The 281,151-nt window shown below is 43.4% G+C and overlaps 2 protein-coding genes across 3 annotated transcripts; one reads left to right on the top strand and one right to left on the bottom strand.

The window, feature by feature from the left end:
• Window positions 1-20,698: 20,698 nt before the first annotated feature.
• On the top strand, window positions 20,699-33,379 carry MARCHF11 (membrane associated ring-CH-type finger 11). Its single transcript, XM_081206600.1, has 4 exons — window positions 20,699-21,276; window positions 25,603-25,758; window positions 31,344-31,536; window positions 32,935-33,379. The coding sequence occupies exons 1-4, from the start codon at window positions 21,037-21,039 to the stop codon at window positions 33,255-33,257; spliced, it is 912 nt and encodes a 303-aa protein (XP_081062726.1). The 5' UTR covers window positions 20,699-21,036; the 3' UTR covers window positions 33,258-33,379.
• Window positions 33,380-51,717: 18,338 nt separating this feature from the next.
• FBXL7 (F-box and leucine rich repeat protein 7) lies at window positions 51,718-269,907 on the bottom strand. 2 transcript variants are annotated; one of them, XM_081206458.1, is made up of 5 exons: window positions 269,705-269,907; window positions 241,829-241,884; window positions 171,792-171,881; window positions 59,691-60,302; window positions 51,718-52,508 (listed from the first exon to the last, which is right to left on the bottom strand). In XM_081206458.1, exons 1-5 carry the CDS (start codon window positions 269,728-269,730, stop codon window positions 51,772-51,774), a joined length of 1,521 nt encoding a protein of 506 aa, XP_081062584.1. In that variant the 5' UTR covers window positions 269,731-269,907; the 3' UTR covers window positions 51,718-51,771. The 2 variants fall into 2 exon arrangements, with proteins under 2 accessions (XP_081062584.1, XP_081062585.1); XM_081206459.1 differs by lacking the exons at window positions 241,829-241,884; window positions 269,705-269,907 and adding an exon at window positions 208,491-209,227.
• Between the last annotated feature and the right edge of the window lie 11,244 nt (window positions 269,908-281,151).

Raw genomic sequence — 281,151 nt, 5'->3', positions numbered from 1 at the left:
TGCAGGAGCTTCCTGCAGCCAATCAGAAGCCGCACTTTGGTTTCCGAACATTTTGGACTTCCGGAACGGATTCCATTCAACTTCCAAGGTACGACCGTATTGCAGGGGGCAGCTGCTCAGAAAGAGGAGTTTGCTTGAGAGGCATTTGCAGCAGATGAGAGCTTCAAACCAGGGCCTTTCTAACCCACACCCAGGCCAAAATGCTATACCAGTTCTTCCTCTGTTTCTGAACGCTAGGGAACAGTGAGCCCGGAGCTTGAGAATTCACAGAAAAGAGACTACGTTGATAGGTAGGGCAGCAGGCCATAGCAAAAGAGGCCTTGCTGAAGTGTGTGGGGATGAGAGACTTTTGAGCAGATTAACTGGCAAATAGTTTCCGTGATTTCCACAGAAGACTTGCCTCCAAATTCTGAGCCTTTAACACTTCAGTCCAAATCCTTGACTTTGTATTAAATCCCACAAATTCCAGTGGGGTTTAGTGATTTCCTAACCAGTTTTAAGACTGCATTGTGAGAGATTGCAATGACCACTTTCAGCAGTGATTAAGCAGCCGCCTGGAAGTTGCTTTTCTGTGGCGATGCTTTTATATTTGTGGATGGCATGGAGGCGAACTGGTGACATGCTTCAATTAAATGGCATCCTAAATTGAAACCAGGGGGACATAGGTGTCTTACTCTGCCTTGAATCCCCCTTCTACCAGGTTTGTTTTGGTGTTGTTGTTTTTTGGTCAGTAAATATATGACAAAATGCAACATCAGCCTTTCCCAACATAGTGCCTTCCAGATGTTTTGGACTACAATGCCCCTTGGTCTAAGCCGGCACAGCTGGCTACAGACTCACTTCCATGAAGAAGAAGGAGAAGAGTTTGGATTTGATATCCCGCTTTATCACTACCCTAGGGAGTCTCAAAGCGGCTAACATTCTCCTTTCCCTTCCTCCCCCACAACAAACACTCTGTGAGGTGAGTGGGGCTGAGAGACTTCAGAGAAGTGTGACTAGCCCAAGGTCACCCAGCAGCTGCATGTGGAGGAGCGGAGACGCGAACCCGGTTCCCCAGATTACGAGTCTACCGTTCTTAACCGCTACACCACACTGGCTCTCATGAAGGGGAGGCATGGTACAAGTGTTTCCTTTCTACCATTGTTTGCAGTCTTGCACCATGTTTCCCTAATGCTTTGTAGGAGAGCACAGACTCAGTCTTTTAAGAAAACACGAATAGGTTAAGTAGGAGGAATCCTTTTGTTGTTTAGTCGTTTAGTCGTGTCCGACTCTTCGTGACCCCATGGACCAGAGCACGCCAGGCACTCCTGTCTTCCACTGCCTCCCGCAGTTTGGCCAAACTCATGCTTGTAGCTTCGAGAACACTATCCAACCATCTCGTCCTCTGTCGTCCCCTTCTCCTTGTGCCCTCCATCTTTCCCAACATCAGGGTCTTTTCCAGGGAGTCTTCTCTTACCATGAGGTGGCCAAAGTATTGGAGTCTTAGCTTCATGATCTGTCCTTCCAGTGAGCACTCAGGGCTGATTTCCTTCAGAATGGATAGGTTTGATCATCTTGCAGTCCATGGGACTCTCAAGAGTCTCCTCCAGCACCATAATTCAAAAGCATCAATTCTTCGGCCATCAGCCTTCTTTATGGTCCAGCTCTCACTTCCATACATCACTACTGGGAAAACCATAGCTTTGATATATGCAAACTTACCTGGCTCCCTTTGTAAATCTTCCAGCTCTACCCAGGCTCAGCAAACTCACTGCAATGCTTTTGAGCATCACTTGGAGGAATATTTTTCGAGAGATAACCAGTCTGACTCCATCCCAAGTGGCCTTTCTCACAGAAACATCGCGATGCATACAATTAACATTCATCACACTCAAGTGGGCATCTCGAGAGAATAAAAAAAGGGGAATGCAAATCAGTATCACAAAAAACTGCCTGACCTCTGAGCTTATAATGCCTGCTTCATGATCTTAGCCTGAGAGCTTTAGTCTTCATATTCATTTGCAATAGAGCTCTGCCCCACCATTGTTGCAAAAGCATAGACAGCTAGGTTCCTATGTAAAATAAGTTCAATAGATAGTGTCATTAGATAATCCACTGCCAACTCATTTCTGCTCCTCTGCACCTGTTTCCAGATCTGGAATAACAGAAATGAGAAGGTCTTGAAAATCATCTTAAGGGTGAAAGTTGATCATATGTTAACTTACAAGTTCACCGTATTCCTCCTAATTCCCCTACCTTGTGTGGAAACTCCTCACAGTGGTTCTTTAATGAAAATGCCACAGATAGTTAAAGGTCAAAGGCTTGGTTATAGTAGGGTTGCCATATTTTGAAGAGCAAGAAAGAAGACACATATGCTGAGTTCTACTTTAAACTAGATAGGGACACGGGTGGCGCTGTAGGTTAAACCACAGAGCCTAGGGCTTGCTGATCAGAAGGTCGGCGGTTCGAATCCATGCAACGGGGTGAGCTCCCATTGCTCGGTCCCTGCTCCTGCCAACCTAGCAGTTCGAAAGCACGTCAAAGTGCAAGTAGATAAATTGGTACCGCTCCGGCGGGAAGGTAAACGGCATTTCCGTGCGCTGCTCTGGTTCGCCAGAAGCGGCTTAGTCATGCTGGTTACATGACCTGGAAGCTGTACGCCAGCTCCCTCAGCCAGTAAAGCGAGATGAGCACCGCAACCCCAGAGTCGTCTGCGACTGGACCTAACGGTCAGGGGTCCCTTTACCGTTACCTTTTACTTTTAACTAGGGATCACTATGACGGCTCTGATTTTACATACCCATTAAAAAGAGGACGTATCCTGGAAAAAGAGGACATATGGCAACCTTAGAGGAAGGTTTTTGCCTGATGCCTAAAGATGTGTAATGAAGGTGCAGAAAAGGTTCATTCTTATGTTGCCACCCTTCGGATCACTTGTGGAGGAGGCACACAAAGAAAGACCTTAGAGGTGATTGAAGAGTTTGCGTTGGTTCATATGGGGAGAGACATCGTGGTCCTTAGCCATTTAAGGCTTTGTAAGTAAAAACCAGCGCTTTGAATAGATATCCTTTTGCAGGAATGGCATTTGTCCTCTTCTACTTCAGCATCTAGGAAACTGAATTATTTTATTCTGCAGCAGTTTACGGACTGAACAATGTTCAAGAGCTGTTCAGCCCATCTTAAAAATCCTGTCTACAAGGAAACTGGCTGGGTTATCTCTCTTTGCTTCTAGGTTTCTACCCTCCACAAAGAACAGTGTGTAATAACAGCAGCTCACACAATGAGTCTTGTCAGTGAGTCAGCAATTTATTCCTCTTGCTAGAGCTGGGCAGTTCTTGCTCTCGGCTTACGTTTTCAATGATTGTTTCTCGCTGACTTCCAGGAGCCTCGGCAGGCCCTATTGAAAAAAGGTGAAAATCCAACAGGACTAACCATAAAAAGGCTTTCTATAGTCACACGTGCATAAAACGTGCTAGAATATTTCCACAACATATGTAAAGATGGAATCTGGTGGGCATAGTCTAAAGATATTACTTACCAGGAAAGTCTGTAAATAGACCATTTCCCCCTCTCATCACTTAAGCTTGGAGCCTGATGTTTACCTCGTCATAGAGACCAGCACTTCAGAAAGCCAAAATACACATGGGATGGCTGCAGGAATAACAAGAGTTTCCCCTTCACATACTTGAATCAGCCCCAGTTTGTGGAATGTGTAGTGCCAGCCAGTTAAGTCTAAAACAGGATGTCGCATGAGAGAGCCAGTGGGTAGGAATTTGAGACTTCCTCCTTGAAACACTTTGGCAATCCTGAGACGGGGGGAATGCAGATTTGCACCAGCAGCTGGAATAGTATCTATGGATACGTAAGGGCAGGTTCTGTTTACAACAATATCACGCAACTGTCAAAGTGCTGTTACTTTCAACTTTACCAAAGATACACAAGAGAGGGAGTGAGGGATCACCAAACTGTAGCTGCCAGGTCCCAGATCAGAGCTGAAAACTTTGGGGCTGACCTCTAGATTGTCTCCTGAAGCCTCACACACAATGCATACTTCTCCTGAATAATAATAATAACAATAATTAATAATAATCATAATAATAATAATAATAATAATAATAATAATAATAATAATAATAATTTATACCCCACACATCTGGCTGGGTTTCCCCAGCCACTCAGGATGGCTCCCAACAATAAAAAGGGATAAAACATCAAACATTTAAAACTTCCCTAAACAGGGCTGCCTTCAGATGTCTTCCAAAAGTCAAAGAGTTGTTTATATCCTTGACAACTGATGGGAGGGCGTTCCACAGGGTGGGCACCACTAGCGAGAAGGTCCTCTGCCTGGTTCCCTGTAACCTCACTCCTCGCAGTCAGGGAACTGCCACAAGGCCCTCGGAGTTGGACCTCAGCGTCTGGGCTGAACGATGGGGGTGGAGACACTCTTCAGGAATACTGGGTCGAGGCCATTTAGGGCTTTAAATGTCAGCACCAACACTTTGAATTGTGCTCGGAAACGTACTGGGAACTAAAGTAGGTCTTTGTAGGAATTTGTCTGCTGGACTAGTTGGCTCTGTCTTTTGGTTTTGCCTACCTCCTAGCCAATTTTGGCAGTTGAGGCATTAGGTGAGCCTTAGTCTTTGGTGGAGGGGAGGCTGTATCCACTGCCTGCCCCTCCAGTATTCCAAGGTACCCTTTTAAAGGGATCAGGAAGGAGTAGCTTCTGACCAGAAGCCCAGGTGGGTGCTAGGACGACAGCACTCCTTAAGGCAGCAACCCTGTGGGGCTTTCCTGCTTGATGTATGTTATAGGACCCCTTTGCCTATAACATAGGGCTGGTGATTCCATGGTTCTATCCAATGCCTTGCCAAACCCTACATCTGTAATCAATAAAGTTGTGGCCTGATTTCACTCAAAATGATGTGTCCTGTGAGCTTTCTTGGGTGGTAGTGGGCACCTGGTTTGGGCAAGGGAGTGCTCAAACTGTCTGAGTATTTGGAATATTCTGTACAATATTTGGAATAATGGTTAACCCAGTCCCAGCTTTCTCTTCTAGACCCTGATAATCTCTTCCCAGGCAACAGATATTTGTGCTGTCATCCTTGTATAAAATGCAGTGTGATTGTAATGCCTATTTTCCCAAAGGAGTATAACAGGCTAGTCTTAAATTCAAGCTTACTCTGAGAGCCATTCTAAACATTGCACAGAATTACTAACCGTACATTTATTACTTCTACAGAGCTTCCAAGGATATTTCAAGCACTTCCAAAAATACTCTGTCATAAGCTTTTTTAAATATATTTTTTAATGAGGATCACAGTCTGAAAGCGAGTTTATGACATTAAGGGCAAAGGAATCAAGATTTTAAGGAGGAAAAGACCAAGAAAACTGGTGGATATTCAGCTGCTGTAAAATATGGTAAAGGTGACAGAAGGGAAGGCAAACAGAACAGAGAATGCACAAGAGCAAAGGCATAAAAAAAGCCTTTGGCTTCACATGTAGAGGTTGCAGGCATGAAGAGAAAGAGAGAATGTAGGCAGTTTAAAGAAATAAACAAAAGTTTTCAATGAATGTGATTTAAGAAGAAACCTAGGGGCATGCAAGAAAAAAAAATGACTCCATTCATTTTCATTATTAAAAACCACACTGATTTCATTATTTATTCATTTAAAGTACATTTCTTGTTTTTATTGGTTTTACTGCTGCATTTAGCAGCGGAGCTAATTTCAGCAGCTGCCTCCTGGTGACAGACAGAATGTATTGACATTGCATAAGGCCAGGGCCATATCATTCCAGGATGCAACTTCCAAGGCGTTTGGGGGGAGTGAAATGATGGCTGCCAGGAGGTGGCTGCTCAAATCAGGCACTGGTGCCAGAGTAAGGTAAGTTCCGTCATCCTTAAATAAGTGATGCTTGGGTAACAAATGTTGTTGTTGTTTAGTCGTTTAGTCGTGTCCGACTCTTTGTGACCCCATGGACCAGAGCACGCCAGGCACTCCTGTCTTCCACTGCCTCCCGCAGTTTGGTCAAACTCATGTTTGTAGCTTCGAGAACACTGCCCAACCATCTCGTCCTCTGTTGTCCCCTTCTCCTTGTGCCCTCCATTTCCCCCAGCATCAGGGTCTTTTTCTCTTCTCATGAGGTGGCCAAAATATTGGAGCCTCAGCTTCAGGATCTGTCCTTCCACTGAGCACTCAGGGCTGATTTCCTTCAGAATGGATACGTTTGATCTTCTTGCAGTCCATGGGACTCTCAAGAGTCTCCTCCAGCAGGGTAACAAATGAGATACCCCTTAAAAAGGACTGCACCACATTTTGCAGGGTTCCTTCACCCGCAGTCTGTGAAATGGTATTATTCTGAATTCTTGCATTTCATCAGGTGTAAGATGTATGATCATTCTGAAGTGCAAATATGCGCAATACCTTAAAACAAATAAAAAGAGGTTGTTGTCACTAAAATCGTCGTTGACATGCTGAGCAGCAAAATGCTTATGAACAGTAGAACATTTCCATAGCCCAAATTTGGCGGTCCTTTCCTCCCAGTTCCACTAGCAATGCCAGTTTCTCATATCCATCACATTGGTACATCTGAGCCTCTGAAGCGTCACATTTGATGGTGAAATGTATATTCACATTGTTAATCTACAATATCACCAGTTTGTTGTATGATTATGTGAGAAAAAGTAAAAAAGGAAGATCAATTTATTTCTTTTAATTGCTTTGAAATAGCACACAATCCGGGACACGGGTGGCGCTGTGGGTTAAACCACAGAGCCTAGGACTTGCCGATCAGAAGGTCGGCGGTTCGAATGCCCGTGATGGGGTGAGCTCCCGTTGCTCGGTCCCTGCTCCTGCCAACCTAGCAGTTCGAAAGCACGTCAAAGTGCAAGTAGATAAATAGGTACTGCTCCGGCGGGATGGTAAATGGTGTTTCCGTGTGCTGTTCTGGTTTTCCAGAAGTCGGCTCCCTCAGCCAATAAAGTGAGATGAGCGCCGCAACCCCAGAGTCGGTCACGACTGGACCTAATGGTCAGGGGTCCCTTTACCCTAGCACACAATCCCAAGGGGCTCTGGAGAATGTTTCTTTTTAAAAAATAGAGAGAACTTGTGCCATAATGTTATATATTAGAGGGAGATCAGCTCAGTGATGCAGAACCATTTTATAAAAGCGTATTAAGTCCTCCTACACCAGCAGTAGATTGAATCAATCATATTTGTCATGGGTTGCTCTCTTCAGCTGAATCAAGGTGTTTGCAAATACAAGGCTGAACAACAGGCAAGAGTTTCTGAAAATGCAGTCTCATCTTGGCTTGAATTTATAACGGTGAACCTATTCAGAGAATTAATGCACCTTACCTAGGAAAGAACATTAAACTGATCACCTGGAAAGAATCAACAAGTATTGCATTTTTAAAAGGGGGACAGCCACTTCCCTAACTAATAATACCATAGGATTTTTTTCCAATTGTTCAACCCATTCATTTTCACCCAATCTAACTTTCTCTGAACCTTTTCTTTTCCCTATTTAGATACAGAATAGATACAGAATCCCACCTCAAAAGTCAAAAGGAATTATTACCCTTTTCCATCAATTGCTGGCGAAGAGGCCAAGAAATGGATCCTTCACAGCAAACCTATGAGGAGTCCGTACGTTTCATTTCCCCCAAAATGTCATATATTAGTATATATTTCATGTATATGCTAAATAAAATTGCCACATATATACTGCCGCTTATATAAAAGTTCTCACTTTGTTATTTTTCTTTTTAATCATACATGCAGCTGACCTTACTGTTTTGCAGATTTGAAATCTTAGAAGCTGCAGAAATCTGCTTTTTGTGCAGTCTGCAAATACAGACACAGCAGTGAACTATAGACTGATATACGTAGTACTCGCTGCAGTGGCATAAAGATCATTCTTTTGGGAGGCGTGGAAAATATCTTGCTCATTATGTTCTTTATTTTGCATAGTGTTGACAACAAGCATTATTAGATGAGCACTTGACCAAAATTGTTCATGGCAGGGAACTGCAGTAAACTTGATTTTCTACAATTCCTTATATGGAGGACAAGTTCTTAATTCTAAGAGGTCCCCTCTGTAATTCAAAGCCTGGCCTAGGATTCTTATGCAAATATGGAACAAATCTACTCCCCCAAAAAACAACAACGAAAGGGTTTCTTCAGGTCATTGTGATATGCTGAACATGCCAGTTACGGTAATCTTTGCCTTCTGCTACCAGGTATTACGGCACTCTCAGGTGAAAATTATTCTACAGAAAGACCAAATCATGGGAACAATTTCTTTTTTACAGTAATCTTTTACACAGTACTTAAAGGTAAAGGGACCCCTGACCATTAGGTCCAGTCGTGGCCGACTCTGGGGTTGCGGCGCTCATCTCGCTTTACTGGCTGAGGGAGCCGGCGTCCAGCTTCCGGGCACGTGGCCAGCATGACTAAGCCGCTTCTGGCGAACCAGAGCAGTGCACGGAAACACTGTTTACCTTCCCGCCAGAGTGGTACCTATTTATCTACTTGCACTTTGACATGCTTTTGAACTGCTAGGTTGGCAGGAGCAGGGACCGAGCAACGGGAGCTCACCCTGTTGTAGAGATTCGAACCGCCGACCTTCTGATCGGCAAGTCCTAAGCTCTGTGGTTTAACCCACAGCACCACCCACGTCCCTTATACATAAGTGCTTACATAAGTGCAAAGAGCCTTGTTATCTTTTTTTTTTTTTTGCCTTCCTAATGGTCTTATGATGTATTTGCTTTGACGCTCATTTTGTAGGTAGAAAATTGAAGCTGATAGTTAGAAGCTACTGAATAGGTTGGTGACTAAGCAGAGATTTAAACTCAGGCCCTCCCAGCTTGACAACCTCTCATTTGGTGTGCGGCAGAATCTTAATACGAAGATGTATATTTGCCCCACTAGGAAGGTGGCTCTGCTGAGGCATTGGGTCTGCTTGTTTGTTTTTGCAATCAGCTGGAGGTGAAATTAAAACGGTGGTTTCACACAGCTCTTAATATAGCAGTGTATCATCCAGCCATGCCCTTTCTTTAATATTGAAGCACAAGTCAGCCCCATTCAACAAAGCTTCCTGGCAAAGTTAATTGGTAGCTTCTTCCTTACAGCTTCTGTCCATGTCTGAGGGATTACTGATGATCTGTCACTTAATTAGTCATATTCTGTTCCTTACATTAGGAGGGCTTTAATTACTGCTTTCCTTTTCCTTATTATCTTCTACTTGTTTTGACTATTTTCATCATCAAGAGAATATAAGAATATTACATTATATATTTTTTTCCAAAATTTTTTATTGGTTTTCAATTTTTTTTAAACAAACGTACATACATCCATCTTAACTGTACTTAATCCAATCTTAGTAACATTGTTAAGTGACTTCCTCAAATCCCCCTGTCTGAATTTCAGTGTATATCATTGTAACAGTTTTCCAAAAACCAATTTTCTCATAAAATTAACTTAATCACTTAACATCTTTCTTTGTTTTCATTTTGACTTTAAACATATTATTCTCTAACATCACAAAACTTAAGCCTATCTGATATTTTCAAGTTTTTCCAATTAAGTTATCTTAACACATTTAACTAAATAGTCTTTGAATTTCATCCATTCCTTCTGGTACTCCTCCTCCTCCTGGTCGTGGACTCTTCCAGTCAGGTCGGCTAGCTCCGAAAAGTCCATCATCTTCATCTGCCATTCCTCCACTGTTGGGACTTCTTGTGATTTCCAGTTCTTAGCTAACAAAATTCTAGCTGCAGTTGTGGCATACAAAAACAATCTAACATCTTTTTTTGGGCAATTCCAAACCTATTATTCCAAGAAGAAAGGCCTCTGGTTTCTTAATAAATGTATAGTTCAACATATTTTTCAATTCATTATAAATCTTCTCCCAGAAGTCTTTCACCTTGGGGCAGGTCCACCACATGTGATAAAAGGTACCCTCTTTTTCTTTACATTTCCAGCATAGATTATCACTATTGTGATAAATCTTTGCTAATTTGACAGGGGTTAAGTACCATCTATACATCATTTTCATAATATTTTCCTTTAACACCGTACATGCAGTGAACTTGACCCCTTTCCTCCACAACCTTTCCCAGTCTTCAAACATTATATTATGTCCCACATCTCTTGCCCAATGTATCATCACAGATTTAACTTGTTCATCCTTTGTATGCCATTCCAACAATAAAGAATATTACATTATATTGGCTACTATTTTTTGAAAAAGCGGACAAACCAACACTGTGGCTTGACATAAACTTTATGGATGTAGGTGCCATGATTCATGAAATAGGTTCTTTAGGAGGATAATGGCTTCCACAGATTTATGCCAACCTGCACATAGTGTCTTCACTCCCCCCCATTCCAAACTATGTGTCATTCAAGTAGAAGTTGCCATCAATAACAACTTTTCTGTGGAATTCTATTACAAAGACAGGAATATACAGTGGATGACTAGAAAACCAGGAGCAGAGTTAGTTGTGCAACTCCTGGGTCACATTGGGTGAAATGTGTGAAACTAATAGCCCCAAACTATATTTCTTTCAGTAATTGCTACTACAAGGCAAATAATTTTACCAGGGCCATAGACTATTTAAAAAGGTTAAGTTGTTTATTCACCCCCCATACTAAGGATCATTCCATATTTAGACTACTGGCTCATACACGATTATCTCAAAGACTCTTCTAATAGGTTATATTGCAATTCTATGGGACTTCTCTTATAGGGTAGCATATAAATAATGTAAGTAAATAAATGAATAAAATATCAGTTTAGGCCATGCCAAATGGATACTCTATGCCACCCTGAAGTTAAAAAGGTCTTCCAGAATGAGGAAGGTACAGTTTCTGTTTGTTTCTATTTGATAAGTGGCAAGATTGTTTTCTGTTTGGTCTTTGGTCTTTGCTTCTTAAATATTCAGCTCAAAATATTTTTAAATTTGCATTTGTTTAAATGAATTAACTGTGGAACAACTGTTTTTCTACCCTTGGGAGATGACAACTTTGCTAAGTGTCAAAAATGACAAAGATATTTATGAATGGGTTCTCCTAGGACATCTGCAGAATGAGTGTAAGTAAATCAGAGGTGTTGGTCCAGTGTCAGAAGGCTGTAAGTCAATTATATAAGGGGTGGGGGAGAATCTACCTTGTGATCTCAGTTCCAGCAGCTATATAATGTTGTGCAAACAATGGCAGAACATTAGTTATAGAAGATCAGAGCAAATTTCCAGAAGCGCTTAAATTTTGATAAGACAAAGTTATTGAAGTCATTTAGGAAACAATTAGATGGCTCTCTAAGAAAACAAAGAAAGGAAGAGAGAAATAAACAAAGTTGCATATTAGTGTTGATGACTACATGCAAATATTACCTCGGCATCATAAAGAATGTGATTGCTTTAGGGCAAGTGTCCATATATTACAGCCATTAAAGCTTCAACACAAAGTCCTTTCAGGAGGTTTTAATGATCAATGGATGACTAAATGAATGGGGAGCTGCAGGCTATTAACCTAGACTATAACCTCTATTAGCTGTGAGAGAAGGAAGCAAAAACAAGATATAGCTTGAGTCTAAGATATCTACATAAATTTGGGGACTCACTAAATCTCATGTCTCTAAAATACTACAGTGTTTAACTGTAGCTTCTTAAAATAATTATGTCCTCTATTCTTTAACCAAAACAAGCTCATTTGACTTTAGGTCAAGGTGCAAAAATGAGATGATGAAGATCAAAAAGGGCAATATTTAGAATAAGCTGTGGGAAACAGGCAAATATGAAACCACTGATAAAAGTAAAGGGACCCCTGACCAGTCCAGTCGTGGCCAACTCTGGGGTTGCGGCACTCATCTCACTTTATTGGCCGAGGGAGCTGGAGTACAGCTTCCAGGTCATGTGGCCAGCATGACTAAGCCGCTTCTGGCGAACCAGAGCAGCACACTGAAATGCTGTTTACCTTCCCACTGGAACGGTACCTATTTATCTACTTGCTCTTTGACGTGCTTTCAAACTGCTAGGTTGGCAGGGACAGGGACCGAGCAACGGGAGATCACCCCATTGTGGGGATTCGAACCGCTGACCTTCTGATCGGCAAGCCCTAGGCTCTGTGGTTTAACCCACAGCACCAACCGCGTCCCTTGAAACCATTGATAGCAGCTTATAATTCTACCACATTAACGTGATCACGTGTGGAAAAAAACCTTTTCAAGCATCAGTTCAAAGCCACTGATGACAAATGAGGGAAGATAAATTACAGTACTTTTCTAATATGTGAAGGCTCATAGTAGATGTGAACATGCAGTATTTTATCAGTGTGTGTGTGTGTGTGTGTGTGTGTGTGTGTGTTTCATAAAGATGGAAGTATCCAGTTAATGAGTGCTACTTCCCTTAATAGATTTATTAGTAATGTTTACTTAAAATGCCAGCCATATCTTAAGAACAAAGAAATGTGTCATTTTAGCTGGTTTCTTTATATGGCATGCAATTCATCACTTTCATTGCCTATCATTACAATGTGAACTAGAGTCTGGCCTTTGAGCTATCTGTGTGAAAATTAGTTTGGACACTGCGCTTGCCTACATTTAAACTACAGTGTAATTCTATCGTTCAGGATGCTTAATGTATCTTGATGTTTATTGATTTGAATAATACAGCCCAATGGTATGCAGATTTTCTTGGAAGTGGGTCCCATTGAGTTCAGTGTGGTTTACTGTCAGTGTGCATAGGGCTGCAGCCTTAGATTGATAAATACGCTTCCGAAAGACACTTGACACATAGTTCCTGTGAGGTTGTTAATTGATCCCTAAATGCACAGCTTCCATATGCTGTTTAAGTTTCCCAAAGTAAACATGATATACGGGAGTCCTTGGATCTTCAAGGCAATTAGTGGGCAGGAGTTAGCAGCTGCAATATAGAATATATATCCTTTAAGTTCCACTGAGGTCACAGAATCACTTCAGAACAAGTCAGCTGCACTTATAATAAGAAAAGTTGGTCTTTCTGCCAACAAGACAATGATCTAAAACCCAACTTTTTCTGGCAACCAATTGTTTCATCTACACAGTGGTTTATCGTTAAAGAGGTAGTGTTTTAGAACTGGGATATGTGGATAGCTTTAGTAAACAGGAAGCTGACTAACATCTGCCCTTTTTAATTGTTGCTTTTCCAGGTAACAACGTCTATGATTGTTGTGCCAGCAGCATAGGATGCACGCTTATCATTTCTAGTTTCTGGAAACAAGAAGTTTGCATAAACGGAGATGGACTATGCAACTGTCCCAGCCTATTAGCTCTGTCCTGCTTTGTTGAAACTCACTCCGAATCCGATACGAATTCATTGGTTGAAACACAATGTGGCAGTTCATGGTTCTTATGGGGTGTGCTATGCGTAAAATGAACATAGAGTTGCATTAAAGAACATGGGAGGAGTCAAGAAAGCGAAATAGCTACCACTATCAGTCCTTGAAGTTTTGACCTTTTGCGTGTCAAGGTCCCCAGGGCCACCCCAAATAACTCACACATCACACAGTAATTTTGATTAAGGTTTTTGGCATAATTTTGGCCACAACTTTATTAAAATACAAAAATGTGAGTGGTTGCTTAGGCATTGGTTGTGACTATCTGCCCCCCATGGGAGACAGACTGACATTCCGCACGCCTGCGAAAGTCAGAAAAGGGGAATACATTTGGGGGTAGCGACGGAGCATGGAACCTGCCCTCAGCCCTCCCCAAAGGCAACCAGGGGCTCTTGTGTGGCCCTAGCCCCTTGACAGGGTTGGACGAATGCAATAGTGAGCTCCTGTATTCCTTTAACGGAATCCCTTGCAGCAGCAGCATTAGAGGGGCAGGCACAGCCAATCCATGCCCCTCAACCAACCAAACCATAGAACCAATGCCTAACCGCAACCTTACAAGTTGTGACGATTTGCTATGCAGTAGGCAAAAACCAAATGGCCCAAGCCAATCAGCCAGATGGACAAAATTCCTACCGGGCCCCTGCCCCAAAAGCAGATGACCCCATGACAGGCATAGCAAGGTCAAGCGAACAACCCTAAATATAGGGAGGGTGGGACGGGAAATCCGATGCATGGGGCGAAAAGAGGAAGCTGTACGCCTTGTGCAGGGAATTTTAGCATTTCTGGCTGTCAATCAACAAATGGCAACATTAACTTCTTCCCAACAACAAGGGAAGCCCAATCAGATCAGTGGCCAACGATCAATTAGCCCGCCTCACAACTTTGGAGTGTCCTGTCGGCCCCCACCGCAACACATGCTCTCCATGAAGGAGAACACGCTTTACTGATCTTTTCCTCCCCTCATGTTTTCTCCATCAGCTATGGATATCAGTTCTTCACAATGATGTTCTCATTCCCATGTTCCATACCCACTGTACAGATGTCATTGTACTTTTTGCTTTCCTTTTCTGTCCTACTTGCTTTCTGTTCTTCTAAGCTCAATGGTACCTGCTTCTAAGTGTTAACAGGATCACAACCTTGTCAGAAAATTAAGAGAATTATACAGCAAATATTCATTAAATATCTATATTTCTTCACAAAATAATATTTGTATTCTAATTAGAGAACCCCATCTCTCTTCTAGACTATACAGTAGATAATGATAATGGAAATGAATACATAGTTCATTCTGTCAACAGGTTATGTAAACGTGTGTGTGTGTGGTTTAAAACTAGGAGGTTGTTGTTGTTGTTGTTTTTTACAAATATACAGGTTGAGAATGGGTGGAGTGTTTTTTTTAAAAAAAATATTTATGCTTTTCAGGTTTATACATTTACCGATAACTAATTTTACAATCATTTTAACATTTCAAACCTTGACTTCCTTCCCCCCATTTCTGTGGTTCCTTAAATTTATTTTTAATATCTTCTGCATATCCAAGTTAACTTAATTTGCTCATTTATTCATCTACTTTAAATATATACTCTAATAAAACTGCAGGTTATTACAGTAATCCTGCCAATGTTCTTATCTGTTTACAATTTATCTGTAAATATTCCATAATCCATTTCCATTCTTTTATACAAAGTTTGTTGTCTTGATTTCTTATTCTTCCAGTAAGTTTCGCCATTTCTGCATATTCGATAAGTTTTTGTATCCATTTTTCCCTTGCTGGGACTTCTGCTTCTTTCCATTTTTGGGCGAGTACCGCTCTTGCCACTGTAGTAGCATACATGAATAAGTTTCTATACAATTTAGGTAGTTCTATAATTCCCAAAAGAAAAGCTTCTGGTTTTTTTAAAAAATAGTTATTTTAAACATCCTTTTCAATTCATTATATATCATTTCCCAGTAAGCTTTAACCTTACTACAAGACCACCACGTGTTATGAAAACATTTATTACTGGACAGCATCAGCAATATATACCCTCTGAACACAATTTGGCCAGACAACAGCACTCGCCTGTATATCTTTTATTTTGTTATTGTGTTTTTCCTGTCTGTTTCACTATTCTCTTTTCTCTTTCCTGTGCATGTAAAATTAGCAACTTCTCTGTGCTTCTGTGCATGGATTATGAGCAACTGCAAACAAAATGATCCAGAGGCCACAAAGTGTGTGTGGCTATGCCCGCTGCCCTTTCACAGATTATAGGTAAAGGTAAAGGGACCCCTGACCATTAGGTCCAGTCGTGGCCGACTCTGGGGTTGCGGTGCTCATCTCGCTTTATGGCCGAGGGAGCCGGTGTACAGCATGACTAAGCCACTTCTGGCGAACCAGAGCAGTGCACGGAAACGCCATTTACCTTCCCGCTGGAGTGGTACCTATTTATCTACCTGCACTTTGGCGTGCTTTCAAACTGCTAGGTGGGCAGGAGCAGGGACCGAGCAATGGGAGCTCACCCCGTCCCGGGGATTCAAACCGCCGACCTTCTGATCGGCAAGTCCTAGGCTCTGTGGTTTAACCCACAGCGCCACCTGCTTCCCTTCACAGACTATAGGAAGTCATTATATCCTGGATGGAGGATTCTACAGCCTGTTATAATATACCAGGCAGCACGACACAGAGCTGCAAAGGATCTCATATACAGCTATGGGATATGGCTTGATAAATTGCATACCCCTCTGCCAGCATGGGGGATTCCCCCAGTACCCCCAAAAACTCTTCTAATGCTCCCCAGCTTCTATCAGCTTCACTACAAGCAGGAATGCTCATCAGTCCCAGGCAGCTGGGTCAAGTTATTAATCCTGACAGATACTACTGCAGAAATGACAGAAGTCCTCTGCCTCCTAGCAGATAATCCAGCTCCTTGGGACCGATATGTAAAAAGTCAAGATAAATCTTAGTCTAAGAAATGGTCTCTCGTCTTCTTCTGCTGTTCAGTACTTGTTCTCTGTTGACAAATCTTCAAAGCATGAGGAGTGATGAGTGGTGTATTTTGTAACATTCCCAGCATAACAGGGAAAGAATAACACTTACATGAACATTATCTTGTGATTTCTCAAGCTAGATCATTACATGGTCTCTGCATTTTCAAGTAGTTCAATTTATTTTCAGTAATGTTAAATTAGAACAATACTAGTATTTGATATAAAATATAAATAATTCTTCGTAGTTCTGTTTTCTACCTCCTTATATATACACATTTTAAAAGCATTCAGTTTCTCCTTTAATTGATTTATGTTATAGGGTAGTTCTTCAGCAAAAGACTTTTATTGATTTTTGTGCTTGAAGAAGCAAAAAGGGGAAGCTACATGTGGTGATATATGGCCATAACTCTTTTTCATTTATCAATTCCATATATCTATTTCAGTGGTTGTATTTCAAAAAATTTGTGGCTTCCTCATCTGCATTAGCTCACGTCTTTATATCCATTCTACTTAATTTGTTTTGTTAAAGTTTAAGGATCACATTATAAAACATGAAATGCAGAACAGAAGCATAGATCTGTAGGGCTGAAAAATTCTCTTGTGAACATGTGCTTATACTGACTGGTACATCTAGGGTAGTATTGTCAATAGACTAGTTCTCAAGGCTAAATTAGATGTGATATTAATGCATTTTTTAAATAAAAAAAAGTAAATAGGAACCACTGAGTTTAGATAATGCAAAGCCAACATGCCTTCTACAAGGATAAGTCTTGCCTCAGGACTTTTTTTGGGAATTATTTCCCCCCAAAACCAGAGTACTTTCTGTTGGGGATAATTCAGACTGAAATCCCCAGGTTTCAGAAAAGGTTATTTATGTATGCAACAACTGCAGCCCATGCTTTGTTAGCCCCAAAATGGAAAATGAGTGAGCTTGCCACCAAAGAAGAATGGCAACTTAAGTTGACAGAATATGCACAACTTGCAGACTTAACATAGAGAATTAGAGAACAAGAAGAACATACGTTTCAAGGTGATTGGAAAATGTTTATTGAATATATGGGAAATGACTGTGTACAGCTGAAAACGCTGGCAGCATTAAGATAAATTCAACAGTGTAAATAAGTTTTGATGGATGCAATAATGGAAAAATGATTGGTTGATTGGTATAGTTTTTGTAAAATATACAGGGATACAATATATGTAAAATGAACCATGGAAAGAGAAGAAGGGAAGTCATTGATGTCGTAAGTATGTAAAATGTTTATCTGAAATTGTAAAGCAGAAAATTTAATAAAAATCATATTTTTAAAAAGTCCTGCCTCACTAACCTTTTTGAATTAGTTTAGATTGACAAAAAGCATATAGAATTAATCCAGTGACATTGTGTATTTAGACCTTCAAATTGTAAGGACTGTGAGGAACTCCAAAAGCATTTCTCTAAACTTTGTGAATGGGCAGTAAAATGACAACTGCACTCAATGTAAGCAAGTGCAAAGTGATACACATTGGGACAAAAGAAGAAGACGATCTTAATTTCACATATACACAAATGAAGTCTGAACTGATGGTAACTGACCAGGAAGAAGATTTGCAGACATTGAGATGAAAAAGTCAACCCAGTGTGTGGCAGATGTGAAAAAGACAAAATCCATGTTGGGACCATTTTTTAAAGAGTTTGAAAATAAGAAAATATATTTGGTGTGACCACATTTGGAATATTGTGCATAGTTCTGATCACCCCCCACCTCAGAATGGATATTGTAGAGTTGGGAAAGGACAACAAACATGGTCAAGGAGCTGGAGTGACACCCCATGAGGAAAGTTACAACATTTGGGGCTTTTTAGTTTAGGAAAAAGACAAGTAAGAGAGGACATAATAGAGAAGCACAAGATGATGTATAGTGTGGAGAAATTGGTTAGAGAGAAGCTTTCTTTCTTTCTCATAATGCTAGAAGTTGTGGACATCCATGGCAGATGAAGATGTTAGACTTTTTGGAGCTGGCTGACCTGACTGGGAGAATCCACAATCAGAAAGAAGAGGAATATCAAGAAGATTGGAAGAAATTTAAAGACTATTTAGCTAAATATTGTAATATAAAACAATAGAAGTCATTTGAAAGTACCGAAATGGCTTAGGATTAGAGTACTGTATGAATGTATTTTAAAACATTATGGATTTAGGACATGTTGAAAAGAAAGGAAGATAGTTATTTGAAAGAGGTAATTTCATTAGAAAGAGGATTTTGGAAAACTGTTACAAGGTGATTCAATGAAATTCAGATAGGGGGGATTTGAGGAAGTCAGTTAACAATGTCAATGAAATTGGGTTCTAGAATAATATTGGTTTATATTTTTGTCTTTTTCTTTCTTTTTAGTATTGTAATGTCTTTTTATTTGTGTGTTGTATTTGTTATAAATTTGGAAAATCAAAAAAAAAAAAAAATTGAAGAAAAAAGAAGAAGTTGTGGACATCCAGTGAAGCCAAACACTGGAAGTTTGAGGGCACACAAATGAAAACACTTCTTCGCACAATGTACAAAGCTGAACTGTGGAATTAATTCCCATACGTTGTGATGATTGCTGCCAAATTGGATAGCTTTAGGCAAATCTATATAAAGGCCAAGGCTATCAGGAGCTACTCGCCATTATGGCTATGTTCTACCTCCACTTGTCAGAAGCAGTATGAATACCAGTTGCTGGAAATCATAAAGTAGGGAGAGTGCTTATTGTGTGCTTCCCACAGGCGTCTGGTTGGCGACTCTGAAAACAGGATGGCAGATTAGATAAGCCTTTGGTCTGAGCTAGCAGAGCTCTTATGTTTGCATAAGAACAAATGAGGTGCAGGTGTCTCTTGATGTGTGTGTGGATGAAGAAATGAACTTTTCAGGGTATGCAAGGAAGCAGCAAATGCCTTTATGAATGTGTTACCAAATGCCTGAGAATTCTAATACATTTTCAGGTTAAAGATCCTAGGAAATGATATACAATGAATTGAAAAGGATGTTTAATTTTTGCCAGTTTTGCCCGTCATTTTGGGGAAAATGACAAATTGAGAGGTAATACTGAACAAACATTTATTCGGAAATGGGGTATGTATAAAAAGTATTTAAAAGATTATTGTACTAATATAAAGTCACTGGCAGGACTGGAATGACTTCTTTCATATGTTGGATAATTATAGAAGATATTATTGATGATTAAAAAGAAAATGGAGTTTGATAGTGCACCAGATAAAATAAGCAGTAAATACACGATGGAGTGGCGGGAAGTCGTTGGGAACTTAAGAAGAATGTATAGGGAACAAAAAATGTGACTTTCTTTTTGTATTTATGTCTTGAGTATATACATATGTTTGTTATTATTTAATAACATCAATAAAGCATATTATTAATAATAAAAAGGATGTTTAAAGAAACATTTGTAAAAAACAAACAAACCTAGATGCTTTTCTTTTGGGAATTATAGGGACAGAACTACTGAAACTGTATAGAAACTTATTTGTGTATGCAACTACAGCAACAAGAATGTTTCCCAAAATCGAAAGAAGTGAAAGTCCCAGCAAAGGAAGAAGGGATACAAAAACTTATGGAATATGCAGAAATGGTGAAACTTGCTGGAAGAATAAGAAATCAAGATAATGGACCTTTTTAATAAAAGAATGGGAATGGTATATAGAATATCTACAGATAAACAGGTAAGAACACTGCCAGGATTATTGTAATGACCTGCAGTTTTATAAAAGCATATATTCAAAGGAGATATATAAATGAGCCAATTAAGTTACACTGGATAGGCGGAAGATGTTAAAAATAAACTTTAGGGACCTCAGAAAGGGGGAAGGAAGTCAAGATTTGAAATGTTAAAATGACTGTAAAATTAGTGAAATGTATAAAGCTGAAAAGTGTGTGTGTGTGCTATACAATTCTATACTACGCAGAAATGTTTAAATGTTTATTTGTACTTAAATCTTCCCGCCACATCCTCTCCTGCCACATCAGGGTGGTGCGGCATGGATTTCTTATGGACAGTGCCAATCCTGAATGTATTGGCTTCCTGACCATTACGCTCATTTGCCTTCAGTAGCCCTAAAGCTCTGATGGATTGAAACGCCTCTGGTCTATTTTGGGGGGGATCCTGCAACCACGTGACCCCCACAAGAAGAGGACCTTTGGCCCCTTTGTGAGGTGAGGGGACAGGTAGCCAGGCAACTATGTCGACGGGGAGGGAGGGCGGGTGGCTGAGGGACGTGGCCAGTCACTATTTTGGGGGGTGGGTGGGTGGGTGGGGGGCGGCAGAGCGCGTGTGCCCGGCTTCATTATGCGGCGGTTCCGCGAGTGACGAGGCGCGCGTCTTCCTTTGGCGCGCTTTTCCCCCCCCCATCCCCACGCCCCTCCCCCCCACCCCACCTGGGCTCGCGCCCGCCAACGGTCTCCCAACGGTTTCTCTCGCCGCCGCGTTCTGAGGCGTCAGATGCGGACGGGAGTCGCGCGCCGGCACTAAAACCTACGCGGGAGGGAGGGGGTGCGCGCGCGAGGAGGAGGAGGAGGAGGCGGCGGCGGCTCGGCACGCGGCCACCGCTCCCCTCGCCAGCCAGCCGGGAGGCTCGTGCCCGTGTCCCAGCCCTTCTCTCCCCTCCGCAGAGGGGGAGGGGGCGAGACTGGGCGTGCGTGGGAGGGGGGACACACACACGCACGCGCGTCTGTGAGGGGGCCCCCCCATGAGCAGCAACGGCGGTGGCGGCGGCAGCCCCGGCGAGCCGCCGGAGGGCCCCGCCCCGCGCTCGGAGGCGACGGCGACGCCTCCTCCTCCGCCGGCTCCTGAGGTAACGGCCGCCGCCGGCGGGGCCGCCCGGGGCGAGAAGCCCGAGACGCGCTCGGTGTGCAGCAACAGCAGCGGGGATGGCGGCGGGGGCGGCGCCGGCCCCATCTGCAAGATCTGCTTCCAGGGCGCCGAGCAGGTGAGCGCTGAGGCGGGACGGAGGGGCGAGGGCGGGGGGAGACTCCCCACACACGCCTTCGTTAAAATGACACGACGAGGGCGCGGGGGGGGGGCAGGGAAGGAGGGAGCCGCGCGCACGTGGCTCTCCAACGCCGGGCAGGCGAAGGCGGCCGTCAGCACCGCGGACAGCGCCAGCCGCCGCAGCCGCAGGGGCATCCCGCGTCTCGCTTCGCCGGGATGGTAACAGTACCGGAGTGGTGGCTGGGGCTGAGGGGGGGGGGGGGGTGACCGCCCAGGTGATCCCATTGACTTAGGAAACGGAGCGGCCATGCCCCTTCTGGGCTCGCTGGGAGCAGATAACAGATATTTATTTATTTACTATTAAATTGTAAGTGTGAGATCCGCAGACTTAAACGCCCCACCCGCTGTGGCAAGGAAGCGGAGTGGTCCTGCCCCTTCTGGGCTTGGTGGGAACAGATACAGATATTTATTTATTTATTATTAAAGTGGGATCCACGGACTTAACTGCCCCACCCGCTGTGGCAAGGAAGCAGAGTGGTCATGCCCCTTCTGGGCTTGGTGGGAGCAGATACAGATATTTATTTATTTATTATTAAAGTGGGATCCACGGACTTAACTGCCCCACCCGCTGTGGCAAGGAAGCAGAGTGGTCCTGCCCCTTCTGGGCTTGGTGGGAGCAGATACAGATATTTATTTATTTATTATTAAAGTGGGATCCACGGACTTAACTGCCCCACCCGCTGTGGCAAGGAAGCGGAGTGGTCATGCTCCTTCTGGGCTTGGTGGGAGCAGATACAGATATTTGTTTATTTACTATGAAATTGTAAGTGTGAGGTCGGTAGAGTTAACCGTGCCACGTGCTGTGACAAGGAAGCAGGAATGGACATGCCTCTTCTAGGCCTGGTGGGAGCAAATACAGTTAAAGTTTATTTATTATTAAATCATATGTTGTAACTTAATTGCCGATTCCTGTGTGAGGCATTATGCAGAGAAGTTATGCAGAGTTATGTACATCTAACCAGTGTTTATAAGCAGTAGAGGCACTGGTCATTTTTAGAGGTAAAAGTGCAGGTGGTAGAGAATGCGGAATACTGATGAATAAGCCAGTGGGGATAAATATGTATTTGAAAACAGAAACTAAAGCTATTGGCAAACACAGTGGTGTATCTATCACCTACAATATTAAGTGGATGGGGCTGGGTTGTTAGAGGGTAACGTGCTTATTACTGCATCTCATAGATACACATCACGCCGTTTTGTAGGTAGTGTGATAACTTTTCCTGTGAAACTGTCAAACTGTAGGAATTTACAGGGCACATGAAGGGAGGCATGATTCTCAAACCTCAACAAGCAGCCAGCACTACATCGTCAAGATTCCTGTACTGTAGAGGGTTGGACTAGATGATCCCCTTCCACCTCTACAATTCTATGATTCTTTGATTTTCCATTAATATTAGCCCTCAATCTCATTTTTTTGCTCGCTGCCAACCTAGACTTCATATATAGGTGAATATGTTTTTCTGGAGCCAAGCAAGAGACTGAGACTTATAAGAAAGGGAAGTTGTTGTTTCTTAAAAATAAATTAAATATCAATTTCCTTCAGTCCATAGAACACTGTATGCAGTTGTATATGTATAGCTCTGCACAAGGATGTATGTATGTCTCCCTGCTCAACTTCACCTATCAACAATGTGACTTGTTTCTCTACATAGTCTGGTATTAACTATCTTTCCATTCTGCTTGGTAATTTGTAGAGAAAGCAATTATCTGAATCAACAGTATGCCCTAAACCAGGATGTCATATAGTTAGAGCATTCCCAGTAGATTATGCCTAATCTATTCTCAAAAACCTTCAAAGGCCATTTATAGGATATATATTTCCTTCCACATCCTGTCTAGTTTTGTCAAAGTGTAACCATACTCTTCTCCTCCGACTGTTAGTAAACTCTTTCCCATTTTTATATGTATTGTGACAAATACTATTTCCTCTTTATCAGTGGCATTGTTATTTTGTCACAATACCCCACCGTTGACACATTGTGTTCAACTTGTTGTTTCCAGGAACCCTAAATTAGGCTTGCCAATCAGAAGGTCGGTGGTTCAAATCCCCGCAGTGGGGTAAGCTCCTGTTGTCCGGTCCCAGCTCCTGCCAACCTAGCAGTTCGAAAGCACACCAAAGTGCAAGTAAATAAATAGGTACCACTCCTGCAGGAAGGTAAACGGCGTTTCCATGTGCTGCTCTGGTTTCGCCAGAAGCAGCTTAGTCATGCTGGCCACATGACCTGGAAAAACTGTCTGTGGACAAACGTCGGCTCCCTCGGCCAGTAAAGCGAGATGAGCACTGCAACCCCAGAGTCATTTGCGACTGGGGTCCCTTACCTTTACCTTTTACCACCAGCCCCAGCCAGCATGGCCCAATGATCAAGTATTGTGGGAACTGGAATCCAAAACATCTGGAGGGCACCAGGTTGGGGAAGGCTGTCCTAAATCATTCATAGAAATCTCAAATTGCTAGCCAAATATCCCCCAGTCATACAGTAGTTTACATTGGTCCCTACTTGTTCCATTTTTTACCTTTCCATATCTTTAATTTATTGACATAGCGCTGTATTTTGTAACTACTCTTTGAAAGGATTTCCAGACTATTAGTTCTGTATAATCCACAGTTTAATGCCTGCTGTCCCCTCTTTCTCCAAGTCATTAATAAAGAGTCAAAGCTGTCAACTTAAACAGAAAGAGCTCCGTATTCCCCCACTTGGTTCCCTTGCCTATTCTACCAAATTAGTGGTAATTCTTAAATCTGTCATTACAGCGTTAGAGCTGTCTCATCAGGCGACAATTTCCTGTGTTTGATACCTTACGGCTCACTTTGTGGTTCACTGTGCTGTTTAAATTAATGGGCCCAAAGTTTCTATGCAGTGAAAACTGATTGAAGATTGCAACAGAATTTCTTCCAAGGTTTCTGCAGTGAACGTCAAGAGACTTCCTTTCTCCAGACTACAGTAAAGAGTTACTTCAACAGGATGTGATCTGTTGTGGGTGATTGTTTATCTGAATTTGTGTATTAAAGAGGCATGAACAATGTGACACATGTTTCTTTGTAAGCGGATGACAAAACAACATAGTCTAATGTGATGCTCTGGAATTCTGCATTGCAGCGGTACAGAATATGTGACTATGTAAATTAGATAAGTCTAAATAAAAAAATTCCTTCCAGTAGCACCTTAAAGACCAACTAAGTTAGTTCTTGGTATGAGCTTTCGTGTGCATGCACACTTCTTCAGATACACAGAATGTGTATCTGAAGAAGTGTGCATGCACACGAAAGCTCATACCAAGAACTAACTTAGTTGGTCTTTAAGGTGCTACTGGAAGGAATTTTTTTATTTTGACTATGGCAGACCAACACGGCTACCTATCTACTACTAGATAAGTCTAGTAATGGTTTCTTTGCATATTCTACACTTTTTGTATAGTGGCGTAATTAGTTTTACTCTTTGGAATTTTGAATTTTAAGTTTTTGTGAAGCAGTGGGAAAGAAGCTTTAGGATTCTTGGAAAGGCATTAGGGAAAGGTTTAATTTTATACAAGAAGGGAGGCATGGACCTCCGGGAGCCAAGGAAAGAGGCTGATGAATCACTAAATGACAAAGACTTACTCAGTGAATGTTGAAATCTGTACTCAGATGTTACCTACATATGCCTAAGTGATCTAGGCATATAAAAAAATCTCAAAATTTGCATTATTTTAAGATGGACATTTAGATTTGATACTCTTGTTAAGCTGCAGGAGATATTATTAGATGCCACATTCACCATTAATGCTCACTGGTAAGCCAATTTCAGAGCTCATCATATATATTACAGATGTGGCCTGTGCACTCTCATGACAAAAAATGCATATGCCACCAGAATAAATACAACCTTACTTTATTGCTCTAAAATGATTGTATGCACTATATAAAACACCTTAAAATATGAAGGTCCCTTGGATGTCATGCATTTTTTATTAGTACATAGAGTGCAAAAATTTCAGAAATTGCAAATGAACATTTTTGCAAATATAATACAAATAGTATTGCTCTTTGCTCAAAGAGTTAATTTGTCTATATGTTTTTCCTTTCTTTTTTGTGACCCTGGGATGGGAGAATATTGAATAATATTTCCAAAATAAACTGGTGGTCGGGGCCAAGGGAGGTTATTCCAGCTAATATATTTTTTTAAAAAAATGCCAGCAAACTGATTTTAAGAGACACTGTTCAAGGGTTTGGAAGCTTAATATTATATTTATTATGACATTTAACCCTATTTGTTATTTTTCCTAGGGTGAATTGTTAAATCCCTGTCGATGTGATGGGTCAGTTCGGTATACACATCAACTTTGCCTATTGAAATGGATTAGTGAAAGAGGGTCCTGGACTTGTGAACTCTGCTGTTACAGATACCATGTTATAGCAATTAAAATGAAAAAGCCTTGTCAGGTAACATTTCAAAATTCCAATAATCATACAGACTGTATGAATACAGTAACAATTTTTTATACTTTGGTTTATTCATCATTTTATTAACTGATCTCCATTCACTGAGTCTGCATGTCCTTATCATAAGACACAGTAAATATTTCCCATTCAGTTCATCAGTGAGGAAAAATATGGTAACATCAAGCTTAGGCATTAAAGAAGTTCTTAACTTCATCATACCTTAAGAGCTGTTTAGGTTCTGCTTAAATTCGCTTGACAACATAGGATTGCTCCAGAAATTAAATTCTGCCTGGCAGTGCTTTGATAAGTGCCAAATCTCTAAATCAGTAACGTGCAAGTTGAAATGATATAGTGAAGATTATCCTGAGAAAATAAGGGCCGATTTTGCCAGATTTATGCTCCTTTACATTGTCCAAGGTACAAGGGTTGATATCAGTGTGCAGTATTTTTGTAGACATGGTGTTAAATGCGCCTTTGCGCATTTCTCTCATGCTGTGATTTTGATGAAAATTCCTCCACTGAAGCTGCCATTTGCACTGGGATTTTGCAAACCCAGTGTATTAATCCACTATATTGTTGGAGCCCTTACGCCTCTTCAAAGCCCAGCACAGCTCAAGGGCTGGGAGGGGTGTGCACAACAAATTTTGGTCATCCAGGGTGCCTCTGGTGGGGGGCACACAGGGGAAGGGGGGGAAGCACTGTTGTACAAGCAGAAGTCCTTGCACAGGGCTTCCATTGATGGAGTTCCCACCCAATGTAGATAACAAATTTTGCAATTAGAATAGAGTTGAACTAGGCAAACTATCCCCAACCCCATCCCCACTAATTCCCCTGGTGTACCACCCTTTATTCCACTATGCAGCACAAAACCTCCAGATAAAAACCTGGCAAACCAAAGGCTTCTATCGCCTAATAGACTTTTTTAAAATAACAAACCTTTGCCAACACAAGAAATACAAGACAAACTAGAAGACACCCAAACGCCCTGGTTAGCACAACACCAATTACATGCCCTTTTAAACAATCCAGCAGTAAAATCAGCAGCAACTAGGCCCCTGACAACCTTCTAAAACCTCCTCCTAACAACAAAGGGACATGGTAAAGGAATGGTATCTGCAATATACAAAATACTACTCCAAAATCCCACAAACCCCCTAGACGCAATCAAAAAACAGTGGGAGGATGACATAGACTATGAGATTAATCCCACTCAATGGATCAGAATGTGGTCTAAACCCCGCTTTAAATCCATATCAATGAGAAGAAAAGAACTCACTCGGAAACTCACCTACAGGTGATACCTAACACCAAGAAAACTAGCGCTAATACGCCCAGGAACCTCACCAAAATGCTTGAGAGGGTGCACCTCCATAGGCACATACCTCCACATGTGGTGGGAGTGCCCCCAAATCCAACTATTTTGGACAACAGCCATACGAGAAATATGTAAAATAACTAAGCAAGTATTAGAAATCACCCCAGAATTGGCCCTACTAAACATCTTCCAAGACAATAATGGCCATTTACACCACAAAGAACCCACCTACTTTCAGCAACCTGAAACACCATAACCAGACACTGGAGAGACCTGTCAGGTGTAAGCATGGACCAATGGTACCAAATAGTATGGGAAACAGCCTTATTAGAAAAACTAACCAATAAACTGAAACTGACACGGGGACAAATGGAAGAAAATGCCTTCACCCTGGTATGGCTCCCCTTTATCACATACACAGCCCAACAAGACAACGACAAGAATCCACCAACAGCATACAAATCAGTATGGCTAACCTGATCCAAAACACCCACCCACCCCACTCACACATGAAAACAAAGAGCACCACAGCCAGTCACAAACAAACAACCACGCCCTAGGCCAACCCAACCTCTCTCACCACCAAAGGAACACAAGTGAATAGCAGAGAACCTGCACAAGCGACGCTGACACAAAACCCCAGATATATTAAGTATAATAGAAACATTATACTAGTATAATAGAAACATTATACCACCCACACCCACCCATCTTTCCCCTCCCCGCCTTTCCCCCTCTTCTTCCTAATGTCTCAACAAATGAAACTGATCTGTAAAAAAAGGTTACTTGGAGAAGAGAGAGAGAGACAGACAGAGACATTACACTTACTTTTGTAAACCAAGAAAATCTTTAATAAAAATACATTTAAAAAAAGAATAGAGTTGGACTAGAATTTTAAAAATGCATTTTTAGCCCTATTTCTAAAATTCCCAGCTTTCTTAAATTTGGAAGTTCTGATTAACCCTAATGGTTAAATCTGACAGAAAACCTGCCACTTCCTTTATTTAGTTAAATCTCTAAGACAAGGGATGGAGAAGCTTAGGCTGTGGGTTGAATTAAGCCTTTCAGGCCTATCTATCTGGCACTCAGGACAATCTCCACAGCCCCACTCCCTAGTCACACCCGCCCTCTCCCAGGCCATACCACCCTCAGCTTTGCTTTGCACCCTCTTGGACTTTTTTTTGCTGGGCTGATAATCTTGCTTGTTTGCCTGGATGGAGGATTCAGAAGGGTGTGAGAATGTGTGTAGAAACTAGTCTACAGAAGCTGCATTCATATTAATGGCTCTGCCTGTTACCATGTCCACTTTTGTTTCTGGCTCCAACTGCCAATGGCATATGGCTCCCAGAAGGCTGTCCAGAAGAGAATGTTTCCTACCTCTCTTCAGTGATGAATGTAGTTTCACTCACCTGGGTAGAATAGGGCACAATAATTCACTCTTCCCAATAGGCTTTGTAATATTTTATCATTTAGTATTGAAACAGTTTTTGTCTTCACTCTGTTGCTCCCAAATACATAAAGAGCTTGGCAGCTACAATGTGTAAAATGTGGAAGACATTGATTCCTGTTCATTCTACCTCTCTGCTGTAGGATGTTATCAAAGCACTTATTTTTTCAGCACCACTATCAAAACATACATATTTCCCCATACAGATTAAATTACAAACTTTTAGCACACACTTTCCCCACTACTCCCCACCCTTGTGAATTGATCTAAAGCCTTCTTTAGGGATTCTGGAAATCTGGGACTATAACCCATTGGCTGGATGGGGAAGGGGATGAGGAGATGAATGTGCTAGTTCTGCCTCATTGCCCTTCATGAGTTGAAGGGCATCTGTCTGAAGCAGGGTCCTATATCCCACAAAGAGCATACATGAGTAGGAACAGGGACCCTTCGATTTATAGAAAACAATATGATTGGGGGCAGAGATAGCATGTTGGCTCTCATGGCACCCCTCACATGTTGTATTACTAGATTTCCAGACCACCTAAGAGGATCAGACTGTATTATGTCTCATTCAATTTGGGAGGGGGGATGCTCTCACCCAACAGCATTCCCCTGACAAGTCATGCTTCTCTTTGTCTTGACACATAGAAATATTTAATGTCAGTAGTAATTCTCTTATTTGGCAAACAATCTCTAGGCACAATTCCGTTAAGATCACATGATCACATGAACATTCTAGTCACATTGTCTCCCAGAGACAATGAAAGGATCTATTGTGAGTTGCTGACACCTCACTATGCCAAGGTCACAGGGCTTATTTCATCTGCTGTCATCCCTCTTTCTTCTACTTCTCGCCACTCCTACCCTGGTTTGCTAGCCCACATGGTTATGCATCCTGGTCCAAAGTGCTAATAACTTGGGGGGGGGGAATTATCTGTTTTGGTGTATATTCTGTTAGACAAACAGGGTTGATCCCTGCTTATTGGCTGCCAACAATTCCTCTTTCCATTATCTCAGTTGCTTACATAGGGCATAATCCGTGACCACATTGGGAGGGAGGATCCACAGGGGCAACAGATCCAGCCTCCAAGGAATACATTGCCTGCTGCTGCTGTTGCCACAGTGGCAGTGATAGCTGTGTTGGATCTGCATCCTCCTCAGCAGCTGCCCCCCCCCCCGTGCCAGCTCTACAGCTGCCCCTTGGTGAATAGGAGGTGCTGCTGGTCTCCTCTTGCCCCTGCTCCCAATGTAGATCTTTATTCTCCCCTTGTTCCTGATGCACATCTTCACTCACCCCTTCTTCCCTGGTGGGGAGGGGAACATTTTGTGGTTTGCCTCAGGTGCCAAAATGTCTGCGGCTGGCCCTGGTATAATCTCTAACTGAAGTAGAGAGCAATGGTGACTGTTGCCTGCTGGGAAAAAGGGGAGGTAGAGCTTGTGGTAGAGCTTGTGGTAATTGAAACCAATTTTATTTCCAGGGAAATTTTTCTGTAACCAGAAAAACTGAAAATGACAAAAAATAGTGTGCAAGTGTTCCCATTTTCCAATATTAATCATCAGGCTAGATGTTGAAGAGCTTGGGAGAACCTAAAAGATTGCACACTATTTTGTGATTTTGTTTTTATTTTATTGTAATAAAGGCATTGTCATAATATGGTTTCAGGATTTCTCTTATGGGCTAACACTGCTGCCATTATTTTCTACATTTAAGGTCTCCCACAACTGCATGGTTATATACTGATACCAGTACACTAGTAAGAATAGAACAATTCTTTTATGTATTATTCTAGCACATACTTTTTATACATTAAAAAAACCAATCTTTTAAAATTTCATTGAAGTAACATATGAAATGTTCATATGGTTATGAACTTGAGATGTAACCATTGTAGTGATGAATGTGGTTCTGTCTGTCTTTGATAAATGTGAGGAAATAGCTATAACCAAAATACCTGTAATTTGATAGCTTCTCTCACTGTGTTTTTTTCCAGAGGTTTTACTAAATAGCCGAAGCTGACAAGCTTAAAAAATTATTTTGGCTGAGCATTGTTCTTTTCCTTCATCAAAAATAATGTTGGGTTCTACATTTTTAAAAGGAGCCTTTTGGAAGGATAAAATTATTTTCCACATGAGCATATGTTGGTTTTTCTTTCTCTCGCTCTTGCACAAACAACATTGTTTTATGTAGCAGGATTTCCCTGGAGACATTTTTCAAGTATAGTCATGTCCATCTATTGACTCAGCTTAAGTCAAATACCGGGTACTTTTAAAGTTTTTCTGATTTCCATGGTAGAGATAATTTTCAATCATATACCTACTTTCCTAGAATTAAGTCTCATTGAAAACAGTGGAAGTTTTTTAATCATTCTTCTTCAGTGTATAGAATTGCACTGTTAAGTACATATAAAGTTTATGCAGGAAATTAGGAATATATTTTCTCATAACTGTTAGGTGATTTCTGATGTCAACATTTTTATGTGGTTTTTATTGTATAATTCTTGTAAATGGCACTGATATTTTTATGAATAGTGATATATAAATATTTTTATAGATATTAATTATAGTGTTCACATGGTTCTATATTTGCACCAAGTATTTAACTGTCATTTCTAAGCAGCGTGTCATTTCTGTGTGACACTCCAAGCTGTTATTTAAACTTCTTCAAGTTTAAGCAGATTTAATGAGAGGGATGGAGGAGCCTATTGCACAGGTATAATGCAGCTTACATGTAAAAAGGCTCTATGCACATTTTCATGGGTTGTCATAACAGACCTTCAATGTTTTTTAAACATTTTATACCTTGTTATGTCTTCTTCCTTCTAGTGGCAAAGCATTACTGTAACTCTGGTTGAGAAAGTGCAGATGATTGCTGTAATATTGGGATCACTGTTCTTAGTAGCAAGTGTAACTTGGCTTCTGTGGTCAGTCTTCAGTCCTTATGCAGTATGGCAAAGAAAAGATGTCCTTTTTCAAATCTGCTATGGAATGTATGGTTTTATGGATCTGGTGTGCGTAGGTAAGGTCAAAAAATGAAATCATTCATTTTGTTAAAGGTGATAAGAAATAATTTGGAATATGCTTTTTTCCCTTACGTATATAAATGTATGTCTGTTTCTTCAGGAAATAGAAATCATACATCAGCAAAGTTCTCAAGTGTAAAGTTTTTAATCAACAATAAATAAAGCAAAGATTTTAAAATTGCCCAACAGCAGTTATTTGTACACAAAGCCTGGCATATCAAAGGGATTGGGACATGACACAAGAGCATATAGGTCCAGTATTTATTACATCATCTCCACTGATTTTCAGTTTGTTTTCAAGCCCAATTCAAAGTACTGTTTTTATTCTGAATATTATAACCTTGAAGTCTCCTGCTGTTTGAACCCACCTGCTTACCCAAATAATCATTTAAGGCTCTGTTTTGTATCCCTACCCCCACTGTCTGAGGTGCGGCAGGTGGTCACTAGAGTGTTTTCAGTGGTGGTATCCAGGCTGATACTGTCCCATAAGAAACTCATTTAGTTCTCTCTTTGTTTTGTTTTTGATGCACAGTGAAAACATTGGGTTTTTTACAAGGTGTTTGGCCTCAATGAAACTTGAACATGTCTTTGATTTTGTTGTTTGCTGATGTCCCTGTTGCATTTTTAAAATTTGCTTCTTATTTTGTGTGTGTGTGTGTGTGTGTGTGTGCACGTGCGTGTAATCGTTTTAATTTGTTCCACTTTGTATTGTAGCTACCCATCTTGGGGGAACTTGATGAACAGAAAGGTGGGATGCAAATAACAAATTAATAATAATGTTAGAAGTGGTTAAAAGGGCTTAATTATGGCTCAGTTGTAGCTACAGGTTTTATATTAGCACCTGCAGGGTTAGCATACTTCGCTGTTGCAGTGTCTGAGTCTCACACTGCATTAATTTATTGTATACGTACACACACAATACATGCATGTAGGCACATTGCTGGACTACATATACCAGATGGTCTAATCCAACAAGATAATTCTTAAGACAAAAAGTCACAGTTGTTTATATTTAGCTTTCTTTCTTTAAAGGCTGGCCTTTAATAAATTATATAATTGATCAGATTTATAATGTAATTGATTAGGTTTATAATGTAAGTGCTGTGTCGCCAACTTATACTGATTCAGCAAACAAATGAAACATTTATGGTAGTATAAGTTTAAAAACCATCATTTTCTCTTGCTCAGAACCAAAAAAAAATAAAATGCCTGGATGCGTATCAGTTTATTACAACATATATAAATGGGTCCTGACCACCTGTAATTCAGCTACTTGGGTTTACCTGTGCTTTGGCTCAGGGTACTAATTCAATTCTAATGCCACTTATTTAACAAATAAATGTGCTATGTGTGAAGAACTGAGGGTGTGAATAATTTGTTTCTTTTACTTTCAGGACTCATTGTGCATGAAGGGGCCTCAGTTTGCAGAGTATTTAAGCGTTGGCGGGCTGTCAATCTGCACTGGGATGTATTAAATTATGATAAAGCTACAGACATAGAAGAGAGCAACCGAGGAGAATCCACAACATCTAGGACTTTGTGGTTACCACTAAATGCATTTAGAAACAGAAGTTTAGTTCATCCAACACAGTTAACCTCACCAAGATTTCAGTGTGGCTATGTTTTGTTACATCTCTTCAGTCGAATGCGACCTCAGGAGGATTCATCAGATGACAACAGCTCTGGAGAGGTGGTTATGAGAGTGACTTCAGTGTAAAAGTTATGGTCACTTTGCTACATGCACAAGAACAATGTGCCCTGACCTCTCTTGCAGTATTCTCGAATGTAGTTACAATGAATGGTGAAACCATAGCACATAAAAATATATAAACTTTTTTTTTAATTTATGCTTTTATATGATCAGTTGAATTGCAAATACATTTTCCTGAAAAGGGTCTCTTTCTTTTTATACCATGATTTATCACTTTTTATCTATTTGTACTCGGCATTTATAAAAATATAATTTAACAATAGCTTTAATAATGTGGAGACAAATATTTTAAACTACAGCTATTTTTGATAGTTTTAAGTGTATTTTCAAAGTTCTAAGCCATCTATAATTTTCAGGACATGTAAACAAGATTAATTGGATGGCTTGCGTTTAGTATACCAATCAAATTCATCCAATGTGTTACTTCCAGTTGGGTAAAGGTATGTCTTTGATTTTTGTCTGGGGGAAATGTATAGTGCAGGGAGAGTAAAGGGAAGTGGGGGCTTGTATTCTGGATTTATCAAAAATGAAATAAAGTTTAAAGTTCATGGAAGATCTGTGCTCAAAACTGATGGGTAAAAGACAAACAGTTTTGTAAGAATGAGAATGCTGCAAATCTCTGAATTAATTCGGAAGCCTTATTTCATGTCATCTAGGTAATAAGAATACTGTTATCAATATTTAATAATACATGTACTATGGACTATTTTTGCCAAATTAATGAAAGAAAATCAGCATTCGCTTATACACTCCATTGCAGGGTAGATTTCCAGAATTGTGTTCCGGACTTCTGATTTAGCTGGAGTGATTTGTTTCTCAGTTTCACGAGAATTAAATTCAGTTAAATTGAAAGAAGTATTTCCTCATTGTATTTGACTTCTCTTCTTCTTTGTATCTTTTTTATGTTACCTAATTCAATACATTTAAAATTTAAGATTTAGAGTCAAACTTCTCTTTCCACTAGAAAATAAGTTCCCAGAAAGACTTGCCATCACTGCAGGGGGAAAAAATACTATTTTTCCTTTGATCACAAAGAGCACCAATACAAAGCTCTTGCATCAACGGAGCTTCTATGGTACCTAGACAACTTTATCTTGTGAGACTGGAAGAAGAAAAGAGCTGGAAAAAAATGATTTGTGCAAACCAGGCCTCTCATCATTTTTTGCTCACCACAATGAGGATATAGGAACCAAAAAAAAGGTTATGTTGTCTTATCCTTTGGAGAGTTAGCAGTGCTTAAGTCCCATTTGAAATCAATAGTTTCAGTATGTATGGTACCCAGGCTTGAATGCATTTTTAAAATGAGCTTTTACAACCTTCTTCACATGGCTTAGACCTAGAAGGCCTATATAGTTGGGCAATTAGGTGGGAAATTTGGTGAACCAGTACATGGTACTGTATTAGTTTTTAAGGACATCAAAAAGCATACTACAGGTCTTGAATATGAGGTTTTTAGCAGTGGCGTAGCGTGGGTTGTCAGCACCCGGGGCAAGGCAAGTAATTTGCGCCCCCTAACCCGTGGATTTGCGCCCCCTAACCCTAACCCCAGATGTTGTGCCCGGTGCGGCCGGCCCCCCCTGCACCCCCCACGCTACGCCACTGGTTTTTAGATCATGAATTAGCAAGTCACGTGGCACTAAGAGCCACTGCCAATGTGATATTCATTAAACATAACTGATGCAAATTATTGAACCTTAAAAATTTTTATTTCGTGTAATGACCAGTTACTATTGCATGGGGCCTACAATCTTTTTTTATCAAAAGGCTGTTTGCTCCAGATAGTTTCATTTGAGTAAGAGAGCTTGCCAATTTGCACCATGGAAGAATTCTGCTTTCCTACCCTGTTTGTTTCTCTCATTGTCCACAACAGCACAGACCAACAGATTAAGCAAAGTAACAAAGAAGAAATATTGGGTTTAATTAGGATAGTCACTCTAGGCAGTTGAGAATTTATGCCAGGTTGTTTTATTTAATGTGCTGGATAGAGTTGGAATTCAGTATAGATTCTTTTTTAAAAAAACAACAACACAACAATCTAGTAAACCTGTTAAAATTATTCAAAATCACAGTCATTCCTTTTTGTTCTTTCCTTCTGAATTTCAAAGCTGATTGAAAATGTGGCTGAATGATACATTGGAGAGCTACTATAAATAATTGTTGCCAGCCTGAAGCCCTCATTTTTCTTCAGATTTCAGCCTCTTTCAGACTGAACTGCCATTAACCTTACTTATTCTTCATTATTCCTATCCTTCTGAAATCCCTGGATGACATGAATTCAGTGACTAGTGTGCTCATTTATCCAGAGCTTGAGGCTTGACAACGCAGTTGCTCAGTTTTTCCTTTTTGAGGTGACTAAGACTGTGCAATCCTATGCAACCTATGCACACTTGTGAAAAGTCCTGTTGACTATAGTGATACTTTTAAGTAAACATACATGCTCTTGAACTGCATTAAGAAGGCAATACTATGGAAAGATCTGGCAGGACGAGCAGCTTAGGATGCAGCAGATCTCTGGTTTAACTCTGACTGAGCCAGGAATCTGGTAAGTCTGTAACCCTGACTTAGCTGGAGAGATGTTGGTATAAGTTGCTCAGCTGGCTGAGGTGAGGGTGGTGTCAGTAAAGGTAAAGGGACCTCTGACCATTAGGTCCAGTCGTGACCGACTCTGGGGTTGCGGCGCTCATCTCACTTTCTTGGCCGAGGGAGCCGGCGTACAGCTTCCGGGTCATGTGGCCAGCATGACTAAGCCGCTTCTGGCAAACCAGAGCCGCGCACGGAAATGCCGTTTACTTTCCCGCTGGAGCGGTACCTATTTATCTACTTGCACTTCATGCTTTCGAACTGCTAGGTTGGCAGGAGCAGGGGCCGAGCAACAGGAGCTCACCCCGTCGCGGGGATTCAAACCGCCGACCTTCTGATCGGCAAGTTCTAGGCTCTGTGGTTTAACCCACAGCGCCACCCGCGTCCCTCCGAGGGTGGTGTAAGTCTCCCCAAAAGTAGGGTTCCTTGGGTGTGGCAGGGGCAGGTCCAAAGAGGAGGGACTTAGACTGCATTTTAAGCAGAATCAGCTTGGTCGCATGACCTGGCAACCTGTTGTAGAACACTATTTTAAAGGCTTGCTTTCCCTCTGCCAGGTTTTGGAGGAGCAGCTGCCCAACCCCACTCCTGAATGGGGTTTGGGTCTGGTGTAACTTTACACCGGATTAATTCACACTGGCTTGTTTTTATGCCAGCTTTGTGCACACAGGATTGCTCCCCCCAGATATTTTATTTTGTTTTGCTTGCACGGAAAAACTGACAGATGACTATGTTTGGCTGGCTAATTTGCCAGTCCAAAGAGTGTGTTTGCTTTGGGATGTCTTTCCTACAAAGCAGGAAATGATTGCTGTGTAACTGATTCCAAAAGCTGATTTACAGTCTTCCCTGCAATTCTAGTTACTTCGCCTTCAAAATCCCAAATTAATTTTCTTTGGCTGAAAAATACTGTAGCATCTTAGTAGTCTGTGTGAAGCGCCTTCATTTGAAATATCCATTCAAAAACAGCACAGAGAACATTCTCAAGGGATGAGGCCCACTTATTAAGCCAGAGCTTTCCAAACTGTGTGTCGTGACACATTAGTGTCAGCTGCAGTGTGTAGGTGTGTCGCGCAAACACTTCCTCCACTCCTCCAGTTTGCTAGTACAGTGGTACCTTGATTCTCAAACTTAATCCATTCTGGAAGTCTGTTCCAAAACCAAGGCGCACTTTCCCATAGAAAGTAACACAAAATGGATTAATCCGTTCCAGACTTTTGAAAACAACCCCTTAAAACAGCAATTTAACATGATTTTTACTATCTAATGAGACCACTGATCCATAAAATGAAAGCAATAAACAATGTACTGCAGTCACACAACCAGTCAATCAGTAGCTGAACTGGGTCCCACACAGTCACAAAAACAAAACAAGCCACAAAAACAAAAATGCAAAATAAATAGCAAAAGCAGACAGACTTCAGCGTAACACTCAAAATGGAAGTGTGGCACTCAAAACGGAAGCGTAACACTCAAATCAGAAGTGTAACACTCAAAACGGAGCATGTTCGACTTCCAAAAAAAGGTGGCAAACTGGAACACTTACTGGATTTGCAGTGTTTGGGTTCCAAGTTGTTTGAGTACCAAGGCGTTGGAGAACCAAGGTACCACTGTAAAACAGAATTACTGTGTCGTGAAATGATGCATGTCTAGAAAGTGTGTCACCAACATGAAAATTTTGGAAAGCTCTGTATTAAGCCCTCTGGTAGCCTTCATCCTCAACTAACAGGTTTTCATATCTTCATCAAGAGCTAACAGCCCCCCCACCAGTTCTTAGAGGTCCACTCAGTGGGGGAGTAAGCAAGTTGGCATAAGGACCTTGCTAAGGTTAATCCGTCACCATATTCGGGAAGGAATTTTCTCCTGCAAATTGGCCAGCTTGCAGGTGTTTGCCCACCTCGTGGAGACTGTCACAACAGTCCTTTATCTGAGCTGAGCTGGAGCTACATCAGTGTAAGTCCCTGACCCTGGCTCAGCAGGCACAAGTCCTCAGAAGGGGGCATTACAGAGGCAAGGCAAGGAGAGACACCTATTCTAAATTCTGCTTGCTTGATAATGTGCCTAGAGCCCAAATCTCTAAAACTTGGGCCCACACTTACCTGCAGGCTTAGCCTGCAGTAGCCCATCCCAGAGGCTCCTAAACAGAGTTTGAAATAGACATTGTAGCAGAAGTTATGCAGCCGTATGTTACATTGGCTTCCTATAATTTGGATTTCTCTGTTATTGCCAAGTAAATACAGACAGGATTGCAAATTTAAACTGGTTTAATAACATTGCTAACATTAGGCAACTCTTGTCTTGGAGCTTTAAATTTATTGGAGTTTGTTCAGGAGGGAAGCATCAGAATTTGCCTTCTCACTTCAGACAGGAATGAACTTGGGTACCGGTATATTAGCTGTCTTTCCTCCTAAGCAAGTTTAAAGGGCCAAATATTACCTGGTGCTTGAAGTGGGGGAGTATGGGGAGAAATTTCAAATTAGGCTGCATTTACCAAAACTGTTTTAAAGAGTGCATAAGAACTGTGAATTAATAAATTTTAACATTTTCAACTAATTACAGTCGGTAATCATTAATTTGAGCAGAACAGTTTACAGTAGTACCTTGGTTTATGAACTTAATCCATTCCAGAAGTCCATTCTTAAACCGAAACTGTTCTTAAACCGAGGTGCGCTTTCCCTAATGAGGCCTCCCGCTGCCAGTGCCCTTTCACCGTTCTGCTTCCATTCATAGACCGAGGTAAAGTTTGCAAACTGGGACACTACTTCCGGTTTTGCGGAGTTCGTAAACCGAATCGTTTGCAAACAGGATTGTTCTTAAACCGAGATACCACTCATTAAGCAGTAGGTCCCTTACCTTTCCTGCCCCAGTCTGGCTACAGTGATACATGCGACGGTCACCTCCAGGCTTGACTACTGTAATTCGCTCTACGTGGGGCTACCCTTGAAACTGTCCCAGAAACTCCAGCGGGTGCAGAATGTTGCAGCGAGGCTCCTCATGGGGTCCCTGCCATGAGAGCATATTCACCCAGTGCTTTACCAGTTGCACTGGCTCCCGGTGGAGTATCGTGTCAGGTTTAAGGTGCTGGTTTTGACCTTTAAAGCCTTTTGTGGCTTAGGGCCCTCGTATTTACGGGACCGCTTCTCCTGGTATGTCCCGCAGAGGACCTTAAGGTCCATGAATAATCATAGTTTAGAGGTCCCAGGCTCTAAGGAAGTCAGATTATCCTCCACTAGGGCCAGGGCCTTCTCAGTGATGGCTACGACCTGGTGGAATGCTCTGTCCCATGAGATCAGGGCCCTGCAGGATTTAACTTCCTTCCACAGGTCCTGTAAGACAGAGCTATTCCACCTGGCTTTAAATTGGAACTTAGCCTGATCTTTTATTCCCCTTCCTTCCCTCCCCCTCCCCTTTTTATGAAGATTACCCACTCTGGGATCCCACAGCTAATTCTCCCCTGATCTCCTCGCTGGCCCAAATAGGACTAATTTAGCCAGCTTGCCCTGATGATCATCTAATGTTTATTGGATTGATTTTCCCCCTAAATTGATTTTTGAATTCTGAATTTATTGTTATTCATGTTTTATATTGTATGTTATGCTGTTTTTTGTTGTTGCATCAATTAAGTGTTTTAAATTTGTTGTTAGCCGCCCTGAGCCTGGTTTTCTGAACTGGGAATAAATAAAAAAATATTTATTTATTATATTTATTACTATAAATGAACTAAAAACTATTAATGTATGTAGTTTAATATTAGGTATGATATGACATAATTAAAAAAAAATGTTTCTAAATAGTCCTATTTAGTTGTTTTATGCACTTCCTCACTGAAGGGGTAAGGGCAAGGAGTGTCATCAGCACGATTACTGCCAGAATATTTTATCTGAGAATTGTGAAACACTATAATGCATATTGGGCAGCAACGGATGAGGAGTGGTGGAAAAAAGGAAGAGAAGGGTTTGTTTTATTGTGGAGATAAGAGGGATCAGAACGTTTATATCTGATCATTGTTTCTGCAGAGGCATGTCGCCGTTCATGGTATAGTGTTGTCTTTGACTGACTCAGTCAAATGATCTATAAGAGCTCACTAATGCCCTTTAGTATGCACAGTAAGGTTGGCTAAGACTTGCTTGAACTCAGCAAAGCAAGTAGCTGGTATTTATGTATCTTCTAAGTTTATGTGAATCACAATGAAATCCACTGCAACACCAAAGGTAATATCTGTGAGTCAAGCTCCTTTTGTGTACTACCCAGCTCCATCTGCATGTAGTTCTATGGAACTGATTCATAGCTGTCAACTTTCAGATTTGAAAATAAAGGATCAGCAGCCTCGAAAATAAGGGATCAGCAGCCTCACCTGTCCCTGGGGACAGTCTATGGCAGGGGTCTGCAACCTTTAAGACAAAAAGAGCCACTTGGACCCGTTTCCGAAGGGAAAAAAACCTGGGAGCCGCAAAACTCATCATTATAAACAGAACTTTTTTGTCACTTTTAAAAAATTATTTCTTTGTTTGACCCCTCAGAATTACTCCTCATAGAAATGAACGTTAAATTAACAAGTTACCTTTTTTTGTGTATGTGTTCTTCACTCCCCTTCAGAACAGTGACCAGCGTACATGCCCCCTTTCAATGCAGTGACCAGCATACATGCCCCTTACAATGTAGCGGGCGGGCGGGCGGGAAGGTGACGTCGGGACGGTGTGTGACTAACGCACGCACCGCCCCCATGCGATGTCACAGCCAGTACAGCGCCCGCCACAGTGGGGAGTGTTGGGGCGCACAATGCTCCCCTCGCTAGTATCCGCCCTGGAGCCGCGGCAAAGGTGTAAAAGAGCCACATGCGGCTCCGGAGTCTATGCAGACCCCTGGTCTATGGGATATCTAACAATCCGGGATAGCAGCGGGAAGCAGCAGGAAACGGCGCTGGAATAAGGGAATTTCCCACCAAAAAAGGGAAGATTGACAGCTATGAACTGATTGCATCAGACTGTGGATGGGGTCACACATCCTGAAAGTAATACAATGTCATTTTCATCAGAGAAATGTTGGAGGGTATGCAACACTCACATTCAGATGCATGTTCTTATTCAAATCTTCTCTGCTCAAGGCATTATTGCTTTACCCAGTAAATATCCAGAGGAATTTAACATTTTATAAATTAAAAACAACAAAAGTTTGGGAAGTTAGCATCAGTTTTGCAGTGTAAAAAAGCTCAGCTTTTTCCAACATCAAGGCTTTCCTCTATAATTCCTAAAGGAGTTCTTTTTAGAAACCTTTACATTGTGTTAAAACTAGAATTTGGTATTAATGGCAGTTTATTCTTGATGCTTATCATTTTAAAAGTGCATCATGTATAGGAGGGTATGATAAAATGATATGCTTATCATTTTGAAAGTGCATCATGTATAGGAGGGTATCCATTATTTCTGTAATGTGTGAAGATACACCTGGAGGCTGGATGGGAATTAACTGGCCTGGGACTGTATAATCGATTAGTCCAAAGCAGAGGATAAAATTTATAAGATTCTAGCTGGTTCCATTGCTGCAGATACAGCTCAGATTGTTGTTGTTGTTTAGTCGTTTAGTCGTGTCCGACTCTTCGTGACCCCATGGACCAGAGCACGCCAGGCACTCCTATCTTCCACTGCCTCCCGCAGTTTGGTCAGACTCATGTTTGTAGCTTTGAGAACACTGTCTAACCATCTTGTCCTCTGTCATCCCCTTCTTCTTGTGCCCTCAATCTTTCCCAACATCAGGGTCTTTTCCAGGGCGTCTTCTCTTCTCATGAGGTGGCCAAAGTATTGGAGCCTCAGCTTCACAATCTGTCCTTCCAGTGACCACTCAGGGCTGATTTCCTTAAGAATGGATACGTTTGATCTTCTTGCAGTCCATGGGACTCTCAAGAGTCTCCTCCAGCACCATAATTCAAAAGCATCAATTCTTTGGCGATCAGCCTTCTTTATGGTCCAGCTCCCACTTCCATACATCACTACTGGGAAAACAGCTCAGATTGCTTACCATTAAGTAATCTGATTTACCATTGTCAGGCTGACCTTGAGCTCAGGCCTATGACTTATGAAATTCTGTTCTTATGTGTTTTTGATAGGGAAGCGAAGTATGTTGGGAGGATTAATTTGATTTATAGTAGGGGGTCCTTTTTATGTTCCCTTTATTTGGTGTGGGAGCTGCTGCAGAGTTAAGCAGGAGATGAAAATGGCCATCCAACTGGCAAACACAATGAGCTCATTTTTGCTTTGCAATTGAGCCCACTGATGGCAACAAGGCTTTCATTTTGGGTTGGTCTTCACAAAAGGGAATATACGCTGGCTGCTTCATTACAGTTTGTACTCCAAAGTAGATAACTTTTTAACAGCTACTATTAATGTGTAGCTACTACTAATGTGTAGACAGCATCTTAAAAAGCAGAGACATCACCTTGCCAACAAAGGTCCGTATAGTTAAAGCCATGGTTTTCCCTGTAGTGATGCATGGAAGTGAGAGCTGGACCATAAAGAAGGCTGATCGCCGAAGAATTGATGCTTTTGAATTATGGTGCTGGAGGAGACTCTTGAGAGTCCCATGGACTGCAAGAAGATCAAACGTATCCATTCTTAAGGAAATCAGCCCTGAGTGCTCACTGGAAGGACAGATCATGAAGCTGAGGCTCCAATACTTTGGCCACCTCATGAGAAGAGAAGACTCCCTGGAAAAGACCCTGATGTTGGGAAAGATGGAGGGCACAAGGAGAAAGGGACGACAGAGGACGAGATGGTTGGATAGTGTTCTTGAAGCTACTAGCATGAGTTTGACCAAACTACGGGAGGCAGTGGAAGACAGAAGTGCCTGGTGTGCTCTGGTTCATGGGGCCATGAAGAGTCAGACACGACTAAACGACTAAACAACAACACTAATGTGTAGCACTGGTGGTGTTTTTGTAGTATTTTTGTGCTGAACGGTCAAGCATTGGTTTAAATTGCTTAATATGCAAGAGAAGGCGAGAGAAGCTGAGATTAACTTGGGAGCCAATGGTGTGTTTGGTCAGTAAAAACACATGAAACTCATACCCAGAGAAACATACCTATTTGGCTCTAGGTGTGCAGAATTGGCCGTGGCCTCGGATGGGGATGCACATTCTGCAGCTATATCTAAAAGGATGCATTCTAGATGGCTCTTGGTCTTGCCTGGATGGTCCCAGGTGAGCATTGCAACCATAAGGATGTGTATCCAGATGCACACCCACAGCTGTATGAATGCAAACCACAAACACACTACTTGTTAAAATGTCTCTTTGGGCTGGGTCTTGCTGCTAGCTGGCCCCAGTGGCATTGATTCCAGTTTTGATTGATGGTAAAATGAAGAGCAATTAATCAGAACACCAATGCCATTACCATTAACTGATTCAACTGAAAGGGGTATTTTCTACATTAGTTCTTTCCCCCCAAGGACAGTTTTAATTCCAGTTATTGATTCATTCCCCGTCTTGATTACACCAGTGGGAACTGTACAGTATCATGTAATGCAGTGTGAATTAACCTGCTAACAATTATTGCCCTTGATTGGGAGATGCAAAAATATTAAATTGCTTGGGTCACAGTTTCACACTCCCATTGAGAAACTGCTCAGAAGTGACTTTTCAGACTACTGGAGAACACCCCAGCCCCCACTTAAAACAGACAGCTTCTGTCGATGGAGGAATTTGCAAGCTTAAATTACCCTGAATTATTCCCTGGCAGAATAAAAAACCTAATTCCTAACGGTAACTTTCCAGTAATGGAGGTTCTCTATGAATGAAAGTATATGCTCCATGATTTTATGAGCCATTTCTCTGAAGATCATGACCCTTACAGCTAGGTCTTTGCACCAATGTTGAGACCTGACACCACCGCCAACACTGCAGTCATCCATAATCCCTTTGCTGCATAACTTTTGCAGCAGTTGAAGAAGAGTGGCTCATAGAATCCTAAGTGTTGGAAGGGACCATGCAGGAATCTTTCATCCTACATGAGGTTCAAACCCACAACCCTGAGATTAAGAGCCTCACATGCTACCAACTGAGCCATCCACCTAGGATTAAGGAAGAATAGAGGGCAAGGAAGGCTTGCGCTATAGCCAAGGATATGTGACAATGGCCTTGGGTAGGTTCTACACAGGAACACACACCTGGAAGCAAAGGTGAGCATCCTTTTGCCATTGGTATCCTTTTGCCATTGTCTTGACCCAAGATGGGGGCACTTGTAACCCTTCAAATGTTGGATTCCTGCTCCATCAACCCTGCCCATTGGGGTTGGAGTCCAATAACAGCTGGCTCCCAACTCTGGCCTGAACTCACCTTCCTTACTGGTTGTCATTTTGGTGGCTCTTAGAATACCATTAAGGAATAGTTGTGAAAAAGAACCCTAACACCCTACTTCTCAGTTCAAGTAAGATGCCTGGTGTAAGGGATTTCAGAACTTTCTTTATTCCTTTAGAGGGAGCTCTTGTTCAAGAAAGCATGGAACAACCAGTTTTGACGTGAAAGACATTTGTGTACTATGGAAGAGAATATGACAACCCATTAAGGCTTGCAATATGGCGCTGTTGACATTACTGCTGCTCAAGGAACTGCGCCAATGATCACTGTCTCCAGTTATCTTTGCTGCCATACTAGCGATGGCAGCCTTATTAATGTGTGCTATGTAGAGTTACAATCCCCAGTTTGTTCCTCTGGAAGTGTATCTGTGAGTCAGGATTGTGTGGTAGGGGAACACCACCAGTGATATTATAAAGTTTATGACAATGAAAATCGGATAAGTCAGCACTTGAAAGATTTCGTCTTTCAGCAAAATCCGAGATGTTTACTCAGAGGTAAATTCTATAGGTCCTTATTTCTAGGTGCATAGGATTGCAAGCTTTGACTACACTTATAATATTCTTTATTTAGACAAGCCTTTGGGCTCCTTTGGAACTGGAATGGCTCTTGAAGTCAGTAAATTCTTTCTGCCATGCTGTCTTATAATATCTAGTTATACTTCTGCATTCACTTTTTTTGAGGGGTGAGGAAATGGGCTTATATGTTTCTGAAGAATGATGTAATTTACCTTGGCTTTAAGTATGGTGGGGTACAAATATTTCAGTTAAAACAATTTATAAAAGCTAAGCGCTATACATAAAAATGGTAACAAGACCACAGTTCCTGCCTTTATGGGCACAGTCTGCAGTAGACAAGACCGTAAGGGAGGATAAGGGAAATTTTAAAATGGAGGCGATGCAAGTGGAGAGAAGGAAAAAAAGTTGAATTAGAAAATATAAGAATGAGATGAAGTTTTAAGGATTCTTAAAAAAAAAAAATGAGGGAAGGAAATGAAGCAGTATCACCATCAATATGCAAAGTCTATAAGAAATTCTCGCTCCAGAAGATCCCGTTCAATGCAGTCGTTGTCAACCTGCTTCCAGTTTTACATATTCACATTTACAGGAAGTTCTGGGGATTTGGGGGAGAAAAAACCCTGTAATTATGGAATTGCTGGTGGTGCTTCAAAACTGCAGTAGTATGCAAACCGCTTTGCCATTAAGAAGAATCTACTTGCAAAAAAAAATAATGGTGAATTATTTCTCAATGTGTTTAGAAAATCAAGGATTTGGGGAAACGTCAGTCAAATAAACAATAAAGATAGAAAGCTTTATATGTGAAATTAACATGATCTGCTTTTAAACATCTGTTCTATTACTGCAGTATCTTACAGCACAACCCCATACATGTTTACCTGAAAGTAATCTGAAATAAATCCAATGAGATTAACTCCTTAGTTAGTACACAGAAAAATTGTGCTGCATATTTCCCCCTCCCCCAAGATAAAACTATTTTGGGAAGACCGCAGGGACCTCTGGAAATCAAGCCAAGATAAACGACGGATCCATCAGCCTTCTGCACATTGGCTTGAGTGTCATTTTGTAGCAGAGTAAGACCAATAGTGTATAATACATCTGGTGACCTTGTGAAATATTTCTAATATTGAGATCCCTGGGATTAGATGGGTCTACTGAGAGAAGAAATGAAAAGCAGAATCGGGGAGAGATGGCTGGACCCTGGCTCTGTAGCTTACCTCTGTATTTGGGTGTGTCCTGCAAATTGACAGTGTTCTGTTGTGCCTCTACCTTTCGTTTCTGCACACTCCTGGTATGGTCACGTATGGTTTCCATGTAAGCCTGGTGAACCTAGCAGCCCCATTGACTTGGAACATGCTCCCTCCCATCTCCCCGTTTCTTCTGCCCAAGAAAGAACTTCACATGGCATTGTAATTCTGAAGTGTGCATGCATGCATTTCGCCATGCAATTGTATACACATTGATGAAATCAAGCCGCTATACCAATATATTGCTTTATTTCTCGGTAGTAGTAAATTAAGGCTTTATAGTGAGTCACAGAGTACATGCCAATCTAAACATTAAAGCCCATTTGGAACCAAGTTGTGTTATCCTTTTCCGTTTAGCGCAGCCAGCAAGATACCAACTTTCTTTTAGGAAAAAAAAGAAAAGACCCTCAAATCTTGCGTAAGAGACCTTATAAGTTCAAAAGGCCCAGCTCTTAACCATTTTCCCTTCAGGACAGACTTACTGTGAGCTAAGGATGGTGAAGAGAGTAGCTGGCAAGAGATAAGAGAACATCCTACTAAGTAGTCACCTTCTAAATGGAAAGAGGAAAGAAACTAAATGGATGTTAGCTGGTATATCATAGCGTTCCCCAGAATAGCTTGATTTGAGATGACCCCATCAGCCAGGGGCGGAGGAAGGGGGGCGGTGGGGGTGGTCCGCCCTGGGTGTCACCACTGAGTGTGGTGACAAAATGGCGACTGGCACTCACTGCCCCTCAGTGAGTGCCAGTCGCCTGCAACACACCCGAGCCATGTGTCTCTCCTGGGAGTGACACGGTGGCTGGGGCATACTTGGCCTTTAATGCGGTTGGATAGATGTGATCAGTTTGTAGAAGGAAACTGCAAGACATTATGAGTTGGCCCATGGAAGGGCAGCATTGTACTGAAAGAATGGACATGTGTGTATGTACATATGGAAGCCTCACAAAGGTAATCCATTTCACTTAAAACTAATCACCCCACAAGCTATTCCACTTGTCCCGTTGATTTTAGTAGCAGAGATTTAAGCACATCCTTCAACACTATCATTGCAATCACCGGGACTTTAAAGAGCTTCACTTTGCAGGGTCATAGGGAGCATTACTACAAGAATTGTTTTGTTTTCTTCCTTAACATACAGATTTTTCCTCCATACCAGGGCCACCGATTAATTACATCATCTGCCTCCAGTGCAGCTATTATAAAAAAACACACCTGGAAAAAGAGTGTTTTCCTTCCCACATCTCCCTATAAGAGATGTTTTCAGCATCTGAGCTGCCACTCAGAAACCAGTTGTCACCTGACCACGGGGGATTCCGCCTGAAGATATAATCACCCAGGGCTGGTTTTCATATTGAAGGACCAAAAAAATGCTTTGCCAAACACAAATTAGAATAGCATTTCCCAAAATACAAAGTATCTATGAAATGATCTTCCATAAAGAAAGGAGGAAGGAGAGGAAATTTATTGAGCTTTCAAAGGGCAACTTCTTGCTGTTAATCTGAGTATCTGTGTTTTGGGAAGAATTTGGTAGTCTAGAATGAAGGTGGCAGTTTCTCTTACATCTAGGAGCCTACCCTTGCAACATGTATCCACAGGAGAAGACTTTAGGTTATACGCAAAGCATGGGAGGCAACGGGTGAGCCCAAACACAGCTAGCCAAAGCCCTGAAATAGAAACCCAAAGTGTCTTCTGCAAAATATAGACGTTCTGTGGTCTGAAAACTACTGATTTTGAGAAAACTCCAAAATCTATGCCAATTATGTAGAGGCAGCAATTCTCTGACCCCTTTTTAGGCTCTGAGTGGTGATTTCTGAGGCTGACAGAGCCTTGATTTCCCTAAACAGCTGCTGTCCTTCAGTCATGAGTTCAAACACACTGACTTAGCATCTCTGGCAGTCCTTTGACAAGACACCCACTTGAGTTGTCATGCCCACATGAGATTGCAACTGAGTGTCCATACAGGACCTTGCCCTTTAAGTCTGTAACGGTGCAGAAATGATAACAACTGGTCTGGCTTTTGTGGGTTTTCTTGAACTAGAGTGTACAGCATCGAAAACCACTGTTCCCCAAGGCTATGACCTTACAGGCTAATTGCTTTACTGTCTGGGAAACATCTCTCTGCCCCAGACAAAGAAATAGAAAATGCGAGTGGAAGTAATTTTAACAGCACAAGGCACCAATGCCAGCAAGAAACAAATATAGGATGCCTGTGACTCCTATCAGATGCTACGAGGAGGATTTTGCCACTGAAAATTACAAAAAAAGGCCATTGCCTTAAAAACCTTTAGTAATAAAAGAGGGTTTCTCTTCTCCAAACTGCAAGTGTCCAGACTCACTATGTATGTTGGATTTGCTGTTTTCCTGTCTCAATGAAAGAGCAGGCCATATTTTTCAAAAGTTCTGGCGTCCTTCATATTTGAGGTCTTCCCTGGTTTAGCGAAACGAATTGGTTTCAACTTTGCTTCAGGTTATGGAAAAGCACCTGCAATACAGCAAGGCTTCCGGGTTTTAGAAACCAAGGAAAAGGCAGTTTTCTTAAATATTTTCAATTAAGACTCCATCGGCTGAGCCTCCTTAAGTATACCTAAGAGCTCCACTCAGAATTATTACACATCCCTGGTGTTTGCGGGGCATCAGAAATATAGCCTACGTTTAATAGCTGTTGTTTGCATTATAAAGCTGCACTCAGAAAACTGTACCAGTTTAAAGAGGGAAAACGTGAGACGCTTAAAGGAAATTTGTGAGAACAGAAATCCCTGGTCTGGATGCTCGTGACTTGACTCTGTAAGCAGAGCCTGTCCTGACCTCCATTTCCCCTTCCCCTCTATGGGGATATTTATAGATTTATGAATAAACTAGAAAGAGCCTGCATGGGTAGAAAGGGAAGCATTTGAAAGGCAAGTCCTACACAGAGGGCAACAGGAGGAGGAGTGAGGAGGAGCGGAAAAAGGAAATGGGGATGAAATCGGGATGGTGAGCACTGGCTTTGCTGAATGAAAGTTAAGGAATTTCGGTCATAAGGCCTTTCCCAAATGTCATAACACTTCTTATTCATGCATTTTGAAGGAACTGCCTTTAAACCTCAAAAAGCTAAGGCTTCATACCATCTTTTCAGACTAATAAAAGCATGATGGGCATGTATACTATTGACGTTATTCCCACTGGTCTCATTTCATGTTCTTGAGGCACTACATGGTGCGCTCAATATTAATGGAAAGTCTCATGCGTGTATTGAAAGTGTAGACCTAGGAAGGATCCTACTTTGTTGTTTTGGGCCAGCCATTCCCGAATTACAGTTGTACCTCGGGTTAAGTACTTAATTCGTTCCGGAGGTCCGTTCTTAACCTGAAACTGTTCTTAACCTAAAGCACCACTTTCGCTAATGGGGCCTCCTGCTGCTGCTGCGCCACCGGAGCATGATTTCTGTTCTCATCCTGAAGCAAAGTTCTTAACCTGAAGCACTATTTCTGGGTTAGTGGAGTCTGTAACCTGAAGCGAATGTAACTTGAAGTGTATGTAACCTGAGTTACCACTGTACTACTGAGAGCCCAACCTCAACTTTTCTGTACATGGCCTGTTCCACAGAAAATGGTATAAAGTTCAACAGAATGGAAGCCCCAAGGACATCTTCTATGGGGATCTGGCTTCAGGCACCAGGCCTGTTGGCAGACCAACTCTGCGCTACAAAGATGTCTGCAAATATGACATGAAGGCTGGCGACATCAACCCTGCCCTTGCAGAAAACTGCATTGCCTGGAGACAGGCAGTCAAGTCATGTATCCATAGCAGTGACCAGAGGAGGAATGGCTGCTGGGAGGAGCACAGAGAGAAGAAACACCATGGTGCATCTGCAACAGCACAACTGAACGCCTTAAGCTGCCCCAGCTGCAACAAAACATGTTTCTCCCATATTGGTCTCTACAGCCACAGCTCCAATGGTTTGACCTCCCCTCCCCCCCCCAAAAAAACCACATTTTTGAACTGCTAGGTTGGCAGAAACTGGGACAGAGCAACGGGAGCTCACTCCGTCGTGGGGATTCAAACTGCCAACCTTCTGATCAGCAAGCCTGAGAGGCTCAGTGGCTTAGACCACAGCGCCACCCGCTTCTAGTGTACAGTGGTGCCTCGCAAGACGAAAAGAATCCGTTCTGTGATTCTCTTCTTCTAGCGGTTTTTTCGTCTTGCGAAGCAAGCCCATTGACGGATTAGCGGATTAGCGCTATTAGCAGCTTTTAGCGGCTTATCGGTTTATCGGATCAGCTGATAAGCGGCTTAGCGGCTTAGAAAAAGGGGGGGAGGGAAAAACCCCCGCAGGAACTCGCAAGACATTTTCGTCTTGCGAAGCAAGCCCATAGGAGATTCGTTTTGCGAAGTACCTCCAAAACGGAAAACTCTTTCGTCTAGCGAGTTTTCCGTCTTGCGAGGCATTCGTCTTGCGGGGCACCACTGTATTGCATCAAAGAGCAGGCAGCAATATAAGACTCAGATGGAAGAAGAAGGACTGACTGTGCCATGACAAGTTTTATGGGTTCTCTGATTGTCGCATTTGTGTCATAGGCTGGCCACCCATTTGCTAAATGAAAAGAGACAAGGCTAACAGATCCTGAGGGGATGAGGAGAAGACAGGCTCAGATTGCAGGTTTGTGATTATGAATTCTAACTATAAAGGATTTACTATAGTGAAGATTGAAATGTTCAAGAGTTTCTTTGGAGTCTAGCAGAAAGCATTGAGTCTGAGAAAACCCACGCCCTTTCAGATCGGGGATGGAAACGTGTGGCTTTCCAGATTTTGTTGGACTCCAATGCCCATAACCCTCAGCCAGCAAGGCCAGGCAAACTCCTGGCAAGTCACAGCTTCCCTGTAATTGTTTTAGAGATAAATTGTGATGGGAGGGAGGAAACGAGAAAAGAGCGTTGCAAGAGCTACAGATGCTTCTTCCAGGGGACAGAAAATTTGATGTAATCTGAGTTAAAGGAAGGTGGCTTATGACACTCTTCAAAGAAAAGCTCTCAACAGGACTCATGACAGACACAAAGAGCAGGGAGCAGGCAATTTGTTCAGTGCTGAACATCACATTCAAAATACACCTGTGCCAAAGCTAGTTTGCTGCTGGTTGCATAATTACAATGACTCGTAATGACCAGAGTTGGTGGATGTATTGCACTTCTGCCTTGACACCATTGTTCATTCCACTGTAATTCCAGCACCGAAAATGTAAAAAAACTCACACACCCTAGAACTAAAACAGACAAACCTGACAACCTCTCAAATGACAACATGGGCTAAGTCTAGATATTATGGCTCTAATTCAGCTAAAAGGTAGCCGTGGTGAAGTTTTGTTGAAAGCAATGAGTCTTGTCATGGCTTCTTCCATTTGTTTCAGTAGGATTTCCAGTACAATCCTATGCATGTCTACTTGAAAGGAAGGCTCATTGTTTCCAATGGAATTTACGCCCAGGTAAGTGTGTATAGGCCTGCAGCCTTAGTCACAACTCACTTGGGCATTTGAAGCCAAAAACAAACTGGGACTTCTGTTACTCTCTTTCCAGACTGTACACACACACACACACACACACACACACCACAACTATCTTGTAGCTCAGTAACCGTAAAGGCTAGAGAATTACCTTTTTAAAATACTAAATGCTGGCATTTTAAAGATTTGAACAAGGCCACTAAAAGGTGTCTTAGGGACCAAATGTAGATGATGTTAAGCCTCTATGTTTTCTGCTTATGGCACACAGAAAGTACAGCTGCTGTATACAGACATTCTGTGCAAGTGTACATACAGACATGTTTAATACTTTGCTTCCCTCAACAAGTGAGACCTGTCGCTTCAGAAAAAGGCAGGGTTGGTGTGCTCTATAATGCAGCGCTTGCAATGCCGTTTGACAAACCGCAAGGCTTCCACCGAGATCTCGCAATCCTGCACGTTCATCATCTGCAAATCAAAGCAGTTGGCCGCCACAATTTGCAGGCCTTGTCCGGTGATGCTTTCGCACGACTTCAGGCTCAGCCTCTTCAGATTGAAGCAGTTCAGAGCCAGGAACTCCAAGCCGGCGTCGGAGACCAGAGGACATTTCCCAATGTCTAGCGACTTGAGTTTTGTGCAATTTTTGGCAAGGTACTCCACTCCGTGGTCCGTGATGCCCTCACAGCCCCGTGCGTTGAGGTATCGCAACTTGCTGCAGTACTTGGCGATGTAGCGGATGCCGACGTCGGTGATGCGGGCGCAGTGGGCGATGCTGAGGTACCGCAGGCGCAGCTCCAGCTTGGCGATCTCGCGCATGCCGAAATCGCTGACAAAGCGGCAGTCGCTCACGCTCAGCTCCCTGATGGACGTGCAGTAAATCATCAGGTAACGGAGGCCTTCGTCGGTGATGCGGATGCAGCGGCGCAGGTACAGGTGTGTCAACTGAGTGCAGTGGGCAGCAATAGTGTGCAGGCCTTCATCTTCAAGGACAAAGCAGTCCGTCATGTCTAGGTAGCGGATAGAGATCTGTTTTCCATGTAAAGGAGACAACTTGATGGAAGCTTCACGGGTTAGGCTGATGCATGTAACTTTGGAACAACCTAAATTTGGGGAGGAAAAGAGAAGGTGGTTATTTGTGGCTCTGCATCGATGACTACTTCTCCTTTAAGAAAATAAAATACCGTATTTTTCGCTCTATAAGATGCACCAGACCACAAGATGCACCTAGTCTTTGGAGGAGGAAAACAAGAAAAAAAATATTCTGAATCTCAGAAGCCAGAACAGCAAGAGGGATCGCTGCGCAGTGAAAGCAGCAATCCCTCTTGCTGTTCTGGCTTCTGGAATAGCTGCGCAGCCTGCATTCGCTCCATAAGACGCACACACATTTCCCTTGCTTTTTAGGACAGAAAAAGTGAGTCTTATAGAGCAAAAAATACGGTAACCTTATTTAACGGGGTCTTCTATGCTGGGAATTTGAAGCTTCAGGACCTGTAAAAGAGTTTTGGGAAATAATCCATAGTGAATTGGAAAAAATGTTTAAAAGTACTTTTTCAAAAAAAAACCAGAGTCCTTTTCATTGGGGACAATTCAAATGGAAATTCCCAGGTGTCAAAAAAAGATTATTTATGTATGCTACTACTGCGGCTCATGTTTTGTTAGCCCAAGCATGGAAAACGAGTGAGGTCCCAACCAAAGAAGAATGGCAACTTAAGCTGACGGAATATGCGCAGCTTGCACACTTAACATATAGAATAAGAGAACAAGAAGAACATACGTTTAGAGAAGATTGGAAAACGTTTACTGAATATATGGGAAATAACTGTGTACAGCTGAAAATGCTGGCAGCATTAAGATAAATCCAACAGTGTAAACAAGTTTTGATGGATGTAATAATGGAATACTGAATGGTTTAGTTTATGTAAAATATGCAGGGATTTATGATATGTAAAATGAACCATGGAAAGAGAAGGAGGGAAGTCATTGATATTTTAAGGATGTTTAAATGAGTATTGAAAATTGTAAAACATTACACACACACACACACACACACACACACACACACGGAATTTGAAGTTTCAAGCAAGGAATATAATTAGTTAGCATCTTCAAGTTACACAAAATAAGACGTATTCCACAGTTTGGTACCTCTGTTTTGTTTTTAGTTTTTATTTGTATGTAACAAGCAAGTAATATGTAAGTTTGATGGAAGCTTACCTATCTTGATTGTGTCAGTAATTAATGCTATGTGTGCGCTCTGTATTTGTAAAAGGCCTCTGATCAATGTAACCAGCTTTATTCTGGACTCTGGCCACTTGAGCGTTTGGATGGCAACTACACTTCTGTCCTGGGCAAATTGCTGCCAAAGTATATGGAACTTGGCCACCTCTGGCTTACACAAAACCAACTACCTTGGTCCATATGTGTAATGGGTATGAGTTACTCGTGCGTAAACTGGTGCCTTTCTCGGTTAATTTGCCTTGTTAAACCTTTCTGACTGCACAGCCCCTTCTCATCGTGGCTGCCTCAGTCACTGGCAGAATCCGTCAGTGGGCGTTTCTTGAACCTCTTCCAACATAAAAGTTGTTTGACACCCAGTCTCCTCCTCCTCTCACTGCGCAGGAGTCTTCTGCGCAGGGAAGGCGTGGGTAGCGGAGGACCTGGGCTCTCCTCACTGATGTCCAGTGAAGAGTCCTGGAGCCCTCTCTCCAATTCCCCCGTCTGCCCCCCTTTATCCCTGGTGTTGCGCTGATTGGCTTCCCCCTCTACTGAGCTGTTTCTCCCCCTGCTGCTGGGTCCTTCGCCAGCATCATCTGGGAGCCTCCGCTTCGCCTCTCGCTCCGATGTCAGTTCCCTGACAATATGCATAAGGGAAGGAAAGACATGATTCACATGCTTGCACATTGGTCATTGCTGTAGAGGGAAGTGAGGAGCAGATGAGGCTCATCAACCTGGGAAGGTAGCGTTGCAAGATATCTTCAGGAAAAGAAAATGCTATGGAGTAAACCCTACACAAATCTGGAGTGGAGTCCCTAAGATTGGATAGCACCTTGTACCCATCCTTCCATCAACTCCTGCATACAAGCTGGTGTCAAACATATTGCTCTACTTTCCTTTGAACCACTTCAGCAAGGTCAAGAGGGGGTCTTGTTGTCTGGGCAGCCCAGGACCTCCAGTCACACTGCCCAGGCTTGCTCCTTGGGGAGGTCACTTCAGTGTTGCTAACACAGTGGTTTGATTTCGCCTCCGGAGGTGTACTCCGATGTCAAAGCAATGATTCTTCAACATCAACTTCGTTGGACTGGTCTTGTTGTGCGGATGCCTGATTATCGTCTCCCAAAGCAACTACTCTATTCCGAACTAAAAAAATGGAAAGCGTAATGCTGGTGGTCAACAAAAGAGGTTTACAGACTTCTCAAGGCAAGTCTAAGAAAAAGGTAGTATAAACACTGACAACTGGGAAACACTGGCCTGCGAGCGCTCCAATTGGAGAACAGCCTTTACCAAAGGTGTCATGGACTTTGAAGATGCTTGAACTTAGGACGAAAGGGAGAAAGGTGCTAAGAGGAAGGCACACTTGGCAAACCCTCACCGTGATCAACTCTCATCTGGAAACCTATGTCCCCACTGTGGAAGGACGTGTGGATCCAGAATTGGCCTCCACAGTCACTTACGGACTCACTGTTAAGACTGTGTTCATGGAAGACAATCTTACTTGGCTATGAGTGATCACCAAAGAAGAAGAAGACGATGACTCCATTGTCTCTCGAGACAGACAGATGACAACATCAACATTGGTCTTTAGAGGGGCCCAGGTGATGTAACTGATTCATGCCAGTACCAATAAGCTTTTGCCTACACTCTGGTCTGTAAGATCCAAGTTGCTTCTCCTAAGGAATTATGATGCAATGGCAGAGGGTTAAAAGGAAGATTTAATCCATGCTGTGAGAGCTGCAAGCAACTTTGCATCATGTGCTTCCATGACACAGCATGACCTTTGAGCACGGCCAATGTAGCCTGCAAATGTCAGGAAGATTTCTCAGATGAATATCATCTATTTGGGGACTCCGCACCGCCTACAAGAAAGGTAGGTAATTCACCCACTACCTTGTCATAGAAGGTCTTTCTGCCTGTGGTTTAAATTTAATGACATTTTCCTGTGGCTGAAACTACTTTTCCTGTCCCAAACAATAAAGATGTAAAAACCTGCAGGCTCATAGCAGTTTTCCACAGAGGAAATGTAAAGGATTTGAAATGGAAGGAGAAAGTTTCAAGAGAGCTGAAAGAACTTTGGCCAGCCTTTGAGATAATGGTTTGCAGTCAAGCTCACATGTATAGGAAGTCTGCCCAAAACTGATCTCTCTCTTAAAAGTGGAAAAAAACTGAATGCTAACTTCTGTGTGGTTTTGACATGAAAATATTATTTCCAGGATACCTAATTGAACAGAACCTGAATGACTCAAACGAGGCCTTGGGAAACTTTCAAGCTGTCAAATGGTCACAGTAATATTCATAGAATAACTGGTTATTATTACTATTATAAATAAATTTGTATACCGCCCTATACCTGCAGGTCTCAGGGCAGTTCGGAGGATAATAATATAATAATTTATAGTTTATACCCCGCCCATCTGGCTGGGTTTCCCCAGCCACTATGGGCAGCTCCCAACCAAATATTAAAAATGCAATACAGTATTAAACATTAAGAACGTCCCTAAACAGGGCTGCTTTCAGATGTCTTTTAAAAGTAAGGTAGTTGCTTATTGCCTTGACATCTGATGGGAGGGCATTCCACAGGGCAGGCGCCACTACCAAGAAGGCCCTCTGCCTGGTTCCCTGTAACTTCACTTCTCGCAATATACATAATCAAAACAAAAACAACCCATTAACGCCCCCAACGTTGGATAAACGTTTTTGCCTGGTACCTAAATGTGTATAATGAAGGCACCAGGTGAACCTGGTTCATGCAAAGGACAGGTCTCACTGCATGGTTATAAACAGATTCCCAGAAAAAATGTACCTTTAGCAACATGCACACATTTGGAAACATGCAGGCGTACTCGATACATGTTCTGAGCACACCTCCTGCCCTTGCATGTGCAGTCAGTTCCATGTGATTACGGACACCAAACTCACTCATCCGCTCCCTCTTTCTGCTCACATCAAAGCTATAGATTGTGCGCACCTGCTCATTCAGGAGAGTTCTCACACCAACAGTGGTGCAATGGATGACTCTGCTCAAGAACATGTGGAAAGGAATGTGGATCGTGACAAATCTCATTCTCTCACGTGCAAATCTCCTGGATAATTCTATCTGCTTCCTGACACATATGTCTGGAAGTGAGCCAAAGTGGTTAAATCATTCATGCACACAAACACACCATTGTCATCTCTTTTGCTATTCGTCGTGAATTTATGCAACTACTTTCCTTTCCTTTATCTTATTTATGATTTTCAGTTTTATACATTTCAATAATTTTACCACCATTTTAACATACAAAAACTTATGGAATATGCAGGAATGGCAAAACTTACTGGAAGAATAAGAAATCAAAATAAGCTTTTTATAAAAGAATGGAAATAGTTTATGGACTATTTACAAACAAACTGCAAACAGATAAGAACATTGGCAGGATTATTGTAATAACCTGCAGTTTTATAAAAGTATATAATTAAAGCAGATGAATAAATGAGCATATTAAGTTAATTTGGATATGCAGAAAATATTAAAAATAAATTTAAGAGGGGGAAGGAAGTCAAGGTTTGAAATAATGATTGTAAAATTAGTGAAATGTATAAAACTGAAAAGTATAAATATTTTTTTAAAAATAAAAACCCCCAGCTACTTTTAAATCCCATTGATATTTGTCTGTAACCCGGTGGGACCAGAAATTCATGGAAGACTGGAGTAAATTTACGGACTACTTGAAAAGTATTTGTGAAGATCAGACGATGTTTGTAGGTTTGAAAGAAGTTTTGTGAGGAGTATTATTGGAAGTATTGCAAAAATGGAGAAGGGGAAGGATGATTTGTTAAGAGATGTAAAGGCAATATAAAGTTAAGAAATGCATAAGAACTGGTTAAAATGGTGGATCATCAGAGGTGCTGATGGAAGTCTAAAAAGATTGTATAAGTGATAAGTTTTGTGGTACATTTTATAATTTATATGTTAAAATCAATATATGTCTGTAACACTCACTGGGTACTTCTGGTGTGTGGTTCAATAGGCTATAGATGCTGATATGCATCACTGTATTCTTAGTATCCTTTTGATATGGCAATAAATTGGGCTCAGAGCAGGCAGCTGAGACTTGGTCTGCCAAGTTGCATTAAGAGGAACCAGAAAGATGTCCACATTCCTTAGCTCAGACAACCTCTCCAGCAGAGGGCAGTATTACACACACCATTTAGCACAACGTTTTGAATATTTGAGAATTAATTCAATCTCATTCTGTTGTAGCAACTGCAATGAAGAGAACCCTGTAGAAATTAAAGACTTGGATGGGCAAAAGTGACCATTGCAGCTTCTCTCAGCTTCCATATTTTGAAGTTAGGGAAGTTTTAAGTGAGGGAAGTTAGGGTTTTGAAAAAGACCCCATGAAAATAAATCAGCATTTTAATGAATATTTCTCCTGATCTGCACATTTTGGTGTGCAATTTTTCCCAATCTGTGCATTTTTGCAAACCAATTTCCCCATTATAGTGCATTTTTGTATGTTATTTTTACTAATATATGTGCATTTACACTATAAGCATTTTTGTGCACATTACCTGTCTGAATAACTGCATCACAATATTTGGGAACAGCGAATTTCAAAGGATGACTTTGTTTTGTTTCATGTATTGTTCTGGAAAGTGCAAATCTGGTAGGTCTGCCTTTAATTGCAACCTGAACTGAATTTATCCCACACCCCTAGTTGTATTACAATAGTTAGTCTTTTAAGGTACCACTGGACTCTTGGTTGGTTTTGTACACCTGAGGCAATTTCTGCCTCTGCAAACTATGGCTTTAATTGAAAAGACACATGAAAGACAAGCCCCCACTAATTTAAGCATAAGGTCACTTTGGAGAGATGAGGATTAGCCTTGAAGGTTTTTTTTAAAGATCAGAAAATAGAAAAGAAAAATGCATCAACTAGAACACAAAGGAGTTAATATTGGGATTTAGCTTTTAAGCATTCCATTCACTCACAAGCACACCCATTCATCCATCATTTTTTCATTTCCCTACACACAGAGACTAGAATCAGCACTCCATTGCAAATATCAAGTACCGCTGAGCAGATACAAGTCTGAACCCTGGGATCCGCAACAAGAGGGCTTTAGCCCTTTGCCCCATGATGTGGTCCTGATCTGGAAACCTATGCCTGCAATGTGCATTGCCAAACAGCAAGCAAAAAGAACAAAAGCTGTTGAGTTAAACTTCTTATTCCCAGGAGCCAGCATGGAGGTTGAGGAGGATGGGGTGTGTGTGAAGAGGAGAGGCCCTGGGGGCCAGATGGGAAGACTTTGGGGGCCACAATAAGCCTATTTATTTATTTATTTATTTATACATACCCTGCCCATTTGGCTGTGTTTCCTCAGCCACTCTGGGCAGCCCCAAACAGAATATTAAAAGCACAATAACAAACAACAAACATTAAAAAACATCCCTAAACAGGTCTGCCTTCATATGTCTTCTAAAAGTCAGAGCATTGTTTATTTCCTTGACATATGATGGGAGGGCGTTCCACAGGGAAGGCGCCACTACCGAGAAGGCCCTCTGCCTGGTTCCCTGTAACCTCACTTCTCAAAGTGAGGGAACTGTCAGAAGGCCCTCAGAATTGGATCTCAGTGTCCGGACTGGATGATGGGGGTGGAGATGCTTCTTCAGGTATACTGGGCCGAGGCCATTTAGGGCTTTAAAGGTCAGTGCCAACACTTTGAATTGTGCTCGGAAACATACTGGGTACCAATGTAGGTCTTTCAGGACCGGTGTTATGTGGTCCCAGCGGCCACTCCCAGTCACCAGTCTAGCTGCCGCATTCTGGATTAATTGCAGTTTCCGGGTCACCTTCAAAGGTAGCCCCACGTAGAGTGCATTGCAGTAGTCCAAGCAGGAGATAAGTAGAGCATGGACCACTCTGGTGAGACAGTCCGCGGGCAGGTAGGGTCTCAGCCTGCGTACCAGGTGGAAGCTGGTAGACAGCTGCCCTGGACACAGCGCCTCTTAGGTGAAAGCTCCTCATCCCTGACTTAAGCAAAGTTCTCCACCCAAATATAAGCACAGATATATTTTCTATTACCTGACACATCCAAGTGCTCCAGGTTGGGACACAGCGACACCACATCAAAGACCGCCTCGTTGGAAATATTGTAGCAACCCGACACCTCTAACTGCCTCAGTTCAGGGCAGCATTGAGCAATAGTATAGAGTCCTCTGTCTGTGAGCCGCCTGCAGCCACTAACAATTACCGTCTCCAACATGAGACAGACGTTGGGCGTGTCCTGGCAAAGTCGCCTGGTCAGCACCTTCAGGGCTCTGTCCACGTTGATTGTCTCGCCCGTCAAGCGAATAGTCCTCCAGAGATGGGGGTCCCAAGCAAGATTATACCAGCGGCGACACACACGGGCGCAGCGGCACAGCTGGTTGGTAGGCAGGAAAGAGAATATCTGGATCACCGAATGGTCTGGCAGCCGGTCAATGTTAGCCCGTTCCTTCTGAAGTCGGGAGGCAGACCGGATGAGAGGATGGGTGAGGCGGGTTGGAGGAGGCGAGTGAACCATTGCAATGGTCTCCCCGGTAATTGAAGAGGACGATGTGGAAGATCCGCGGCCATTCTGCAAAATGTGCGAATTTGGCGGACATATTAGTGCTGGGCTGGGCGTGCTGAGAGTCCGCATGCTCAGGTCCGAATCTGAAAGAAACCAAAACACATAGAGATGAGAATGACTTTTGGAGGAGCCCATGTTTTAAAATATCATGAAGTCATCAGAAGGATTTGGATTCTTAGCAATAGAAGATGCCCCAAAAAAACTGATTGATGATGCTAATCGAAATCAGATATTGCCCCGATTTGGCCATGACTTATGTCAGGAACGAACCAGAGCAAGCCTTGGGCTTGTATGCTCTCCTGTGTTCTGTTGGGACCAGGAGTTTGTAGGTCCTTTCTTTCTTTCTTTCTTTCTTTCTTTCTTTCTTTCTTTCTTTCTTTCTTTCTTTCTTTCTTTCTTTCTTTCTTATAGTTTCTTATACTTTGTTGTGTCACCTGGAGTCATAAACTGTGGTTACCCCTAACTATGATTAATGTCTTACAAGCCAACAGTCTTCTCCCAATAAAGTTTGAAAAAAGATATACAAAAGTTAATGTCAAAATTTCCAGTATCTTTTTATATCAAAGATAAAAGAAACTAATCTAAATAAAAACAAAACAAAGGAAAACAAAGAGAGAGAGAGAAAAGAAATTCCAATTCTTTGTCGGTCAGCTATATATGTAGAAAAATATTCAAAACACCCACTCCAAGATAACACCCAACAATTCCACTTTCTATAAGCCAATATTTTCTTCCATCCTCAAACCCAGATATCACAAGTCCATTTTCTTGTAAAAAGTCGCTAAGGGGTTCCCAGCCTTTAGTAAATATTGACAACGATTTTTCCCTAACTGAACACATCAACTTCCCCAACTTGTAAGGCAAAACATGGGCTAAAATCTGACTTTCTGAAATTAACCATAGTTAGTATTAACCATAGTTCTCAGTTCAGATGACACAGGAAGCTGCAGTTAAGGAAAAGTGGATGATTCAAAACTCTTCCTCTGGATTGCATGCTCTGTCAAAACTATGATATACTGCAAAGTATGAACAAAGTATGAGCTGTTAGAGTCACAGCTAATGGTCAGGGGTCCCTTTACCTTTACCTATACCGTAAACACAGATATGTACTACCAACTCTTCATACTTAGATATAAGGAAATAGGTACAATAATGTCAGGTACACTACAAGGTGTACTGAGAAGGGAAACCCTCCCACATTTCAGTTGATCCTGTCCATTTTCCCCTCCTAGATCCACTGGTACACGGCCCCTGGTCACTTTTCCCAAAGGAAATGTGGCCCTCAGCTCTGAAATGTTGCTTAAAGGTAAAGGTACCCCTGACCATTAGGTCCAGTTGTGGCTGACTCTGGAATTGTGGCGCTCATCTCGCTCTATTGGCCAAGGGAGCCAGCGTACAGCTTCCAGGTCATGTGGCCAGCATGACTCAGCCGCTTCTGGCGAACCAGAGCAGCGCACGGAAATGCCGTTTACCTTCCCGCTGGAGTGGTACCTATTTATCTACATGCACTTTGACGTGCTTTCGAACTGCTAGGTTGGCAGGAGCTGGGACCGAGCAACGGGAGCTCACCTCGTTGGGGGAGTTGAACCGCCGACCTTCTGATCGGCAAGCCCTAGGCTCTGTGGTTTAACCCACAGCGCCACCCGTGTCCCTCGTTGCTTACTCGTCAAAGCCATTCAACAGGGGATTTTTTTTATAACTGAAGGAAGATAGCCTTACTGGCATTGATTCTTGACACAGTTGTAAGCAGGGTGGATTTGATTTAAATCAAATCAATTTAAATCACAATTTAAATCACTAGCCAGTAAGACTTGATTGATTGATTGATTAATTAATTAATTAATTATTTTTACGAAAGACTCATTCTTGCTGGTCTCATCTTAATATTTACAACCAGAGGAAGGTTTTATTTTTGGAAGAATAAATTTTCAGAGTAGTTTTTTACAGTTATATCAAAAATTATTGATTTGGTTATCCCTATTAGAAATACACAGACACATAATTATGAAATTATTGTGCGATTTAATATGTTAAAATAATCAGAAATTATTGTGAGGTTGAATAAAGAGGCCAAATAAAAGGTCATGCTCAATCTCTACCCACAAATCCCCCAGCCCCCGCCAGCATCCGGCATTGCTTTAAGCGAGCAGAGAAATTAAAAGTTGACAATTGGGCGAGGCTTCCTCCAAAACCTCTTAATCAGCTCTTGGCAGAGACGCTCAGTCATGTCAGACACTTGCAGATTTGAGGAAAGGTTGACCTTTTACCTTGTCATGACTAAGACTCCCTTTCCTATCCCAGATCAGATAACAAGGTGGCTTCTCGTGTCAGCACCGCACAATGTTTCTTGTGTTAGCACAGGGATCAACATAAGGCTCTCAAATGCACAACTACACCCTTTGGGCACCATAACTATAAAACAATGCAGTTTTCAAGCTATAATACTGTCACCTGCTCCAAGACGTCTACATGTTTGCTGGTACAATGCAGAGCAGGCACAGTAACTCCTAGGAGAGTTCCTCACCATAAGAACATAAGAATACGCTTGTAGGATCAGGCCAGCAGTCCACTGTTCTAGCATCCTGTTCTTACAGTGGCACAACAGCAGTCTCCCCTCTTGGGGTTTCCAGCTACTCAATATTATCTTTCCACAAGGGCCAACACTGATGCCGAAATCCAGCATCGCCTGAGCTCTGCAAGTGCAGTTTTCCCCCCACTGAAGTACAGAGTGTTTGAGGACCGGGACATTCACAGGGAAACCAAAATGCTTGTTTACAAAGCTATTGTACTACCAACATTACTGTATGCTTGTGAAACATGGACCACTTATAAACGCCATCTCCAACTCCTCGAAAGATTCCATCAACAGTGTCTCCAAAACTTTTTACACATTACTTGGGAAGATAGGAGAACTAATGCCAGTGTACTGGAAGAAGCAAAGATCACCAGTGTCAAAGCGATGATTCTTCAACATCAACTTCGTTGGACAGGCCATGTTGTGCGGATGCCTGATTATAATCTTCCAAAGCAACTGCTCTATTCTGAACTTCAAAATGGAAAGCTTAATGCTGGTGGTTAACAAAGAGGTTTAAAGACTCTCTCAAGGCAAATCTAAAAAAAGTAGTATAAACACCGACAACTGGGAAACACTGGCCTGAGAGCGCTCCAATTGGAGAACAGCCTTTACCAAATGTGTCATGGACATTGAAGATGCTTGAACTCAGGAGAAACGTGCTAAGAGGAAGGCACATTCAGCAAACCCTCACCATGATCAACTCCCGCCCAGAAACCTATGTCCCCACTGTGGAAGGACATGTGGATCCAGAATTGGCATCCACGGTCACTTATGGCTCACTGTTAAAACTGTGTTTATGGAAGAGAACCTTACTCGGCTACAACTAATTGCCAAAGAAGATGATTCGGGAGCATCCGACTCTGACCATGGTGTGAAGTGTACAGAGAAATCACCAGTCCTTCTTCAGACCTTTTTAAATATTTCCCAAGCATTCATGCCCTATCACTGTCTCTGCTAGTTTACAGTCATACAAAGAACAACAGCTTTAATGACAGCGTGGTATTGGTAAAGTATAGCGGGAGGGCAATTTAAAATTGCCCTGTGTGCTTTAAACATTATTTTCCACCAAACATGATAACTGGCTTGTTTTATCAAGGCACTTAATTGCAACACTTGTTTAAAATCCTGGGATGTGTGTATTTATATTATGGGGAACTCAACATTGAAAAGGCAGGCCATTACTTTCCCCTGTGTGATTATCGGAGCTATTTTGCACGATGATTATAATTATAGTTTCCCTCCAATTCTCAGGATTGTTTGTTGACCCTGAAATAAGGAGGAAGGAGTGGTTGTTTGATGAAGAATGTGCAGCTATGCAGCGGTGTAAGCCCTTGTTCTCTGTACCAGATGTGAAGATTTAGTGCCATAATGAGAAGAGATTGTGTATAAACATGCACTGCGGAGTCAAATATTGAGGTCAGAAGTGCAGCACGTGTGCATATTGTATATTATTTTAATTTTTAGCCCAGCTTTCTGCAACCACCTGCCCATGGTGACTTGCAACAGTTACAAAATACCTTTAATAATATTATCAAAAGCACAAAACAAGTACCCCAGAAAGCAAGAGCAGGAAAAAACGGTAGTTGATGCAAAACCACTATCACTCTTTGCCTCCCACCAATGAGCAACTGAGATGCAGCGACAAAATTCTGTCTCAATACTTTTCATTCATTCAGCTCAATGAGAAGAGGAGAGCTGAGCCGCCGTGTAATATGTGGTCTCATTCAAATGCATTTATTTACTAAGGATCTCCTGAGGCTCTGGGATGGTACAGTATCAGTGAACAATTACATCAAAAGGGTTGTCAGGATTTACTCCTTGCCTGTACTTCCAGATTCTTAATGGGCACCTGTGAGATCGTACAGCACATATGGTGGTGGAGACAGGTTGGTTCATATTGACACCAATGTGTGGCTGATGGTTGGGTACTATTTGCTCACTTAAAAAGCAGTCCTTATAGTTAAAGCTATGGTTTTCCCTGTAGTGATGTATGGAAGTGAAAGCTGGACCATAAAGAAGGCTGACCGCCGAAGAATTGATGCTTTTGAATTATGGTGCTGGAGGAGACTCTTGAGAGTCCCATGGACTGCAAGAAGATCAAACCTATCCATTCTGAAGGAAATCAGCCCTGAGTGCTCACTGGAAGGACAGATCCTGAAGCTGAGGCTCATGAGAAGAGAAGACTCCCTGGAAAAGACCCTGATGTTGGGAAAGATGGAGGGCACAAGGAGAAGGGGACGACAGAGGACGAGATGGTTGAATACTGTTCTTGAAGCTACCAGCATGAGTTTGACCAAACTGCGGGAGGCAGTGGAAGACAGGAGTGCCTGGCATGCTCTGGTCCATGGAGTCATGAAGAGTCGGACACGACTAAACGACTAAACAACAACAACAACAAAGCAGTGTTTTGTTTTCCAGTCTCTTTAAACTGGAGGAGGACCTGGGAAACCTGACTGGGTTGCCTGTGGGCTGAACCCAGCAATGAGCTGAATGAAAATAAATGCTGTGAAAGAGAAACAGAGAAGCAGAAGTGATAAATAATAGACGGAGATGGAATCATAGAATTGTAGAGCTGGAAGGAACCACAAGGGTCCCTGCAATGCAGGAATTGTTCACCCAACACAGGGCTCAAACTCACAACCCTGAGATTAAGAGTCTCGTTCTCTCCCAACTGAGCTATCTCAGGCTTGCATGAAAGGCCGAGAAGAGTGTTTTCTTTCACATATCTTGCTTGGGTGTCTGGGACCTTGCTGAGGACGGCTGCACTGAGGAAGAATGGTGGGGGCCACCCCCTCCCCCTGATCCTGAATCTTCCCAGGAAGAGGAGGACAGCATAGATTTGGAACAGTGGTTTGCAGAGGAGCACAGTTCAGAAGGCAGAAGCTGGGAAATACTGGATGGGGAACTACTAGCAGAAGAAACACTGGAAGAGAGAGAGAGTTAACAGATTCACAGTCTCTGGACACAGTCCCCCCTCCTTCTCCAAAGACACACAGAGCTCAGAAAGTGTTAGAACAGAAAGCACAGAGGGTACAAATTCAGATTACAAAATGTAGGAGTGATGTAGATTAATAGGGATGGAGGGGGGAGTAACCCTTAATTGGCAGCACCGCCATTTCTAGAAGATGTGTTCTTTGTTCTCTCACTGCGATTATTAAAGATTCTAACTTCGTTCTCTCACTGCAATTATTAATGTTTCTAACTGGTAAGGTGTTCCTTTTGTTTGATCTCTTATCCACTGACATGGGGGAAGAAGCCTGACATTGGGCCACTCACTTCCATTGTAGCAATGGATGAACTGAAGAGTGGAGGCAATGGTTCCCCTGACCCATAACTCTTTGACCAAGTAGCTGTGGTGGCAAGTTGAGTGACTGGATCCCTGGATCACCTTCCCCCCCTCACACAATCGTTAGTAGCAGAACCGAGATTCCTCCACCCTCTGGCTGTGTTGAACATCCCAGTGCCTGGAGACACGAACTCTGAAAGTTCAACCACGTGACCGTAAGACAGAAGAACTGCACTGCACTTAATATCTATGACACAGTGGAATGACAGGTCAGACCAGAGCACAAAACGTGAGGAAGGTTTGGAGTTCTTTTGTGAAAATCTGGATTTAATTTCTTCCTCCGCCAGTTCTGTCCCTTGCCACTTGGCAAGAAAGATTTTTGCTTCCCGTATTTTGAATAGAACTAAAAATACCACAGTTGCCTTTGTTTAACAAACAAAAAGCAGCAATCTGCATATGCGAAGTCTGCCAAGACATTTTTGGTTTTGCATCAGCATCTTCAACGGTGCCAGCGCAGCAACTCTGCAAAGGGTTTGTCATTGCCGCAAAGTCACTTGGATACAGACATATCAAGGGGAACAGTTATGTTTATACATACAGTGTGTGTGACTTAAAATAAATACACATGGTGAAAGCGAATCTTGCAAAAAGACCAGACTAAGTTTTTTCCCCTTAATTGCTGTAATTATTGCAGGAATTACATAAGCAAAACAAAATGCTAATTAAGGTTTATCTAAGTAAGGTTTATCTTTTGCCAGACAGCTAAGCATTGTCCTGCTAAGAATTCATGATCCCTGAGGATGGTTCCTTACCAGGAACACACTAGTAAGACCAGCAATATAACCTTGCAGTGTGCAGCTGTTTTTGTACAGGGATCTGCCTGGCCGGCCCCAAATATGGTAATATTGCAATTCCAAAGTTGTGAAACCTCCTGATCAATTTGGTTGCCGTCTTCCTCACTTTCCCCAGCTGTGCAATATCCATTTTGAGATGCAGCAACCAAAGCTGTACACGGTATTCCAAGTGCAATCGCAACATAGAAACATGAAAGTAAAATGCCTGTTATATTTCCGGTTCACTCATTAGGAATACTAATTCTGCTCCTCGGTGGACAAGGGGCAATATTTGACTCGGATCATGATGTGACCTCTTGCTGTTGGTTCTTTAGTACGATGTTTTCCAAACTTGGGTCTTCAGCTGTTTTGGGACTACAATTCCCATCATCCCTGGCCACTGGTCTTGCTAGCTAGGGATGATGGGAGTTGTAGTCCAAAAACAGCTGGAGACCCAAGTTTGGGAAACACTGCTTTAACATATCAACTGTACAGACACACGAGGAAAATGGTATAAACGAACCCAGATGTAATTCAGTTTACATTTACGTATGGCTATTTACTGGGGGGGGGGGTTTGCTTTACTCCTAGGCTAGTACACATTACCATTTTACTCTGGCTCCAGTAGACTTCCACCATTGGCATTTGAAGCCATATGCACATGATGTTAGCCACAAACCAAATCTACCCTGTAGTATCTTAATCCAGTTTGATGTGTTTTCCCTCAAGCCAGCTTTCATTCAGTTTGCAAATGCAAGCCATGTTCACTTAACATTTAAGCAGAGGTGTGTACATTTGAGATAGCCATTGCAGATGTCCAGATGACAGCTTCAGCTCATCATTATCATCATCTATGTATGGAAGTGAGAGCTGGACCATAAAGAAGGCTGATCACCAAAGAATTGATGCTTTTGAATTATGGTGCTGGAGGAGACTCTTGAGAGTCCCATGGACTGCAAGAAGACCAAACCTATCCATTCTGAAGGAAATCAGCCCTGAGTGCTCACTGGAAGGACAGATCCTGAAGCTGAGGCTCCAATACTTTGGCCACCTCATGAGAAGAGAAGACTCCCTGGAAAAGACCCTGATGTTGGGAAAGATGGAGGACAAAAGGAGAAGGGAACGACAGAGGACGAGATAGTTGGGCAGTGTTCTCGAAGCTAAGACATGAATTTGACCAAACTGCGGGAGGCAGTGGAAGACAGCAGTGCTTGGTGTGCTCTGGTCCAAAGAGTTGGACATGACTAAACGACTAAACAACAACAAAATTATTTATACCCCATCCATCTGGCTGGGTTTCCCCAGCCACTCTGAGCAGCTCCCAACAAAATATTAAAAACACGATACAACATCAAACATTAAAAACTTCCCTAAACAGGGCTGCCTTCAGATGTCTTCTAAAACTCACATTGTTGTTTATTTCCTTAAGATCTGATGGGAAGGCGTTCCACAGGGTGGGCGCCACTACCGAGAAGGCCCTCTGCCTGTTTCCCTGTCACCCCACTTCTCAAAGTGAGGGAACTGCCAGAAGGCCCTCGGAGCTGGACCTCAGTGTCTGGGCTGAACGATGGGGGCGGAGACACTCCTTCAGGTATACTGGGACGAGGCTGTTTAGGGCTTTAAAGGTCAGCACCAACACTTTGAATTGGGCTCGGAAACGTGCTGGGAGCCAATGAAGGTCTTTTAAGACTGGTGTTATATGGTCTCAGCAGCCACTCCCAGTCACCAGTCTAGCTGCTCAGGAGTGTGGGGAGGTGGCGGCGGTGCTTGGAGGCACAGGGAAGCTGAACAGGCAACACGCATTGGGTGTAGCCGTCCCTGCTTTCTGCCTGGTGTGCGCAGCAGCATGCAAATGCGACTTGAAGCACAATGTGTGTGGGGAAACCTTGCTGCGTTTTAAGCCCCTAATGCATACATACCCTTAGTTACACTAGCAACCACGCCAACTTCCCCTTGAAGTTTCTGGAGCTGTTCCCTTTGTGCTATTATAAATACATAAGAGTGAAATCACGGAGAATGTAAACTTGGCGGGGCATCCAAACAACAAAACAACAACCAAGACTCTCATGGAGTCAGGCTCTTTTATGGGATGCAAGTCCATCTCTCAGTTGTCCACCCTTTTCTCATAAGCGTATCTAAACCTAAATAACGAGGACCCTACATTTACGAGAGCAATTAGTCTTTGTTTAGAAAGGCCTATTTGTCTGTCTCCTATATTTTTTAGTGTTTCCCAACCCCTTTTCTTTGCCTAAAGCAAACAATTCACTGTTTGGATTTTTAATTGAGAGCTGGCCACAACCCATGTTTGTTTCATGTAAGGAAATCTCTTTTCACATACAAAACGATGTGGAGATATTGAATTTTCATGAGACCTGGAATGCCAGCTTTATGAGGAGAGACTATAAGAGAACATATGTTTCTGACTCAGGCATTTGCGAGGGTTTTCGTTTGCAGCTTCACTGAAAGAAGGGGATAAGGATGTTTGGTTTAGGAACTTGGCCTGGGAGATAAGCACTCTGACCCAGAAAGCGCACTGACACACAAAAGCAGCTCCTGCGTAAACAGGTCGCCCTCAGGACTTCACCAAACTGGCGAGCTTTGATGGTCATGCAGAAAGTTCCATATTCCACTGTGAAACGCTTTTGCTTTTTATTTTTTTAACCAAAGAAAGAGACACAAATATTAAAAGGGAAAAAGCTGTTCAGCAGTGGAAGAGACAACCATGAGAGGTTGTGGACACTCCTTCCTTGGAGATTTTTAAGCAGAGGTCGGGTGGCCATCTGTCATGGATGCTTTAGTTGAGATTCCTGTTATTAAATATACCAAGAAAAAAGCACACCAAGAACTCAGGCCGATGTAAGTTTCAATAGTGGGAGTGGTCCCTACTCGCAAATCAATAGTCAATAGTAGCAAAAACTAATCCATTCAAAAGTATGTATTCTGACAAGGATTACAAACTCTAACAGAGATGACAAATTCAAACTCATAAAAATATGTATAACACAATAATTCGTTACAGAATTAGAGATAAGAGTTTATGAGTAGAGATGAGTTCATGTTAGTCCCTAGTCAGATTCGTCATGGAGGTCTTAGTTTCAATCATTGAGCGGAGGTCAGAAGTCAATTATGGATTAGAAACCAGGACAGGGCCCTGTTTCGATGTATTCACCTTCATCAGCTAATTTTTAAAGGGTCGTGTAAGTTTGAAGACTTTCAGATAAATATATCCTGTTATTTTCTACATTTCTCAAGGATAACAACTATGTGTGGGTAGATCAATGCGTATCTTGAGCTTTTCTGTGTGTACTGTTCTCTCTGCAGGGCCTTTATCTCACAATACTGGCTAATAACAACTGTTGAAAGCAGCACTGTTTGAAACAGAGCTACATAAGTTACCTAACTTGCAATTTTCTTACAAGTACACAGCTTTCGTCTTACGGCACAGTCCTTCGAGGAATAGCGAAGCTGCCCACACACTATTTCATGCCAGGAAAGGAGCAGTCCATTTATGTGCTGCAAGCTCTGAGGTAGACTATTCAGGGAATTGTTCGCATTGACCTTTATGGATGACCTTTCTGACCAGCGCAGAAAGGTCAGGCCTATTCTTGACAACGAGACTCTAACAGCATTGCCGAGGAAAGCAACTGAGAAAACACAAGCATGTTTTGAACGCTTCCCCATGTGGCTTGTTTAGGAGGGAGAAGAAGCCCACCGCTGATTCCTGGGATTTTATTTTATTTCTAAGTGTTTTAAGTTCTGTGGCACTCTGCCGAGTTTGTGGAAATGTGCATTCTATTTCATTTTATCGCTCATACTCTTTGAAGCCACTGGGATCTGCTTATCATTTGGGTAAAGTGAAGAGCAACTGTCCACATAAAGTCACAAAGTTGCAGGCTATACCATGCTTGGACTATTCAAAAAGTATATACAGAAGCATTAACTGGGATGTTGTCTCCATAAAGAGGCTTTACAACCAGTCCATCAATTTTATAGGTTGCAATCCACTGTCGAACACTGTCAAGCTAATTATAGTGGAAATGAAGAGAGAATTTATAAACAATACGTAGATGCCATATATCTTGTTGTGAGTGTTGATCTGTATCTTCTTCTTCTTCTTCTTCTTCATTGGCGATCACTTGTAGCCGAGTAAGATTGTCTTCCATGAACACGGTCTTAACAGTGAGTCCGTAAGTGACTGTGGAGGCCAATTCTGGATCCACACATCCTTCCTCAGTGGGGACATAGGTTTCCAGGCGAGAGTTGATCACGGTGAGGGTTTGCCAAATGTGCCTTCCTCTTAGCACGTTTCTCCCTTTTGTCCTGAGTTCGAGCGTCTTCAAAGCCCATGACACCACACCTTTGGTAAAGGCTGTTCTCCAATTGGAGCGCTCACAAGCCAGTGTTTCCCAGTTGTTGGTGTTTATACTACATTTTTTTCCTGATTTGCCTTGAGAGAGTCTTTAAACCTCTTTTGTTGACCACCAGCATTACGTTTTCCATTTTTAAGTTCGGAATAGAGTAGGTGCTTTAGGAGATAATCAGGCATCCACACAACATGACTAGTACAACAATCACAACAGAATAAACAAACTTATTCTGCTTCTCTCCTCCAAATATATAGATGAGAGAGAGAGAGAGAGAGAGAGAGAGAGAGAGAGAGAGAGAGAGAGAGGTAAAAGGGCTTTTCGACTCTATTTCACAAAGATGGCACCCCTCTGGTCTTGTATGGCCACGTTCATAATGGTATCCCTTTCTCTGCATTGATTTTACTTCAATCATATTGGTCTGAAATATCAATCCAAATTTAGCCAACCCCATTTTAACCCTCACTATACGCAACTTAATTCTGTGGTTAGTTGCTTTGGGCTGCAACTTAATATATCACTATCATATATGATATCCAGACAACATGCTGGAGTTTATACACCTCATTTTAATTAAGAAGTGAATAAATGGTGGAATTACACAATGGATATGCCATTGTCTTGCTTTCTATATGCTCTGTCTCACTGTGGAATTTTATAATATGCAAAGCACTCAGAGAAAGCTAGGCTGCAATTTTGAAAGCACTTCCTAGGGAGTAAGCCTCATTGAACTCAGTGAGACATATTTCCATGGAAACATGCATTGGATTGCACCCACAAACTTTCAAACTACGGTATCTGGCTTCAGAAAAAGAAATATGTTGTATTATGGACAAGGAGCAGAAGAATAACTCAAAGGAACATCAAGAATATAGAGAGCAGGGGACGCTGGTGATATGTAAGCCAAAAACCTAAGATGTGAAATATAATAATAGCCTTTAAAGTGTAATCCACGCTAATAGTCACACATCTGAGTATAGATGCACATTGTGTTTAAGTAGGTGGTCTCCCATTTAGTCAGAACCTGAACAAATAAAGGTTTTGTGTCTCCAGAGAGAAATCTTAGAAATCCGGTCCAACACCTTAGAAGCAGCCAATGTAAAGAATTTTTGATCTGATCACGGCAGCAAAAGCACACTTTTGTTTTTCATGCAGCTTTGCAGCAGCCTAAAGGAAACCTGGAGACGATGAAACCATTAATTGTTGCAAACACAGGATTCCATGTGCAGCGCAGGTCACAGGTATGCAATCCCCAAAATACGACACCTGTTGACACACATGCATACAATACAGTCACAGCTTACATTGGGGACGCGGGTGGCACTGTGGTCCAAACCACTGAGCTTCTTGGGCTTGCCGATCAGAAGGTCGGTGGTTCGAATCCCCACGACGGGGTGAGCTCCTGTTGCTCGGTCCCAGCTCCTGCCAACCTAGCAGTTTGAAAGTATGCCAGTATAAGTAGATAAATAGGTACTGCTGTGGCGGGAAGGTGAATGGCATTTCCGTGAGCTCTCGTTTCCGTCACGGTGTTCTGTTACACCAGAAGCGGTTTAGTCATGCTGGCCACATGATCTGGAAAGCTGTCTGTGGACAAACACCGGCTCCCTCGGCCTAAAAGTGAGATGAGTGCCGCAACCCCATAGTCGCCTTTGACTGGGCTTAACCATCCAGGGTTAATTTTGAAATGTTAGATTGATTGTAAAACTAATGAAATGTAGAAACTTGAAAAGTATATATATATGGAAAAACTACAGATTAAGGCTGCATCACTCCCTACATTTTTTTCAAGTGTGTGTGCATCTAATATTTCTTTAAACATACAGTGGTACCTCGGGTTACAGGCGCTTCAGGTTATGTGTTTTTGGGTTGCGTACCTCACCAAACCCGGAAGTACCAGAATGGGTTACTTCCGGCGCTCGCGCAGAAGTGCCGAATTGTGACCTGCGCGTGCGCAGACACGGCGCTGCAGGTTGTGAACACTGTGGGTTGCGAACGTGCCTCCTGGATGGATCACGTTCGCAACCCGAGGTTCCACTGTACACCTAAAACTGAAGCGTCACACAAAAAGAAGTCTGGGTTTGACTTTTGAGATAGCAGATTCTATTCCTCGACGTTTGTCTCCAAGTCGTGTTTTTTTGAGAACTTACTAAAGGAGCAAATGAAAGTTCAGTTATGAATTTCAATAACGAGGGCGATTTATACCTCAGAAACATACGAAAAACTGGAGCTTTTCACTTCACCAGAACTTTGAAGCAGAGTCTCACTAAAAAATCTAAGCTGAGCAATTGAACGCAATTCAATTGGATAATGGAACAGGATAAGGGAACAGGACAGCAGATAGAGAAGAGGCAACAATTGCTAACAATTTTTGGTTATTTGTTCATTTCACTCCAGTAACATTTCTGGCACAGAGAAAAGCATCTGGTATTGGCTCCTAGGGTTTTTCTGTGATTACCATGACAATAAATACTTTCTCATCAGATGGAAAGTGTGTGTGTATGAGGGAAAATATGTTTCATCTGATTCCCTGCCATCCTAACCCTGGGGAGACTTGCACTGACAATTAAAAATTGTTGGCTTTCGGAGCACAACGAAGGTGGTGTTTGACTGTGAGAGCATCTGTGTTTGGAAGGGGGGGGGACCACAACTTTATTGACCTATCATAATCTTCATCTTCATTATTACCATATTCCTGGATAGAATGCAGTAAAGGGTACAATTCCAACCACTTTCAGTACATTTTATGCCAGTCTTAAATGAATCCCAACCGTGAAGACATAATGGCAATTGCATCACAGTGACCCCTCCTCCACCCTGTGCACATATTCAAGGCTACCTACTTCCCAATAAAGATCTAATTTTAAATGGAAAACACAAGAATTACCAATGGTAGAAGAATGGAAGATGAAGATGATGGAATTTATGGAGCTGGCTGATCTCACCGGGAGAATCCGCGACCAGAAAGAAGAGGACTACCAAGAAGACTGGAAGAAATTTAAAGACTATTTGAACAAATATTCTAATATTAAAGATATGTAACCACTTGAAAGAACCAATCAGGCCTAGGATTAAATTAGATTTAAATATATAAATAAGAAAATGTACTATAAGAAAGGTAAAGAAATTGGAATATGACTGTAATATTGTTTTATGAAATAATGATATTGGAAACTGCTACATTCAAATTAAGAGGAAATTCAGATGGAGGAGATTAGAGGAAGTCAACCAAAATGTTTATGAAAATGGATTTTAATTAATTAATTGAGGGGTTTTTTCTGTTTAGGTATTTTAAGTTTGTTATTTTTTCTTCTTCTTTTTCACTTCTCTATTGTGTTGTTGTATATTTCCTTTTTTGTTATGCCTATTGAAAATTAATAAATATTATTGTAAAAAAAAGATATAATTTTAAAAGATGCAAAGAATGGTACTGAAGAGATATTCACATCTTAAAACCACAGCTACACCAGAAAACAACAACAAACATCCCTTCACTGCTACGTTGTTCTTTTCCCTCTCTGGTGGAATCTACACACTTATAAAAACCGTTTTGAAAATGTGTGGGGGTTTTTTTTAAAAAAAACCCAAGTGTTTTTAGCAACACATTGAATTTTCCATAAAGCTCACCATCGCCATCTAGTGTCACATTGTAGATTGCTCTTAAAACACACTTAAAACGTTTTATTTGCACCTGTATAGCTGAGTCCTCTACTTTTTCCTGATATATTTAATAGTTTTTACTTTTGTACAGGCTTCATCACTGCGAGTGCAACGAAACATCCATCAGCCACAAACCAAGTTTTAAAGACGATTTTAAAAAAATTAAAATAAATTAAAATCCATTTCTCAGAGTTTCAGGTGCGCTAGGGATTATCTGAGCAAATGGGACAAGGATGGAGAAAAAGGTGCCCCCGCAGTATAATTGGACTCTAACTCCCATTAACTCCACAATAATAGCCCTTTTTTGGGGGGGAGGTCGTTTTTATTTGATTTTACAAATATAAATTTATAACACTACCAAATACATAACAATATAAAGAGATTTCTCTGAATCTCGAGACTCCCCCCCCATCCCCTCTATGGGTCCTATTGTCAACATTTTCAACTGCATATTGTTTCATAATCTAAATTTTATATCTATCCATATTGTCCATCATATGTGTTCCACTACAAGTGGGATTAAAATCCTGCTAATGTTTTCATCTGCCTACGGTGGTCTCCTAAATAAATTATAAAAATTTCCCATTCTTTCTTGAAGTTTTTGTCTTCTTGGTCCCTTACTCCACAATAATAGTCTTATTGTGGATGCCAGACTCCTTGAATCCCTGAATCCAGCAAGTGTTAAAAGCTAACCAAGCCAGGCTAACTTCCTGAACCCCTGGATCCAGCATTACAATATAATTCAGGCTAGCTTCCTGATGAGGTCATTGCCCCTTGAAGAGTGTCACTTGCCTTCCCGGCAACAGCAGAGAGTGTGGAGCTGTGAAGTAATACCACTACTACTACTACTACTACTAATAATAATAATAATAAATTATTTATACCCCACCTATCTGGGAGGGTTTCCCCAGCCACTCTAGGCAGCTTCCAACAAAATATTAAAAACAGAATAAAACATCAAACATTAAAAGCTTCCCTAAACAGGGTTGCCTTCAGATGTCTTCTAAAAGTCGGATAGTTGTTTATTTCCTTGACATCTGATGGGAGGGTGTTCCACAGGGAGGGCGCCACTACCGAGAAGGCCCTCTGCCTGGTTCCATGTAACCTCACTTCTCGCAGTGAGGGAACCACCAGAAGGCCCTCGGAGCTGGACCTCAGTGTCCGGGCTGAACAGTGGGGGTGGAGACACTCCTTCAGGTACTTACCTGACCTCTCAGCAATGCAGTGAGCAGGATAACACAGCGTAAATACATTAGAAAGAGACCCAGATCCATCCCACCATGCCATCCGCTGCTTCTCCCCTATTAGCTCCCTGGGTAGCTAATCTGAAACTTTTTATGACTGCCTTCCAGAAGATGCTCTGAAAAGAAGACCCTATACAATGCCCCCACGCTGGGCAGCTCTGAAATGGGTGCAAGTTACAATTATGAACCTTAAAAGCTACGGCCTTGAAGGCAGAGGGACAGGCCCCAAACAGAAGCTGAATTAACAAGAGGAATGCTCCATATGTTCTCTTCCCTAAACGCTTTAAAGACGTCCTAATATTTGAGCATCCAGAGATTTCTTAGCCGAATAAAAGAAAAACTTACGTCCACATTGCAAGTATGTTCTCATTTGGTTTGGAATTCTTAACCAAAAAGCAACACAGTTGATAGAGCTCATTTGCTAAGGCAAAGAGTAAAGGAGCTGGGAAATTTAGGGAGGTAATGAATGAAAAAAAAATGGAATAAGATTTGTTTCAGTCGTTTCTTGCTCAGAAGAGACTGCTGCACGAAGTGACGTTCCTTTAGAATAAGCAACAAGCTTGGTGTTAACTAACGGAACAAAGTAGGTTTCTCATTTATATTGTACTTCTCATTAAAGAGAGATTAAAGTGAAGGTCTCCTGCCTTGCTAAGAAGGGGCACATAACATGAAACAGTTAATGGGCCTCTTATTTCTGAATCTGAGAGGCAGGAACTATCTGAGGACTCTGTTTTCTTTACTCCCCCCAATTGCCTCATGTAATTATGCTAAGAACCTCACTGGATTTAAGATGATAAAGGAGCTTAGTATATTTATATAATATGTTAACAAGGAATTATGTTTCCATGGAGGAAGAAGAAGTATTCTTTATCAAAGCACTATATTCATGGCAGAAATAATGGCTATCACCTTATTAAAGCTGTGGTTCTTAAACCTGATTGCAATGAAGTCTTCTGTTCTGCTTTGCATGTTTTTTTATGGATCACCAGGTTTTCTTATTTAACAGCCAACCTGTGTTGAGGACTTCCACATCTGTATGCTTTTTTATGTTAAAATGTATACATGTGTGCGGTTATCCTTTGTGGATGTGGTCCAATGAAGCCATTATATATCTATATATCTCAATGTTAATAGACAGATGTAGAAAACCATGCACACAGCCACAAATTTCAATTTTTATCATTCCTAATTCAACTGCTGCATTTCCACAATAATGCCAAGTTACCAAGCCTAAACCACGAAAGTACAGGTTAAAATTCCATTTAGGTTGTAAGTATCTACACTGTTAGCAGCTGGGCGTTCTCTAGCAATGGACTGAATTGAGTCGTAAGTTGCAAATCTTCTTGCAGAGGATACATCACATCTCAAAAGTGCTTAATTGTGTTTGGCACTGATAGCTATTCATACTGCCAGTATGAAAGATTCGGAAGAAATGGAACAAAAACTGGCTAACTGCCTTCAGGGCTGTTTTCTCTGGCCGAATTGTTGAGAAATAATACTAACACCACTTGAGTCAACATATATTGCCATTAACTATTTATATCCTCATTGTACTCACCCAAGAACACCCAGATCTTTTAACACACCTCAAAGGCTATGGTAAAAGGTAAACGGTAAAGGACCCCTGGATGGTTAAGTCCAGTCAAAGGTAACTATGAGGATGCGGTGCTCATCTCGCTTTCAGGCCGAGGGAGCCGGCATTTGTCCACAGAGAGCTTTCCAGCTCATGTGGCCAGCATGACTAAAACACTTCTGGCTAAATGTAACACCATGAAGGAAACCAGAATGCACGGAAACACCGTTTACATTCCTGCCGCAGTGGTACCTATTTATCTATCTGCACTGGCATGCTTTCAAACTGCTAGGTTGGCAGGAGCTGGGACAGAGCAAAGGGAGCTCACTCCATCATGGGGATTCGAACTGCCGACCTTCCGACTGGCAAGCCCAAAAGGCTCAGTAGTTTGGACCACATCACCACTGGCTCCCTAGGCTATGAGTACATTGTGGGCCTGTCTACATTTGAGCATTATTTAGCTGTTAATCCACTCCCCGCCTGCCCCCCCCGCCATATTCGAATTATACCAAAGAAGTTCATACCCACACATAAATGAATTTGTTACAAGGAGTAAATTTGGTATTTCCCATGTTGCTTTTTGTGTCTGCGCTTGCCCAAGAAGTGTGCAAATGGGCTCAATTCAAGGTCTTGGTTTTGACCTTTAACCCTCTCTAAAAGTCCTAGAACCAGTGTCTTCCTATACACCATATTTTTTCCATGAACCGCAAGGACCGCCCACTCCAAATGAACCTACCCAGACCTTGTGATCATCATCTGAGGCCCTTCTTCATGTGCCTCCTCCTCAAGAGGTCCAGAGAGTGGCAACTCGGGAATGGGCCTTTTCTTTGGTGGCTCCTCACGTGTGGCATGCTCTCTCCAGGGAGACTTGCCTAGCACTGTCAATCCATATCTTTAGGCACCAGCCAAAAACCTTCCTCTTCTCCCAGGTCTTTGAGTACCGTATTTTTCGCTCTATAACACGTACCCGACCATAACATGCACGTAGTTTTTAGAGGAGGAAAATCCGTAGGCATGCCACCCGTAGGCATTCCCTCCATAACACGCACAGACATTTTCCCTTACTTTCTAGGAGGAAAAAAGTGAGTGTTATGGTGCAAAAAATACGGTAATTAAACAATCTGTGGCCTTTTAAACGGTGTGTGTGGTGGAGTATTGTTTTTGTTTATTACTATGTTATGTATTTTTGTGTTTTTATATTGTAAGCAGCCCTGTCATCCTCAGATGAAGGGCGGTATAGAAATTTAATAAACAAACAGCCCAAGAGTCTATTTCTAAGACTCTTCTCTCTTTCACACCATCAATGGAAATATGGCCAGGGGATTTGAGAGGTTGTGACACATACAATGTGGAATAACGTCCCGTAGACAAGTATGCCTACCTCCTTCCTTGCCTACTTTTAAACAGGCTTTGGAAACGTACTGTATTTTTCGCCCCATAAGACGCACCTGACCATAAGATGCACCTAGTTTTTAGATGGGGAATGCAAGAAAAAAAAATCTTTAAAGGGAGCGCTGAGCAGAGCCTGTCTGCATCAGCGCTCACTTTCACGAGCTGTGAGGAGCGTGCATACAGCGCTTGCAGGCTTTTCCCCAAGGAGGAAAGGGAGAAAAGGGAGAAAAGGGAGTGCGGCTCTTGGGGGCTTTTGCAGGAGGTGGGGGAAGGGACAGAGCCACGTACACAGAAAAGCCCCCCTGCGCAGCGCTTCCTCTCACTGTTCTAGCTTCTGGCTTAGCCACGCAGCCTGCATTTGCTCCATAAGACGCACACACATTTCCCCTTACTTTTTAGGAGGGAAAAAGTGTGTCTTATAGAACGAAAAATATGCTGGGCTTTTTAAAGAACTTTTAAAAGAACTTTTTAAAGAAAAATTCCACTGGGTTTTTTAAAGAACTAGATTTTTATAACATGCTTTGGTAGTTTTGTTTTTGATTATGTATGGGTGTGATTGTAAAGAAGAATTTTAAAATGCTATAAGTTACTCTGGGTATATTTTAATACAGAAATGCAGGATAGAAATAAAAAAGCAAATAAATCATTAGTTTGTTTTAGGATACATGTTGTCGGTCCAAAATATGGGACTTCACTAGGGAGAAGCAAGGCCACAAGCTCCATGCAAACCTGATTCTCTACGTTTGCATATATATTTGTACCTGATATTGGGTTTGTGAGATCTAGGATAAAAAAGTGTGAGTCTGCAGAGAAAGAGAGAGAGAGAGAGAGAGAGAGAGAGAGAGAGAGAGAGAGAGAGAGAGAGAATTCAGAACAAGCTGAAGAGTGCTATCAGTTACAAGCAGAAGTTTTAAATATATATGGCTCCTAAAATCTCTTGAAAACATTAATCAGGAATGAAAATTTCAAAAACTACAGCTATGCATATGCCTAAAAACCCAACATCAGACACAATGCTAACTTGGAAGGGTATTTTGTCAGGTGGGGGAAAGAGAGAGCAGTACAATGAACATTTATATGAACAAAAATGAAGACAAGGATGCAGTTTATTCCAGAGCAAAGTCGTGCTGAAGCCAAGGCCAAGCGAGGAGGTGGTATGTGTGTGAGCTGCCTTAGAATGTGAAGGGAGTAGATAAATAATAGTTTAATGAAGAACAATTTTCCCGGGAGTGAAGGCTTGCCAGTTTTCTACACGTGATTGGAATTCATGATTCCGTGGCTTTGGGCTGGATTTGATTACTTCTAGGCTGAGTGAATCTTTCTGAATTTCATCCTCCTTCATCTTCCTACTAAGTGCATAATATCAGTGATCTACAGAGCATTCATTCATTCATTCATTCATTCATATTTTCTCATTAAAACCACAAAGCATTACCAATAAGAAAACAACCTCACAGTTACACAAATCCATTAGATATAATTGCATTGGTCAGTTTCCTTCAACACCAATACAGCCATCTGCGGCTGTTCAGTCTGCATATTTTTGTAGCAGTAAAAGGCAAAGGAGGTGAAAGCTGCTTCACTATCTGCACCAGAAAGTAGGCACTGAATATGGATATAAAATTTACAGCATGGTATGGTTTAAGAGAAAATTATATGAAAATGATATATTGTTGGTATCTAACACTGAGATGTATAAATCTAAATCAAATAAGTGTTGGAAATGTAACAAGAAAGAAAGTTCTTTTTATCATATGTGGTGGTCTTGTAGTAAGGTTAAAGATTACTGGGAAATGATATACCATGAATTGAAAAGGATGTTTAAAATAACTTTTATTTAAAAAACCCAGAAGCTTTTCTTTTGGGAATTATAGGGACAGAACTACCTAACTTGTATAGAAATCTATTTATGTACGGTACTACAGCAGCAAGAATGCTACTTGTGCAAAATGGAAAGAAGCAGAAGTCTCAGAAAAGGAAGAATGGATACAAAAATGTATGGAATACACAGAAATGGCGAAACTTACCAGAAGAATAAGAAATCAAAATAAACTGTTTATAAAAGAATGGAAATGGTTTATTGAATATTTACAGATACATTGTAAACAGATAAAAACCTTAGGAGGTTTATTGTAATAACCTGCAGTTTCACAGGAGTATATATTTACAGTAGATAATTAAATGAACAAGCTAAATGAATTTGGATATGCAGAAGATATCAAAACAAATTTAAGAAACTGCAAAAAGAGGGGGAAGGGAGTCAAATTTTGAAATGTTAAATTGATTGCAAAACTAATGAAATGTTTAAAATTGAAAAGTATAAATAAAAACTTTTAAAAAAGAAAGCAGGCACTGAGCCTTCTGTTGGGTAGACCATTCATTAGTTCCCAGCAAGTTCTGAGCGAGGTAGTTGAGGATTACATCCTTCCCAGTGGAACCATGCAAAGGCACAGAGCCCTGGCAGCTGAGGCAAGGCAGCGAGTGGGTTGGTTTAGTGGGCATGTGGATGGAGGCAGCAGACGAGGAACCCGTTGGAGCTGGGCTCCATTCACCCTCTGCGCAGGCTTTATGTGTGCCCCAGCTGCCCAGTCCACCAGGAGTTGCAACACTTGCTCTTCCCTGGGGCACTGGCAACCCACGCTACATCACTGGCTTTTACTGTAGCTCTATCAAGAACTGAGGGACGCGGGTGGCGCTGTGGGTTAAACCACAGAGCCTAGGACTTGCCGATCAGAAGGTCGGCGGTTCGAATCCCCGCGACGGGGTGAGCTCCCGTTGCTCGGTCCCTGCTCCTGCCAACCTAGCAGTTCGAAAGCACACCAGTGCAAGTAGATAAATAGGTACCGCTCCGGTGGGAAGGTAAACGGCGTTTCCGTGCGCTTCTCTGGTTCGCCAGAAGCGGCTTAGTCATGCTGGCCAAATGACCTGGAAGCTGTACGCTGGCTCCCTCAGACAATAAAGTGAGATGAGCGCCGCAACCCCAGAGTCGTCTGCGAATGGACCTAATGGTCAGGGGTCCCTTTACCTTTATGAAGCACTGAGAATCATCAACACATCACTCAGTGAGTATATCTGGAGCTTGCAAAAACTAGCAGTATTCTTACTTTCACGTGTCATTAATATCTCTTGAGACATTTTATTCTGGGAACCAAAGTTACTGGTAAAATATTTAAACTTTTTTTAAAAAAAAAATCTGGCCCAAAATGTAAAGACCCCATCCGTACCTCATTAAGTGTGGAGCAACTGCAGACACCAGTATTTTGTTATCTACAGGCATAAGCCGGGTTGGGGGCTGAACTCCACTTAATAAAGGAAAGCATGCATGATACAGGGTGGAAAAAACTCGTGTGCTAAATTATTTCTTCTCCAAACTGTACTTGGACTTATACGCAGGAGAGAGAAAGATTTCCAACCAAAGTTTGTGTGTGAAGTTTGGCAAGTTCATTCCTGTGTGTATGTGTGTGTGTGTGTAGCAGCATTTGGTATTTTGCCATCCCAAATAAAATGGGAAGAGGCTTGCCAATAACAGAGAACAATAGTAGTCCAAATAAAAATACAAGAGTTTTCCAGCTAGTCATACAACATGCTGAAAGTGCTTACTTCAACCCAGATCTTGTTTTTGGCTCTCTTTGGGACAAAACCTTGTCATGGAACTTCTTGCGTTTTAAAAGTGGTTTGTGACTTGACACCAAACTATAAATAAACACACGCTGATTTTATAATTTGCTGGGAAAGAGAAATAAATAAACCTTAAGATTCACTACTCATAACAATACCATTTCATTTCCAAAACCTTTCCACTCATTCGTTCTGTTGCAGATCTATCAGGTCTAGTAAAGAGAAGGGGAAAGAAAGGTCAGAAACAAGACAGACAGAAAGAAAATGCAAAGGATTGCAAAAGAGGAATTCTAGCAAGAAGAGTCGGGCACTTTACCCTCTGTGTCACTCTTAGTGGTGCAGTGGAGAAGGAACTGTGAGAAGCACAGTACCTAGAGATTTTTGCAAAGCCGGAGCAATGACATCATCAGCCACAGTGAAGGGCAAACTGACAGACTCTCTTTCCCCTGGCAAGTGAATAAAGCGATAACAAGGTTTTCGAGCGTTACTCTTTGTGGCAAATCAGCTTGGAGGAAGTCAGAGAACAAGGAAAATAACCAAGCAGAAACTAGATACTTCTTTCCTTTGATGGGCTTCCTACTCTGTACCAGCAGTTTAAGTGGTAACACTTCTCTGCAAGATTGTTGACCTTTCTAATTAAAAGCTAAAGTTGCGTTTCAGCTGGCTGAAGAAGTTTTGTTAAAGCACAGTGTGTTTTACAAGCTGAACCTCTACAGTCAGAAGTAAGTACCACTGATTCAGTTGGGCTTACTTCTAAGAAACTAAGGTTGCAGTTATGCCGCATGGGTCACTACGGATAGGGACCCAGGCCTCCCCAGTCCAATCCACTGTGCTAACTGCTACACTTGTCAGCAAACTATTCTGTGACTGTCAACAGATTCTAATAAATTGGATATTATGCTATGTTTACTGCTCTTTAGGGGGGTGATTCACTTTAAATATAGGCAGCATTCAGAAAGGGCTTCATTCCATCTTCCTGATATTTCCGCACCTGTTCATTTTCACATTTTATGCTAGCTTTAACGCAACATAAAAAGCCGATTAACCCAGAAAATCGTGGGAGTTTTGTGCTGTAATGTTACATGATGGAATTTGGAGCGGCATTCTGCCACACAGTCAGTGGCGTAGCGTGGGTTCTCAGCACCCGGGGCAAGGCAAGTAATTTGCGCCCCCTAACCCGTGGATTTTAGCACTCGAGTCTCTTCCGCGCGCCCCCCAGATGTTGCGCCAGGTGCGGCAGGCCCCCCCTGCACCCCCCACGCTACGCCACTGCTCCCACCACAAGTCTTCAGGACAGCCATCCGAAGGCTGGTGCGGGGAGAAGGTCTCTCCGCCCCACCGCCAGGCTTCGGAGCAGCCTTCCGAAGGCTGGCGCGGGGAGAAGGTCTCTCCGCCCCACCGCCAGGCTTCGGAGCAGCCTTCCGAAGGCTGGCGTGGGGAGAAGGTCTCTCCGCCCCACCGCCAGGCTTCGGAGCAGCCTTCCGAAGGCTGGCGTGGGGAGAAGGTCTCTCCGCCCCACCGCCAGGCTTCGGAGCAGCCTTCCGAAGGCTGGCACGGGGAGAAGGTCTCTCCGCCCCACCGCCAGGCTTCGGAGGAGGTCCGAGGACAGTGGGGTTCCTGCTTCCTCGAGGAGGGCCGGCCAAACGCGCCCCCCCAAATGTTGCGCCCGGTGCGGCCGGCACCCCTGGCACCCCCACGCTACGCCACTGCACGCAGTTCTTTCCCGTCATTTGAAATTCAGCATGACTTGGTGGTACATCAATCAAAAAGCCATGGTTCTATAATGCCATGTAAAAAGAACCTTTAAATATGGAATAGCAGCAGGGCTTTTTTCAGCCGGAACTCAATTCTGGCACCTCACAGGTGGGCGCCAATAACAAGAGAGATGTTCATGGTGAATTTCTTCTTCTAGAAAAATAGCACTGGATAGGAGCACTGGCATTATAATCAGGAAAACCAACACAACAATCCCCACATCTGAATACACCCTTAGGAATTAACACAACGGCCTGTATTTTTGGACTCTCCATGGGGGCTTGCTATAAAGGTAAAGGGTAAAGGGACCCCTGACCATTAGGTCCAGTCGTGACCGACTCTGGGGTTGTGGCGCTCATCTCGCTTTATTGGCTGAGGGAGCCGGCGTACAGCTTCCGGGTCATGTGGCCAGCATGACTAAGCCACTTCTGGCGAACCAGAGCAGCGCACAGAAACGCCGTTTACCTTCCCGCCGGAGCGGTACCTATTTATCTACATGCACTTTGACGTGCTTTCGAACTGCTAGGTTGGCAGGAGCAGGGACCGAGCAACGGGAGCTCACCCGGTCATGGGGATTCAAACCGCCGACCTTCTGATCAGCAAGTCCTAGGCTCTGTGGTTTAACCCACAGCGCCACCCGCATCCCTGGGGGCTTGCTATGGGCTCCCCCAAAAGCATGACTTTGGGAGCTGTCATGACGAGGTCCTGCACTTCAAAATTTACTGCACTGCTGGTCACAATAGCAACTTGCTATTTCATGGCTGATAGATAGGTGCTGGTATCAGAGGACAAGCGAGGACAATAAGATTCCACTTGGTCTTCTAAACTTGTTGACTCTGGCCTGGCTCCTCAGTTTGGGCAAGACTGCCAGGTTAACAGGATGAGTTACTTGTGGAGAGCCTATTTCTGGCTGCCTCCAGGCTACCAACCCAAGCATGCAGGTAGGGAAAAAGGAAAGGCATTATTTCCTTATAAGTAGCCTTTTCTTCTTCAGGTTTTCACCACACAACAAGGAAGTAACTTTTAGAAGGATGGCACTTTCTGTAATCAGGGCTATAGGCTGCATTCACATGGCAGCTTAATCTATTTCCACAATGTTTCCCTAACTGTGAAGTTCCACAGTCTATTTGAGCTTTCGCATGGTGCAGAAGCTACTTCCAGAACTATGGTAGCACTTATTTCCATCTTATTTGCAAATGGATATTTTTTGGGAAGCACAAAGCATGGAAATGAGTGCCGTACTTGAGCTGTAATACACTATAGTTCCAGAAGTGGCTTTGAACGTTGTGTGAAAGCTCAAATACAATGTTGAACTGAACAGTCTGGGTAAAGTTGTGAAGACAGAATAAACTGCCATGCAGATGCAGCCTAGATCTCTAAACAGGCTAGCACTGTAAAGTTAGGGCTGCCATACGTCCAGAAATTGGGCTGGAAAATTGCGTTTGGGTGGATCTTCGGCAAATCGGCAAAATGCATGTGAAAACGTATGGCGGGGGTGGGGATTATAGGTTAAAAATAATTTTAAAATAATAAAAAGGCCAAAAACTTAGATTTCTTTTGGGGGGGGGGTTAGTTTGGGGAATATCCCAACCCTAGTAAAGGCAACTTCGTTTCTTTTGTATATAATTTTAATTAAATTTTCTGTTTTACAATTTAAAATACTCATTTTACATCCTTAAGATATCAATGACTCCCCTTCTTTTTCCATGGTTCATTTTACATATCATAAATTCTTGTATATTTTACAAAAACTACAGCATTCATTATTCCATCCATCAAAACGTATTTACACTGTTGAATTTATCTTAATGCTGCCAGTGTCTTCAGCTGTACACCCTAGGAAAGGCAACTTCCATTTTTGTATATAATTTTTGTTAAACTTTCTGTTTTACAATTTAAAACACTCATTTTGCAACTTCCAGAAAGTTAATTCTGTGGAGTAGCAAAGGTTTTCCTGCTGCCCATTATGAATGGCTTTTCAATGCCTTCCTTGCACACTGATTGCAGAGTAATCATTAACCCCTTTCATGGGTGACACAACACTCAATTTAACATGCTGCTGTCATTGTTGGAATGTTCCTGTAAGCCATGGAATGTGGCAAGAATGCCTGATGTGTTGAGCGGAGAGGAAAATACAAATGTAGACTCTGCAGCAAAGCAATATGTGGTTTCCCCAGCTGTTGATGAGGACAAACCACAGCTACACTGTTCAGCATATACAGACTAAGGTTGTATCACTGCTCAACTACATCCATGACTGCCATATGTCTGGAATTTCCTGGACATAGCCTGGATACGTCTGTCAAAAATGGCGTCTGGGCGGAATTATCGAATAGCAGCTTAAATGTCCAGGAAAACCCAAGTGTATGGCAGCCCATATCAGAAAAACTTCAACAGGTAAAAACTACATTTTTTTCTGGAGATTTTGCAAACAAAGTTCAGCAACTTTGTCCCCTGCCCTCCAACGAAAGTTCAACAACTTTTGTGTCTGGGTTTTTTCCCCTTTTTTTCTTCCAAGTTTACATTTATACTTTTCATTAATGTCACAACCGTTTTAACATTTCAAAGTTTGACCTCCTTCCCCCTCTTTATGCGGGTCCTTAAATTATTATTTTTTAATATATTCTGCGCACCCAAATTCATTTAATTTGCTCGTTTAATTTTGTTTCCGGGTTTTCACTTTTTGAAATTTGGCAACCCTAGCTCACCTAACTGTGAAAGCCACCCCCACGTTCAGTACACCCGGTGCCAGATTTACGTATAAGCTAAACAAGCTACAGCTTAGGGCCCCACTCTCTTGGGGGCCCCAAAAAAATTTAAAGGAAAAAAACCTGGATGTACATTTCCAAAATACAGTGGTGCCCCGCAAGACGAATGCCTCGCAAGACGAAAAACTCGCTAGACGAAAGAGTTTTCCGTTTTTGAGTCGTTCTGCAAGACGAATTTCCCTATGGGCTTGCTTCGCAAGACGAAACGTCTTGCGAGTTCTTGCGAGTTTGTTTCCTTTTTCTTAAAGCCGCTAAGCCGTTAATAGCCGCTAAGCCACTAATAGCCGTGCTTCGCAAGACAAAAAAACCGCAAGACGAAGAGACTCGTGGAACGGATTAATTTCGTCTTGCGAGGCACCACTGTATAAGTTTAAAAACAAAATAAAACCTACATACAGCAACAGTGTTTTGTGTTGTGTAGGCTCCTATGATGTAAGTAACGGGCCCCGTCTGCTATATAAAGGGCCCCATTACCTTCAGTAGCTTAGGGCCTCATCAAATCTAAATCCGGCCCTGAGTAAGACAGCTGGCGACAGCCCACAGTTTCCCAGAGAGCTGACAGTGGCATGCTAGAGGTCTCACTTCACATGGTGTATGCAAACATGCTTCTTTATTACAGTTTCATCTCAAGATGTTCCACTGCACATCCAGCTGGCTTCAGTCTAAAGCCATTAAAAATGGACAGTACTTAGATCTGCTCCAGAAAAAAACCAGAGGAACCAGATTTATTTCCCAGCCATCTTACGCCTGCCATCCTTCCCAGATGAATGGACATGTAGAGCAGCAATCTCACCGCTCCCAGCTCCGGTTAATGTGCCGTTGAGGGAGGCAGTGGGGTGGAAGCCACAGCAACATGACCACCACAGCAGGGTCTGGACCCGTGAAGGCCTGGGAAGCTTAAAGGCCTGTTCAGACTGCAGGGGACACACATTTTGTTGTTGTTTAGTCATTTAGTTGTGTCCGACTCTTTGTGACCCCATGGACCAGAGCATGCCAGGCACTCCTGTCTTCCACTGCCTCCCGCAGTTTGGTCAAACTCATGCTGGTAGCATCGAGAACACTGTCCAACCATCTCGTCCTCCGTCATCCCCTTCTCCTTGTGGCCTCCATCTTTCCCAACATCAGGGTCTTCTCCAGGGAGTCTTCTCTTCTCATGAGGTGGCCAAAGTCTTGGAGCCTCAGCTTCAGGATCTGTCCTTCCAGTGAGCACTCAGGGCTGATTTCCTTCAGAATGGAGAGGTTTGATCTTCTTGCAGTCCATGGGACTCTCAAGTGTCTCCTCCAGCACCATAATTCAAAAGCATCAATTCTTCGGCGATCAGTCTTCTTTATGGTCCAGCTCTCACTTCCATACATCACCACTGGGAAAACCATAACTTTAACTAGACACACGTTTAGTTCATGTGAAAAAGGCGGTACCTTTCCTCCAAGTCTCGCTTCTTTGGGAGCACAAAACCACAAATTGAAAAGCACAGAAAGTTGCTGTGGAGTAGTGGACATGGCAGTAGTGGACATGGAGTTCATATTTCAGCAGCTCCTGTGCAATGCTAAAATTCGGTCCCCCACCTTTCGCGCTTGGTGCTACAACATTGTTTAGGAACCAGGTGCAATCGCACTGCTTGTGCTACCCTAAAGCGGCCTCTGCTATTGGTCAAAAACTCCAATAAGAGAGAGCCAGAAAAGGGCAGAGATCCATTTGGGGGGGAGAAAATGTCTCCCACAATTATTCTGCAGAGGGTTTAATTGTTTGTGAGATTTATATCCCCGCTTTTAAAATACAAATTAGTACTCCCAAGGTGGTTTACAATCAGCAATAAAATACAGGATTGTGCATTCCCAGCTCCTTCCCGTTAACTTTCCCCTGTAGCCTGTAATTGACTACTGCTAGACATTTACTTCTGGCAATAGTTCAACTAACCAGTGTATCAGAGTTGTTTGGAATTCCAGCTTTTTACTCAATATTGTTCAGACTGAAAAAGAACCAATGACATTGATGCCTCATCTGGTATACATCAATGGCAATCTAATCAAGTGTGTAAGGTCAGCTCTGTCCCCAGAATGCTTCGCCAGTGCTCACTGCGACGTGGCCCTTTCGTAAATAATAATAATAATAATAATAATAATAATAATAATAATAATAATAATAATAATGCAGATCTGAAATTGTCTGAGCATAAGGGGAAGTGGGTTGCACATTCAGATCAAAGATGCTCTGACCGCTCATGATTTTGTACTTTTATAATGAAAACTAGTTATTCACGATGAATACCTTGAACAAGCAACCCGTAGAAAACAAACCTAGCACCGTGACTCAATGTATGTTTATTGCATTATTAAGGAAAATATGGGAAGATCTTTTGGATGGCAAATTGAACAGGGGATGAAAAATAAAAGGCACTGCCTGGTTTTGAACAGGAGAGAGTTTGGAGAGTTTGGATTTGATATCCCGCTTTATCACTACCCTAAGGAGTCTCAAAGCGGCTAACATTCTCCTTTCCCTTCCTCCCCCACAACAAACACTCTGTGAGGTGAGTGGGGCTGAGAGACTTCAGAGAAGTGTGATTAGCCCAAGGTCGCCCAGCAGCTGCAGGTGGAGGAGCAGGGGATCAAACTCGGTTCACCAGATTACCAGTCCACCGCTCTTAACCACTACACCACATTGGCTCTCAACAGGAAATTATACCCTGTAGCAGGGAAAGGGTAAAATAATGTGGCCTGTGGTTTTTAGAGTGGGAATTTTGGAGAGTTCAGTGGTACCTCAGGTTAAGTACTTAATTTGTTCCGGAGGTCTGTTCTTAACCTGAAACTGTTCTTAAACTGAGGTACCACTTTAGCTAATGGAGCCTCCTGCTGCCGCCGTGCCACCGGAGCACGATTTCTGTTCTCATTCTGAAGCAAAGTTCTTAACCTGAAGCACTATTTCTGGGTTAGCAGAGTGTGTAACCTGAAGCGTATGTAACCTGAAGCATATGTAACCCGAGGTACCACTGTAATCAGAATGATGCACAATAGACAGAACCATGGTTCAGAGTGGGGAGTGATGTACTGCTGAGTATGTGATACACAAAAAACGATGGGGAACTGCTATTCCAAAGCACTGCAACAGAACACAGACGTACTTTTGTGGATAGATGTCCCAAACATATATTGCCAGTGTTTTGGGTGAGGGGCAGAACTGGGTCTTGATAAAACAAGATTCTACAAATCATTCCATGGGATCTTTCGTTTATTGTTTAAAAAGTATAGTGACATGGAGTTATTTTAAAGATATTAAAAAGAAATAAAGCCCAGCAGATGTTTCTTTTTAGACCTGTCAGAGCTTTGCAGGTCTGTATTTTCATTTCTCCCACGAGTCTTCATTCCAAGTAATAAATCATTTGAGCACAGTGAGCTTACAATTCACATTGTCTATTGTAAAAGAGGGTGAGGGCAGGAAGGAAAGAAGAAAACATGCATCACTTCTCTCTTTTTTTGCAAACTTGTAGGAAGAATAAAAGGTCTGTATGATGGTGCCTACAAGTCACCGTTTTGCTCATTGTTTCTACTTGAATTTGTCTCTTTCGACTAGTGTCAGCTGACTGGATCTATGGTTGCAAGCATAGCTTTTTGGGGAAAGCTTTGGGACACAAGTGAGTGTGATGATCACACCATTGTATGCTGAAGTACAGCTCCTGTGATCTTGACCTAAAACAAAGTAGTCATTGTTCTCAACACAATAGCAATGTTTCTGAGAAGGAGGGAGGAGACAGAACCATAAGGTCTTTTCCCCTGTGATAAACCTTTGGCTTTGTAGGGAAGAAGAGGGAAGAAAATATTTATCCTTTGGGAAAGCCCTCTGTTTTGTGTTTTCATTTCAACACAGACACCAGATGAGAAGTTTCTAAAGAGAAGATTTCCCCCAGAAACAAGGTAGATTGTTTGGGAGGTTTGTTCTTAGGGCTGATTCACACACTTACATTTGACAAATCAATGAACTGACTACACTGAAAAGCATTAGGCACAATTCAACGCAGAGTAAAGTACACTGAGGACCACAGAGTTCAAGTATGTGTAATCCCACACCGTTAGAAAAACTGGCTGTATCACTCTGGTATCAGGGTCAAATGCCCCTCAGGAAAGACATGCCGCTAAAATACTTGGTGGAAATTAAGTATGACACCATTTGAAAATTTTAAAACAAACCTTCACTTTGAATTGTCCTTTTCCAGTAAAACCATATAGTTGTACTTAAGTCAACTATATGTAAAATACCCCAACAATGTAAAGTACAAAAGCCTGACTCCGCAGGTTAAACTCATAAACATTTTGTGCCAATAGTATACATACAGCATAATTACAACATCCATACAATTGAAAAGGTGAAGGTAAAGGACCCCCGGACTTAACCATCAAAGTCAAAGGCGATTATGGGGTTGTGGCGCTCATCTCACTTTCAGTCTGAGGGAGCTGGCATTTGTCCATAGACAGCTTTCTGAGTCATGTGGCCAGCATGACTAAACCGCTTCTGGTGAAATGGGACACTGTAACAGAAGCCAGAGCACATGGAAATGGCCTTTACCTTCCCGTCGCAGTGGTACCTATTTATCTACTTGCACTGGCATGCTTTCAAACTGCTAGGTTGGCAGGAGCTGGGAGAGAGCAACAGGAGCTCACCCTGTTGCGGGGATTCGAACCGCCAACCTTCTGATCGGCAAGCCCAAGAGGCTCAGTGGTTTAGACCACAGTGCCACCAGCGTCCCGTTTCACACAATAGTGCAATAACTATGAGTTGTGAATTACCTATAACAGCCACTAACCTCACAGCCCATGCAACCATAACACACACTACTCAGTGTATCCTATGCACAACTACCACATCTCATAACTGCATGATGAATAGACAGCCAACAGGATTACATGAAATACACAGTTGATGCAATTTTGTCATTGCATCTGCCACAGAGAGGACACCTTTTCCTTTACTTGGTGTAAGCAGGAGCAGGCCCTACCAGTTCTGAGGCTGCCTCTCTCAACGTCCTAGGCCATGTTGGGACCTAGGGTTTGATCTACTGAAGATCTGGGTCTACTGGAAAAAGCAATGTTTTGTGACAGTCAAACCATAGTGAGTTGTTCAGCCGTCGAACAATACAGGCATTTAAACATGCAAAGCGCATGATATAATCTGCTTTTTTTTAAAGCAAAACGATTGAGCACTGTTTGATCATGCATTTCAAAGTGTGTATGAAGACCATCTGATCGCAGGTGTCTGCACAGTTTTTAGTTTTATTATAATAAAGAATGATCTCAGCCTTGAAGTTCTGGCTTGAGATCGCTACGCTGTAGAAAGGGGAATCACTCTTTCCTTTATTTGGCACGAAACTTACAAGTGTAAAATTTTCTTGAAAACCAAAAATGTTGCTGCTGACACTTCTGGATTTGTGGCCAAGGAACTTGGGGAAAATTTCTTACATTTTTCCCCAATGTGCCAATCAGTTTTTCTTAGCTAATCCCGCAGCAATATATTTTGCAATGATATTTCTAGAAGCAGAGCAAAACGGGCATCTAAAGTTTCATGAAGTGAGTTTCCAATAAGTTTTGCCAACTGATGAGGGTACCCGTTGTTTGGAAATATTTGTGGATGCAGTTGGAGTCACAGAAACACCCAAAGCTAAATGAGTATAATTTATACAAAACGATAGGTATGATAGTGACAACAAATTATCCTGGGTCAAAAGGAAGGTTTTAGCTGGGAAAATGTTTGCATGTCGAGGTCCCCAAGCCACCCCCTAAATAAATCACAATTCACACAGAATTTTTGTTTAAGGTTTTTGGCATAAATTTGGCCACAACTTTATTAAAATACATAGCTCTGAGTGGCTGCTTAGGCTTTGGTTACGACTATCTGTCCCCACCCTGGGACAGAACTGACTTCTGGATTCCAGCAAAAGCCAGTAAGGGAAAACAATATTGGGGAGAGAATGGGGCTGGGAACCATACCATCACCCCTCCCCACATGCTCCCAGGGGCTTGCATGGCCCTAGCCCCTTGCCGGGGATACGGACAAAAGCATGGCAAACCCCTGGATTCCTTTAACGAAATTCCCTTGCAGCAGCAGCATTGGAGGGGCAGGCACAGCCAACCCTTAGCCCTCCACCAACCAAGTTTTAACCAATGCCTAACCGCAAACTTACAAGTTGTGACGATTTGCTACGCAGTAGGCGAAAACCAAATGGCACCAGCCAATCTGTCAAATGGACAAAATTCCCACCAGGCCTCTGCCCCGAAAGCAGACCACCCCATGACAGGCATAGCAACAGCCCTAAATTAGGGAGGGTGGGCGGGCGATCCAATGCACGCAGCAAAAGAGGCTGAAAAAGCTGCGCGCCCAGAAAATATAACCTTCAGGCCAACTCTCTAAATGGTAACATCAAAATCTCCCCAACAACCCAAATTGGCCCAATCACAGTCATGGCCATCCAAATGGTCCTGCCCAGTAACCAAGAGGGGGTGTCCTGTTAGACCCCACCGCAACACGTGCTCTCCCTGAAGGAGAACACGCTTTTCATAAAAATCAGATTTATATTTAGTAAACATATGGGATACCATTTTACCCCATGATGGGACACTTTTGTCCTTCCAACACCTGAGTTATTGTTGCTTACCTGGGCAGGGTGACATGTCATTGTGTGCAGAATTTACTGAATTCCAGGGCTGTGGGTGTAGATTTTATCCCACCTGTCATCTGTATTGGATCTGACATGTATCACCTGTTATAGTTCAATCACACATGCTATTCACTACTTGGTGCTGAACTAAGTAAGTGATGAACATGCAGATATGAAGTATCCATAAATTATGGTTTTCTGAACCTCTCTCTCTCTCATGTAACTGACTGAGCATCCCATGTTATTATAAATTAGGGGTTGTATTCAGCTAACTTTTACTCCGAGTAGATTCATCTAAATTAATGGACCTAAGTTAGCAATTTCAATGGGTTTGTTCTGATTAAAAGCTAGTTGACTACCATCCTGGGGGGAAACGTCAATCAGGCTTAGCTGACTGCTCTTTGGATGACTAGAATCCCTTTAAAGAAATGTAAAAAGACAAATCATAGGGATATCAAACTTCTAGTTTTTTGTTTCGTTAGCATTTTCTTTTCTCCCAAATACAATGTTGCAGCTATAACTTTTATATATACTGTATATAATTTTTTATTAGTTTTCAATTACAATAATCCAATAATAGCCTCATTATAACAATGCCAAATTATAATACAATTACTAATACCATTCATTCAGATACCAAATTATATAATTTAGATGCCCCCCGGCATACTAGAATTGATGGTTTTATGATTTACTTTCTTTCTGCGTTCCAAAATCTTATTAATTTCAATTACACTCTAGTCAATCGCAGCTATAACTTTAGCTTTGCTGCCAGGGTAGCAAAGAACCATGTGATGGTCTCCAAAGAAAAAAAATTAGTACTAATGTATTAGTCAGATCTTGCTCAAAAGATCACCCCCAAAGCTGATATGCTTTCAGAACTGAAACTTGACATCAGTTTTCAGCTGTTTCTACAGAAAATGCACCCCAGTACATATCAGTTCCAACAAGCTCTTCCAAGAGGTCTCACCTTTAGGAAAATCACTAGTTTTTCACCATCTCCAATGTTCTCGACATTCCATAGGCAGTCTCCAATCGCGATCGCTTCCTAAGGGAAAACTGCCAAGCATGCCACAGTCAAACCGCAACTTGGCTGTTTTTTTGTCCCAGCGTTGATCATTCTAAGTCAGCATCAGCAATGCTCACCACCACAGCCGGCTAAGCAGCACAGAGTGCAGAACAGCCACATTTTATAGGCTAGCACATACCAAATATATAGCGGTGGAAGACAAGCCTGAACAATATAGAGCCTTGGGGAACTGCAGTTTATGTAAGCAGGAGCCAACGCACATTAAAATTTCCCAGTTCCTCCCCACGTTACCAAGCAAGGAGTTTGAAACATGGACGCTGGAATATCCCTGGATTCATGCTGCCAGAGAAGGCAGCCAAGTGGGAATGTTCGTCTTGCATTGCTCCACGTGCTTTCCTTACCAGTGTGCATCAAATATTACTCACTGAGCAGTGAACTCCATTTCTCATCCAGAATCTATGAATTGTGCTTCCAAAAGGATTTGGATCACACACCAGCATTCTACTAGAATTACCCCTGAATCAACAGAATTAGCTATTTCCTTTCCCTAATGGTTTCAGCAAAAATGTGAAATGTAGACTAGTCCTCCTAGATCTGTGACCGCTCTTGTTATTAAAATAAGAATCTCATTTTTAAAAAATTTCCATATAAATAAGATTAAGGTTCTTCCAGGCAACTGTACTGGAGAGATTGTGCGGTTTTGATACAGACTGGGGGGACGGGGGAATTATGACAGAGAAAGGCATTACTGATTCACACATACGACTGTAAAACCAAGTGATGACATGCGTGCGCGAAAATGCCATCTCAGATCAAAATACCACGGGCTCAATATTAACTCACACACAGTGCTTTTGAGTAGAGCTAGTCCATATACTGAACGTATGAAACTCATACCTGCAAAGTGCAAGGGAGGGGGGAACATTACATTTTTTCATGCAAGATCATGGCAGCCATTTAGGGTGCTGCAATCTTGCGCACTCCCCCCTCCCCCCCCAAAAGTGTTTTTTTCAGGGCAAGTGTGAGGCAAAGGTCATGTGACTCACCTAGAAGTGCATTCCAGAAAATGCAAGTCCTGGTTTTGGGCTTGAAAGAGTTGGACGGTATGGAAACTGTCCTTATATGAAGCCAGCCCAATGGCCCATATAGCCTTGTACTGTTTCCAGTGCCGGATTTACGTATAAGCTAAACAAGCTATCGCTTAGGGCCCCACTCTCTTGAGGCCCCCCCAAAAAAAATTAATGGAAAAAACCCCTGGATGTAAATTTCCGAAATATAAGTTAAAAAACAATAAAACCTACATACAGCAACAGTGCTTTGTTTTTGTAGGCTCCTATGAGCGTCTCTACCTCCATCGTTCTGCCGGGACACTGAGGTCCAGTGCTGAGGGCCTTCTGGCGGTTCTCTAGGTGCAAGAAGCCAAGTTACAGGGAACCAGGCAGAGGGCCTTCTCGGTAGTGGCGCCTGCCTTGTGGAACGCCCTCCCACCAAATGTCAAAGAGAACAACAACCACCAGACTTTTAGAAGACATCTGAAGGCAGCCCTGTCGAGGGAAGCTTTTAATGTTTAATAGGTTATTGTATTTTAGTGTTTTGTTGGAAGCCACCCGGAGGGGCTGGGGAAACCCAGCCAGATAGGCGGGGTATAAATTATTATTATTATTATTATTATTATTATTATTATTATTATTATTATTATTATTATTATTTCCCTAAAAAATATCACTGGTTTGCTCATTTCTATATATAGGATGCCTACATTCTGTATGTGCAAATGGCTTTAAATACCTATTAGGTCCATAAATTATTGGGACGCGGGTGGCACTGTGGTGTAAACCACTGAGCCTTGGGCTTGCCGATCAGAAGGTTGGTGGTTTGAATCCCCGTGACGGGGTGAGCTCCCATTATTCGGTCCCAGCTCCTGCCAACCTTGCAGTTCGAAAGCACGTCAAAGTCCAAATAGATAAATAGGTACCACCTGGTGGGCAGGTAAACGGTGTTTCCGTGCACTGCTCTGGTTTCACCAGAAGCGGCTTAGTCATACTGGCCACATGACCCGGAAAAACTGTCTGTGGACAAATGTCGGGTCCCTCGGCCTAGATGAGTGCCGCAACCCCAGAGTCGTTCGCCACTGGACGTAACTGTCAAGGGTCCTTTACCTTTTTTTAGGTCCATAAATTACCATATAGCATATATTCAACACAAAAAACAGCGACAATTTGTTGTTGCCAAAGGACAGCTGGACATATAAAGGGTCCCATTACCTTCAGTAGCTTAGGGCCTCATCAAACCTAAATATGGCCCTCACTGTTTCCCATTATATATAAGTCCTGCTAGGTCCTCCAGCTCATGAAACAAAAAACCTCATTGGGTTTTTTGTGTCCTTGGACTCTGATACCTTTTCTCGTTTGTCTGGATAGAGGATACAGAGGTAGGTGTGTAAAAACTAGCCCAAAATACAAATGCAAAGTTTACATTTACTGCTCTGCCCATTTTTGTCTCTGGTCCCACCCCCCATTGCCCTGTGGACCTCAGAGAAGTTGCTGAAAAATAGATGTGGCCCTTAGATTAGAAAAGGTCCCCCAACCCTGACTTGAAATGGCTGGGACTCCATTTTCATTGACTTTTAATTAGAACATTTGTGTCCATGAGAGAAGTAAAGTAAGACCTTTATTCAGCCAAAGGTTCACAATGCAGTATGTGAGTCTATGATGAAAAAATTGTTATGCTGAACCCTTGAGAAAAATAAATTAAAAAGAGAGAGAAATGTAATAATAGTAATCTTAGTAATTTTATTATTTGTACCCCGCTCATCTGACTGGGTTGCCCCAGACACTCTGAGTGGCTTCCAGCATATAGAAAAGCAAAATAAAATGTTAAACATTAAAAACTTCCCTATACAGCGCTGCCTTCAGATGTCTTTTTGACATATGGGAGGGCATTCCACCGGGCGGGTGCCACCACCAAGAAGGCCCTCTGCCTGGTTCCCTCTAACCTCACTTCTCGCAGTGAGGGAACCGCCAGAAGGCCCTCGGAGCTGGACCTCAGTGTCTGGACTGAACGATGGAGGTGGAGACACTCCTTTAGGTATACTGGGCCAAGGCTGTTTAGAGCTTTAAAGGTCAGCAGCAACACTGCTGCTTGGAAATGTACTGGGAGCCAATGGAACACCGTAACGGAAACCAGAACACACAGAAATCTTTCCGCCGCAGCGGTACCTATTTATCTACTTGGGCTGGTGTGCTTTCTTTTTCCCCCCTCAAAAGATATTTATTAAAGTTTTTAAAATATAACAATGAAAATGAAAAATAAAAAGAAACAAAATACAAAATACAACATAAAAACAATTAAAAAACAAATAATTTTCCATAACATATCTTCCTTACGCTTATTTCCCCAGACCTCCTCATACCTCCCTTCTTTGTATTCCACTTCAATTTGTTAGTTCAGCAAATCCTTACCATTAAGCTTTTACCCATTTGTAAACCTTTTTTTTCGTATCTCCTAAAGCATTACAGCTGGAAACCCCTTAGTTTCTATCCAACATCCTTCTAACATTCATTAAGGGCTGGTGTGCTTTCGAACTGGTAGGTTGGCAGGAGCTGGGACAGAGCAATGTGAACTCACTCCGTCACAGGGATTCAAACTGCCAGCCTTCCAATTGGCAATCCCAAGAGGCTCTGTGGTTTAGACCACAGTGCCACCTGTGTCAAAGGTAGTAACAGAGGAGGCCCTGAAGACTAAGGCAGTTTATTGACAGTGCTATCTTATGCATGTTTACTCAGAAGCCTGCCCCACTGAGTCAAATATGGCTTATTCCCAGGTAAGTTTGAATAGAGCTTCAGTCTAAATTACTCTATTAGCATAGCACAGTTTTTGCCCTATCGGAAGAGCTCTTTCCTTCCAGGTGCCTTCCCAACACCACGACCCCTCAACACTTTCTGCCCGTGAGGAAAAATTATGTATCATGTTTTAAAGAGTTCAAAAGCAAAAACTGTTTGAAAAGCAATACTCAAAAGGTAACTGCAGCTCGACTACTCATGGAAAGACGCGGATACTTTTTGAAATGTTTGAGATGGGAGAGGGGTGGGACACAACGCAAGATTCCCCCTCTTCCAAATTTAATTTCTCCTTTACCGCTGCCATAACATTATGGAAAACATGTGAGTGAAGCAATACACGGGGATTAAAAAAGCTTGGTTTTAACATCACATATGTTGTGCACCAGATACAATTATCCTTTCAGAATGCATTACAGATGGTGCATTTACTGAATGGGTGCAAGATGTGTTTTCAGAGGGGGGGGGAGAGCTGGCAAGAAGAGTTGGCAAGAGGGCACCCACAAGCAATGTTCCTGACTGCCTTTTGCAAGCCCAACAGTTTTTGCACATGGCGTCGTCTTTTTCTCAGGGTGTTTTTGGCAGCTGTGCAGTCCCCCTCTTTGGTTTGGGCTTCTAATTGAGTGTTGCCGTGGAAACACTGACCGTAGGACATGCTGCGCCCCACCCCAATTAAATCATAGGTTTAAATGACAAGAAAGGGAATCATATTTGATGCCGACAACGATGATAATTCAGAAAACAACACCCTCCTAACAACTTTTGTCAGACTGAAAACAGAGGCCAAGATGTGTTTTTATGACACCAGAGAACTAATAAAAGGAAGCTAATATCAAATTCCACATGCTCTGTCAAATCTGGAGACTACACACATTCTTTACTGATGTAGTATACAGAGTATAACCACTACCTATATATGTGTGTGTGTTTCATTGTACTTTCAAACAACCTGGTATGGCAAGTCACACTGAATGCAGGAATAGCACTGGGCATCTTCCACGTGCCTTAGTCAGAATTTTTTTTTGGGGGGTACATCCCAAACAATGTTCCTAGCAACCACAAGACTTATTTATTTAATCTATTTATTAAGAATATTCTTAGCCCTCCCTCCATCTCAGTAGATCCCAGAGCATGAAACAAAATAAAGGCTACATAAAAACATAAGGCTACATAAGTACATGAAACCAGAGCTGGCCCAAGACATTTCGGCACCTGAGGCAAACCCCAAAATGGCACTGCCCTCCCTGCCAGGGAAGAAGGGGTAAGATCTACATCAGGAACAAGAGAGGAAGAAAGATCTTCTGCCCCAGTGGATTGTGCCAACTGAGGCTGTCGCCGTACCTTGCCTCATGGGTGGGCCGGTTCTGTATGTATAAACTGTAAAAACCAGCTTAAATAGTAAGAGCAGCTAAAACCACAGAGCAGCCTAACCTACCATCAACACATTAATTCATGAAGACACGGAAAACGCCTGGGCAAGCAAGTAAATCTCGCTGCCAAAATGATAACATCGTTGGAGCAAAGCACACATCATAGATTCCACAAGCACCATGTCATGACAGCAAAAGCCCCTTCTCATGTGACCACATTCCACACCTCACCCAACAGTGCTACATATTTTCATCTCAAGATGTTTCTCAATCAGAAGAGTGGTAGCATTGGGTATGTTGACCAGAAGAGCTGGTTCACGATTACTGCTTAGACTACAAATGTGCAGCCACCAGGAAGTTATTAGGCACATTCTAGAGTGCTTACGTTCTCACTAACATGGTAAGTTTCTTCCTTGGTTTTATTGCTTCAGTCTGCAGGTGGGAGCTCACATTACGTCAAGCTCATTTATGGAATTCACTTTCACAAGATGTGGTGATGACCGCTGCTTTAGTTGGCTGCATAAAAGATTAGACAAATTAAGGGAGGGGAGAAGTCTGTCAAGGAATACTAATCGTGAAGGCTACATATGCGCTCTCCAAATTCAGAAAGAGCATGCCAATGAATACCAACTTTTGGGGAGCGACGTTTTGCTTCTGCACTCCCTAGAAGGACCTGGCTGGATATTGGGGTGGCAGAAAAGAAAGAACCACTAGCTGGATCCAGTTCTTGCAGGTCCAGGTATCATGCTTCCCAGCCCCCAACCCAGATAATAAGAGACCAATAAGGCTGGTTTTGGATCAAAACAAGCCACAACTTTATTGAATACAGATGAAAGCGGTTTGGCTTGGGCATGGGGCAATTAAAATACTCCTGGCCCGCCCACCGGAAGTGACACGTAGATCAATCCATGCGGGGGTTCCTAAGACTTACATGAAATAGGGCAACCCCCCAAGGAACTACCGTCTGGGGCAGTGTCTTCAGCCTTGGCCCCGCCTGGGCACACGGACATGACCACTCCCTCTGGATCCCTTTAATGGGATACCCCAGCATTTGGAGGGGCAGGTGGAGACTACAACCTCCCCTCCATCCAAAACAATGGATTGCCCCAACGCCCAACCGCCATGGAAGAACTACTAGTTGGATCCAGTTCTTATCTGCTTGCTCACAAACAAAACAAAACTAGTTCTTATAGTTATCGATATGCAGCTACTCAGGATAAAACATCCTTCCAGGCTCCTTACAAGTAACACTGAAATCTGTATTCAAAATCACAATAAATATTATCAAAGACATACACACAAGTGTCAGAAGTCTTTGCACAGTACAGTTGGTGGTTGACGGGGCTTGGGGTAAGGACAGCAAGGGGAGGAGACATTCCAGTTGGCACTTGTCTCCTTTGCTCTCACTGAATCCTTCTCACAGGGCAGATGGTAGTAAATGGCTCTGTGGGAGCAGCAGGCTCCAATGTCTTCATTGCCTTCCTCACTCACATTTCACATGTCAGCTGGGTAATTTGTGACAAAAACAACCAGCTCCTACACATGAAATCCTAGCACGTCAGGGAAAATTCTAGGCCAGAATGCTTTCCCCCAGGGCCCACCCTGCCATTAGGCAGAAGTGAGGTGTCCAAGACAGCCACCAGATACTGAGGTGTGTAGAGTAGACAGAGCTGTGGGTGCGACACAGGCTGCTCCCAACACCCTAAGTACAGTGGAAGATGTCCTGCTATCAGTTGAAGTAAAATTCAGCTGCCAGCCTGGTCTGCTCCTGTAGGGTGGAGACCCAATCTTGACTTTTGGCTCAGGCAGCAAAATGACTCGGACTGGCCCTACTTCTCCCTGATCTCTGAAGGAAACACCATGGCCTGTCTGCAGTCCGAGGCTGGTTTCTTGGCCATTCACTTAGGAATCCTACTGCTCAAATGACACTACAAAACAGCCTCTTCCAGCCTTCACTTGAGCAGACTGGGCACACCACAAATTTCAGCAGCTACGAACCGCCAGGCACCAAAACCCACAAAGCAAACACCAGCTAAACTTATGCAACAATCATGAGGAACGTTTAATCCAAAGATCATGCTTGGAACATCTTGTTTTAGCTACTACACAGCTCAGTGCTTTGAGTGGTCTGTTATTGCCAGAAAAACAGGGGCTTTTCGTTTTGAAAAAAGCAAAGTGAGCACGAATACTAAATAATCATACCCAATACTGGAGCATACCATTCAAAGGTGTGTGATCAATACATTGTCACCTTTTAAATTATTTGCTCATCATACTGAGTTTTGAAAAACATAGCCATATTTAGACTCAAAATGTCAATGAAGACGTACTGGACCTATTTTTGCTTGTCAAATGATGGGAGCTGCAAAAAATCTCTTTACTTAAACCCCCTGAACTATCATTTATGGGTGAAACTACATGTTACAAACATCAAGCGGCTGCCTGCCAAAATGGCAGCCCCAGGTTAAGTGTAGCTTCTAGTTTAGCTTACAGAGTAGCTTGATGTCCTCATAATGTCCCTACTTTCACCTGCAGCCACCAATGGTGTGTAATAGGAAGGAGAGCACTTGTCCTGTAATGATGTCAGGACAAAGAGTAAATCGAACGAGATGTTCCTGGTATGAAAGTGGGGAACTTGAGATGCAGCTGCAATTTTTAGATGCAGTCCTTTAGAATGGTCGCCCCTACCCCAAGTGTGCTCAGTTTCTGGTAACACATCAAGTAATCTCTTAAGATGATATGACCTTAATGTGGGGCTGTTGAGTCTCACATGGCAAATACTGTATTTTTCGCTCCATAAGATGCACCTAGTTTTTAGAGCGGGAAAGCAAGAAAAAAATATTCTTCGCAGAGCATGTAAGCGGCTCTCGCTTTTCCTGCTTTTAAGCAAGCAAAGCCAGAGCCGCTTACAGGGCTTCTCTCCTGCTTTGCGCAGTTCTCACTTTGCTTGCCATCCCTCCTCCCACCTCGCTGTAAAGCGTGGCGACACCAGAGCAAGAAGAGGAGGAGGAGACACCGGGACAGGTGCTTTGCTTGCTTTACAGCGAGGCGGGAGGAGGGATGGGCAAGCAAAGTGAGAGCTGCGCAAAGCGGGACAGAAGCCATGTAAGCGGCTCTCGCTTTGCTTGCTCCCATCCGTCCCTCCCCCCGCTTCGCTGTGAAGCCAGCAGAGCAAGAGGCGCTGTGCAGCTCTCGCTGAAGCCAGCAGAGCAAGAGCGATAGCTGCGCAGCAGCTCTTGCTCTGCTGGCTTCAGAACGAAGTGGGAGGAGGGACGGAAGGGAGCCCTTACACAGAGCCCCTTCCGTCCCTCATCCCGCTTTGCTGTGAAGCCAGCAGAGCCAGAGCGATAGCTGCGCAGCGGCTCTTGCCCTGCTGGCTTCACAGTGAGCGACGGACGGGATCCATGGCTCTGGCTGAGGAGGCATCCCTCAGCTCGCGACTGCAGCGGTAGCCGGGGGATCCCTCTGGCGCCCAGTGCATTCGCTCCATAAGACGCACAGACATTTCCCCTTACTTTTTAGGAGGAAAAAAGTGTGTCTTAAGGAGCGAAAAATACGGTATATCATGTTGGGTTGCCGAAAGTCACGACGAAGAGAAGGGAACGAGAAAAAGGAAAACCAGTGAAATGATAGCATTCTTTGGCTAATGAACAACTTCCAAATGTTATGTCTGGTTCCAATATATTTGGTGAGATTTGTGAGACCATAGGCAGCAAGCCCACCTTAAGTGCCTGAATCACTGAGAGCACTTCTTCTTAGATATTTTTTCCTTTCATTAGGATGGAGTGTTGACTGCCGCCTGTCAGATGTATCACAGCATTGTAACGAAGGAGCTTGGACTGTTTAGTATTTCAGTCTAGAGTGATCTGCCAAAACAAGACTGACCTTATTTAAAGCGAATAAAAATCTCACCATGTTATTGCAGTAGCCACTGCAACTCAGTAGCTTTTCCTTATAAATGTATAGACCAACCTTTTTCTTAGCTCTTTTTGAGTTCTGCATTTGTTCTTTCCTTTCCTGAAACTGGGAAGTTGCCAGTCTAGACAATACTGAATACCTGCTGGGATTCACAAATGCTCCTTCAAGGAGCCCAGAAGATTTTCTGGCCATAGGGGCTCATAAACAAAAATGTGGTTGACTTCCTATGGTGACATAGGATAAATGAAATGAGAGTGAACCGCTATGTTCAGAAAACGCACACAGATTAGTCCCTACTGAGATGGTTATCACCTCAGAACAGGGAAGCGTTGCACAATTAAATGGTGACCTAGGTGAAAATATCCTGCCTTTCACAGAAGAGGATACTGGGGAAAGGATTTCAACCAGACCGTCACCCTGATGTGTTTGTTAAGTTTGTCATTACTCTTGCTTTTAACATGGAGGAACATTTTAATATTGTAACCCCACCAGCATTCAGATGTTGTACAAGATCTGCACTGGCACCAAGAGCTTTTTCCGTACCTTTAGATCAGCTGAAAAAATGTGTTTTTTTAATGGCAAGGTTGCTAAAGCCTGCACTGTCCACCATTATACCTGAAGGAGCGTCTCCACCCCCATCATTCAGCCCAGACACCAAGGTTCAGCTCCGAGGACCTTCTTGCGGTTCCCTTACTGCAAGAAGTGAGGTTACAGGGAATCAGGCAGAGGGCCTTCTTGGTAGTGGCACCCACCTTGTGGAATGCCCTCCCATCATATGTCAAGGAAATAAACAACTCTCTAACTTTTAGAAAACATCTGAAGGCAGCCCTGTTTAGGGAAGTTTTTAAAGTTTGATGTTTTATCATGTTTTTAATATTCTGTTGGGGTATAAATATATTATTATTATTATTATTATTATTATTATTATTATTATTATTATTATTATTGTTGTTGTTATTACCCCTCTGGCTGATACCGGTTGGTGCAGCATAGGGAAAAGGTACTTGCTTATTTTTTGAAACACCTCCTTGACTGCATTGAAAAGGGATGCCTTCAAGAGGCTTTTTATGTGTGTAACCATATTTGTCCATCTATTTTCCACTCCTGTAGCTTCCAAACCCTATTGGGGGGGGGTGGTGGATTCAGTTACAAAAGGTTCGGCTGTGCACACTTATAAAGGGCTCCTTCTAGATTGCAGCCTTGGTTGTTCACTCTAACCTCAAACCAGGCATGGAGAAAGCTGCTGAACAGGTGTCCCCAACACGATGTTTGCCAAATTATATTTTCTTGTATAACTGGGAAAGAATCACTACGCTTGCTCTCTCCTTCTCTCTCTCTCTCTATATATATATATGAACAGGATATCCGAAGCTATGAAATTCTATTTATAGAAATCTACAAAGCACAGATGGAGTTTTACTAATGTACCCAAAAAAAGAAAAAAGGGGGGGGGGAAACAGTCAGTTGATGGGATAAAGAGAATGTATTTCCTGGAAGCATGCCATTTGTATCTTTTTATTTAATTTGTCTAAACCTTTTCCTGTGTCTGACTTGGGTCATTTGCTGCCACCTGTTATCTTGAAAATGATTCCGGCATGCCTTGATCACTTACAGTGAGAGGGGGCCTCCTGAAGATTTCAGATGGTGGTCCTGCTATCTCACGAGAAGATCAGATCACAGTTATTGAGGGCAAATGTGCATGTTGATTCCCATCTGCGCTTGGCAGCCAAGGTAAAAAAAAAAAAGAATTCTAAAAAGGAACTCAAAACATGTCCGTGCACATTCTGAGTCCGCCCCTCCCTCCAAACCTTTGCAATCTGCATAACAGATGGACCTATCAGCAGACTGAAAGCTTCTTCAGCCATTAGCCTCCTCCCAAGCTTCACATAGCCCCATATATGTTAATTCATTAACATGCTCATTGTTCACCTCATTTCATCTCCACCCCGTGTATGTTTTTAAAAGAGTTGCACAACCATTCCAAGGATTAGGGAGTGGAAGGTTGGGTCCTGGGTGTCATAGACACCAGCCAATGGATGCTCCCTACAGATAGGTCTGTGGTCGTTGTCACATGCTGACAGGTAGAGCTGGGTGCAGGGTGGGGACCAAAGGTGAAAGACTATCTCAGAAAGAGCGTGATGTGTCTGGCACCAGAGGTGCTACCCCTCCGCTATCACCCATACACTCCGTTTCCCACACGCTGGGAAACGGCTTTGACTGGCCGCCTAAACCAGGTGAGTGTAGCTGATGAGTTTCAAACCCTCAATGAGTTAGGGACTTCCCCTGCATGGGAAGACAGGCTCCAGAGGACTGAGAAGACAAGACCATCAGTGGGTCCAATGGTCAAGAAGGCAGTTTCTGCACGGGCGGTTGAGGGATGTTAGAGGCAGATGGGGGCTTGTCAACCAGGGAAGGAAGCCCATCTAGCAGAAGGAAAACTCTGGTCCTAAACCTCCGCTGCCTTGCAGAATATCTTCGGGTGAAGAAAAGGCTAAGGAATAAACCCTAAACATATCCAGAGCGGAGTCCCTAAGACGGTTGGATGGTGGCTTGTATGCCTCCTTCTGGAAACTCCAGCAGCCAAGCTGGTGCCAAATGTGTTGCTCTGCTTTCCTTTGGGCCACATCAGCAAGGCTGAGAGGGGGTCTTGTTGTCTGGGCAGCTGAGGACCTCCATACGCACTGCCCAGGCTTACACCCCGGGGAGGTCACTTTGGCGCTGCTAACACAACAGTTTGACTTCACCCATGGAGGCACCCTCCATTGTCTCTCGGGACAGGCAGGTGCCCACAACGAATAGGTCTTCTCCATTCAAGCTCCACCCACTGAAAGCCTACACAACTGCTCTTTTGTTTAAAGAGCTCAGCTCAGCTCAGCTCAGCAATATGGTTGCTTTCAAGGCAGCAAAAGTGCCTTTGCCACTGTCACAATGTGCTCAGAGCTGAATTATATCTGAGAAGAAGAAGAAGAAGAAGAAGAAGAAGAAGAAGAAGAAGAAGAAGAAGAAGAAGAAGGAGAACAACAACAACAACAACAACAGGAACAGGAACAGGAACAGGAAGAAGAACAGGAACAGTTTGGATTTGATATCCCACTTTATCACTACCCAAAGGAGTCTCAAAGCGGCTAACATTCTCCTTTCCCTTCTTCCCCCACAACAAACACTCTGTGAGGTGAGTGGGGCTGAGAGACTTCAGAGAAGTGTGACTAGCCCAAGGTCACCCAGCAGCTGCATGTGGAGGAGTGGAGACGCGAACCCGGTTCCCCAGAATACGAGTCCACCGCTCTTAACCACTACACCACACTGACTCTACTTACATTGTGTGCCCGCATTCTACCTTCACATCTAATCAACAGGCTTGCTCATTTTTCTATTTCTATTAACACGCTTTGCAGGTTTTTCTATTGTTTCAAAATATATTCTAGTCAGTTTGCAAAGCACACTAATATTTTCCAGGATCCGGTTCTAGAGGAAACTACTGACTTTTGACTAGTGTTGAAACTGACCATCTCTGTAAGAAAACCCCACTACATAGGCTTGGTACGTTTCTTGTTTTCCCTTCTTAATTCAGTCCCCAGTTCTCCTCGGGCGTCTACATTTGTACAAATGTGAACAGCACTCGTCTGCCACCATCCTGGATGCTTGCGGTGTCCCTGTTATTTTTCCGTCTCCCTCCTAGACATGAAGCGGTAATATTTTTGGCAAACGCAGACTGTTAGAAACAAGGATTTTTCAAAGAGAGAAAAGGAAATTACCTGCTAAAAAAATTAAGGCTGCAGATTACTCAGCAGCACACCAAAGAAGCAGAAAGGAAATTGAAGAAGCAGGCCCTTTCCAACATCAACGTAATATGTTACTTCTCATAACATCCCATTCCCCCAGTGCGCACTTGCACCAGGGCTACTCCAAACAAGTAACAATGCGGGTGAGTTGAGGTGGATCCCCACTAGAGACATCAGTGGAAGCTGAACAGTGTCCAGGAATGATCAGAAACTACATTCTTCCAGGTCTCCTGTCTCTGTACCTTTTAAATCTCCCCTTCGTGCACAAAAAATGGGAAAAATAAGGACTTAATCTGTGCCGACAATCACAAGCAAAATAGGCATTCCTAGGAGACAGTCTCCCTCTCAAGTCTTTCCAAAGCTTCTAAACGTTTTCCTCGAACAGTTCCTACAATGAAATCCCTTACAGAGCCAGTGAAGACCTGCATGCTGTACAGTGGTACCCCGCAAGACGAACGCCTCAGAAGACGAAAAACTCGCTAGACGAAGGAGTTTTTCGTTTTCTTAGCCGCTTCGCAAGATGCATTTCCCTATGGGCTTGCTTCGCAAAACGAAGCTTGCCCCACAAGCTCCGGGGATAGCGGGGAAGCGCAGCGTGTCTTCCCCTCTCTCCCCGGACCCCTTTTGAACCAAGGGGCGGCAACGGGGAGAAGCGATTCTCCCCGCTGCCCCTTCCCTTGCTTTAAAACAGGTCCAGGGACAGAGGGGAAGGCGCGCGCACACCTTCCCCTCTCTCCCCGGACCCCTTTTGAACCAAGGGGCGGCAACGGGGAGAAGCGATCTTCTCCCCTCCGCCCCTTGCTTTTAACAGGTCTGGGGACAGAGGGGAAGGCGCGCGGCGCTTCCCCTCTGTCCCCGGACGGTCTCCATAGGAACGCATTGATTGATTTTCAATGCATTCCTATGGGAAACCGTGCTTCGCAAGACGAAAAACTCGCAAGAAGAAAAAACTTGCGGAACGAATTAATTTCGTCTTGCGAGGCACCACTGTATCTCCTATATATTGTTCTTCCATGCCCTCTTCTAAAACTAAGGTGAATGCAGCAATTCATTTTAGGCCCATGCAGAGGCGCTCAATAAAACATGGAGGGAAAGCTGAAATTACTGTGACAAGTTGTTTTTTTCTGATTATATTGTTATAGTGGTACCTCGGGTTACATACGCTTCAGGTTACAGAATCCGCTAACCCAAAAATAGTACCTCAGGTTAAGAACATCGCTTCAGGATGAGAACAGAAATCGTGCGACGGCAGCAGGAGGCCCCATTAGCTAAAGTGGTACCTCAGGTTAAGAACGGTTTCAGGTTAAGAACGGACCTCCGGAACGAATTAAGTACTTAACCTGAGGTACCACTGTTGTTGGAGACCAGAGAAAAGGTTTGAGAACCAATGAAATAAATGCACAAATCTGCTTTTTTAATCTAACTAGCCAGACTTAGAAATCCTTTCTTTACCCACTTTCTGTTCTCTCTCTCTCTCTGTGTGCTTCCTATCACTTATAAAGTGGAAAGGAAGTTTTCCCTGCTCCATAAGCTCACCTATGTAATGATTCAATATACCCATAGAATGAGGGGCGTTACCAACACATTCCTATGTAACAGAGCAATTACTATCCCGATCCTTTGCCACACTTTCCCAAATCTGTGACATTAAAACTCAACGCACTTTAAAGCTCCCCAATTCTACAGAATGTTTTTGAAATTGGGAAATGAAAACCTTTTTGGGTCCACGGCTTCCTTGACCAACTGCAGTGGTACCTCGGGTGACATACACTTCAGGTTACATATGCTTCAGGTTACACACTCCGCTAACCCAGAAATAGTGCTTCAGGTTAAGAACTTTGCTTCAGGATAAGAACAGAAATCGGGCTCTGGTGGCGCGGCGGCAGCAGGAGGCCCCATTAGCTAAAGTGATGCTTCAGGTTAAGAACAGTTTCAGGTTAAGAACAGACCTCCGGAATGAATTAAGTACTTAACCCAAGGTACCACTGTACGTTCTTTCTGAGGCACCCCTGTGGGGCTCAGGAGCCCGGTTATGTCACCCCTTGCCTGCAGAAGATGGCAGCCTCTCACCATTTTTCAAACGCCTTCCCTTGTGGAGTGTTCCCTCAGCCTCCTCCCCCCTCTCCCTAGGAGTCCTCTGGGCAGCCACAGCTGCTGCCCCTAGTCTCTGAGCTGCCCCCCTCCAGCCCCAACTATAGATGCCCCCTTACACTGCCCCACAGGGGCCTGGGAAGCACCCACTGGCCAGCCCCAGAGGCACCATTCACCTGGGGCGCTTGTAGCCAAGGCTGCAACAAACAGTTGTGCAAGCCTTTGGGAGGCAGAAACGCAAGAGGGCATCAGAGGAGGGAGGGAAGGAAAGAGGGACAGAATGCCAGTGTTGCTTGTAGCACCCCTGACCATCATTCAAGGCACCCCAGGGTGCCACGGCACACTGGTTGAAAACACCTGAGTAATATGATTGCTTGTGTATGTTCTTTTTTGTGTCCCTTAACTCCTGTGACGAGGCCAATTTAATCCCACAGATCTGTATATTTTATTTATTCATTATTTAACAATAATTATATACCGTTTGCTTGTAGCAAAATTTCTAGGCAGTTTACAAGAAATATTAAAAACAGTTCAAAACAGTTCAAAACATTTAAAAACAATCACAATTAACAGCAACGGAAATTAAAGCACGTCAGCATCTATGCGTCTGGATAGGCTTACCTATGCAAAATGGTTTAAGGAAGCGCTGAAAGGACTATATATTTATTTTTAGTTAATCAAAATGCATGTAAGGTGTTGATAAATAAGCTGAGAATATTTGATCTTGTTCATCTGCAGCATAATCAGTCTGGACATTCAATAGCAGAAGGCTTGTTAGCATCACAGAGGAATGTTGTCAAGCCAAATGGCCAGCTGTCTCTCTGAAACAGAAGCTCAGTAGATTTTCCACACAGGCTAAATCTTCCAGACAGTTGAAACTGCAGCAAATATTAATGAAGGCTGCTGTTTTCCCAAGCTTTGGTACTTACCCAAAAATGATTTTCAAGTTAGCATAATAGGAAAATAGTTCAAGAAACAATATCTTCTTAAAAACAAGGTCTCATGACTACTTAGGATTCCAATTCTGTCTAGATTTGCTAACCACACTGGACTTCCTAATGCCGATTTTGCTTGTTGATGCATCTAATAATGCCTGACTCCAACTAGGCAAGGTCTTTCATCCTCCTCCTCTTCACTTTGTTTGCCAACTGAACACTTTTGGGCCACTGCTCCCTAGGTCCCATAAACTCGCCCCCAGCGGCACCCTACCCTACCCTATCAAAAGCATTGTTCAGAATACAGTGGTGCCTCGCAAGACGAAAAGAATCCGTTCTGTGATTCTCTTCGTCTAGCGGTTTTTTCGTCTTGCAAAGCAAGCCCATTGAAGGATTAGCGGATTAGCGCTATTAGCGGCTTTTAGAGGCTTATCTGCTGATCGGATCAGCTGTTAAGCGTCTTAGCGGCTTAAAAAGGGGGGGGGAACCAGCAGGAACTCGCAAGACATTGTCGTCTTGCGAAGCAAGCCCATAGGAAATTCGTTTTGCGAAGCACCTCCAAAACGGAAAACTCTTTCGTCTAGCGAGTTTTCCGTCTTGCGGGGCACCACTGTAGCAGCTTGCACAACCCAGTAAGGACAATAGCAACGCAATAAATTTCAAAATTAATTGCAAAAGAATGATTTGCACATTTATTCAAGATTCAGTTAAAACTATTTAGCTTAATCAGTTCAACAAAACTGATGACCGTGATCCGACTTTTCAAAGTCTTAAAATCATGTATATCTTCAGCACCCCGCTGCCACCCCCTTGCCTCTCAGAACCGCCCCCCCCCAGTCTTTGGAAACCACTAAACTAATTTGATGGCGAGTTTTCGAGCATCGAAAGCTTGTGCACTATTATGATATTTTGGCTGGTCTAATAAAGACACCAACCTAATACGGATTTTGGAATATTTATTATGGGACAACATGGCTACTTTTATTTTTTGCATATTATTGTATTTTTAAAATGGGTAATACCTGATAAATATCACATATTTCTCCTGAGCAACACACTCTTTCATATTGCCATGAAGAAGAAGAAGAAGAGTTTGGATTTGATATCCCGCCTTTCACTCCCTTTAAGGAGTCTCAAAGCGGCTAACATTCTCCTTTCCCTTCCTCCCCCACAACAAACACTTTGTGAAGTGAGTGGGGCTGAGAGACCTCAGAGAAGTGTGACTAGCCCAAGGTCACCCAGCAGCTGCATGTGGAGGAGCGGGGAAGCGAACCCGGTTCCCCAGATTACGAGACTACCGCTCTTAACCACTACACCACACTGGCTCTAGAGCGAGACTTTGGGATAGAGCAGAATAAATGAATTTAAAGGTAAAGGGACCCCTGACCATTAGTTTCAGTCATGGCCGACTCTGGGGTTGCGGCGCTCATCTCGCTTTATTGGCCAAGGGAGCCAGCGTACAGCTTCTGGGTCATGTGGCCAGCATGACTAAGCCGCTTCTGGCAAACCAGAGCAGTGCACGGAAACGCCATTTACCTTCCCACCGGAGCAGTACCTATTTATCTACTTGCACTTTGACATGCTTTTGAACTGCTAGGTTGGCAGGAGCAGGGACCGAGCAAGGGGAGCTCACCCCATTGCAGGGATTCGAACCGCCAACCTTCTGATCAGCAAGTCCTAGGCTCTGTGGTTTAACCCACAGCGCCACCCGCAAATGAAGATTTGTTTAAAATCTCAAAATGTTCTAACTCACTCAAATGCACATCTTTTTACAATGGTGCAACCCTTTCACAAGAGTAAAATGGATGGATTGCTTATTTATCCTGATTAAGCTATTTAATATTTCAGGCTTTCTTCAAATGGGATCTCCCTCTATCCCTTTGCTCCTCTAAACAGAAGCAAATTTAGTGCTCAGTTTAAAATCCTGAACTAACTGTTGTTTTTAATAAAGTTGTAAGAAAGCTCACTTAGGAGAAGACATATATATTTCTAATTTGCATGTCGGTTTATCCACCACTAAAAGGAAAAAGATTGGTCCAATACTTGGACACCAAAAAGTTTGTATTGCACATCGGTCTAGGTTCCCATATAAAATTAATACAAACTTTCAATGAATGTTATATCGAACCATAATGAGCTAAATATACAAGAATGAGATCTTGTTTCCAAGGGAAAATGAGCAGTTGACAGAACTGTAGTTTGCCACAGAGAGCTTGGTTATCACAAGCCAAGTGAGATCATCGGATTCTAGGATTTAAAGAAAACTGACTTGGAAGAAGCCACAGTTGGGATGCATTGCTTTTATTTCTGCTGCATAAAACGTACACATGTACATATTTATGGCATAAGTAAGGAGCAGGAAGTGGTGGGCCCTGGGAGTTAAAGCATGCATGTTAGATGGTTTCATTTCAGCAGCTGGAGTGTCAAATAAAGAGAAAGGAAAATGTAACCCAATCCTCCATCAGCTAAAAACACTGTTCCAAGCTTGCAGCTACTAAATTGTTCATTGCTACCAGTTTTATGGCCTCTCCTTGGTTCCATCTTCATTTTGTGTGTGAGGTTTACATCTTTTTGCGGCTGACATACTTTCCTCTGAGAAACCACAGCTGCATTCACACGCCCAGATACACACCCCAGCGAGCCAAAAGAATCACACGAAGTGGCATTTCGAACCATAGAATGTCTCGTTGATGCTCACTTACGTCTTCAATTTGCACACATTTCAGCTTCGGTTATGGACCAAAGCACATTTACACATCGTGTAAATCCCAAGTGAATTTCCTGTACAGCTTCCATCTGGCTAGGCTAGAATCTCTTCCCATTTTGGAACGCTTAATTCCCAGCCAAAATACAACGTCCCTTTGTTCCAGCTGATTACACTAAGCTCTGCTGAGATACAAATACAGGTTTGAAAACTGACAGCAGAAGAGTGTGCAGCGTTCCTTAAAATGAAATTATTCTGTGCTCGCTTCCAATCTGGTGGAACGCTCTGTCACAAGAGACTAGGGCCCTGCGGGACCTGACATCTTTCCGCAAGGCCTGCAAGACAGAGTTGTTCCACCAGGCCTTTGGTCAGGGCCCAGCCTGACTCCCTCCTCTGGCAACCTGCACAGAACTTTGCTTAATGGTTGCCATTAATTTGATTTTAATTAATTGTTATAATGAAATGTTTTAGAATGTTAGATTATTTGATTGTTTAATTATTTGATTGTTGTTAGCCGCCCTGAGCCCGGCTTTGGCTGGGGAGGGCGGGATATAAATAAAATTTTTTATTATTATTATTATTATTATTATTATTATTATTATTATTATTATTATCCTCTGGCCGAAAAGAGAGAGGTACTTTTCTTTCTTTAGTTTTCCTAATGTCTTTCTTAGGTGTCTTCTTGGACATGTGGGCAAAGGGTCCAGAGATGATGACTGACATTTCTCACTTTATACTACACACCTGAGAAAGAGATGCTTGTGACATCATCAGGGTTCTCAGGTGCTATTGGCTCAACAGGACCCTCACAGGCTTCTAGTCATTAGCCAACGTCTGACCTCATCAGACGCTGCCCACTGGCCATGCTTGTGTGGAACAAGACTAAAGAAAATATTGGTGTGGAGAACTTAATAACACTTTTAACAGCTAATGCCAAAGACGCTGGCGCAAAAATGCTTCCTGCCTGCTCTGTCACCAAACCTGAACCCAAAGAGAACTATCACACGATAGTGAATAAGAATATTATTTTTTTACTGGGAGGAAACATACAGTGGTGCCTCGCAAGACAAAATTAATTCGTTCCACGAGTTTTTTAGTCTTGCGGTTTTTTCGTCTTGCGAAGCACGGTGTCGGAAAAGTTTTGGAAAAGCTTCAAAAATCACCAAAGTCTTCAAAAACCTCAAAAAAGGCTACCACACCGCGTGCTATGAGTTGCTCCTCGAAGTCAAGTCGCAACTGTATTAACGGTTTTAAGAAAAAGGAAACAAACTTGCAAGACGTTTCTGTCTTGCGAAGCAAGCCCATAGGGAAAATCATCTTGCAAAGCAACTCAAAAAACCAAATACCCTTTCGTTTTGCGAGTTTTCCATCTTACGAGGCATTCGTCTTGCGAGGTACCACTGTATAAGCCCTGCTTCAGTTATCAGTCTTCAGTCCATGTGGTTTAAAATCGCATGAAGAAAGAGTGTTTGGCAGATAACTGCCGGCCCTGGCTCCTACCTTTCCAACTGGGATGCAGGTGGCGCTGTGGTCTAAACCACTGAGCCTCTTGGGCTTCCCAATCAGAAGGTCGGTGGTTTGAATCTGTACAATGTGGTGAGCTCCCATTGCTCTGTTCCAGCTCTTGCCAATCTAGCAGTTCAAAAGCACACCAGTGCAAGCAGATAAATAGGTACCACTGTGGCGGGAAGGTAAATGACGTTTCAGTGTGCTCTGGTTTCCGTCACAGTGTCTCATTGCACCAGAAGCGGTTTAGTCATGCTGGCCACATGACCTGCAAAGCTGTCTGTGGACAAACGCCGGTTCCCTCGGTCTGAAAGCGAGATGAGTGCTACAACCCCATAGTCACCTTTGACTGGATATAACCGTCCAGGGGTCTTTTACCTTTATTGTACCTACCTTTCAAGGGGTTGGGGGCATGTGTGCAACGCAGATATGTGTTGAATGCATGTAGACACTCCTCCTGAGTCTGGTCACATAGGGCTCCAACTCACAGGAGAAGACCACACTGCTTCTAGCATTGCAGAAAACCCCCAATGTGGGGTTAATGGGGGGCTGACAAGGGCTACACTGGAGTGGGTAAGGTAAACGTAAAGGATCCCTGGATGGTTAAGTCCAGTTGACTTCGACTATGGGATGAGGCACTCATCTCACTTTCAGGCTGAGGGAGCCAGCGTTGTCCACCAAAGGCCTGATTCCTACATTGTGTGGAATGGACTTCCTAGCAGGTAAGGTAAAAGGTAAAGGACCCCTGGATGGTTAAGTTCAGTCAAAGGCAACTATGGGGTATGGCGCTCATCTCACTTTCAGGCCAAGGGAGCCGGTGTTTGTCCACAGACAGCTTTTTGGGTCATGTGGCCAGCATGACTAAACCACTTCTGGCACAACAAAACACCGTGGAAGAAACCAGAGCACAGGGAAACACCATTTACCTTCCCGCCGCAGCAGTATCTATTTATCTATTTGCACTGGCATGCTTTCAAACTGCTAGGTTGGCAGGAGTTGGGACAGAGCAATGGGAGCTCACCCCGTCGCAGGGATTCGAACCGTCAACCTTCTGATCAGCAAGCCCAAGAGGCTCAGTGGTTTAGACCACAGCGCTACCCACATCCCACGGAACTTCCTAGCAAGATGGTATATGCAGGAGGCCCTCACCTTCAGAGCACAGTGCGTGGGTTTATAAGGGGTGAGATAATAGTTAAAGTATCCTGGTCCCAGGCTGTCTAGGGCCTTATACACCAAAACCAGCACTTTTAACTTTGCCAGGCAGCTAGTTGGCAGCGAGTGCGATTCTTTCAACAGCAAGGAAACATGTTGTTGACATCCCCGTGAGCAGTCAAGCTGCTCCCTTTTGGAACAGCTGCAGCTTCTAGACTGACGTCAAGGGCAGCCCCACATAGAGCACATTGCGGTAATCCAGCCCGGAGGTTATCAGGGCATGGGCAATGGCATCCATATGTGGGAGCCTGATCATATGCCGCTTTTAAACACGTCTGAAAACCAGTATTGAAAAGGAGACCATCTGGGAGACATCTGTTCAACTCGCCATTCAGCCAAAGTTTGCTAGCTAGCCTTGGGGGAAGCGACTATCTGCCAGGCAAACCTCCATCATATGGGGAAAAGGGGATATCTCCCATGTATGCCATCTTGTACTCCTCTGAGGAAGATGGGATAAATAAATATGCAAGCAGGATGGATATGCAGGACAAGGGAGGCAGCAGCATTTGGCAGTGTCTTGCTGACAGGGAAGCAGAGAAGAAGAGTTTGGACTTGATATCCCACCTTTTACTCCCCTTGTTGTTGTTGTTGTTGTTTAGTCGTGTCCAACTCTTTGTGACCCCATGGATCAGAGCATGCCAGGCACTCCTGTCTTCCACTGCCTCCCGCAGCTTGGTCAAACTCATGTTCGTAGCTTCGAGAACATTGTCCAACCATCTTGTCCTCTCTCGTCCCCTTCTCCTTGTGCCCTCCATCTTTCCCAACATCAGGGTCTTTTCCAGGGAATCTTCTCTTCTCATGAGGTGGCCAAAGTATTGGAGCCTCAGCTTCAGGATCTGTCCTTCCAGTGAGCACTCAGAGCTGATTTCCTTCAGAATGGATACGTTTGATCTTCTTGCAGTCCATGGGACTCCCAAGAGTCTCCTCCAGCACCAGAATTCAAAAGCATCAATTCTTCGGCGATCAGCCTTCTTTATGGTCCAGCTCTCATTTCCATACATCGCTACTGGGAAAACCATAGCTTTAACTATACGAAACTTGTTTACTCCCCTTAAGGAGTCTCAAAGCAGCTAACAATCTCCCTTTCGCAAGCTGCAACCATGTGGCCTAGTTTTACATAGCAATATGTTGGTCCCAAAATGTCCACAGGAGTGGGATTTAGCTAAAGGTGGCCTGTTCTGTCTCCTTCTTCTGCAACCTGGTGGGAAGCAGGAGATCCAGTCTCAAAGCCTTATATTGTTTAGAATCCCAGGCAGCTGATATCAGCGTGGGATCAAGATACTTTCTTGAATGAGAGAAGAAATATACACTAACTTCTCCTCAAAAAGGCTAATTAGGATTTTCTCATCTAAGGTGATGCCATGAGAGGGAACAGCAGTACTGAGAGGTTAGGTGACGGAACCAGCAGCCACCATATGAAACAAATTATTTTTATTATTTTTATTTTACATCTATGGAATTAATATAGGAAGCTAAGCTTGCCAAAACTAACTTTCAAATTCAAATATTGAATGATAAAGCCTACAATTTTTCTTAATATACGCGCACGTACATCATACACAAAGGATTCCAAAAGATTCGCCTCCGGGAATTAAAATGACTCAATTAAAGCATTCATCCCAACTTCAAAAACATTAATATATATGTTGTCTTTCTGGAAAGAGATAAAGTTTTGTCAGCCACAGTGTACAATTTGAAACAATTATTATTTCTGGCACAGAATGTCAATAGACGGCAGTGTGCGGCACACTCTCTTATTACTCTCTCATGCCTGCAAAATCCCGCTGGTTAAACTACTCTTTGTGCTTCATCATCTATAATCACTCAACTGTTTTCCATCAGGGATTAACCGCGTATGGTGAATCAGGGAAAGTAAAGCAGTGAAAACACTGCCTTATTCTGTCATGTCGTCTCTGTTCCAACATTCTTAGCTGGAAAAATAATGTAGATTCCTTTTCTCAGCAATGAAAAACAAAACCTGCACAACAAAAGCAAACTGAAGCCTTTGTATACAAAACCCACACATAGGCTCTTATCAGCACAATGTGGATAACAGATAATGAGATGTTACTGGAAGAAAACGATAACATGAGTCTGCTGTTTTCAGAAACAGCCATACATTACTTGAACATAGCTCAGTTGGTTAGAGCTTGGTGCTGATAATGCCCGGGTTGCAGGATCGATCCCCGTAATGGACAGCTGCATATTCCTGTATTGCTGGGATCAGATGATGAAAAAGGGCCCCTTCCAACTCTACAGTTCTATGGTTCTTCATGTAGTCTTTGGGAAGGAAAGGGGAATAAGGGCTGAAGGTCAATAGCAGAGTACAGTGGTACCTTGGTTGTCAAACTTAATCCATTCCAGGAGTCCGTTCGACTCCCGGAACAGTTCGAAAACCAAGACGAGGCTTCCAATTGGCTGCAGGAGCTTCTGGCACTCAATCGGAAGCCGCAGAAGCCGCGTTGGATGTTCAGCTTCCGGAAAACATTTGCAAATCAGAACACTCACTTCCGGGTTTGCGGCGTTCAGGAGGTGATTTGTTCGGGAGCCAAGCCCTTCGACAACCAACGTACAACTGCTTATGCTCTGCATGCAGAAGTTCCCAAATTGAATCCGAGTTAAAGAATCTCAGGGAACTGAATTGGGTGAGAGAGGCATCTGTGTGAGATCTGAGAGGTGCAGCCTGCCAAGACTACACCAGGGATAACCAACACGGCGCCTTCCACACATTGGACTACGACTCCCTTCAGATCCAGTCCGCATGGCCATTGGGCAGGGATGATGGGAATTGTAGTCCAACAACAACAACCATGGCTATTCCTAGGCAACACTAGGTTAGTTGGACCAGTCCCATGCCCTCCAACATTCCTCATACAAAAATAGGAACATTTCTCACTCCCCTCCTCAACTGACCCTCCTTGACCCCCCCTTGTTGTCCCCACCCCACTGACCATTTACTGTCAGAAGAAGGATGAGGGCCGCCACCACTTCACCAACAGCGCACACGCCCTCCATCGCCCTGAGAAAACTCCTCAATCTCGATTTTTGAAATTTTATTATTTGGTAGATTCCCAAAAGGAAAACACCCGTGCCAATACAGTCATACCTTGGGTTGAATGTGCTTCAACTTGAGCGTGTTCGGGTTGCACTCCACAGCAACCCGGAAGTAACGGAGCGCATTACTTCCAGGTTTCGCCGCTCGTGCATGCACAGACACTCAAAAGGATGTCGCGCGCATGCACGGCAGCAGCAAAACGCGACCCGCGCATGCGCAGAGGCACTGTCGCGTCTTATGTTCCATTTGGGATGGGAATGGGGCTCCGGAACGGATCACGTTCGCATCCAGAGGTACCACTGTAAACAAATTTTAGAAAGGGGCAAAATCAGGTGTGGGTACCTGTTTAGGGAAGCTTTTAATATCTGGAGGACTATTGTATCTTAATATTTTGTTGGAAGCTGCCCAGAGTGGCTGGGGAAACCCAGCCAGATGGGCAGGAATTAATTAATTAATTAATTAATTAATTAATTAATTAATTAATTAAAGACTTCTTGAGCCAGTGCATCATGCAGAGCTGGGCCTCAGCAGCCTATCCTCCTGCCCTCCAGCAGCTGCTATGAGCTGCCCAGTGGGGGTGATCCTTCGCAGCTGCCACTGCTGCCGCCACAGTCGTTTGGGACAAGCACCGACTCATCCTCCTCCCCAAGCTCAGTGGCAGCACCACTGGCAGGGGAAATAGGGATACTCTGAGATTGAATCGGAAGCTGGGATGGCTTTTGTAATTCCGGGACTATCCCTGGGAAATCAGGACACTTGGAGGAAATGCAGTCACTTGCCTCAGCTTCATATGTTCTTGCTATTAAATATACTTGAATGCACAAAGAAGAGGAACCACACTAGTCTACAGGCTGTTTGCAAAACTTCAGGCAAGTATCAGGCTTTCCTACAAATGAAACAATCTACACAGTAATCAAACTCTTAAACATTCCACCTCTGTTGAACTGTGGTCTGTACATCCTCCCTATATATTATTATTATTTTAGATCTGCCTTCCTCTGTTTGGTGACCTCCAGATATTTCAGACTCAAATTCTCATAAACCTTAGCCGGCATAGCCCAATGATCAGGGAGAACACCCGGATAAGGACAGCTCTTTTATTTACATAAAACTAACTCACTATTTATCAAAACTCCATTCCAACAGACTGCATGTGCAAACTACCTATCCAATCTCTAAGTTATTTTGCTTCATGGGAGGAAATATTTTGCCCTGGGTTCATTCAGCAGCCAAACTGCTACTACAGTCCTTTTAGCTCAGATGTTTTCAAATGCCCCCTTCCAGCTGTTTTAAAGGATACGTGTCCTATTTAAATTTTGCAAACATAAAACGTATAGCTTTTCGAACGTCTGTTTCATCATGCATCAAACACTGTAACCAGGATGCTACAGGGCTGTGTCACCTTCAAATGCAAACTCCAACTTCCTTCCACACATTGTTTATGCAGATGTGCCGGAGATAGTTGTGCAACACAGTACACATCATCGCATGGGGAAACAATAATGTATCGTCAATGTCATCTGTAAGGAATGCTAAAATCGGTAACCAAATACACCACTTACATTTGCTAGGATGCTTGCCTCCTTGTCGGGTATGTTGGGCCATGTACATTTAGGCACCTTCTCTAGTTTGTGACTCCTGGCACCCTTCAATGGGCCAGGACACACATCACATTAAGCCAGTCAACAACAAAGGTTTCACACGATCAGCACACTGGTACATGCTACTGAACAGTTCTCGTTCCCTTGCTCTCCCTCTTATGCTGCACTGCCAGGAAGCAAGTCAGGAGTGTGCTGTGTTGTGATGTCCAAACCTTGGTTACCGTTCATACTTTGTTTGGAGAGAAACAAGCCATGAACCCAGGTTTGGAAATCACGACAAGCCAGATTCCGGTTTGTTTCCCAAAAGCATGAGTGGTGCAAGAATGGAGCAAAGACTATTCACCACCATGAACCAGCGAAATCAATGTTTGTTTTAAACTACGGTTTGATGTCACGTGCAAATTTGTATAGTGAGATCCTGCTTACAGCAGGGTCTTTTCAGTTTCAGCCCCCTAAGTCTGAAATGCTCTGCTGCTGAATTTCATCTCTACTGTCAGATCTTGAGGACTTTTGTTTTCTACCAGGAAAATAGGAAAACCCATGAGTTTCACTAAATCCCCATTGAGTTACTCTCTAAAGGTAAAGGACCCCTGACAGTTAAGTCCAGTCGCAAACGACTCTGGGGTTGTGGTGCTCATCTCGCTTTACTGGCTGAGAGAGCCAGCGTTTGTCCGCAGACAGCTTCCGGGTCAAGTGGCCAGCTTGATTAAGCCACTTCTGGCGAACCAGAGAAGCGCAAGGAAATGCCATTTACCTTCCTGCCGGAGTGGTACCTATTTATCTACTTGCACTGGCGTGCTTTTGAACTGCTGGGTTGGCAGGAGCTGGGACCGAGCAATGGGAGCTCACTCCGTTGCGGGGATTCGAACCGCCGACCTTCCGATCGGCAATCCCTAGGTTCAGTGGTTTAGACCACAGCGCCACCCGCGTCCCTACTCGCTAGCAGTGCCCAAACCTTTTGCCAAAAGACAGGCCAACTTCAGTGACAGAACCGAACCTCTTGATGTATTGTAGTTCAGCTGTTTCATGTTATATCCTTTCTTTGACCTCCCAGAGAGTCTTTGGAGGCTGAAATGTCCCCCCACTGGCTTTTCACTATTGCCATTTCTGACCTTCCTGAACACTCTGCAACTGTCCTTAAGCCATTTTCTTTTGACCTCTCCGTTTTAAAATCCACCCCACCCCACCCCGGATGTACATATGCACTTGTAACGCAGGATAACATTTTATGCATCTGATAAACTGGGCAAAAGCCCAGGAAGCCTTATGCCATACTAACGTTGTTAAGTCTTTCTATGCAGAGATTGGATGGCCATCTGTCATGGATGCCTTAGTTGAGAATTCTGAACTGCTGGGGGTTGGATTAGGTGAGTCTACAATGCTAGTATTTTAAGACTATTTGCAACAACAGAGAGCTCCAAAGGGTAGGTTCAAACATGAACTGCAAAATTCCGAGAATTATGTGTCCCATTCAGAAGGAATATATTTGTGACTCTTCCATGATTTCTCAGGAGCTCAGCCAACGGCTGAGAGGCAACTTCCAGTGTGAAAAGAAAACGCAAGGACACAGCTCTGCCAGAATTGCCTCATTAGCTTTGCTGATATCCCTGACCCCTCAAAAATGTAGAAGTCATTTAAATTAACAAAATTCCTCCTTCGCCGATGTGCTGACAGAGCAGCTTTTTGCTTCCACCCTCCCCATAGTTATGTTCATATCAATTAAATAAGAAAAATGCTGAACCACGACTTTCTGCCACAGCTGCATGTGGCTTTTGGAAGGGAGGCTGCATTTCATGAATGGTTTCATCAACAAGAGATGGCTCTTTAAACGCTAATGCAGTGAAATCGAGCCTGTTAATAAACACAGATCTCTAAGTGTTCAGTTCTGAAAGCAGTCAATCACTTTAAAAGATAGGGATGCATGATGAAGACATTGGCTGGATCCAGACACATCAAAAAAGTGTTTCGGGAAAACACATTGTAAACTGTGTATGACAAATTGTGTTGGCAAAAACGGAGCTCCACAGCGCCACCTGGTGTCACAGTGTTATAATGCAAATACAATGCATATGAAATGCTTTTATTTTACAGCTGAGTCCATTGTTTCAGAAGACTTAGGTCCTGGTATTTCAATTGCTCCCCTGTTTTTGTTAAAGCAGGTAAAACCTGGTCCATTTCCTTACCTTATCCAGATTTGATTGTAACACTCTTACTCCCCTCCACAAAAAAAGCTTTTATATCTGTGTTAAACTTTGCTGCACATCCGGTTTTTCTTGCTCAAACACATCACTTTGGCCTCTACACTGTAGTCTTACACAGACCGTCTTCAGGGTAAGCCAATGTGGGCTTTACAGAGAGAGAGCGGAGGTAAAGGTAAAGGTAAAGGACCCCTGGAAGGTTACGTCCAGTCAAAGGCGACTATGGGGTTGCGACGCTCATTTCACTTTCAGGCTGAGGGAGCAGGTGTTTGTCCACAGACAGCTTTCCGAGTCATGTGGCCAGCAAGACTAAACCGCTTCTGGTGCAACGGGACACTGTGACGGAACCCAGAGTGCACAGAAACGCTGTTTACCTTCCCACCACAGTGGTACCTATTTATCTACTTGCACTGGTATGCTTTCAAACTGCTAGGTTGTCAGGAGCTGGAGCAGAGCAACGGGAGCTCATTCAGTCACAGGGATTTGAACCGCTGACCTTCCGATCGGCAAGTCCAAGAGGCTCAGTGGTTTAGACCACAGCGCCCCCCACTATTTTCACTGATGGCCCTGAGCAAGGTGTACTGCCACCTTCTGTCGTGTACAAAAGCAGCAAACGGAACAGTGCAAAAGCTAAGCAGACAAACGTTGTTCAATATGCAGCACAGCAGGGCCATCGTAAGGGCTGGAGGAGGTGGGCAATGGCTGGAGGGTGGCTCCTCTGGCGGGAAAGAGGCGGACGCTGGACGCAGCGCCTCCTGGCCGCTTCGTGCCACGGTGGCCATGGCAGACTGAGGTTCTGGGCGTGGCGCTGCTTCGGCATGGAATGGCAGAGGCGGGCGAGGGCAGCAAACTGATGCCGGGAGGCGCCGCTTCCAGCCTCTGCCTCTTCCCTGGTGCCCTCCAGAACTTGGTGCCCTGGCACTCAGTGTCACTAGCCTCTATGGTTAAGACGCCCCTGAAGCAGAGTATGGATTAAGGAAAGCAGAATTGTTTTCCTTGCCACCGCGCAGAGAAGAGAATCCCTCACTGTGTGAGGATGTTGTCCCAGCATGACGGTGTATCGTGTAACTTGGAGGGCAGGACTATGAAGATCTCCCCCATGCTGTCTTGTAAGAAAGGAACAGGGCAGCGTGAAATCCTCTTTTTAATGCCTCTCTGTCCATCATTTGAAAACTTGTTCCAAGCTACCAGCTAAAGGCTAAAGCAGCAACGATGACAGAACACACCGAGCCATCGCACTGCGGTTGCTCACAGCTCGAGAAACTTGACTCTCAGACTCTGCCTCTTTGAAACTGAGTGAGGAAAAAAAAGAGAGGAAATATGAAGGCAGTCGTGGTCTTTAGGTAGCAAGAATAGGCTTCCTAGTTGTTCAGTATCAGGGTGGATAAAAATCAATGATTTCATTTATTTTTAAAAATTGATTTTTTTATTTAAATCAGTTTTTTTTGTTTTAAATCGGGGGGGGGGGTATGTAAATTGGATTTTAAAAATAAAATGCTTTTGGAGGATTCCCCCCCCCCAAAGATTGTTTTCTATTTAAGTTACATTATAGTCCAAAGGCTATTCAAGGATTTGCTTTAAGTTCTTCCTGTGTGCTAAAACTCAATCTAAGTTTTTTTTAAAAAAAAGTTTAACCACATCAGTTAACAAACATGGATACATATGCTATAATGTTATTATTTTAGTTAAATAAATTGTTTAAATTGCTTTCAGGAAATGATTATTTTTCTCCTTCCAATAAAGTACAGCAGAAAAGTTGTCCAAATATAAACAGTTAACTTATTAAACCTCACAATAATTTCATAATTATCTGTCTATGGGTTTCTAATAGTATAACCAAATCAGTAATTTCTGATATAACTGTAAACACTACTCTGAAAATTTATTATTCCAAAAACAAAACCTTCACCTGGTTGTAAATATTAAGATTATACCAGCAAGAATGAGTCTTTCTGTAAAAAAAAAAAGTAAATTAAATTAAGTCTTACTGACTAGGGATTTAAATTGTGATTTAGATCGATTTGATTTAAATCAAATCCACACTGCTCAGTATGGCCTTAAAAAAATTAATATAGGGGTCAGGGAGTAGCACTTGGATATTTCCAAACCTGTTGGTGTAAGGCAGCAGTTCTCAACCTGTGGGTCCCCAGATGTTGTTGGACTACAACTCCCATCATCCCTGAGCTCTGGCCTTGCCAGCTAGGGGTGATGGGAGTTGTAGTCCAACAACATCTGGGTACCCACAGGTTGAGAAAGACTGGTGTAAGGTGATTTCGGTGGCTTCTCTTCTTGCAATACCCTCATCAGAGCTGGAATGTAGCAAGCAGTCCGTATCCCTGCCTGGCAGTGCTTGGCTTCTCCATTCAAGACCCCACTGGAGGTGAAAGTCCTAACATTAATACAAGTTTAGCAGTCATATTCTCATCATAGAATCACATACCCTCCAACATTTCTCCAATGAAAGCAGGGATGTCCGATTCCACAATGATAATTTTACTTTTTATACCCACACACATCTTACTGGGTTGCCCCAGTCACTCTGGGCAACTTTCAACGTATATAAAAACGTAATAAAACTTCAAACGTTTTTTTAAAAAATCCCTATGCAGGATTGCCTTCAGGAGTCGGATAGTTCCATATCCTCCAACATTTCTCCAAGGAAAATATGGACGTCGGCTAGTGGGACATTCTGGGATCAAATCAGAAACCGGGATGGCTTCTCTAAATCAAGGACACCACTGGAAAATAGGGACACTTGGAGGTTTTAGAATCATAGAATTGTAGAGTTGGAAGGGATCTTGAGTCCATCTAGTCCAACCCCCTACAACGCAGGGATACACAGCTGTCCCAAACGGGGATCAAACCTGCAATCTTGGCATTATCTGCACCACGCTCCAACCAACTGAGCTATCAAGAAGCTGTTTTTGAAGAGGAAAGCGGTGAGTATATGACAAGGGTAGACAAACTAAGGCCCGGGGGCCGGATGCGGCCCAATCGCCTTCTCAATCCGGCCCGCGGACGGTCCGGGAATCAGTGTGTTTTTACATGAGTAGAATGTGTGCTTTTATTTAAAATGCATCTCTGGGTTATTTGTGGGGAATAGGAATTCATTCATTTTCTCCCTCCAAAATATGGTCCGACTCCTCACAAGGTCTGAGGGACAGTGGACCGGCCCCCTGCTGAAAAAGTTTGCTGACCCCTGGTATACGAAGAGTTTCAAATTTCTCAGTTTAAACCTTCTTCACCGATGCAAGAGCCATGGGGAGACACTGCACTGCAGCGCTAACTCTTAGAACTCCTTTTTAAATCAGTGTTGTTTATTTAACTTAGTTGAATGACATACATTAACTTCCCCTACACGCCCCATAAATAAAATGTACAGAACCAACCTCCACAGGTTGGGAAACAAAGGGGGATTCTACATGGGGGCTTATTATTGCAAAGGGTCACTCAGATCATATATATATATATATATATACACACACACACACACACACACACACACACACACACACACACAGATACACACACACACACAGAGAGAGAGAGAGAGAGAGAGAGAGAGAGAGAGAGAGAGAGAGTGGTACCTCGGGTTACATACGCTTCAGGCTACATACGCTTCAGGTTACAGACTCCGCTAACCCAGAAATAGTGCTTCAGGTTAAGAACTTTGCTTCAGGATGAGAACAGAAATCATTCTCCGGTGGCGCAGCGGCAGCAGGAGGCCCCATTAGCTAAAGTGGTGCTTCAGGTTAAGAACAGTTTCAGGTTAAGAACAGACCTCCGGAACGAATTAAGTACTTAACCCGAGGTACCACTGTATACATACACACACACACTCATACACACACACACACACACATATATGAGAGAAAGGGTAAATACACATTAAATGGGGAGGTGGGGAGGATCCGGGCAAGGGTTTTCATGCCTAAAATATTGTGTGACTACTGCCCTTTTTTTCCTTTTATTGCATGCATCTCACAATAAACAGTCACCTGGAAATGCCCCAAAGCAGGTGGGGAAACATATCCCCTCTGGAAGGAAAAAAAGAGTTTTTAATACACTGTGGGCGGGGGGGCGGAGACTTCAGTGGAAAAGCCCATTATCCTAGCTAATCAAATTCAGCTCTAAGTAAGCTCGCTTTTGTTCAATTGCATTTGCTCCTCTCTCATTCCTCCCTTCTCTCTTTGCTCGGTATGCTGTCAAAATCTAAATTGGGAAGATGTTTAGGAAAAGGACTTTCCCCTGCCCCCCCCCGCTTTTGTGTTATTTTGTTATGGGGCCACTGCAGCTCTGTAAAATAAATTCTACAGCGAGGAAAAGATGCAAGTCAAATAGGGACACATGCATTGTTGGTATGTAAAACTAGTTTAATTTATATACTTGATTCTGAACCCAATGCCCGGCTTACTGTATACTTTAGAATGTTTAGACAAGATATACTGTAACTTCAGGAGAAAGAAAGAAAAAAGAGGAATGAACTAACCACAGTGAGAAGCAGTAGGGAATGAGGAACAGAGCCAAGGAGGGGCCATGAGATGTGGCTATCACTGTTCAAGACAGAACACAATCCCTCTGGTTAGAACTGCATCCTGTCCATTTTTTTATATACAGCAGGGATGTCCAACAGGTCGATCGCGATCTACTGGTAGATCCCCAGGAGGTTTTGGTAGATTGCGGTCGATCACTGGCTCCCTTTCCTTGTTGTTGTTTAGTCGTTTAGTCATGTCTGACTCTTTGTGACCCCATGGACCAGAGCACGCCAGGCACTCCTGTCTTCCACTGCCTCCCACAGTTTGGTCAAACTCATGCTGGTAGCTTCGAGAACACTGTCCAACCATCTCGTCCTCTGTCGTCCCCTTCTCCTTGTGCCCTCCATCTTTCCCAACATCAGGGTCTTTTCCAGGGAGTCTTCTCTTCTCATGAGGTGGCCAAAATATTGGAGCCTCAGCTTCAGGGTCTGTCCTTCCAGTGAGCACTCAGGACTGATTTCCTTCAGAATGGATAGGTTTGATCTTCTTGCAGTCCATGGGACTCTCAAGAGTCTTCTCCAGCACCATAATTCAAAAGCATCAATTCTTCAGCCTTCTTTATGGTCCAGCTCTCCCTTTCCTTAGCATTGGTAAAATAGAATCCGGCCCCACCCTCCATTGTTGCACGATCTTCAGAATGGAAGACGGAGTTCACCCAGCAAGGCTATTTGTTTCCCCAGCGATCTCTTGGTGAGTGGCTGTTCCTCTTTCTCTCCCTAAAAAAAGGTAAACAACTTTGACCTGAACCCCCCCCCCCAAAAGGGGGCAGATCACTTCCAGCTTTTAATTCTGTAAGTAGATCGCAGTCTCTTGGGAGTTGGCCACCCCTGATATACAGCACCCAGACCAGAACTCACCATGAACACCTCCCTTGTTCTCTCAGAATGGCAATGGCACTCACCTGAGAGGTGCCGGAACTGAGCCCTGGGGCATGGGGAGTTGTTTTTCCATGCCAAACTCCAAATCGGCAAAACTGTCTTCTGCCCATGAGCCCACACCACATCCCAGAAGTGAAGACTGTCCCATTCTGGAACCATTAGAAAGCCCTGATGTAAACTGCCACAAAGAAGCCCACCACATAAGTCACTAAGAGGAAAAGTGGGATACAGGAGCGGTAAATAAAGAATCAACAGGTTATAACTCTGATTAAGGTTGTATCCAACTAAGTCCTACTCAGAGTAGACCCCCCTTGAAATTCATGGAACTAAGTTAACTGTGCCCATTAATTTCAACATGCCTACATGTTAGTGTGACTAACAATGCATGCAACCCTTTGTTTTTAAAAGTAAAGCAGAGCTTATCGACACCACATTTTATGCCGGATATTAAGACCTCACACTGTGTTCCACCGTACAGTCATATCTTGGTTCTCAAACAGAATCCCTTCCGAAAGTTCATTCAACTTCCGAAAATGTTTGAAAACCAAGGTGTGGCTTCCGATGTTTTTGCACTTGATCGGAAGCCGCATCGGACGTTCGGCTTCCAAAAAAGTCCGCAAACCGGAACACTCACTTCCGGGTTTGCGGCATTTGGGAGCCAAAACGTTCGAGTCGCAAGGCGTTCGAGAACCAAGGTACGACTGTATAAGAAAGTGATTGCGCTTTGTTTGTGTTTGTGAAACTGCCCTCGGGATTTATTTCTTTTTTAAAAGGACAGGATAATAACAATAATTAAAAATGTAATAAACATAGAGTGCCGATCAAGACCACATTCATTTAAAAGCGTCACATTTGCCAGTCTTGCACTGGGTTGTTGCTGCAAAGATATTGCAGCAATATTTGAGGAAGTTCTGTCACGCCACTTGTGACCAAGATGCAGAGGACATGGGCAGGGAGGGAAAACAACATACCACTATATATTACACATGTTTACACAGTAACCCAAATTCTAACTGTTGTCAGACCAATAAAGGCATGCCTGGATTTATGTGTCCAGTTTGTTGTTAGAACAAACAATGCCAGAAATAGTAAGGGCCACACACACACACTGAAGCCAATCCTACCATCACCACCAAAAGACCACCAATGAATTGTACTCAGTTATGATACAAAACATCTAGTGGATCTCATCTGAAGGGTTTCAGTTTTGATGGGGGAAAGAAATGTTACTGTGATGTAAGAAGAGAGAGTAAAAAATACAGGCTCACATCTACTCCAGGATTTGTCAAACTTTTAAAACTAAAGTACTTATTTTAAACTTAACTCGTTGAATGTACACAGATCCTCGCACACAGTTGTGTACATACTGCATAACTGCTGAGTGTAAGGATTTATCGATTGTAATCTCACGAGCTATTGCATTAGAAGAGAAAATATGGCAACAAAGAGCTGGGTATCATCTGCATATTGATGGACACCCAGTCCAACCCCCCTGTACAACTGCTCTTTTATTTAAAGAGCTCAGCTCAGCTCAGCTCAGAAGTATGGTTTCTTTCAAGGCAGCAAAAGTGTCACAATGTGCACAGCCTCAGAGCTGAATTATAACCAAAAAGCCTATTTATCTGGTATGCCCACATTCTACTTCCACATCTAATTAACAGGCTTGCTCATTTTTCTATGGTTTTTATTAACACACTTTGCAGGTTTTTCTATTGCTTCAAAATATATTCTAGACAGTTTGTAAAGCACACTAATATTTTCCAGGATCCGGCTCTAGAAGAAACTACTGACTTTGACTCGTGTTGAAACTGACCATCTCTGTAAGAAGACCCCACTGTCTCAAGACAGACGGATGTCAACAACATGTCATAATATTGTCCCATTTAGCCTAGTTAGTGGGGATAGTTTCATAGAGGTACGTACAGTGGTGCCTCTGGTTATGAACTTAATTCGTTCCAGAAGTCTGTTCTTAACCTGAAACCATTCTTAACCTGAGGTACCACTTTAGCTAATGTGGCCTTGCGATTTCTGTTCTCATCCTGAGGTAGTTCTTAACCCGAGGTTCTATTTCCGGGTTAGCAGAGTCTGTAACCTGAAGTGTTTGTAACCTGAGGTGTTTGTAACCCGAGGTACCACTGTATGTAAGGCTCTTTAAACATTTGGGGGGAATTCCCCCCCCCCCATTTCCTACCCTCTGTGTGGAGATGGAGAGAGGATCATTCTTCTTTCTGTTCTTCCACCAGAGAAAAATTATCTGGGATGCAGCATTCAAATCCCCAGAGCATTCAAAGCCTAAATTTTCTGGGCACCAGAATATGCATAAGATATCAGATTCCATCCGAGTGCAGCCTACCCAACTGCGTAAGACACAAGGCCAGCGTTCTTCCCGTCTTCCCTATCCAAATGATTAGCAACAGCTTTCATTCTCTAACCTGCAGAAATCGGCCCAAGAAAAAGGTATCACATTACCTACCATGTATCTGTTAAAATAAAAATTTGAGCCACCTAAGGGAATTAAGAAAGAACCAGCTTAATTTGGGCAAACTGGGGTTGACGACCTCCAGTTGATTCCCCCCCCCCCCCCGAAGATACTTACAAGGCTTCAAATAATGAAAGCCTGAAAAATAATATCTCACCCCAGGCATAATGATGGAATGTACCTCAGGTGTTTTTTATCGACTTCTAAAGCACAGAGCTGGACTCAACTATCAGGATCAGGTGAACACAAAATCCTGTATGAGTGACTGATTTCCTTCAGTCACAGGAGGCTGACTTTAAACACCATCCATTTATTCCTGCTCATTTTTATTTTACAGTTTGCATGTGCAGGGTGTAAATTCAGGTCCTATGTTGTACCAAACCCAGTGGTTAAATAAACAAATAACTAGAGGGCAACCATGTTGACCCAGTCTGGTTTGGATAATGCTAATTTCCAAACTGGATTATTGCCTGGGTAAAAAAAGGTCTCTGTGGCTCCACAGACCTAGTTGGAATTTGAAAGTTCCTCTGAAGGGTATAAGTTCAATCACTAATTCATCCTTTTTATATTCAGTCCCCCAAAGGCACAATGGAAAGTACTCCTTTTAATTCCAAGTAGGTGATTACATTGTGATTAGGAGGGAATTAAATTGCTTCCTTTCTAATTTTTAACTAATTAGGAATTCTAGGTAGTCAGAAGGTCTCATTGTGTTTATGATTAGTTAAACGGTTTGAGAAAATGTTATACCTCCACTTTGCTGCATTTATAGATTTGGGAATAATAGTATGGTAGCAACCTTTCACCATAATTTTTTAAAAACCTACCGTAGAATCAGGTTCTCACCTCTCTGATTTTTATTTCACATACAATATGTTTTATTTGTCAAGTTGTTTTGTCGTTTTGGCTAACTTTACCATCACCAGCAACTACGGTATCTTTTCAGCGAAAGCCACTCATTGTTAACAGCTGCCATGGCTAAATATTAGGGCTGCAGGCTATTAAAATAGTATCTAGTTTAATCCCTCAAGGTGGTACCAAATACTGCATGTAATTGGAAGGAGCTGTAGTGATAGACAGGGGTAGCATTGCTTTACACCAAGAATGTTCCCTCAGTAGAGATATGATCAATCCCTGATAAGTGCCAGAAAGCAGGCTAAAGAAGGGGGGGTGTATATTATGCATAAGACAGACAGTTCCGTGAACATTTTCATTACAGGTGAAATCTAAAACATAAGAATTCCACCCTTGTATTATATAGATTTTGAATACACAGTCTGTTCTGTATCTTTTCAGAGTACCACAGAGGCGTAGCAGGGGCAGTTGGGACGCGGGTGGCGCTGTGGGTTAAACCACAGACCCTAGGACTTGCCGATCAGAAGGTCGGCAGTTCGAATCCCCATGATGGAGTAAGCTCCCGTTGTTCAGTCCCTGCTCCTGCCAACCTAGCAGTTCGAAAGAACGTCCAAGTGCAAGTAGATAAATAGGTACCGCTCCGGCGGGAAGGTAAACGGTGTTTCTGTGCACTGCTCTGGTTCGCCAGAAGCGGCTTAGTCATGCTGGCCACATGACCCAGAAGCTGTATGCCGGCTCCCTCGGCCATTAAAGCGAGATGAGCGCTGCAACCCCAGAGTCGGCCATGACTGGACCTAATGGTCAGGGGTCCCTTTACCTTGACGTTTAGCATCTGTCTAAAGCTTTTTTACAGGGGCAGTTGCCGTGGGGGCAAAATGGTTGGGGCAAAATTTCAACACCTGGGGCTGCCTCAATGCGTATTCATACTCCGTCCGTTTCCCTTCCACGCAGCCCCGGGCTCTGCAACTCACGCTACGCCACTGGATTACCAACAAGGATGAAAATTTTAATAGTGTCACTATTATTATGAAGAGGGCAAAAAAAGAGCTTCCCTTATTTATTCACTCCAGATGTCAATGAGTACCCCATTTTTAGGCCCCCTGGCCCATAGACTTTCTTGCTCAACTCCCTCTCATTTCAACAGACTTGCTCAGGAGACGCTCCTGCCAGGTTGTGCCCAGGGCACAAAGGAAACAGCTTGCAGAAGAACACAAAAAAAGAGCCGCCCTCTAAAAACTGACCCGGCCTTCCATTATGTAAATGAATACAAGGAAATGAGCTGCAAAGGGCTTATTGAAATATCTGCATTCAGCAAGCAAGCATCATGCTTGTCTCCTTGAACTGTCAAGAGACGGTTATTCATTTCGTGAGCATTGTTGACAGGATTGTTGACTGAAGACTTCTATAAACTAGGAAATCATGGCTTTCTTCTTTCAAGCTGTGTATGTATGTACAGACATCAGCTTCCCATAAACATAAAGACAGTAAGACAGAACCATTTTTTTATTTTTCTCTTGGTCTTTGGTCTGTTCTCGTAGAACTTGGTTTGTTTTAAGTTCTTGTGCTTTTGTAGTATTACAAACTAGGACAGCAACCATGGCTGTATCACGGTGCCTTCAAGTCTCTGAAATGTTGTTTTCCCTCCACAGCCTCAGAGCACCTTCGCAGACCCTATGCTGAGAGGTTTTAACCACCTTCGTAATGTTTAACCATGGTTTGTTATTTTAACCTTAAGAGCACATGTATTCCAAGAAACCACAGTCTGGTGCAGAACTAACCATGGTTAATGCACAACATGGATTGATCCAATCCTTAAAGTCGATTTACGTAGGTGTACAGATTACGTCGAGGAACGCGGGTGGCGCTGTGGGTTAAACCACAGAGCCTAGGGCTTGCCGATCAGAAAGTCAGTGGTTTGAATCCCCGCGACGGGGTGAGCTCCTGTTGCTTGGTCCCTGCTCCTGCCAACCTAGCAGTTCGAAAGCACATCAAAGTTCAAGTAGATAAATAGGTACCACTCCGGCGGGAAGGTAAACGGCGTTTTCGTGCGCTGCTCTGGTTCGCCAGAAGCGGCTTAGTCATGCTGGCCACAGGACCCGGAAGCTGTACTCCGGCTCCCACAGCCAATAAAGTGAGATGAGCCCCACAACCCCAGAGTCGGTCATGACTGGACCTAATGGTCAGGGGTCCTTACAGATTACCTTGTTCAGGAAAATGAACTACGGTTAAACATGTTGGTTAGAGTGTGGTACTGTTAATGCCAAGGTTGTAGGTTTGATCCCCATACGGGGGGACTGCTGTATATTCCCGCGTTGCAGGAGGTTTGATTAGATGATCCTCAGGGTCCCTTCCAACTCTTCTTGTTGTTGTTTAGTCGTGTCCGACTCTTCGTGACCCCCTGGACCAGAGCACGCCAGGCACTTCTGTCCTCCACTGCCTCCCGCAGTTTGATCAAACTCATGCTGGTAGCTTCCAACTCTACAGTTCTATAATTCTATGCCTGCATAAGGCCCGTGTGCTAACTACAATATGTAGATCTGCACCGAGACAAAATATATTTAAAGAGTAAGGTAAAAAGGTAAAGGACCCCTGGACAGTTAAGTCTAGTCAAAGGAGATTCTGAGGTTGCGGCGCTCATCTCGCTTACATGCCGAGGAAGCTGGCATTTGACCACAGACAGCTTTCTGGGTCATGCAGCCAGCATGACTTAACTGCTTCTAGAGCAACAGGACACCGTGACGGAAATCAGAGAGCATGGAAACACTGTTTACCTTCCCGCTGCAGTGATACCTATTTATCTACTTACACTGGTGTGCTTTCAAACTGCTAGGTTGGCAGGAGCTGGGACAGAGCAATGGGAGCTCAGCCTGTCATGGGAATTCAAACCACCAACCTTCTGAACAGCAAGCCCAAGAGGCTCAGTGGTTTAGACCACAACGGCACCCATGTCCCTCCTTAAAGAGTCAAGTTTAATGGTGGACCTACATTTTGGGGAACCTGAAACTTGAACTTTTATGGGGGGCCCTTTGCAACCAGCAACGAGGTTTGAATAACCACTGTTATCTTCTTCAGTTGGGTTATTCCATGGCTGATCACCACAATTAAAAATAATAACAACTACTAGATCTCTGATTTTGATTAAAAGTCCTCTACCAGATTATCTCCTATTACATCAAGCACATTTTACAAAATATTATTTTTCTGGTTTTTCTAGCAACCTGTTCACGTACAGTTTCATCACATGAAAGCTTCCTTGCAATGTCATTTTTTAGAGACGATATGCATAAAGAATTCGTGCACTCTTCAGCAGAATAGCCAACTTGCTGTGACACTCTACGTTTACAACATCTACGCTACTCACTCTCAGACATTGGGATAGTTGAAAAACATACAACAAAAATAATCTACTAGACACAAAGTTTTTATGCACTGTGGAGTAATGTCACTTCCTGGGTACCTCCAGGATTAGAGGCCTTGAAGTTTAAGCTTAAGCTTCATTAAGAAGAAGAAGAGGAGTTTGGATTTGATATCCTGCCTTTCACTCCCCTTCAGGAGTCTCAAAGCGGCTAACAATCTCCTTTCCCTTCCTCCCCCACAACAAACACTCTGTGAGGTGAGTGGGGCTGAGAGACTTCAAAGAAGTGTGACTAGCCCAAGGTCACCCAGCAGCTGCATGTGGAGGAGCGGGGAAGCGAACCCGGTTCCCCAGGTTACGTGACTACCGCTCTTAACCACTACACCACACTGGCATTAGTTTTACATTAAATGCACCCTCTGGTCAAGTGTGTATGCAAGGGGAGTCTGAGGAATGCACAATGTCCACAAAATCACATTTTAAAGCGGAAGTCCAAGACTCTAAATATCTTCTACCCTTTTTGCTTTTCCCACGTACAGTGGTACCTCGGGTTACATACGCTTCAGGTTACATACGCTTCAGGCTCCAGATTCCGCTAACCCATAAATAGTGCTTCAGGTTAAGAACTTTGCTTCAGGATGAGAACAGAAATCATGCTCCGGCGGTGCGGCGGCAGCAGGAGGCCCCATTAGCTAAAGTGGTGCTTCAGGTTAAGAACAGTTTCAGGTAAAGAACGGACCTCCAGAATGAATTAAGTACTTAACCTGAGGTACCACTGTAGTGGGAAACAAAGAGAGTGTGTTTATTGAAAGCAATGTACAATTGGATGGGGGAGAAAATAAGTAATAAACTGTAGATATTTACAAACCCCGCAATACATACATGTACTGTAGGAGCACAATGTCCATACTCCTGTGCTGTACCAGTTAGTGGGAGAGAAGTGAATACTGGAAAAGGCAAACCACTCAGAAAAAAATTCTCAAAATCAACTCACCTAACTCAGAAGTATAGAATTTTAAGAGTTGGAAGGAATCCCAGACCCACTTTTTACCCTGAGGAACAATTTCCTAGGCTGAACTGACAGATAGCTAGCTGTCCACTCCCTCCCCCCCCCCAAAAAAAAAAACCCTCCAAGGAAGCCAATTTGGGACCCCCTCTGGTTTTAATAACGCTGAGCTTCTCTCTCTCTCTCTAAGCTCTTTTGCTTGCTAAGCCAAGGAGATGGAAGGGGTGTTAGAAGGGAAAAGGTTGCACTTACAATGAGAAGTGGATGACAGATTTATGCATACAGTGCCATCAATTAACAAAATTTTAAAAAGAAATGTGATGAGGGGAATTCGCCACCTCAGTTTAAAACTTTAAACAGCAGAGAGAAAGATAAGAAAGGATAAGGGGTGATGAACGTGAGAAAATTGTGTTGCATATACTCAAAATTTCATTATGGTTAGAGAGAAGTAAGGTAAAGGTAATGGGACCCCTGACCATTAGGTCCAGTCGTGACTGACTCTGGGGTTGCGGCGCTCATCTCGCTTTATTGGCCGAGGGAGCAGGCGTACAGCTTCTGGGTCATGTGGCCAGCATGACTAAACTGCTTCTGGCGAAGCAGAGCAGCGCATGGAAACGCCGTTTACCTTCCTGCTGGAGCGATACCTATTTATCTACTTGCACTTTGACGTGCTTTTGAACTGCTAGGTTGGTAGGAGCAGGGACCGAGTAACGGGAGCTCACCCCATCGCGGGGATCGAACCACCAACCTTCTGATCAGCAAGTCCTATGCTCTGACTGAGGAGTTAAACAAGGGCATCGGTTCCTCATTTTTCAAATCATAGAACTGCAGAGTTGGAAGGGATCCCAAAGGCCATCTAGCCCAACCCCCTGCAATGCAGGGATCTCAACTAGATCATACATAAAGCTGAAATTTGGTTCACTTTTCTGCAGCAATTTGTAAATTTTCTTTCAAAAAAAAAACTCCTCATTGAAAATTCTCCACAATTTTAGTGTGTTTTGCTCCTAATAAACACATTTTTGTATGCATTTTTGACTAATATACACATTTCAGCAGGCAATTTCTCCTGATATATCACATTTGGCTATGATATTTTCACTAATACGTTCACTTCCCCCTAATAGATGTGTTTTTGTAAATAACGGTTGGCTGGATAAGTGCAAATTTCAGAGGATGTCTGTGTTTTGGTTCTCATTGTTTCAGAAAGAGTGGATTTGATAAATTCAGGTTTAAGGAGAACTGAATCAAATTCCACCCCCTCAATCTCTAGAAAAGAGAGATCACGTTGTTCTGAAAGAAAGCTGAAAGCATAACAGGCAGCAAGGGAGAACGGAACCAGTGGGAAAAGAAAGCTAGTGGTAAAATGGGGAACACTATGAATATTGACGTAAGGGTAGCGAAATCACAGCTAAACTCAAATCATACTGTACATATGACTGACATCCTTCTTTGGAAATTAAACCAATGCTTAAAAACCCAGAAGCCTTTTTGTTAGGGATTTTAGGACAAGAGTTGTCAAAAGAAAAAAGGACATTATTCATGTATGCTGCAACAGTGGCAGGAATCTTAATAGCTCAAAATTGGAAGACCGCCAAAAGCACAATGGCAAGAAAAGTGGATGAACTATGCAGCGTTAGCAAAGTTAATGGACAAACTGTGTGAAAAGGACAATACAGTGGTACCTCGGGTTACATACGCTTCAGGTTACAGACTCCACTAACCCAGAAATAGTACCTCGGGTTAAGAACTTTGCTTCAGGATGAGAACAGAAATCGTGCAGCAGCGGCGCGGCAGCAGCAGGAGGCCCCATTAACTAAAGTGGTGCTTCAGGTTAAGAACAATTTCAGGTTAAGAACGGACCTCCGGAACGAATTAAGTACTTAAGCCGAGGTACCACTGTAGTGACTTTGAAAAAGAATGGGAACTCTTTACAATATATTTGCAGAAGCAACAGAAAGAAATGGTCTCGCTGGCAGGATTTAAATAAACATTTACAATTCTGTTTACAGAGAACAAGAAGTATAACAATGTGATAACATAATATTGTATATAAACAGCAGAATGTATCATCTGGTGTAATAAACCAGAAATGGTAATTGAGGGAAGTGAACAGGGAGGGGGGAAATTGGAAAATGTATGTTTAACAATGATATTGGATTTTTGTTTTGAGAAAAGAAAATTAATAACAATTTTTTTTAAAAAAAGGAAATTAAACCAATGTCCAGACTTTAACATTCAAAATCTTTACTTTCAGAATCTTATAGATGAATTAAATCATAATATTTACAGTCACATGCTTGTCTAAGCATGGGCTTATAGTCTCTTCTTCCAACCTACAACCTACAACAAACAACTGCATTTTCCTTTCGTTCCAGAGCTCAGCACTCAGCTTCTGTATCTCAATTAGGCCATGCCTTGAAGCTCCTATGAAAGATTTCCACTTTTACCTTCCCCTATAGTTTTGTTCTCATTCTTTCAAAGAAGCACTCCAACACTCTATTCAGCTAAGCAGTGTTCACAGTGGATTCTCAAACACAGACTTCTTGCTTCACATAAATCACATGAGAACTACTAGAAAAACTCTCTAGAATTCAGTTACCAACCACTCAAATGTAAACACATAGACATGCATACAAGCATTTACAATTTCAGCAAATTAAATTATTATACGAAACAAGGAAGCATGGAGAACACTGCTGCAATAGGAACTTAACGAAAGGTGCAGGCAGATGGTGACAGTCTGTTGCTTGGGTAACTCAAATCAAGAGATTGGGTGGGATTTTGGTGAGGAAAAGGTAATATTTGGTGGACATTTTTCAACGGGCTAATAAAAGTCCTTGATGCCGTTTGCAAGGCTAAACAATCAGGGCAAGTTCACATATCATTATTATTTCCCAAGTGCATACAGAATGTTTTAAATTGTGAAAGTGGCAGACATTTACCAGGCAAATACAGTGGTACCTCGGGTTAAGTACTTAATTCGTTCCGGAGGTCCGTTCTTAACCTGAAACTGTTCTTAGCCTGAAGCACCACTTTAGCTAATGGGGCCTCCTGCTGCTGCCGCACCGCTGGAGCCCGATTTCTGTTCTTATCCTGAAGCAAAGTTCTTAACCTGAAGTACTATTTCTGGGTTAGCGGAATCTGTAACCTGAAGCGTATGTAACCTGAAGCGTATGTAACCCGAGGTACCACTGTACACTTTTTAATGTTGTGAAGCTCCCTACAATGTACGGATGAAGGGTGGTACACAGATTTAATAAAGAAATAATAAATAATAAATTTACCAGGCAGGTACACTTAGGAGGGAGCCATGTGCTCCGACAGCTCCCCAGCTGGGCATACACCTGGTGGCAAACCTATGTAATATGTGAAAGGAGCCCAAGAGAAAACAGGATCCAAACTCAACGCGCCTTTCGTACTCAAAGAACATGTCAACATAGACAGACACACCCAGCAACTTTGGGTTTGTAACAGAGGAACATGTGCCAGATGGTCTGAAAAAGAAGGCAATGTGTTCCAAGGCATTTTAAGCAGCAGATGGCTATAGCTGGAGAGATTTCTTGATGAATGGCAGGGAATAAGCATTAGAAAATGTATGAAGTAGCTTTCCCCACCCTGAATTCCAGATTTTATTTCTGTGGAAAGAAAGAAAAATATTTTAATTCACTCCTAGTGAATTCCCTCACTTGGCCTTTTCTCGGTGCTCATTCCCGGCATTGGTAAAGGCAGGAATCCGCAATCAGCTGTTACTTCAATTCTCTCCCAACATCACTCTTTGTTTTATAGCTAATCACATTTTTTATAACAGGCACAAAGTTCTCGACAAGAGCCCTTGCTGGGCTGTTTCTGTAAATCAAAACCGTACGCTATCGGTCGGCTTTCTGGCAGGGGAGCAGGGTTGCTTTTACCATTTATGGTTGTAAAACTTATCCAGCATTTTTGGAGGCTTTTTAAAAAAAAAATACAAATTCTTTTCTTTCTCCTGTTTCAATAGAAGAAATAATATATTAGTTTTAGCTGAAACCTTGTTGATAGGGAGGGTTCCACTCTTAACAGTTCAAGTAGTTATCAATCCCTTCACGATATTTGCTCATCCGACATTTAAAAGGCAGAACTCAAAAGGATTTGAGTTTTGATGGATTCACTGAATTTGGATAAAAGGCCTATCTTTTTTATTTCAAATATATGCTGTTCTACAATCTAAAACAAAAACAAAACACAAAAAACCCACAAAAACTCTTTGCAAAAAGCATCCAAAACACTTACATACATTACGAAATGTAGTCCTTATATAAGCCTGACAAAAAACGCTACAGCTGCAATGTGTTACACATGGTATAGAACAGTAATCTCCAGTTCATAAAACATAATCCCAACATTAGCAGCAAAGGGTTAAGTGTGATACCCAACAGAACTGGGTGGATGTGCATTCGCCTCACTCAGTTTTGGCTCTGGGCAGTACTCAGATATTACCTGGATCGCAGGAGTGTGACCTAAATGATGGATCCCAAAATCTAAAAAATCCTCTATTCATGGCTAAGGTCTCACAAAGATCAGGTGGGACTACGATGGACTATGACAGTGACGGAATACCCTTCCTACACTTAGAAAACCAAGTCCCAAGACTGCAGTCTAACGTACATTTTCTACAAAATAATCATAATCATAATAAATTTTATTTATATCCCGCCCTCCCCAGCCGAAGCCGGGCTCAGAGCGGCAACAGTAAAATGATAAAACATTCTAAAATCATTTCATTATAAAATTAATTCCAGTCAGATTAATGGCAACCATTGGGCTAGAGTTCTGTGAGGACTGCCAAAGGAGGGAGTCAGGCTGTGCCCTGGCCAAAGGCTTGGTGGAACAGCTCTGTCTTGCAGGCCCTACGGAAGGATGTCAAGTCCCGCAGGGCCCTAGTCTCTTGTGACAGAGCGTTCCACCAGATCAGAGCCACAGCCGAAAAAGCCCTGGCTCTGGTGGAGGCCAGCCTAACCTCTCTGTGGCCTGGGACCTCCAAGATGTTTTTGTTTGAAGACTGTAAGTTCCTCTGTGGGACATACCAGGAGAGGCGGTCCCGTAGGTATGAGGGTCCTAGGCCTAGGCCGTATAGGGCTTTGAAGGTTAAAACCAGCACCTTAAACCTGATCCTGTACTCCACTGGGAGCCAGTGCAGCTGGTATAGCACCGGGTAAATGTGATCTCGCAGCGAGGACACCCGCTGGAGTTTCTGGGTCAGTCTCAAGGGCAGCCCCACGTAGAGTGAGTTACAATAATCCAGTCTGGAGGTGATTGTCGCGTGGATCACAGTGGCTAGGTCAGGGCGAGAGAGGTAAGGAGCCAACTACTTAGCATGGCGGAGATGAAAAAATGCCGCCTTTGTTATAGCTGCAATCTGCGCCTGCATGGAAAGGGAGGTGTCAAAGACTACACCCAAACTCTTAACGGACTGCGCTGGCACTAATTGCGCCCCCGCAAGAGATGGGAGTTGCCCCATAAGAGTCTATACCTGTGGTGTGAAGTGGTACAGGCCAGTCACAGGGTTATCTTACCTCAGCTGTTTGTGAGAGTCTAGCCTGTGTGAATAGGCATTGTTAATATGCCTCTGTAATAAGAGGCATCCTGATTCCACATCTTTCCTATACAACCCTGAACTTACTTCAGCTCTGAAAGTTTCTCATTCATCAGTAAAGATACAATGACCACTTCTACCCATATATGCCTAAAGAGACAACCCTTCGATTCTCCCTACCTGCAAAGGAAACGCATTCTAGATGTCCCTTCCCAAACATGAGTTCATTGAGTACTTTCATGCAAAGGCTACGCAGGTACTTTGTCAGAAACTGCACAGCTACTTTTTGCATTGTATAGGAAAGGCTTGGGATACTTCCATTCAGACAGAAAGGAGGTGTCTCGTTGAAGAGGCTTAGTGCTAACTATCACTGTTTAGATACAGCGCCTTGTGCCACCTCTACTGATCCCAACAATCAACCTAGATTAGCAATTATCATCAGAGGGAATGCAGAACTCAAGATTGTGCATTATCAGACACACTGATTCATCATGTCTGTCACTTCTGAAAGTGATGTACGCGTGTGAAACATGGACCACTTATAAACACCATCTCCGACTCCTTGAAAGATTCCATCTACAGTGTCTCCGAAACATTTATCACTTGGGAAGACAGGCAAACTAATGTTGGTGTACTGGAAGAAGCAAAGATTACCAGTGTCAAAGTGATGATTCTTCAACATCAACTTCATTGGACTGGTCTTGTTGTGTGATGCCTGATCAATCTTCCAAAGCAACTACTCTATTCCCAGGCACATTTGGCAAACCTTCACCGTGATTAACTCCTGCCTGGAAACCTATGTCCTCACTGTGGAAGGACGTGTGGATCCAGAATTGGCCTCCACAGTCATCTGCAGACACACTGTTAAGACCATATTCATGGAAGACGATCTTACTTGGCTACGAGTGAACGCCAAAGAAGAAGAAGAATAAGCAGTTACATAAAACAGCAATATGGAAGCATCTACTGGTGGCTAGGAAGACCCTTATAGTAGGAAATTTCCCACCAAAGCAGAATTTTTGAGAAAGCTGTTTGATGTTCTTAATAAGGAACATATTAGTTGTTCATGAGAGCGAAAAACTTCTAAGAACGCCTAAGGGAAAGGTACAGAGATGCACTGCATATGTATCAATTCTGAATTCTTCTTCTGTACCCTCTTTCCAAACAAAACAGAGGAGAAAAAAGTACAAACATTTGTTCATGAATTGACTTCAGGACAGTAATGTCAAGGGCACACGAGTAAACCTAGAATAACCCAACCAAAGCCTAGATTCAGGTAGGTAGCCGTGTTGGTCTGACGCAGTCAAAATATATATAAAAATTGTGCAATAGCACCTTAAAGGTAAAGGTACCCCTGCCTGTACGGGCCAGTTGTGTCCGACTCTAGGGTTGTGCGCCCATCTCACTTAAGAGGCCGGGGGCCAGCGCTGTCCGGAGACACTTCTGGGTCACGTGGCCAGCGTGATGAAGCTGCTCTGGCGAGCCAGCACCAGCGCAGCACACGGAAACGCCGTTTATCTTCCCGCTATAAAGCGGTACCTATTTATCTACTTGCACTTAGGGGTGCTTTCGAACTGCTAGGTGGACAGGAGCTGGGACCGAAAGACGGGAGCTCAACCCGCCGCGGGGATTCAAACCGCTGACCATGCGATCGGCAAGCCCTAGGCACTGAAGTTTTACCCACAGCGCCACCCGCGTCCCTAGAGACCAACTAAGTTTGTTCTGGGTATAAGCTTTTGTGTGCATGCACACTTCTTCAGATGCACTGAAACAGAAGTCACCAGACCCTTATGTATGAACCAACCAAAGCCAGCAGCTTTACACAAGCAAAGCCACAAACAAAACTTGGCAATAATGCCAAGTTTGCAATTTTATACATTTTCACCAGCTTCACAACTTCTAAGATGTAATGACAACTTTAGCCAAAGTAGCTTCCTTTTGCCACTCTTAAATAGATATGCCAGCAAATCCCACCGAAACCAAAATTCAGCACCTAGATCAGCTTCAGGGCAAAGTTGACAGAGAGTAACTTCACACATCCACCCAGATCCACAAGCTCAGTATTCTGGGCCTGAACTTCAAGCATTCGTTGAAATCAACCTCAACAGCCATTTTGAGCAAGCTTCTCTGATTTTATGGGTACGTTAAATTAATTTTATTTTCTGTAACATCACTGGACACCGTTTAGAAGCCATCGTGTTAAGTGGTATACAAATTGCTGAACTAAATAAACCTTATCGGAATCTGGCAATGTTTCCATCAAGTTTCAAAAAGCCCCCATCCTCTGCTAATTCTTGCTGCACATGCAGAAATCCTCTGTACTTTGTGTGGATCGATACCTACATGAGAGGCAACAAATCTCTGCACATGAACAGCGAGATCTAGGTCATCCTCCACTCCATTTCAGAGAGCAGGATGCCAACTTCAAAAGCAATAGTGGATTGTGTACCTGACTCTGGAACTTTTGCAAGGATATAGATCACTTCATCAGCACTCAACTATTTACTGAACATAACCCACTGTTTCTGACCATCTCTGCACTTCAATAAAATGCAATAGGCCACTCAGGTGCAATGCAATTTAAACTTTAAGACACAGAGTATCAGTGCTCTTCTATTGCTCTGTATTTAATGAATTGTCAGAACTCAGTTCACTGTTGTCCTGGCACCTCCTGGGATAGGAAGAAGGACAAGTTGGTTAGTAGCATTTCTTCCATAACAAAAAGCCTTTGGAAGTAGAAACATCTGCTAGGCTCATTAGTCACTTGCTGGAGTATGTTCAGAAGCAAAGCAGACTGCAGTTGATCTGTTTTTCCTGTTCCCAAAGGTATCAGTGAACAGGAACTTTCTGACATGGTTTACTGGGAACACGGCTGCTAAGATGGGAGGACCAGGGACACAAAACTTAAAATAGCAGCATTTCAGAAGTTCCACCATAATTTCCTGCTATGATTTTGAAAACCCAATTTTCCATACTAGCAGTCTCAAGGTACAAAAAAACCCCCGAGTCTGCTCTCAGAGAAGTATCATAACCAAAAGCCAAAAAAGGGCAACAAAATGCACAGATTTATGCTGCGGTACTTAAGAGCTCCAGACTGGTGCAACAAAAAAGCCCTCCCGGAAATGAGGTAGACAACGTGGAAATATAGGGCTCAGAAAATTAAATATAAACCTATGATACCTTTTCAGAAAGATGAATGTGGAAAATCTCTCCTTTGCCAACCCCCCAAAAAAGTTCAGAGGATTAATTGACACTACTTTAAATGAAGTGACAAATTAAAGCAGTCTTTCAGAGGTCCTGCAAAATCACTTTGGATTTAAAATTTGGAAACTTGAAGATGATGCTTTCAGACTGAAAGAGCCACCCCCAAAATTCAGTGTTTCCTTGAAGGCCACACCTCCAAACAACTCAAAGCTCATTCTTTGTAGCCAGCTATGAGAAGAGTGGAGTTATTAGTCTGACTTTAATAGCTTAATCAAATGTTATGTCATAAGGATTTTCTGCATATACTGAATTCATATTTACAATTTGAGGTTTTTTGTCTCTTCCCTTTTTGCATTCCAGGCATTGCTCATTTCTCCTAATACAATGTCATCTGAGATGGGTGTTGTCATGCCCATTTGCAAAACGTATCACCTTTTCTCCTTCCTGTTGTGAAATGAATCCATCTGATGTATCCTGCAGCAAAATTCCCAGCGGACCCCTCTTTTGAAAGCATCTGGTTACCAAGCGTCATAATTAATCTTGGATTCCCTTCCACTCATTATATTTCCTGTCCTTTTATGACTTCAGCGTTTATGGAAAATTCCCCTGTGGCAGGCACATTAAGGCAAAGCCCTGTTAAACAGTATCTCCCATTTTTCAGAGTGAGTTTTCAAGTTAACTTGTTTTAGACACATTGACTCTGGACAGTGAGTTCCGGGATTCTTTATGTGGGCATGGGTATACAAAATTTAGCATACTATACTAGGAAACTTTCATTTTAAAAAATAGCTGCATGAGAAAGACGAAAAGCACATTGGGAGTGCCTGCAAAAGATCTTCCAATGGCTGTGGGCTTTAGTGCCTTGTGTTGTGGTCTATCCTGCTTCTCCTAATCATGGAGAGAGATAAAGTGTGCAAAACTATATGGGTCAGTGCTATTTTTCTAGAAAAAGAGGTGAACACCTCCCTTGTTCTCTTTAATGGCAATGGTGCCCAACTAAGAGGTGCCGGAACTGAGTTCCAGCGAGAAAAAAACCCCTGATCTGGGTTACCTTGAAAGACCTCTTTATTTTAGTGCTGCTCTGGTTCTCCAGAAGCGGCTTAGTTATGCTGGCCACATGACCCAGAAGCTGTACGACGGCTCCCTCAGCCAATAAAGCGAGATGAGCACCACAACCCCAGAGTCGGTCACGACTGGACCTAATAGTCAGGGGTCCCTTTACCTTTATACATGGCACTAGGACGCGGGTGGCGCTGTGGTCTAAACCACTGAGCCTAGGGCTTGCCGATCAGAAAGTCAGCGGTTTGAATCCCCGCGATGGGGTGAGCTCTCATTGTTCGGTCCCTGCTCCTGCCAACCTAGCAGTTCGAAAGCACAAAGTGCAAGTAGATAAATAGGTACCACTACGGTGGGAAGGTAAACAGTGTTTCCTTGCACTGCTCTGGTTCGCCAGAAGAGGCTTAGTCATGCTGGCCACATGACCCGGAAGCTGTACACCCTTGGCCAATAAAATGAGATGAGCGCCGCAACCCCAGAATCGGCCACGACTGGACCTAATGGTCAGGGGTCCCTTTACCTTATACAAGGCACTTAAGCATTCTTGTCTGCATGCATATCTACCACTGCTGAACATATCAAGCTTGGCCCATGCCTGCTTGGCTCATCTTTCCCACTGATGAACTGGCAACTGCTCTCCAACACCTCTAGCAGATGCCTCTGCCAGCCTTGCTATGTGGCATCTGTTCAACTGGACATGTAAGGGATTGAACTGGAGAACCTCTTGCATGGAAAGCATGCTAGGGTTTGTTTTGATAAATTTTAAAAGGGCAGCTAATTCAAGAAACACTGTTGGGGTAGAGTTGGTTTGGTGTATTTTTTGGACTGGAGATGGAAATCCTGCAGAAGCTGTTGGACTAGAAAGACGGATCTGGCCAGGTGGTAATAAAACCACCTCCCTGTCTCTTTGAAAACTGGAGATAAATAATATTCAGCATACCATATGCAGCCACAGTTTTGTAAGCCCTTTAAGCAGCTCACACATGATGTTCACACATCTGCTTCTCCCAAATATCATACACAGTAGATTTCCTGCTTTCTCTACTATGTTTGTCAATAATGAATCAGAACTACAATCCACAGAACTGGTTAGGAAAAGATTGATTGGCATACACAGAAATCCTAGCCTGCCTCTTCTTCTGGGGGAAAGGCGATGTTAATAAAAAGAGACTTATTGCCTTTAGATGGTATTCGTAGTGCTGGAGTAATGGCATTTGACTAGAACTGGGCTTCTCATTCTGAGAAGAGCCGCCCGAAACAAAACCCCTCTCATTTGCCAGTTGCTTAGCAAGCGAATCCTGCTACACATTGACCAATACAGCTGCCTCTAGTCTTGGCAGCTTGGCTGAATGTGTATGATATTCTGAAGGGCTCTCTTCAAAGGCAGTGTTAACAAAAGTTCTAAAAAGTGAGGCACTCCTGGCTGAAAACACAAAGAAACTTTAACATTGTACATGTGAATGTCTGGATATCCTCATTTTGCAATGCATACGAAGCATCAAACAGACATTTCACTTGCTTATTTGAATGCATTTTTTATATATTCCAACTGCTTTATTCTTTGGCTGATTACATTAAATAAAGAGAGACAGAGGGACAGAAGGAAATTAAATACAAAACATCATGTGAACTGCCGATAGTGGTTGAACAATCTGAGAATAAATAAAAAAGGCAGGCAGTAAGAGTGCCTGTCAGACACATTTTGCAAGCACTAAAATAACAGTTTTGCTAAGGAGGCGGCAGAAAGTGTAAGCAAATGGGGTTGCGTTATTTCTGGAACATGACGTTGAGTTTTCATAATCTGAGAACCATGCAACATTTGTAAACTCCTACCTTTGTTTAATACTTGTCAGGGCTGTGTGTACTCCTGCACTTAAAAACAGGGTGGGGGAGAAGATTGAGATTCTCCACCAAGGTAACCCAAATTCTGTTCCAGTAAGAAATCTGCTGTGACTTTTGTGTTATACAAATTAGAAAAAATGCAGATAAGTACTCACAATACATGGCCGTTTCCCATCAATTGTATAATTTCATCTTGTCCTTATCTACCTTAAATAAAGTGTTGTTTGTTTTTTAAAAAAAATCTACTTTTAAAAATTTTCATCTATGATCTTTTTCTTTTACTTTATTTTTTCTTTGTTCTTTTTTTCTTTTTTCTGATATCTTATCTTTCATTTCACTGCTTTATTGTGAATAGCATTTTATAGAGGTATAAATAACTAAATATGAAAAGAGACAAAATATTCTCTAATTTTTTTTCCTTGGTTATATGTATTTTCTTTTTCATTTGTATTTTCTTTGGTTGTAAATATGTATGTTTTCTGATTTGTACTTAATATTTTTTTTAAAAAAACAAATTAGAAAAAATGCCTACTTTGAATAATTTTTTCCCCTCTTTCCCTATTTTGCCTGCCAAGGGGAGGGACAATGGGCTACATAAGGAAAGCTCCCCCTCTGGAAATTTGTTTAACCACCCATTTGTCATCTGACATTTCTGCAGGGAATGTTCAACCACTCTGAAACGGAACTCACACCAACCAAATGGTTACCTCTTTATATTGGGTCAGAAATCTGCCAGGTGCAGGGCAGAACGCAGAAGAGACTGTTCCTATCTAGAGGGGCTACATGGAAAATCGGGTCCTCCCTTAAAGAGGGCACGTGTTGCGATGAGACCTGGCAACCAAACCCTGTGTTGTGGGTGGGTTCGATTGAATAGCCACAACACCCAATTGGTAGGTCCCTTGATTCTGGGTTTAATCAGCCAATGGGATGGAAGCTAAATGGATCAAAGGACCTATATATACCTATGCACAGTGACCCAGAGCTTCCTCTTTCGGCTCGTGCATCGGAACACCCACCCACCTCTCCCTATATTTAGGGCTGTGCACTTGACCTTGCTATACCGTCGTGCATTGTCTGTCGTTGGGACAGGCACACGGCAGGAATTTTCCTCACTTGGTTGATTGGCTGTTGCCATTTGGGTTTCGCCTGCCGTGTAGCAAATCGTCACAACTTGTAAGATTGTGGATAGGCTCTGGTTCAGGTGATAGGGATGGGAGAACGCTCTCGCCATCCCTATGTGAAGGGTATTCCATTAAAGGAATCCAGGGACTCGATGGTTCGGTCAACCCCTGTGAGGGGGTTGTGCCCGTGCCTGAGTCCAGGGGGACATTTGGGTGGTGGAGATAGCCTGCTCCCGGCTTTCCGCTTATCCAGGTGTTCACCCTTGGCTGACCTATGCTGGTGCCCTGGGTCAGCGCCACCTGCAAGGGTGCAGGGAGCTAGTCGAACCAGAGCCTATGCAACCACTCACTTGCTATAATCAATAAAGTTGTGGCCTAAATTCTGCCAAAAACCAAACCAAAAATTGAGTCTTGTCTGAATTTATTTAAGGGGGAGGTTTAAAGGTCTGAACACGCAAAGCCGAGGATAGCTCATACTTCATATGTCAATTCAACGAAGACAGGTCGTCTCCTATCAGTAAGGGCAGCCAGCGTGTACCTAGATTTGCTTACCCAGTAGCCTTGTAAGAGCCCATTGCACAGCTGCCTCTAGAGCGATGCTAAAGGATCTAGTGAGTTTAGGGGATGTTCTCAGATATCTAGTTGATCCACTCAGCTATTCCTGGACCAGTATGGCTTGTTTTTGTTTTAAAACTTTGGGAACCCTTGCTACACTGATTATTTGGACACAGAATACCACCCTCCCAATGTGCGCTAGAAGTTTCTGGAACGTGCAATAGGGCGCATGGTCAGTTCATGTGGAGCAGGGGTAGGCAACCTAAGGCCCTGGGGGCCAGATGCGGCCCAATCGCCTGCTCAATCCAGCCCGCGGACAGTCCGGGAATCAACGTGTTTTTACATGAGTAGAATGTGTGCTTTTATTTAAATGTATCTCTGGGTTATTTGTGGGACCTGCCTGGTGTTTTTACATGAGCAGAAAATGTGTCTAGGAACACTCCTTTCCTGGGACTGTAAATTAGAGGGAAGTATCAGCAGCGGTGAGGAGCCTTTCATGGAAGTTTCCAGACCCAATACAAAGTGCTGATTTTGACCTATAAAGCCTTAAACGGCTCAGGACCGCAGTATCTCAAGAACTGCCTCTTCCATATGAACCTACCCGGACCCTGAGTTCATCTTCTGAGGCCCTCCTTCGTGTGTCCCCTCCTTGAGAGGTCCAGAGGGTGGCAACACGAGAACGGGGCCTTCTCTGCAGTGGCTCCCCGTCTGTGGAATGCTCTCCCCAGGGAAGTTTGCCTGGCGCCTTCATTACACACCTTTAGGCGCCAGGCAAAAACATTCCTTTTTAACCAGGTCTTTGGTTGATTTGATTGACATCCTATGCCTTTTTAAAATGTGGGGTTTTTTGAAGGGCGTTATTGGGTTGTTGTTTTTCTTTTGATTGTATGTTTTGTGGGTTTTATATTTTGATTTTGTTCTGTGAAGTGCCCTGAGACCTCCGGGTATAGGGCAGTATATAAATTCAATTAATCAATAAAAAAAGTTTGTTGCCACTTACTGATCTTCTCATCCACAGTTTTAATCTTTCCTGTTTTAAAAAAACAGCAGCCTTCATATACACATTGAAAGCTGCTTCTTAACCTCAGTGGCTCTTCAACTGCAACGTATTGCAGGAGACTGTAAAGGTAAAGGTAAAGGGACCCCTGACCATTAGGTCCAGTCATGGCTGACTCTGGGGTTGCGGCGCTCATCTCGCTTTATTGGCCGAGGGAGCCGGCGTCCAGCTTCTGGGTCATGTGGTCAGCATGACTAAGCCGCTTCTGGCGAACCAGAGCAGCGCACGGAAACACCGTTTACCTTCCCGTCAGAACGGTACCTATTTACCGTATTTTTCGCACCATAGGACGCACTTTTTCCCTCCTAAAAAGCAAGGGAAAATGTGTGTGCGTCCTATGGAGCGAATGCAGGGGGGGAGGCAGGCGGGAAAAGCCCTCAAGAGCCGCACACAAGCTTCGTGCGCTCCTGCGGGCTTTTCTCTAGGAGGGAGAAGGGAGTGACTGGCTGCAGCAGTCCCTTCTCCCTCCTGGGGGAAAAGCCCCCAAGAGCGGCACCCTCTTTAAAGGCTGCGCGGCTCCTGCGGGCTTTTCTCCGAGGTGGGGGAATTCCCCCACCTCCCAGAAAAGCCAGGAGAAGTCGCACAGCCCCTTTAAAGAGCGCACGGCTTCTGCGGGAGGTGGGGGAAGCTGCAGCAGATTCCCTCCTCCCGGGCTCCCTTTGAAGCGGCAATGTGGGAGGGGAGCAGCTTACACTCGTGTAAGCAGCTCTTCTCCCACTTTCCTGCTTCAAAGCAACCACGGAGGAGGGAAGGAAGGGGACCATGGATCCTCTTCGCTGCTGGAGGCTTCAGCGGATTCCCTCCTCCGTGATTGCTTTGAAGCGGCAATGTGGGAGGGGAGCAGCTTACACTCGTGTAAGCAGCTCCTCTCCCACTTTCCTTCTTCAAAGCAACCACGGAGGAGGGAAAGAGGGGACCCATGGATCCTCTTCGCTGCTCGAGGCTGCAGCAGATTCCCTCCTCCCGGGCTCCCTTTGAAGCAGCAAAGTGGGAGGGGAGCAGCTTACACTCGTGTAAGCAGCTCCTCTCCCACTTTCGGATTCCCCCTCCGTAATTGCTTTGAAGCAGGAAAGTGGGAGGGGGGCAGTTTACACTCGTGTAAGCAGCTCCTCTCCCACTTTCCTGCTTCAAAACAACCACGGAGGAAGGAAAGAGGGGACCCATGGATCCTCTTCGCTGCTCGAGGCTGCAGCAGATTCCCTCCTCCCGGGCTCCCTTTGAAGCAGCAAAGTGGGAGGGGAGCAGCTTACACTCGTGTAAGCAGCTCCTCTCCCACTTTCCTCCTTCAAGGCAACCACGGAGGAGGGAAGGAAGGGGACCATGGATCCTCCCCTGCTGGAGGCTTCAGCGGATTCCCTCCTCCGTGATTGCTTTGAAGCAGCAAAGTGGGAGGGGAGCAGCTTACACTCGTGTAAGCAGCTCCTCTCCCACTTTCCTCCTTCAAAGCAACCACGGAGGAGGGAAGGAAGGGGACCATGGATCCTCCCCTGCTGGAGGCTTCAGCGGATTCCCTCCTCCGTGATTGCTTTGAAGCAGCAAAGTGGGAGGGGAGCAGCTTACACTCGTGTAAGCAGCTCCTCTCCCACTTTCCTCCTTCAAAGCAACCACGGAGGAGGGAAGGAAGGGGACCATGGATCCTCCCCTGCTGGAGGCTTCAGCGGATTCCCTCCTCCGTGATTGCTTTGAAGCAGCAAAGTGGGAGGGGAGCAGCTTACACTCGTGTAAGCAGCTCCTCTCCCACTTTCCTGCTTCAAAGCAACTACGGAGGAGAGAAGGAAGGGGACCATGGATCCACCGCTGCTCACGGCTGCAGCGGATTCCTCCTCCTTGATTGCTGGGAGTTTCTCTGGGCAGGAATTCCCTCAGCTTAAGTGGGGTGGGGGAAGTGTGGCAGGTAGGGGGGTACAAATTGGGAGTGGGCATTGTGTGAAGTGGCTGTGGATCTCCTGCCGCAGAACTGTAGGACTGTATAGAGTTGGGAGGGCCACCCAAGGGTCATCTAGCCCAGCCCCCTCACAATGTAGGAATCACAGCTAAAGAACGCCAGGCAGATGGTCCCCCAACCGCTGCTTAAAAGCCTCCAGTGGTGGAGACCCCAAACACCTTCCGAGGTCATAGAATTGCAGGGTTGGAAGGGAACCCCAGGAGTCATCTAGTCCAGCCCCGGTGGACAGCGGGCGCAATCCATCCCATTGCGCAAGACTAAAGATGCTGTGCAAGGCTAAAGAAGAAGCCAAGGCAGTGAGCGGGATGGATCGCGCTTGCTGCCTTGTCTTCTTTAGCTGCACTGGAGAGGTTTAGCTCCTGGCTGGAGAGGTTGCGCGGCCATGGATCCCGTGCGCTGTCTTGGCTTCTTTGCTCTTTGGGGCTGGGGGGGGGTAACCCGGGCTTCCCCCGCAGCCCCGAGAAGCTCTGGGAGAAGTGGACAGGCTGCATGCAGCCTGTCCGTTGCTCTTTGGGGCTGGGGGGGGGGATAATATTTTTTTCCTTGATTTCCGCCTCTAAAAACTAGGTGCGTCCTGTGGTCCGGTGCGTCCAATAGAGCGAAAAATACGGTATCTATTTGCAATGCTATTTGAACTGCTAGGTTGGCAGGAGCAGGGACTGAACAACAGGAGCTCACCCCGTCGAGGGGATTCAAACCGCCAACCTTCTGATCGGCAAGTCCTAGGCTCTGTGGTTTAACCCACAGCGCCACCCGCATCCATACAGGAGACTGTGGTGGGTAGCAAAAATACTGCTAAATGAATGCACATCCTTCTGAACTCACCAGGCCACTGAAGCCTTCTTGACCTTAGCTGGTTGTGGGTGAACTGAACTACTGATCTCTCTTATCACTCATTACTGTACTGCACCATCTAACAATGATACTTCTGATTACACATCCTTTCAACTAATCATTCAGCTGCTTCCATGTAAACCACACACATTTTGGTTCAATGCAGTACACTCGCAATTGTTTTATCCAATGTGTTGCCCCTTATCAGACAAAAGGGTATTTTTACAGATGAAACTTCGTGATGATCCAAGTGTCACGGGGACACCGGATTGAACTTGGCAACGCTCCAGGGCCGAAGAGGTCAGAATGCTGTTGAAGTTATGCCGTTCCATTCTGATTTGCTTTGGCAAGATTTCTGTCCTCTGGGTTGTGCTAGCTTTGCTCTCTAACTAAAGTCTTGGAACAAGTCCATGAGTTGAAATCTGCCAATGTACAGTATTAGGCTGACCTCTAAAATAATAATAAGAAGAAAACTCATGTAGGGAAAAGTGCAATATGATACTGTTAGCCGTTCACTCCTAAAACTGCTGTCTGTGGGCATAAAGTTAGACAGAAAACATAGTTCTCTAAGCACCCAGAGGTGATTTTCGAAGCTGAACAAGTATGATATGCCAATTTGGAACATACTGTATCTTTTCGTGTATAGGACTATATTTCCCCCCAAATTTTTAAAGTTTAAAATTGGGGGTCATCTTATACATGGAATGTTGGAATTAAATATATATATAAATTTATTTCTTAATTTTGGGCTCAAGAAATAGGGGTCATCTTATATATGGGGGCGTCTTATACACGGAAAAATACGGTAATTTTTAGAGGCACTTCAACTATCAAAACCATGCACTATAACCCCCCACCCCTGAGATTATGCCTTTTAGTGAAAATCTGCAGCCCCATATAAGAACATCATTCATTCAGCCTTTATTGGCATAATATAGACAATAAAATCATAAAAGAGTTTATTGTATTATTGTTGTAAACCAAGTGACTCGATCAATTTGAACAATATGTGGTGGCAACAAGTCCCCTCTGGGAGCAAGACATCTTACTTTCATTTCATTTTCAGCTGGCCAGTATGCGAACATCAGGTCCAATTTACTACTTCGTACATCACAACAGGCACTGCCTGGGCTTCTTGACGAGTTCCATTAAACATGTTTTCAAAATGAGAGACCAATTTCAGCAATTTCGGTTAAGAATTTGACCCCTCCATAACTGGTTTCATTTGCCTAGGTCCAAGCGCTTATGAGATCCAAATGCATTTTTCATTTCTATTAAATTACAGATTGCCCAAGAGGTTTCCAAAATTTATTAACTTAATTCTCTTTCTTTGTTTCTTAAAAGGTTCTTATACTCGCTTCGCTGAGCCAAAAAACTCTCAATTTGCTTATCTGATTTATTTGCCCTTAAAGATCTCACTACTTTTCCTAGAGACTGTTTATTTCTACACTCTACATCAAACCGAGAATGGTTTTCCAATTTCTGGTAACATATTCCCACAGCACAGCACTATAACCAGGAGGCAGCAGGGCTGATATATTTCAGATCCTATTGGATTACACCATCCCAACATCTTCATTCACAGGCTTCCTCAACTGTATCAAAAAAGCTATGCACTCAAGGAAGATTACTGACGGCAGCAATTTATTGACAGCAGCTACATTGCAAAACACAGGATGCGGGTGGCGCTGTGGGTTAAACCACAGAGCCTAGGACTTGCCGATCAGAAGGTCAGCAGTTCAAATCCCCATGACGGGGTGAGCTCCCGTTGCTCGGTCCCTGCTTCTGCCAACCTAGCAGTTCGAAAGCACGTCAAAGTGCAAGTAGATAAATAGGTACCCCTCCGGCGGGAAGGTAAACGGCGTTTCCGTGCACTGCTCTGGTTCGCCAGAAGCGGCTTAGTCATGCTGGCCACATGACCTGGAAGCTGTACGCTGGCTCCCTCGGCCAATAAAGCGAGATGAGCGCCCAACCCCAGAGTCGGTCATGACTGGACCTAACGGTCAGGGGTCCCTTTACCTTTACCTTTACATTGCAAAACAATGGCTGGTTGGAAGGAACGCAGTTATGCTCTGCCAAATATCCCAGGTGACCCTATCAGACTTGTGATCAAGAAGTTGTGATAGTGTGACATCAATTTTTGTAAGAAAAAAGAGCAAAGTCATATGCTGGGAGCTGGGTGCATGAAGAGAAGAATCTAATATACAGTGATCCTGGTTTGCCCAAGCATACATACTCAAATTGTAATTACAAATGGTGCCAATTTTATTAGAGAACCTAACCATTTAATAACCTGATCTGTTTCAGGTGCAAAATATATTTCTGGAGACAGACCACTGTCAGGAAAGCAGAGTGGCCCACTGATTATAATGATGATGATGATGATGATGATGATGATATATTTATACCCCACCCATCTGGCAGGGTTCCCCCAGCCATTCTGGGCGGCTTCCAACAAAAGATTAAAAATACATTAAAACATCAGATGTTAAATACTTCCCTATTGCTCTCCCTGGTTTATTCAAGTACAGTCGTACCTTGGTTGTCAAACAGAATCCATTCCAGAAGCCTGTTTGACTTCTGAAAACGTTTGACAGACAAAGTGCGGCTTTCGGTTGACTGCAGTAGCTTCCTGCAGCCAATCGGAAGCTGCGGAAGCCGCGTCGGACGTTCGGCTTCCAAGAAATGTTCGCAAACTGGAACACTCACTTCCAGGGTTGTGGCATCCAGGAACCAAAACAGCCGTGTACCAAGGCGTTCGACAACCAAGGTACGACTGTATGTTTATTTTAAACTGCTTATTGCTTGCTCTCTTTTTTTTTTACCAGCATTTGAACATGAGGCATAATTGTGGCTTTCGGTGAGTGAACAGGTCTTTTCCATCTCTGCTGTGCGTCTCTGAGCCTTGCAGACATGTTTTAGTGTAGCCTTGGAGAAGATTAAATTAATTGTGACTTCCTCTCTCTTTCTTTGCTTTGGACTTTTCCACAACATCGCTGAAGCCGCCTAGGACTTGGCAGCAAGTGAATTGTAATATGATGTATTCACGTCTGCCTCGCTCAGCCAAATTGGCCGGTGCTTCAAGGAGCAAACGAGCAGGACATGGAGAAAGCTTTATCCCACATTCAGGAGGAGGCAGAAAGCTGTGGTCTAGAACAGTGGCAAGACATCCAACTTCAGCACATCCCAGTTTAGCATGCCCAGAGCTGATAAACTCCAGCTGTCAGGTAAGTGACATACTGCAATATCTTGAAGAATGAGCCTCATTTACAGATTATGGGAAGAAAGCAGGATGTCATCGTTTTTATTTTTAAGACAGATTTGTTCACCTCCCTTAACAGAACTCCATCACCCTAGCTTACTGCAATTTGCGTTTTCCATGGATCAAGCCTAACCAAAAGGCAGATTGACTTTGGGGAAAGGCAGGGGAAGGAAAATGTTGCCTACATTTTGGGATAAGCTTCCTCGGAGCTTTTCTGTCCCCTCTGTCAGTCTCCATGCAGGCATATTTACAATGAGGAAACTGGAAATATCTTGGAGCTTAAGTTACAAATGGAGGGCTGCAGTCAGAGATTTGGCTGCTTCTTTCAAGTCAGCATGAACTTCTCCCTTTACATCTAAAAGCTCCTGGCAACACGCAGCTTTTTTCTCTCCTCATTTTCCCCACCCACCTTTTCCTTTCCTTCTCCTATCATTTCCTTAGACAGCTGCTTCTTAAACATCTCCCTCCTGCTGTTGGCTTCTCATGTGCCTCTTTTCTGATACTGCTAGATAATCTCTGACGCTTTAGGGCAGGTGTGGGAACCCTGGGGCTTCCAGATGTTCCTGAACTACATCTCCCAGCAAGCAGGGTCACTGGCCAGAGGAGAAGGGGGAGAGAGAGAGAGAAGAGAGAGAGAGAGTTTGGATTTGATATCCCGCTTTATCACTACCCGAAGGAGTCTCAAAGCGGCTAACATTCTCCTTTCCCTTCCTCCCCCACAACAAACACTCTGTGAGGTGAGTGAAGCTGAGAGACTTCAAAGAAGTGTGACTGGCCCAAGGTCACCCAGCAGCTGCATGTGGAGGAGCGGGGAAGCGAACCCGGTTCACCAGATTACGAATCCACCGTTCTTAACCACTACACCACACTGGCTAACCCAGAAATAGTACCTCAGGTTAAGAACTTTGTTTCAGGATGAGAATAGATATCGTGCAGCGGTAGCAGGAGGTCCCATTAGCTAAAGTGGTACCTCAGGTTAAGAACAGTTTCAGGTTAAGAACGGACCTCCAGAACGAATTAAGTTCTTAACCTGAGGCACCACTGTACTCAATAAGCTTGAAACTGTCAGAATATTGGTCCCCCCTGTTAACAACAGAAGCACAAGAGCAAGTTGCCTGGTAGCTGGAACACCGGAAAGTTAATGCAGCAGGCAATGGAGCAAGCTGCCTCAATTGCCTTTGCAGTTTTAACATTTGGATCCTCTTTGCAGCTCATTTGTCTTTTTCTCTCCATTGAAATGTTTAAGTATGTTGTTCTTGGCAGAACCAGCCCATGGAGCAATGTGCTTTACAATGGGCACATTGAGCGGTATGAAGCACAGTAGTGCCTAATCTTGTAAGCAAACTATACAAATGTCTTGCATGCTGCAACTGCAACGCTCGCCAACTTATCTGCGTCACATCGGCCCTTCTGCAAGGAATGGCAGCAACGTGTTCTGAAGACTAAGCAGTAAACAGAATTAAGAACAAACAGCCTTTTTCAGAAGAGCCTCCAAAAAAAAAAAAAAAGGCTTTTACACAAACCACTGATATTCAGTGCTGTGAGATCTCCTCTACTTTATGCTTGTGTCAGGTTATTGAATACTCTCCCCATCCCATGTAGTTCCATTTATCTACATAACACACACACACGGTTTGGGTTTTCTAATAATTTGGATATCCCATTAGGACTTAGATTCTCAAACTTTGTCCCATCCCCTTCCTGATATTGGGTTTTGGGTGGTGGCGTTGCCGCCATTTTCTTGCTCACCAAAGGCAGCTAGCAACTGACCTCAGTTGTGTACAATGTGATGCAACAAACAACACAAGCAACACGAAGACCAGTATACTAGATAGCACGCAATTCTTATTGCATAATATACATAATTTAGTACAACAAAAACAAAATGTGTACACTTGTAAATTCTCTAATATTTTTGAAATCAAATGAACACACGTCTGTCAATCTTGTAGCATATGGGTTGTAATGTGTGAAGTTTATATATTTTTCATGTACACAGGTCATTGTTTCTTATTTGAATTCTTTTGTAGTTGTGCTGAAGAAGATCCCGGCAAAACAGTCAGATTATCCGGGATCACTGTCCTATGCTGTTATTCACTTACTACGTCAGCACCATGAATGCCTAAAAAGTTTTACCGCTTAGCCCACAGGATAGCATCTATTACTTTGTTTCAACTATAGACTTATTATACTTCTACGGACTTTCAAAGATTGACAGACGTGTGTTCATTTGATTTCAAATATATTAGAGAATTTACAAGTGTACACATTTTGTTTTTGTTGTATTAAATTATGTATATTATGCAATAAGGATTGCAGTGCTATCTAGTATACTGGTCTTCGTGTTGCTTGTGTTGTTTGTTGTGTTAAGCTTGCAACACAGGGGTTTGTTGCTCTGTACTGGTGGTGTACAATGTGATGGCTGACAACAGTGGTGGACTTTGGGCTTTCACATGTCCGTGGCGCCCTGTGCAGCACCAAAATGCAGCCCTCCCACCTCTCACCTTCCATTCTACATCATAGTTGCAGTTCCTCCCAGGCTCTGCGCCCAATGCAACTGAACCAGTGGCGCTCTGCTAATTCTGCCTCTGAAGAAACATGCCAACAGGACTCCACAGGGTTCTAATAATAATAATAATAAATAAATAAATAAATAAATAAATAAATAAATAAAAATAATAATAATAATAATAATAATAATAATAATAATAATTATTATTATTATTATTATTATTATTATTATTATTATTATTATTATTTATACCCCGCCCATCTGGTTGGTTTCCCCAGCCACTCTGGGCAGCTCCCAACAGAATATTAAAAACCCAATAAAACATCAAACAAGCTGCTTTCAGATGCCTTCTAAAAGTCAGATAGTTGTTTATCTCCTTGACATCTGATGGGAGGGTGTTCTTAGAATTATGCTGCTGTCACAAAGGTCTTCCTCATTTGTTTTGTGACTCCCTCTTCCTTATGCAGAAAAACAATGTGTGAGGGTTAACATCTGACAAAACTGTCCAAGGTTATAAGTGCCAGGCACTCAGTTCCGAGACCATGAAGATCCCAAAGTCTTCCGAGTGGGAACATTGGCCTTAGGGCCTTGGCAGGCAATCTTGTCCACTTTCAGAACCAGGGGTGCCAACTTGAATAAAATATTGGGGGGCAGGTAAGCCCCACCTCACATAATTGATCACATGATGTGATTTATTGGGGGGAGAAATGACCTACCCAGTTCAGGTGTTGTCACATAGTAAGAGGTAGGGGACAAGAAAGGAAAGTATGAGCAAACAAAAGACCTGTTCCTTTTCTCAGGGCCTGAGAAGGGTAACAGACATTGCCCCAACAAGCACCTTGGGAATCGGCTCACAAGACAAATAAGATAATAACAATAATAACAATAATAATAATAATAATAATAATAATAATAATAATAATTTATTATTTATACCCCACCCATCTGGCTGGGTCCCCCAGCCACTCTGGGCGGCTTCCAACAAAACACTAAAATACAATAACCTATTAAACATTAAAAGCTTCCCTAAACAGGGCTGCCTTTAGATGTCTTCTAAAAGTTTGGTAGTTATTTTTCTCTTTGACATCTGGTGGGAGGGCGTTCCACAGGGCGGCACCACCACCGAGAAGGCCCTCTGCTTGGTTCCCTGTAACTTGGCTTCTCGCAGTGAGGGAACCTCCAGAAGGCCCTTGGCGCTGGACCTCAGTGTCCGGGCAGAACGATGGAGGTGCAAGATATGCAAGATCAGTCAACTACAAGCAAAGTTTTGTTTTGTGCAAAAATATAAATATAAAATGTAGAGTGAGTCACACTGGCTCTGCGGTTTTAACTTGCTCCAGTAAATTTTCCAGAGAAAGAAGCCTAGAGTTTACAGAAATGCTGGTATTTGCTCCATAAGCTCTGATACGGAGCTAATAAAAAAAAAAAGGTTTTGGCGTTATATGGAAAGCGAAGAAAAAATAATAATCTATTTAACACTCCAAAAACCACACATTCCAGGCCTTGTTTTGCCAAAGAACATTGGCCTCTACCTTCACCACAAACCAATTACAAGCTCTTCTTCACTTGCCCTCCAAAAATTATTTGCAAAAAGAAATCTCCACAGAAAGCGACCGCAAGTCTGGACAGCATGCCCGTCCTGCCTCAGCACAGAGAACTGGTTCTCCTATCAGCCAGTTTCACAGCTTAAAAGTATGAAGACTATTTAAGAGGTCTGGGATCCGTTCTATATCCTTTGGTCCACCAGGTATTAAGTTCAAGACTTATGTCACAACTAATAAATTTCAAAATGAGAGTCAAAGCAGAGCTAGCGTTGACCACACAATAGGCAGCAAAGCGAGCGATCATATATCGCGCTGTGAGAGGAGGCAGCTGCAAACTGCTACTTTGGCTGGCCGCTCTTCTTAGATCTTACGAACTGTATTTGAGCTCAGTCCATCTTTTGTGTGCACAAGGCTGCTCACTCCTCTGAATAGCAAGAGCGTTGAGGGACAGCTGCTAGAGCAATGTTTCCCAAACTTGGAGCTCCAGCTGTTTTTGGACCACAACTCCCATCATCCCTAGGTAGAAATACCAGTGGTCATGGATGATGGGAATTGTAGTCCAAAAACAGCTGGAGACCCAGGTTTGGGAAAACACTGCTCTAGAGGGTGGGTTTACTTGGGACAAGTAGCTGCTTGAGGAGAGGTAAAATAAGCCGAGAAAAGAAGGGTAGGGAAAGGTGGGTGGAAGCCCCTGTGTCGTTATGTGTGTATCTACCAAGTTGAAGATTATTCTCAGCACACAGAGCCTGGTTTACATGTGGCTGCTTTTGATATTCTGGACCAAAGTCACATTTTGTAGATTTCAGAGGGTGTGTCTGAAAATGCTCCTCTCCCAGACTGCAGTCATCTTCAGAGGGTGGGCTATTTTCTTAAAATGTTCATTTTACAGTGGTACCCCACAAGACGAATGCCTAACAAGACGGAAAACTCGCTAGACGAAAGAGTTTTCCGTTTTGGAGGTGCTTCGCAAAACGAATTTCCTATGGGCTTGCTTCGCAAGACGACAATGTCTTGCGAGTTCCTGCTGGTTTTTTTTCCTCCCCCCTTTTTCTAAGCCGCTAAGCCGCTTATCAGCTGATCCGATCAGCAGATAAGCCGCTAAAAGCCGCTAATAGCGCTATTCCGCTAATCCTTCAATGGGCTTGCTTCGCAAGACGAAAAAACCGCTAGACGAAGAGAATCACAGAACGGATTCTTTTCGTCTTGCGAGGCACCACTGTACTTGAGGATTAAATGGTGTAGTCTTGGTTTAAGGCACACATACCCCCCAACACACAAGGAATCTTGGGAACTGTAGTTTATTCCTCACACAATCACCAGCACCTACAGTTTCAAGATTCTATAGGGGACATGCTTTAAATGAATGCTATTGTGTTTTTATATGTGTTGGAAGCTGCCCAGAGTGGCTGGGGCCACCCAGTCAGATGGATGGGGGAAATAATAATAATAATAATAATAATAATAATAATAATAATAATAATAATAATAATAATATACACAGTCCTGGTTTCAACTAGAGGTGCTTACAAAAAAAATTCTCGCTAGTTTTAGAGGTTCTGACTTCTTTGATCTTGCTTTCAGAGTGGCACCAATTTACCAACAAACCTGGCATTATTCCGCTTTTGATTTCTGGATGTTATTCATACAGTTGCAAATGCATTGTCTGCTGCAGTTTTCAGTCTGCAAATCTCCTCTAACACATAGGCACATTGGTTTGTTTCAACTCGCTTGTGTAGACTTTCAGAGGTTATAAAGAAAGGAAAAATATACAAGAAGAAGAAGAGTTGACTTGTAAAGGAAAACAACAAAGAGAGGAATGGACAGAACTGTAAACATCATATGGACAGAACTGTGAACATCAAAGCAGCAGCAGTAAGAGATGATTGGATCCCTTTCTGAGCTCGAAGCATGGGTACCCCCAACAAAAATTTAAAATTTGGCTTTGTAATTTGGAACTAATGTGATTTGATTGGTTTGTTAATAAAAATTATTTTTTAAAAAACACACATAGGCACATTGATTAAATGACAGCACTAGAGGCCAAACTACATGTTATGTTAAATGCTTAATTTAGCTTTGCTGTCCGTTTTTTTTAAGGTAGTTGTTTTTTGTTTTGTTTTTAAAAAGTAATTATATGGGGCTATGATGCAAACCGAGGGCAAACATGCATCACTCCCAAAAGCAATCTTAAAACATTTCCAAGTTAAACTATAAAGCAGAACACATGGGAGTGAGAACCCATGGAACAAATAACTAGGAAAATCCTCTCTCTCTAGCTCTTAACCAATGGGACGCATTCTTTACCTTGAATGATTTTGGCCTTCCTCCCATCTAAAGTGAGCTTTAATTCTCCTTATTGGCACATTCCAAACTGTAGCTTTACACCCCAATGTAGAAATCCCAGTGCTTACAGTTGAACATGAAACTGCAGGAAGCTCACCTGCATTTGGAGTTTTGTGTACCATGACCAACAGGGAAGCTCCTTCACTCGTGCAAAGCTAACTGAGCATGAGCTAGTTTATAATATCACATAAAAAGCACGTTTTACAGAGTAAGAGAAAATCCATTTGGAAAATATCAGAAACTCAAGCACCAGATAAGGCAGTTGAGATGGGAAGAACCGTGTGAGCACAATCTATAGGTAGGCTCTCATTTCTGCATGATAAGGTGCACCTTCAAAATCCCTCCTTGTACCCACCTGTTAACATGGTACCCCACAGCAGCCTTCTCTAATCTGATGCACTCCAGATATTTTGGACTCTAATTTAGGGTTACCGGATGTCCCCAGTTCCCAGGGACAGTCCCCAGATTTGCACATCTGTCCCCAGATAAATTCTGTCCCCGGAATGTCCCCAGATTTGCAAATCTGTCCCTAGGAAATGTGGCAGTGGCAGCCTCAGCAGCCCGGAGCCAGCCTGGTAGTGCAGTTGGCTCTGGCTGGCTTCAGGATCTGCTTGCTGCTGCCGCTACTGCCAAAGGTGAACCGGGGATGTCTGGTGGGACAGATCTCCTGCCCCCTTCGTTTTGACAGATCGGGGGAGGCTCAGGAGTCACGGGCGGGTGGCACACCGTTGCCCAGTTTTTAAAAAACTGTGCATTTATGTTTCTTTTATATATATATATATTTTTTATATATATATATATATATATATATATATATATATATATATATATATATATATTTTATATATATATATATTTTATATATATATATATATATATATATATATATATATATATATATATATATATAATTTTAACATATAAATTATAAAATGTACCACAAAACCTATCACTTATACAATCTTTTTGGACTTCCATCAGGGTGCGAAAGAAGGGCTTTGCAGCTTTATGCAGTATGCATGTGTGCTTGGGCCCATGGTTTTTTGCCTCACCATCCCCATTAGTGACTCCCTATTGCTACTCAGCTACCAAAAAAAAAAAAAAAGTGTCCCCGGATTCATTTAAAAAAATATGGTAACCTTACTCTAATTTCCATCAACCCCAGGCAGCACAGTTAGGGGTCAGTGATAAGAGGCACTATAGTCCAAAAACACTGGGCTCCCCTAACTTAGAGGCCTCCATCTCAGAAGCCCCAGTGCAACTGCAGCCCCCCTTTTGTTCTGACGCCTGGAGATGGTTGGGCCACTTAAGTGAAGAGGCACCTCTCAATGAAGGCAGAGTGAGCTACAGAGACACAGCTGCAGTGCCTACGAAAGGCTCTGTTTGAGAGGAACTGCTGCTGAAGCAACATCTGAGCTCTGCTCGCATGCAGTATTTGGCCTGAGCTCTGCATGGAGCTGTCCAAGGTACACTTGTGTTGTCTCGGGTGAGCTCAGTGCTTGCACTAATAATAATAATAATAATAATAATAATAATAATAATAATAATAATAATTTTTATTTATACCCCGCCCTCCCCAGCCAAGGCCGGGCTCAGGGTAGCTAACAAGCAATAATAAAAACAAGTTGAATGAATGCAACTTAAAAACAAGATTAAAATACATTCAAACATTAAAATATTAAAATGCAGCCTCATCACAGGAGGAGAAAGGAAAGAGAGAGAGGGGGAGGGAATCAAATTGGCCAAAGGCCAGGTGGAACAACTCTGTCTTACAGGCCCTGCGGAAAGAAATCAGATCCTGCAGGGCCCTGGTCTCATGAGACAAGAGTGTTCCACCAGGCCGGAGCCAGAGTTGAAAAGGCCCTGGCTCTGGTTGAGGCTAATCTAACTTCCTTAGGGCCCGGGACCCCTAGGGTGTTGCTATTTATGGACCTTGAGGCTCTCCGTGGGGCATATCGGGAGAGGCGGTCCCGTAGGTACGAGGGTCCTAGGCTGTGAAGGGCTTTAAAGGTCAAAACCAGCACCTTAAATCTGACCCTGTACTCCACTGGGAGCCAGTGCAGCTGGAAAAGCACTGGGTGAATATGCTCCCATGGCAGAGACCCCGTGAGGAGCTTCGCTGCAGCATTCTGCACCCACTGGAGTTTCTGGGACAGCTTCAAGGGCAGCCCCGCGTAGAGCGAATTACAGTAGTCAAGCCTGGAGGTGACCGTCACATGGATCACTGTGGCCAGGTCGGGGCGGGAAAGGTAAGGGGCAATGCCAAGTTGGGCAACGCTGCACTAGATAAGGGGAAATATACAAAATTCACAGCAGCCCCCATGAAGCATAGTGGGGTTTAATGTAGGTCCTGGCTCAAGCCTGGTTTGCAAACCAGGAGCAAAGACTATCAGTTACCAGACACAAGGGAAGGAGAGAGTGCAGGAACCCAAGTCTAGTGCTTGTTCTTCTTCATAATGCCAAGCTATGATTTGGCACCGTGTCTGAATGGTGCCTCATGATATTACATCTCTTCAAATGAATAATTAGAAACCCAGATAGTGCTTGGACTAGTCAGAATGTTAAATTGTATAATTAGGAAAGATACAGTGAGTCAATGTAAGACTTTGGAGACTAAGTAGTGAATCGATTCCTGATGAATAGTTCTTGTACTAATCACTTCCCAGCCTTTTGGAGTTAGAAGAATTCTGTTCTGGCAAACCAAACATCATACTTGACATACATAACTAATAGGACATAATTCATAGAGCTGAGCTGAAGCTAACTACTTTGTTTCATTATTTTTCTGTGTATCTGAAACTGCTTCCTCCTGTTTATTTGGTGATCTTCAGCAATTGTTGCAGACACATCTGCATTATTTCTATGCAGGGCTTGGCAGCGTCTTCTTCACTCTCTCTATCACTGACCTCAGATGTCCCCACTTCTGGTTATAGCACCCATGTGCTTTTATATGCAAGAATCAGCCACAATATCATCACAGGTGGCCCCAAACAGTCATGTGGTCGCCAGAGCCCAATGGATTGATGATAGCAATGGAAAAGAGGAAGGAAAAGCTGAAAAACAACATGAGGAGGCCACGGAAAAGGCGTGCAAAATGCAGGTGTGTAAAAAATTCTGCTTTCAAGGTAGCTATCAAAATTGTTATTAATACATAAGTCTCTGCCCAAAGGCATCCAAATTTGGTTTTGTGTTTTCAGACCCTCACCTCCAACGTTTTAGGTTACTCTCTCTTTTCTTTGTGTAATTAATACAAAGTTCAGGAGAGAATTTTTAGGAGTGTTCACAACTAAATACCCTTAGCAAAAAACAAACAACACATCTCTACAATCATGAACTCTGATGAGTCAGGGTTCCCACTTTAGGGAGGTTTCTAAGTGTTTTCAGTTGAATGCCTATGCACCCAGAGAGAAAAATTAAAGAGGGGGTTGTTGTTTTTTTGCAAAGTAGTTTGAATAAATAATCAGAATCATTATAGGTTTAATTACTCTTGGCAAATCTGTGTTAATATTACAGGGAAAAAATAGGGGTTATGATAGATGAGATGAAACATAGGCAAAGTTATTTTTAAAGTCTGATTGATTAAAGAGAAAAGAGCACCTGTGTATTTCTTGTTAGAGTTTTTTGTGATGGTTGAGAGGAAGCAAAGTCGGCTCCTATAGTGTCTTTATTTCCATTTTTGCAGAGTTCACTAGAGTCATGGTGTTGGTCTAGCACCATGGGCTTATCCAGATGCTACGTGGCTTAAAGACAAGATTTTGTCCCAAGAAGCTTGCAAAGTAAATTTAAGCAGAGGAAGGTACATGAAAACCAAGGGTGATAAAAGATTATTAGATTTTTGTTTTAAACCTTGCAGGGTTAGTGAGATTCCAGGATCCATTTAGTAACTCTCATCCACAGTGGAGGATGAGAAGAAGAGAGTGACCAAGCTCAAAGGCCGCTCTTGATCTCATTCTGGATACAATCTCAGGGATGGATTACCATCTAAGTCAGATGAGAATGATATTTTTTACCTCTGAACCTTTCCTGCTCCCCGCCTCCCCCACTTTTCCAGGAAAGGAATTGGTTTGGAGTGGAGTCAGCTTAATATCTCTTGAGTGTTATGTTTAATAGGCAAATTATATTTTTAAAAGCAAGCCCAAAGTGGTTGGTACAAAACAGGAATATCAAATGAAACCAAAACATACTAGTATAAAAAGCCTTATAAAAGAGGCACACGCTTTGGGTTCCTGGGGCAGGAAACGAAGTACAAAGAGTTCCCATAATTCGCCTTCCCGAAATCTTTTTATTTTGCAAGTTTGAATTTGAATTTGTTTTTACAAGTCTGGAGAAAATAAGCCACTTGGGTACTGGCCGGAAGTCTCAAAACAGGCTAATGCGCGAAGCTTACTCTACATTACTCATTGACAAAATACATTTTTTACACCAGCCGGAGAGACCAGACTCTGGTCGTTTCTTACAGTAAACCAACCCCAGCCAACTAAATTGGACGAAAACGCCACACATTCTTTTGACACAGTGAGTGGTCCTTGCTATAATACTTTTAACATAGAGTTTATAATCACTCGGTATGAATTATCTACGAAAATTTAATCAACCAAATAGTAAAGTCATTTTTCATTGCCGGATCGCCACAAAAAACCCCCCCAAAAGCCTAATATGGTCTTGAATTGCTTAAGCAGAAGCCAAGGCTCTCAAAGCAGCTCAGGAACAGCTTAATACAATAATACCAGCAACAGTGCCAAAAAAACAAAGACCAATAAAATAAAGCAATGAAGCAGTCTCGACTATAAAATCTCAAGCAACACACTACACAGCAAAACTGGGCCTAGCTCTGAGCTGTGCTTTGTTAGGGAAGGTAATTCTGTTTCAGTTGTAAGGCCATGCAGGATAAGACAATTCTAACTGCGATGAACCAGAGATCTGACACAGAATCAAGTTGGCGTCCTACATTTCTATCTAGAAGATGGGAAGCCAAGCTGGCTGAAAGTCTACGGCACTGTTTCCCAAACTTGGATCTCCAGCTGCTTTTGGACTACAATTCCCATCATCCCTGACCACTGGTCTTGCTAGCTAGGGATGATGGGAGTTGTAGTCCAAAAACAGATGGTGTTTGGGAAACACTGGCCTCTGGAACTAGGCTTAACATCCCTCTGGAATATGGCACAGCTTCACAACCAGAACTTCATGCATGTTATCAGAGCACATGAGCTTTGGATTGGAGCTAAATCACTGTGGCCACAGCACGTCTATGTATACCCCTATAAGCAAGAAGAGCTTGCATGGCGTAGCATAATGGTGAAGACTAGGGGGCAAGAACGCACCAGTTTGGCATTCCTGCCAGTAAGTCAATTCTGCCCAACATCAATGCCTCTTGGCCCCAGTTAACTGACTACATACCGTATTTTTCGCTCTAAAAGACGCACCAAACCATAAGACGCACCTAATTTTTGGAGGAGGAAAACAAGAAAAAAATTATTCTGAATTCCAGAAGCCAGGACAGCAAGAGGGATCACAGATCACAGCGGCTCTTTAAAGGGAGCGCTGAGCAGAGCCTCCCGCCTGCATTCGCTCCATAAGACACACACACATTTCCCCTTGCTTTTTAGGAGGGGGAAAGTGTGTCTTATAGAGCGAAAAATACATTAATTGCATGAGCACTGTTCCAGAGTATTATTCATTATATCTATTCGAAAAAAGATTGGTGTTGAACTAATTGGCTGATGAAGAATTCAACAAAACAGTAGTTGTTATCCGGAAACACTATTCAGCAGAGTTCAGAGTTGGACATCAGAATTGGACATTCGCTGATTATACAAAGCTTCACAACTTGTTCTCTGCCGGGTAAAGTCTGGCACCGTGATTCATTTAAGGATTTTCAGAGACTTTCAGAGACTTCAGTTTGTTAGTTTTGATGTTTTGAATTATTCCATAAAGTTTTTCACATTGTTATTGTTTCTGGCCATCGTCTTGCTTTCGATATTGCTCATATTGCAACACAGGGGTTTGTTTGTTTACTTACTGCTCCTGTAAAAAGCATCGTCATAAAGTGGTTATATTTCCAATTGTGCTTGAAGATAGATCTCGACCTTTACATCTACCACACGTTTTCACCAAAACATCCACATTCCCAAAAGGACACATTTCCTCCTAACTCCAGGTGAGATTCATCAAACTTTCAAATCACCACCGAACCAGAAGCCTCATTTTATGTACTTTATCGCTTGCTTGGCACAGACTTCTAAGCACCAGGAAAACACAACATTCAAGTGTAGCAGATCAACTCCCAGAGTAATTCCATTACCACCTTTGAAAATAAAAGTCCAGCCCTCATTGTATTAAATGGAAGACCCAGCAAGGACAATGCACTATGCCAGTGGTGGCGACCTTCTAGAGACCGAGTGCCCAAACTGCAACCCAAAAACCACTTATTTATCGCAAAGTGCTAACACGGCAATTTCACCCGACTATCTCATTTTTTCCTGTGTCTTTCACGTTTCTTCTTTATGACTGCTGTTGTAATAAATAATCCTTCATGAAAGTTATTGCATTACTGTGGCGATCACACAGGGCCCCTGGACGTTTGACGGTCTATTGACCCTGTGCCACCACTGTGATTGCTTTCTTTGCTGCCACCACCCCGCTGCTCACGGGGACACACGGAGTCCATACAGTTGTTAATATTAACAAATACAGTGGTGCCCCGCAAGACGAATGCCTCGCAAGACGGAAAACTCGCTAGACGAAAGAGTTTTCCGTTTTGGAGGTGCTTCGCAAAACGAATCTCCTATGGGCTTGCTTCGCAAGATGAAAATGTCTTGCGAGTTCCTGCGGTTTTTTTTCCCTTCCCCCCCCTTTTTCTAAGCCGCTAATCAGCTGATCCGATAAGCCGATAAGCCGCTAAAAGCTAATAATAGCGCTAATCCGCTAATCCGTCAATGGGCTTGCTTTGCAAGACGAAAAAACCGCTAGACGAAGAGAATCACAGACCGGATTATTTTCGTCTTGCGAGGCACCACTGTAATCAAGTTTATTTTTAAATGCAGGAACAAGCGTATGGTTTCAGTTTATTTTTCTCTTGTCAGTTTCTTAATCTTAGTTCCTAACAACTCCAAACTGATTATCACCAACTATCTATCTGACTCCACCTAACAATTCCTCTCACTCTCTCACAATACAACTCTACCAACCCACACCTAATCCTCCCTCTTCCTTCTTCACCTCCCAAACCTCAACTCCCAACTCCCAAACCTCAACTGACTTCCAAAACCCCCCACTCTATCTTTTACTCCCGCCTTGCATTCTCACTGGCCAATCACATCACACCCATTTTAACCCTTTCCTTTTGACCCATCCTAGGAGGCAAACGCCACATTTACATTCTTCGTTAAATGATCTTTCCGTTGATATATAAGTTTAGGGTAGAACTCAGTGCTTTTTCTCTCCATTCAGTTCCTTTCTCTCTTAAGCCCCTTCTATTTATTTATTCATTTATTGAATTTGCATACCACCCTTCATGTCCAGGTCTCAGGGCAGTTCACAGCATAAAAATACAAGATGAAAAACACAAAATACAGAATGAAAGCAAGAACAAACCAATAACTCTCCTCCCTTCCGATACTTATTCCGCATGTAAACATCTACATTCACAAGATAAAGGGTAAACACAAACCACATGACCCGAAAAGGGTCACCCTTCCCTTCCACCTGCCAGCAATTAAGCACCTGTTTCTTGCAAAATGCAACCTGCACAAGCGTGTTTACGTGCACCCCTATCAGTCCCAAAGGAAGTCGGCTGGCGGAAGTCCTGTTGAGCCACCCCTCAGATACTCTTTATGATGGGAAACAACCCTCCAGAGAGAACGCCCATCCCTCACGCCCCAGTGTCACCCACCATGTCGCTCTTAATTCCCTCGCCTACACCTCGCCCCCTTTGAGTCCTCAGCCGGCTTCCCTCCTCCTTACTCTGCACACCCTTACTCGGGAGTAAATCCCACCGACCTCGGAGACGCTTCCTTCCCGAGAAAGTGTGGGCGGTTTCAAAGGCCCCCACGTGCAAATTCCCACACGAGATCACCTCCATCTTGGATTTTTATTTTATTTTTGCACTCAAGTCTCCTCCCTTTGTGGAAGGTGGCTTTGGTCTCCCAAATCTGGAACTATATCACCAGGCCTACCTGCTGAGTAAGACTAACGATTGGAGAGCTAGCAGGAATCCCAACTGGGCTACTCTCGAATATAGTTTCTTTGAACCTCTTGTAGGGTGGACTAAACTGGGTTCCCATTTTATGCAATATCATATTATTCTGGAGACTGCGCAACAATCCCTCTTCAGGATTCCTGCTGTTCTGGCTTCAGAGATAGCAGCGCAGCCAGCATTCGCTCCATAAGACGCACACACATTTCCCCTTACTTTTTAGAAGGGAAAAGGTGCGTCTTATAGAGCACCTTTTGCAATGTCTCTTAAAGATATGGGTCCCCCCCCAACTGTCACGAGCCCCCACACATTAAGAGACAAAATGTGGAAGTAAAGATTGCCTTGAAAATTAATGCTGCTTTTCAGTTGTTTGTTGGTTTTTGCTCCTTCGTTTTTAGCTGAAGATCAAAAGGGGGAAATCTACCCCCCCAAAAAAAAGTTGGATAGTAAAACAGAGACAAGGAATACCATTGGCATACCTTCACTGGTGGCGGCATTCTTTTGAGTTTTGGTTGGAGTATGATCTGTACTTGAACTCACGTCGGATGAGAGGCTTGAGCTGCCTTTCCCTACAAAGGAAAATCAGGAGCGTTAGAAAACAGTTGTTGTTTTTTCCAAGCAACACCTTATGTATGCGGTTATAGTTTTCAGCCCAGGTTGGGGTTCCTCAATAAAATGGTTGGGTGAATTCTGGAAATGTACAAAAGCAGACAATCCTCCCACTGGCCTTGACCCAAGCGTTCAAACACACCTCGTCCCATGTGTCCCAAAGTGCTTTGAATAGCATGTCAAGCCACTTTAAAGCAGAATTCAGAAGTATTTTGTGATACACGATAGAGTCAAGTCAGTCAATGTTTATTACTGCAAATAGCCAGCATAAGGATAGAGATCAACACTTCAAAGAATGTAATAAAGTGGTACCTCGGGTTACATACACTTCGGGTTACATACGCTTCAGGTTACATACGCTTCAGGTTACATACACTTCAGGTTACAGACTCCGCTAACCCAGAAATAGTGCTTCAGGTTAAGAACTTTGCTTCAGGATAAGAACAGAAATTGTGCTCCGGCAGTGCGGCGGCAGCAGGAGGCCCCATTAGCTAAAGTGGTGCTTCAGGTTAAGAACAGTTTCAGGTTAAGAACGGACCTCTGGAATGAATTAAGTACTTAAGCCGAGGTATACCACTGTAATCATCATCATCATCATCCCATTGGAATTGGCTATTCTAAATAAGTATTCTAAAGCCAATATTAAAACCCATTAAGAGAAGAAAATGAGACAAGTAGCAACAAAAGTTGTTAGATGAAATCTACTAGCATCGCTTGTCGTCTCCAGATATCCTGTGAAATTAAAAAAGAGAGAGCTAAGAACGTAAGAAGAGGCTGCTGGGTCAAGCCAAAGGCCCATCTGAGATAGCTCAGTTGGTAGACCATGACTTTTAATCAAGCCCTATGTTGGCCAAATGATTCCTCCATTGCAGAGGGTTGGACTCGATGATCCTTGTGGTCTCTTCCAAATCTACAGTTCTATGATGATGATGAAAACACACAACATGCATTTAGATATAAATGAAAACAAGTATATCAAGCCTCAGACATGGTTGAGCTGGTGATCTCTCATCAAGTTGATCCATTACTGTACTAGTTATTACATCAAACAAGAGCAATCGTGCTGCACTATATCATGCCTATATCATCAGAGAGAAAGCAGGGAAGGGGAGCTGAATTCTCACAAAGATTTTATTAGCCCTTTTATGTTCTCAAACACAGAATTTGGCCATGACAGGGTAGAGAGTCAGAATAAAAGAAGACAACTTGTGGAGCTGGACAATCTCACAGTCAAGTTGCAAATAGCTGTTTACCCGAGACAGTTGGAACAAGTGAGAAGTAACCCCAGGTGGCTAGATAGACTTTGTCACTTGAAAGAGGCTGCTATTTTCTCCTTTTCCAACCGTCAATATACCACAAACAACTATGTATGGGCAGGCAGGTTAGGAAAACATTTTGGGGACAAGTAACTTGTGAAAATGCATTTGCAACACTGCTGTTAATAACATATTCTGATACAGTGGTACCTCGGGTTACATACACTTCAGGTTACATACGCTTCAGGTTACAGACTCCGCTAACCCAGAAACATTACCGCAGATTAAGAACTTTGCTTCAGGATGAGAACAGAAATCGTGCTCTGGCGGTGCGGCAGCAGCGGGAGGCCCCATTAGCTAAATTGGTGCTTCAGGTTAAGAACAGTTTCAGGTTAAGAACAGACCCCCAGAACGAATTAAGTTCTTAACCCAAGGTACCACTGTATTAGAAACCACAAAACAAGCCCCAGAGTGACACAATAAGGAGTTTTGGAACAGTCCTTTAAAAGCTACATCATAGCTTTAAAACAGTTCTTAAAACAACGCAAAAGGAGTGATGTTGTCCACATATCAAATCAGAAAGAAGGATTCCTCCATACAGAGACAATCTATGAGATCATCTCTCAGGCATAAATATTTAACTGGTTTCTGCATATGTGCATGCGCATGTTGGACTCTGTGTTTACACAAAGAGCAATTGTGAGAGATACTGACTTGCATTTGTGGCAGAAGGAAAGAGACCACACAAGGAGTCCCTTCCCACTAGAAAAACAGCGCAAGGACAGGATAGTTAAAACCCTTGTTTAGACTCTCAAATGGGCTTCTTTTGAACCGGTGGAGGAGCACATTAAATGGCTGAGGTCAAGATCAAATGTGGCACAGACAAAAAGTAAGTGTAACACAATAGGAGGGATGCTTCTAGGACCAAAGCGAAACTATGATGCTCCCTTGTTATATTTGCTCTTGGATGCTGTTTATGTAAGCTTGTTACCTTTATAGTACTGAAACAGGGGTAGGCAACCTAAGGCCCATGGGCCAGATGTGGCCCAATCGCCTTCTCAATCCGGCCCGCGGATGGTCTGGGAAGCAGCGTGTTTTTACATGAGTAGAATGTGTGCTTTTATTTAAAATGCATCTCTGGGTTATCTGTGGGGCCTGCCTGGTTTTTTTACATGAGTAGAATGTGTGCTTTTGTTTAATTTTTTAAAAATAATATTTATTAATATTAACAACAAAATATAACAATACGCCAAAACAAGAAAGAAACAATTCCAAATCTTACAGATTAAAACACGAAACTAAGAATGAAAGAAAAGAAAAGATAAAAAACAAAGAAAAATGCATCTCTGGGTTATTTGTGGGGCATAGGAATTCGTACCTCCCCCCCCCAAAAAAAATATATAGTCCGGCCCACCACATGGTCTGAGGGACGGTGGACCGGCCTACGGCTGAAAATGTGGCTTTTTGCATGCTATTATATCTGATATTGTTTTGCTCTGTTATTATGAAATTGTTTTTGTGGTGTTTGTTTGAAATGCCTTCCTGTCTTCTTTGTTGTAGGCTGCTTGGAGCATGATTTTTGTGTTTGTGTGTGGAAAAGTGGCATAAAGATAAAATGAATGCCTGAAATGTCAACATGCACCAAAACTCTAAGGGTAACGTTAGAACCATGTTGAGGTGTCTGAATACTTATCAGTTTGAAGCTGAATTGTGTGCCCAAGCGACCTGACCTGCTGCCCTCTTATCTCAAGTGACAGGTAAATAAGGACTCTGGCAAGCACCCTGGGTTCAAATTAGGCCACAACTTCATTGCTTACAGATATAAAAAGTAAAAGGTATAGCACCCCTGGATGGTTAAGTCCAGTCAAAGGAGATGAATTTATTTGACCCTAACTATCTACATTGGGGACGCGGGTGGCGCTGTGGGTAAAACCTCAGCGCCTAGGACTTGCCGATCGCATGGTCGGCGGTTTGAATCCCCGTGGCGGGGTGCGCTCCCGTCGTTCTGTCCCAGCGCCTGCCAACCTAGCAGTTCGAAAGCACCCCCTGGGTGCAAGTAGATAAATAGGGACCGCTTACCAGCGGAAAGGTAAACGGCGTTCCGTGTGCTGTGCTGGCTCGCCAGATGCAGCTTGTCACGCTGGCCACGTGACCCAGAAGTTTCTGCAGACAGCGCTGACTCCCGGCCTATAGAGTGAGATGAGCACACAACCCTAGAGTTTGGCAAGACTGGCCCGTATGGGCAGGGGTACCTTTACCTTACCTAACTATCTACATCAGGCTATGCTCTATCTTTGTCACCAAACTCCAAGTATAAACTGCACACTGTATTAATCGACATTGTTTTTTGATATATTAGTGGCCATGCGATGATTTTAGCTTATGAATTTTATTGTTTAATGCCTTGATTTGTATATTGGGATACTTTTATAGCTCTGTTTAGAGTACGTAATGTTTTGATAGTATAAATGTTTTAAGTCTTTTGTATCAATCCAGTATATTTTCTGTGTACATTGTGGCAGCCTTTGGCTATGTGCAATAAAACTGACTGACTGACTGACTGACAGTCAAAGGCGACTATGGGGTTGTGGCACTCATCTCACTTTCAGGCCAAGGGAGCCGGCGTTTGTCCACAGACAGCTTTCCAGGTCATGTGGCCAGCATGACTAAACTGCTTCTGCTGCAATGGGACACCATGCCAGAAGCCAGAGCACACAGAAATACTTACCGTATTTTTCGCTCTATAACACGCACCTGACCATAACACGCACATAGTTTTTAGAGGAGGAAAGCAAGAAAATAATATTCTAAACGAAACAGTGGATGTATGATTTTTGTGGTTCATGCTGTGGCCACAAACGTGATCTGACGGTGAGTTTGGGGTAGCCCAATGCAAAAATCCTGAGGATCCATGTGGATCCATGCTTTGTAACCACGTTTTTGCGCCATTGCAGCCCCATGAAACAGTGGGTGTGTGATTTTTTTGGTGCAGGCTGTAGCCATGGACATGCTATGTGATCTGATGGTGAACTTGGGGTGACCCAGTGCAAAAATCCTGAGGATCCATGTGGATCCGTGCTTTGTAACCATGTTTTAAGTGGGGAGGGAAGGAAAAGCATTCAAGGGACAAGGAGCATGCGTGGGGGTGTGTAGAGAAGGATGTGGCTAATGATGCAGGCGAGCGGTTAAAGGGGAGAAGGAACACGCGTGGGGTGTGTGGAGAAGGATGTGGCTAATGATGCAGGAGAGGGATTTAAGGGGAGAAGGAACACGCGTGGGGTGTGTGGAGAAGGATGTGGCTAATGATGCAGGCGAGCGGTTAAAGGGGAGAAGGAACACGCGTGGGGTGTGTGGAGAAGGATGTGGCTAATGATGCAGGAGAGGGATTTAAGGGAGAAAGAACACGCGTGGGGTGTGTGGAGAAGGATGTGGCTCATGATGCAGGCGAGCGGTTAAAGGGGAGAAGGAGCTCGAGTGGGGTGTGTGGAAAAGGAGCTTTTCGAGCTGAGAGGGGAGGGGGGAGGGAAAGAGCACTGTTGCTTTAAAGGAGCCAACCGGACAGCAGCCACTTACAGCAGTGTAAGCAGCTCCTTTCCTCTCCCACTTTGCTCCTTCTCTCCCTCTTTGCTGCTTTACGCAGCTAATGGCGAATCCCCTGCAACCCAAGTCCTGCTCAGCGGATCAGCTGAGACGCTGGGAGAATCGTAATTTCCCTCTCTCCCTCATCCCGTGCCCTCCTGTCCCCAGCAGCCTTTTAAAAAACTTTTTTACTGGTTTTCACTGTGCTTGTGGCTCAGAGCCCTCCTGTTCCCTGCCGTCCCTCTGCAGCCTCATTGCTCCGTTTAGAGAGGGTTGCTAGCTGAGGCTGCAGCAGCTGTTGCTGGCTACGCAGCACTTTTCCGGCTCCCTATGGCTCCCGTCTGTCCCTCCTCGCGTGTAAGCGGCTGCTGCCCGCTTTGCTGCCATGGCTCTCCTTCCCTCCCTCCCTCCTCGGCTCCTCCCCCTCCTCCTGGCTGTAAAGCAAGCAAAGCTAGAGCAGTGCAAAGCCCTGCAAGCGGCTCCGCTTTGCTTGACTGACGGCAGCCATGGATCCAGTCGAGTGCATTCGCTCCTTAACACGCACAGGCATTTTCCCTTACTTTCTAGGAGCAAAAAAGTGCGTGTTTTGGAGCGAAAATTACAGTACCTTCCTGCCGCAGCGGTACCTATTTATCTACGTGCCCTGGCATGCTTTCAAACTGCTAGGTTGGCAGGAGCTAGGATAGAGCAACGGGAGCTCACCCCATTGCAGGGATTCGAACCGCCGACTTTCTGATCGACAAGCCCAAGAGGCTCAGTGGTTTAGACCACAGCACCACACACACTAGGCATAAGTGTGTTTGGCATGGCATTGTCCAGCCTGCTGTACAAATCTGAGGGGGGTGGGGGTGGGATAAAGCATGATCCATGACATACAGCAAATATGTACTATCCAACAGGTTGACCGTGCTACACATAGGAAAAGGTAAAGGGACCCCTGACCATTAGGTTCAGTTGTGACAGACTCTGGGGTTGCGGCGCTCATTTCGCTTTTTTGGCCGAGGGAGCCGGCGTTTGTCTGCAGACAGCTTCCGGGTCATGTGGCCAGCATGACTAAGCTGCTTCTGGCGAACCAGAGCAGCGCACAGAAACACCGTTTACCTTCCCACTGGAGCGGTACCTATTTATCTACTTGCACTTTGGCGTGCTTTCAAACTGCTAGGTTGGCAGGAGCAGGGACCGAGCAATGGGAGCTCACCCCGTCACTGGGATTCAAACCGCCAACCTTCTGATCGGCAAGTCCTAGGCTCTGTGGTTTAACCCACAGCGCCACCCGCGTCCCAATGTGCTACACATGAATAGTCCAATTAAACAGCTAAGCTGATCTGCTATTTTTGGCATGAAGGGGCACGAGGTAGAGAATGGACTGATCTAGATCTCCTTCCACCCCAAGCAGCTGCTTCTCTCAGCCTGCTGATCTGTACTATCACAATTTTTCTAGATGGCTCAAGAACACAGCAGCAGTCTTTTGGCCCACTGGCTGAATGAGTTAAGGAAAGCTAGGTAAATTACCAACAGAGGGGCAATCTTGCTCCAAGTGTTTTTCATTCCTGATCTTCTCACCAAATGCCCAATAAGCATCTGAGGTACCTGAGGATTCCCTGGAACATTGCCTGACCACCCCTATCTTATATGAAAACCACAACAGTAAAATACCTTGGCCGACAGAGAACACTCTGCTTTTTTCATTACTGAAATAAACAAGCAGCAAAGGAATTTGGCAGGGTTTTTTAAAAATACCACACTAGCCATGATTTAATAGACAGAAAAGTCTAATAGTATACTACATCTCGGCTTGGGACACCCATGCTCAAATCCTGCCAATGTTTGAAAATCAGGGACATTTTTGTTCTGGGAGCAGGGCTTACTTTAGTTTGCTCCAACAGTGCGATTCAATCACGCCATTTTTCAGATGGCTACTCTCGCACCTCGCCACACGACCGTTTCTAAGCTCAGTTAGTAGCCATACCATATTGCATGAACATTATTCCAGGAGTCTCAAAGCACTGGGAACCAGTCGCAACCATGAATGTGCAATATGAAATAGTGGGAATCCGTGAGCTACTGACAGGAATATGGAAGGGAAGTAGGGCAGAAATCCCTTCTGCGTTGCCTTGCCTTCCTGCTCTCCCTCACCTCATGAGTTCTCATCTATTAGATAAAGTCTAGGGTCCTGAGGAGAGTATTGCCACTTCCTGAGAGCTCTTGGGACACAACACCAAGCCTTCTCAGAGTTGCCACAAGGCCATATGATGGGGGAAAATAAACTATCATTCTCCTTTAGCTCCCAAACCATGATGGAGTCTTTTCTTGGACTCAGGAGATATTCCAAGGTGTTCTAGATGCTGCAGTGGTTTCAAGGAAACCTTCACTCAGCCCTGAAGTCATTACAAGGGAGTTTTATGGACTGAAGGGAATAAAACTGCTTGTTTCTCTACGATCGCTCAAGCTTCCAGCACTGGCCAGCCAAGAGCTAACTAGGCTTGTGTGCTGCTCTCTGCTGCCAGTTTGGGGCAGGGAGGAGGGATGCAATTATCAGTCAACGAAGCTGCCTCTTCCATTAGCGCCCCCACCCCACCCTGAGCGGAAAATATTGTCGAATATGCAATATAACTTTCTCCCAATGTCGTGTGCATAAAAGACTACCATCAGGCAGCCTTTCAACTCTATAAAAGCCTTGGAAAAACAAGGGCCTTTCTCCAAGTCAGCCTTCCAGTCCCTGAGGTGATGGTCGCCATGCATGCAGCCAAAAGCAACTGGAGTGAACTCTTAAGAGCCTGGCTGATAATGCAAGAGATTTCCTTTCCAAGGTCACGAGGGGTTGGATAAACTGCTTTCTTCGATCCGGATCCAACAAGACATGGAAAGAAATGGCTTGCCGCTGCTGCTGTCTTGGTAGATTTCTCTACAGCTTTCCGAGCACGCCCAGGATTAGCAGACTTCAATTTCTCCAGTTCTGGATTTGTGGAGCTCTTATTATCTGAGAAATCACTAACCGCACTCAAGCTTCTATGTATTTGGCAACTCCTCACAATCACAGAAAACCACAGATTTCAAAATGGTGATATATTTGAACAGCATTTTTTTTTTTAAAAAAAAAAAAGAGGTTTCCTCATCTTATAGCTGTGGGAATAGGCTCTAATGGGTGTAGGCAAATTACATTTAAGATCTCAGAAGCCAGTGTGTGCCTCAAGCAGAAACATCCAATGATCAGGGTTGTGGTTTCGGTTTAATGGAACCCTCCCCACAACTAACAGAAGTAGAGAAAAAAAGCAAAGGAAATATATGCGGATTTGCTGAATTTAAATTTGGCATTGAGCAAAGCACAGAATTTTTACTTCTTAAGATATGGTTTATACATATAACTATAAAAGTACCAGGGCAGACTTTGGTAATATGGCGTCCTGTGGGTGAGGATAAAAATTACCCCTCACCCCCAATAGATGTTATTTTCATAATACAGTTGTACCTTGGATCCCGAATGCCCTGGAACTCAGACGTTTTGACTCCTGAACACCGCAAACCCGGAAGTAATTGTTCCGTTTGTGAACATTCTTTTGGAACCTGAACGTCTGACGGGGCTTCTGCAGCTTCTGCAGCCAATCAGAGGCCATGATTAGGTTTTTGAACATTTTGGAAGTCAAATGGATTTCCGGAATGGATTCCATCCAGCTTTCAAGGTACGGCTGTAATTTCTTTCAGTAAAGCTGCTTTTAATGGATCTTCTCAGTAGGTACTTGTATAAATTTCATACCCTCCAACATTTCTCCAATAACAATAAGGACAGCCTATTCCATAGTAAAAAAATGAAGATCATGGCTACTGGTCCCATCACCTCCTGGCAAATAGAAGAGGAAGAAATGGAGACAGTGAAAGATTTTACTTTCTTGGGCTCCATGATCACTGCAGATGGTGACAGCAGTCATGAAATTAAAAGACGCCTGCTCCTTGGGAGAAAGGTGATGGCAAACGTAGACAGTATCTTAAAAAGCAGAGACATCACCTTGCCAACAAAGGTCCGTACAGTTAAAGCCATGGTTTTCCCAGTAGTGATGTATGGAAGTGAGAGCTGGACCATAAAGAAGGCTGATTACAGAAGAATTGATGCTTTTGAATTATGGTGCTGGAGGAGACTCTTGAGAGTCCCATGGACTGAAAGAAGACCAAACTGCGGGAGGCAGTGGAAGACAGGAGTGCCTGACATGCTCTGGTCCATGGGGTCACGAAGAGTTGGACATGACTAAACGACTAAACAACAACATTCCATAATAATAATAGCAATTTTATCATTTTATACCTCATCAATCTGAGTGAGCTGCCCCAGCCACTCTGGGCAGCTTCCAAAATATATAAAAAAATCATAACGCATTAAATATTTTTAAAATACTTCCCTATACAGGGCAGCCTTCAGACGTCTTCTAACAGTTGTATAGTTACTTGTCTCCTTAACTGGGGGGGGGGGAGGTGTTGCATAACTCCATACCCTTCAATATTTCTCCAATGAAAATAGGGATGACCTAAGGAAAAGCAGAGGGACGCAGGTGGCACTGTGGTCTAAACCACTGAGCTTAGGGATCGACTTCCGGGGGCGGCGCGAAACTGTAATGGCGGTCCTCTTCGGGCTCTGAAGAGGGGCTCCGCGGAAAAGGGTCGGTCGCTGCGGCATAGCGACGACCCATCAAGATAAACCACGGGTAGAGTGAGCCCGTGGCCGTGGGACTCGGCGGGCACCAGAAGCTGCTCCGAAAGCACAGAAGGGACCCCGTAAGGAGACCCGGAGTGAAGGAGGGGTAGCGGTGCTGTGAGTTCATCGCTCTTTCCGCGGAAGCGAAGCCGCGCGGCTGTTACAGATGAGCGCTGATCCTTCTTCCTAAAATCAACGCTAAACTGCAAGCAACATACCCGTGAGTAAAGGGGTTTAAAATTTGGCAAAGAAATTCGGTTAATTTGGCTGAAAGCGGGAGACGAGAAAAGGGAAGTCCGTCTTCCGACATTGCTGACAAGATCAAAGCAAAGCTTTTAGAAACGGAAGCATTTGAAACGGGACTTTGGGAAGTTTAAACTTTTTCGTGCTATAAAATTTGCCTTTTTTATTGAGCTCAAGGTGGAAATGGACATTGACTAAAAGAAGCAGCAGATGGTGACTTTCCTCCTATCTTTTTTCTTCTTTGGGCTGTACTTTTAAAGAGCCAGATTGTCGGGCTGCCAGAGAGAGAGACTGTGTCAAACTGCGGAAACAGTTGCAAACTGTGCTAGAAAGTAATTGTTACATTTGAGCAGAAAAGACTGATTGGGATACTGTTACAAGCACCTTTCGTGAAACTTTGTCGATTTATAAAAGGTGCTTTGGGAGATCTTGAATTTGTGAAGGGACTTTTGGATTAACGAATTTATTGTTTTGAAACAATTTGGAACTTCAATGGCGGATTACTTCCTTCCTTGTCTTTGAAATTAGGTGGCACTCCCCCTACAGGGCTTTCGGATTACAAAATCCTGGGAACTGACTTTTGTTTTGAATTCCATCTCACTGGCTGTTTACTCCTGAATTTGTCTTTCCCATGGAACAATAGACAATTTGACCTTGAACATTGACAGATGTGTAATGAGTGGTGCAGGAAGAACAAGAGCGTCTAAAGCAAAGGAAACTAAAGAAGCTAAGGAAAAAGAAAAGGAAAAGGAAAGAAGACCAGCACAATTTGTACAAACAACATTGACCCAAGGACGCCGTTCGTCGGTTCCAGCTGTACTGGTGTCTCATAGAGAACAAGGGGAAATAACTGAGAAGTCCACTGAGGAAGATATGGCAGCAGGTGGGTCAGACACACTATTAAAACAAATATTGGAGCAACTATCAAGTTTAAATCAGAAGGTGGACGATCAGTCTGTGAAGATAGATAAAGCAACTTCCTCGATCCAAAAACTGACTGACCAAGTTTCCCAGCACACGCAAGCCATAGAGAAATTGCAAGGAGCAACAGCGGAAAACCGAGAATTAGCTGGAGAAGCAATCCAGAAAGTGGGAGTCCTACAAAAAGAGGTTGAAGAAATAAAAGGAGAAGTTAGGCCCCTGCACAAACAGGTGGGTGAACAACAAGTCTATCTGTCAATGGTGGAACTGAAAAATCGTGAGAGCAACATCAAATTGAGAGGTATTCCAGAACTCGAGCAAGGAGATTTGATTGGATACTTAACACAGGAATTCTCGAAGTTCTGGGGTTTAAAGGAAGACACGGATTTTAAGATTGTCTCGGCATATAGATTGGGAAGACTGGTAAGGAAAGACAGATCCAGAGACTGCTTGATAATTTTAAGAACAAAGGAAGAGAGAGACAAGATCCTAGGCCTTCACTTCAAAAAAGCAATTGAAATACAAGACAAAAGAGTGGAAATTTACAGAGATATCCCGAGGCAGCTGCTGGACCTTAGAGCCACCTATACAGAATTAGCAAAATTGCTGAGACACAACGCAATCCCCTATAGGTGGGAGTTTCCACAGGGATTATCCTTCACCTACAAAGAAAGGAAGGTTAAAATAAGAACACCTGAAGATAACCAAAGGTTCCTTCACGACCACGGAGAAGATCTCCAAAAAGGAGCGGATTGGTTTCCAGTTTTACCAGCACCAGCACCGCCCGGAAGTGGGCCAACGCCTATACCTTCGGGATCTGAACAAAAGGAAGACACCCCATCTTAAGAACATCTTAAATAGAACAGGATGTCTCTGCAGCTACTTAGTTGGAACATAAATGGCGGGAATTCTCCGGAAAAAAGGAGAAGGATATTTCATATCCTAAAAAAAGAACAATTGGATGTAATATGTTTGCAAGAAACACATGTGACTAGGCTCCACAGGAAAGTATTAATTAATAAAAGACTTGGCCAAGAATTTATCTCATCAGATAAAGTTAAAAAAAGAGGTGTTGTAATTTATGCAAAGGAGAACCTGTCGCCAAAATTTTTATTTAAAGATGATCATGGAAGAATCCTCGCAATTGAAATTCAAACACAAGGGGAAAAGATTTTGATATTAGGAATTTACGCGCCAAATGATGGAAAATCAGAATTCTACAAGAAGCTGCATGAGACAATGATGGACTATTTGGACTATGCTAATATTATTGTGATGGGAGATATGAATGGGGTGGTGTCTACAAATATGGACAAATCCCAAAATCAAAACTTAACAACAGATGGCAGACTCCCTAAAACTTTCTTTGAAATGACAGACAATATGGACTTGATTGACATTTGGAGGACAAAGAACCCCTTGGGTAAAGAAGGAACTTTCTTTTCTGAGGCCCACTTGTCATGGACACGAATCGACCAAATTTGGATATCTAGAGGGCTGGCTCCGAAAACGAGAAAAGTGGAAATCTGCCCAAAAACCTGCTCCGACCACAATGCCATAAAAATGGAACTGAGACTTTTCCCAACTGGATCCTTCAGATGGAGAATGAATGACACCTTGTTAAGAGATCAAGAGATTGTGAAGAAGGCCCAAAAAACACTAAAGGACTACTTTGAAATAAATTTGAACACTACGGTGGAGAAAAGAACAATCTGGGATGCAAGTAAAGCTGTAATGAGAGGGTTTCTGATTCAACAGAATTCGATAAAAAGAAAATATTGGAATGGAAAAAAAGAAAAAATTTTAGAGAAAATAAGTGAAGGAGAGAAAAAATTGAGAACCAAACCGAAATCTAAAGAGGTGCTAAGAGAGATCAAATTTCATCAAGCACAATATTCGAAACTGATCAATCAAGAGATTGAGTGGAAAATCAAACAAATGAAGCAGAGATCGTTTGAATCAGCAAATAAATGTGGAAAGTTGCTGGCTTGGCAGCTGAAAAAAAGACAAAAGTTAAATACGGTTACAAATCTGGAGATTCAAGGAAAAATAGTTCAGAAACCAGAAGAAATAAGAAAGTGCTTCCACAGATATTTCAAAGAGCTCTACGCACAGGGGCCTCAGAAAGAACCGGAAATGGACCAATTTTTGGAAACAAATGGACTACCTAAAATAAGTCAAGATAAAAGATCAATTCTTAACAGCAAAATAACTCAACAGGAAATTGAAGGTGCCATCCAAAACATGCAGCTGGGCAAATCTCCAGGCCCGGATGGACTCACCTCCAAATATTACAAAACTTTGAAGGATTTCTTGATACAACCGTTGTTGGAGGTTTGTAACCAGATCATGGAGGGGAGGAAGGCACCGGAAACGTGGAAAGAAGCATTTATCACATTGATTCCCAAGTCAGAAAGGGAAAAGACTCAGCTTAAGAACTACCGTCCCATCTCACTCCTGAATGTGGATTACAAAATTTTTGCAGACATTTTAGCAAGTAGACTTAAAAATGTATTAAATGAAGTAATTCACAAGGACCAAGCAGGCTTTCTCCCTGGTAGACACATGTCGGACAATACCAGGAACATCATTGATATTTTGGAGCTGTTGCGAATTAGAAATACAAGGGCTGCTTTAATCTTTATTGATGCGGAGAAAGCATTTGACAACATTTCTTGGATGTTTATGAAGAAGAACTTGAAAGGGATGGGAGTGGGACGGGGGTTTGAAAATGGATTAGAAGCAATCTATTTAGAACAAAAAGCTAAACTGATAGTGAACAATGTGGTATCGGAGGAACTTCGAATTGAAAAAGGGACACGACAGGGGTGCCCTTTATCCCCTCTGCTATTTATTTCTGTTCTGGAGGTATTGCTGAAGATGATTAGGGAGGACCAGCTGGTGCAAGGTATAGAGGTCGGAGCGAAACAATACAAACTGAAAGCCTTTGCAGATGACCTAGTCTTGACAGTACAGGAGCCAGTATCTAGTACAAAAAGAGTTTTGGAACTTATTTTGGAGTTTGGTCGGGTGGCGGGATTTAAGTTAAACAAACAAAAAACTAAGGTTTTGGTCAAAAATCTGACACCTACAGAGATAGAGGAGTATCAGAAAGAGACAGAGCTAAGTGTGGTTAAAAAAGTGAAATACCTGGGGGTATACTTGTCCACTAAAAATTTAAACCTTTTTAAAGATAACTATGAAAAATGTTGGTTGGAAATTAAAAAAGACTTGGATATTTGGTCAAGATTGAAACTTACCTTGTCAGGCCGAATCGCAGCTATAAAGATGTGTGTTTTGCCTAAAATGCTATTTCTATTTCAGACCCTTCAGGTCGTGGACAGAATGGAATGTTTTGGAAAATGGCAGAAGGATATTTCTAAGTTTGTCTGGCAGGGCAAAAAGCCCCGAATAAAATTTAAAATACTAACCGACTCAAAAGAAAGAGGGGGGTTTGCCCTGCCGGACCTAAGGTTGTACTATGAAGCTGCAGCCTTCTGCTGGTTGAAGGATTGGTTCCTGTTGGAAAACACCGATGTCCTAGATCTGGAAGGGTTTGATAATGTGTATGGTTGGCATGCATACTTGTGGTATGACAAGGCGAAGGTCCATAAATTGTTTAAAAATCATATTGTCAGAAAATCAATTTTTGCCGTCTGGATGAAGTACAAGGATTTATTAGAAAGCAAGACCCCGAGGTGGTTATCACCTGTGGAAGCCAAGATTTCTAAAAAAAAGCCCAATATGGAGGCCTACTGGCCAAAGTATTGGGAACTGATTGAAAGAGTTGGAGATAACTGGAAGCTCCAAAGCCAGGACAAATTAAAAGGTAAGGTGCGAGATTGGCTACATTATGCTCAAATTCAAGAGGTATTTAAAATGGACAGAAAAGTGGGTTTCCAGTTGGAGAAATCGAAACTGGAGACGGAGCTGCTAGAACCAAAGACTAAGGTACTTTCGAGGATGTATGACTTGCTGCTTAAATGGAACACACAGGATGAGACAGTTAAATCTGCTATGATAAAATGGGCACAGGATGTGGGACACAACATTATGTCTGAAGACTGGGAAAGGTTATGGAACACCGGTATGAAATTCACGGCATGTAGTGCCTTGAAAGAGAACATTATGAAAATGGTATACCGGTGGTACATGACTCCAGTCAAGCTGGCTAAAATATATCATCTTTCTGATAATAAGTGTTGGAAATGCAAGGAGGCAGAAGGGACATTCTTTCACCTCTGGTGGACCTGCCCGAAAGTAAAGGCCTTTTGGGAAATCATACATAATGAGCTGAAAAAGGTATTTAGATATACCTTCTCTAAGAAACCAGAGGCCTTTCTCTTGGGCATGGTGGACCGGAAGGTGCCAAAGAAGGACAGAACCTTGTTTATGTATGCAACCACAGCAGCTAGGATTCTCATCGCTAAGTTCTGGAAAACACCAGATTTACCCACACTGGAGGACTGGCAGACGCAGTTGATGGACTATATGGAGTTGGCAGAAATGACTGGCAGAATCCGAGATCTGAGCGAAGAAACTATGGAGGAGGACTGGAAAAAATTTAAGGACTATTTGCAAAAACATTATAAGTTGTTTGAATGTTAAGATAGCGCACGATTAAGAAATGTTATGTTTCCGCAATTTATTTTAAGAAATGATAAAGTAAGTTTTGATAGAAAAAACGAGAAATATTTGAAACAAATTATTATGTTTATTAAGAATGTTAAAACTAAATTACAATTTTTTGAAATTGGTAACATAATACATTTAAAGGTATAATAAGATGGGAAACAAGATAACAAATTGCTGAACTGGCTAGAACAATGAATGCAATGCTGAGAGGATGCGAGGAGGTCCAAAAGTGAATTGCTGAAAGATGTTAAGGAAAGTTTCATAATATTTTTTCTTGTTTTTATTTTTCCTTATATATATATATAAAAAATGTTTCTTGAATGTTGCCATGTAAACAAATTTGTTAATCTATGAAAAGAAACGCAATAAAAAATCTTTATAAAAAAAAAAAATAAACCACTGAGCTTAGGGCTTGCCGATCAGAAGGTCGGTGGTTTGAATCCCTGCGACGGGGTCAGCTCCTGTTGCTTGGTCCCTGCTCCTGCCAACCTAGCAGTTCAAAAGCACGTCAAAGTGCAAGTAGATAAACAGGTACCGCTCTGGTGGGAAGGTAAATGGCATTTCCGTGCGCTGTTCTGCTTCGCCAGAAGCGGCTTAGTCATGCTGGCCACATGACCCAGAAGCTGTACGCTGGCTCCCTCGGCCAATAAAGTGAGATGAGTGCTGAAACCCCAGAGTCGTTTGCATAATAAATACATAATAAATAAATAAAACACATAATAAAACTAAAGCAAACTTGGATAGCTCAGTTGGTTAGAGCTTGGTGCTGATAATGCCATGGTTGCAGGTTCGATCCTGGTATGAGACAGCTGCATATTCCTGCTGCAGGGGGTTGGACTAGATGATCCTTCAGGTCCCTTCCAAATCTACCCTTCTATGATAACCCACTAACACATTCAAAAAGCCACACAATGTTAATCAGCCAAACGTCTAGTTGAACAGAAACATTTTAGGCGCTATCCCATGTGTCTAAATACAATATTGGTAATCACATATTATAAAAAGTAGAAAATCTCCATAAAAAATAAAAAACATTATTTTTAAAAAAGAAAAAGGCACTAAGAACATTGATAGTTTGTAGAAGCAAAAGCTTAAAGACAGCTGGTTGTGTATAACATAGAAACTAATATGAACTACAGGGCATTAGGAGCATAAATAAATAAGATCATACATATGAGAAGAGGGATTTCCTCAGCTTTGGAAGAAAAGGGCAACTTGCTAATCATAATATGCTTATGAGAGGCTACTTAAGTTAGATTAAAAGCAAGCCACAAACACGTGATTTTACAATTAAAAGCTACATTTTTAATAAAGGGCATGATCTCCTTGTCAGCAAAGACTTTTCTTTGGCAGCCACCCTCAATCTTTCTAAACAACCCTGCCAGGCAACTGACATACTGCAGAATCAACACACAAAGAACATAAGGTCATATATAGCCTTAAATCATTTTTTTAGCACACAGATAGCGTAACTGGATAGATACACTAAGGTGCAGTGCAGAGTTTAACTTTTTTTTTTAAAAAAAATTAATTTTAAAAATCTGCAGACATAGCAGAGTGGCCTAGATTGTAATTACACACTTTTGGAAGATTTGAATTTTGGAGCAAAACTCCCCATAAGAGACCCTACACAACAGCTCATTCCTCCTCTCCAAGTCATTACACCCTTTTTTTGTCTAGAAGTAAACTTTGTCCTCCAAAATTCTTGACCGTTTCAGAGGTCACCAACCTAGCAATGGCTTTCATTGGTGCCCCTGAGGAGGTTCCCAGTGTCTGAGCATATATATATGTGTGTGTGTGTGTGTGTGTGTGTGTGTGTGTCTAACCCTCCTAGAAAGTTACGGGGCAAAATGTGCAGCTACTTTCTAAGCAATTTCCATGAAATGAGAGCGGCGGTGATGTTATGACACGTTTCATTTTGTTTTATGTCATGCACCGCATGGCAGCCATTTTGTGACAGGTGCCCCCAGCACTCTCTCAAAATTTGAAATGTGCCCCCGGTTCAAAAAAGTTGGAGAGCCCTGCTGCCTATTTTTGTCGTCATTCTGAAGTGCGTACAAAACATGGTAGCGCCAAGTTGTTCAAGACAGAACCCATCTACAGAAAAAGGTGCTGAAAGAAACGAACGGAAGAATTTGTTGTGAGGGGAAACAGAATCCAACTCCCTGTTCTTTCATGCTAGCATTTTGCAATGTGAATATTGCAGACTGGATAAATTAATTGCCTTCCATTGGAGAGGCAAGAGGTTCTGGCCATTTGCCTACCGTAACAGCATAAATCCAACTTGAGTTGGCTTTGTCAGTCAACTCGGCTTCCATCTGTATGCATTAACTGAGTTTTGTAAATAAAGATTTCTCAGTGCAAGTCAAACCAGAGAGAACATATCCAATCTGTGCTGATGGGAAATGGCAAACTGAAAGATTTCTTTCAGCAATGGATGTAAAAGTTTCCAAACCATGCTACCTGAAAGTAAGTTCCATTGACAATGTCTGAAGTAACACAGTCATGCTCAGAAATGAATGTACGTGCTTCTCTGGTGGTGAAGACGAAGACGAAGAAGACGAAGAAGACGAAGAAGACGAAGAAGACGAAGAAGAAGAAGAAGAGTTTGGATTTGATATCCCGCTTTATCACTACCCGAAGGAGTCTCAAAGCGGCTAACATTCTCCTTTCCCTTCCACCCCCACAACAAACACTCTGTGAGGTGAGTGGAGCTGAGAGACTTCAAAGAAGTGTGACTAGCCCAATGTCACCCAGCAGCTGCATGTGGAGGAGCGGAGACGCGAACCTGGTTCACCAGATTACAAGACTATCGCTCTTAACCAGCACACCACACTGGTGTAGGCACAAACCCACTGAGGCACAAACCCATGACAGAACAGTTGAACCTCAGAAGTTCAACGCCTTGCGAGTTGAATATTTTGGCTCGCGAACACAGCAAACCCAGAAGTGAGTGTTTCGGTTTGCAAACATTCTTTGGAAGCTGAACGTCTGACACGGCTTCCGCAGCTTCCGATTGGCTGCAGGAGCTTCCTGCAGCCAACCGGAAGCCGCGCCTTGGTTTCCAAACATTTTGGAAGTCGAACAGAGTTCCGGAACGGATTCCGTTCAACTTTCAAGGTACGACTGTAGCAGTATTGTAGCAGAACTATTTGGCACGCATGCACTGAGCCATATGGCTGTGGCTATATCGATAGCCAAGAGCCTTCAGCTAGCTGGTGAAACAGAATGTGAGGTGTAACCCTTTAAAAAATCAAATTGCACATGGATTCAACATGTCACTTTAGGATAAGGCCTGTCAAACAGCTCTGTTTCACATAGGAGCCCCCTTTAAGGGAGACTGGGGTGTAGCCGCCTGGTCTAAGCTTTTATGGACCTGGATGTTAGCATTTCGTTATTGTTCTTGAGCCGTCTGCTATTAATATACTGTTACCTTCCTTGATCTGTCCGAAGGCAGCTGACTACAGATGTACATAAATAAAATAAACAGAAGGTAAAGTTTTAGGAAAGTTGAAATGGAAACCTGGTGGGTTTTACTCCCTGCTTGAGGAAAGCAAAACAGATAAATCCTGCTGTTTGGCAAATGCTGTGCAGTTTTGTTTTTGATCATAAAAAAGGACACTTGCTTCCCTCACTTTCTGCCTTCTCCAGCTCAAAAACCTCACTTTTACCTATAGAAGAAGAAGAAGAAGAAGAAGAGGAGGAGGAGGAGGAGGAGGAGTTTGGATTTGATATCCCGCCTTTCACTCCCTTTAAGGAGTCTCAAAGCGGCTAACATTCTCCTTTCCCTTCCTCCCCCACAACAAACACTCTGTGAGGCGAGTGAGGCTGAGAGACTTCAAAGAAGTGTGACTGGCCCAAGGTCACCCAGCAGCTGCATGTGGAGGAGCAGGGAAGTGAACCCGGTTCACCAGATTACGAGACTACCGCTCTTAACCACTACACCACACTGGCTCTCATACAAATATAATCATACAAATGAGAAAACCATTGCAGTTATACAGTGGTACCTCGGGTTAAGTACTTAATTTGTTCCGGAGGTCCGTTCTTAACCTGAAACTGTTCTTAACCTGAAGCACCACTTTAGCTAATGGGGCCTCCTGCTGCCGCCGCACCGCCGGAGCACAATTTCTGTTCTCATCCTGAAGCAAAGTTCTTAACCTGAATAACTATTTCTGGGTTAGCGGAGTCTGTAACCTGAAGCGTATGTAACCTGAAGCGTATGTAACCTGAAGTGTATGTAACCCAAGGTACCACTGTACCATATAAGCAATGGCCTCACAGTCCTCATGCAACATTTAGATGGGCTATTTCAGGGTAAAATGAACTCGACACACCATGCAGACAGAAACTATTGCTGCAAAAGGTTTCACAAAGCTCAGCCTTAATTTAGAGCTATTTATTGAAAACACATGAAGATGCTCATGCTGAAGAACTCCAGTAAAGCAGTCAAGAGGAAGGAAGTGTCACTGGGCTGTCCAAAATTCAATGGGAAAATCTGTAAAATCATAGCATGAATAGAATTTCCAGATTCCTCCCCCAACTGGGCTTTATCTTTCCCAATATATTTATGAATTAAGGCTGCAATCTTACGAGCACTTATCTGGGGGTAAGCCCCATTGAACTGGGTCAACATGTCTAGGACAGCATTGTAAATCATTGCTCCAGCTGCATTGTATTTATTGTGGGAATAGGAATTTCTATTGCTTGTCATGAATCGCTGAATTTGGACGCTTCGAGATCTGTGCTTGCAGGAGGAGGTCAATGGAGAACGTGGTTATTATGGGTTAGGGTAGCCTCTAGGAAGCCATAAGAGATCTGGTATGCAAGAAAGACCGTTCTAACGTTGCTTCTCTGCCAGACAGCAATGTCTTGAAATCTGGTTTCTATTTGTGTGTGTGTAGGGGAGAGAACCTTAACGTGCTCCGGTCCATGGGGTCACAAAGAATCGGACACGACTAAATGACTAAACAACAACAACAAAGGGGAGAGAAACAAGTAAGAAGCATAAAAGAATGAAAGAGCCCTATTGCATTAGACGTAATGATTAACCCTGCTGCAAAGTCCTCTTTTCCATAATGGCAAAAGACATACTTCCATCAACCAGGCCTCTGAAACTACAGTATGTATCTTCAACCTTGTCAAACCCAGGGGACATCTGAAGACCCTTTTCTTAATCTTCTCCCGTATGTTTGCATGCTGGCAGTGCTCCTGTTATGACCCACTTTGGATCAGGCTGTGACCCACCAATGCATGCTTTCTGAAACCTGGGTCTCCAGCTGTTTTTGGACTACAACTCCCATCATCCCTAGCTAGCAGGACCAGTGGTCAAGTATTATGGAAATTGTAGTTCAAAACAGTTTGAGACCCAAGTTTGGGTAACCCTATGGTATGAGGTCCTGACCTGCCAGTTGAAGATAAGTGCCAAACAGGCAGCCATCATGACTACTGGCAATTGAGAGATCCATTCTCCATTCATTTGCCCAAGGTAAAAATGTAAAGGTAAAGGACCCCTGGACGGTTAAATCCAGTCAAAGGCGACTATGGGGTTGTGGCACTCATCTTGCTTTCAGGCTGAGGGAGCCAGTGTTTGTCCACAGACAGCTTTCCAGGTCATGTGGCCAGCATGGCTAACCGGCTTCGGAACACTGTGACGGAAACCAGAGCACACGGAAACACCGTTTACCTTCCCACCACAGCGGTACCTATTTACAGTGGTACCTCGGGTTAAGAACTTAATTCGTTCCGGAGGTCCATTCTGAACCTGAAACTGTTCTCAACCTGAGGTACCACTTTAGCTCATGGGGCCTCCTACCACCACCCCCAAGCGATTTCTGTTCTCATCCTGAAGAAAAGTTCTTAACCCAAGGTACTATTTCTGGGTTAGCGGAGTCTGTAATCTGAAGCATCTGTAACCCGAGGTACCACTGTATCTTCTTGCACTGGTGTACTTTCGAACCGCTAGGTTGGCAGGAGCTGGGACAGAGCAACAGGAGCTCACTCCACCGTGGGGATTCAAACCACCAGCCTTCTGATCAGCAAGCCCAAGAGGCTCAGTGGTTTAGACCACAGCACCACCAGTGTCCCCCAACTTGTGTAGTCTGCTTTTAAAAGGTGCCTAAGCTAGAGGCCACTGCTATTATCTCCTAGCACTAAATTACACAAACTAATTATGTTTTGTGCAAATAGATGATATAAATTCAATAAATAATAATAATAATAATAATAATAATAATAATAATAATAAATGTTTTATTGTGCCGCAGAGGGAGCATAGAAGTGTGTAAAATGCAGTGACTTCTCTCTCTGCCTGCCTCTGCGCTATAGAATATTTTCACTGCATACAGGTCAGTGTAGCTTAGTGGTTGGGTCACGGCACTATTCCTCCGTTTGTGCCTAGGGAGTTGTACATTGAAATGCCATGCCGAAGGTCACTGAAACCATACATTTATTTCTGATTGTAAGCTCCCTGGGGCCACAACATGCCTTGTTTTGCTTACAACTCTGCAAAAGTGCAACCCACAACGACAGCACCTACAAAAACAGCGATTTAACAGCTAGTTTCCACCTAACGCCTTGGTTGTGAAACTCGGTGGTGTCCTGTGAATGGACACCACTATTAAATCAGTAAGGTGCTTTGTGGGCTTTCAAACCCCCCACCCCCACAAAAAATATACTCATTTGTAACTTTAAAAAGTAGACAAACACGTTGAATGCAAACTCCCAGGTCAAGTGCAGGCTTAATATTTCTAAAATATATGTCACCGTACCACACAGGAGCATAGCTGAAGCTTTCGCCCACAACCAAGGTATTTTATTTATTATATTGAAAAGCATGCATACATAGTTTTCACTGAGACATAACCAGCAAGCTTCATTTTATGCCTCATTTGTGACAGTATTTATTTTATTGTAGCCCAGATTCAAACATGAAGGAACTTGCATCCCGTTTACTGTGGCCAAATGCCCAGATTTAACTCCCCCCGTCTTTTGCATGCTACTGTTTAAATCTAAGCTATGAACTGTTTCACCATCAAGACACATGGAGGTCCAAAAGAATCATGGGTCCCTTTAGGCCCAGGTGGACTTCTGTGACTTGCCAAATCTGGATTCTTTCTGCTAGAGTGCTGACTGAGTTACAGAAGACTTGCCTTCCAGGAACTGAAAGCTTGTAGTCTATTTGTACCCGTTTAGATTCCACCAAATCTGTTTTCTCAACCGCCTGCATCACGGTTTGCATTCCAGAGCCATTTGCAATTTTTAGAGTAGCTTTCAAAACAATTCCTTCCTTTTAATTGAACTTCCTGTATGTCGAGGGCCGCAAAACTCAATGGCATCGATATCTCCCTCCAGATTTTGTTTCACAGAGTCAAATGCACATTCAATCCTTTCATGTCCACAGACCTGTTTGCAGCTTCAAATTGAATAGAAACACCCTTAAAAACCTGTGAAGTCAATGTGCATTATCAGAGCTCCCGCACCTGCAAGAAATCCAAGACTGGAGCATGAGTCACAAACTTACAAGGCAGGTAAGTCTAGTCTAAAGGTCCGTCAGGTGCAGGGAGACCCCATATTGACTTTTGGGAGACAAATAGGAAGCCATCTGAGAGCAAACTTGCAAAGGTATCAGGCAGAATTCAACGCAGGTTATTTATGTATGTCACAACTCTGACTCGTGTTTTGTTAGCCCAAAAATGGAAAACGAGAGAGGTCCCAACTAAGGAAGAATGGCAACTTAAAGTGATGGAATATGTGCAGCTTGTGGATCTATCATATAAAATGAGAGAACAAGAAGAACGCACATTTAAAGAGGATTGGGAAGTGTTTATTGAATATATGGAGGGAAATTGTGTATATTTGAAAACGCAGGCAGCATTAAGATAAATCCAACAGTGTAAATAAGTTTTGATGGATGCAATAATGGAATACCGAATGGTTTACTTTATGTAAAATATGCAGGGGTTTATATTGTGCAAAATGAACCATGGAAAGAGAGGAAGAGAAGTCACTGATATTTTAAGGTTGGTTAAGTGAATTTTCTAAAATGTAAAATAGAAATTTAATAAAAATTATAGATATAGATATAAAGAATTCAATGCAGCACTAAGTATGCATGCATGGAATGAGGTTCACTCGTACAAAAGGACTTCCTCCACACCCCGCGTTTTAGAGTTTCCCCCAACCCTCCAAAGCAAATTTAAAGGGTGTGTGGGTCACATAGGGGGAGGTGAAACCCACAATGAATGATCTAGATACAGTGCTGATTCATTCATTATTGAATGCCATTCGTACCTTATTCCTGTTATATTGATCCTGCTGCATTATTGTATTTTCAAAATTATTGTTGGCATCCTTCTGTCTCGAGAGACAATGGAGTCCACTTCCAAGGGTGAAGTCAAACCGCTGCATTAGTGCAGACCTGGGCAGTGTGTATGGAGGTCCTGGGCTGGCCAGACAAGACCCCCCTCTTGGCCTTGCTGGTGTGGTCCAAGGGAAAGCAGAGCAACACATTTGGCACCAGCTTGGCTGCAGGAGTTGCCGGAAGGAGGCATACAAGGCGCCATCCAACCATCTTAAGGACTCCACTCCTTAGCCTTTTTCTTCTCCCGAAGATATCCCACAAGGCAGCAGAGGTTTAGGGTCAGAGTTTTCAATCTCCTAGATGCGCTACCTTCCCAGGCTGACAATCCCATCTTCCCTCACTTCTATTTCTTGTATTAAAGGTAAAGGGACCCCTGACCATTAGGTCCAGTCGTGGCCGACTCTGGGGTTGCAGCGCTCATCTTGCTTTATTGCCCGAGGGAGCTGGCGTACAGCTTCCGGGTCATGTGGCCAGCATGACTAAGCCGCTTCTGGCGAACCAGAGCAGTGCATGGAAATGCCATTTTCCTTCCCGCAGGAGCGGTACCTATTTATCTATTTGCACTTTGACATGCTTTCGAACTGCTAGGTTGGCAGGAGCAGGGACCGAGCAACGGGAGCTCACCCCGTCGTGGGGATTCGAACTGCCAACCTTCTGATCGGCAAGTTCTAGGCTCTGTGGTTTAACCCACAGCGCCACCCGTGTCCCATTTCTTGTATTAGGGCTACAATAAAAGTGGCTACATCAATTACTGTGAAACGATCCTTCTCATAGTAGAAGAGGGAGTGTCCCTATCCTTTCCATGTTAAGAGGGCATCACACATAAACTGTATACACATAGGATGGTGCTTAGAGTCCCAGGAAGCACTCTTGCAGGGATGATGAATTTAATTCATAGTTTACAAGCTAAAGAACCAGAAAACCAGTAAGTCCAAGCAGCCAACATCAGCAGAATTTTCAAAACCTGTTTTGGCTTAATGTGATGAGATATGACTAAGCCTTTTGTCATGCATGTGGTCCTTTCTCTTCTCCATTTTTGGCATGCCTGCATGAAATTTGGAAGTCTTAAACTTTGGCACCAAACCATGGCTCCCAGGGAGGAAACTGCAGCTGCTTTGCTCTTCCCTGGGCCTTTCAGGTCAGCAGAGCACATCAGCTCAGCCAGAATCTGGCTTAACATGTCATATGAACCCAGGATCATGGTTAAGACCTTTCCTACTTAACCACAATCTGTACACAAGGTTTGATGGATGGTTGCCCAAGGCGTGCTCTCACCAGGACGCAGCAAATTCACGTGATGTGTGAACCAAACCACTGTGTTGTGTCAATGCTTGTAACCATAGCTTTCTGGTTCTGATAAAAACGGAAACTTATAGTTACTAGAAGACTTTTGCACATCGTTCAGACGTATCACAGAAGGAGGAGAAAAGAGGCTCTTGTAACCAAAGCAGAACTCATTTCTATCATGGCTCATGCAGCTGAGATATGATCATCTGAACATAGCCCTGTGATTTGACATGCTGAGCATGCTGGATGGATATACCTCTCAGAATATAGTTTAAGGGGTTTAAGAAAACTACTACCCCTTACGGTTACATAAAAAACTTTTTGTTGCCTCCTCCTCACCATTTGAGTAAAAACTCTCAGTAACTTTAGCATCACACTGGGACTTCTAGCAGCTCATTGCTCTATCACACCCACCCACAAGTCCTGCCTTGTTCAAGTGCGCAGCTTTTTATACACACTGCGGGTAGAGCAGTCCCCTTTAAACCAATTAACATATAACAACCGTTACTTAAGCTAGGGGACTATTAAAAGCCAACCACCTGGTTGTAGCCTTCTGCAAGTCCTCTGCTCAAAAAACGGAAAGAGGAGAGGAGCGTGCGCAACTTTTAAAGATGGTGCTGAAAAGATGGGCTCCAGAAGAAAAGAAAAAATTGCTCAACTAAATAGAAAAAACACACGTTCTTCATTCTTCTTTGGCAATCACTCGTAGCCGAGTAAGATTGTCTTCCATAAACACGGTCTTAACAGTGAGTCCGTAAGTGACTGTGGGGGCCAAGTCTGGATCCACACGTCCTTCCACAGTGGGGACATAGGTTTCCAGGTGGGAGTTGATCATGGAGAGGGTTTGCCAAGCGTGCCTTCCTCTTAGCATGTTTCGTCCTGAGTTTGAGCGTCTTCAAAGTCCATGACACCTTTGGTAAAGGATGTTCTCCAATTGGAGCACTTCCAGGCCAGTGTTTCCCAGTTGTCCATGTTTATACTGCATTTTTTAGATTGGCCTTGAGAGAGTCTTTAAACCTCTTTTGTTGACCACCAGCATTACGCTTTCCATTTTTAAGTTGGGAATAGAGTAGTTGCTTTGGAAGGCGATAATCAGGCATCCACACAACATGACCAACAAAGCACATTAAAGGTGCTTGGAAGGGCTTGTTTAGCACTTTCATGCACATGTGAATCTTCTCAAGCCATAGGCCCATGAAACTTGTATGGTCCAGTTGTACTGGGAGTGACTCTACAGGAGATCAGGCAGAGAAGGCTCCCCCCCCCACTTGCTAATAGAGGTCCTAACTCAGGTACCCCAGCCTATGGCCCTCCAAATGTTTTGGCCTACAACTCCCATGCTCCCTAGCTAACAGGACCAGTGGTCAGGGATGATGGGGATTTTAGTCCAAAACATCTGGAGGGCTGAAGGTTGGGGGTGCCTGTCCTAACTGGAGATAGCAGAGGTTGAAATTGGAACCTTGTGCATGCAGACCCATCCAAGACAGTATGAAAACGTTGCATTGTTACTATATTTGTTATTATTACTATATTTGCTACTGTTTTGCTACGTTGTTATGGCGTTGTTACAAAATTGTTTCTGCGGTTTTTATTTCAAATGCATTCCTGTTTTCCTAGTTGCAAACCGCTTTGAGCATGAATTTTTGTGGAAAAGCAGCCTACAAATAAAAGGAATGAGGATACGCCCACTATTCTATCATAAGCATTCCACGCTAACTCCAGAAAAGGTGCTTTGTTTCCAATGCTCACGTTGTCAAAATATATCCCTCAAATACTTTGGACCCTGCTCAAATATCACAGAAACACATTCTTCCAAAGGCGAGAGGACCCAGTCTGTAATCTGGAATAGGATACTCAATTCTGATATAGCAGCAACTCATGCTCCTCAAGGACGTCTCCTTTTAATTTGTTGCCACTTCATTCCTCATATTGGACATGGACACAGCCAGTCTGGGGTGGAGCACAGAAGGAGTCTGGGATGTTTTCTTGAGGCCAATCTGCAACTTGCCCAAGACACTACAAAGTATTCTTCTTCCTGCTCTCCTTGTTGACATTAGTAGCATTAGAAGCCGCCCTTAGCGGAACAGCATCTCACTTGCACTCAAAATTAGGAAAAACATATTCAGTGCTCTATCAAAGCATAAGATAAGGAAGTGTCCCTAAGATCACTCTTTATCCAGGACAGAAAGAGGTTGATTCGAAAGACCAGAAAGCAGGGAAGAAGTTGTTAGTGTGCGAACTTCCAGTGTGCAAACATTTTATCTTACAAACCACAGAGAAACAAATATCACTTGAATGACGACAATAACGGGGGTACATTTATGTGGTAGTAGACAGGAATTTCCTGTTTCAAGCTCAAGCCTGGCCAAGGACTTCCTGTTTCTTTCTTGCTTGGAAGGATACAATAGATGTGCCAGCCCTTTCTTTCCCCAACAGCCACTGTACACCCCCCCCCCAAAGCTTTCAGATAAGAGTCTTGGAAGTTGAACAGTCCGTTCAACTTCCAAAACATTTGGAAACCAAAGCGCAGCTTCTGATTGGCTGCAAGAAGCTCCTGCAGCCAATTGGAAGCCGCAGAAGCCATGCCAGACATTTGGCTTCCGAAAATTGTTTGAAGAGTTTGGATTTGATATCCTGCTTTATCACTACCCTAAGGAGTCTCAAAGCGGCTAACATTCTCCTTTCCCTTTCTCCCCCATAACAAACCATCTGTGAGGTGAGTGAGCCTGAGACTTCAGAGAAGTGTGACTAGCCCAAGGTCACCCAGCAGCTGCATGTGGAGGAGTGGGGAAGCGAACCCAGTTCACCAGATTACGAGTCCACCGCTCTTAACCACTACACCACACTGGCTCACTGGAACACTTGAAAACTGGAACACTCACTTTTTGATCGTTTGGAAGCTGAAATGTTCAGCAACTAAGATGTTCGAGGTCCAAGGTATGACGGTACTGCAGATGTCATCCCAAAAGTCTTGGGTAAATTCTGTCAGAACTACCCTACATTCTTATGGGATTAATACTGCAGTTTTATTCTACTTTTCCTTCCACTAGTTAAGCAGATGTTTAGAGAGAGAATCCGTCTCTATTCTAAGCGGTAGGATTTCTCCTCAATCACACAAATTCCTTATTCCTATCGGCATCCATTATACAACGTGGCATTTGGCCTGGAGAATTACTTTATAACCATTACTGTGGCTCCTTCAAGAAAATCATTCACAGCCTTTTATGTATCCACGACATAGCCTCCGCTTCTTGGATGGGAGCTTTGATTACATTACAACCCATCAAAGACTGAGTTTGTGAGACACACGAGGTCAAGGCTAACTCCTATTACTATATTGAACTTTATTTGAACATCCAGTGCACAAACCTCTTACTCCTATTCTTCTGTCCACATCAAACACACCCCTCTTGGACCAGATATGGACATTGCATACAGGCAAAGCTGTATCCATACCACCCTAGCAGGAAAATTCACTCTGGCAGCTAAGAAAATACACGCCAGACTCTAAAAAGGCTGATGGGATGTTATTTTGTTTTAATCTATTTTTAACACCTATATAACTTTCTGTGTAGGGGCAATGAGTGATTTATAACAGAAAGGGGAGGGAGGAGCATTGTGTTCTTTTTGTATATATGCTTGTTGAATATCTTAAATTGATTTGTTTGCTGTATTTATATTGTGCTGGCTTATGGCTTTAGAGAATGAAGTTTTATTCATTCACTACAAAGTCAGCCATTCTTAAATCTCATTGAAATCAATAGAGATGTTCGTAGCAATCAAGTTTCCTATAACGCAGAAGCAGTTCACACAGCCTGATAAAGCCCTTAATGGTTTACCCATCAGCACAGAGATTGCTGCCATTTCACGCCTCTCCTAGAGTGCTCAGGAGCAACAAGTCACAGTCCCTGTTTTCATTGCATCTGAACTGGAAATAGAGATCTGCCTTGGGCAAACAAAATATGACTGTAAACTAAGGTTTATCCTTGGCTTGAGTGAAGCATACTATAATCTCCAGTTTGGACATAACACTAAGATAGAGATTGTGGTTTGTGGCTCCCATCCACACTAGGGAAGCGACAAACCATTAGTGGTACACCATTAACTACAGTTAATGGTTGATGGTGACAGCAGCACCGAAATTAAAAGACGCCTGCTTCTTGGGAGAAAAGCAATGACAAACCTAGACAGCATCTTAAAAAGCAGAGACATCACCTTGCCGACAAAGGTCCGTATAGTTAAAGCTATGGTTTTCCCAGTAGTGATGTATGGAAGTGAGAGCTGGACCATAAAGAAGGCTGATCGCCGAAGAATTGATGCTTTTGAATTATGGTGCTGGAGGAGACTCTTGAGAGTCCCATGGACTGCAAGAAGATCAAACCTCTCCATTCTTAAGGAAATCAGCCCTGAGTGTTCACTGGAAGGACAGATCCTGAAGCTGAGGCTCCAATACTTTGGCCACCTCATGAGAAAAGAAGACTCCCTGGAAAAGACCGTGATGTTGGGAAAGATGGAGGGCACAGGGAAAAGGGGACGACAGAGGACAAGATAGTTGGATAGTGTTCTCGAAGCTACCAGCTTGAGTTTGACTAAACTGCGGGAGGCAGTGGAAGACAGGAGTGTCTGGCGTGCTCTGGTCCCTGGGGTCACGAAGAGTCGGACACGACTAAACGACTAAACAACAACAACATTAACTACAGTTCACTATGTTGTGTGAATGCAGTTGGCCTCTGCCAAAGGCAGAACTTGAATTCAAGTCTCCCTTCAGTCAAGAGTTTCATTCATTGTATCACACTGGCTTTACAAATCTTAAAGATAAAATAAAGTTGGCCATTAAGAAAAATAAAAAAACAAGACCCAGATGACACACCTTTTTGTTAAGAACAACTGTCCTATAGTATTTTCCTGAACTGGCAAAATGTCAAGACTATTTTCAGTGAGATTATTCAGAAGGCGGCAAACATTAGACCACTGTCTAACTGCTGTTGCTGACTCCAGTTCCCAACAGCCCCAGTCAGGTACAGTGGTACCTTGGGTTAAGAACTTAATTCGTTCTGGAGGTCTGTTCTTAACCTGAAACTGTTCTTAACCTGAAGCACCACTTTAGCTAATGGGGCCTCCTGCTGCCGCCACGCTGCAGTAGCACGATTTCTCTTCTCATCCTGAAGCAAAGTTCTTAACCCGAGGTACTACTTCCAGGTTAGCGGAGTCTGTAACCTGAAGCGTCTGTAACCCGAGGTTCCACTGTATGAGAGATGTGGACCAGTTGGCAGGACAAAGGTTCCCCAACCCTGCTTTTGACTAAGCCGAGAATAACTTTTTCAAAGCTTATTTCTATTATGCTCTCCTACACATCAACACAGTCCCAATATTAAATGCTGGGGAGGATTGAAGTTTCCTTTCCAGGAAACCATGCATTTCTCCACATTTCCACCCTCTCTGAATGACCTAGACAAGGGAACATGTTTCTGTGGCAGGATAAAAGCACATGGCTCTTCTCCAGAATTCAACTAAAGGCGGGTGGGCTTAATTCCTCTATGCTGAAATAATATTGCCGGTATTTTTGTGCCACTTCAGCCAAGTGAAATATGCAATAATTGAGATAATAAAGGATGTGTATTCCTACAGAGCCTGTCCACCCTATGGCAAACAGAACGTTCCTTCAAGCCATCTCTTCTCCAAGTTACACTTCTAAGTATGCTATGCACGTATGAAGTATAAACGGCACATGTTGCTTTAAAGATTTATGGCGTATGCTCCATGAAGGATGTGCGTTACCTGTTTTCAGTTTTCCTCCACCACATCTTCTCCCCATATATGTTATTCCTCTCTTCTTTGCCTATGGAACCTTCATATTCTTGTTAGCCAAAGAGCCAGTTTGATCCCAAAGGGATCTATGGACAAAAACGTATGAGCTGAACAAACTGGATTGCATCCAAGGGGTTCTCCTCAAGAGACAGAAAAGCTTTTTTTTTAATCCAGTGGAGGCTTCTGTCAGTTTAACAGTTAGGGAGGCCATTTTGATCAATTCTGCCTCTCGCTCCTGCTGACCCCACAGCTCCCTAAACTAACTTTCATGCTATTCTGAAAGGATCCCAACACGTAAAAGGTAAACGTAAAGGACCCCTGCACAGTTAAGTCCAGTCAAAAGTGACTATGGGGTTGTGGTGCTCATGTCGTTTTCAGGCCAAGGGAGCCAGCATTTGTCCACAGACAGCTTTCCGAGTCATGTGGCCAGCATAACTAAACCACTTCTGGTGCAACAGAACATCATGATGGAAGCCAGAGCACATGGGAGCGTTGTTTACCTTCCTGCCACAGTGGTACCTGTTTGTCTACTTGTACTGGCATGCTTTCAACTGTTAGGTTGGCAGGAGCTGGGACAGAGCAATGGGAGCTCACCCCGTTGTGGGGATTCGAACTGCCAACCTTCTGATCGACAAGCTCAAGAGGCTCAGTGGTTTAGACCACAGCGCCACCCGCATCCAACACGTAGCACCCAACACATAGCAGCAGCCAGCAGGGGCCCTGCATAGAAGCTCCTATGAAGGGTTTGAATTGCTGAATCAACTGGCCCAGGCTAGAAGAAGAAAACAAAAAGCAAGCCCTTTGGGAACCATGAAGAGCCTCAGCCCTAGCCAAAATGGAAGTAACTGAAACAGTGAGGTGAGCCGTCTGAGGATTCTGCAGGAACTCTGCTTCCCAGCCACTAGACAAGACATGGCAGGAAGTCTGGTCCCCCTCCTTGCTTCCTGGGGTCCAGCAGTCACATGCATCTTCCTGACCACACTGGGAGACCAACTGGAAGGGTGAAGAATGTCCTTTTTCCTTGAGAGAAAGCAAAGAAGATTGGTGTTCAGCTCTTCTTGGCAGTGTGAAAAAATACAGCGTTCAACTAGGTTTGACTCAAAGTAGCCCCACGGAAATCAACAGACCTATGTTCGGTAAATTCAGTGGGTACAGCTAAGCTGACTACAACCCAAACAGATAAAAAGCAGGGAAATGCTGAAAAACAAAGGGTGTTTTTTTTGGTAGCTGAAGTTCCTTGTATCAACATTGAAAAGGTTCCTGCGGGTTTCATTTGATCTGACCTTCCCAAACATCACTTACACAAAAGCACAAGGAAGGACTAAACCATCTCAGCAGTTCCGCGGAGAACAGCATCTGAGCAGGGATAGACTAGGCTCCATACATCTAAATGCAAAACTCAGAAAAAGGGTTTTAGTAAAGCGAAATTGCAGAGGTAGCATTTATATAGAACAGCTGGAGCACATTAAACACTGCCTCTCTCTTGCTTTGTCCCTGGGGTTGAAAAACTTGCCATGTAGCCAGGAAGCAGCCCCACACTACACTGCACAAGGCAGGAATCCCTGAAATATCAAGAATCAACTACAAAGGGTTATAAAAGAATATATTTACATATATGTGGTGCTTGCTCAAAAGCCCATAGAAAAGAATAGACAGTGTCTGCTGCGTTAAATGTAATTCACAAGGCACCCCCCATGTTTATTTCACAAAGTGTGAGGCAGAAAGCAAGACATATTTTCAGCAGCGAACAACCCAGACTCTGAATTACCCCTGGTTCATTTGAAGCTAAAAAGATGCTCACATTATCCTCCATGACTCAAGGTCCATCAGGTCAAAGGTATCTGAAGTTTCACTCATTTTTGTATATGTACAGCTTTCTTTGCACTGAATAGGTTTATTTGGGAATTCCTCTATATTAAACAGAAGAATTTCTTGCCAATATTAAATGAGCATTAAGAGTTCGTGACAGAGCAGGAGAAAACACATGGCAGACTGGTCCAAATTCACATTGTCTGGCCACATTCAAATTGCAGATAGAAAAGCTAAAGCTAAGAGCCCCATCCAAATACAAGACTATTATGTACTTCATCAAATAAACTAAGCCTCTGGGCCCATCAGCTCCTGGCAAATAGAAGGGGAAGAAATGGAGGCAGTGAGAGATTTTACTTTCTTGGGCTCCATGATCACTGCAGATGGTGACAGCAGCCACGAAATTAAAAGACGCTTGCTTCTTGGGAGAAAAGCAATGACAAACCTTAAAAAGCAGAGACATCACCTTGCTGACAAAGGTCTGTATAGTTAAAACTATGGTTTTCCCAGTAGTGATGTATGGAAGTGAGAGCTGGACCATAAAGAAGGCTGATCGCCGAAGAATTGATGCTTTTGAATTATGGTGCTGGGGGAGACTCTTGAGAGTCCCATGGACTGCAAGAAGATCAAACCTCTCCATTCTGAAGGAAATCAGCCCTGAGTGCTCACTGGAAGGACAGATCCTGAAGCTGAGGCTCCAATACTTTGGCCACTTCATGAGAAGAGAAGACTCCCTGGAAAAGACCCTGATGTTGGGAAAGATTGAGGGCACAAGGAGAAGTGGACGACAGAGGGTGAGATGGTTGGACAGTGTTCTTGAAGCTACTAACATGAGTTTGACCAAACTGCGGGAGGCAGTGGAAGACAAGAGTGCCTGGTGTGCTCTGGTCCATGGGGTCACGAAGAGTCGGAAACGACAAAATGACTAAACAACAAATTATGTACTTTAAATACATTTTTTAAGTGATTAATGCCACTGCTATTTAAGAAGGAAATATTGAGTCCAGTACACAGGGATGCTACTTGGATACTGGTGAGAAAATTCCTGCACCTCTGAGATCCCTGTGCCCCCACATTCACAAGGCCTAGTGAATGTTTGAAGCACCACATACAACGGTGCATCCCACCCAGAGCTGCTATTATTATTATTATTATTATTATTATTATTATTATTATTATTATTATTAATAATAATAATAATACCCCACCCATCTTTCTGGTTTTGCCCAGCCACTCTGGGAGGCTCCCAACAGAATATTAAAAACAGAATAAAACATCAAACATTAAAAACTTCCCTAAACAGGGATGCCTTCAGATGTCTTCTAAAAGTCAGAGAGTTGTTTATTTCCTTGACATCTGATGAGAGAGCGTCCACCTCAGAAGGCCCTCTGCCTGGTTCCCTGTAGCTTCACTTCTCGCAGTGAGGGAACCAGCAGAAGGCCCTCAGCGCTGGACCTCAGTGTCCGGACTGAACAATGGGGGTGGAGATGCTCCTTCAGGTATACTGGGCCGAGGCCGTTTAAGGTTTTAAAGGTCAGCACCAACACTTTGAACTGTGCTCAGAAACGTACCAAGAGCCAATGGAGGTCTTTCAGGACCGGTGTTATATGGTCTTGGTGGCTACTCCCAGTCACCAGTCTGGCTGCTGCATTCTGGATTAGTTGTAGTTTCCAAGTCACCATCAAAGGTAGCCCCACACAGAGCGCATTGCAGTAGTCCAAGCGGGAAATAACTAGAGCCTGCACCACTTTGGTGAGACAGTCTGTGGGTAGGTAGGGTCTCAGCCTGTGTACCAGATGGAGCTGGTAGACAGCTGCCCTGGCCACAGAAGTGATCTGTGCCTCCATAGACAGCTACTGGAGGGACCCGTACCAAAAACATTCTAGACCAATGGTTCCTGATTAACTAAGCACTGTGGACTTAGTTCAAAAGCCAAGACATGAACCCCCTACTTTTGAAAATGTTGGTATCTCTGGGATGACAGCACGGTCCCCCAAAAGAGGATGTCCTGGAAAGTTGACACGTATGGCCATGGATCCCCTGGGTCTGTTATGCAGACCCTGTGGGGTCCACGAACCACCAGTTGGGAACCACTGTTCTAGACTCATTCAGATTACTTGTCTGGCAAAGAATTAAGAGCATCCATACAGGAAAGAGCGGAGAATCACCGCTCTAGTTAGAAAGTTAGCAAACATTTCAGAAAAGGCAGAACTGGCTAAATTGAAATATAAATTGCGGGACTTGGTGGCCACTCCCAGTCACCAGTCTAGCTGCTGCATTCTGGATTAGTTGTAGTTTCCGGGTCACCTTCAAAGGCAGCCCAAAACATGAGCTGCGCACTTCTGCCTGCTTATGTGGAAAGACATTTGACTCAACCCACTGAATTCACTCACAAGCAAATACACATAGGATAAATAACCAGACAACAGTAGTGTTTGAACACGGCAGCTTTTCATTCCCAGAGCACGTACTATGGAGGTTCTTTTTTTCAAATAGTATATTTTCGTACCTCAACATTCAGAGAAATAAATGCCTCCTTGTTGCTAACCCTGATATTGTAAAAGTAAAGGAACTGCCACATCTCCAGGCTCTTCTGACTGATCTAGCAGGCAGCAGAAGCAACCTTCCCTAAGGAGCTACAGTACTGAGGTGGAATCTCTGCTTGCATGCCACTGAGGAATTTCAAACAGACAGGAGACCCGGAAAGGGTTACAGCCTACAGACAGAATATCTCAAAACACACAGACACAATGGCAGGAAGGACCGACAACTAATTATATGCAAAGTGTGGCTTGGTTGCACTAAAATAACTGTGCTAGTCTAAATAAGAATTTTAGGAAAGGATTATGGGAGGGGGAAAGGGGAGCTGCTAAGTTTGGGTGTGGGCACATTCTGCAAGAGCAGTAAACTCGAACAACAGTGTGTGCCACTTCTGAGCTGTCCACCCTGCCAACTCACTTTACTCTCCACGAATCTAGTACAAAAGCGAAGGGGCTGCTAAAGATACCTGCAAGAGTGAACTACTGCTGTTGGAGACCTTAAGTGTGAATGCAGACTTGGGGTGCATTTTTAAGGTGGCGCGATCTTCCTGCGTTCAGCATACAGTCTTGTATTAGTAATCTCCCTTTGTCAACCCACCAAGACAATCCTGCTACAGGAGGCAGATCACTCTGCTGTGCATGAAAAATACTGTAACTGGCACGCCACCTATACGTGGGGCAAAAGATTCCTACGTTGCAGGGGGTTGGACTAGATGACCCCTAGGAGGTCCTTTCCAACTCTACAGTTCTAGAATCCTATACCAAACAACTTTCTCATACACAGCCATAAGCATCTCCTTGCTTTTCCCAACAAACCAGATACGCATCCGCTGTGCCCCTCCCATCCTAAGCCCCCACTCCGCAGTCAAGACTAGTCCCTCCTATGCACACATAAAGTGACCGGGGTGCCAACTTGAATAAAATATTGGGGGGCAGGTAAGGCCCGCCCCGCATAATCGATCACATGATGCGGCACATGCACATCATTTGAATGGCAATGCCCATCAACTGTGGGGGGCAACCCCCTCAAATATTTTATCGGGGAGGGGCAAAGCACCTCGGCCCCTAGGAGTTGGGACTAACTCTGAACTCCGTGGGACTAGCTTCTACGTAAAGGTGCACGAGGATTGGGTTGCGGGTGCGGGGAGAGAAAACCAAGGAAGGAACTACCAAGCCTGCTTTGAGCTTTTCCCCAAACTGACATCCAGATTTTCCCGGAAAAGGGGTTGCAACTTTGCAGTGCCTTCGCTGCGGTGGGGAGGCAGCGGGGAGAGGCGGGCAGACTCCTGCCGCTCGGGGAACGTCTGCAAATTCTCCGAACGCTTCGGAGAGGCTGGCAGAGCAGTGCCCGCCCGCCCGCCCTGCGCGCGCGCCTACAGCCCCCTCTCCAAGGCACCTCGGGACGCGCCGCGCCGTTGCGCCCGCCCTGGCCAAAGCGGACTTACCATCACTGCCGTACTGCTTGCCATTGTTCGCTCCCATCCTGCCGCCTTCATACTCTCGTCCTCGTCCTCCTCCTCCCCGCTACACCCACCATGTCGAACTACAGATAAATGTTTGGGATGGGGAGGAAGGAGACAAAGAGAAGATGCGGCGCTGGTTGTTTTTAAAAGGCCACCGCGAAAAGAGGCGCGGCGGAGCGCAGGGGACTTTCTCTAGCCTTTCCTCTCCAGTTGGTTTCTCCCCTCCGCCGCCCTTCAGCCTTTTGCGACGACTGAAACAAACTTAGACTCCTCCAAAAAGAGAGAGAAGGGGGTTAAAAAAAACCCTGAGCCTCCCAAAGGAAAGAGGAGGGGACACCGAGGAAGTAAGGGGCAGTAGCTCCAGATGTAATCCACCAGTCGATCAGAGCGCAAGGAAGGTGAGATTGTCAAGCCCAAAGCAAGGAGAGAGACCGAGACGCGCTCCTTTCTGCAGAGCTGGCCGGGGAGTGGCAGAGCCCTTTGCAAGCGCTCCAGCCTCTCTTTTTTTCAGACTCGGCTCTTGTCTTTTCTCTCCTCCTCCTCTTCCCCCTGGCGGTGAATCGCGGCCACTTGTTAACTAGATTGCTTCTCCAAACACGCGCGCACCCGCGCGCTCCGACGCCGCCGACTTTTGTTACAAGCAGGCGCCTCCTCTCCGTGTCAATCACCGCCCGAGCCTGAGAGAGACCAAGCCAGGGTCGTGGCTGTTTAAAGACACAGCAGCGCGCTGCACCCCCCCCCCCCTTCCTGGCCAGCCTTTCGGCTTTCGCAGCGGTATTGCATCAGGAACAGCGTTGCGCCCAGAAAGATGTTTCCAATCATGTCTCCCTTCCCTCCTTGAAAGGAAACTTCGGAGGAGGGGACTTCTTTTGTTATGGAGTTTGGAATTGTTGGCAGCCGTCTGTCTCGACAGACAATGGAGTGCGCCTCGGGGGTGAAGTCAAACCGCGAAGTGACCTTTCCGGGGCGCAAGCCTGGGCAATGTGTATGGAGGTCATGGGCTGCCCAGACAACAAGACTCCCCTCTCGGCCTCACTCCCAGGGGTACCAACTTGAATAAAATATTTGGGAGGGCAGGTAAGCCCCACCCTACATAATCAATCACAAGACAAGGCACATACATCCTATTCTGAATGGCAATGCTCATCAACTGGGGGGGGGCTCAAATATATTATTTTGGGGGCCAAAGGGACCTTTAAAAGGTAAAGGTAAAGGACCCCAACAGTTAAGTCCAGTCACAAATGACTCTGGGGTTGCGGCACTCATCTTGCTTTACTGGCCGAGGGAGCCAACATTTGTCCAGTTTTTCCAGGTTATGTGGCCAGCATGACTAAACCACTTCTGGCGAAACCAGAGCAGTACACGGAAATACCATTTACTTTTCCGCTGGAGCAGTACTAATTTATCTACTTGCACTTTGACATGCTTTTGAACTGCTAGGTTGGCAGGAGCTGGGACCAAGCAACGGGAGCTCACCCCGTCACGGGGATTTGAACTGCCGACCTTCTGATTGGCAAGCCCAAGAGGCTCAGTGCTTTACACCTGTGCTGGGCCCAGGAGTAACCCAAGCAATGCGGTCCAGGTCCGGTCCCAAATTCAAGGGTTCTGCGAGGAGTCAGTCCAACAGGGCCAAGGCAGGACACGAGGCAGGAAACCAGGCAAGGTCAGGCACAGGATTACAGGCAGGCGCTGGCAAACAGCAAAGTTTCGAACTTTTCTGCATGACACTGAAGAAGGGACTCTACCAAGCATCCTTCATAGCCAGTCATTGGCTGTGCTGAATAGTATCAGACAGTGACAGAGGACTTGCAACTTTTAAGAAGGGCTAATGAAAGGGCGTGGTTTTGTGCACATTTTCTTGGGAGCAAAACCTGTTAAAACTTAGTGGGACTGTCTACTGCTGAGTAAAGTCAGTCTGCAGCACACATTCCAGTGAAGGAGTGTGGATCTGAATCACGCCTACTTCTCCCTGGCAAACAGGTTGCAGCAGCAAACTCGGGGAGCTGGAAGGTATGCTTCTTTGAGACGCTTGTAAAATAAATAAATAAAGCTAAAACGACACATTTAAATAAAGAACAGCCAGATTGAGTTTTCGCACAGTTAGCGGCTATATAGTTGACAATTATAATGACAGGCATGATTGACAGGCAGACAGAGGCTGGATTAATCAGGCAGTAATCCCATTGAAACCAGACATTTAATTAAAGCTTCTTCTAGCCGCTTTTGTTGAATCTTTTCCTGGGAGGGGGGCACCGAACATCCTCAGAGGAGTCTAAGGAATTGCAAGCACACAATAACCTCCATTAATAAGCCCCTTGATAAATTAAACGGCCAAATTCTTTGGGAGAGAGCTGGAGGAAAAATATGTGGGTGCCTAGGAGCCAAGTTTTTAACAATTTAGGGCAAAATTCCCAATCACTAATTTAAACAAAAATTTGCTTTGATAGCCAAGCTGGTGGTCCAGTACAAATTTCTGCTTTTAATTTAGATATTTGAGTTCCGTTTTTGCTTCCATCGTCTCCTTGTCCCTCTCCCCAAGGCCCTGGCAACAAGACACTTCTTTAAACATAAGAAGAAGATGCTACAGAAGTCACAATTCCTGCTTAGTACCTGTGTCTGCAGTCACTTAATCAAATAAATTCAGTGAAACAATAAATGTCTGGCTTATCTTACAGGACCCAGGTTTGCTGATCTCCCCCAAAGAGAGGCCTTTTAAAGTTCACGTCTGTAATTTTGAGTATCCCAACCCCACAAAGGGGGAATAAGATGACTTGTTCACAACATGCTCTTATGAAGGTTAACTGAAGGTTCCAAGTCCTATGTTCATACTTCCCAACAGTATTTTATTGGGAGGGAGCACTCTTGGTTCGGTCTACAAGGTTCATACTGTAAGAAGCAGAATTTCAGCAAGGCTTTCTCCATCACACTCAGGATAAGCCACAACCGGTGAATTTCCCCCTTTTTGCAAATCTCAGTGATATAGAGCCTCCTGGACCTTATAACTGAGGCTGTGGACGCATTGCCAGGGAGGCCATTCTTTGCCTGAATTCGGATCGAAGCTGGTTTGGGGGGGGAACTCTCAAAATACAGCCCTTCATAACAGGATAGGCATGGTTTGTGACTAACTATGTACGGTGGTACCTCAGGTTACATACGCTTCAGGTTACATACGCTTCAGGTTACAGACTCCGCTAACCCAGAAATAGTGCTTCAGGTTAAGAACTTTGCTTCAGGATGAGAACAGAAATCGTGCTCCAGCGGCACGGCGGCAGCAGGAGGCCCCATTAGCTAAAGTGGTGCTTCAGGTTAAGAACAGCTTCAGGTTAAGTACGGACCTCCGGAACTAATTAAGTACTTAACCTGAGGTATCACTGTACACTAATTCCCTAAACAGCAGCAGCAGAAATGCATCGGATGCAGAGTAAACAGGAGTCTGTATACGGCCTGTATGAACCAAACTGACAACGCCACGCTGGAGAAAAACTGATGTATCCAACCACTAGGAATTGTACATTCTAGCACAGCATGAAGGGGAACAAAACCTGACTTGAATCCACGAACTATTGCAGCAAGAATGTTACTTGGCCCAAAATGGAAAGAAGCAGAAGTCCCAGCAAAGGAAGAATGGGTACAAAAACCTATGGAATATGCAGACAGGGCAAAACCAAAGCATGCCAGGCACTCCTGTCTTCCACTGTCTCCCACAGTTTGGTCAAACTCATGCTGGTAGCTTTGAGAACACTGCCCAACCATCTCATCCTCTGTCATCCCCTTCTCCTTGTGCCCTCCATCTTTCCCAACTTCAGGGTCTTTTCCAGGGAGTCTTCTCTTCTCATGAGGTGGCCAAAGTATTGGAGCCTCAGCTTCAGGATCTGTCCTTCCAGTGAGCACTCAGGGCTGATTTCCTTAAGAATGGAGAGGTTTGATCTTCTTACAGTCCATGAGACTCTCAAGAGTCTCCTCCAGCACCATAATTCAAAAGCATCAATTCTTCGGCAATCAGCCTTCTTTATGGTCCAGCTCTTACTTCCGTACATCACTACTGGGAAAACCATAGCTTTGTTGGCAAGGTGATGCCTCTGCTTTTTAGGGTGCTGTCTAGGTTTGTCATTGCTTTTCTCCCAAGAAGCAGGCGTCTTTTAATTTCGTCTCTGCTGTCACCATCTGCAGTGATCTTGCTACTGTTAGTCAATTGTATAACTGAACAAGGGGCAAATTAGGCATCATTTTACAAGAGAATTGTTCACCATCCAACTATGAACTTCTGTGAATGCATTTATAATGTAAACCAACTAGAACAAGATTGTTAACCAAAACAGTGATTCCTTTGCGGGAATCTGCAAGAGGTCTTTAAATGACCCCTCACCCACCATGCCAAAAAAATAAAAATAAAAAATGGTCACACAGCCTGTTTAATATACACACATACACTCTATTCGGATTCCAATAAAACTGTAAAATACTGTAAGCTAGGAGAAAGCTCCATGGGAATAATTAGTTTATGAGGTATGCATGTCACTCTTCTGGTGTGCTTGGTTTTTAATATTAAAAAATGTATTTAGGCCCAAGTGAGTCACCAATAAAATCTCATTGCCATCAACACTACCTCACTTTTTTTAAAAAAAATATCTTTTAAATTCCCCTAGCAGTTGTTGAATGGCTGATCAGTTTCCCAGTTCTTAAAAAAGTTTGATTTTCATCAAACCATTTTAAAGAGATGTCCTCAAATTCTGTCAGTTGGCATAACTTCCTTCAAGTTTTAATTGATTACTTTAAAAGGTCTATTCTGAAAATCTTGAAAGAATGGTATGATCACTTCTTGTCTCAATTGCACAATTCCCTTATATGAATGTATTTTGGTATGTTGCCGCTTAACGGTAGAAGGTCCATGAGATTGTTATTTTTAATAATATTTCCAATATCTTGCTCTAATACTTAAAGAATGATGAATTACTGTAATGTCAGTGTAATGTTCACTCATTCATATTTGAACAGCAGTGGGGATTTACCCATCCATTATGTTTTCCTCGTCTTTCAATCTATAAGCCAAATATAATATTCTGATTACTTCTTATTTTGGACACTACCAAGATGACTACATTTCCAAATAGCTGTTCATATTTCATAATTCCAAATGAGCGTGTTGATTGCTTTTGGGCACAGCAATACCTCAAGGAATCCAAAAGAAAACGGCAAAGTTCTAAAGCATGTGTTTGATAGCTGCTCCATTGACCTTTGTCTCTGGAATTAGGTATAATAGTAAATGCTGACTTTGAGAGGTTACAGAACCTGGACTGTCCAGACTGCAGTGCGTCCAGCTAGGCACTCGCCACAAAGAATAGTAAACCATTTATGCATTAAGGGCACATATACTTTATGCAGCCATGCCTTTATCTACATTATCTACATCGTTCTGCCCGGACACTGAGGTCCAGCACCGAGGGCCTTCTGGCGGTTCTCTTGCTGTGAGAAGCCAAGTTACAGGGAATCAGGCAGAGGGCCTTCTCGGTAGTGGCACCTGCCCTGTGGAACACCCTCCCACCAGATGTCAAAGAGAAAAATAACTACCAAACTTTTAGAAGACATCTGAAGGCAGCCCTGTTTAGGGAAGTTATTAATGTTTAATAGGTTATTGTATTTTAGTGTTTTGTTGGAAGCTGCCCAGAGTGGCTGGGGAAACCCAGCCAGATGGGCGGGGTAGAAATAATAAATTATTATATTATTATTACACTTGAATTAAATCTGCTAGTTGATGCATTTGTTCTCCTTTCAGTTGTATTTACATTTATTTACCAATTTTCAGAAGGGATGCGGGTGGCGCTGTGGGTTAAATCACAGAGCCTAAGACTTGCCGATCAAAAGGTCAGTGGTTTGAATCCCCGCGATGGGGTGACCTCCTGTTGCTCGGTCCCTGCTCCTACCAACCTAGCAGTTTGAAAGCACAAAGTGCAAGTATATAAATAGGTACCACTCCGGCGGGAAGGTAAACGGTGTTTCCATGCGCTGCTCTGGTTCGCCAGAAGCGGTTTAGTCATGCTGGCCACATGACCTGGAAGCTGTATGCCGGCTCCCTTGGGCAATAAAGCGAGATGAGCGCCACAACCCCAGAGTTGGCCACGACTGGACCTAATGGTCAGGGTCCCTTTACCTTTACCAATTTTACAAAGTATTCCCATAAAGTCGCTCCCCCTCCATGGGGGGCAGTGTTGCAAACAGACAACGCACTCTCCCCGTGTACAGCGGGGGGCGTGGCAATGCCACCTATGTCATAGGGAGTCCCGGCAGTGTCACACCCCCGGACGACCAATCCGGTCGGCTAGGGGGCATGGCTTGCCTTATTTAAGCTGCCACACGGACAGCCAGCTCCCTCTCCTTACCTTCTCTTTCATTGGCTCTCCCGCCTTCCCACCCTATTTTCATGCGTTCGCCATCTTGGCCTTGCTATGGACCATGGTTGGTCGCCTGTTGAGGGGGCCAGGTAGGAATTTTCCCACTTGGCAAATGGGCACCAGCCATGTGGTTTTCGCCTGCCTCGTAGCAATCGTCACAACTTTGTAAGGTTTGGCAGTTAGGCATTGGTAAAACCTGGTTTATGGGAGGGGAGGTTGTAGTCTTCACCTGCCGCTCCTCTTTAAGGGTATTCCGTTAAAGGGATCCGGGGGTGTGGATCTTGTCCGAAGCCCGGGTATGGGCTAGGGCCATGCCATGACCCCATCAGGCACCCAGGGGGAGCTCTCAGTTGATGTACATCAACAGGGCTTCCAATACTGGTGGTTGACCCTTACTAGACTACTTGCATGGCGGGCAGGAGTCAGATATAGTCAGTTCAATTCCAATGCCTAAGCCAATACCACTCACATTCTGAAACCAATAAAGTTGTGGCCTTAATTATCCCATTAATCTAAAATACTGGTGTCTGCGTGTTTCATTATTCTACAAATGGGGAGGGCTCGGAGTCTTGACATGCAAACAAATAACAAATTTTTCAACTCCAGCTTAATTTGTCTATGATTGGTCGGAGCTAAACATTACAAGTTAAGAGCGTTTGCAGATGACCTAGTATTGACTTTGCAAGAGCCAAACACTAGTACGAAAAAGGTTTTAGAAATAATACAACAGTTTGGCCAGGTAGCTGGATTTAAGTTGAATAAACAAAAAACCAAAGTCTTAGGAAAAAATTTAACAGATACAGAAAAGGAGAAGTTTCAAGAGGAGACAGGGTTGACACTGGTTAAGAAGGTGAAATACCTAGGGGTTTATTTGACATCTAAAAATGTGAATCTGTATAAAGACAATTATGAAAAATGTTGGTCAGAAATTAAAAAAGATCTAGAAATATGGTCAAATTTGAAATTGTCAATGTTAGGCCGAATTGCTGTGATTAAAATGAATGTATTGCCTAGAATGTTATTTTTGTTCCAGACCTTGCAGATTCTGGATAAGATGGAATGTTTTAAGAGGTGGCAGAAAGATATCTCGAAATTTGTCTGGCAGGGCAAAAAGCCCAGAATCAAATTTAAAATATTGACAGATGCTAAAGAAAGAGGGGGTTTTGCCCTGCCGGACTTGAAATTGTATTATGAGGCAGCAGCATTTTGCTGGCTGAAAGAATGGATGCTCCTCGAAAATACAGACATCTTAGATCTGGAAGGTTTTAATAATGCTTTTGGTTGGCATGCATATCTATGGTATGATAAAGTCAATAGTGCCTTTAAGAATCACATTGTTAGAAAAGCATTGTTTAATGTTTGGATAAGATACAAAGATCTGTTGGAAAACAAAACCCCTAGATGGGTCTCACCAGTGGAGGCCAAGGCAGTGAAGAAACTCAATATGGAGGTCGGATGGCCGAAGTATTGGGAAATCTTGGAACAAGATGGAGATAAGTTCAAATTGCAAAGTTATGAGAAACTGAAGCATAAGGTACAAAATTGGTTTCAATACCATCAAATAATGGAATTTTTCAAACAGGACAGGAAAATTGGCTTCCAGATGGAAAAATCAAAACTAGAAACTGAATTGTTAGAACCCAGTATTAAGAATTTATCTAGAATGTATAACTTGTTGCTGAAATGGAACACACAGGATGAAACAGTCAAATCAGCTATGATTAAGTGGGCACAGGATGTCGGTCATAACATCATGTCAGATGACTGGGAATGGTTATGGAACACCGGTATCAAATTTACGGCGTGTAATGCCCTAAAGGAAAATATTATGAAAATGGTATACAGGTGGTACATGACCCCAGTCAAGCTGGCAAAAATTTATCATCTGCCCGACAACAAATGTTGGAAATGTAAAGAGACTGAAGGTACCTTCTATCACCTTTGGTGGACATGCCCGAAGATTAAGGCTTTCTGGGAAATGATCTATAATGAAATGAAAAAGGTACTTAAATGTACTTTTCCTAAAAAACCAGAGGCCTTTCTCTTGGGCATTGTCGGCCAATTGGTGCCAAAGAGGGACAGAATTTTTTTTATGTACGCTACAACAGCAGCAAGAATACTCATCGCAAAATATTGGAAGACACAAGATCTACCCACTCTGGAAGAATGGCAGATGAAAGTGATGGACTATATGACATTGGCCGAGATGACAGGCAGAATCCGTGACCAAGGAAAAGAGACGGCGGAAGAAGAATGGAGAAAATTCAAAAGTTATCTTAAGGACTATTATAAACTTAATGAATGTTAGAGTGTTGTGGTTTTCAGGAACAAAGGGATACAGTGATATAAGGTCAGAATACAGAGATGACTAAGATGACAGAGGTTGGAAAGTAACAATTGGGAGTTGCTATAAAATTATGGACATTGGGATGCAGAAAGGGGGGGTATGGGGAAGTCCCAGAAAAGAGGTTTATGAAAATATGTTATGAAATTATACGTGTATGTTTGTCTTTTTAAGTGTTTGTTTGTCCTCTAAAATTTTGTAAAACTAATAAAAATTTTATAAAAAAAAAAATAATTTGTCTATGATTGGATGCCAGGTGCCATTTTGAATCAAGATCCTGGACCGAAATGTGCCCAACTGCACTGATTCAGATACCTCTGGAGAGATCTTCACCCAGCTTGGTGGGTGGGTTCCCCAAATGACCTATGCTTGGATCCCATCAGGAATCACTTCAAAAAAATTATGTACTTCAGAAACTTTTAAGTATGTGTACGTGCCTCTCTGTGTGTAAAATCATTCTTAAAAAAGGAGAGAAATTTTCTCCGACCCAATCAGGTTGATTAAAAACTTGCTCAGCATGAGTGACATGCGTATGGACAGCAAGGACATTCTCCGGGCAATTTTGATTATTTAGACCTGAGCTAGCTTCCTGAAAAATCCCATAATGAGCACATTGCGTATGTGATATGAATATGATTGACAGATCTTGTAGCATGTAGATTGTCCCTCCCAACTTCCTCTCTGAATTGTTATTTAAAATGTACATACAGTCATACCTCACATTGTGTCCGCTTCAGGTTACGTGTTTTTGTGTTGCGTCCTGCGGCAACCCGGAAGTACCAGAACGGGTTACTTCCAGGTTCCGCCGCTCACACGTGCGCAGAAGTACTAAATTGCGCTTTACACAGAAGCGCTAAATCGCACTGCGCTCGTGCGCAGACTTGCATCAGTTCCGTGTTACGGACGGGCCTCCGGAACGAATCCTGTCTGTAACACGAGGTTCCACTGTACTGCCATTGAACAATCAGCGTTTGTTTATAATTTGGAATTTTAGAAACATTTTCCATTGGCGGAAAGAAGCTCATGGGGAATCTAAGTAGTCAGGTTGTTAAATCTGAGGGCAGTGATATGCAAGGGTAGGATTGCCATACGTCCGAATTTTCCCAGACAGGTCTGGGATTCAAATGACAAAAATAGCATGGGTTTTTTTTGAAAAAACACCAAAATGTCCAGAGGTTTGGGAGTGCAAAAAACTGTGCCCTGGAAGCGGAAGCAAGTGGTTGTTTCTTTTCCTGCTGAGAGCCAGGCCCATAGCACCAAGCTCCCCTGTGCCTGGAAGCCCGGAGTCTCTGGGAATACAGTGCCAGGGCTGCGTTAGCACTGCAAGAGATCTTACACTGTCTTCTCAAAATCAGGCAGGCTTGGGAAAGGGGGTAGGAAAGGCACTCCTAGTCCACACAGGCAAAAGTGTTTGCACAGAAGGGGCCCAGAGGGGATGGCTTAAGGTGGTCCTGGGGATTCTGCAAAAAATACGTAAGTATCTGTCTCCTTCCCTGGGCACAGTGTCGGATTTACATATAAGCTAAACAAGTTATAGCTTAGGACCCCACTGCCTGGGGACCCCAAAAAAAATTAAAGGGAAAAAACCTAGATTTACATTTCCAAAGTAAAATAAAAACCCAATAAAATAAAACCTACATACAGCAACAGTGTTTTGTGTTGTGTAGGCTCCTATGATGTAAGTAATGGGCCCCGCCTGCTAGCCTGCTCCCTAAAATATCACTGGTTTGCTCATTTCTCTCTCTCTCTCTCTCTCTCTCTCTATATATATATATATATATGGCGCTGTGGTCTAAACCACAGAGCCTAGGACTTGCTGATCAGAAGGTCGGCGGTTCAAATCCCTGCGACAGGGTGAGCTCCTGTTGCTCAGTCCCAGCTCCTGCCCACCTAGCAGTTCGAAAGCACGTCAAAGTGCAAGTAGATAAATAGGTACCGCTCCGATGGGAAGGTAATGGCATTTCCGCGCACTGTTCTGGTTCACCAGAAGCAGCTTAGTCATGCTGGCCACATGACCTGGAAACTGTCTGCGGACAAACGCTGGCTCCCTTGGCCTATAGAGCGAGATGAGCGCCGCAACCCCAGAGTCATCTGCGACTGGACCTAACGGTCAGGGGTACCTTTACCTTTATATATAGGGTGCTTACATTCTGCATGGACTAGTTGCATGGCAACATGTGCAAATGGCTTTAGATACCTATCAGGTCCATAAATTACCATCTAGCGTATATTCAACACAAAAAAGAGTGGCAATTTGTTGTTGACAAAGGACAGCTGGACATATAAAGGGCCCCATTACCTTCAGTAGCTTAGGGCCTCATCAAAGCTAAACCCAGCCCTGCCTGGGCATGCTAACTCATGAGAGAAAGAGAGAGAGAAAGAAAGAGAGTTACCCCTATTCTTGGGCTGCCATCGCAGTTTTGTTGTGGTTGTTTTTGTGTTTTCTTCAAAAAAAAGCTAAACAATTTTAGGTCTCTCCTTTAAAAAGCTCAGCAATCTTGGTGGTTTCCTTAAAAACAGCTCAATAATTTTGGGGTGTTTGGGGTGTCCTGGTTTTTACTTTTTGGAATATGGCAACCCTATGTGAGAGGGGAAATCACAAAGCAACAAAAAGAAAACATATGCCAGTTTGTGCCTCTCGGAAATTCCTATACAAGCACACACACATGGAACGGTGTACGTACAAGATAGGGATGCATATTCTCAGACAGCTGGTTATGTCTGACGTACATAAAGGGGAGGAACTCTGTCCACACTATGCATTTTACAAGCCTTTGCTTGGAAACGGTACATCTGTCCAAAGAATAATTCTGGGAAATTATGAGAATTCCACAACAGGCAAATCAGTTACAGATTCTCCTCCTTTTTCAGCCTCACTCAAGGTGGGGGTTCCTTCTCCCTCCACTCCTTCTGAACAACAACAACGACAAAAATCCAAAACCCATAAAAAGCAAAGGTGGTCACATTTGTCTGTAAACCCTCCAAAATTCACAGTTGGGCAATAGCTTTATTAGGCCAACCCAAAATGTCAGAAATAGTGGCAAGCGTTAAGTTCTCCACAACTCTTAAATAGGCAAGATTTGTGAACGTTACAGAACATTAACTTCAGGGTTAGATGCAGTTTTCCCCAAGTGATTTTATTGGACTGAACCTTATTAGAATCTTGTATGCATGCCAATAGGCTGTCCCCACTTTTGTCGGAGAAATGTTGGAGGGTATGCAATAAAGTTTTGAGAAATGAAATGGATAAATAGTAAAGCCAGGGCTTCTTTTCAGCCAGAACTCACCAGAACTCAGTCCGGGCACCTCTCTGGTGAGAGTCATTGCCATGATAAGAGAACAAGTGAGGCGTTCGGGGTGAGTTCTGGCATCTCTCTTTCTAGAAAAACAGCACTGAGTATACCTACTTGGGGAAACATCACAGCATAATTCAACAAAAGCTCACCGGATTGTGACAGGTTGTAATAAAGGGCCCAATCTCTTAACGGCAGGATTTGTGCCAAAACATTGGTTGCTGCAGCATATTAATACACTCCGGTAAAGGAGAAAATTGCTGCTTCTGTCAAACTGACTCCTACAGGCAAACTAGTAGTTGCCATTTTCTCTTTTAAAGCAAGAGGGGCGGGAAGAAAACATGGCCGAGGTTTAGCCCCTAACCTGGGCTTCCTTTCCCATGGTCACTCCCCACTCCCCCCCCAACTTGCATAGCCCCCGTTTGACGAAATGTGCTCAGATATTCTTAAATCTCCCAAGTATGCGACTGGGAGTACAGTGGTACCTCGCAAGACGAATGCCTCGCAAGACGAAAAACACGCAAGACGAAAGAGTTTTCCGTTTTTTGAGTCGTTCCGCAAGACGAATTTCCCTATGGGCTTGCTTCGCAAGACAAAATGTCTTGCGAGTTTGTTTCCTTTTTCTTAAAGCCGCTAAGCCGTTAATAGCCGCTAAGCCGCTAAGCCACTAATAGCTGCTAAGCCGCTAAGCCGCTAATAGCTGTGCTTCGCAAGACGAAAAAACCGCAAGACGAAGAGACTCGCGGAACGGATTAATTTCGTCTTGCGAGGCACCACTGTATAAGAATAGCACATCAACCTTTCCGTTGCTCTGTATACAAGATGGAGAAGAAGAAGAAGAAGAGTTTGGATCTGATATCCCGCTTTATCACTACCCAAAGGAGTCTCAAAGCGGCTCACATTCTCCTTTCCCTTTCTCCCCCACAACAGACACTCTGTGAAGTGAGTGGGGCTGAGAGACTTCAAAGAAGTGTGACTAGCCCAAGGTCACCCAGCAGCTGCATGTGGAGGAGCGGAGACGTGAACCCGGTTCCCCAGATTACGAGACTAGCACTCTTAACCACTACACCACACTGGCTCTCTAAGGAGCAGATCACAGCCATCATATTGGGCTGTGAAGAAAGCAGCTGGCAGGACAACACATCTGATAGAATCAGTGCACATTGTAAGCACAGCAGATCTGCACAGAGCGGAAAGCGACCTTTTGTTTTCTCCTCCACAACAAGCCTGAAACATCTTCTATGCCCCGTGATTCATTCTGGGACTCGCCAGAAGGGCATTCTACACATGGGGCGTGATGTAACGCCAGCCCAATTAGTATGTGTTTAACAATTTCCCATAGTTTACAAGTGCTGTAATAGAAGACTAATTTCTGGCTTAATTAAAATCAGGCTGTTGCTTCTGGACAGTATAGCAGCATTGCTTCATTTCTGGCATCCGCACGAACTTTCTCCAGTATATGCGTTAAAATCACTTGCATATGTCCCCCTCCCTCCCCTATTTTGCAAATCCGTTCTAGGGTTTTTGTGACTTAAATTGACAGGGGAATTAATAAATTACGTGGGGGAGAGATGGGAGTTCACCAGTTTGCTGTTTTGCAACAATTAAGCTTCCCTAATGGAAAGCTTGCTTTCCAGTTGTATTTAATAAAACGTAAGCAGGAGGCTGAAATGTAGCAGGCAGAGAATGATATCTGAAAAGATACAAGGCAGAAGGGGAAGGTTGAGCTGATTTCAAGTGGTGGAAAAGCGGCCTCTTCCACTAAGTGCCAAAAGGAAGTAATAAGGATCAGGAAGTTTAAGGTCAAAATGGCACATTGCATAAAATGCATGGTTGCTGCGGAAAACAGCCACCAATTTCATTCCTCCCCCACCCCATAACGTTCAAGACAACTTACCTATGTCTTGACATCGCACCATGTGAATTGGCAGTCAAGTAAAGTATCCTGGATATCACAGTGGGGGAAGATAGAATAAAATGCATGGTTGTCCTTTTCACTGGCTCGGTGTGCAGTTCCTGCAGACTGCAATCTTACTCTTATATACTTGGAAGAGTCTCAGTAGAATTTATCGCCAAGGAGACTGCAAGGCTGAGATCTCATTCTCCCCTATCTGCGAGGTGGGAGTAAGCTCCCATTGACTCCAACAGGACTAACTTCTGAGGAGAAGTGTGCATGCACACAAAAGCTCATACCGATAACAAACTTAGTTGGTCTCTAAGGTGCTACTGGAAAGATTTTTTTAATTTTGTTTCTGAGGAGAAGACACGCATAGGTTGGCACTGCTGATCTCAATTCCCTCACAAATGTTACCAGGTTTGCCAGCTTCCTTAAATGTTTCCAAATATCGCTATGCCCCGGCACTGACATAGACAAAATGTAATATCTGTTGTGTAACAACTTCTTACACTGTTTAGGATGGAAGCGTAAGTGGTTGTATACTCAACCAAAACACACACACACACCCCACTCACACACAGAAGCCCTTTCTAACAGGAATCTACACGTACGGATGCAGGGCTGACATCCTGGAGAAAACGCCCAATTTGGAAAGCTTAATGAAAGCAATTTGTTAACAATTTCACACACCATTTGACCACAATTCTTGAATGTCACATTTTCCTGTGCGGTTCCACCCTCCCCTCCCCCCAGTAAATAGGGTGTTGCATGCTGTTTTAGCGATTCATTAATCATCTTTTCATCGCGGCGAAGTTCAATGCGGCTCTCTCAGTAGGAGAGCAAAAGAAGCACTCTGCTCTAAAGTGAGCTACGCCATGGGAAAATGAGAAGGTACACATTCAGCAGAGCAACTAATATGTTCTTCCTGAGAAATCGAGGATACTCCCTCGCACTACGGGATGCTCCACCTATTGTGAGGCAGAGGTGAAAAGGAAGGGGCATGGAAAAATATAAGCTTTACTTATATTACAGATGAAATGAATTATGCTGAAGAAAGCCAGAGCTGCTAACAGGGATTCCATTCGGTTTCCTCTAGTAGTGCCTTAGTCTTGTCACCTTCCCAGCTGTATCTCCATATCTCAGAAGCCTCCCTTTTACTCATCACAGCAGATGGGCTCTATATCACAACCCAAATGGCATTTCATCCTTTTGTAGCATTGAAAGAAGTGTCAGGTATGGAAACAGCAAAAATTGCCTACAATAGAAGAATGGCAGTACAAGGTTATGGAGTATGCAGAAATAGCCAAATTAGCAGCAAAAAGTCGACGTTAGGGGGATGAAACATATCAAAAAGAATGGGGAAAATTTATGTTATATATAGAGAAGATGATGTGAAATAGGGAAACCAGTAGAATTAAAATAATATCTCATAACGGGAAAATACAAGAAATTTACTGGATAATAATATCAAAATTATTAAAAATGTATATTAGGATTATTATTGAACAATATTTGTAAATGAATATAGACAGACAGCAAGAATTTGTATATATAGAAAGATTTATTTGTTTACGGACATTTAATGGAAAAAATGAAGAAGAACAATCTTGTGGGAAATGGACAAAGACAATGCGAAAAGTCAAAGAGGACACAAAAAAGCCAGAAGAAGGAAGGAGGGAAGTCAGCTCGGGAGAGCAAGAACAAATGTGAAATATAATGTATGTGTTTGTACAGTATGTAACTAAAAATTCAATAAAGATCATCGGGGGGGGGGAGAAAGAAAGAAGTGTCGCAGATTGCTTGGATGCAAAGGAATGGTGGGAGGAACCAGCCGGGGAACCCCCCCCCCCCACGGGAAGAAGGCTCAGAGCCAGAGGATTGGTAGAGTCATGAAAATGAGTGGTCCAAGGAAGAAGACTGGGAGGAGAAGGTGTCAGAAGCTGAAGAGGTAACAAGGTATAGTGAGCTGGGAGAGTCTGTGACAGAGAGCAGTCCAGACTCAGAGGCAGAAGCTGAAACAGGAGAGAAGGGAGGCCAAGAGGCAGAGATGAGGTGAAGAGGCACAGGGGTCTCCCCCTCCTGCTGCAACAAGCTCCCTTCCCCCTTGGTCTCCCAGAACCAGGAGAGGCATGAAGAAGGTGGAGGAGAAGTTGGCTTCATGCAAGCGCAGTCTCAGATTGCTTGGGGAAAACTTAAGCAGCTGTGGGGAGGTGGGGACTTTCAGTCTCAGCAACTGCTTCATGGAAGCAAGATGTCAGAGAAGAGTAGCTATGCTCATTAGGCCTGATACTCCTGTGAAGATCCTGTTTTGGCTAATAAAGAGTTAACTACAACTTACTTAGTGTGATTTCCTGCTGGCTTGCTCCTGACAAAAATTGGTGAATGCTACTTTAATCCAAGCAGGAAATAATAATAGTTGAGCTGATAACCATAACAAAACATTTTCTATGACCTGGTCCTTGGTAATCCCCACTCAGAGACTGGAGTGCATTTAACAACATATCTCAAAGGAGATTTCTCTTCTAAAACAGTGAACTGACAGATTCTATAATACAAATGGGGGACTGATGATGTGGAAATCTGGATGCCACATACCTTGGGTGTCTACTCAGAGTCAGATGTGGTCACGTGGTTTTTGGCTGTCAAAGCCCAAACAAAGCCTTTAAGCTTTTTGATGACAAAATGATGAGTCAACAACAATAGCAGTCACTTTGTAAGCTCCCCACAGCAGCGGCTAAATGCTCTTAGCCCAGAGATGGAAAGAAGAAAAAGTACCGTATTTTTTGCTCTGTAAGACTCACCTTTTCCCTCCTAAAAAGTAAGGGGAAAGGAGTGTGCGTCTTATGGAGCGAATGCAGGCTGCGCATTCTGGCTTCTGAGATTCATGGCTTCTGGCTTCTGAGATTCATAATATTTTTTTTCTTGTTTTCCTCCTCCAAAAACTAGGTGTGTCTTGTGGTCTGGTGCGTCTTATAGAGTGAAAAATACGGTGCCGACCAGAAAGAGTGGCAGACCAAGCTGATGGAACATGCCAAAAGGGCAAGATTGATGGCAAAGATCAGAAACCAAAAAGGCCAAGTATTTGTGAAAGACAGGAATAACTTTTTGACATATCTGAGAGACCACTGTAAACAGCTGAAATCATTGGCAGGAATACAATGACACTTGTAAAGTAACATGAACTTTGGATCTAAAGTAACATGAACTTTGGATCTGATGGATATATAATAGATAGATTACAGTAAAAAAATGCAGGAATAAAATTTAGAAATGGAACCCAAGGAGGGAGGGAGGTCTGAAGGTTTGAGAGAACCTTTTTTCTGTTTCTGTTTTGTTTTTTTGGTTGGAATTTTTATGTATAATCTTTATGTAAAATTAATAAAAAACTATTTTTAAACAAATAAAAATAGATGTTGGGTGTGAAAAGATGAGTACAAGATTGGGATTCAAAACGGCATCAGAATAAGCCTAGCCATCATGTCTATCATGGTAGGGAAAGAAAAACAGCTACAACAGATTAGACAGGCAGGCAGACAGACTGCTAGCTAGGGATAATTGTAGTCCAAAAACAGGTGGAGAATTGTTGGGATTGTAGTGTAACAACAGCTGGAGACCCAAGTTTGGGAAACCCTGCTCTAGAATGTGCCAGAGAATCTTCTGGAACAACGGCAGGTTCTGCACATAGGTGTTTTGAGGTCCACACAAAACTGTGGAAAGGGTCCCAGAGAAGCAGGTTGAATAAAAACACCAGTTTAGGATATTTATTGATGTTACTTTGGCACAGGGCACATGAACTACCATGGACAGAGACAAGCTATGAGGGCACAAATAAATGGGAATGAACTTGTCAAAGGCTAAACATAATAATAATAATAATAATAATAATAATAATAATAATAATAATAATAATAATTTTTTATTATTGAAAGATCTACATTGTCTCCCAGTATGTTTCCAAACACAATTCAAAGTGTTGGTGCTGACCTTTAAAGCCCTAAACGGCCTCAGCCCAGTATACCTGAAGAAGCGTCTCCACCAACATTGTTCAACCTCGACACTGAGGTCCAGGGCCGAGGGCCTTCTGGCTGTTCCCTCCCTGCGAGAAGTGAGGTTACAGGGAACCAGGCAGAGGGCCTTCTCGGTAGTGGCACCCGCCCTGTGGAACACTCGCCCATCAGATGTCAAGGAAATAAACAACTATCCGACTTCTAGAAGACATCAAGGATATTTATAATGACTGATGTTTCAATGTATTTTTAACCTTCTGTTGGAAGCCGCCCAGAGTGGCTGGGGTAAAAATAATGAATTATCATCATCATCATCATTTTATTATTTATACCCCGGCCATCTGGCCAGGCCTCCTCAGCTACTCTGGGCGGCTCCCAACAGATTAAAAACAGAATAAAACATCAAACATTAAAAACTTCCCTAAACAGGGATGCCTTCAGATGTCTTCTAAAAGTCAGAGAGTTGTTTATTTCCTTGACATCTGATGGGAGGGTGTTCCACAGGGCGGGCGCCATTACTGAGAAGGCCCTCTGCCTGGTTCCCTGTAACCTCACTTTTTGCAGCAAGGGAACCACCAGAAGGGGCTGGACCTCAGTGTCCGGGCAGAACAAGGGTGGGGGAGACGCTCCTTCAGGTATACTGGGCCGAGACCATTTAGGGCTTTGAAGGTCAACACCAACACTTTGAATTGTGCTCGGAAACGTACTGGGAGCCAATGTAGGTCTTTCAGGACCGGTGTTATATGGTCTTGGTGGCCACTCCCACTTGCATTCTGCAGTCTCATTGCCACGGTCCCCACTCAAACCATGACCACAGTTTTTAGCCTTTCTGATTCTGGTTCTTCCTCCAACTGTGAGTAATGCCCCCTGCAGATTCATGAGGGAAGAGCAGAGATGGGAGTCCTGCTTCCCCAGCCAGGGCAGTTGCATCCTGGGAGGTGAAAATATCCACTTCCTTCTGCCTCTTCCCCCAAATTTCAGTACCCCATCACCATACCCTCCTCCTCCATCTCAACCTGCCACTTCAGTCCTGAGCCTGGTGACACCTTGGGACTCATGACACTCATCCCTTCAAATATCCTGACACTATTTCCCCTGTATTTCTTATGAACATGCTCTTCCTCCCCCCCCCCCCGAAACTGCAGGATCGGAGGATTCCCACCCCAGCCTAAAACAATGCTACAAATAAGCAATTATGCACTCAGACGTAACATACCCCACCCAGTGTTCCCAACAAGGGGACCACCTTGAGAGCGGATCATAACGCAGCCAGCTGAACTTATTGGGAGGGACTTTGTGTTCTCAGGAAAACACAAGGCTCTGCTCTTTTTTTGTTTCTCACGCTCCAATCGTTAAAATTTAGCACAACATTTTGCTTTTCGCAGAGGAAAAATTAAACGTTACTTCTCATTAACGTCTCAGCGTTCCTCCTCAGCTGAATCTCCCTGGATAAAGTTTGGTCGAGTTCAAAGAAAACAACATAGCTCTGCTTAAAATGTATGCAAAGAATGTGAGTGGGGGAGAAAGCTACATTTTTTTTTTGTTTGCTTTTAATTAGAGATGGATTTCTCATCTGCATTACCCCAAGCAGGGTGGGAGAAATGAAGGACAGGCCCTGAAACTGAGCAGAGTTCTGCCCTTTCTGGGCCTCCTCTAGGTTTACGTAAGACTTAAAACAATGCAAAAACAGAGCCCTGTTCAGAGTCTTTTCACGTCAGCTGATCTTACGAGGCATGCAAATTGTGGAAAAGATTTCAGGTCTTGGTACATATTCTGCAAGCTTTCACTGCAGATGCACAAAACAGGAGAGAGACCAAGCAAGGTGCCTCGATGTTTTCAAAGCGTGTTGTTAAGCAATTTAATTTCCTTTTCCATTACTGACCAACGTAGCACACAGGTCCCAGATCTCGACATTCTGTGTTGGTTTTGTATGCTGCTCCCTCATTTCCACCCCAGTTGTGGGCCCCTGTTGCTCTGTATTGTATGTCACGAATGGCCTTGGCTAGAAAACGAAAATTGCCACTCTCAGGTGGAATTAACTTGAGCCGTCCACAGTAGCTCATAGTGGTCTAACCAGGGCTGGTGTGGGTGGGAACAGCTTGCCATTGGAATTCTAGGACACAGAGTAGCTCTGCTATTTCGCTGCTGGGTTTTCCTGGGTTTTCCGTGGGAGAATCCAGTGTGGTACAGTGGTTAGGGAATCGTGATGATAGATTGGGCAAGAGATTTTGGACATAATATAATGACGGAAGATTGGGAAAGGTTGTGGAAGAAAGGGGTTAAGTTTACTGCCTGCACTGTGTTAAAGGAAAACATTATGAAAATGATGTATAGATGGTACTTAACCCCAGTAAAATTAGCAAAGATTTATCATACGAGTGATAATTTATGTTGGAAGTGTAAAGAAAAAGATGGTACCTTTTATCATATGTGGTGGACATGTCCTAAGGTAAAAGACTTCTGGGAAAAGATTTATAATGAATTGAAAAAAAATGTTGAAATATACATTTATTTCACTTGGAATAATAGGATTGGAACTGCCCAAAAAGGATGTTAGATTGTTTTTGTATGCCACCACTGCAGCAAGAATCTTACTGGCTAAAAATTGGAAATCACAAGAAATACCAACAGTAGAAGAATGGCAGATGAAGATGTTGGACTTTTTGGAGCTGGCTGACCTGACGGGAAGAATCTGCAATCAGAAAGAAGAGGAAAACCAAGATGATTGGAAGAAATTTAAAGATTATTTAGCTAGATATTGTAATATAAGTAGAACTACTTGTAAGTACCAAATTGGCCTAGGACTAAAGTATGATGAATTGTATAACATTATGGTTTGAGAATATTATGAAAAGGAAGGAAGATAGTAATTTGAAGAAGTTAATTTTATTAGAAAGAGGATATTGGAAAACTGTTACAAGGGGATACAATGAAATTCAGTTAGAGGGGATTCGAGGAAGTCACCTAACAGTGAAAACTAAATTGAATTCTAGAAGGAATATGTGTTTATTTGTATGTTTTTCTTTTTTTCTTTCTCTTTTTAGTATGTTATATTTGTTATAAATTTGGAAAAGCAATAACAATTTTTTTGGGGGGGGGGAAGTGGTTAGGGAATTGGACTGTGATCTGGGAGAGGCCAAGGGTCAAATCCCCGATTGGCCCTGAAGCTTACTAGGTGACCTTGGGCCAGTCGCCATCTCTCATCCCAACCTTGTGAATATAATATAGGAAGGGGGGGGAGCCATGTAAATCACCTTAAGCTCCTTGGATGATAGACGAGATACAAAAGCAAAAAACAAAAAAAGGAGCTGCATTGAACAGAAGCTGAGAATACAGAGACTTACTTTACTTTTCTGGTTAATCACCCAGTTATTAACACTGGGCTTCAGTAAAGCAAGTAATTTAATTAGACAGTGCCTATATGGTATCGAGCGACAGAATAATTTGGCCATAATAAGTAAATTTTGTCCATGGTATGATGATTTTCCACCTAGTCATTTTGACACTTGGGCACCCTCTTTGCAAAATTTAACAATTACAAAATACAAGCACACTTTCATTCTCGCAGGATTGAATATACTGCCTTTGGCTGTGCTTGAGGGTCAATTTCAAAAAATTCCGCTGGAAAAACGGTTATGTCCATGTGGAGATGGCAGTATTGAGTCAGTGGCTCATGTACTTCTGGCTTGCACTCTTTATAAAGATTTGAGGAGTGAGGTTCATACCCCTCTACTTGGTCCATCCTTGGTTGCTCAACCATTGCAACTGTGTCCTATCTTTTAGCAGATCAAGATGATCAGGTGACAGCAAAAACTGCAAGGTTTTTAGTGGGGGCAATTAGAATAAGATCTACTATTTGATTCTTGATGTAAAACCCCCAAATGTATTTTCCATAGTTTCAGTTTTTACCTCTATCTTTTATTTTATTGCTATGGTTAGTGGCTGATGCAAATATTCTTCTAATTCTGATTCAGATCAATGAACGTTCAGCTAGAGCAAGGAATTGTTTTGGAGTCCATCGCTTATGTCAAAGATGGGGAACCTATAGCCACCCAAATGTTAAAGGGTTAATTTCCATCATAGAGGTCAGCTGATAGTTGTGGGAGTAGGAATCCATTATCTGAAAAATCCACAGTTTCTCCCCTTCCTAACTTAAGGTGAATGGAGCTATCCACTGATACGAGATTTCCCAACAGTCCTAGAACATCAGATTTCTGTTGCAAGTATTGCCACTTCACTGGATCATACACATACCGTATTTTCCGCTCTATAAGACGCACCAGACCATAAGACGCACCTAGTTTTTGGAGAAGGGAAACAAGAAAAAAATATTCTGAATCCCAGAAGCCAGAATAGCAAGAGGGATCACTGCGCAGTGAAAGCAGCAATCCCTCTCACTGTTCTGGCTTCTGGGATAGCTACACAACCTGCATTTGCTCCATAAGACACACACACATTTCCCCTTACTTTTTAGGAGGGGAAAAGTGAGTCTTATAGAGCGAAAAATACGGTACTTTATATTTAATGTAGCTACAACAGGAGGAATGTAGTCTGCTTGCTTTGGATCATTTAGCTAACATTGTAGTTATGTTGTTCCTGTAGTTCATGTAGCACATGTACAAGCATATTTGGCAAAAGCTAATAACCTGAACTTTTCTGTTCATTCTTGACTCTGAGGTTGACTAAAAGGAATGTTCCTCTGACAGACTAATAGCTTACCATTTGTATCTGAAACACCAGTGCCAGAAAAAAATTCAAAACACCAAGGTACTAACTATGCCCTTGTAACTGAAATCAGAACTCTACTTTTGCAGAGAAACCTGGAAAAGGGCAACTGATAGTCAACATTCAAACACAGATGTCCACATACCGCCAACAGCTACTGTTATTATAATTCAGAATTAAATAAAATATAAAGCGAAGCAGTATTATTTTGAATACAGTATAATCCTTGAAACGTTTTGGGATTCTCAAGAAAGGCAAAGCATTTCGGTGCTGCAGACAGTGTTGCTTAAAAACTAACCAGCCAAGTTCACCCTAGGGCCAGTTTAGTGGGATTACAAAGGGCAATATAAATAATGGTTTAAGGGAACAGACCCAAAGTCTTTTTGGCTTAGCTCCTCTCCAGAAAAACCTTCTACTTCTCTTAGGCTTTTTAATGGGCGGGTTTAGTAGCTGCTGGTTGCATATATTATTCTTGGACTTTTATAACCTTTTTATTGTACTAAGAACATAAGATGAGCCTACTGGGTCTGGCCAAAGGCCCATTGAGTCCTGCACTCTGTTCTCATGTTTGCCAACCAGATGCCCTCTGTCAGGACTTGAGGGACACCGTGACGGAAGCCAGAGTGCACAGAAACGCCATTTACCTTCCCACTGCAGCGGTACCTATTTATCTACTTGCATTGGCGTGCTCTCAAACAGCTAGATTGGCAGGAACTGGGACAGAGCAACAGGAGCTCACCCCATTGTGGGGATTCGAACCGCTGACCTTCCAATCGGCAAGCCCAAGAGGCTCAGTATGAGAGAGGGAGAGAAACATTGTCCGCACCTTGCATTTTTTTAAAGGGCTGCTTAATCCTGTAGCGCCTGGTTGTTCTGTAGCTCGTAACCTTCTCGCCAAGCTGAGTTTGATAAACTATCCGAGGATCCTTTAACTTTCCCCTGTGGGCCAAAAAAGCATCTTTGGCAGGGTAATCTTGAGTTGGAAACACCTTGGAGGAAAACGATTCTGCCTTTCTCTAGCCACCATTCTTCTGACCATTTTGTAGCTAATCCAGGCTGATTGAAACTTTAAAGATGAATGGGAACCCCTTACAAAGTATTTGAAGACGCAGCAAAGCGAACTGGACTCCTTGGCTGGTTTGGAATAAACATTCACAAACTTTTTATTGATAATTATCAGCTAAATAGTTTGAGGATCTATACAACTGTGTAACATGCAGAAAACAGCATTTTTAGAGAAATCAAAGACTGGAACTGAGGGAAGTCGGGGGGTGGGTGGGGGTGGGTGGGTTCTGTGGGGGGAGGGAGGAAAAATGGGGGAAAATAAGGATGATATGTTTTTGGATAATATGTTTTGTTTTAATTTTGAATAAAAAAGTAATTTAAAAAAAGAAGCTTAAAAAAAGTGCAGGGGGGAAAGCACAGAGAGTACTTGGTATAAGATGTAACTTGAGCCTAATGGTCTGTCTAGTCTGCCATCCAGTTATTAGAAGCCTTCCATGCTGACAAGCAGCACATGAAAGTGGTGGCCGTGGAAATCAATGGAGGTCTGTATATTTTATCTTCATATTGGAGGAGATGAAGTAAGGGCCGTCTTACCCATAGGCGCTAGGGGTGCGGGGCACCCGGGCGCCGGGTTCTCAGGGGTGCCAGGCTGAGAGTCCGGGGCAGAGATTTGGAGTCTGGGGATTGAAGACCCAGGCCAGCCAACAGCTGCTGCCGAGCGGAGCAGAGCCCGTTGGAGCACCGCAGGCTTTTCTGCTGTGGGCGCTGAGGCAGCCGGCCGTCTCTGCCCTTCTGCGTGACTGGGATTGGCGGGCTGTTAAGAGGCTCGCCCAGCGCATGCATGCTGCTCACATGAGGCGCACAGCTTCCCTGCCAAGCCTCTGTGGAGATTGCTCTCCTCCCTCTACCCGCAGAGGCATGGGAGAGAGTTGTGTGGCCTGTTGGGAAACTGTGTACGTGCAGCTACTCACACAGAGTCAATTAAGGTTTGGCAGACAGCCAGAAGGCAATCTGAAGGAGTAAGTCTGCCTGGTGATAACAGAGACATGGAGACAACTCCCTGATTGGTTAAGCTCCCTCAAGGGAGTGATAATTAATGGCCTACTAACTGGAATGTGTTAGTTCAGTGTTCAGAGTTCAGTCCAGAGTTCAGTTGTGTCGGTGTAGGAATTGTGAGTCGGGTCAGAGACAGCTAGCAAAAGATCCGTGTTCTGTTCCTGTAAATAGTCCACTGTATATAATAAACACCTAACTACAAGTTCCTGGTTCCTGCTTCATCTATCCTGTCTGCAGCCAAGTTGCCAATTGTTTCCGTGGATTCTGGCTAAGGTCCTGCAACTAGTCAGAAAGTTGCAAAACACCAAATAGGTGCTCAACAACTCTGATCTGCTCCCTAAAAAAAGCTCAACAACCTTGGCCTTTCCCCCCCCCCAAAAAAAATGGGGGCTCTGGGCAGTTTTTTCCACCTCAGCGCCGCATATGCTAAAGACGGCCCTGGTCAGCCTCTCCTCTTCCTCCCTAGTTCTGGATCAAACCTTCTTCAAAAATCTGCTGTCTCCTCTATGGCCAGAAGATGGTGCTGGAGTAGCAGAGGCTCCCATTTCAGTGGGCAGGTACTTTTAATTCTCTATGAAGCACTGCACCAAGTGTTCCCAAACATGGAAAGCGGGCTGTGGGAGGGACCAAACTATTATTTCACCTACCTCTTCGGGGGGGGGGGGAGGAGAGAGCTTTTTATGTTTCTTCACCTGCTGGTTGTCACTTCTCTGGGAAGTTGCTTTGATACTATTTTCTGTTGCCTAGTGAAGTATCTTCCTTATCACAATGGGATCCCAGCCAATCAGGGATCACACTGTGAATGGAATGACATCACAATTCCAAAAAGCCAGTGTGATTTGTTGGCTTGCCTGTCTTTAAGGGCCAAAGTAGCCAATAGGGAAACGCTTCTTGTATTGCATTATTCTAGATTGGGGAAAGGAAAACAGGATTGTCTTTACCTGAATGTTTGTCACATCCAGGTGGAAGGGGAGTGTAGCTGCCGTGATAGCGGCTATCATGGCTACCTGTAAAGCTGATATGGGGACCATGTTTAGTAACCTTAGTAAGACAAGTTAGAAGTAGCTCTTTGGGTTACTGCATAGAATACTTTAACAGACAAAAGTGGTTTTCTGTCAGGGATTTAGCGTTCGCTCAGGAAAATTGAATGTAACAACTCTGAACTTCTGGGAAAGAGAGGTTGAGGAAAACCCTCCCCTGTGACAATAATACAATTTGAGGTTGAAATTGTGGTACAACTCATGCTTTTCATGCTGAAGGTCCCAGGTTAAAACTCTCTTGGGAAAATGCTCAGCAGATAATGTGAAAGACTAAATCTGGGTATAATCAAAATGGAGACCAATTGTTTAGAAAGCAGAAGTACTCGGGTTTGACTAATACAACCAGTTCTTTCGGAATAACTTCTTGAGGTTTGCAGACAACCATTGTATGAATAACTTTGTTGAAACCTCTTGGTAACCCATATTTCTACATGTTGGGTTCCGTTCTAAAATTTAGGGGAAACAAACCAAGGGTGCTTGCTCACGAGTAAGTATGCATGAGTTTGCAGTCATAATCAGTTTCATTCTTGGTTCATTTTCTCATAAAACGCAAACAGTTGTGGTACTCAGACTACACTAATTGGCAATAATATTGCATTTCGGCAAGCCTTTGGCATCAGGTATACCTTCCCTTGCCAAACCACTGTCTTCTTTCCAAAAAGTAATCTTTCCTGATTTTCAGAGAAGATATTAGCCCCAAAATAAGTAGTTGTTAGAAAATTCTTAATAAAAACCAGAGAGCAACAATATATCCAAACATTGCAGTCCACATGCAACTCTATGCCGTTATGTACGCATTAGCCATCAGCAGATATAAAAGAACATCTCCCTGAGGCTAAATGGTTGCAGGATGTCTTTCCTGCTATTGACAAATAATTCTAGAATACACCCAACTATATAAATCAGTGCCTGACACTGAAGCTTTGAAGCTTTCCCAAATGAAGTGCGTGAGGCAAAAAATCAACTACTCCAAACTCGAACAAAGCAGCTTTGGAACAGGAGCCAGCAAATTTACAAGCTGAGAAACCCACTCTGGAAAATAACATTTTCTGTGCTCCTGCCCAAACCCCATTCATTTCAATGGATTGCAGCTGGAAGGAACAGCCTACAACTGGAAGCACCCAGAGTTTGGGGCATTTTATATACAGTGGTACCTCGGTTTAAGAACAGCCCTGATTACGAACTATTTGGTATAAGAACTCCGCAAAACCGGAAGTAGCTTCCCGGTTAGCGAACTTTACCTCGGTCTAAGAAGAGAAGCCGAACGGTGGAAGGGCACCAGCAACGGAAGGCCTCATTAGGAAAAGCGCGCCTCAGTTTAAGAACAGCTTTGGTTTGAGAACGGACTTCCGGAACAGATTAAGTTTGTAAACTGAGGTACCACTGTACAGGATTTCATTGTTAGAAGAAAAATGCAACTTTTGCAAGAGTTCCCTTTTCCTGTGTGTGTGTGTGTGTGTGTGTGTGTGTGTGTGTACACACACACTTTTCATTAATTTATTTAAATAACTGATATTCGTCTTTTAAAAATTGGGATTTTTCAAATGCTGATGGCCGTGACTGTTTAGCAGAGTGGAGAGTCCAGCTTTCTGGTAGCTTCATCATTATCATGCTGGGCACATCAATATTCCTTCTGTGCTTTTGAAGAACAAATTTCTACCTCTTGAAGCTGTAGGGGAGAAACTCCTGACAATATACTTGACATTTCCTTTACTCTCTGCACATGGGCAGAGAGTTGGTTCTCCAATGCAATTACAGTGGCACCTTGGTTTTCAAACTGTTCCAGAAGCCCGTTCCAAAACCCAAGCATTCCAAAACCAAGGCCCGCTTTCCCATAGAAAGTAATGCAAAATGGATTAATCCGTTCCAGACTTCTAAAAACAACCCCTAAAACAGCAATTTAACATGAATTTTACTATCTAACGTGGCCATTGAGCCATAAAATGAAAGCAATAAACAATGTACTGCAGTCACACAATCAATCAATCAGTAGCTGAACTGGGTTCCACACAGTCACAAAAACAAAACAAGCCACAAAAACAAAAATGCAAAATAAATAGCAAAAGCAGACAGACCTCAGCGTAACACTCAAATCGGAAGTGTGGCACTCAAATCAGAAGTGTAACACTCAAAACAAAGCATGTTCAGCTTTTGAAAAAAAGTTTGCAAACCGGAACATTTACTTCCGGATTTGCAGTGTTTGTGTCCCAAGTTGTTTGAGTACCAAAGCGTTTGAGAACCAAGGTATCACTATGACGATTTGCTCCCTGCTGTTCTCACTACTCTCTCCACAAAATATACTGTTCCTCATGATCATCTACTGTACCTCCCATCCCCAACCCTTCTTTCCATCACTTTGGTTGCAGCAGAACAAAACTTCAAAAAAAAAAAAAGCCTGGAACCAGAATATGTTTTACTCATTTCTGTAAAATGTGGCTCACTCCCTGTCACTACTCTTCTGGTTCATTCTCCAAATTCTCCACATCAGATTAACTTACTTTTAGGATGTCTTCTCAAGGAGGGCAGCAAGGAGAAAGTAACTTTAGATGAAGTATAACTTGAAGATTTACCACTTTGGCAATGGAATGTTCCACCATGTGAGTTATATCTAGGTTCTTGTTTAAGTAGGACAACATTTACTCCCCACCCCTATCCTGGTGTAACTGAGAAGACAAGCAGAAAATCCTTCTTAAAATGATAACAGATGTGCTGTCTATAGCACAAATACACTATCGTGCTAGTTTCATTACAGCAGTCTCCATCGCTTCCAACGAACTTTGCTGGGGCAGAATGGGAGTCAGAACAGGGTTCCCGTTTCCAATGTAAAGGAACACCTGTTTATAGAATATTTATGGTAAAAGGAGGTCAATGGAGCCAACGACATCTGCAATCTTCAGATCTAGAGTGAGACGTATACGACGGAATTATCCACTAGCAATGCGAGATCCATGAGACGAATTTGGGTTATCATTCATCCTTGATCAATTCTACTACAGCTCTCTCAGCTGATGGTTATTTTAAATGCAAAGATCAGGCAGTTTAACAAACATTTTTTTTTTTAAACTCCACTGCTGTTCCGTTAACATGACCCTTCAAAATGTAAAGCTAATTACAAGTGGCCATTGTCTCAAGTATTAGAAAATGCAAACTATTGTATACGATCAGTTATTTCTTTAGCCGCTCATCACTCTGGATGCTCAAACAGCCATAGACTGATGGGTGTCCCAATTTTGGTTCTCAGTATCTCCAGTTAAACGGGTCTCAGGAAAACAGCCTGGGAAGGAGACTTCTGCTTGAGACCTTAAAGTTTGTCAATCAGCATAGACTATGCAGTGGTACCTCAGGTTACATACGCTTCAGGTTACATATGCTTCAGGTTACAGACTCCACCAACCCAGAAATAGTACCTCGGGTTAAGAACTTTGCTTCAGGATGAGAACAGAAATCGTGCTCTGGCGGCGCGGTGGCAGCGGGAGGCCCCATTAGCTAAAGTGGTGCTTCAGGTTAAGAACAGTTTCAGGTTAAGAACGGACCTCCAGAACGAATTAAGTATTTAACCCGAGGTACCACTGTACTGTACTAAATAGACCAATGAAATAGACATTTCAGAATTTTGCAGGAAGGAAAATAGATACCATGCTGCAGATTGTTTGTGCAGGAAACAGAGGGTTTATTAATGATGACAAGTGTGCATCAAATACAGTGGTACCGTGGGTTAAGTACTTAATTCGTTCCGGAGGTGTGTACTTAACCTGAAACTGTTCTTAACATGAAGCACCACTTTAGCTAATGGGGCCTTGCACCGCTGCCGGAGCATGAAGCCACAGCCAGCCAGCCAACACCTGATTTCATAATGTTAGGTGTGGGGTCTAAGCTGCCCATCAAATCTACACATGTCAGATCAGAGGTAATCCCCACTGAGTTCAATGGGATTTGCCTCAGTTTCAAGTAAACATGCTCATAACATGGTGAAATGATTCAGCAGAACATTTTTATCTGTGCGTGGAGTGGGGAGAGATAATGATGTCTTATATATAGGATAATGTATGTGTTATTTTTCATGAGGTAAATCAGTTTATGTACTATATACATAATAGTATTTAGATCATCACTCTATATTCATACAAGGAGGAGGCAAATGATCGAACCCATTTCTCCTCACATTACTGGGTCAGTTTCATGACTTTTGGGTCAAACCGCTCTTTCTCTACACCTCTGATTAGGCTTACTCTCGAGTAGCTGTGTCTAGAATTGTGGGCACGCTGAACTAGTTTGTTGGGTACACAGAGGCAAGAGCGAGGAAGATCTGGGACACGACAAATTAGCTCCGCATGAGACAATTACGAGAAATTTGCTCACATTAGTGCCTTCCTAGTTGGGCACTTTGATGGCAGAAAGTGAGGAGGAATTAAAGAACCTTTTAACGAGGGTGAAAGAGGAGAGTGCAAAATATGGTCTGAAGCTCAACATCAAAAAAACTAAGATCATGGCCACTGGTCCCATCACCTCCTGGCAAATAGAAGGGGAAGAAATGGAGGAAGTGAGAGATTTTACTTTCTTGGGCTCAATGATCACTGCAGATGGTGACAGCAGTCACGAAATTAAAAGACGCCTGCTTCTTGGGAGGAAAGTAAGAACAAACCTAGATGGCATCTTAAAAAGCACAGACATCACCTTGCCAACAAAGGTCCATATAGTTAAAGCTGTGGTTTTCCCAGTAGTGATGTATGGAAGCGAGAGCTGGACCATAAAGAAGGCTGATTACAGAAGAATTGATGCTTTTGAATTATGGTGCTGGAGGAGACTCTTGAAAGTCCCATGGACTGAAAGAAGATCAAACCTATCCATTCTGAAGGAAATCAGCCCTGAGTGCTCACTGGAAGGACAGATCCTGAAGCTGAGGCTCCAATACTTTGGCCACCTCATGAGAAGAGAAGACTCCCTGGAAAAGACCCTGATGTTGGGAAAGATGGAGGGCACAAGGAGAAGGGGACGACAGAGAATGAGATGGTTGGATGGTGTTCTTGAAGCTGCCAGCATGAGTTTGACCAAACTGCGGGAGGCAGTGGAAGACAGAAGTGCCGCGTGCTCAGGTCCATGGGGTCACAAAGAAGGTTTTAATAATGTATTTGGATGGCATGTATATTTGTGGTATGATAAGGTCAAAGCACATAAAGCATTTAAAAATCATATTGTCAGGAAAGCATTGTTTAATGTCTGGATAAGATATAAGGACCTACTTGAAAATAAAACCCCAAGGTGGCTGTCACCGATGGAAACGAAGGCTCAGAAAAAGCTCAATATGGAGGCCAAATGGTCGAAAGATTGGGAAATTTTGTAACAAGAGGGAGACAGATTGAAATTGCAGAGTTTTGAAAAACTAAAAAATAAAGTGCGAGATTGGCTTCATTATTATCAGATAATGGAGGCATATAATTTGGACAAGAAAATTGGCTTCCAGGTGGAAAAATCAAAATTGGAAATAGAACTGTTAGAACCCAAAACCAAGATTTTGTCAAAGATGTATAACTTGCTGTTGAAATCGAATACTCAGGATGAAACGGTGAAATCTGCTATGATTAAATGGGCACAAGATGTTGGACATAACATAATGATGGCTGACTGGGAACAGTTATGGACCACAGGTATGAAGTTTACGGCATGTAATGCCTTAAGAGAGAATATTATGAAAATGATATACAGGTGGTACATGACACCAGTCAAGCTTGCAAAAATCTATCATTTGCCCGATAATAAATGTTGGAAATGTAAAGAAACTGAAGGCACATTCTTTCACCTTTGGTGGACGTGCCCTAGGATCAAGGATTTCTGGGAGATGATCTATAATGAAATGAAAAAGGTATTTAAATATACCTTTCTGAAGAAACCAGAGGCCTTTCTCCTGGGCATGGTTGGCCAATTGGTGCGAAAGAAGGATACATCTTTCTTTATGTATGCTACAACAGCATCAAGAATACTTATTGCAAAGTACTGGAAGACACAAGATTTACCCACTCTGGAAGAATGGCAGATGAAGGTGATGGACTATATGGAACTGGCGGAAATGACTGGCAGAATCCGAGACCAGGGAAAAGAGTCGGTGGAAGAAGACTGGAAGAAATTTAAAGACTATTTACAGAAATACTGCAAAATTAATGAATGTTAGAATGATGTCAGGATGAAGTTAAGTGGTTTTAGCAGCAATGTTATAAAGGAGTATGTAAAAATGGTTTATTAACAGGTGAGAATCCAAAGTTACAATATATTAAGTTAAAGGATTAGGATAAAAGCAAATAGGGAAAGGATTTGCTGAATTAACTAACTGAACTGGAATACAAAAAAGGGAGGTGTGAGGAGGTCAGGGAAACAAGCAAATGAAAGACAAGACATGAAAAGATTGATTTGTTTCTAAGTGTTTTTATTTTTCTGTATTTTGTATTTTTTCTTTTCTTTTTTTCTCTTTTTCTTATTTCTGTAACCTTTTTTTGAAACTTTAATAAATATCATTTTTTTAAAAAAAAGGAAGCGAGAGCTGGACCATAAAGGAGGCTGATTACAGAAGAATTGATGCTTTTGAATTATGGTGCTGGAGGAGACTCTTGAGAGTCCCATGGACTGAAAGAAGATCAAACCTATCCATTCTGAAGGAAATCAGCCCTGAGTGCTCACTGGAAGGACAGATCCTGAAGCTGAGGCTCCAATACTTTGGCCACCTCATGAGAAGAGAAGACTCCCTGGAAAAGACCCTGATGTTGGGAAAGATGGAGGGCCCAAAGAGAAGGGGACGACAGAGGACGAGATGCTTGGACAGTGTTCTTGAAGCTACCAGCATGAGTTTGACCAAACTGTGGGAGGCAGTGGAAGACAGGAGTGCCTGGCGTGCTCTGGTCCATGGGGTCACAAAGAGTCGGACACAACTAAACGACTAAACAACAACAACAACATTTGGGCACTTGCAGTTCACCCTCTGCGATCACACAAACCAAAAGCCTGAAATATTGAAGCAAAACGTCTGTTCTTATGGGGCGGGGGCAAAATGTATAAAGGATAAAAGGGGTTGTCACATTTTTCACAGCATAGGACCCCCAGCACCCGGTACAACTTCAAAATCTCTTGTCTTCCTTTCTGAGAAACTTTACAACTGTCAGAACATACTGAAAGCAAAAAGCTCCAGATTGCATCAATCTCATTGTGTCTCCCTTTCTCACGGTACGGCCGCTGGTCTACGAAATTCTACACCTTCACCCACCCACCCCCTTTTCTCCACAGTCTCCCTTCATCCGCAGCCTTCGATGTTCTCCTCAGTTCTTAAGACAATCTGTTTTGGATAGGTTTCAGTCTTCCCTACTGCTGATTCAGGGCTTCTCTACCCACGTTCCTGTCTGCATGGATTGCAGCCCCAACATATGGGGCGGATTATGCTTTCCTTTGATTGTGTGATTTAAATCACCTTTGCTGCCCAGCAGCTTGCCACAGCTCAGCCTACAAAGGGAACTGCCTGCTGGGCTCTAAGGAGATTAGATTCTGAAAATGTTAGGCTGGGTCGATGCTGTAATAATTGTACCTTGCAAGGATGGCAGGTCGTCATCGTTCAGCAGGTATACCGGGTGCGCAGCAAACCTGGGCAAGAGAAAGAATAAGATGTGATAAGAAAAACTGCATTTTCTAAGAGATCTTCCCAGTCAGATTTACAGTTACCGGCCTATGTGTATTCATGTGTTTCTAATGGAACAGATAAAGGGCACAGAATTGCATTTCAATTCAGTAATGCAAAAGCCTGTTTTGAAGTCTGCTTTAGCTGATATTTTTCAGTAGGTTCCGAGATGCTGAGCGAATGTTGCAACATGCTGTGTCTTGAAAACAGCTTGGGGAAAATGGGTTGAACCAGAACATGACAAGTCACGACTAGGTGTGGGGAGAATTTAAAGTCAATTCTTTCACACTTGGTTAAAAAATATGACAAATGGAACATAACCAGCCTTCAAAATTTGCACTTATTTGAATTTTGTGATGTAGTCCTTCAACCAGTGTTTACCAAAATACATGTTAGGGGCAAATGTGCTTCACAATAACTTTATTAATGAAAATAACATCCAAAACTGAATTATATTAGGAGAAATTACTAGCAACCATGTGTACATAGCCAGAACTGCATTAAAAATGTGTTTATTAGGAGAAATTCACACAAAAATGCTGGAGAATTTTCATGAGGATTTAAAAATAATTATAAAAACTCAAGTTGATACAGAAATGTGGAGAGCAGAATTTAAGACTGGAAAAATGAGAAATCGAGAAATTCCATCCCTAGTTGTGACTTGGGTATACAATAGAACATTTCCACATGAGCACTTTCAAAGCCACGGAAAAGTCAACTTTGATATGACATCAATATAGCAAACATATCTACCACACGTTCGTTTTACCTCCAACTATCCTGTGAGAAGAGAAATGGATACAGACAAAAACCACCTCAGAGCATGCTCCAGTTTGACTACCCACCTCCCTGCAACAGCAGTCCCCTGGGAAGTATTGTAGAGGAGAGAGAAATATAGGCAAAAAACACAAAGTCTGCTCCAGTTGGATTCCCCATCCTGGACGACAACTGCCCTGTTTTTGACACCTTTTTATATGTTAATATTGTTTGCTGTGGTTTCTTACAAAATGCAGTTTAATGTTTCTTTTAAGTCAGCTTGAAAGGATGTATAAAATCTTAATAAGTACATAAAAACATACATACTGTACAATATTTTTTAATAAATGCATAAATAAATGATTGTCAATATATTGTATAATATGTTAGGATATTTCCGTTCCACCTTAAGAGGGAGCAGGCTTTTGTAAGTTACAGAGTCTGCGCATGTCCTATTTACAGGATGTTTTTGTTCTGATATTCCTTTCGTTTTCAGTTGGCCAGAGACGCTGACTGAGAATGGACGTGTTTTCTTTTGTTCTGTTAAACGCTAAATAAAGTCTGTAAATTATGCTCTTCTGTGATGCAAGCTTTTGGCTGCGTTTCTGCTGAAAGAGGGTGCACCAAGCCCTGGAATGTGGCTAGGAATTTCTAAGGCTTTGTGCCCCTAACTGTTGGATCTGCGTGACTACGGGAGGCCGATGGATGTCCAGAACTCCGGCTTGGGGGCTCAGATGGACGTTATCTCCCTGGCAGTTTCCCAACAACAAGGTTTCGGGCCCAGATTCACGGCACCTACAGGAGAGTAAAGCTGCAACAGACTGCGTTTGAGGTATGTGGGGAAAGCGAAAGGAAGGGACGTTTTCCTGTTTTACCTCGGCAAGGAGTCTTTGAACTCCGGCAAGGCTTAATTGGCCTGGGAGCTGCGCCAAAGAGAGTTCGTGATTAATGAGCTGCCAAGATAAGGAGTCTTTGAAGGCATAGGGCTCACGGCTCAAGTAAAAAGCTGAGATGGATCTCTTACAGACCTCAGAAACTGCTCAGTGTCCTAAGTTGCGTGGGCAGAATTATGAATCCTGGGCAAAATGGTGTGAATCTTTGCTGCGTCAGTTTGGGGTCTGGCATGTTGTTTCTGAAGCCCCCCCAGTTCCTCTGACAGAGAGATGGAAATCGCAGAATTCGAAAGCGATTGACGTAATAGTCCTATCTGTATCTCTTGAGGAAATTAAGACGCTGGCTGGCAACACCACTGCACGTGCAATGTGGACTGCTTTGCTGAAAGCTCACAAGCCAAAAGTCCCAGCCCAGAGTTTGACTGCATCGGAGTTCCTAGCTGTTTCCCAGAATGCGGGTGATTGCAGGGATGCTGAGGGCACCGGTTGCAAGCTGCAGGGGGAGCTGACCGTCACGTCATCCCAGGCAGCATTCCAGCCTCCAGGGGGAGCCAAGGAGTCGGCAGCTGAGAGCTCTGTTTCTCATGGGAACCAAGGCCATCGCCTTTGCAGAGGCTGGAAAGGCAAAGGTAAACAGAGCCACAGGCAGACACCTGCAGATGGCCAGGAGCAGAGGGAGGGTGAAGAGCCCGCGCCAAACAAAGCGTTGTTTGCTGGCACAGCTTCACCAAAGGCTAAAGGCACGTCTGCTGACCAGAAGCAGGGGGGCAAGCTGCAAAAGCCCACGCCAGTGGAAAGCAAGGTTTTGCTTGCTGGCACAGCTTCACCAAAGGCTAAAGGCACGTCTGCTGGCCAGGAGCAGCAGGGGGGCAAGCTGCAAAAGCCCACACCGGTGCAAAACAAGGGTTTGCTTGCTGTAAAGACTGCTCCAATAGCCAAAGGCAGCTTTGTTGTTGATTCAGGCTGTACGCGCCACATTTCGAAGGACAGGCATCTCTTTATCTCCTTCAAGCCCCAAGAAGGTGAGATCCACCTGGCTGATGGAAGGACGTTGCAAATTGCAGGAGAAGGGACTGTGAAACTTGCAAGTCTGCACACTACCATCAGTAATGTACTTTATGTTCCAGGAGCGGCGAGCAACTTGCTGAGCGTCCCACAGCTTACTGGGCGTGGTTTTCAGATTTCCTTCAAGAGGAGCGTCTGTGTCATCAGTAAAGGCAAAGAGGACTATTTGCATGCAAAGTTTATGGATGGTTTGTTCCATATAACTTATGATGACACTGCTGTTGTGAATAATGCTGATTCTTGTTGTGTTGCACAAACTAACAAAGTTCTTCATGCAGGTTGCATTCATGATGCGCATCGAAGATTTGGTCACCTCTCTTGGAAGGCATTGGCAAAGATGCCAGAGGTGGTTGAGGGTTTGAACATCAAACCCTGTAAATTTCACATGAAATGTGTATCTTGTGCAGAGAACAAGGTGAAGGTTGCTCCAAAAGGCAAGGAGTCTAGCAGGCAGGCTTCCAAACCCTACCAGCTAGTGCATGCAGACCTGGTTGGGCCACTTGCGCCCTCTATAGGAGGAGCAAGGTACTTCATGATTCTGATTGATTCTTTTTCCAGGTACATTCATGTGTATTTGCTCGAACAGAAATCGCAAGCGTTTCCAAAGTTTAAGGCATTCTGTGCTTGGTTGGAGAATGTGCACGGTAAACGTATTTCTTGTTTGTTTACTGATCGGGGCGGGGAGTTTACTTCTCAGCAGTTTGAAGCTTTCCTGACTGAGAAGGGAATCCAGCATGACATGTCAACGCCCAGATCGCCATGGATGAATGGACTTGCGGAGAGAGCAAATCAAACTTTGCTGCAAGGGATAAAAACCTTGTTGCATGATGCCAATCTCCCTGATAAGTTTTGGGGGGAGGCTCTGGGGAATTTGGTTTACACCGTTAATCGCAGATTGTCATCACCCATTGGTTGTACCCCCTATGAGAAGATGTTTGGCAAGAAACCCAACACCAAACACATGAGAATTTTTGGTTCGGACATGTGGGTACGCACACAACAAACCAACAAGCTTGGGAAGCGTGGGGCACATGGTTTGTTCATGGGGTACGAAAAAGGTGCATACAGGGTATGGATGACTGACTCTAAGTCCATTAAGTTCACAAGGAGTGTTGAGTACAATCCTAAGTTGGGAGAAAATGTGGGAATTTTCCAGAGTTACCCAGAGGAGGATGAAGGTGATGTCAAGCAAGCAGCAAAAGATGAGAAAGCTGCTGCTGATGATGATGAGGATGAAGATGATGAGGATGAGGATGATGATGATGATCAGAGTTCGGATTCCAGTTCAGTGGGCGGCGCTGCTGCTGCTGGTGTCAGTGACAGTGATGACACAGCAGACTATGAGAGCGCAAAGGCCTCAGTCAGACCATCTGATACGTCTGACAATGAACTGGAGGAACCACTGTTCACCATTGGTCATTTTTCTCCTAAGAAAGAGGAGATGAGTCCAGAAGACTTGCGTCTAGTACGTAGGTCTGAAAGGGCGACAAAGGGCAGACCTCCAAAGAGGTATGCTGATGAGTTTGCTAAGACGGCAACTGCTGTTCTTAGTAGCTCAGAGAAGGTGTGGGAACCTTCAAGCTTCAAAGAGGTTCAGGAGTTAACCTCTAAAGATGCTGAGCCTTGGCTTAATGCCATGAAGGCTGAAGTTGATTCCTTGAACAGGAACCAAACTTGGGAATTGGTACCGGTAGTCCCAGGAATGAGACTGGTTGGCAGCAAATGGGTCTTCAAGGCCAAGACAGACCAGAATGGCAAGGTAGTCAGACACAAAGCCAGATTGGTTGCCAGAGGTTTTTCACAGGTACCAGGACAGGATTACCACGAGACCTACTCTCCCACAGTCAAATATGAGAGCATTCGGCTGATGCTCAAGGTCGCTGCGGAGGAGAAACTGCATGTTTCCCACCACGACATTAATACAGCTTTTTTGTACGGGATTTTGGGGGAGGAGCTGTTCATGCTTCCACCTGATGGGATGGAGATACAGAAGGGAATGGTCTGTAAACTGCGGAAATCCTTATATGGTCTCAAGCAGAGTGCCAGGTGTTGGAACACAAAACTCACTGAGACATTGCTTTCTCTAGGTTTTCACCAGGGCAAAGCTGATCCATGTGTGTTTGTCAAAGAGGAGGGGCAAAACAAACTGTATTGTTTATGTTTTGTTGATGATCTTCTGATGTTTTGGAAGAATCAGGCTTTTTACCAAAGCACCCTAGCTCAGCTGAAGGAGCACTTTGACATGAAGGATCTTGGTGAAGTATCCAACTATCTTTCTCTGCAGGTGGAGAGGGACCAAGCAGGTAATTTTCTGGTACACCAAACACAGAAAATTGCTGATGTATTAACCAGGTTGAATTTGGTTGATGCAAACCCAGCAGACACACCGATGGTGACAGGTTACCAGGTAGATAGTACTGCTGAAGCGTTTTCTGACACAACGCTGTACAGATGCGTTCTAGGCAAGCTGAATTTCATTGCCAGATGTTCAAGACCTGACATAGCTGTAAGCTGTAATCTGCTTAGCAGACATGCCAACAATCCTACGGTTCAGGATTGGAAAGCTCTGAAGCGCATAGCCCGCTATTTGAAAGGGACTATGCACTACAGGCTGAGGTTCACCAGTCAGAAGACTGGGGGTCTTGAAATCTTTGCTGATGCAAGTTTTGGAAGTGACACCACGGATGGTACAAGCACTTCTGGAGTATGCTACATGTACAACCACTGCCTGTTTGACTGGTTGTGCAAGAAGCAAACAACAGTGAGCCTAAGTTCCTGTGAAGCAGAACTCAATGCTCTGTCATTTTCACTCATGGATTGTGAATGGTTGATGCAACTGTTTAAGGACATCAGGGTGTCTGTGAAATGTCCTATACAAGTGTATCAAGACAATAGATCGTGTTTGGCTTTGCTGAACTCCGAGAGTTGCAAGCAGAGAACCAAGTACTTGCAGATTAAGCTACATCGTGCAAGAGAGTGTATTCAGAAAGGACTGATTCAGGTGTCCTACATGCCAGGAAATGAAATTCCTGCTGATCTGTTGTCTAAGGTTGTTAACAGAGAACAACGTAAGGTTTATGTACAAAAGTTGCAATTGGGTGAACCACAGGTACAACAGGTTACACGGAAAGGGGGAGGATGTTAGGATATTTCCGTTCCACCTTAAGAGGGAGCAGGCTTTTGTAAGTTACAGAGTCTGCGCATGTCCTATTTACAGGATGTTTTTGTTCTGATATTCCTTTCGTTTTCAGTTGGCCAGAGACGCTGACTGAGAATGGACGTGTTTTCTTTTGTTCTGTTAAACGCTAAATAAAGTCTGTAAATTATGCTCTTCTGTGATGCAAGCTTTTGGCTGCGTTTCTGCTGAAAGAGGGTGCACCAAGCCCTGGAATGTGGCTAGGAATTTCTAAGGCTTTGTGCCCCTAACTGTTGGATCTGCGTGACTACGGGAGGCCGATGGATGTCCAGAACTCCGGCTTGGGGGCTCAGATGGACGTTATCTCCCTGGCAGTTTCCCAACATAATATTCCCATTAATTTTGTTTTGTGTTATGGGGAGCTCCCAGAAGATCTAAATCTAGAACCAGGCAGCTGGATTAAGGCTTTAATAGACTACTATTCCAGGCAACACCATCTCAACATGGCTGACCTGGTGGGTCAAACAACCTTTACCACTTCAGTCAACAATTGAGCACTCACATAGGTAGAATCTACACACATATAAAAAACGCTGGGGAAACGTTTTGAAAAATACATTGAATTTGGCATAGCTCACTGTCGCCATCTACTGCAACATTTGTATATTGCACTTTACAGCACAGCTTTTATTTGCAGCTGTATAGCTGAGTCCATAGTGAAATGCTCTTCCATTGAAATAAAAATATTAAAAATTGCGCCCCTAGTAAGCTAGGCTAGAACCTTTCTATGTGAAGGGAATTATTTTGTATGGAGGATTATTCAATTATATGAGTAAGAAATGGTATAGCCCTGGCATATGTTTACTGCCTTGGTTTGTTGGTTTGTTTGTTTGTATTTGCTGCTGCTGTCTTCTTAATTGACCTTGGAAAGGATGCTTCCATTTTGATTTTTTGTTCTCATAAGCCAACTTGGGTGAGCAAACACTGACCTAAATTCAGTAAAGGTTAGTGAATGCAGTAAAAATTTGCACTGAAGTCTTGTTGAGATTAATGAACCTGTTTGTTGTTTAGTCGTTTAGTTGTGTCCGACTCTTCGTGACCCCATGGACCAGAGCAGGCCAGGCCCTCCTGTCTTTCACTGCCTCCCGCAGTTTGGTCAAACTCATGCTGGTAGCTTCGAGAACACTGTCCAACCATCTCATCCTCTGTCGTCCCCTTCTCCTTGGGCCCTCCATCTTTCCCAACATCAGGGTCTTTTCCAGGGAGTCTTCTCTTCTCACGAGGTGGACAAAGTATTGGAGCCTCAGCTTCAGGATCTGTCCTTCCAGTGAGCACTCAGGGCTGATTTTTTTAAGAATGGATAGGTTTGATCTTCTTGCAGGGACTCTCAAGAGTCTCCTCCATCACCATAATTCAAAAGCATCAATTCTTCGGCGATCAGCCGAATGAACCTATTTAAGCCACGCTAAACCTGTCCCATTTATTTCAATGGATTTAAGTACAACAGATGATTTTTGGATTGGGCTTCTATTTATGTCCAATAAAAGCTTCATATACACAGAATCTGCTTCCGAAACTAGCATCTTGTCGTTCCTGAGCTAGGCCAGTCAAGCACACAGGGCTTGCCTACCTTACTTTCTCAAGCTGCCATAGTTTCTTCCAAAGAATTTTGGGATGTGTAGGCCTGTAGAGAACACATGCTCTCCCAGTGCTTGTCTATTTCCATCTCTTTCTATCTTTAGCAAGAACGGTGTGGATGCAGGCTCAATGCCTATTGAAAAGTAGATATTATTAAGCACATCTGGTGATAGTTTACAAAACAATGTGCCTATTTGTTCAGCATGTTAATGCATTGCAACAATGCAAAGAATGTTCTAATGCATGAAAAGGAATCTACCATTTTAAACCACTGAATTGCTTCGGTCAGTAGAGAAGAAGACTCTTAATCTCAGGCTTGTGGGTTTGAGCCTCGTGCTGGGCAAAAATACTCCTGCGTTACAGGGGGCTGGACTAAATGACCCTCACAGACCCTTCCAACTGTACAATTCTATGATTCTATCATTTTGAACATAAAACACACAGGGCAGAAATACCCACTCTTTAGTTTAGCTTCAGGGACTGAACTACAAACCAAGAAGTCCCTGATTCAAATCATGCTTTTGCCATGAACTCAGCAGCTGGAAACTTTCTTTCCGCCTCAGGTCCCAGCGCTCCATCTGTAAAATGCTGAATAAGACTCACTTATGGGGGTTATTGTAAGCATTCCAACTAGATAATGCATATGAAGTGGTTTGATTAATAATAATAATAATAATAATAATAATAATAATAATAATAATAATAATAATATATTATTATTATTATATCCACGTACCTACGGGACCGCCTCTCCTGGTATGCCCCGCAGAGGACCTTAAGGTCCACAAATGACAACATTTTGGAGGTCCCAGGTCGCAAGGTGGTTAGATTAGTCTCAACTAGGGCCAGGGCCTTTTCAGTATTGGCCCCGACCTGGTGGAACGCTCTGTCACAAGAGACTAGGGCCCTGCCGGACTTGACATCTTTCCACAGGGCCTGCAAGACAGAGCTGTTTGGTTTGGACTCAGTCTGACCCTTATGTTTCCCTCCCCTTATGGTTTTGATCTATGGGCTACTTTTAAAATGAGGCTGCATTTTAAAATTGCATTTTAACCTGTATTTTAAATTGGTTTTTTTCCTTTTCCTATTATGTTTTTACTGTAATTTAACTGGTGTTAGCCACTCTGAGCCCGGCTCTGGCCGGGGAGGGCGGGGTATAAATAAATTAATAATAATAATAATAATAATAATAATAATAATAATAATAATAATAATAATAATACCTTGCCAATCTGGCTGAGCCTCCCTAGCCAATCTGGGCGGCTCCCAATCGAATATCAAAAACACAATACAGCATTAAACATTTAAAACTTCCCTGAACACTTGAAAGCAGTCAAAAAATGTTAATTAGCCATGATGACGATGATGGGATGTGGCGTAGTGTAATGTCTGAATATTATGGCCAGAATACAACACAGTTATGAATGCTTCAACACACCTCTCAGGGATTTTTTTTATGGTGCAGTTGGACACAAATTGCGCCGCTGATGGGGAAAGCTGATGAAAAAGCGGGGGGGGGGGGGACGGGGGACTAGACATGTCAGGCATATTAAGCACTGAAATAACAGGCAATATCAGGAACAGTATGCACACCAATTATATTACGGTAGAATATGTGCAGTTCCCATACTTATACTGCCCAGTCATATTAAAATACCTCCTAATTTTGGGCCAGAATCTCTCCTATTTTGCCTTCAGGCAGCTAACGCTTCATCACCTCCTTGGAAATACCCTCAAAGTACCCCTGCTTTTCAGCCCCTGTCCTATTCTGCACTCTATGTTTCTCCTTCTACAGCCAATGCAAACAGCTGGGCTGGAGTCCCACTCAGACAAAGGCAGGCATATTATAATGGATGTAAAGACAGAGGTTTTCCATTTCTATAGAGAGTCGGGCTCTGCTTCTACTTTTGAGCACAACGCTTGCATTTATGAGCCTCTCAACACTATGAGGTTTGGCTGAGAGCATGCAGCCGTGGATCATCATCATCATGGTCTTGGAATTTGGGGATCTGGCAATTTTTAAAAAATTGTTATTTAAAAAATGCTTATTGTAAGAAGTAAGGGACACAGGTGGCACTGTGGTCTAAACCACAGAGCCTAGGGCTTGCTGATTGGAAGGTCGGTGGTTCAAATCCCTGTGACAGGAAGAGCTCCTGTTGTTCGGTCCCAGCTCCTGCCCACCTAGCAGTTTGAAAGCATGCCAGTGCAAGTAGATAAATAGGTACCGCTCCAGGGGAAGGTAAATGGCGTTTCCGTGCGCTGCTCCGGTTCGCCAGAAGCGGCTTAGTCATTCTGGCCACATGACCCGGAAGCTGTCTGCAGACAAACACCGGCTCCCTTGGCCTACAGAGCGAGATGAGCGTGCAACCCCAGAGTCGTCCGTGACTGGACCTAATGGTCAGGGGTACCTTTACCTTTATTGTAAGAAACAAAGTATTATTCCACAATTATTCTACGGATGTCTTTTTATGGATTCTATATCAGCAGGTCTCTCTCTTAGGGATAACTTTACACACCTTTAAGCAGAGCCTCGTGAATGTTCGCCTGACATTTTTACTCTTTAAATCTGCACTAAAAAGCATGTTTGAACCTCGCTTGTACCGCCACTTGTGAATGTGAGTAACGCAGGAAAGAGGCAAAAGGAATAACCAAGTGAAGAGTCTCACAATCCCTCGGGTTTGGAAATTCATTCCCATACAGACAATGAATACTCCTGTTTTACTTTTTTAAAATTTCCATCCTAGTAGAATTGCATGTGAGAATCATTAAGCCTAAAATTACATCTGCCTATTGAGTACTAGCAAAGATGAAAATGGGCAATTTAACACTAATACCAAATAATAAGACTGCTTCTTAAATTGCAGCAAACCCAGTCGGTTGCTTTCCACGAAGAGCTGTCTCAAACCATAAATTAACAACAAAACCCTCTGCTAATATATACCCCCTGCCAGGGATCCTTTTAGTGTTTAGACGCAATAGCTTTAGACTAAAACATGCAGGCCTTAACAATATTGGATGGCATCTACACAAAGACGTGTGTTTACTGGGCTGGCTTAAGTTGTGGGGGAAAACAGGTCTAAACTGAGTCGCATCAATGTTTTAAACTGGCATTTTGCCTTTTTAAGGATCCTGGGAAGTAGGAGAATAGTGCATTTGAGTTCTTGATCTGGCGAACGACTCCACAGATCATTTTTTGTTATGTTTTTAGAACCCCACCAAAATGAATGGGGCTGTAAACTTTTTACTGGCAGCAAGAAAATTAATGGGGGAAGAAAGGGGCAATAATATGGTAGGTGCCTTTTATCTAGAGGCAGAGTTACCATCCTATACCACGCAGTGAGTCCCAGGAAACTTTCTTTTACTCAGAAAAGAATGGGCAGGAATTAGAAACAATGTACAACTCTTAGATTAATACTTTCAATATGAGCTAACTGTGGCTCTCTGGCGTGCTTTAAGAAACGGTACTGTCCAAAACATGAGAATGTGTATATTCTCAAAATCTGAGCTACACATTCCTACGATTATACGGCTGTGTACAAACCATTATTTAAAGTGCATGGGAAACACACACAGTCCTAAAAGAATCTTGGAAATTGTCGTCTGTTAAGTGTCGTGATTTCAGGGAGGAGGAAAAGGATCCCAGTGAGGGGGGGGCAGCTGAGAGCGGGTCACGCAGGAAGAATCTGGGGAGGGGGAAGGAGAGGTTGGTGGACATAGTACTTACAGGGTGACAGAGGATGATGAGGGGACAGGGGCTAGGGCACAGGAAGCCGGCCAGCAGGACCCCTCGCCAGAACCAGAGAGGCCCCCTTGCCCATGAACATGGCAGGTCCTAAGATGTCGGGAACAGTGGACCGGGCACTCCAGGAAGCAGAGGGACTGCAGCCTAGATCACTAGCTGGCCAGGTGAGCAAGGAGGCATGTGATTCATCAGCTGGGGCAAGCTGAGAGCAGGTGAGGGTCCCAGGACACATCAAGCCCAGATGCTGCAATCAGCAGACACTATAGGGTTGCCATAGTCCCAGAAGTGAAAATCCAGACAAGGTTGTTGACCTTTTTAACCTTTTAAAAAACCATTTATTTGGTTTTTCAACTTGCCTCAAGTTGAAAAATCAAACATAAATCATAAAAACAAGATTCCAAGGAATCTCCTATTAATAATCTCCTATTATTAATCCTTTCCTCCCGCATCTTTTATGATGCTCCAAATACTTTGTCCAGAATTCAAACTTAAACTGCAAGGGATATTCCAATCCTACTAACGAGTTTAGCTGTTTGCAATGTCTGAAGATAAATTATATATTTTCCCCATTCCTTATTAAAATTTTGGTCTTCCTGATTTCTGACTCTTCCGGTCATTTTAGCCATATCAGCGTAGTCCACTAATTTCATTTGCCATTTTTCTCTGGTTGACCTTTTTTTGGAGGGGGGTCAAAGTTGTTGAACATCTCCCCCAAAACATAAGTGTTTGGGCTTCTTTTGGATTTTTATAGCATTTTTCTTTAAAAAAAATAATGGCCAAGTTGCCATAAGTTTGGGCTTCCCAGTCATTTTGCCGATTTGGCAAAATTCTGCCCAGACGCCATTTTGACAGCCCAACTCCTGGATGGGAAAACCCGACCATATGGCAGTCCTAGTGTAAGAAGGCAGCAAAGCTGAGGTGCTGCGTCTCGCCAACTGCCCATGTTGAAGGACCTCACCTGGGATTCTCCTTGGACCTTCATGGGTTTCTGCTTCAAGACTGACTCCGGACCGTACCCTGACTGCTGAACTCCTATCTTGGCTTACCTGGGCTGACCCCGGACTGTGTTTCCTTATTTTTGGACTTGGCTTGTGTGGATTGGCTTCTGGACTTGGAACTTTTGTCTCGGCACGCTGTCTGTCTGCTAGGTAGGCCAGGGGATCAGGACATTAAGGTAGGGTTACCAGACGTCCCAGGTTCCTGGGGACAGTCCCCAGATTTGCAAATCTGTCCCCAGGAAACATGGCAGTGGCAGCCTCAGCAGCCTGGAGCCAGCCTGGTAGCGCAGTTGGCTCTGGCTGGCTTCAGGAGCTGCTCGCTGCTGTCGCCACTGCTGAAGGTGAACCAGGGACGTCCTGTGGGACAGATCTCCTGCCCCCTTCCCCCTTTGTTTTGACAGATCGGGGGAGGCTCAAGAGTTGCGGGCGGATGGCCGTTGCCCAGGAGGGGTGCAAGGCACACAGTTTCTCTGCCAGGCAAGGTGCAAAGCCCTTCTTTCACACAGTGCGAAACATAAATGCGCAGAGTTTTTTAAAAACTGGGCAACGGCCGCCTGCCTGCGGCTCCCGAGCCTCCCCCAATCTGTCAAAACAAAGGGGGAAAGGGGTAGGAGATCAGGGAAGCCTTGGGAGTCATGGGCAGGCAGCGTGCCGTTGCCCAGTTTTTTAAAAACTGCATATTTATGTTTCACAGGGTGCGAAAGAGGGGCTTTGCACCTTTATACAATATGCATGTGTGCTTGGGCCCAGGGTCTTTTGCCTCACCATCCCCACTACTGACTCCCTGTTGCTACTCAGCTTCAAAAAAAAAAAAAAAAGGCCCCCAGATTCATTGAAAAAAATCTGGTAACCATACATTAAGGGTGCTAAGAATTGTAGCTCTGTTAGGGGTAGACTACAGTTCCCAGAATTCTTTGTGGGAGCGCATGCTTTAAATGTATGGTGTGTACATAGTGTCTGAATAACAAATCCATGCTTCAAATGCTATTTGATTCAACTCGGGGGCAAGGGGAAGGCGGTAGGAAGCATCTCCTAGAGATCAATGTTCATAGCAGAAGCATATTTAGCTATTAGCTACACTACAGCCTAGAGCAGTGTTTCCCAACCGGTGTTCCGCGGCACACTACTGTGCCGTGAGACATCGGCTGGTGTGCCGTGGGAGGGAGGCGGGCGAGAGGCGGCGGCGGCGAGGATCCGGCGGGGGTGGGGGGAGCGGGGGCCGTCGCGCGCAACCAAACTCACTTGGCGCGCTGCCGGCTTGTCCTCCTTCAACCCGGGTCGGGCCAGGCCTGCTCACGTCCCCGGGTCCCCTAGCAGCAGCAGCAGCAGCAGCCATAACAACAACAATGATCTCAAGCCCCGCCGCCGCCCCCTCCTCCGCCCGCTATCGCAGCCGCCGCCGCCTCAGCTGCCGCCGCCCCTCAGTCCCTCGCTCTGCTGCCTCCTCCCACCCCGGCAAGGGGGAGGGAAAAAACTCACTTTTGTGCGTCCCTCCCGGCGTGACGCTGCGCGCTGACGTCACGGGGCGGGGCTTTAATGGTGGTGTGCCGCGAGATTTTTTTCCGATAAACAGGTGTGCCGTTGCCCCAAAACGTTTGGGAAACACTGGCCTAGAGGGTACGTCAGGTGTTCATCTTGGTGGCTGCCAAATGATTCACATCCATTTATATATCATTCACTTAACAGCTTTCTCCTCACTTAAAGATAATCTGGTTTATCTTGCAAGAACAATTTTGTGCTCGTTCAGTTCGAAGAGACGTACAGCTGTGTCTACATAAATCTGACAGCTGTTGCCCGCAATCAGGTTGCTTCAGTAGTTTCCTAATGACTTCATATAAATTGAGCCCTGTTAAAATGTGCATGTAGATTATCTTCTGTGGATTATCTTGCTGTTGAGCCCATGCAGAGCACCTTGATCCTCAGCTATAGGCACAGCCAACACCACCTTGCCTGCAATCAGAGGAGCAGGGTTTTTATAGATAGATAGATAGATAGATAGATAGATAGATAGATGATAGATAGATAGATAGATAGATAGATAGATAGATGATAGATAGATAGATAAATTTATTGTCATTGTCCGTATATACACAGTATACACAACAACGAAAATCAAACACCCACCCAAAGACCGGGTTCACATATACATTTGCATGTATCTCCGACACTCTCATCCTATTCAAACATAATCTATAAAAACATAAAATCCAGAATATAACATAACCTATTAGGCATAGCATAACCTAAAACCTAAAACATAACCTAAAACCTATCTCATTCCTTCCTACTCTCTGCTTGCTAAACCTTGCAGCTGGCCCTGAGATCATTATTTAGTGCAGTCAGAGCTCTTGGATAGAAACTATTCAGAAGGCGTGTGGTTCGTGTTTTCATTGTCCTATATCTTCTGCCCGAAGGCAATAGTTCAAAGAAGTTGTGAGCAGGGTGGGTGGGATCTCTCAGGATATTATATGACTTCTTCAAAATGCGAGACGTGAAGATCTCATCCAGGGTTGGTAGTCGGAGCCCAATAACATTCTGGGCAATTTTAATTGTTCTCTGTAAAGCTTTTTTATCCGTTTCAGAGCTGCTCCCATACCACGATAATATACTATAGGTTAAGACACTCTCAATGGTACTATGATAATAGGACAGAAGTAGGTGCTGGGATAGATTCAGTCCCCTGAGCATTCTCAGGAAATACAACCTCCCCTGCACCTTCCTCACAACCATATTAATATTTGCAGTCCATGAGAGGTCCTCCGAGATATAAATGCCCAGGTATTTAAAACTACCAACCCTCTCCACTTCCTCGCCATTTATGTGCAATGGTAAAAATACACTTTTCTTTCTCCTAAAGTCAATTATGAGTTCTTTGGTTTTTTTGGTGTTAAGCATGAGATTATTTTCTTCACACCATTGAATTAACCCCTGTACTTCTTTCCTATAAGCAGTCTCATCGTTCTCACTGATGAGCCCCACCACTGTTGTATCATCCGCAAATTTGATGATTGTGTTGGACTTATACAGTGGGGTGCAATCAGATGTGTACAGAGAATAGAGAAAGGGACTTAGCACACATCCCTGGGGGACTCCTGTGCTTAATACTAGAGTAGAAGAATAGTAAGGTCCCAATCTCACTGTCTGCGGCCTATCAGTCAGGAAATTCCTTACCCACAGACAGATCTTCTGATGTATACCGAAATTGGTCATTTTAAGAAATAACCTGTCTGGCAGAATTGTATTGAAGGCAGAACTGTAGTCCACAAACAACAGCCTTGCGTAGGTTCCCTGTTGTTTCTGGGGTTTGAGATTGTCCTCTTGGCTCTTTTGGGGAAAGAGGGGTGAACCTGAAGCTCTGGCCTCTACTGAGAAGGCAGGCATCCAAAACAGGTTTAGGGGGGGAAATGGAGTGGATTCTAGCTGGTATCCTGTACCCCAGGGAGAAAGTTACAGATAGGTAGCCGTGTTGGTCTGCCATAGTCAAAATAAAAAAATTCCTTCCAGTAGCACCTTAAAGACCAACTAAGTTAGTTCTTGGTATGAGCTTTCGTGTGCATGCACACTTCTTCAGATACACTGAAACAGAAGTTGCCAGATCCTTCTAAACATTGGATTCTTATCTCATTATACATGACTAAGCCATTTTTCACCTTCTCACCCCTTGCCTTTTCCTGTAAGACCTATTGCAGTCGTTAAGAGTCGTCAACAGACTCATCTCAGCTATCTGCCAATCTCCCATTCCCACCACCCTTCTGAGTAATACCCCTCCCCACCTTCTCACTATATAGAAGGATCTGGCAACTTCTGTTTCAGTGTATCTGAAGAAGTGTGCATGCACACGAAAGCTCATACCAAGAACTAACTTAGTTGGTCTTTAAGGTGCTACTGGAAGGAATTTTTTTTATTTTGCCCAGGGAGAAAGACATCCCTGACCAGTGGCCATGCTGGCTAGAGCTCATGGTAACCTCAGTCCAATAACATCTGGAGTGCTATGGGTTCCCCACCCCTGCTATACCCACAAGTCAGATTTACTTTTCAGTAGACATGTACGGGTGTTAGGGAAAAGATAGTCTTCTTCTTCTTCTTTGGTGATCACTCGTAGCCAAGTAAGATTGTCTTCCATAAACACGGTTCTAACAGTGAGTCCATAAGTGACTGTGGAGGCCAATTCTGGATACACACGTCCTTCCACAGTGGGGACATAGTTTTCTGGGTGGGAGTTGATCGTGGTGAGGGTTTGCCAAGTGTGCCTTCATCTTAGCACGTTTCTCCCTTTTGTCCTGAGTTTGAGTGTCTTCAAAGCCCATGACACCTTTGGTAAACGCTGTTCTCCAATCGGAGTGCTTGCAGGCCAGTGTTTTCCAGTGGTTGGTGTTTATACTACATTTTTTTAGATTTGCCTTGAGAGAGTCTTTAAACCTCTTTTGTTGACTGACAGCATTACACTTTCCATTTTTAAGTTCAGAGTACAAATAAAAAAATTCCTTCCAGTAGCACCTTAAAGACCAACTAAGTTAGTTCTTGGTATGAGCTTTCGTGTGCATGCACACTTCTTCAGATACACTGAAACAGTGTATCTGAAGAACAGTGTATCTGTTTCAGTGTATCTGAAGAAGTGTGCATGCACACGAAAGCTCATACCAAGAACTAACTTAGTTGGTCTTTAAGGTGCTACTGGAAGGAATTTTTTTATTTTGACTATGGCAGACCAACACGGCTACCTATCTACTACTAAGTTCAGAGTAGAGTAGTTGCTTTCGAAGACGATGACACAACATGACCAATCCAACAAAGTTGATGTTGAAGAAGAGGAGGAGGAGGAGGTGAAGGAGGAGTTTGGATTTGATATCCCACTTTATCACTACCCTAAGGAGTCTCAAAGCGGCTAACAATCTCCTTTCCCGTCCTCCCCCACAACAAACACTCTGTGAGGTAAGTGAGGCTGAGAGACTTCAGAGAAGTGTGACTAGCCCAAGGTCACCCAGCAACTGCATGTGGAGGAGTGGGGAAGTGAACCCGATTCACCAGATTACGAGTCCACTGCTCTTAACCACTACACCATACTGGCTCTCACTTTTTTTTTTTAGTAATCAACACTTAATTTATAAGATTTTACATGAAGAATCATCGCTTTGACACTGGTGAACGTTGCATTAGTTCGCCTGTTTTGCCAAGTGATGTGTAAAAATTTTTGGAGACACCGTTGATGGAATCTTTTGAGGAGAGATAGTTCCTCTGGTGGGGGACATGTCATGTTCCTTCCGGGGTCGTTTGTCCACAGTTGGTTCTTCACCCTGCACTCAGTTCTCACCTGTGGCTCCCAGATAAGCTGTCATCATGCGACAGCAGCCACACCCTGGGAATGGCTCCAACCTGCCAGTTAAACCAGATGAGCATAGCTGATGGGTCTCAAGCAAACCTGTAGTGAATAAGGGACTTCCCTTGCCTGCAAAAACTGGCTCTGGTGGATTGCGCGGATGAGACTAATAGTGGGTCCAACGGTGAAGAAGGTGGTTTCTGCATGTGCCGTAGAGAGAAGTGAGAGGCAGATGAGGCTCACCAACTTGCAAAGGTCTTCTATCAAGGAGAAGGAAAACTCTGACCCTAAACCTCCACTGCCTTGCAAGAATATCTTCAGGAGAAGGAAAGGCTAAGGAGTAAATCCACACAAATCAAGAGTCCCGAAGACAGTTGGATAGCGCCTTGTACTCCTCCTTCCGGCAACTCCTGCACAAACTGGTGCCAGATGTATTGCATGGCTTTCCTTTGCAGCACATCAGTGAGGCCAAGAGGGAGGTCTTGTCAGTATACCTAAAGGAGTGTCTCCACCCCCATCGTTCTGCCTGGACACTGAGGTCCAGCGCTGAGGGCCTTCTGGCTGTTCCCTCACTCTGAGAAGTGAGGTTACAGGCAACTAGGCAGAGGGCCTTCTCAGTAGTGGCACCCGCCCTGTGGAACGCCCTCCCATCAGATGTCAAAGAAATTAACAACTATCTGACTTTTAGAAGACATCTGAAGGCAGCCCTGTTTAGGGAAGTTTTTAATGTTTGATGTTTTATTGTGTTTTTAATATTCTGTTGGGAGCCGGGCAGGGTGGCTGGGGAAACCCAGCCAGATGGGTGGGGTATAACTATGGTGGTGGTGATGATGTCTCTGTTTCTGATGGCTGGACCACCTGGAACAGTGCAGGCAGCTGATCCATCTTAGCCAGGAACACAGCAATGCAGGTTGCAGTAAACAATGGATTGTTTGGGTCCCTTTCCTGCTTCTCAATTTCTATACCTGCAAACCATTTTTTAGAGAGCATGCCTGAGGCCGTAATTGAACTGCAGAGAGCATCGTCCCCAGCCAAGATGGGGGATGTTCTGTCCAAAGCTAGTCTGACTGGCAACAACATCACAGGAGCACGTCGGTACGAGAATGAATCACCATTGCATATTAGCAGGGTATTCTACGACTATTCATACTCAGTTCCCAGTGCAAACATGCATTAGGAAGAGACCATGTGTCAAATGTTATGCTTCCTCCCATTCCATGTCTTTAAGTTACAGTCATGTTGAATTTTATAGCCTTATCTAGATTTATCGTGGTTAACTCTGCCTTTATAACGTACCATAAAACTGAGCAGATATTGCCACTGTAAAATGTAACGCTGAATTTTAAGCCAACACAAACACATAGCTAAGAGCTTTTCAAAATGTGACACACTTGTCTCCTATAAACCTCCCCACCACATTTTGAAATACCTCAAAGCCCAACTGAGTTCCATGTTTGAAAAGCAAAGGGTGTGTTGAAATATAGTCATGGGGCTTTTGTACAATTATGGAACTTCCCTAACTAAGAATCCCTTAGGGATTGCTAGAAAACTCCCTCTCTCCATTTTATATATATATATATATATATATATATATATATATATATATATATATATATGTTTTGGTGTCTTCGGGTGTCTTCCCGTGTAAGAGTTGGGGTGTCTAGGCGACGTTTCGACGAGGTCTCACTCGTCATCTTCAGGCTGGTGCTTTCGGCTTCTTGTTACTAGAACAGAGCAGGATCTCCTGCTCTGTTCTAGTAACAAGAAGCCGAAAGCACCAGCCTGAAGATGACGAGTGAGACCTCGTCGAAACGTCGCCTAGACACCCCAACTCTTACACGGGAAGACACCCGAAGACACCAAAACCTACATTCCTGTACCCGTGAAAATCTACGAAAGCATATATATATATATATATATATTTCTTCATTACACTTTTGAATTGTATAATTCACAAAGCATAAGGAATGTGCTCTGAATTCCCATAACAGTGCTCACAGGGATCAGACAGGAGCCCTGGAGTGTTTTGAAATAAAACTGTTTTTGAACTCAAACTCCAGAACTGCACATGAAGCTTTCTTTTCAGTCAAATCTATTTAACCTAGTACTCTGCGACTAGCAGGGAAGATCTTGAAGCCTCTCTCACAGTCAAAGGTCCTTCGCAGCCCTGCTAATAGGGATGGAAGAATCTCTCCACTACTGTTCTTTTGGCCTCTAATTTTCTCAATGTTGACTTCTCTCCACATATTGTAGCAGTCTGCAATTTTATTCTTTCTCAATCATCATGAAAATTCATCAGCATGATGAATTTTAATAAACATTTAAGTGTATGTATGTGGCTTGGGATAGATGTTTAATCTGTTAGTGAAAAATCACAATAATAAAATTAACTCCACCTGCAGAAAGAAGCTGTGCTCTTTCCATCCTGATATGGTGGTGGTTTTGCCAGCATTTCCCTTCTATTAGGACTAATGCTTTAACACCAACTTCACTAGCTGAAAATATAAGTATTGCATTGCACCAGAAAATCACTGCAACTGTTTGCCTTTTGCCATTTCTGATATATTTTTAAAAGTTTATCCTTCAGCACCAACCAGCCTCTTTCTTGTTTCATCTACAACTGCAGAGAATAAGGTTTGAACTTTGGAAAGGGAAAGACATTTGCAGGTTGGGGTGCTTCTCTGGAAATCTGATGTGAGGCAATGGATTTTGTTGGTATTACAAGTATGCTCACAGCTGTCCATGGAGGCGCAGGTCAATTCTGTGTCCAGGGCAGCTGTGTACCAGCTCCATCTGGTACACAGGCTGAGACCCTACCTGCCTGCAGCCTGTCTCGCCAGAGTGGTGCATGCTCTGGTTATCTCCCGCTTGGCTACTGCAATGCACTCTACGAAGGGCTACCTTCGATGGTGACCCGGAAACTACAACTAATCCAGAATATGGCAGCTAGACTGGTGACTGGGAGTCGCTGCTGAGACCATATAACACCAGTCCTGAAAGACCTACAGTGGCTCCCAGTACGTTTTCCAGCACAATTCAAAGTGTTGGTGCTGACCTTGAAAGCCCTAAACGGCCTTGGGCCAGTATACCTGAAGGAGCGTCTCCACCCCCATCATTCAGGTCGGACAATGAGGTCTAGGACCGTGGGCCTTCTGCTGGTTCCCTCACTGCAAGAAGTGAAGTTACAGGGATCTAGGCAGAGGGCCTTCTTGGTAGTGACGCTGCCCTGCAATGCTATTCACAGCTAGCTGAGAGTAAACCACATTGAACTCAAGACAGAGGGCCTTCTCAGTAGTGGTGCCACCCTGTGGAACACCCTCCCATCAGATACCAAGGAAATAAACAACCATCTGACTTTTAGAAGACATCTGAAGGCAGCCCTGTTTAGGGAAGTTTTTATTGTTTGATGTTTTATCATGTTTTTAATATTCTGCTTGGAGCCACCCAGAGTGGCTGAGAAGGCCCAGCCAGATGGGCAGGGTATAAATAAATAAATGATGATGATGATGATGATGGTGGTGGTGGTGGTGGTGATGATGATGAAGCTGCTTGCATCCATCTATTGTCTGCTTGTATACAGTATTTGCAAATAAACCCAAATATTACACAATGCTACTATTTTCCGGTGGCCTACTTTCTTTATGAACCCCACCAGAAGAAGGACCAGAGTCTAGCAGCTGGCCACTCCATTTTAAATTGCCCCCTTCCCTGCCTTTACAGCGATGCAACCCACATTTTAAGACGCAGGTCATGCTACTGTCATGTCTAGCTAAGCCCTGAAATACCCGTTTAGCCTTTAATTCAATAACATGCTGATTAGATTAACTTTGAACTGGCTTGCTGCTTTTTGATAAACTCCGATAAACACAGAGCTCTCCTTCCTTTCACTCCTCGGGCTGCTCATCTGCCTCCAGGCTTTTTGGGCCTCATTTTGCATTCCAGGCAGCAGAATTTGAAGCACAGATTCATATGTGTAATAAGCCGAGGAAAGGTTATCAGTGAATTGAAGACCTTGCAGAAATGAATGTGCATATAAATAACGACAATTTGGTAAGAAAAGGAAAAGAGACGGTTTTAGTACTGCATAACACATACAGAGCAAAGCTGATGTGTTTGAAGGAGTGCATAAAATCTCACTACCACCAACCACTCATTCTAATTTTTTTAAAGTCCTTTTGTTCCATGCACATGTTTTGTTTAAATTAGCACCATCTGGAAGACATCTGCAATTAAAATCTCCCCTTTCTTGATTCATGTAAGAAGCCAGACATATTGTCTATGGTTCCTAACAAAATAGTTTGTTACCTCTTTAAGCGCAGAGCCCTGCCCAAGGGAGATGTCCACACTACAGCAAGATTGAGAAATAAAAGTCCAATTGTAATTCTGGACTAAATCCACTGCTGCCTAATTTTAGCAATGAGAATAACAGAGGGCTGGAATTCAAATTGCAAGCCGAAGAATGAACAAGCTTTAAGGCGGCTAAACAGATGCAGTTTGAAAAATGAAAAGACTTTAGTGCCTTCCATCACACCAAGTAATAACAAATTAGGCCTATCTGTGTTTTGTACTCTTGTGGCAGAACAGGATATATGTTTCCATTTCCACCCGCTGAGGGAAATTCCAGGCTGAGGTCCCAAGTTACTAGAACTCAGTGAGGAGATATCTCATGACACTTCTCGCCTTACAAATCAACTACCTACATTTTCTACTAGCACCACTAGGAGGCAGGAACAAGCCTCTAATTAAGCTCTCCTAATAATTTAGCCACCCCTCTTTTTCAGGCTCATCTGCACTGCACCTGAAAATCCACATTTTCTGTTTTGGATCTGGCTTGTGGGTTCACAGGTCCCACTTTGTAAATAAACAGCAAAAGTTTCGAAACCTGGAGTTAAGGCTTCAAGAACCTTATGTGTTGCAGTCTTCGGTGGATCTAAACACAGGGGGGGGGGGAACCACGCTATAAATAAATCAGAAATTAGATCATTGTAGGGAAATTTTTAATGTTTGATGGATTACTGTATTTTAATATTTTGTTGGAAGCCACCCAGAGTGTTGGAAGCCCAGCCAGATGGGCAGGGTATTATTATTATTATTATTATTATTATTATTATTATTATTATTATTATTATTATTATTATTATCAAAAGAAAAAAATCTATGGAAAACTGCATTTTAAAATTTCCTGCTCTCTGGTGCCACCTGGTGTTACATGTTTATAGCGCATTCAAATTGCTGTTTCTTTACTAATGTAGCTGAGTCCTTTATCTTGGCATGTCTACGCTCCTTTCACCCTTGGACCTTTGTCTCCTTCCACCCAGAAATAAACAGACTGGTTTTATGCATTGGGTTCCCAAACCTCATGGGGCTTCACACAGTGGAAACAGGCGTTTGTGAACCCTGTTGGCTTCCTTCTCTCCCTTGTGTAGAATTCTCTCCATCCATTCTCTCATTCCTGTGGGGAAGTGTTTCATTCCACAGAATATATTTCTGTAAAGCGTGTTCTCCTTCATGGAGAGCACGTGTTGCGGTGGGGGCCACCAGGACACTCCAAAGTTGTGGGGCAGGCTAATTGACCGTTGGCCACTGATGTGATTGGAATTCCCTTGTCATTGGGAAGACGTTAATGTTGCCATTTGTTGATTGACAGCCAGAAATGCTAAAACTCCTTGCACAAGGCTAAGGCTTCCTCTTTTCGCCCGTGCATCGGTTTGCCCGTCCCCCCTCCCTAGAATTAGGGTTGTTCACTTTGACCTTGCTATGCCTGTCATGGGGTCGCCTGCTCTTGGGGCAGGGGCCCGGTAGGAATTTTGTCCATGTGGCTGATTGGCTGGGGCCATTTGGTTTCTGCCTACTGCGTAGCAAATCGTCACAACTTGTAAGGTTGCGGTTAGGCATTGGTTCTATGGTTTGGTTGGTTGAGGGGCATGGATTGGCTGTGCCTGCCCCTCTAATGCTGCTGCTGCAAGGGATTCCGTTAAAGGAATTGGGGGCTAACTATTGCTTGTCCACCCTGTCAAGGGGGCTCGGGCCACTGCAAGAGCTCCTGGTTGCATTTGGGGTGGGCTGAGGGCAGGTTCCCTGCTCCGTCGCTACCCCCAAGTGTATTCCCCTTTTCTGACTTTCGCATGCGTGCGGAATGTCAGACTGTCCCCCACGGTGGGGGCAGCTAGTCGCAACCAATGCCTAAGCAACCACTCACATATTTGTATTTTAATAAAGTTGTGGCCAAAATTATGCCAAAAACCTTAAACAAAAATATTGGTGTGATGTGTGAGTTATTGGGGTGGCCCTGGGGACCTCAACACGCAAAGTGTTTCATTCCACAGAATATATTTCTGTAAATATATAAAAGGCTGTGCTATGGATAATGGTGGCAAAAGTTAAGGGGGAGGGAAACCCCTCAATATCAGGCTCTCTTGTTAAATTTAATTCTAACCACTGATTACCCAAGGTACCCCTGCCCGTACGGGCCAGTCTTGCCAGACTCTAGGGTTGTGTGCCCATCTCACTCAAGAGGCCGGGGGCCAGCGCTGTCCGAAGACACTTCCGGGTCACGTGGCCAGCGTGACATCGCTGCTCTGGCGAACCAGAGCCGCACACGGAAACGCTGTTTACCTTCCCGCTTGTAAGCGGTCCCTATTTATCTACTTGCACCCGGGGGTGCTTTCAAACTGCTAGGTTGGCAGGCGCTGGGACCGAACGACGGGAGCGCACCCCGCCGCAGGGATTCGAACCGCCGACCTTTCGATCGGCAAGCCCTAGGCGCTGAGGCTTTTACCCACAGCGCCACCTGCGTCCCCCCACTGATTACCCACTAAAGCCTAAAAGATTAGCCAATGTCAGCTGCTAGCATAATGATCTCTGTGACCTCGCTATGACTTCAGGAGGTAGAGGCATCAGTTCAGATTTACGTCAAGTTGTAAAGTGGACAGGATTACGGCCTTCTATTAACATTGTGAAGAAATTAACTTTTAATTGAGGCAAGTTAGGAGTCTAGACTGACTGAGCAGCGCACCCTTGGCCCTTGGAAATGGACTTTTAATCAGCAATTTCCTCCAGCGCCAAATCGGTGCTGGTGTTTACGATGCAGGGGAAGCCCAGCTCATGATAGAGCGGAGCAGGCAGGCAGGCAGGCAAGGGGTTGGGAAAGGAAAAGGTAACGCTTAGAAATAGCGTTTACTTCCATGGATGGAAATTGTTCCAACTGAAAAGCCATTAAAAACTTTTGTAAGGTAAGCAGGGCTGTGCCAGCAGGTTGTTACCGTCTTTTTTGCTCTATAAGACTCACTTTTTCCCTCCTAAAAAGTAAGGGGAAATGTGTGTGCATCTTATGGAGCAAATGCAGACTGCACAGCTATCCCAGAAGCCAGAACAGCAAGAGGGATTGTTGCTTTCATTGTGCAGTGATCCCTCTTGCTGTTCTGGCTTCTGAGATTCAGAATATTTTTTTTCTTGTTTTCCTCCTCTAAAAACTAGGTGCGTCTTGTGGTCTGGTGCGTCTTATAGAGCGAAAAATACGGTATGTTATGGGTAGCAAAAGAAACCCCCCAACAACCTGCCAATCAAGGTTCACGAGCAAAAAAGGAGTTGCTTTGCACAAAACAGCCTGGCGTCACAACATGCCGGCGAAAACGTTCCTCATTGACCAGGCCTTTGGCCGATTAATATTCTACAGCCTTTTAAATGTGTCTGTAGGAAGGAGAGGGTTATTGTTTTGCTGTTTTGTTTTTAACTATTTACTTGCTTTTATCTTGTATCGAATTCTGTGAACCGCCCTGAGATGTTATGACAAAGGGTGGTGTTATGTACTGAGTTGAATAGGATCCAAAATGCAGCAGTCTGATTGGACCCAGAACAATAGGATCCAAAATGCAGCAGTCTGATTGGTCCTAGAACAATAGGATTCTGAATGCAGCAGTCTGATTGGTCCTAGAACAATAGGATTCCGAATGCAGCAGTCTGATTGGTCCTAGAACAATGGAGCAGTATGATTGGTCTGCAGGAGCCACCCAATCCAGCTCCAGATGGAAGTGAATCCACAACCTGATTGGCCTACAGGAGAATTCCAGAGTTAGCCAATCATGTGCAGCCCATTGTGTAAATAATGTATATAAAGCAGATACTTTGAGGGGACTTTCATTCCTCCTCACCACTATGAGCTGAATAAAAAGCATGAAATCCACTCTCGACTGAGTATATTTCAGGTGATATAGAAATCAAACAAATAAATAAAATAAACAAATCTGGAAGATTTGAGGTGCCCTCAGTCCTTCCTAAAGCTGCCTTAGACTTCTTATTTCCCATTTCTTGCCTCAGGAATCAGATGAAGACCCTTCATGGGACAGAGTGAGGGAGAAATTTCTGGTACAACAGTGGGATATCAGCTCCACCCAAGGCATAACAGCAACAACCGGGGGAAAGATAGACATAATAGTTTACAAGGACAGGAGAAACGCCACAGACAGAATAATTGCCACACACAGGAAGAACAAAGTTACAGTCTGAGTACCTCACTTGTAGTTTTATAAATCATTCAATGTGTCAACACGAATAGAAGTTATTAATACAGTGGTACCTCAGGTTAAGTACCGTATTTTTTGCACCATAACACTCACTTTTTTCCTCCTAGAAAGTAAGGGGAAATGTCTGTGCATGTTATGGAGTGAATGCCTACAGATGGCGGGGGAATCTGCTGCAGTTGTGAGCAGAGGATCCATGGTTCCCCTTCCTTCCCTCCTCCGTGGCTCGCTTTGAAACAGCAAAGCGGGAGAAGAGCCGCTGAGTGGGGAGGAGAGAGGGACAGAGAGCCTGCTTGCTTTAAAGGAGCAAAGCGGGAGAGGAGAGGAGCCTTCTCCTCTTATACCCCTCTTCTGCATTATTAACAGCATCCTTCTCTACCCACCCTGTGTGTGTTCCTTGTCCCTTGAGTGCTTTTCCTTCCCTCCCCACTTAAAACGTGGTTACAAAGCACAGATCCACATGGATCCTCAGGATTTTTGCACTGGGTCACCCCAAATTCACCATCAGATCACATAGCATGTCCATGGCTACAGCTTGCACCAAAAAAATCACGCACCCACTGTTGCCCGGGGCCACAGTGGTGCAAAAATGTGGTTACAAAGCATGGATCCACAGGGATCCTCAGGATTTTTGCATTGGGCTACCCCAAACTTACCGTCAGATCACATGTCTGTGGCCACAGCATGAACCACAAAAAACATACATCCACTGTTTCGTTTAGAATATATTTTTTTCTTGTTTTCCTCCTCTAAAAACTATATGCGTGTTATGGTCGGGTGCGTGTTATAGAGCGAAAAATACGGTACTTAATTCATTCCGGAGGTCCGTTCTTAAACTGAAACTGTTCTTAACCTGAAGCACCACTTTAGCTAATGGGGCCTCCTGCTGCCACTGCGCCACCGGAGCACGATTTCTGTTCTCATCCTGAAGCAAAGTTCTTAACCTGAAGCACTATTTCTGGGTTAGCGGAATCTTTAACTTGAAGCATATGTAACCTGAAGCATATGTAACCTGAGGTACCACTGTATTGCAGTTGTTGTATAATGGCATTATTGTTAAGTTGTGGGCGAACATATCAGACGACACAGCGATTCTTCAAACAGCTCTTCTTTATTCTGAGGCCGGAACTGAACTGAGCTGAAGGGCTCAGTCAGCCTGCTTATATAGATCTCCAGTACCTTGTTACTGTAACAGTTTTCTAAACTATCCAATCATTGAACGTCACTTTCGATCCTTCATTTGCATACAAACTATCCAATCACTGAACGTCACTTTCGATCCTTCATTTGCATAACTATCTACAGTATCCCCCTGCTGGCCCAGGGTGAGAACTTCAGTACATAACAATTATTATGATGACTGGAATGTAATTGAAATGAATAAGATTTTAGAACGCAGAAACAAAGCAAATCATCAACCATCAATTCTAGCCCACTTTATCCAAATTATATAATTCAGTATTTGAACGATTGGTATTAGTAATTGTATTGTAAATTGGTATTGCTATAATGAAGCATTTATTGGATTGTAATTGATAACTAATATTAAATTATTATCAAAAATAAAAATGGAAGGCCCTTTACATGCCAATACTTGTCTGCATCATCAGTTCCAAGAAGCCCTCCTACATTTCTGTTTCCCCCCAAGCTCCGTGTTATGTTAAAGGTCGTAAAACAATTCCATCTCTATCCCTTAGGCTCTGACCAATGGTCATCTCTTACCTGGTGGTGGACGTTATGACTAGCATTTCCCTCCATGGCTGCGGTTACAGATTATGGCGGCAGACCTCTGTGAATTCAGCCACAACTCGGCAAGTCCTGTTTTCAAAGTGAGCCTAAAGGGCTCTGCAGCCTCCTTTCTGTTTTCTGCTCGTCCTCATGGAGACCAGAACTCTCACATTGTGATGTAAGAGGCAGGGCATGCAATGCTAGACAGAAAAGGCCTTTTTTAAGGGAAAGAATATTCTGCTACCTGCCTAAGGTTTCAGATCTGCAATGAACAATAAGCAAATATTGAGAGTCCCCAATGTTTTTTTTGCCCTGGTGCTTTTTGATGTACCATATTTTCCGCTCCATAAAACAACCTGACCATAAGATGCACCTGGTTTTTAGAGGAGAAAAACAAGAAAAAAAATATTCTGAATGAAACAGTGGACGTATGATTTTTGTGGTTCATGCTATGGCCACAGACATGTGATCTGATGGTGAATTTGGGGTGACCCAATGCAAAAATCCTGAGGATCCATGTGGATCCGTGCTTTGTAACCACGTTTTTGCGCCATTGTAGCCCCAGGCAACAGTTGGTGCGTGGTATTTTTGGTGCAGGCTGTAGCCATGGACATGCTATGTGATCTGATGGTGAATTTGGGGCGACCTAATGTAAGAGTCCTGAGGATCCATGGGCTTTTACCTCCCCCCTCCCAGGCAGCCTCCGCTAGCATCCCGATCCCACCGATCAGCTATTTCCTTTCAACACTCCCTTCCCTCTTGTTTGCCTTATTGTCTTTTCCTTAGCTGGAGCAGTTTTTTGCTCCTCCTTTTCTTCTAATTTCTCTCCTTATTGCTTTAGTCTTCCCGTTTCCCCTCTTTGCAAGTTTACTGTCTTTACCTCCCCCCTCCCAGGCAGCCTCCTTTATCTCTAGCGTCCCTTATCTCTCTCCCCCAATCGGCAAACGATCAGCGGCTTTGTTTCAACACCCACTTCCCTCTTTCAAAAAAGAAAGAAAGCATGATCTGCTTTTTGCCCCTGGGCAATTTGGCTCCAGGGACCACACATTTGCTCCATAAAGACGCACAGACATTTCCCCTTACTTTTTAGGAAGAAAAAAGTGTCTTATAGAGCGAAAAATACGGTATATTTTGAACCGCACTAACTTAGTGGCAGTTGTTGCTGTTACAGTAAACCGTTGTTAATGTCAGTTTGTCTTACACAACTCGGAGTCAAAAGTTAAGAGCAACAATATTTTGTTTCTGAGCTCCCTTAGTAAGCAAGTTGGCTTCTTCCTCCGACAGATGTTATCATCCCTGGTGTGACTTAAATGGTAAATCTATCCATAAAATCAATTTGACGTATTTTGCCAAGTGGATCGCTCCCTGCCCGCACCCAACTGTCTGAGTTTTACTGAAAAAGAAAGAGGGAGAGAGACTACTTTTATGGCAATAGTTGAATGGTGAGTGGTTCCTAGACTCAACAACTAACAGGATTTCTATAAATGGAAAAGTTACATTCACTAACATGGCGGGAACATCCAGGAAAAACAAAAGGGCAAAAGGAAAGCATGTGAAGCAAACAAAAGAGGGATAGCTCAGAGAGCTGGAATTACGGTGCCAAAGCAGAAAAAAGTGAAGCAAATGGTAAAAAAGAAAAAGTAGTTGACCAAGGTAGAAAATATATGAATATATCCAAGCTATGAGGTATTGATCAACCATAAATATTGCCTCGAACTATCTGCTATGGAACTCTTAGAAACAATGTTAATGGCACCTATCAAACAAAGATTTTCCATAGCATAGTGGTTAAGAGTTGATCGTGCGCTGGGAAGTCTTGGGTTCAAATCTTTTGCTGCCTTAGGCAAGTAAGCCACACTACCTCAGAGCCTGTGCACATCAGCGCCTGCACACACGAGTCACACCAATGTTTCCCTCTTGCATTAGTGGGCCGTGCTTCATGGGACTCTGTGCTGTTCTCCCATTCCTTCAATAAGTACTTTCTTGAATTGTGCCAGGTAAAACCACAGGGAATTGGCACAGATACCAAGAACCAGCACAATGTGCTTCAGCTAGCTTGGCATAGTCTACACCCGTCAAAGCTTCCAAAGGGTTTCCAAAGGCAGGGCTCCCAAAAGTATTAATCGTGGTTTACATTGCTGGGTTTTTATGAGCATTACTAATATAATTTTGGCCGCTTTGAGCATAGGGAAGGTGCTATCTGGCACAACGGGGCATGGTGATAGAAGCTAGAGTGCACGGAAATCCTATTTACCTTCCCACCACAGCGGTACCTATTTATCTACTTGTACTGGTGTGCTTTCAAACTGCTAGGTTGGCAGGAGCTGGAACAGAGCAACGGGAGCTCATCCCATTGTGGGGATTCGAACCGCCAACCTTCTGATCAGCTTCCTAGTAACTGGTATTCAGAAGCATTACCGCCTCTGGCTGGGAAGTGAGAGCATAGTCATGATGGCTAGAAGCCCCTGATAGCTGTATCCTCCATGAATTTGTCTAATCCTCTTTTGGGACCATCTATGTTGGTGATCATCACTACCTCCCATAGAAGCAAGTTCCAAAGTTCAGCTATGCAGTGTGTGAAGAATTACTTTCTTTGATATGTCCTTTGATATGTTCAGGTCCAGTATACCTGAAGGAGCGTCTTCACCTCCATCGTTCTGCCCGGACACTGAGGTCCAGCCAGCGCTGAGGGCCTTCTGGCGGTTCCCTTGCTGCGAGAAGCCAAGTTACAGGGAACCAGGCAGAGGACCTTCTTTGTAGTGGCACTCGCCCTGTGGAATGCCCTCCCACCAGATGTCAAAGTGAAAAACAACTACCAAATTTTTAGAAGACATCTGAAGACAGCCCTGTTTAGGGAAGCTTTTAATGTTTAATAGGTTATTGTATTTTAGTGTTCTGTTGGAAGCCCTCGAGAGTGGCTGGGGAAACCCAGCCAGATGGGCGGGGTATAAATAATAAATTATTATTATTATTATTTCCTGAATCTTCAACATTCAGCTTCAAAAGACGTCCACAGGTACAGCTCACACACTTTAAAGCTCTCCGTCCAAGTACCCTTTTTTTTGCTCCTGAGCTTTCCCCACGAAACCCACTCTTTAAAGCTCAATCAGAGCCAATGGCGACCCGCTTAAAATCCAAATTGACGTTTGCTCCGGTTGAGTGCTAAAGAGTGGGTTTTTGAGGGGAAAGCTCTAAGGCAAAATATAGAAATAAATGCTTGGACACGGAGCTTTTAAGCACAGGCCTGTGCCTGGAAAGAGTGTGGCAAAAAATATGTGTGGGTAAGCCCTTTAAATTCTTTAAGTTGAAAATCCCCAGATGTTTTAAGCTTTTCCCACAGAGGAGTTGTGCGATCCCCTTGAACGTATCGGTTGCCATTTTCCAAACCTTTTCCAACAACACAATATCCTAGATTAGTTAAAAATCGAAGGAAGAGCTAAAAATAACCTACTCCCACCCCATTCCGATTACAAGAGATTTGGGAAACCTGTAACTATGTGCAACGGAGTTGTGACATTTGCTGGGACCGAGGGCGCACTCTGGGCGGGAGCAAGGTGCAGAGGGTAAACAGAACTTAAAAAAAAAATTACTTATTTGTTTTTTCAGATTAAAATTTTACAATCACATATCCAACATACAACATTAAAACAAGATTCCAAAGAATCTCCTGGACTTTCCTCCTCCCCTTTGTGGGTCCTATTGTTAGTCATTTCCTCCTGCATCTTTGATAATAATCCAAATCTTTTACATCTCCAAAATTCATCATTAAACTACAGCGGAACCTCGGTTGTCAAATGTAATCTGTTCTGGAAGACCATTTGAACTCCAAAACGTTCGACAACCAAGGTGCAATTGCCAGTGGGCAAAATCCATTGAAAAAATGGAGAAATGAACTCTGGAAGCTGTTCAGCTTCCGAGGAGCGTTCAAAAACAGAAGCTTTCACTCCCGGGTTGTCAGCATTCAAAAGCTGAAACGTTCAACTTCCAAAGCGTTCGACAACCGAGGTTCCACTGTACAAGTTATATTCTAATCCTACTAACAATTTACAATGGTTTTTAAGATAAATAATACAGTGGTGCCCCGCAAGACGAATGCCTCGCAAGACGGAAAACTCGCTAGACGAAAGAGTTTTCCGTTTTGGAGGTGCTTTGCAAAACGAATTTCCTATGGGCTTGCTTCGCAAGACGACAATGTCTTGCGAGTTCCTGCTGGTTTTTTTTCCTTCCCCCCTTTTTCTAAGCCGCTAAGCCGCTTATCAGCTGATCCGATCAGCAGATAAGCCGCTAAAAGCCGCTAATAGCGCTAATCCGCTAATCCTTCAATGGGCTTGCTTCGCAAGACGAAAAAACCGCTAGACGAAGAGAATCACAGAACGGATTCTTTTTGTCTTGCGAGGCACCACTGTAAATTTCCCCCATTCCTTATTAAAATTTTGGCCTTCCTGATTTCTGATTTTCCCAGTCATTTTAGCCATTTCGGCATAATCCATCAACTTAATCTGCCATTCTTCTCTGGTAGGGACTTTATCTTCTTTCGAAGAAGAAGAAGAAGAAAAGTTTGGATTTGATATCCCGCTTTATCACTACCCTAAGGAGTCTCAAAGCGGCTAACACTCTCCTTTCCCTTTCTCCCCCACAACAGACACTCTGTGAAGTGAGTGGGGCTGAGAGACTTCAAAGAAGTGTGACTAGCCCAAGGTCACCCAGCAGCTGCATGTGGAGGAGCGGAGACGCGAACCCGGTTCACCAGATTACGAGTCTACCGCTCTTAACCACTACACCACACTGGCTCTCCAAGAGGGTAAACAGAACTGCCTCACCAGCCCAGTGCTCACCACATGGAGCCTGGACAGGTGACACATTCCTTGGTTGGCGAATCCCACCCCCCACCCCCTGTGGGCAAGGCAGCCTTTCAGTGAGAGGGCTGGGGACATGGCGGTGAGGCGAGGCTTGGCTCTGCTGCCCAATGACCCTCATCGGGGTTCCCTGCATTCACGGCACCCTCAAAATTGTGTGCCCAGGGCTATGGCCCCCCCTGCTACACCCATGTGTGTCTAATTTCATGTAACCCCCCCCAAAGATGGAATGTCAAAGAGAGAAATGTGGTAGCAATCCCACAATGCAACTGACTCCACCACCATCGGTTGCAGACTCCAATTGTCCCTTCACAGAAAAATGGTTTCCTCTCTCTTTTTTAAGGGGATTCATCCCTTCAAAGGCAGTAATTGTGAGATGTTAAGGAAACAAAATAATGTGCGAACAAGGTGCAGAAGTATGTATTTATTTGAGGGGAGGGCAGCACTTAGGAGGAAACGCAAGACCGTGGCCAGAATTTCTTGGCAATGAAACTGAGGAGACTGTTAATTATAACTTGCTTTTGCTGGAGGAAATTGCTAAAAAATTAAGATCGATGTGCACTTTGAAAGCTCGAGGACCACGCGGAATAGGCTTCTGGCAAGTCTAAAAATAGGCTTCAGAGGAGTAAAAAGGAAAACCATTTTCCATCTAAGTGAGGCAAGTTTGCTGAGCGTCCAGCAAATATTGGACAATGAAAAAGGAACAAAGTTAAATTGTTTTAAATCTAGATACATCTTAAAATAACAAGGATAAGCATTGGCTTACTGAGGAGCACATTAGGTCATGGTAAGGTCACCAAAGGGCTTAGATGACCTTTGGACTTATTTTCCCAGTGGTAGCCAATGGAGTTTCCTCCAGATGTTGGACTACAAATCTCATCATCCATTGACCATGCTGACTGAGGCTGATGTGAGTTGTAGTCCCTTATACCAGAGATAGTCAATGAAAAGCTTCTTTTGCTTTTTAAAGAAAACAACAGTGTTTTATCACTCACAACCTGTTGTTTGAGCAAAATGCTAATAACAAAACATCTCACACCACTAGCAGTTGAAAGCTACCTCGATAATGAACAAAAATTGGGTTATTAACAACTCAAATTGCTTCCTAACTGGCGGTGATAGCGTTTCACTATGGTTAGTAGAAGAACTAACATCGCCATAGATGTGATCAGTTTTTTGTTCAAATGCTAAAGTAAGAGATGGATCTTATTAACGCTTTCTGTAGATAGCCAGATTCATAGAGATAATATATAGGCTCGGATTCATTGAGATTGGCTCAAAGAGAGATATGGGAACAAAGGCATTTCTCATGGTTAGTCTTCAATCGAGTTCTTTAAAGGAAACTTACTTAGTGGAATGATATGTGTTTGCTATGAGACATGCTTCATGCACAATGCAAGACAAATCAGGCTTGCAAATAAGTAACCCCACTACAAGAAGCTGCTGCCAGTCCTGACTCGCTGGTGTTTCGCTTTACAGGTAGGTAGGTGTGTTGGTCTGCCGTAGTCGAAACAAAATAAAAAATTCCTTCCAGTAGCACCTTTGTTGTTGTTTAGTCGTTTAGTTGTGTCCGACTCTTCGTGACCCCATGGACCAGAGCATACCAGGCACTCCTGTCTTCCACTGCCTCCTGCAGTTTGGTCAAATTCATGTTGGTAGCTTCGAGAACACTGTCCAACCATCTTGTCCTCTGTCGTCCCCTTCTCCTTGTGCCCTCCATCTTTCCCAACATCAGGGTCTTCTCCAGGGAGTCTTCTCTTCTCATAAGGTGGCCAAAGTATTGGAGTCTCAGCTTCAGGATCTGTCCTTCCAGTGAGCACTCAGGGCTGATTTCCTTCAGAATGGATAGGTTTGATCTTCTTGCAGTCCATGGGACTCTCAAGAGTCTCCTCCAGCACCATAATTCAAAAGCATCAATTCTTCGGCGATCAGCCTTCTTTATGGTCCAGCTCTCACTTCCATACATCACTACTCCAGTAGCACCTTAGAGACCAACTAAGTTTGTTATTGGTATGAGCTTTTGTGTGCATGCACACTTCTTCAGGGCAAAAAGTGGGAAGGGGTGGGACGTGGCTCCAAAGCATTCTGCTGCCTGAAGTGAAGGACAAAATGGCGCCTCCTTCATTCCATGTACAGTGGTGCCCCACAAGACGAAATTAATTCGTTCCGCAAGTTTTGTCGTCTAGCGAATTTTTCGTCTTGCGAATCACGAAATCCCATAGGAATGCATTGAAAATCAATTAATGCGTTCCTATGGTCAAAAAAAGTCCAAACAAAGCCAAATTTGGTACAAAAACAGTTTATTAACTGCTCTTTAAAGTCACACATACTGTAAAGAGCAGTTCAAAAATTGAAGGGAAAATAAATTAACTTTATAAACATGACAGAAAAACATTTAAAAATCAACAAAGTGTACAGTACATTTTCTAAGACTCTGGGGGACCACTCGAAGAAGGCTCCTCTTCCACTCTTTGCTTCTTGCTGAAGAACCCCCTCCTCAACTGTTCCCCCAGCCACCCACCACACAGAAATTCAAATCCAGAATTTTTTTAAAAAAACAGCAGAGTGGCCCAATGGTCACAGAAAATCATAAAAATTCCCAAAAAAGCCCCACAAGCTCCCAGATTCCTGCAGAAACCTCTCCAACTGTTCCCCCAGCCAGCCAGCACTCAGAAATTCAAACTCAGGAAAAAAAATTGAAAAAAACAACCTGGCCCAATGGTCACAGAAAATCATAAAAATTCCCAAAAAAGCCCCACAAGCTCCCAGATTATCGCAAACCCCCCCCCCACAACACCAAGTCCTTGAATCCCAAACACCCCAACCCAAAATCCAAAACCCCCCAAAAAACTTTTAAAAGTTTAACTTACCAAATGGATGCAAGAGAAGTTCTGGAAAAGTTTTGGAAAAGCTTCAAAAGTGAGCAAAGTCTGAGAAAAGGCTACAAAACCACGTGCTAACAGTTGCTCCTCAAAGTCAAGTAGCAACTGCAGCTGTTCAAGCTAAGCAACCTTTGTTTTAACAGTTTTAAGAAAAAGGAAACAAAGTCGCGAGACGTTTTCGTCTTGCGAAGCAAGCCCATAGGGAAATTCGTCTTGCGAGGCAACTCAAAAACGGAAAAACCTTTCGTCTAGCGAGTTTTTTGTCTTGCGAGGCATTCGTCTTGCGAGGTACCACTGTATACAAGTCAACCAGGCTGGCTGAATCTTACTTCAACACTAGTGACTGGACAACATCCTCCATTGCCCTTGAGGGCAAGTAGACTAGCTTTAGGAGCGTACAACAGGGTGTGTGGCCAACACTGCTCTGTCCACTTCCTGCCACTCAGAATCTTTCTGAGGCAGCTGCCTCACTCTGCCTAATGGTAGGGCCCCAAAATCCTTGCTCCACTTCAGGACCTCCCAAGTTGAGCGAGAAGTTCTCAAGGAATGTTCTAAGCACATTCAGCTTAGCACATTTAGAATCTTTGTGCAATATATGAAGAGAACCTAAGAACAGATCAGGAAGTTGTCAATTTCCCTAAATAGTATTCTGGAGAAATACTTCACAATTGGATTCTGCTGCTTTCAAAAGGTCCCCAGAGAGCTGGCAAGAATCCCATGAAGCTGAACTTGTCAAAATAAGGATTTAGGCAGCAGCAAGACAACCTTCCCAAAGTCGTTCAAAGGTATGTGACAATATTTTGCCCCCCTCCCTTCCCCACAGATACTGCGAGTAGGCTCCGGAATAATCCATGCAACGGCTTTCAGACAGATCTGCAACAGCTTCCACTGAGCAAAAAAAGAAGAAAAAGAACTTTAGCTTGGAACTTTCCCAAAAGAAACAGCACAGCCTACTAAAATTTTATTTCCAATATTCCCTGGTGGAATTCACCGAGCCTGCACAAGCTTTTGGCAAAATGACACTGCAGTGAAGTTTTGTTTTGTTTTGTTTTTACTTTAAAGCAACCAGCATCCTGAAGTTAGCTCTTTTAAAAACATACTGGGAGCAGGTAATAAGTTTTGGATGTTTTCTGAATGCTTCTTCAAATGGCAACCACGCTTAATAGGACAGAACGTTTTTAAAATGCAACGCCAGTGTCGAAATGCACAGGATCTGGGGTGGTGATAAGTATTTCTTTATTTCATTGATATCCCACCTTTTCACCCCAAGATGGTGTAGATGGTTCTCCCCACAACAACCCTGTGAGGTAGGTTAGGCTGACAAGCAGTGACTGGCCCAAGGTCACCCAGTGACCTTGGGCCAGTGTGGTGTAGAGAGCCAATGGAGAGCCAGTGTGGTGTAGTGGATAAAAGCGGTAGACTCGTAATCTGGTGAACCGGGTTTGCTTCCCTGCTCCTCCACATGCAGCTGCTGGGTGACCTTGGGCTAGTCACACTTCTTTGAAGTCTCTCAGTCTCACTCACCTCACAGAGTGTGTGTTGTGGGGGAGGAAGGGAAAGGAGAATGTTAGCCGCTTTGAGACTCCTTTGGGTAGTGATAAAGTGGGATATCAAATCCAAAACTCTTCTCTTCAGTAAGCTTCATGGCCGAGTAGGGATTTGAACCCTGGTCTCTCAGATCCTACTCTTAACCTTTTAACCACTGTGCCACAGAAAGAAGCATGTGGATGTAAAGGGGTGGGAAAACTTTTTCAGCCCGATGGCTCTTTCCCCACCCCCATGGCCAGAAGCAAAAGTAAATACAGCAACAGTTGTGACTCTTGCTAGTTAGACTTCCCCTGTGAGCTTTGCTTTGAAAAAGGCCCTGAACGACACCGTTCCCTTTTCCCCACTATACCCATTGTGGGTATGGTGGGATTTTTTTTTTTTAATTTTAATAGTTTTCGCAAAATTATAAACAAACAAATAAACAAACAAACATAAATCATAACCTTATTAAAATTACACTAGTTAAGTGACTTCCTCGCTTCCCCTTGGTTGAATTTCAATGCATATCCTTCTAATGGTTTTCCAAATCAAAGTTCTTTTAAAATTTAACTTAAACGTTAACATCCTTAAATCTTTTCATTTTAAGATTAAACATATTAATGCATCACTTAACTTATATAAAATCCTAAGCCAATTAAGCATCTGCAAGCTGTTTCCAGTTAATTTAACTTTACATATTTAACTAAATAGTCATTAAATTTTGTCCATTCTTCCTGATATTCCTCCTCCTTCTGGTCGCGGACTCTTCCGGTTAGGTTGGCTAGTTCCGAAAACTCCATCATCTTCATCTGCCATTCTTCCACCGTAGGTAATTCTTGCATTTTCCACTTTTTAGCTAGTAAAATTCGGGCAGCAGTTGTGGCATACAAAAATAATTTAACATCTTTCTTGGGCAATTCCAAACCTGCTATTCCAAGAAGAAAGGCCTCTGGTTTCTTTATAAATGTATATTTTAACATTTTTTTCAATTCATTATAAATCTTTTCCCAGGAGTCTTTCACCTTGGGGCAAGTCCACCACATGTGATAAAAAGTACCTTCCTTTTCTTTACATTTCCAACATAAATTATCACAGTTATGATATATCTTTGCTAATTTAACAGGAGTCAAATACCATCTATACATCATTTTCATTATATTTTCCTTTAACACCGTACATGCAGTGAACTTGACCCCTTTCCTCCACAATCTTTCTCAATCTTCAAACATTATGTTATGTCCTACATCCCTTGCCCGGTCTATCATTACCGATTTAACTTGTTCATCTTTTGTACGCCACTCCAACAATAATTTGTACATTTTAGACAAGTTTTTACCTTTAGTATCCAACAACTCCGTCTCCAACTTAGATTTTTCAGGGGTATGGTGGGAAATTTTAAATGATGGCTAATTTGTTTGATTTTGCCTTAGGTCTCACAATGCAGAATGAATCAGGTGTGGTATTGTTGGATAATTCAGCATGCTCTTCCTAAAGTCTTGCCTGTTTCTCGTCCATCTCTCAGTCTCAAAATATCCTACCTACATTTTATAAGCCCATAAGAACTCATTGACAGCTACAACCATATAACAAACAAACAAACCCAGTATTTAGTGACATCTTGTGGCAAAACCACGCAATAAAATACATCCCGCTTTCACTCGCCTCTCTTGGAACAGCAGAACAGTGGGTTGTAGCTCATCTTTAAAGCTTAAGGTAAAAGTTACCCACAAACACACGAGAAACTGTGAAAAAATATAGTATAAACACTGACAACTGGGAAACACTAGTCTGCGAGCGCTCCAATTGGAGAACAACCTTTACTAAAGGTGTCATGGGCTTTGAAGACGCTCAAACTCAGGATGAAAGGGAGAAATGTGCCAAGAGGAAGGCAAGCTTGGCAAACCCTCACCGTGATCAACTCCCACCCAGAAATCTATGTCCCCATTGTGGAAGGACATGTGGATCCAGAATTGGCCTCCACAGTCACTTACGGACTCACTCTTAAAACACGTGTTTATGGAAGACAATCTTACTTGGCTACGAGCGATCGCCAAAGAAATTGTCCCAGAATACTGTCATTTGGTTCAATGTATCTGATATGATGTTCCATGCGCAAGGATATGGCACCACTGTGGAAAAACCTATTGAGGTGTGGTATGTTGATTCATGAAGCAGA

The sequence above is a fragment of the Podarcis bocagei genome (assembly GCF_964188305.1).
Source record: "Podarcis bocagei genome assembly, chromosome: 8".
Classification (NCBI taxonomy): Eukaryota; Metazoa; Chordata; class Lepidosauria; order Squamata; family Lacertidae; genus Podarcis; species Podarcis bocagei.
Note: the sequence above shows the minus strand (reverse complement) of the source record. Positions and strands in the feature narration are given on the sequence as shown.

Bases quoted from the DNA above. Each gene is read 5' to 3' on its own strand.
- MARCHF11 (XM_081206600.1), top strand. From the start codon at position 21,037: ATGAGCAGCAACGGCGGTGGCGGCGGCAGCCCCGGCGAGCCGCCGGAG. The intron at 21,277-25,602 runs GTGAGCGCTGAG...TATTTTTCCTAG, and splicing joins GCTTCCAGGGCGCCGAGCAG to GGTGAATTGTTAAATCCCTG. The intron at 31,537-32,934 runs GTAAGGTCAAAA...TTTTACTTTCAG, and splicing joins TATGGATCTGGTGTGCGTAG to GACTCATTGTGCATGAAGGG.
- FBXL7 (XM_081206458.1), bottom strand. From the start codon at position 269,730: ATGCTAGTCATAACGTCCACCACCAG. The intron at 241,885-269,704 runs GTAAGAGATGAC...TCTCTTGCCCAG, and splicing joins GTCATAACGTCCACCACCAG to GTTTGCTGCGCACCCGGTAT. The intron at 60,303-171,791 runs GTATGCCAATGG...GGTTTCTTTCAG, and splicing joins GAATGCCGCCACCAGTGAAG to ATTCGGACCTGAGCATGCGG.